Source organism: Vipera ursinii (genome assembly GCF_947247035.1).
Source record: "Vipera ursinii genome assembly, chromosome: 4".
Classification (NCBI taxonomy): domain Eukaryota; kingdom Metazoa; phylum Chordata; class Lepidosauria; order Squamata; family Viperidae; genus Vipera; species Vipera ursinii.
This window is the reverse complement of record NC_139514.1, coordinates 78356623-78628744: the sequence shown is the minus strand read 5'-3', so window position 1 is coordinate 78628744 and position 272122 is coordinate 78356623. Positions and strand designations below refer to the sequence as shown.

The 272122-nt window shown below is 43.4% G+C and overlaps 3 protein-coding genes across 8 annotated transcripts; 1 reads left to right on the top strand and 2 right to left on the bottom strand.

The window, feature by feature from the left end:
• Window positions 1–52006: 52006 nt before the first annotated feature.
• On the top strand, window positions 52007–106319 carry LOC310639686 (interleukin-5 receptor subunit alpha-like). 6 transcript variants are annotated; one of them, XR_014492370.1, is made up of 10 exons: window positions 52007–52150; window positions 53623–53715; window positions 73675–73816; window positions 73916–74088; window positions 74901–75025; window positions 87284–87310; window positions 99667–99796; window positions 104417–104510; window positions 105006–105490; window positions 106182–106253. XR_014492370.1 is itself a non-coding variant. In XM_083361526.1 (10 exons), the coding sequence occupies exons 2-10, from the start codon at window positions 53631–53633 to the stop codon at window positions 106260–106262; spliced, it is 933 nt and encodes a 310-aa protein (XP_083217652.1). In that variant the 5' UTR covers window positions 52007–52150; window positions 53623–53630; the 3' UTR covers window positions 106263–106319. The 6 variants fall into 6 exon arrangements, 4 of the variants coding, with proteins under 4 accessions (XP_083217652.1, XP_083217655.1, XP_083217653.1 ...); XR_014492371.1 differs by having other exon boundaries at window positions 106185–106250; XM_083361526.1 differs by having other exon boundaries at window positions 105415–105490; window positions 106182–106319.
• Window positions 106320–119419: 13100 nt separating this feature from the next.
• On the bottom strand, window positions 119420–127394 carry SLC25A6 (solute carrier family 25 member 6). The gene is made up of 4 exons (XM_083361569.1): window positions 124843–127394; window positions 122719–123205; window positions 120455–120595; window positions 119420–120035 (listed from the first exon to the last, which is right to left on the bottom strand). The coding sequence occupies exons 1-4, from the start codon at window positions 124951–124953 to the stop codon at window positions 119878–119880; spliced, it is 897 nt and encodes a 298-aa protein (XP_083217695.1). The 5' UTR covers window positions 124954–127394; the 3' UTR covers window positions 119420–119877.
• Window positions 127395–144893: 17499 nt separating this feature from the next.
• ASMTL (acetylserotonin O-methyltransferase like) lies at window positions 144894–207310 on the bottom strand. Its single transcript, XM_083361511.1, has 13 exons — window positions 207138–207310; window positions 179043–179174; window positions 164392–164439; window positions 155762–155826; window positions 154615–154676; window positions 152458–152566; window positions 151509–151917; window positions 151209–151371; window positions 150304–150488; window positions 147852–147984; window positions 147056–147199; window positions 146349–146471; window positions 144894–145516 (listed from the first exon to the last, which is right to left on the bottom strand). Exons 1-13 carry the CDS (start codon window positions 207228–207230, stop codon window positions 145302–145304), a joined length of 1881 nt encoding a protein of 626 aa, XP_083217637.1. The 5' UTR covers window positions 207231–207310; the 3' UTR covers window positions 144894–145301.
• Between the last annotated feature and the right edge of the window lie 64812 nt (window positions 207311–272122).

Sequence of the window (272122 nt, the reverse complement as noted above, 5' to 3'; positions counted from 1 at the left end):
TGGTGGGGTCCTGCTTGGGGATATTATAATCTACTGCTTTGCATGGGAAATCTCATATCCTGTCTATTATGCCTGCTATCACCTACTCTTAATAAAAGTTCCTGCTTGAAAGAAATTGTTTCCAAGACTTCTGCTTTCTTAAGATGTGGGCTTGAAGTGGGTCCTGACATTTGACAGGATCTGCAGTAATAGTCAACCTGGAAGGAAGACCCTTACCAAGGGACTTCACAAAAACTACAATGTCAGACACCGAGACAGGGAAAAAGGAACCCACCACAAAGGGGGAGCCCTCCCTCCAGCTGGCACCCTGTCAGCTGTCGAGATCTGAGACATCCTACTCCTCAGAAGAATAAGTGGGAGATACACGCAACCACAAACCTCAGTGGTCAACGGGTGTTGGGAAGAAAGATGAGTGGGAGAAGAGATCAAGGAAGGTGACCCTGAGACATGGCAGCCACCAACCCAAATGGAAGCAAGAAATGGAGAGATCTCTTCACCTTAGTGAAGAGGAAGGAGATCATGTGCAGCACTTGAATTGGAACCTAGAGAAAGCTATTGACTTGATGAGAAAAACCCTTGGCGTTCTTGAGGATCAGAAACCTGAACCCCACGGCCACCCCACTACCTTGGACCACAGACAGAGAGACACTAAGGGGGAATCAGAAGTTGAAGTCCTGGGGACATCCACTGAGGCAGCAGCCACTGCTTCGGCAGCCCCTACTCCCTGCTGACCCACAACTGCTGATCGGGATGGGAGACAACACCATTGGTGGTGGATGTACTGATCCATCCAAAGAGGAGCATGTCAACCTAATCAGAGCAGTTTAAAAAAAACTGCGAGCTGCCCACCTATATGCCAAATTATCAAAATGTGAATTCCACCAGGAAAGAATAGACTACCTGGGTTATCGCATATCCCCACAGGGCATCGAAATGGACCCAAAGAATGTCAGGGCAGTACTAGAATGGGCACCACCTCACATAAGGAAGCAATTACAAAGTTTCCTGGATTTTGCAAACTTCTACCACCAGTTTATCCCTTTTTTCGCCCAAATAGCCTTGCCCCTCACGAACTTGTTAAAAACGAAAGGGGGGCCCTCAGTGAAACCCAGCCAGCCCCTGAAATGGACAATGGAATGCCAAGTGACATTCAAGAGGTTAAAGAGACTTTTTTCTGCTGAACCCATACTGAGGCACCCGGACCCGGATAAACACTTCATTAATACAGGCAGACGCAAGCGATGTGTTAGTGGGGGCTGTATTATTACAAGAAAATGATGATGGGGCACTGCAACCATGTGCGTATACATTCAGGAAACTCACTGAGAAGGAACAATGCTGGGCTGTGTGGGAGAAGGAAGTGTATGCTGTGAGGTGGTTGTTACTTACGTGGTGCCATTTCCTTGAAGGGAATAAAATCCCCTTTCAGGTCTGGACTACAAAAACTTGGAAACACTAAAAACACCCAAAAAGCTCACACCTAAGCAAGCCCGTTGGTTCCAGCACTTTTACCAATTCCGTTTCATGCTCAAACACTTGCCAAGGGGGAAAAAACTTCCTGGCAGATGCATTGTCTTGCATGCCCCAATATAACAGGATGCAAGCCACCAATTCTAAACCACTCATTCCCCAACCACAACTGGCAGTGCCAGTAACCACCAGGGCCCAAGCCAAAATAAAGCCGCAGCTGAATAGCCAAACAGGAATTGAATTCCAGAAAACTTTAGAAACAGATGAATGGTTCCAGAAAAATATACACATGTGCACAATCAAGGACGGACTGCCATGGGTGGGGGAGAAGTTATATATACCAGCCACCCAGAGGGTCAATTTCATGCAGCTGTGCAATGATACAAAATCAGCAGGGCACTTTGGATTTGTAAAACTTTACATTTAATTAAAAGGCAATTTTGGTGGCCATCCACGAAAAAGTTCATAAAAACTTATGTGACCAGCTGCCCAATATGCACAGCTGCCAAGAGGTTGCAAGGGAAATCACCCGGACTGCTACAACCAGTGGTGAAAAGCTCAGCCCCATGGAAGGAAATATCCATGGATTTTATAGTGGAATTACCAGAAAGCAACGGAAACACTGTCATCTGGGTGGTTACAGACCTGTTCTCAAACCAAGTGAGAACCCAGATTGTTGGGGGCAATTAAGCTGACTTTGTAATAATGCCGCTTGGGGTGTGTGTGAAAGCCCTAATAAGCAGGCATATACATAGAATGAAGGCTATTGCTAAGCACATTGGTTTGTGTTTAAATTGTAAACCGCCCTGAGTCTTCGGAGAAGGGCGGGATATAAATGGGATTAAAATAAATAAATAAATAAATAAATAAATAAATAAATAAATAAATAAATAAATGCATTTTATCCCTTGCCAAAAGATCCCCACCACAAAAACCTTAGTGAAACTATTCATGCAGCACATCTACAGACTGCATGGGGCACCCCAATGCATCATATCAGATAGGAGAGTGCAACTTACATCAGAATTCTGGAAAGAATTTTTATCCCTCTTAGGGACCACTCAGGGACTGTCATCTAGTCATCATCCTCAGTGCAATGGACAGATGGAACATTCGAACTCAGTACTCGAGCAATACTTAAGATGCTTTGTTAATTTCCAGCAAATGAACTGGACAGACCTACTCCATTTTGCAGAAGTTGCTTACAATAATGCAGTCCACTCCAGCACAAGCTACACTCCTTTTCAATTAGCCACTGGTGAAAGTTTCAACCCTACGCCAGAACTATGCCCAAATGAACCGGCAATCCCATTGCTGAAAGAATGGATATCCCAATTACAAAACACCTGGCCAGTGATTAGGAAAGCCCTGGACGAAGCTAGACAAGCATACAAAGCACAAGCAGATAAAAAGAGTAGAGCCTAAACCATTTATTGTAGGAGAAATGGTATATTTGTCTACAAAATACCTAAAACCTCTACAGCCCTGTAAAAAATTTGGTCCAAAATACATAGGACCTTTTCCAATTAAAAAAATCATAAACCCAGTAACAGTAGAATTAGAACTACCCAAAAACCTCAGGCAAGTACACCCAATTTTTCACTGCAGCTTGCTGAAACAAGAACAACAGTCACCATTATGGCCAAAACTACCCCCTCCAACACCTCCAATCATGGTTGAAGGAGAACAACACTTTGAGATAAAAGAAATCTTAGATTCTAAAGAGTATTATGGGACAACTCTATCTAGTAGCCTGGAAACACCTTCCGTCCTCACAAAACGAGTGGGTCCTCAAACATCACATCAGAGCACCCAAACTGCTAAAGAGGTTTCATACAGAATATCCCAACAAACCAGACTATATACCTGTTTTGCTTTCTCTACAGGTGGATCTCTCCTATTTTTAAGGGGAACAGGATGTCAAAACCCATTCCTTTTTCATTACATTTCTACTTCATTCCACCTTTTCCTGGGTTTTGCCATACTTCCAAGGGGGAGGGGGGATGTCCCTGCAGGGCTATTACTTTCACTTCCTCTATTCGCTACAATGAAATCCTTTACTTTGTTTATTGGGTTTGCATCCTGTTTCCTGCGTTATCTCTCTCTCTGAACTCTATCTTTTAAACTGTCAGTTAAGAACAAAGGAGGAAATAAGGAATGTAACCTCAGTGCCTGGTTTATGTCTACGCTCTCAGAGAAAGGTGTGAAGAAGCTGCTGACCCTTGCTGCATGAGCTGCAGATGGGCCGATGTTATCTCCCTGGTTCCCACAACGGACTTAACATTTGGGGATTGGCTATCCCACATCAGGCAGTCAATCTATGGGGTGGGGTCCTGGTTGGGGATATTATAATCTACTACGTTGCATGGGAAATCTCGGATCCTGTCTATTATGCCTGCTATCACCTACTCTTAATAAAAGTTCCTGCTTGGAAGAAATTATTTCCAAGAGTTTTGCTTTCTTAAGATGTGGGCTTGAAGTGGGTCCTGACACATAGATTCTATTAGCCTCAATGGAATTTCTTAACAAGACCTAGAAGTTAGAAAAACTTTCCTGAGATAGTTCAGATTGATTAGCCTAATAGATACTATAGATTAATAATATATAATTAAACTATACTAAAACTAGTATAGTTTTCCTGTGCAGAATTAAGAGTTGGATGACTGAAAAGTGTACTTAGTAACAAATATATATGTGGTTTTTAGATAGTGAATTAATAAAGGAAGTCAACACCTTTTCTTACTTAGGAGTGTTTTATTCTAAGGCTGAGTCATGATTCTCTCATCACTATAGGAACGTATTGACAGCAGTGGCATATATATGAGTCCACTGTTAAAATTTAGTGAATCACTGCTATTGGGGTCTTTAGCTCCAATCATCGAAGTGTAAAGCTAAAGTTATACTTATGCTTCTATATGTATATGTGACTGAAATCTGAGATCTAGAGCATGCATTATTCTTAAAACACAATCATATCATCTGAGGAGTATATTGGGTGTGGATGAAATAAATCAGTGGCCAAAGTTTGAGATGCTTTTAGAATATAAACACTATGTATGCAGTCAGAGACTGCAGTATATAATTATTGGTAAGAGTTACTTGCATGGCAGTGATGATGTTACCTAGCTGGGTAATGATACGTTTGCAAGCAAATAACCAAGCTCAGAGAGTACCAAGGACTCCACAATTTAATCTTTAGCTATGTTGATTTTCTTCTATGAAAATTCCAAAAATTGTGTTTGATACAATAACCTAAGCTTCAGTTGACTTTTCCCAAATAATACCACATACATATTATATTAGGAGTTGTGAGCTTCCTTGTCTTGTTGAGCAGCACCTGAACAAGAAGTTAAGAAAATTATTGCACAAGGAATTCTTGAGATAGAAGCTCAAAAAGATACAGCTACTCTCAGTAAGGCTGGTATGCTGAAATGGATGAGTCTCTATAAATGTAGCTTTCCATATTCAAATTAAGGATTAGAATGGGCACAAACTCCAATAAATGATGATGATGGCAGACTCAGTTGGGCACTCTGACAGCCAGCTAATGTTGCTGGTCATGGTGTAAGTAAGAAGATTTTTAGCACCGTGTATGTAATGTATTGGCCTTATCTGTTTTAATTCACTTGCTTAATGTCTGACTGCTTACTTAATGTCTGACCTACTTTCTCTGTGTTATGTAACGGTTGCTGTTGCTGAGCTAGACTTGCTGTCTCCAGGCTGATAATTAGGTTTGGGGTGGGAAACTGCTACTTTAAACCTATTGGTTGCCACCTAGAGGCCAACCGTGTAAATAGCTGTGCAGCAGCTATTAGCTTGCTTCTGTTCTGTTCTGAGTTAGAATAAACTTGTTGCTGTTTCAACACTTTGTCTCACTTAATGGGTCAAGAACCGAATATTTAACAGTGTAAGTGTACCAAAGTGACAAGAAACAAAGGAGGAACAGCAGAAATGAAAATGAGGAAAAAAAAAGAAACAGGAGAAAGAGCTGAGGAGGAAACGGCCAAAGGTTACTTGGCAATTGTTTAAGAGAAAGAATATCACCCCTCAGGGACTTATAACTAGGCCACTATGAAAATGTGGATTGAATTCAAGATGACATATCTTAAACAATTGCCAAAATATAAGGGCGTGAAGGTCTCTCCCAGCTACTTTACATCATCTCTGAGGTGGTGGTGACATGTGTTAAGAAAAAGTTCTAAGAAAGAAACCCCCATGAGGAGTTATCAGAGAAAAATAAAAGAGTTTCCACTCACAATTCAATCCAAAGATTTATCAGTTGTGGTGACAATATCCAGCCCTTGGAGATTGAGGACCTGGATAAAATCTTTCACATTTGGAGTGGTTGAAGGTAAGGCAAGAAAGTGGTAATTCTGGAGAATAAATATTGTACTGCCAATTTAGCTCTTAGTAGTGGTCTGCTTGATAAAATTTATGTCAAAGTAACACCATGGAATCTAGCATTCTTTTTCCCCCTTTTTTAAAGCTTGTCTATAGAATTAAAGCTCTGAAAACTTTAATGGAATTACAATAAGGGAAGCAGATTTGTTATATTTTATAAACAAACACTAACTTTTTGTTACCAATCTCATGTTATTATTCTGTCTGGTTATTTTATAAAATAGAATATATTAGATGGAATATCCCTGGATCATAGCAATAATTTTGATAGGTATAAGGATTGGGGTTTGAGGTTGTATATATTTGTAGAAAAATTCCTAGGCAATTGCTATTGATAAATTTGAAACCATTGTCTGTATTTAATATAAATGAGAGGAGATCTAATCAGTCGGACCAAAATTGGATCAATGTGATGAAGATAAAATTAGCTCCAAGGCTGATTTATATTTTGAGAGTCCTTCCTGTGTTTACTACTTCACATTTTTTACGAATTTACAAGATATTGAAACATGCGAGACAGATAGAGATGTAAAAGGTTTGTATGGCCTCATCTAAAAGCACAACTCTGGATGACTTACAACAACAATAAAACCCAGAAATATAAAAATCATAAAACTTAAAACCATAAAATAAAATCTAGTGCCTCAATCTCCTTGGGATACCCCATGACCAACTCCAGACATCCTCATTCTATCCCAGCATCTAGGTAAAAAAAAAACCAGTCTTGATCGCCTTCCAAAAGGCTAAAAGGCTGGATCTTTTAGCCAAATCACTGGGAGAGGGTGTTCCATAAGGAATAGCATAGAAAAGCATGCTTCCATGTTTGTACTACTTGGCAAGATTTCAGGGAAGGGACCTAATGCAGCCTTACCCCATCTTATCTGGTAGAATGGGCAAATACTCTTGGAGAGAGGAGGTCCAACTAATGACCTGGTCCCATGCCAAGTAGGGTTTTAAAAGTAATAACAAACATCTTGAATTGCACTTGGAAGGAAACTGGTATGCAGTGCAGCTCACAAAACAAATGCATAACAGGAGCAAACCCAGAAACAACCAATGCTGTGCATGCCGCTATGTTCTAGATCAATTGTAGTTTTTGAATGATCTTCAAGAACAGCCCTCTGTAAAGTGTATTGCAATAATCCAAACATAAATTATTAATATATGCAAATCAGCTAACTATCAAAAAAGTACATTTAATTTTCTAGATTTTCATTGTGCAGTCATCCTAGTTCATCACTGTAGTAAAAGCTCAGTGGGTTTAGCTTTAGAGATATTATCTGATTTCATTTAAATCCTGGCAAGTAATGAAGACATTCATTGTACAGTTTCTTTTCAATGACTATACTATACTTTGCCATATAAATATATTCTATAAAATTTAAAAAGGAACTGCCTTGCCTCAGTTCTTTATCTCATAATGTTTATTTACTAAATCATTTGTTATTCAGTCTACTTGGTCCAGATGCTGCTTCTGAAGTTTAACAGTGGTCGGAGACAGGGAAAATTAACTGTTCTTTCAGTAATCCAGTGATCCTTTTTATAGGATATTGAAGGATGAATTTTATATTAATTATTTGCAAGGCTTCTGGAATAATGAGCTTTCATACCCTGTAGAAAGTTGCTTTAAATAGCATGAAATAATTTTCCTATGATCTTAAAACAGGTTAATATAACAAAAATGATTTGTGAATATTTATTCTCGGTAATCACAAAGACTTTTGGCTGTTTGTGGTACATTTACTGAACAATATAATAAAATGCTAATGGTACAATAAATAAAACAAAATGTAGGAAAGAAAATCTTAAATTGCCAGACAACAAATTAAATAAAGAAAGTCAGCAATCCACATATAAACAGCTGCAAAAACCAATAAAATTAGTGGTGATGCAGATCAAATTTCTGAGAATTTGATTCTAATTTTAGAATACAGATGTAGTAACAGAAAAATATTGCCTAAAATCCTTCTCTTTCTCATTTTGCTGGAGGCATATGAGTCAGACCAGAGCAAAATAGGTTAGAGAAGATGGTCATGTAAGACAGGGCTTTTCAACCAGTGGTACGTGTACCACCTGTGGTACATTGGCACCTGGCAGGTGGTATGTGACCATCCTAGAAAAGTGGTAGTGGGGGAGGGTAATGAGCTGAACTGGTGGCAGCACAGCATAAGCCTGAGCTAGAGATGGCTGGAGCTGCAGGGCTGTCAGGGCTCAGTGGAAGTGCCAGGATCAGTGCCAGGCTCCCGCTGGAGCTCGGCGCTGATTCTGGCACTTCTGCTGAGCCCAGAAAAAGCGCAGATCAACTGGAATGTTGCAGCATCTCCAGGGTCTTGTGATTTGCATTCAGATGCTTGGCAACTGATTCATATTTATGATGGTCACATTGACCCAGGGTCATGTGCAGTGACCAAAACCTGCTGCAACCACCCAACAGAGGGGGGGATAAAAACCAAACACCCCACCACCCCACCACCGCTGCCAATCCTCAACAGAAATGCTCACAACAATGAAAAACTCGGACAGGAGGAAGAGCACCGCTGGGCAAGCAAGCAGGTGTCTTGCTCGGCTGTGGCTGGGGGGGCACTTTTCAGTGCCATTATAACTTTGAACAGTCACTAAGCGAACTGTTGTAAGTCGTAAGACTGTTGCAAGACTACCTGTACTTCATCACTTTTTTCCTTTCTTTGGTCAAGTTTTTCACACCTTACTAGGCGACTGGTGGTACACGGATGTTGCCATATCCTAAAAGTGGTACAATGGCTGAAAAGGTTAAAAAGCCCTGATGTAAGATACTTCAAAGCATGAATAATAAGTTTTAATTCCAATCCTCTTTTATTGGACATACAGCTCAGGTGTTGGAATAACATAACTGCATGGACTTATTGCCTATATTTTGGACTGTATTCCAATATATGTATGTAGTTCTTTTCTGTATCTCTAGTATTTGAAAACTGTCAACCTCAATAATTATTGAGTAATGTTACATAGGAAATGGTTATAAAAATGTATATGGCATGAAAAAGTAAAATCTACCCCTGATTTGCAACAGTGGATTCTTGATATATGGTGGTTGTTAATCTCTGAATCGTTTAAAAAAAGGGAAAAAAGCAAATTTTTAACTAGTATTATCTTTTTCTGGATATAATAGAATTTTTTCAGATGGTTTTTCTCTTCCATTATCATAATCATTATTATCTTTATTACCATCATAATGAATAATGTTGAGAATACATGCTATTAACATTATTGAATGTGTGCTTGTTTTCTTCTGTTATATAATGCCTATTCACTTCTTATTTTTAAGCACTAAGACTCACCTGCTAAAGGACCTGAACACAACACCATTTGAAAAATTATGGATCTCTCATTTAATTTACATTCAGGGTTTACTTCTCACACTTCTCTTTTGCTATTATATAATCAATAAGCAGATTCATATGAAGTTATGTTTGTGGTGCCACCAATTGTGGAACTCTATTGAATAAAGGAATAAATTAAAATAGAAAGGATTTCAATATAGTCTACAAGTCTTTTAAATTGTTAAAAAATGCATTAATATATTGTATATATGGTTGCCTATAGTAAAAAAAAAAAAGGGACGCGGTGGCTCAGTGGGTTAGGACACTGAGCTTGTCGACCAGATGGTCGGCAGTTTGGTGGGTCGAATCCTGAGTGCCGCATAACAGAGTAAGCGCCTGTTACTCGTCCCAGCTTCTGCCAACCTAGCAGTTCGAAAGCACGTAAAAATGCAAGTAGAAAAATAGGGACCACTATGGTGGGAAGGTAACAGCGTTCCGTGCACCTTTGGTATCTAGTCATGCCGGCCACATGACCACGGAGACGTCCTCGGACAAGCGCTGGCTCTTCGGCTTTGAAACGGAGATGAGCACCGGCCCCTAGAGTCGGAAACGACTAGCACACATGTGCGGGGGAACCTTTACCTTTTATAGTAAAAAAAACCCTTAACACTGTAGTTTATCTGAAGGGTTTTTTTCAGAATCAATGGAAAATGCATTCCATATACTATTGATCTCAATAGTGGTCAGTCAGGAAGTTTCCTGGTGTGTGGATTTCAGTCCTCAATATTCTCCAGCCAGCATGCCCACTGTTGAAAATTATCAGAGCTGAAATCTATGCATATGTTTTTATAGATAAGTTTTATATAGCATGTTTAAATGTGTGTTATGTATGTGTACACTTTTGAGAGCGAGCAATTAAATTTCATTTTTAATGTGTGCCAATGTACCCACAGTAAAAAAAAATGACAAGAAAGGTTATCTATCTATACATTCCCAGATCAAGACAGCTCTCAACAATCTTACCAGAACAGTTCTCAAAATCAGTATTATTATAATTGCTTCTGATTAATTATCAATAAATTCTGGATTGTAATTAAACCATGATATTATCTTACATATTTTGGAGAGGAATTAAAATAATTCCATTCAGTTTTAATAGAAATAAATCTAAAGTAGAAGTAAAACCACTTCCATATTTTTTCTTCTAATAACTGGGAAATTTTGAAGCCAGTGACCACTATTGCAGATGTATATGCTGGAAGCCCAATTGAAATGAGTGATCAGTATGATTTAGATATATCTTAATAATACCACTTAACTTGTAAAATAACTGCATGTAGCTTTTTTGCTTTATTACTATTTTTATGTGCACAGGAAAAACATTTTCCTACTTCATATGGAACAACTTAAAAATATGAATGCTATTAAACTGCTTTTAGCAAACTGTCAAAAACAAATGAACAATTGTCACTAAACTCATACCCTTTCAAAAATACCTTATTCTCCATTTAGTTAAATTAATAGCAAAATAGAAAAAAGATACTGGGAAAAAAACTGAAAAATCTGTTTCCACTTCAAAAGAAAAATAAAATACCTAGCGGGATCTGTCTGTCTATCTGTCTTGGAAATGTTGATGGCTTTTTAAAGATGAAAAAAGGAAATCATCTAACTTATAATCAAATCAAAAGAGGAAAAGATTAATATAGCCCATAAAACCTCATCCATAATGCATATAATTAAATGTACTTTATTGACTGAGATAAACAACTGTGTTAATAAAAATAAATGAATCTGAAGACTCAAGAAGAAACATTGAAGAAACGTTGTGTTCTTTCTAATGTATTAAAATATTAAATATATAAAAAGGGAAATAATGGAGTAGGTTTCTAGATCATGATTAAGTATCTTAATTATTTTAGAGTATATTATTTATATACATTTTGAAAAGGCAGTTAATATTTTTAGAGTAACCTAGGTTATTTGTTATCAATTACCAAGTTTATTTTTTAATGATAGCATGTAAGATAACACATGAGGAAGTGATACATACTGTACTTTCCTGTTTTCAGATTGTTCTGATGATCAAGTACCTATCTCTGAGCTATGTATACATTAGGAGAAATACCCTGAAAATTGAACTAATACTTCACAATTCAGAAAATTTAAAGTGTGGGTAGCTAGTGAAGGGAGACAATTATTTTGTCTGAGTGCACTGAATTATTAATGGAATTAGAGATGGGAAATTCACATACTCTCATAACCAAAGTTCTAAAATGATATTTGAAAAATGGGGAGATCCAACTCAAGAGCACAGTTTACTTCTATGTAGCACCCATGTTTCATATTTACCAAGCATATGATTTGTGCTTCAAGTTTACTTGTTCAAAAGAGCAGATGGACACCTTTCCTCTGCCTGGTACTTTCCACTCAAAATTGCAGTCGAAGTACATTTGGGGATATTAAAATTCATGTTTCCACTGAAAAGAACAATTGGAACTGAGGAAAAGGCAGCAGGTGCTGGGAAGCTCTGCTAGGCAGTCACCAAGTAAAGAAGGGATCAGGTGCATTCTTCCCATTTCTTACTCTTATTTGCAAATCACATATCTCTGAGTTAAAGCAAGGATGGAGTTTAGATGGTAGGAAGTTGATGCCACTTCTGAGTAGATTATTAATAAAGAGAAAGTGGCTTTCAACACACACACACACACACACACACACACACACACACACACACACACACACACAAACCTTCCTGCCCAAACTATAGATTTGACCCAAATCGGCTATGAAGAGATCATACTTGACTTAGAATTCTCATCAACTGGACCCCTCTGTGCATTCATCTGTTCTCATAGGTTTGTTCCTAAGGGCAGCTGGCAACCAGGGAAGTCATCTGAATTTAATTACTAAAATGGTAATAAATATTGTACAATTCTATATAAAATATTCTGGATGGTCACCCACCAAAGATGATGCTATCCTATTTATGTTTCTTTTACGATTTCTTGTACATTTCCAAGGCTCTGTTATTTTTGTGTAATATTTGAATGTAATTTTGAATGGCGAGATTTTAGCCCTCCATTCTGAAACTTTCTGTTCTTAATGTATGTATTCATCTAAAGACTTTATTTTCATCCCTTCTCAGCTCTTGATTATTTCTGTTTCCTGATTCAGATTGCTTTGCAAATTTAACTTTTAGACTTTTATTACTCTCAACTCTCTCTGCTCCCTTTCCTCCCTCCCTCTTTTCCCAGAATCACTTATTCTTTTTCAGGTACTTTCTTCAAATATCTGGGCCTAGAGTAATGGTTCTCAAGAAACACAGCAGTTGCTTGTCGTGACCCTTTTCCTCCTTCACTACATCCCTGCTCCCAAACATTCTGTGGGAATTCCCTGAACAAATGCAGGAATCTCTCTTGCTGTCTCAACACAACTCTTTTGGGGGTTCCTCTTTTCCCTGGTCCCAGCAGTCATCCCAGCCCATGATGGAAACTTCTGTCAGCTTTTCAGCTTTTCTTCTCTTTTTCTGTATCCTTTTTCTTTCCAGCCATCTCCAAATATGTCATTGGAGCCTCACAAAAACAATGGCTCATTTATAACCAACAGCTCTCTTCCAGCTAGCTGTCTCCATTTAGCATTCTCCATTCTCAGCATCATCTTCCTGTTCCCCAAAAGATATCCATCTAGGGAAGTCAATCAATCAGAATAGAGCTGGAAGAGACCTTGGAGGTCTTCTAGTCCAGCCCCCTGCTCAAGCAGAAGACCTTATACCATTTCAGACAAGTGGCTGTCTAGTCTCTTCTTAAAAACTCCAGTGATGAAGCACCCACAATGTTTGAAGGCAAGCTGTTCCACTGGTTAATTGTCCTCACTGTTAGGAACTTTCTCCTTAATTCTAAGTTGCTTCTCTCTTTGGTCAGTTTCCAACCATTGTTTCTTGTCTTGCCTTCTCTCTCTGAGTTTGTTAAATCAGCTCTTTTAAAGTTTAGGACACTGGTTGGATTATATTCTATTGCTTGTATTGGCATTATATTGAATTCCAGTGTGACACAGTTATTCTCGCCCAAGGTTCCAGCAATTCCAACTCCCTCTACCACTTCTTCTCTATTAGTAAGAATTAGGTCTAGTATAACTTTTCCTCCAGTTCCCTTCTCTATCTTTTGGGTAACAAAGTTGTCAACTAAGTTGTTTAGGAATCTGTTTGATCTCCCACTTGCTGCAGAGTTTGTCTCCCAGTTGATATCAGAGTAGTTAAAGTTTCCCATTACTACTGTGGTATATTTCCTACATACATTTGTTAATTGATTAGCAAAGAGTTCATCTATTTTTTCTGATTGGTTGGGTGGCCTGTAGTATACTCCTATAGCAATGTCATTCTTTTTTCCTTTTATATGGACCCATATGGATTCTAGGAGGTTTTCATCCTTTGTTTTATTTCTATAGAAATGTAGTGATCTTTTATATATAATGCAACTCCACCTCCTCTTTTGCTGGTTTGTTTCTTTTGAACAGTTTATATCCTTTATTGGTCTTGAGTATGTTTCTTATATCTCCTAGTTTATAACTTGAATTTTCATCCTTTTCATCACTCTCTGTTTCATTGTTTTTCTTTTTTAATTTCCTTTTTCTGTTTACTCCCTTCTTCCTTATGTGATTGGTTTTCTAGTGGTTTTTGCTTGGAATTAGATTCTACAGGTTGTGAAGTTTGGTCTCCTCTCATTTTTAATTTTAAGTTTTTTGATAAGCCCTTTTGATAAGGTGAGTCAGTCGTTTTCTGAAAATATACTCTTTCCAGTTCTTGTGAGGTGTAGTCCATCCCTTGTCGGTAGCCTTTCATCTAGGTAATCCAGACCATGGTCTAGGAAGCCAAAGTTCTGTTGAGGACATAGGTTTTTAAACCAGTGGTTTGTTTCTAAAATCTTTTGCTCCCTCATTGGATGTTGGCTTTTTTTGAAAGTATAGATTAAAACACCACTTGTGCTCCTAATTCTATAATTTTCTTCCCTAGATGTTTGCAATCTCTTCTTATTGTTTTCAGATTCATTGTTGTGTCATTGGTCCCCACATGTAGGAGAAGAAAGGGGTAGTAATCCATGGGGTTATTTTGATAAGGTACTCAATTACACCTTAGATTTTTGCTGCAGGGAGACTATCTACCTCCCTAGATTGTCTGCCTGGTCTGCAGACTATAGTTTCTGATCCCCTAAGAATTGAATCTCCTATCACCAATATTCACCTTTTTTTCCTAGGGAAGTCTGGAACACTTTTCTTCCTGTCACAGGAATGCTGGGTTGTGCCTCTTCTTTAGAAACCATTGATGAATGCTCTTTTGTGAGTGTCTGTATATTTTCTTTGCTCTTGCTTTTTTCTTCTAAGAGTGACATGTTTCCATCACTCTTTAGGTACATATGTAGGCTCATTTTTTATGAAAGCTGTTTGTTCCCTATTTTGTCAATTTGAGTGTATCAGTTTTCTTCTTTATGGTCATATATGGGGTCATCATGTTTTTAGAAGCTGTTTGTTCTCTATTATGTTTTATTTTGGTGTAGCCTTGTTTAGGTTGGGATTTCTTGCTTTGCTCATTGAGTTTCAGAGGGGCTATAGTTGTCTCTAAACTAGGGGTCTTCAAACTTGGCCCTTTTATGACTTGTGGACTTCAACTCCCACAATTTCTCAGCCAGGCACAAAGGTCCTCCTTTCCTTTGTGGTCTTCGGTAAAGCTGCTATCTGCAGCAAGCCAAGTCCCTTCTTCCCATTCTTGGGTGGAGCTCTTATCCCACTGAGTCTTCACTTCCCATTTTTCAGGGAAGCCACCCCTGGTCCCTACTTCTTCTTCTCAAGCAGGAACCAGCTGCTGTGCACACTTATCTCTCCAACCTTTCACTCCAGCCACTGTGTTCATTCTGTGCAGACTTATCCCCTCTTCTTCTCTCTCCCCCAAATTTTTAGGTTAGACCAGGAGCATATCTCCCAGCAACTGATGCTGTTGAGATAATCAAATACATTCAACCATGTTTGTAATGTGACTTATAGTTACTAGTTTTTTTTTCCTCTGAAAAGCTCATCTTCCACAGCTGCATAGTAAATATGTAGTCCATGATTTCTCTTTGTTGAGAATAGGCAAAACTTTTAACTTTTGCTGGTGCTGATGTGCAAGAACTAGCTTACTGCTTCTGGTTCATAAATGGGGTTGATTTTTTAAAAAAGGAACCAAATGTAAGAGAAACCAAAATTGACACACTGTATGTCTCTACTAGATGCAAACAAGGAGATTACTCTGTTCATTGTTCTTGTTTTTCCTTTCATATCAAAAAAAATAGAGAGCTGCTATTGAATAAGGTGGAAGAAAAGGAAACAGAAAGCAGATATGTTTTCTCCAGCAGAAAGGAAGGCAAAAAGGAACCACAGACCACATTAAATTATTACGCAGTGGCACCTGTATATTAGTAACCAGTTCAATGCTTTCCTAAACTTAGTTCTGTAAACTATTAATGGTAACTGTTGTGATTCAGGGTCAGCCTGTGGGTTCGGCAGTTGGGTCGGACGACGACTCAGAGGAGGAGGGGGGTGTTGAAGATCTTGCTGATGATAGCCCTCAGGCAGGCCCCTCCCACTTGGTCACCATGGAGACCCAGCTGTGTGAGCCTGACAGTGTGGATGAAGATGACCCACAGCTGGCCCTGTTCAAGGAGGCCCGACGCAAGAGGCAGTCAAGTAGGAGCAAACAGAGGAAGGCTGTGGGGCTTCTCGGAAGGAGGCAAAGAGAGGCCATGCCCTGAACTCTTTATAAAGGGAATGTTTGGGGAGGGCTGGTTTGCTGAAAGCAACCGCTCAGATAGTGTTTCAAAGCTCCTGTATCTTGGTAGTGTCTTGTTTGTTTTTTGTAGTAATAAATTTGGCAGATGTCATTCCAGCCTCTTGCCATTTATAAAGGGGTTGCCTTTCTGCAGGGCCGGTAGCAGGCTGGTACAGAACAGTTTGCGTTCAGCCTCTCACCCCTTACTAATATTATGGAGCAGCTACGTGCTGAGAATGCCCAGCTCACCCAGCAACTCACTTTGCTGGCAGCTCAGGTGGCTCAACTGCAAGCTCAGTTTAATGCTGCACTCCCACCATCACCCCCACCCAGGAGAAAATGCCAAGTTGCAATGCCGGATAAATTTACAGGCACTCCAGAACTGTTTCCTGCTTTCCTGGGACAATGCCAGCTCTTTATCAGTGTGAGAGCAGCTGATTTCCCCACTGACCAGGATAAGGTGGGGTTTGTGTTAAGCCTTCTTTCGGGTGATGCAGCTCGTTGGGGCACGCCTCGGCTGGCTCAACCTAGCCCATTGTTGGACAACTTTGTGGGGTTTTGTGATCATATGCGTCTGATGTATGAGGACCCTATTAAGACGCAGACTGCTACTCGACGCTTGAAAGCTCTGAGGCAGGGTCAACGCCCCCTACAGGGCTATATCAGCGATTTTCGGCTGCTTAGCCAGGATTCCGCCTGGAATGAGGCTGCGCTTGTGGATGCCTTCCAGGATGGATTGTCGGAGGAGATGTTGGATGAGCTGGCCCGTGTGGATATTCCCTCAGAACTGAATGGGCTGATCCATCTCTGCCTGCGGATCGATGCTCGGTTGCAGCAGCGAAGAAGTCGCCGTGCCACCCCACAGACCCCTGCCACCCCTGTTGTGCGTGAGCCCCCAGTTCAAAGGGAGGAGCCAATGGAGCTGGGTGCCGCCAGGTCTCGTCTATTGGTGACTGAAAAGAACAGATGACGATCGGGGGGGTTGTGTTTTTACTGTGGTGACCCTGGGCATTTGGCTGTTTTTTGCCCAAGGAAGCGACAGCGGGCATCAGTAACCGAGCCTGCCCCAAGAAAGTCCCCTACATTTCTGTCGGAAAACGCCCCGAGCCCGATCTAGACGGTGTGATAGATCGGGCGTCCAACAACAACACTGAGCGATGTCTTTCCGATGCTGCCTGTGGACCTCCACGGAATTTGATTTTGGAGGCACGTCTGATCCTTCCTGGCAAGCCAGAGGGGATTCCAGTCCATGCCTTAATTGACTCTGGGGCCACCACAAATTTTATGGACTCAGCATTTGTGGCCAAATGGGCTGTTCCCCAGTGCCCGGTGGATCCGCCCATGTTAGTGGAGACTATCGATGGTCGAGTGCTCCTGTCTGGGCCTATTACGGCTGCCACGCAACCATTATGTATGGCCATCAGTTCCCATGTGGAGGCCATCCAGTTCTATATCACCTCAGATCTGCACTTCCCCGTGGTCTTGGGACTGGCGTGGCTCCGGGCGCATGACCCACAGATCTATTGGTCACAGAACTTGGTCACCTTCCCAAGCTTGCAGTGCGTGGACCACTCCCACCATATCTGTGCCGGCCAGGTGGAGGGCTTCCCAGGGGTTTCCTTGCCTCCCGAACTGTCCGACTTTGCTGATGTGTTCAGCGAGACAGAGGTGGATCAATTACACCCGCACAGGCCCTATGACTGCCCCATTGATTTAGTCCCTGATGCGCCTCTCCCAGTGGGGCGTTTGTACTCTATGTCGGACCCCGGGTTGGCTGCATTGCAGGACTTTCTGGAGAAGAATTTGGCTCGCGGTTTCATCCGGCCCTCGTCCTTGCCAGTGTCTGCACCCGTGCTCTTCGTCAAAAAGAAGTTGGGCGAAATACGGCTTTGCTGCGATTACAGGAAACTCAACGCCATCACGGTGTGCAACCGTTACCCGCTGCCCCTCATCCCCGAACTCTTGGACCGACTCCGGGAGGCTAAGATCTTCACGAAACTGGACCTGCGTGGAGCTTACAACCTCGTCAGGGTTCGGCCGGGTGTTGAGTGGAAGATGGCGTTTGGTACTCGCTATGGACATTTTGAGTACACGGTGATGCCGTTTGGCCTGACCAATGCCCCCGCCATGTTTCAGCATTTCATGAATGACATTTTCCGGGATTTGTTGGATCAGTTTGTCGTGATCTACTTGGATGACATCCTGATCTACTCCCCGTCGCGTGAGGTGCACCATCAGCATCTCCATCAGGTCCTGCAGCGACTCCGAGAATATCGGCTGTTTGCCAAGTTGGAGAAGTGCCACTTCTACCGGGTGACCATCGATTTCCTGGGTCACCGCATTTCTCCTGAGGGCATCGCCATGGAGCCGAGTAAGGTTGAGTCTTTGCAGAGTTGGCAACCTCCGCGTCGCGTGAAGGATGTTCAGCGACTTCTTGGGTTTGCCAACTATTACTGAACTTTCATCCCTGGGTTTGCTGCCTTGACAGCCCCCCTCACCCGGCTCCTGCAGAAGAAGACTCAGTTCCAGTGGAACGCTCCAGAACAACAGGCTTTCCAGATTTTGAAGGAAGCCTTCATGAAGGAGCCCATCTTGAAGCATCCTGACCCGCAACAGCCGTTTGTCGTGGAGGCGGATGCCTCCGACATTGCCATTGGGGCGGTGTTACTCCAGGCAATGATGCCCAGTGGTACCCTCTTCCCTTGCGCGTACCATTCACGAAAACTGAACCCTTCGGAGCGCAATTATACAATCTGGGAGAAGGAGCTGCTGGCCATCAAAGTGGCGTTCGAGGCCTGGAGGCATCATCTGGAGGGAGCGCGGCATCAAATCGAGGTCCGGACGGACCATAAGAATTTGGAAAGCCTGCAGATCGCTCAGAATTTGAACCAATGCCAGATCCGGTGGTCTCTTTTCTTTGCGAGGTTTGACTTCCAGGTTCAGTACATACCTAGCGGGCACAATCAAAGAGCGGATGTTCTGTCCAGGAAGCCCAAATATTCCCGAGTGGAAGACAAGCTTCTGCCCAGGACAGTGATCCCCGTTGAGTCTTTTGCTGTGGTGCGGGACCCGGTTGATATACGGGCTCGGATCCGGGAGGCACAGCAGCAGAAGATGTGGTTGACTCAGCGGAAGGAGGAGGTGGGGCCAGATTCTCCTTGGACGGTCACGGATGGACTCTTGTATTATCGTGACCAGCTCTACGTTCCAGGAGGGCCACTCAGGGGACTCATCCTCAGCCAGTGTCACGATAACCCAGCGGCGGGGCATTTTGGCCTGTTCAAGACCCTGAACCTGGTCTCCCGTACCTTCTGGTGGCCCCGAGTCCGACACGACGTCCAGTCCTATGTTACCTCCTGCATCCCATGCAGGCAGGCCAAGTCAGCGACAGGGGCCCCGCCTGGATTACTGCAGCTTTTGCCAACACCCAAAAGACCCTGGGGGGCTATGTCCATGGACTTTCTGATGGATTTACCCCATCCTCTGGTTTTACGACAGTGTATGTGGTGGTGGACATGCTGACCAAGATGGTGCACTTCATCCCCTGTCGCGGCTTACCGTCAGCCCGCGCCACTAGTCGTATGTTCATTCAGCAGGTGTTTCAGCTGCACGGCCTACCTGATAGAGTCGTCTCTGATAGGGGGGCCCAGTTTACAGCCCGCTTCTGGCAGGAGTTGATGCATGCGTTGGATATCAAGATTTGCCTCTCGTCCGCGCATCATCCTCAAACTGACGGGGGAACCGAGAAGGTCATCGGTATCCTGGAACAATATCTGCGCTGCTACATCAATCTGCAGCAAAACAATTGGGTGGACTATCTGGCCATAGCTGAGTTTGCATTTAACAAATCGCAGCACACCTCCACACAGATGACACCGTTCTTGGCCAATGTGGGTTATCACCCCGGTTTTTCCCCCTTTCTCCCGTGGACTCACCGGAGCCGGCAGCGAACGACTTCATGGCAGAGTTACAGGTGATCCATCTATTGGTGCAACGTCAGTTAGAGAAGGCCAAGGCCGATTACAAAAGGTTTGCTGATCGGTCAAGACGGGATACGCCTCCACTATCGGTGGAGGATCGGGTCTGGTTGTCCACCAGGGACCTACCGTCAACACGGCCGGTGAGAAAGTTAGATCACCGATATTTAGGACCGTTCCCAGTCGAGGCTGTCATCAATCCGGTCGCCTATCGCTTAACTCTGCCACGTTCCCTGCATGTGCACCCAGTCTTTCATCAGTCTCTGTTGGTCCCCGAGCAACCGGCTTGTCCACTCCGCTGAGTGGAACCTCCCCCATCAGGACCTCATGATGGAGGCAGCACCCCCATGTACGAGGTCGCCAGCATCAGGGATTCCCGTTGGCTGAAAGGTCGTTTCCAATACCTGATTGAATGGAAAGGTTACAGACCAGAGGACTTCACCTGGGAAGACGCGACCACTGTTCATGCCCCTGCGTTGGTGACTGCTTTTCATGAACAATTCCCATCCCGACCGCATCTGGATCGGCAGTCCCGGGGGAAGGGCCCTGCGGTGCGGGATAGTGTTGTGATTCAGGGTCAGCCTGTGGGTTTGGCAGTTGGGTCGGACGACGACTCAGAGGAGGAGAGGGGTGTTGAAGATCTTGCTGATGATAGCCCTCAGGCAGGCCCCTCCCACTTGGTCACCATGGAGACCCAGTTGTGTGAGCCCGACAGTGTGGATGAAGATGACCCACAGCTGGCCCTGTTCAAGGACGCCCGACGCAGGAGGCAGTCAAGTAGGAGCAAACAGAGGAAGGCTGTGGGGCTTCTCGGAAGGAGGCAAAGAGAGGCCACGCCCTGAACTCTTTATAAAGGGAATGTTTGGGGAGGGCTGGTTTGCTGAAAGCAACCGCTCAGATAGTGTTTCAAAGCTCCTGTATCTTGGTAGTGTCTTGTTTGTTTTTTGTAGTAATAAATTTGGCAGACATCATTCCAGCCTCTTGCCGTTTATAAAGGGGTTGCCTTTCTGCAGGGCCGGTAGCAGGCTGGTACAGAACAGTAACAACACAGTTCAACTTAAATAGCTATTCTCCCACTTTCTCCTTTTTAAGGTTTTTTTCTACTTCTGGGGTTTTCTATTAGCTAAGGAGTAATGTGTGGAGGAATTTGAAAGACTATTAGGCAAATCATTAGAACAGTTACTGTTCTGAGCCCAAGTTTCAATTCTATCCAGGAGATAGGGATGTCTTTGTAGAATGAACTTTATAATATAAATACTACCAGAATACTACCATCATAACTTTTGTAATCATTTTATAATTTGCTCTGCCCAATTTCATTGTTCTGAGATACAAAATAAAAAGCTCTTTTTTACAAAAAAAATAATTTTAGCAATTACCGTATATACTTGAGTATAAGCCGAATTTTTCAGCCCACTTTTTGGGCTGAAAATTTCCACTTCGGCTTATACTCCAGTCAACAAAAAAACTTACCGAGGACTTGTGCGCGGCCGAGGCTTTGGTGCTTCCGGGATCGCGCGCACCTCTCCCAAGCCACCGCCGTCCGAGACCTGCCGAAGTTTGGGGAGGTTTGGGGAGGTGCGCGCGCACCTCCCGAAACCTCCCCAAACGTCGGCAGGTCTCCGTTCCTCCGCGCCCTGCCTGCCTGCTTCTTTCCGCAGTGGAAAGAAGCAGGCAGGCAGGGCACGGAGGAACGGAGACCTGCCGACGTTTGGGGATGTTTGGGCGCCTCCCCAAACCTCCCCAAACGTCGGCAGGTCTCCGTTCCTCCTGCCGACGTTTGGGGAGGTTTGGGCGCCTCCCCAAACCTCCCCAGGTCTCCGTTCCTCCGCGCAGACCTGCCGACGTTTGGGGAGGTTTGGGCGCCTCCCCAAACCTCCCCAGGTCTCCGTTCCTCCGCACAGACCTGCCGACGTTTGGGGAGGTTTGGGCGCCTCCCCAAACCTCCCCAAACGTCGGCAGGTCTCCGTTCCTCCTGCCGACGTTTGGGGAGGTTTGGGCACCTCTCCAAACCTCGGCAGGTCTCCGTTCCTCCGCACAGACCTGCCGACGTTTGGGGAGGTTTGGGCGCCTCCCCAAACCTCCCCAGGTCTCCGTTCCTCCGCGCAGACCTGCCGACGTTTGGGGAGGTTTGGGCGCCTCCCCAAACCTCCCCAAACGTCGGCAGGTCTCCGTTCCTCCTGCCGACGTTTGGGGAGGTTTGGGCACCTCCCCAAACCTCCCCAGGTCTCCGTTCCTCCGCGCAGACCTGCCGACGTTTGGGGAGGTTTGGGCGCCTCCCCAAACCTCGGCAGGTCTCCGTTCCTCCGCGCAGACCTGCCGACGTTTGGGGAGGTTTGGGCGCCTCCCCAAACCTCCCCAAACGTCGTGCAGACCTGCCGACGTTAGGGGAGGCGCCCAAACCTCCCCAAACGTTGGCAGGTCTGCGCGGAGGAACGGAGACCTGGGGAGGTTTGGGGAGGCGCCCAAACCTCCCCAAACTTCGGCAGGAGGAACGGAGACCTGGGGAGGTTTGGGGAGGTTTGGGGAGGCGCCCAAACCTCCCCAAACGTCGGCAGGTCTGCGCGGAGGAACGGAGACCTGGGGAGGTTTGAGGAGGCGCCCAAACCTCCCCAAACTTCGGCAGGAGGAACGGAGACCTGCCGAGGTTTGGGGAGGCGCCCAAACCTCCCCAAACGTCGGCAGGTCTGCGCGGAGGAACGGAGACCTGGGGAGGTTTGGGGAGGCGCCCAAACCTCCCCAAACTTCGGCAGGAGGAACGGAGACCTGGGGAGGTTTGGGGAGGTGCCCAAACCTCCCCAAACGTCGGTAGGTCTGCGCGGAGGAACGGAGACCTGGGGAGGTTTGGGGAGGCGCCCAAACCTCCCCAAACGTCGGCAGGTCTGCGCGGAGGAACGGAGACCTGGGGAGGTTTGGGGAGGTGCCCAAACCTCCCCAAACTTCGGCAGGAGGAATGGAGACCTGGGGAGGTTTGGGGAGGCGCCCAAACCTCCCCAAACGTCGGCAGGTCTGCGCGGAGGAACGGAGACCTGGGGAGGTTTGGGGAGGCACCCAAACCTCCCCAAATGTCGGCAGGTCTGCGCGGAGGAACGGAGACCTGGGGAGGTTTGGGGAGGCGCCCAAACCTTCCCAAACGTCGGCAGGTCTGCGCGGAGGAACGGAGACCTGGGGAGGTTTGGGGAGGTGCCCAAACCTCCCCAAACTTCGGCAGGAGGAACGGAGACCTGGGGAGGTTTGGGGAGGCGCCCAAACCTCCCCAAACGTCGGCAGGTCTGTGCGGAGGAACGGAGACCTGGGGAGGTTTGGCGAGGCGCCCAAACCTCCCCAAACGTCGGCAGGAGGAACGGAGACCTGCCGACGTTTGGGGAGGTTTGGGGAGGTGCATGTGGACCTCCCCAAACCTCCCCAAACTTCGGCAGGTCTCCGGACGGCGGCGGCTTGGGAGAGGTGCGCGCGATCCTGGAAGCACCGAAGCCTCGGCTGCGCGCAAGTCCTCGGTAAGCTCCGGGCGGTCACTTGCTTCGCGTCTCCTGAGGGAAGGGGGGGCGACTGGAACGGGCGTGTTTCCTCGCCTGCTGGGCGCTGCGATTTGCCCAGGGAACGCACAGGCCCCGAATGGCAGCGTGGAGTGAGGAAGCGGACAGCCAGGGCTTCCCCGAGAGCCGCGGCCACACAGGGTATTCCTGTGTATTCAGGCTTGCAAAATGGCGGATCGAGCCTCTGCTGGCGGCAGAGGCTTGCAGAGCGCGGATCCAGCCTCCGAGGCTTGCAGAACGGCGGATCGGCTTATACTCGAGTCAACAACTTTTCCCAGGTTTTGGGGGTGAAATTGGGGGTCTCGGCTTATACTCGAGTCGGCTTATACTCAAGTATATACGGTATATTTTGAATATAAAATCAGTCTTAAAAAATCTGAAATATTGTCTCTTCATTGTTTCATACAATTTTAAGAGGTTGACTTCTGGACAAGCAAAAACTATAGGAAGTTATGCATGAAATGACAGAAACAATCACACCACAAAAACCTGATATTTAAAAACAAGTAGGAAAAAGACCTACACAACTGTTGAGTTCATGTCATAAATTTGTCTTTATTTATGCAGCCAATTCAACTGAGTATGTTATAGCCATCACATCATAAAAATCACTTCATAATAAAAATTTTCATAGTGTGCATTAGGGCTTACCTGAAACTTATTTCATCAGGTAAAGAACTGGTCCACAGTTTCACAGATGAGATATAACAAGGGTTAGGAGTGTGTTTAAGCTGGAATCAGAGGAAGCATTACCATCCTTCTATGGTGCTGGAACATTCTTGAAACATTTAGGTAGGTGCATAAATAAATACCCCTTCATGGATTACTGCCTTCTCATGGCAAAGGGGCTTGCATAATTCAATGAAGCTATGAGCTATGCCGTATAGGGCCACCCAAGATGGACAGGTCAAAGCAGAGAGTTCTGACAAAACGTGATCCACTGGAGAAGGAAATGGCAACCCACTCCAGTATCTTTGCCATGAACACCCCATGGACAGTACCAAAAGGAAAAAAAGATATGATGCTGGAAGATGAGCCCCTCAGGTCAGAAGGCATCCAATATGCTACTGGGGAAAAGCAAAGGGCTAGTACTAGTAGCGCCAGAAAGAATGAAGCAACTGGGCCAAAGCTGAAAGGATGCTCAGCTGTGGATATGTCTGGTGGTGAAAGGAAAGTCTGATGCTGTAAAGATTTTTTCTCCATAGGAACCTGGAATGTAAGATCCAGGAATCAAGGAAAGCTGGACGTGGTCAAACAAGAGATGACAAGACTAAACATCAACATTTTAGGTATCAGTGAACTAAAATGGACAGGAATGGGTGAATTTAATTCAGATGACCATCAGGTATACTACTGTGGGCAAGAATCCCTCAGAAGAAATGGAGTAGCCTTCATAGTCAATAAAAAAGTAGGAAAAGCAATACTAGGATACAATCCTCAAAATGACAGAATGATCTCAGTTCGAATCCAAGGCAAACCATTCAATATCAGAATAGTCCAAATCTACGCCCCAACCACTGGTGCTGAAGAGGATGAAATTGACCGGTTCTATGAAGTAACACCAAAAATGATGTCCTTATTATCATGGGGGATTGGAATGCTAAAGGAGGAAGCCAAAAGGTAACCGGAATAACAGGCATGTTTGGCCTTGGAGTACAAAATGAAGCAGGGCACAGGCTGATAGAATTTTGTCAAGAGAATACAATGGTCATAGCAAACACTCTTTTCCAACAACCCAAGAGACGGCTCTACACATGGACATCACCAGACGGGCAACACAGAAATCAGATTGACCATGTGCTCTGCAGCCAAAGATGGAGAAGCTCTATACAGTCAGTAAAAACAAGACCAGGAGCTGACTGTGGCTCAGACCATGAGCTTCTCGTTGCAAAATTTAGGCTTAAACTGAAGAAAGTAGGGAAAAGCACTAGGCTACTCAGGTATGAATTAAATCATATCCCTGACGAATATACAGTAGAGTTGACAAATAGATTTAAGGAATTAGATCTGATAGACAGAGTGCCTGAAGAACTATGAATGGAGGTTCGCAACATTGTACCAGAGGTAGCAACTAAAACCATTCCAAAGAAAAAGAAATGCAAGAAAGCAAAATGGCTGTCTGAGAAAACTTTGCAAATAGCTGAGGACAGGAAGGACACAAAAGGGAAGGGAGAAAAAGAAAGATACGCCCAATTGAATGCAGAATTCCAGAGAATAGCTGGAAGAGATAAGAATGCCTTCTTAAATGAATAGTGCAAAGAAATAGAAGAAATCAATAGAATAGGGAGGACTAGAGATCTCTTCAAGAAAATTGGAGAGATGAAGGGAATGTTTCATGCAAAAATGGGCATGATAAAGGACCAAAATGGCAGGGACCTAACAGAGGCAGAAGAGTGTAAGAAGAGGTGGCAAAATTACACAGAAGAATGAACTTAACATCCCTGATAACCACGATGAGGTGGTCACCGACATCAAGCCAGACATCCTAGAATGTGAAGTGAAATGGGCCTTAGGAAAGCTGAGCAACAACAAAGCTAGTGGAGGAGACAGTATTCCAGCTGAGCTATTCAAAATCTTAAAAGACGATGCAGTAAAAGTGCTACACTCAACTTGCCAGCAAATTTGGAAAACTCAACAGTGGCCACAGGATTGGAAAAGATCTGTTTACATTCCAATTCCAAAGAAAGGCAGTGCCAAAGAATGTTCAAACTATCGCACCATTGAACTCATTTCTCACGCTAGTAAAGTTATGCTTAAAATCCTACAAGCTAGACTCCAGCAGTATGTGGATCGAGAACTACCAGACGTACAGGCAGGATTTGAAAGAGGCAGAGGAACTAGAGATCAAATTGCCAACATATGCTGGATCATGGAGAAAGCTAGGGAGTTTTAGAAAAACATCTACTTCTGCTTCATTGACTATGCTAAAGCATTTGATTGTGTGGATCACAACAAACTGTGGCAAGTTCTTAAAGAGATGGGCATACCAGACCATCTTATTTGTCTCTTGAGAAACCTATATGCGGGCCAAGAACCAACAGTGAGAACTGGACCTTTGAACCACTGATTGGTTCAAAATTGGGAAAGGAGTCTGGCAACACTGTATACTGTCACCCTACCTGTTTAACCTATATGCAGAGCACATCATGAGAAAGGCAGGGCTAGATGAATCAAAAGTTGGAATTAAGATTGCCGGGAGAAATATCAACAACCTAAGATATGCAGATGATACCACTTTAATGGCAGAAAGTGAAGAGGAACTAAAGAGCCTCTTGTTGCGAGTGAAGAAGGAGAGTGCAAATGTTGGGTTAAAACTAAACATTAAGAAAACCAAGATCATGGCATCCAGCCCTCTCAATTCCTGGCAAATAGATGGGGAAGAAATGGAAGTCGTGATAGATTTTATTTTCCTGGACTCGAAGATCACTGCAGATGGGGATTGCAGCCAAGAAATTAAAAGATCCTTGCTCCTGGGGAGGAAAGCCATGGCAAATCTAGACAGCACACTAAAAAGCAGAGACATCACCCTGTCAACAAAAGTGCATATAGTCAAGGCTATGGTCTTCCCAGTTGCAATGTATGGCAGTGAAAGTTGGACCATAAAAAAGGCTGAGCGCCAAAGAATTGAAGCCTTTGAACTATGGTGCTGGAGAAGGCTCCTGCGAGTCCCTTGGACTGCAAGGCGATCAAACCAGTCAGTCCTAGAGGAGATCAACCCTGACTGCTCTTTAGAAGGCCAGATCCTGAAGCTAAAATTCAAATACTTTGGCCACCTAATGAGAAGGAAGGACTCACTGGAGAAGAGCCTAATGCTGGGAAAGGTTGAGGGCAAGAGAAGAAGGGGACGACAGAGAATGAAGTTGCTGGATGGAGTCACTGAAGCAGTAGGCCTGAGCCTAAATGGACTCCAGAAGATGGTAGAGGAGAGGAAGGCTTGGAGGAATGTTGTCTATGGGGTCGCAATGGGTCGGACATGACTTCGCAACTAACAACAATAACAACAACATAAGTAGTTTAATCTCATTCTCAAAACAAATAAATTGTGAGATGGTCTCACGAGGTCGATCAACCCTGACTGCTCTTTAGAAGGCCAGATCCTGAAGCTAAAACTCAAATACTTTGGCCACCTAATGAGAAGGAAGGACTCACTGGAGAAGAGCCTAATGCTGGGAAAGGTTGAGGGCAAGAGAAGAAGGGGACGACAGAAAATGAAGTTGCTGGATGGAGTCACTGAAGCAGTAGGCCTGAGCCTAAATGGACTCCAGAAGATGGTAGAGGAGAGGAAGGCCTGGAGGAATGTTGTCCATGGGGTCGCGATGGGACGGACATGACTTCGCAACTAACAACAATAACAACAACATAAATAGTTTAATCTCATTCTCAAAGCAAATAAATCTAGTTCCAGGTAGTGTTGCCTGTCCACTGTGTTCCCTGTGTTCCTTTACTCTGCGCCACTTTTGGAAGAGGGAAAAGATCTTACTTCCTCTATTTTAAGATCTTTGCCCCATGGTCATAATCACCACAGAATGCACTACAGTGCAGCACAGTACAACAATAACACAACTTTATTGAATTAAAGCTTGGATGTAATTGTCCCTTTAATACATTTCTCAGTTCCAATGCAACTAACTTAGCCATGAAAGCCAGTTGGGTGACTTTGGGCTAGTTACTCTCAATCCAACCCACCTGAAAGGGCTGTTGTTGTGGGAAAAATAGAAGGAGGAAAGAGCATTGGATATGCTCACCACCTTCAGTTATTTATAACAATAATAAAGCTGGCACAGCATCAACTCTGATCAGCAAGATTTTCCAATTGAAGTAGGAAGAGCAGTTATCCAAATAGTAATCAGATTGTTAAGAAAAGTTGTAGTTCCCTTACTCCAAAAAAAAGTTTCCCTATTTCGAAAAGGTAACAAGAGGAGCAGACAAAAAGCAACAAACAAAATAATAAATTTCACTGTGCATATTAAGTGTGCGCGCACACACATTACACAGCTCATACCAAACTCATATTTGCCTATTTTATAACATCTGTGTTGGATTTTGACCACCTAGTTTTCATGAAACTTATTATATTTTAAAAGATAGTTTGGGGAAGACCCTGGCTATTCCTGTTTTTGGAAGTTCATGTCTTAGTTTTTTATACTTAGATACATCAATCATATTTTGATCTTTTACTTAATTTTAGCCTACCCTAACTTACTATCACTATGCATTCAGATATGTCCTCCTTTAGGCTAAATACTTATCACATAGTTCAAGCTCATTATCCAACCTGATCATTAAAAGAGATAATTTGCTAGGCAAGCAAGCAAAGAAGTGTGAATCCAAGCCAAAACTCTACTTAAAACCATGTCTGTAGCAGTTTCTGCGGCCACATCCGCCGCATGGAGGGGAAATTCAGGCAAATCCTGAATTGACAAAATGCGAGGTGCTAGAGCCGGATCTGGCTCTACCTGTGGCAATGGCAACCTGCTAAGGCCATCTGCATGGCCCATGTCTTTTCCAGGTTTGTGAACCAGCCTGTAGCTGTAGGCTGACATGAAAATGGACCATCTTAACATCCTAGGGGACAGAATTTGAGGCATCTGCCTATCAGTAGTAAATAGCCCCAACAGTGGCATGTAGCCAGTGAAGACCTTGAATTCCCTGCCATACAAGTAATCATGAAATTTCTTCACCCCAGTCACAATGGCCAAGGCCTCTTTGTCAATCTGAGCATAGTTACGCTCAGCTGAGAGCAGTGTCCTTGAATAATAGGTGATGGGGACTTGAGTCCCATCACTTGACAAATGGCTTACAACAGCCCCCACCCCATAAGGGGATGCATCACATGCAATGCATACAGGCAATGATTCTTTAAAGTGGGTGAGCACTGAATTGGAGGACAGTACTGATTTTACTGCCTTAAAACTGTTTTCGTGAACCTTGGTCCACTTCCATGGGGTGTTTTTGTCTAAGAGCCGGTGTAAGGGCTGTGCCACTGCAGATGTTAGGAAGGAATGCATGATAAAAATTAAGAAGACCCAGGAATGCCTGAAGCTCCCCTTTGGACCTGGAGCTAGGCGCCAGCTGAATGGCCTTCAACTTGGAATCGAAAGGATGGATGCCTTCAGCATCAATATGGAATCCCAGGAACTCAGTAGAAGGAACCCCAATGTTACATTTATTTCTTTTTAGTTTAAGGCCTACTTTGTGGAACCGTTGAAGGACGGCTTTGAGCCTCCTTGCAAGCACCTCAGTGGACTCACCGGTGATGAGCACATCGTCAAAATAGGGGCAAACCCCTGGAATGTCCTTGAGCGTATGCTCCATAATTCCTTGAAAAATCCCACGGGCTATGCTAACCCCGAATTGGAGGCGTTTGACTTTAAAAGCCCCCTTGTGTGTTGCAATGGTTTGTGCAGACATTGTGGCGTTGTCCATAGGTAACTGCTGATAGGCCTGTGCCAAATCTAATTTAGCAAACACAGTCCCCCCTGGCAGCAATGCCAAAATATGGCTAATGACTGGCACTGGGTACGTGTGCTGCTTAAGTGCCCTATTTATGGTGCACTTGTAATCAGCTCAAATCCTGACCTCCCTGTTGGCCTTAAGTGGCATGACATTTGGGGTTTCCCATTCACCTACATCTATGGGCTGTAGTACCCCCTGACTCACTAACTTGTGTAGCTCTGCATCAATTCTATGTTTAAGTGCAAATGGCACTCTATAGGGTTTGATCCTAATAGGCATTACAGCAGGATCAAGTTTAAAGGTTATCGGAGGGCCCTTGAACTCTCCCAGGCTTTTATCAAAAACGTCCTTGAACTCCTTGCATACTGACACCAAGTTATCCACTTGTGTCCAGTGGATTCCGGTGACTTGGATGCCCAGAGCGTCAAACCAATCAAGCCCTATTAAGCTCGTTCTCTGGCTCTCCACCACAATCATATCCAGGCACCCCGAAAACCCCTTGAACTTGACGGCCAAGGTGGCCTCGCCTTTGACAGCAACTCGGGAGTTTTGGAAGTCAGTCAGGATGATGTTGGATGGCCTAAGCTTGGCCCACCTCTTGCTGCGGTTGCAGATGAAACAGAAGGACTCCAGGGAAATGATGTCCAGTTCCATCCTGGAAGGAACGCCTTGTAGCTCGACTTGAAGTTGCAGTTTGGGCTTAAGGGGACGGTGAGCTCCCATGCAGTAAACGCTCCAATGGCTGGAGCAAAACCCTACACTAAGCTGCTCCAGGGCCCCGGTACTGTTGTAATTCAGGGTCAGCCTGTGGGTTCAGCAGTTGGGTCAGATGATTCAGAGGAGGAGGAGGGGGGTGTTGGAGAGCTTGCTGATGAGAGCCCTCAGCCAGGCCCCTCCCACCTGGTTATGACACAGACCCAGCTGTGTGAGCCTGACAGCATGGATGAAGATGACCAATAGCTGGCCCAGTTCAAGGACGCCCGATGCAGGAGGCAGTCAATCAGGAGTAAACAGAGGAAGGCAATGGGGCACCTCGGAAGGAGGCAGAGAGAAGCCACGCCCTGAACTGTTTAAAAGGGGAATGCGTGGGAGGGCTGGTTTCCTGAAGGCAACCGTTTGAATAGCTCCAGTTTCATGGTTCGTGTTTCCTCTCTTTCCTCTCTTTGCTCTGTTTTATGTTAATAAATTTGGCAGGCTTAGTTCCAGCCTCTTGCCTTCTTGTAAAAGGGGTTGTCCCTGCCGTTTCTGCAGGGCCAGTAGTAGGCTGGTACAGAACAGTTTGCCTTCAGCCTCCCACCCCTTACTATTATTATGGAGCAGCTACATGCTGAGAATGCCCAGCTCGCCCAGCAACTCACTTTGTTGGCAGCTCAGGTGGCTCAGTTGCAAACTCAGGTCCATGTTGCACCCCCACCATCACCCCCACCCAGGAGAAAATGCCAAGTTGCGATGCCGCATAAATTTACTGGCAATCCAGAACTGTTTCCTGCTTTCCTGGGACAATGTCAGCTCTTTATCAGCGTGAGAGCAGCTGATTTCCCCACTGACCGGGATAAGGTGGGGTTTGTGTTAAGTCTTCTTTCGGGTGATGCAGCTCGTTGGGGCATGCCTCTTCTGGCTCAGCCTAGTCCATTGTTGGACAACTTTGTGGGGTTTTGTGATCATATGCGTCTGATGTATGCGGACCCTATAAAGACCCAGACTACTACTCGACGCCTGAAAGCTCTGAGGCAGGGTCAACAGGGCTATATCAGTGACTTTTGGCTTCTTAGCCAGGATTCCACCTGGAATGAGGCTGCGCTTGTGGATGCCTTCCAGGATGGATTGTCGGAGGAGATGTTGGATGAGCTGGCCCGTGTGGATATTCCCTCAGACCTGAATGGGCTGATCCATCTCTGCCTGCGGATCGATGCTCGGTTGCAGCAGCGAAGGAGTCGCCGTGCCACATCACAGACCCCTGCAGCCCCTGTTGTGCGTGAGACCCCAGTTCAAAGGGAGGAGCCAATGGAGCTGGGTGCCGCCAGGTCTCATCTATCGGTGACTGAAATGAACAGACGACAATCAGGGTTGTGTGTGTTTTTACTGTGGGGACCCTGGGCATTTGGCTGCTTTTTGCCCAAAGAAGAGACAGCGGGCATCAGTGACCGAGTCTGCCCCGAGAAAGTCCCCTACTTTTCTGTCGGAAAACGCCCCGAGCCCGATCTAGATGGTGTGATAGATGGGGTGTCCCACAACAACACTGAGAGACGTCTTTCCGATGCTGCCTGTGGACCTCCATGGCATCTGATGTTGGAGGCACGTCTGATCCTTCCTGGCAAGCCAGAGGGGATTCCAGTCCATGCCTTAATTGACTCTGGGGCCACCACAAATTTTATGGACTCAGCATTTGTGGCCAAATGGGCTGTTCCCCAGTGCCCGGTGGAACTGCCCATGTTAGTGGAGACTATTGATGGTCGAGTGCTCCTGTCTGGGCCAATTACGGCCGCCACGCAACCATTATGTATGGCCATCAGTTCCCATGTGGAGGCCATCCAGTTCTATATCACCTCAGAACTGCATTTCCCCGTGGTCTTGGGACTGGAGTGGCTCCGGGTGCATGACCCACAGATCTATTGGTCACAGAACTTGGTCACCTTCCCAAGCTTGCAGTGTATGGACCACTCCCACCATATCTGTGCCGGCCAGGTGGAGGGTTCCCCAGGGGTTTCCTTGCCTCCCGAACTGTCCAACTTTGCTGATGTGTTCAGCGAGACAGAGGCAGATCAATTACCCCCGCACAGGCCCTATGACTGCCCCATTGATTTAGTCCCTGATGCGCCTCTCCCAGTGGGGCGTTTGTACTCTATGTCAGACCCCGAGTTGGCTGCATTGCAGGACTTTCTGGAGAAGAATTTGGCTCGCGGTTTCATCCGGCCCTCGTCCTCGCCAGTGTCTGCACCCGTGCTCTTCGTCAAAAAGAAGTCGGGCAAATTGTGGCTTTGCTGCGATTATAGGAAACTCAATGCCATCACGGTGCGCAATCGTTACCCGCTGCCCCTCATCCCCGAACTCTTGGACCGACTCCAGGAGGCTAAGATCTTCACGAAACTGGACCTGTGTGGAGCTTACAACCTTGTCAGGGTTTGGCCGGGTGATGAGTGGAAGACGGCATTTGGTACTCGTTATGGACATTTTGAGTACACGGTGATGCCGTTTGGCCTGACCAACGCCCCCACTGTGTTTCAGCATTTCATGAACAACATTTTCCGGGATTTGTTGGATCAGTTTGTCGTGATCTACTTGGATGACATCCTGATCTACTCCCCATCACATGAGGTGCACCATCAGCATCTCCATCAGGTCCTGCTGCGACTCCGAGAACATCGGCTGTTTGCCAAATTGGAGAAGTGCCAGTTCTACCGGGTGACCATCGATTTCCTGGGTCACCGCATTTCTCCTGAGGGCATCGCCATGGAGCCGAGTAAGGTTGAGTCTTTGCAGAGTTGGCAACCCCCACGTCGTGTGAAGGATGTTCAGCGACTTCTTGGGTTCGCCAACTATTACCGAGCTTTCATCCCTGGGTTTGCTGCTTTGACAGCCCCCCTCACCCGTCTCCTGCAGAAGAAGACTCGGTTTCAGTGGAACACTCCAGAACAACGGGCTTTCCAGACTTTGAAGTAAGCCTTCATGAAGGAGCCCATCTTGAAGCATCCTGACCCGCAACAACTGTTTGTCATGGAGTCGGATGCCTCCGACATTGCCGTTGGGGCAGTGTTACTCCAGGCAACGATGCCCAGTGGTACCCTCTTCCCTTGCGCGTACCATTCACGAAAACTGAACCCTTCGGAGTGCAATTATACAAAAGGAGCTGCTGGCCATCAAAGTGGTGTTCGAGGCCTAGAGGCATCATCTGGAGGGAGCGCGGCATCAAATTGAGGTCCAGACGGACCATAAGAATTTGGAAAGCCTGCAGACCGCTCGGAATTTGAACCAACGCCAGATCCGTTGGTCTCTTTTCTTTGCGAGGTTCGACTTTCGAGTTCGGTACATACCTAGCGGCCACAATCAAAGAACAGATGCTCCAGGAAGCCCGAATATTCCCAAGTGGAAGACAAGCTTCTGCCCAGGACAGTGATCCCCGTCGAGACTTTTGCTGCGGTGCGGGAGCCGGTTGATATACGGGCTCGGATCCGGGAGGCACAGCAGCAGGAGGTGTGGGTGGCTCAGCAGAAGGAGGAGGTGGGGCCAGATTCTCCTTGGACAGTCACAGATGGACTCTTCTATTATCATGACCGGATCTACGTTCTGGGAGGGCCACTCAGGGGACTCATCCTCAGCCAGTGTCACAATAACCTGGCGGCGGGGCATTTTGGCCTGTTCAAGACCCTGAACCTGGTCTCCCGTACCTTCTGGTGGCCCCGAGTCCAACACGACGTCCAGTCCTATGTCACCTCCTGCATCCCAGGGGCCCTGTCTGGATTACTGCAGCACTTGCCGACACCCAAAAGACCCTGGGGGGCTGTGTCCATGGACTTCTTGATGGATTTACCCCCATCCTCTGGTTTTACGACAGTGTATGTGGTGGTGGACATGCTGACCAAGATGGTGCACTTCATCCCCTGTTGTGGCTTACGATCAGCCCGCGCCACTAGTCGTATGTTCATTCAGCAGGTGTTTCAGCTGCACGGCCTCCCTGATAGAGTCGTCTCTGATAGGGGGACCCAGTTTACAGCCCGCTTCTGGCAGGCGTTGATGCATGCGTTGGATATCAAGAGTTGCCTCTCGTCCGTGCGTCATCCTCAAACTGACGGGGGAACTGAGAAGGTCATCGGTATCCTGGAACAATATCTGTGCTGCTACGTCAATCTGCAGCAAAACAATTGGGTGGACTATCTGGCCATAGCTGAGTTTGCATTTAACAATTCTCAGCACACCTCCACACAGATGACACCATTTTTGGCTAATGTGGGATATCACTCCCGGTTTTTCCCCCTTTCTCCCGTGGACTCACTGGAGCCGGCAGTGAACGACTTCATGGCAGAGTTAGAGGAGATCCATCGATTGGTGCGACGTCAGTTAGAGATGGCCAAGGCCAATTACAAACGGTTTGCTGACCAGTCAAGGTGGGATACGCCTCCACTATCGGTGGGAGATCAGGTCTGGTTGTCCACCAGGAACCTACCGTCAACATGGCCGGTGAGAAAATTAGTTCACCGATATTTTGGACCGTTCCCAGTTGAAGCTGTCATCAATCCGGTTGTCTATCGCTTAACTCTGCCATGTTACCTGCGCGTGCACCCAGTTTTTCATCAGTCTCTGTTGGTCCCCGAGCAACCGGCCTGTCCACTCCGCCGAGCGGAACCTCCCCCATCAGGACCTCGTGATGGAGACAGCACCCCCGAGTACGAGGTCGCCAGCATCAGGGACTCCCGTTGGCTGAAAGGTCGTTTCCAGTACCTGATTGAATGGAAAGGCTACGGACCAGAGGAGTTCACCTGGGAAGACGTGACCGCTGTTCATGCCCCTGCTTTGGTGACCGCTTTTCATGAACAATTTCCATCTCGACCGCATCCGGATCGGCAGACCCGGGGGAAGGGCGCTGCGGTGCAGGATAGTGTTGTGATTCAGGGTCAGCTTGTGGGTTTGGCAGTTGGGTCGGACAATTCAGAGGAGGAGGAAAAGGAGGGGTGTTGGAGAGGTTGCTGAGGGTGTTGGAGAGCTTGCTGATGAGAGCCCTCAGCCAGGCCCTCCCACCTGGTTACGACGCAGACCGAGCTGTATGAGTGTGACAGCATGGATGAAGATGACCCACAGCTGGCCCTGTTCAAGGACGCCCGACGCAGGAGGCAGTCAATCAGGAGTAAACAGAGGAAGGCAATGGGGCACCTCGGAAGGAGGCAGAGAGAAGCCATGCCCTGAACTGTTTAAAAGTGGAATGCGTGGGAGGGCTGGTTTGCTGAAGGTAACCGTTTGAATAGCTCCTGTTTCATGGTTCGTGTTTGCTCTGTTTGTTCTGTTTTATCTTAATAAATTTGGCAGGCTTAGTTCCAGCCTCTTGCCTTCTTGTAAAAGGGGTTGTCCCTGCCTTTTCTGCAGGGCCGGTAGCAGGCTGGTACAGAACAGGTTATTGTGTAGTGGGTCCAACGCAAGAGAGACGCCAGCCGGTGTGTGAGTTCAGCTCTTTATTGGAAGGGGAAGTGAACTGGGGAATGAGGGCTACCTGGCCTCCTTATATACCTGGCCAGGTAAGCTAACAGCCAATGGGGTTGGCCCTAGGTTTCCCGCCGAAACTGTCCAGGCCAACGCCCCCTGATGGCTTTTGCTATGCAGATGCCTGCATACATAACACCCCTCCCCCCTTAGAGAAGACCCACATAACAACAACAACATGCAACTATAACTATGAGTATATAAAAAAAACAGTGGTGTCCTTGTGTGAGGGTCACTTGCACACATAGTCCGACAGGTAGGCTGGTGTCCTGTGTGGACGGGTGGATAGTCTGGGTGTGCTTGGCCCCTGGGCTTGGACCATGGGTTCCTGAGGCCTTTGTGCAGGGCTGCAAGGAGCCGGCATCAGGAAGTCCTCCTCCTCTGGTCTGTGCCCTGTGACGTCCTCAGGTGGGTTGACCCCTCCTGGAGTGTGGTCCTCCTGTTGATCGTGTGCGTTGAGTTCAGGGACGTGTGTGACGCGCTCAGGGGTGTGTGTGACGTGCTCAGGGACTCTTCCTCTGAGCTGATCGATGTGTCGCCTTATGCGTCTGTCCCCCTCCACCCCTACAATGTACGAAAGGGGTCCTGTTTTCCCGACCACTGTCCCCGGAACCCAAGGATGTCCAGCCCCATAGTTCCTTGCCCAGACCAGGTCCCCCAGGTTGAGGACCCTGTGTGTGGGTGATGATGGCAATGGTGATGGTAGTGATGCTGGTGGTGATGGTGATGATGGTGATGATGGTGATGTTGCCCTTCCGGTTTTGGCTGCTACCCGGTCTGGGTGTAGGCGGTCCAGCTTGGTGATGAGGCACCGTCCCCATCGCAGTTCTGCTGGGCTCTTGCCGGTAGCCACGCATGGTGTTGTGTGTTGGGCTAGTAAAAATTTGGCCAGTCTGTGGTGCCAGTCCCCGCTGATGATGCGCCGGAGTGCATCTTTGGTCGTCCTTACCATCCGTTCGGCCTGCCCGTTGGTAGATGGATGGAAAGGCACAGAGGTGGCGTGCCTAATCCAGTTCGCCTTCAAGAACGCCTGGAAATCAGCAGCAGTAAACTGAGGCCCATTATCAGACACAATTACGTCGGGGAGGCCGTGTGTGGCAAAGAGCGCTCTGAGCACCTGGATTGTCCTCCCCGAGGTCATGTTGGGGACAGGGACTACCTCTAACCACTTGGAGTGACTGTCCACCACTACTAAAAATAGTTGACCCTGGAATGGCCCCGCATAGTCAATGTGAATGCGGGACCATGGCGTGTGTGTGGCCTCCCACCGGTGTACTGGTGCATGTGGCACTTCTGGCCTGGATCTCTGGCATGTATAACAGGCCTTGACCCGATCCTCAACCTCCTTGTCCAACCCGGGCCACCAGAGGTAGCTCCTAGCCAGTGCCTTCATCCTGACCACCCCCGGGTGCCCTTCGTGTAAGGAGTCCAATACCCTGGCGCGTAGTGCGGGTGGAATGATGACCCTGCTACCCCAAAGGAGGCACCCCTTGCGTGTGGAGATTTCATCGCGTCTAATGAAATAGGCCTGAAACTCTGGTCCCGGGGATTTGTCCTGCCACCCTGTGCAAACCCATGAGTGCACCCTGCCCATGATGTTGTCTGTGGCTGTGTGGCTGGCAATGTCCTTGGCAAGAACTGGACACTCGGGTAGTTCCTGCAGGGCTAGGATCTGTGTGGCTGGTGCTGGGTCTGGGTCGTGTGTGTCTAAGGGGAGCCTACTTAGACCGTCTGCGTGGCCCAATTCCTTCCCTGGCTTGTGCACCAGCTTGCAATTGTATGCTGCAAGGAAGATGGACCACCGGAGCATCCTGGGGGACAGAATCTGGGGGGTTTGCCTGTCTGTGGTGAACAGGCCCAGGAGTGGTTTGTGGTCCGTGAAGACAGTGAACTCCCTGCCATATAAGTAATCGTGGAATTTCTTGATTCCTGCCACGATTGCCAGGGCTTCTTTGTCTATTTGGGCATAGTTTCTTTCTGCTCCAGACAGTGTCCTAGAATAGTATGCTATGGGGACTTGTGCCCCGTTGGGCTCAAGGTGGCTTAGGACAGCGCCCACACCATAAGGGAATGCATCGCAGGCGATACAAATGGGCTTGGACTCGATGAAATGGGTTACTGTGGACTTGTCCGACAGCAATGCCTTCAGGGCCTTGAAGCTCTGATCATGGGTGGCTGTCCAGGCCCATGTTGCCTGTTTGTCTAGCAGCCTGTGGAGTGGTTCAGCGATGGCTGCCTTGTGTGGGAGGAATGTATGGTAGAAATTCAGCAGACCCAGGAATGCCTGAAGCTCTGCTTTGTTCTTGGGTGTGGGTGCTAGTTTGATGGCCCTCACCTTGGATTCTGTGGGGTGGATTCCCCTGGCGTCTACTCTGAACCCCAAAAATTCTGTGGAAGGAACGCCTATGCTGCATTTTTCCTTTTTGAGTTTGAGGCCAGCTGTGCGCAGCCTTGCCAGCACTTCCCTAAGCCTCCCTGCCAGTTCCTCTGCTGACGCTCCTGCGATCAGGATGTCATCAAAATAGGGGCAGACTCCTGGAATGCCCTTGAGTGTCTTTTCCATAACCTCCTGGAAAATGCCGGGAGCAACGCTGACTCCAAACTGCAGCCTGTTCACCCGGAACACCACCCTATGGGTTACTATGGTTTGGATGTCAGCTGTTTCCCTAGTGACCGTGAGTTGCTGGTACGCCTGTGCAAGATTGAGCCTTGCAAAGATGGCGCCGCCTTGGAGGGAAGCGAGAACGTGACTGACCGCGGGAACCGGGTAAGCGTGCGGGTTTAGGGCGCGGTTCACCAAGCACTTATAGTTGGCGCAGATCCTTATTTCCCCATTGGATTTGAGGGGGGTCACGATGGGGGTTTCCCACTCCCCTCCATCTACGGGATCTAAGATTCCCTGGGCCACCCACTTGTCTAGTTCGCGCTCAATTTTGTGTTTGAGTGCAAACAGGACTCGCCGCAGCCGGACCCTAACGGGGGAGACGTTCGAGTTAAGCTTGAACGATATGGGGGCCCCGGTGTACTTGCCTAATGACCCGTCAAAGACGTCGGCGAACTCCCGGCAAACGGCCTCAACGGAGTCCCCCTGGATCCGATGGATCCTGGATACTGAGATTCCCAGGGCCTCAAACAAGTCCAGCCCGACCAGGCTGGCTCTGCGGCCCTCTACCACTACAGCCTCCAGGTGCCCTTCACGACCCTTAAACCCCACTGAAATGGTGGCCTCCCCCTTCACCTTGACCGGCGAATTCTGAAAATCGGTCAGGGTTAATTTAGTAGGCCGTAATTTAATCCGTTGCTTGCTCCGGCTAATTATGTGGTTAAAGGTGTCGTCCGAAATAATTGAGATCGCTGATCCAGAGTCAAGCTCCATGCTGCAAGGGACGCCTTGCAAACGGATTGCTAATCTAATTTTGGGTGTGAGCAGCTGGCGGCTACCTGTGTGGTTAATGGCCAGCCGGCTCTCGACATAGCCAATTTTTGTTTTGGTGGGGGCCCCAGTACCTACGAATGGCGGTTCCTCCGGCTGCAGCTCGTGGATCTCCTCCTGGGGGCGGCGGCTACGGCAGACGGCAGCTATGTGGCCTGTTTTCTTGCAGGCCCGGCACGTGGCGGACCGGAACTTGCAGAGGCTGCGCATGTGGTTCCCACCACACCCTGCGCACCTCTGGGGAACGGCGGTGTTGCTGGGAGGCCTGGGCCTGTCTGGGCGTCTGGCTCGCTGGTCGGGGGTCGACTTTCGCTGGAGGAGGTCGATGCTCAGGTCGTCCTCCTCTGTGGCCCCTTGCCGGTGGACGCTGGTTGCCTGGTTGCTGGGCCGGGTTCCCTGGCAGGCTTGGATGGCCCCGCAGGCCGCTTTGTGTGCTAGGATGGCGGCCTCGGCTTCCTGGAGAGAGACCTCCTCTCTTTCGAACAGGCGCTCCTGCAACCGCCTGTCGCGTAGGCCGCAAATGAGCCGGTCCCGTAGTCGTTCCTCCAAATTTGTGAACCTGCAAGCGACGGCAGCTTCCCGCAGGGCGGCGAGGAAGTCGGCGCCGGTCTCGTCGGGGCGCTGGTCCCTTTTCTCGAATTGTGACCGTGCGGCCACCTTGGAGCGCCGGGGCCTGAAATGTGCATTGAGCCTGGCCACGAGGTCTCGGTACGCGACAGTGTTGATGGCCTCCTGGGGGAACAGGTTCGCAGCGACTTCCAGCAGCACTGGTCCCCCTAGGCAGAGCAGGGCGGCCGCCTTTGCACCGTCCTCCGATATCTGATTGAACCGCATGTACTGTTCAACGTGAGCCAGGTAACAGGTCCAGGTTTCGGGGCGGCGGGTCTCGAATTCGCGGGGTTGTCCGGCTCTAGCCATGGCGGCAGTTGGTCGTGGATGTGGCGCTTGGCATTGCCGGTTTGGCTGGCGGTTGTGGGGGGAAGAAGGAAAAATGCCTTTCCCTTCAGCTCGCGGAGCGTTTCCCCAGTGACTTCAGCTCTTGGTCGGCAGCAATCCCACCTTCGTCGCCACTATTGTGTAGTTGGTCCGATGCAAGAGAGACGCTAGCCGGTGTGTGAGTTCAGCTCTTTATTGGAAGGGGAAGTGAACTGGGGAATGAGGGCTACCTGGCCTCCTTATATACCTGGCCAGGTAAGCTAACAGCCAATGGGGTTGGCCCTAGGTTTCCCACCGAAACTGTCCAGGCCAATGCCCCCTGATGGCTTTTGCTATGCAGATGCCTGCATACATAACACAGGTACCTCTCGTGATCGGAACGTCCAAATGGCGGTCCTTCTGGTGACCTCTGCAGACTGATGCAATGTGGCCAGTCTTCCCGCAGGCCCAACACGTGGCTTTCCCAATCCTGCAGTCTGCTCATTCGTGGCGGTCGCCACAGCCTGGACACCGAGGGAAAGGAACTGCCTTGTAAGGAGTCCTTGGTTCTTTGTCGTGGTGCCGTTGGATCTTGTCAACTTCATGGTCGAAGTCAACGTCTTCTGGAAGTTTGGCATCCTCGTGGTGGATGGCTTCCTTGTGCTGAGTGCTTTTGGTGGGCCACATGGCCTTCATGGCTCTGCCAGCGGCTTCGTCCGCCATGACTTCTTTTAAGGCTTCCTGGAGCGAGAGAGTCTCTTTTGCGAAAGGTTTCTGTTGTAGCTCTCTGCTCCGAAGTCCACAGATGGGTCGGTGTTGAAGCCTTTCTTCTAAGCTGAAAATTGGCACAGGTACAAAGCTTGTCTCAATGCCACAATGAATTCCATTGCCGTCTCTCTGGGTTGTTGAACTTGTTCTTCAAAGGCATGCCTCCATGCTATCACTGACAATTTGGGCTGGAAATGGTCGCTTAGCCATTTCTTCAGGTTCGCGTAAGTAACGAGTCCAGCTACACCAGTGCAACCAAGTTGTCTGCGATATCGAAGGTTGCAGGCCCACAGACACAGAGGAGTGTTGCAGCCTTCAGGCCATCTTTGATGACTTCGACCCTCGAGATGTAGGATTTATTATTTATTTATTTTTTAATTTAATTTCTATACCGCCCTTCTCCCGAAGGACTCAGGTCGGTGTACAGGGCAATAAAATACAATAAAAATACAATATACAAAAGTTAAGAATTAAATAAAAAAGCCCAATTGCAATAAAAGTTAATTAAAATTACAATTAAAATACCCCAAACCCATCAGACCAGGCCGGCTTGTTCAAATAGGTGAGTTTTCAGGTCACGGCGGAAGGAGCGAAGGTCAGGATGCCCATTTCTCTGGGTGAATAACATCAAACTCCTCAAGCTTTCCAACTTTCACCATCTTTGGAAAGTCTTCGCAGCTTGGGCCTCTCGTTGCCTCATCGTGCTTCTTCCATAGGCCCTGGGACTGGTCCACAGGGCGGGGTGGTCGCTAGCATGGCTTGCTAAGCCGACCGGGGGGTGGAACGCGTTCCCTGCCAGGCACTTTGCTGGCCTCACCCCCTAGTGACTTTCAGCTCTTCCGAAGAAGCAGGATCCCACCTTCGTCACCAGTGTTGTGTGGTGGGTTCTTTGGAAGCAGGAGGCGAGATGAGAGGGTTCAAATAGGAACATTGTTTTATTGAAGTAACAGGAACAGAACTGAATCAGAGGCTTCTGTGCAGCTACTTATATGGTTGGCCACTAGGAGGTGGCCAATAGGTTTAAAGAAACATATTCCCGCCCCAGAGCCAACCAATGATCATCCTGAAGACTGCATGTGTGGGCAGTCAGCGACCATTACACAGACACGCTAATTAAACAATCTTTTTTTTTAAATTGAAAAGTTTTACAGTACATTTTTGAATACAAAACCCCTCCCATCCCCCTCCCCTCACCCCAAACCTCCCCAACTCTCCCCTCCCCTCCCCCCCCTCCCCGACTTCCCAGAGCTAAATACAGGGTATAAAAATACAAACAAAAATAATCTAAAATATGCAAACAACAATAAAATATTAAATTCTATCGCACTTTAATTCTTAATAAAATAACTACAAGCTAGTTATACATCATATAAATCCACTACTTATTCAAATGCTAAGTGAAACTTTTTAGTCCCATATTTATTCTGGATATAATCAATCCATCTTCTCCACTCCACAATATATCTCTGTTGCGATTGGTCTTTCAAATACGCTGAAATCTTTGCCATTTCCACCAAATTGGAAACTTTTAAAGTCCATTCTTCTATAGTCGGCAGTTCTTCCTTCTTCCAATATAGCGCTACTAAAAGTCTCGCTGCCGTAATTAAATTCAACATCAACTTAGTGTCCACAACGGTAGTATCTGTGATAATACACAATAAAAACAGTTGCGGACAAAACTTTATCCTTTTCTTGAATATTTTTTGCATATTCCACCAAATTTTAATCCAAAAAGCTTTAACCCTTTTACAAGTCCACCATATATGAAAATACATTGCATCCTCACAACCACACATCCAACATTTGGGCTGGCAGTTCGGATACATACTTGCTAATTTTTTAGGATCTAAGTGCCACCTATAAAACATTTTATAAAAGTTCTCTCTTAAGTTTTGGGCCTGTGTAAATTTTTCATTTCTCACCCAGATCTTTTCCCAAGTATCCATTGTAATAACTTCTTGAAAATTCTGAGCCCACTTTATCATACAATCTTTAACTAGTTCCGTCTCTGAATCAATTTCTATCAATGCAAGATATATCCTTTTTATACGTGCTTGACCTTGATCTCTAATTTGCTTTACCAAATTTTCATCAATCATTGAAAAAACAGTTTTCTGGTCCTCTTTCCACCTAGCCTGTAATTGCCCATACTGAAACTAGGTTTGTACAATCTTTTCTTCTTTTAAAATATTATATGACTTTAATTGCCATACATTCCTCTCAAAACTTAAAATTTCCTTATATGTAGTCACATCATGTTTAAATCCAACATTTATATTTTCTATTGCATGTTTAGGTATTGCCCAAATAGGTATCTTATAATTTAACTTGTGTCTGTACTTTTTCCAAACTCGCAACAGAGCATACCTTAAAATATGTATCTTAAACACATTATCCACCTTCTTATCATACAATAAATATGCATGCCATCCAAATAACAAATCATGACCCTCAAGATTTAATAATCTTGCTTGTGCTAAATTAAACCAGTCACTTATCGCTGACAAAGCAGCAGCTTCATAATATAATTTGAAATTAGGCATTTTAAGACCACCTCTTTCATGCGTATCTTGCATTATCTTAAATTTAACTCGTGGCTTTTTCCCTGCCCAAACAATTTTATTAATTCCTTTTTGCCATTCCTCCAAATTTAAATCCTTTTTAAGTATAGGTATCATTTGAAATAAAAATAAAAAATTTGGCAAAACATTCATTTTCACTGCTGCAATTCTTCCCAATAAGGATAATTGTAATTTTTTCCAACTATCTAATTCTTTTTTTCCTCTCCCCATAACTTTTCATAATTATTTTTATATAACTTCACATTTGAGGGTGACAAATATATCCCCAAATATTTAACCCTTTTAACTATTTCAAATCCCGTTAGCTCTTCTAAAACAGCCTTTTGTGATACTGTCATGTTTTTAGACAACATTTTAGTTTTTTGTATGCTGACCTTAAATCCAGAAACTTTCCCATATTGCGTTATTATCTCCATCAATTCTACAACTGAATAATCAGGCTGAGTCACTGTAACAACCACATCATCTGCGAACACCCTCAATCTATAATCCTGGTCTCTAATTTGAATTCCCTTAATTTTATCCGAATCACGTATTTTAATCAGTAATATTTCCAATGTTAAAACAAATAATAGAGGTGACAACGGGCACCCCTGCCTTGTACCTTTTTCAATATTACATACTTCAGTCAGACTATTATTAAATATTATACGGGCTGTTTGCTTTTGGTATATTGCCCTGATTGGTTGTAAAAATTTATCCCCAAATTCCATTTTCTCTAATACTTTCATCAGAAATTGCCAATCCAATTGATCAAAGGCTTTTTCAGCATCCAAGAAGATCAATGCTGCAGGGATCTGATTGTTTCTTTCCAAAAATTCCAACAAATCTACTATATGTCTCACATTGTTCTTCATTTGTCTACCACTTATAAACCCAGTTTGATCACCATGAATTACTTGTTGTATTACCCTCATTAATCTGTTAGCTAAAACTTTGGCAAATATCTTGTAGTCCGTATTCAAAAGTGATATTGGCCTATAATTTTGTGCTTGGGTGACATCCTGATCTTCCTTCGGGATCAAGGAAATAAAAGCAGTCTTCCAAGATGGAGGTACCCCTCCTCTCATTTGAATTGTCTGGAACAATTCCCTTAAAGGCTTCACCATCTCTAACTGTAAATTTTTATAATACACAGCAGTCAATCCATCCGTACCCGGCACTTTGCCCACTTTCAGTTGTTTGATTGCTAAAAAAATTTCTTCATCAGTTATCAATTGTTTCATCCCTTCCTTTTGTTCTTGCATAACAACAGGAATATTAGCTCTTACCAAATAATTATCTATATCTGCATCTCTAATCTTATCTCTAGCATACAACTTAGAATAAAAATCAACAAAAGTCTTTTTGATAAGACTCTGCTGGTACACTACCTTACCCTTATGTTCTATTCTATCTATATTAGAAGCCCTTTGCTTCTTCCTTAACAAATAAGCTAACCATCTACCTGGTTTATTAGCATTACAAAAAATATTATGTCTAGCATACCGTAAATTAGTTGCCACTTGATCTGCCATTAACTTATCAAACTGACCCCTTAATAAAGTAATTACCTCTTTAATCTTCCCATCAGATGGATTCAAAATTAAAGCCTTTTCTTTTTCCTTAATTTCATCCTCTAATTCTTTCCTCCTAAATTCCAAGTTACGTCTATATTTATTGTTCAAATATATTAATACACCTCTCATATAAGCTTTACTAGCATCCCAAACCATCTCAATAGAAGTACCTTTATGCATATTAATTTTAAAAAATTCCTTCATCTGTTTTTTACACTCTTCCACATTTTCCTGATATCTAAACAAATTTTCATTTAAGTGCCAGGACCGTCTATCCCTATTATCTTTTTCTATCTCTAACCATACTGGACTATGATCAGACATAGTTCTTGGACAAATCTTGATCTTCTTAATCCTAGAGAAAAAATCATTAGTAATTAATACAAAGTCAATCCTGGAGAACGATTGATGCCTGTCGGAGGAAAAAGTATAGTCCTTTTCTTGCAAATTCCTTTCTCTCCAAATGTCTCGCAATTCCAAGTCATCCTTCATCTCAAAAAAAGATTTAGGCAGTTTAGCATGACTTGGGGTGCTTTAAAAAAAAAACCTTGTCCATTTGTACATCCAAAACACCGTTCCAGTCTCCCATCAAAATACAAGATTTATAATCCCACTGAATAATCTTGCTGTGTAATAAACTGTAGAAATCTCCTTGTTGTTGATTAGGAGCATATAGCCCAACCAAAAGCATTTTCTTGCCTTCTATTAACAGTTCAATTATAACGTATCTTCCTTGTTTATCTGCTTCAATTAAAGCCGCTGTCAAAGTATTCTTAACATAAATAACCACTCCATTTTTCTTATCAGTTGCAGAAGCAATAAACTGTGTGCCCAACCTTGAGTTTAACAAATACTTTTGATCCGTGGCTCTAATATGTGTTTCTTGTAGACAAATAACATCATTCTTAAATTGTTTTAAGTATTGAAATACTTTCTTTCTCTTCTGTGGTGAATTTAAACCATTAACATTCCAGGTTAGAAACTTTGTCACCATCTTTCGCGACTTGAAGCTTTTGGAGCGCTTCTTCCAAAATCACCTGCACACTCTTAGGTCGCGCTCCTCCCACTGCTTCACTGTAAGTAAGTTTTGGAGGTGCCATCATAACTCTCTGCTGTTCTTGTTCTTGCTCTTGTCTCATTCATCTAGCAGCAGCACGTGTCATTCTCTGGTCTCTAACCTCCTCCAATGATACTGAAATTTGATCCACTCCTGTAACTTTCTGGAATTCTCCATCTTTCATCTGCGTAGCTCCTTCAGCACCTTGTACATTCTCACTTTGTGATTGACACTCTCCCTCGCCATTCTTCTTTTTAGATTCCAAAAGTGGTATGGGGACTGCTTTTAAAACATTAGTATAAAAATCATGTGCCTGTAACACTGTAAGAAGACGATGTCTCGTGCCTGCATACATCACCACCATACCCACTGGTATCTCCCATCTGAACTGAATATCCCGTCTTCTTAATTCTTGTGCCAGAAAAGCAAATTCCTTCCATCTCCTTAAGTTTCTTGGAGGGATCTCTTTTAAAATTAAAATTTCTTGTTCAGCAATTGCAAATTTATTATTGTAAAAAGCTTGAATAACCTCATTTCTAATTGCTCTCTTTGTAAAGTAAACCACCTTTGTCTTGCAATCCACGAATTAACACGAAATATTTTGTCTATATCCTCCATAATTTCTTCTGCTGATCACTCCAAAACACCTTCCAAAGCCTCTGAAACTATTTTTTTCAAATTTTCCTTAGAATCCTCTTTTAAACCTCTAATTCTCACAGCGAACTCCATCTCCCTGTACTGTACCAAGGTCAAATCGTTGTCAATCTTATCCACCACATTTTCAGTCTCTGTCATTTTTGCATCTAATCTGATATTATTTTGGCTGAGATCTTCCACTCTCTCGTCCAGACCCTCTATACATACAGCCATGCCTTGAAATGCACGTAATAAGTCTGCCCTCATTTCTGTAAGCTTCTCCTCCATAAGTTCAGCTAATTGTTGAGATTGCTTTTTCAAAGCCTCTTGCAAAACATCCTGCAGATCTTTCACTGTAAAAGTTGGTACAGGTGCAGGTGCAGGTGCAGGGGGGGCATTAAAGCTTGTAGCGAATATTGCTGCACCGGAGAAGCCCCCACGCTTCTAGGAACTTTAGAAGATTTGGCAGCCATTTTCACCCACTATTGCCTGTTACGCACTTTCACTTTTATCAAACTCCACAAAGTCCACCGAGTTAAAGATCATAAACTTGCTTTCACCTGATTCTCCTGTACCGCTCTGCCTGCATCCAAGTTATCTGAAGTTCACTCTTGCTGGCAGGGATGGTTGCTACACCCTGCTCTGCTCCATAGCCCTGGAGCAGAGGCGTCCCGAGGTCCGGAGCAAACTCAGGCTTCAGGGGGGCTTGATCCTTCAGCCACCAGAGTTTCAACTCTGGTGGCCTGGGAGAGCTCTACCCCTGCCTGGGTGCTCACCCCCTCCTCTTCTCCCAAGGAGCGGGCTTCCGAGCCATCAAAACAGCTGATCGGCGCTGTTTTTGGTGGCTCCACAGAGACAACAGGGCTGACAGCCAGAATGGCTGCCGGCGGCAGAGCCTTGCCACCCGGAAGTCCCTAATTAAGCAATCTTAAGCAGCATTCAAAAGACATGTGAAAACAGTTCAAGTAAAAGGCCCAATACATTACAGTACTAGCATTCATAACTTTAGTTTCCTGGCCAGGATTACCTTGAAGGGCTGACATCAATCTTGCAAATCTGAATGTGCCTCACTGACTTTTCACAGGTAAAAGGACTAGGAAGCACAAGCCTGAGATATTTTTCAGATTGCATTACTGCTTTGGATTCAGATTTCTGTTATCTGATCATTATCTTGATTTCACCTCTTTCTGTTCAAGATTTTTTTATTTATAGAAAGATATTGAGAAATGACTCAGTATTAATTTACATGGCTGAGTTGGGAATAGTTCAATTATTAAGTCAAGTAGCTTGCATGAGTATAGAATTTGTTAGACAGTTAAGAGGACCAGTAGTCTTGCTAGTTCATCATGAGCATCACTCAAAAGTCATATTAATTACTGTTTTAACCCAATAAAAAAGGCTTTTTTTCCAAATAAGGAAGTGAATAGTTTGGGTGTATGTCTGGTGGGGGAGGGGTTGAAGTGTCAGTCTCATGTTTATGATAAGAATTGGATAAGAACTGTAGAAGAGATGAACAGCCCAATCAATAAATAAAATAAAGCTTTTGTTGAAAGAAAAGTCTTCAACAGGGTCCAGTCCAAGCTGGGAATAAACAAAATGGAGACTGCTTTAGAAAGAAGATTGTAGTTTATTGAAGAGCAAAGACAGACAGAAGCATGGCTCTGGGAAAGCTACCATGTTGCTGGGAGTGGTGGGTTTTTATACCTTCCTGGGCTTTTGTGTTTGGTGTTGTTTCAGTATGAGGCTTTGTATTTCCTGTGTCATGTACTTTAATCTGAGTCTGAGTGTGCCTTTCTGGTATTCTGATGGTGGTGAGTTAATCCTATTATGTCCTAAAGGTCATATCCTGCTTCCCTGGGGCTGTGGCTGATGGCTATGTCCTGTGTTGGATTTTTTGGGGTGAGGGGTTGTTGATTCTAGGGATCTTTGTCTTTTTAATCCCATCAGCTCCAGCTTCCTGACTCCAACCTTCCTGAATGGATTATGATATCTGCATTTCTACAGAGCTGGTTTCTGCTTGGGGGTGGGAGACTTGCAGCTATTAAGAAAAAGTGGGCATGCTTTTCTGCCTTTTTAAGATTCTTTGAGGAAATAATATTCTGCCTTTTTAAAATTTCCTTCTCTGGGGGGAGGGGTAACTTCCCACACTTTCAGACACAAAGGCCTGGGGGCAGGTTATGCCAATACTTGCTAGGATGTTAAAAAGCATTGATGATTTTAAGAACAGTGCAACTGTTAGAGATTGCTTACCTGGTGAATTTAACCCTATGTAATGTCTATACAGTGCTTCTTTTGTGATTTCAGAAAATTTCAGAGAATTCAGAGAATGCAATTTTACAGAATTGTAAATCAGCAAACAAAGGAGCATAAATGAATGTGTTGACTTCTTGTCACATACTTTCTCTGTAACTAGATTGTTTATCTGCTGGTTTCTCCCAGATACTGATAATAAATGGTTGTGACTTTAGGAGATGCTTCTTTTGTATTTTGAGCAAGTAGCGAATATTACAGCTTCTCTATTTCACCTTGCCTTTTCTTATTATCTTTTCTTCTCCTTTCTTTCCCTTCCTTTTCTTTCTCTCATCTCATCTCTATCCAGTTGTATCTTCTTCCTTTTCCATTTTTTACTTTTCTTCTCAGTGCAGCTACCTCTTGTCTTCACTCCAATTCCATTGTTATAATTGGTTGCTCAACCACTCAGATATTCAGACTGGATTTGGCATTTTTATTTTCTCACTGACTCAGAATGCGGAATGGCCTATTTGGATCCAGTTTCAGGCTGTATTTGGAAAGGGACATGAATAAACAGAAGTGTGTGCCAAGAAAAGTAATCAATTTTGAGCAGTATGGATGAAAAGCCCATGTGGAATGATTATAGGCATGGTATGCTTTACCTAGAGAAAATAGACTGTGGGGACACATGATCCCTTTCTTCAAGTATCTGCAGGATCTAGAGGCAGCATCTTTCAGAGTGCTTCCAGAAAGGACAAAAAAATAGGTTTAAACTACAAGAAAGTAGAGATCAACTGACATTAGGAAAAAATAAATGTCTAATGGTAAGAGGAACATATTATTGTGGAGTAGTAAAATCCTTTATTTATAACCACCATTGAAAAGATTGAAGCCTTTTCTTTTTCTATTTTTTTCTTATTCTGTATTCCTCCTTATTTTCCTTAGTTTTTTCTCTAATATTTGTATTGTTTTATTTAGTTAAAACTTCTTCAATAAAAATATATTTTAAAAAATAGATAGAGAGGCCACATGGGCCACATGATCTCCCTGAACCTTTCCATTTTATGATTTTATTAAATAGATGAGAAAAAATCTTGTTGGCTATTGGATTACTCTAATTCAATTCAGATAAAAGGCAGGTTTCACATATATCATATTGACCCACTCAAATTTCAAGAGTGGCCCTCCTTTCAAAACAGTGATGATTCCCTCGTGTTCTGCATTCTTCCCAACTGGGGACAATGTATTTGGATTTTCAAATTTAATTACTGCATTATTGTAATGCTTGAATCAATAAAGTCTTATCTCTTGTGCTAAGAGTCCGCAACTGTTGCAGATTAATTTGTGAATTTTAAAAATTATTCAAGCCTGACATAAGTTCTTTATAATAATTAGATAAATATGAATAGGTGTAACAATGATTACTTCCAAATAAGGATATGAAGTTTGCCGTTCTATTGAAGCCAAAATTAGTACTCACATAGACATGACTCAATAGGAAGTACTTATGCTGGATATCCATGGAACTATCTTGTTGAGTTATATAAATCTTTAATACTTTCATGTAGAAATGGAGATTCCAACTGTATGTTATACAGTAGTTATACAGTAGTTACTACACTTCTCCTTTTATTCTTTTTTTTCTTTTTAGGCTAAAAGAAAGTTAATTAATTTTCATTTCAAATTTTGATCATAATTGTATGTTAACAATAAGCCTTTGCAGACCAGAAGTTCTTTTTCTTTCTCAGCTGAAGGACTCTGAAAAGAGGAAATGTGTATTCTTGATGAAGCAATTATAGATATCACAATTTCCTGAAATGTTTTTCTCCTGTCATATTCTGAATTTTTTTTTCTTTTTGCACAGTGAGACCTTTCCTGATAAAGAATTTTGCCTGTGATTAATATTTATATATTATTTATATCTAAGGGTGTAGGTCTATACATATGTTGTATATAGTATGATTAAATGTGTGTTATGTATGTGTACACTTTGAGAGCAAGCAACTAAATTTCATTTTTAATGTGTACCATTGTGCCCACAGTAAAAAAATGACAATAAAAGTTCTCTCTCTCTCTCTCTCTCTCTCTCTCTCTCTCATGTTTTTAAAAAAGTAAATAATGTTGTAATGGTACGTTTGTTGATTTAATTGAATGGGTCACTAAAAACATTGAAACTTTTGTGATCTCTACATTTTGTCATTAGGAAGTTCTTCTCTTGCTTATGAACTAAATATCAGAGAATGATAACTTTATATCAGCTGTCCTCTTATTCCAGAAGGAGTGTGTTGCCATATTGCTAGTTAAGAAGCCCACTGTTCCAGTGCAGGCCTGAAGGACAGCAGTAAATTGCTGTTTGATGTACTATGAATAATTGCAATGGATTATGAAAGGCTACAGGCAATTTTTAGCCCATTGTCATGAATTTTTAATAGTTGTATGCATATATATATATGTGTGTGTGTGTGTATGTATGTATGTATCTAATATGCATATAACATACATATACACATACACATACACACATACACATACATATACACGTATACATATAGCATCCTATTGGTGGTATGTGTCTTCCTCAGTCTTGGGTCATGTACATAAATCTCCATATTCCACAAAAAAACAAACAAAAGAATTCAACCCTAACCTTAATCAACTTCCCTTTTTTCTAAACAGGAACTCACTGATGTCAGAGTGATTCTGAGAACAAAAATCTATATTCTCTACAACTGTATTTTTACGATTTCCCTCAAACAACGCTTTCCATGAGGCCCGATAAGATAATGAGGTAAGGAAAACTCTCCATCCAGAAGATAGATGACAACAGATAAGTAGATAATAGAGGTGAGTTTATATCAAACTATCATTTTGCTTAACTGTAAGCCTAATAGTTGGACTGTCTTCATGATCTAAAGCTTCACTACTACATTTTCTTGCCCTTCACTAGCATGGCAATGGACAGTTATTATACCTCAACCAATCCCAGTCTCTTATCATCTAAAATAATCTGGGATTTCTATAGTTCCCAAATTCCTCTCATTATAATATACACATACTTCTATCTTTTTGTCAGTCTAAATGGCCCTGACATTCTTTTCTCCATCAGTTGAAAAAATGTTCTCCCTTAAACAGACTCCCCTATCTTTCCTGCTGATTTCAAAGGCTATCATATTATAAATGTTACTCTCTGCATATTTTTATCTTTTTAATGTTTTATATATGCATGACATACCTATGTACAGTATGACTGCATGTAGTATTATTTAGTATATTTATATATACTTTATTCAAAAGAAACCATAACAGTAAGTTATGAGTATTGTTTGACTGTTGCGTTAGTATAATTATTTTCAAACAGTAGATGGTAACTAGAAAATCTTTCCATTTATTATTATACATATTATAATTATTATTTGCTAGATTAGTCAGAATTAAGGAATGGGGTGACACTTTTGAGCATGAATTTTCTGCAGAATATATTTATACTGCATATATGTTGCAAAATATGTTTGGTAATGCAAGGGGGTTTAAAGTATATATTCTATTAAGATATTCTTTGCTGTCACTGCTCACATAAAATCTCATGCATTTTTTCTCTGAAGTAAACTCTTTGAATGAACTATGGTTTAATTTACAATCCTATAGTCATATACTTGTGAATAGCCCTTATTGAATGTAGAGACTTATTTAACCCTTGAGACTTATTCAGATATGTACTGAATATTATTGTAGGACAGCCTGCCTGTTTGAAGGATTATGCAGCTAAGGATACCCTCTTTTTTCTTACGGAATTATGAGCAACATGCAATATTAAAAGTCCAGAAATCAAAAGTAGCATTTTTTCAAGTCAGCTATTATCAAAACATTTTTATGTTCTTTTTTGGGGGGAAAAATAAATTATAAATTGGTTTGGAGGTAGACATCACATTTTGTCACACTATAAAGTAGTGAGATCATAAATTTCTTTTAGCTGCTAGTATAATTAAAACTATGTTTCAATATCTAAAACCTTGAAAGCAGGGCTTTTTTTCTCATAGAATGCTCAGAACGGAGTTCCGGCACCTTTTTTGGATGGAACCTTGTAGGGTAGGCAAGGCAGGTTGTATGACATGTGTGAGTTCCGGCACCTTTTTCTTTTACAAAAAAAGAGCACTGCTTGAAAGTATTATCTGTTGTCCACCATAGAAATCTCCACTTGGACTGATTAAAAGATTACATGTTTTAGGCAATATTTAACAAGATAATTCAACAATGTATACTATTTACAAATAAGCAGCTAATTTCTTTCTTTCTATAATTCTTTCCTGTGTATACAGAAAATAAAATGGAAACCATTCTAGCATTTAGTCACATGAGCTGGCTCATTGTGTTATGCTCTACATTACATGTTGCTTTTCAAAAGGAGAAAGGTCAGTATGTTCTTTCAAGATGATTTTTAAGTTATTTTATGTTGCAACTTTATTCCAAAAAAGAGAGGGCAGGATTGCTAATCATTATTCTTTTTTAAAATATTACTTATTGTTTTATCATAAAAAATAAAACAGGAAACAGAAAAACAAACAAAACAAAAGCCTGCATTCAACACTAGAAACAATAAAAAACAATCATGTACAAAAAAGAGGAAAAATTAATCAAATAAATCAGTCAACAGGTTAAGCTAAACATTATACTAATCTTCAAATCCCTCTGTTAACCATCTGTTATTGTATTTAGCATCTAGAAAGTCCACAAATGGTTTTCTGTCTCTTATAAAGCTGTGTAGTCCATTATCACTAATCAAAGCAATTAATTTTGTCATCTCTTCTAATTCAGTCAATTTCAAAATACATTCTTCAACAGTCGCCATCCCTTTTTCTTTCCCATGTTTGGCAAGTATAATCATTACCATGTGAAGCAGGGGTCCTCAAACTATGGCCCATGGGCCACATGAGGCTTGCCGTTCTGGCCTGCCTCAACCTCTCAGGCAAGCCATCCAATCACAAGGAGAGGGTGGATGGATGGCGGCGAGAGCCCCAGCCAATGGCAGGATGGCGAGTTCGTGGGAGATGTTTTTTTCCCCAGTTTCTCCCTTGTGCACCAGAGCATGCGCTTCTGCTTCAGCCATGCCCCCTTCCTCTCCCCCTCTCGCCTCTTTGCGTTTTTACCTCAGGGCCGGGCTGAGGGATTTAGGGCAGTCAAACCGGGTAATGACAATGCCATTGCTGCTGCTTCTTTTGAGGTGAGTCCCTATGGAATGCGAGCCCCAGCCTCCACTGCTGTTGCTGCCACCACCATGCCAGCCAAGAGGAAACTGGTGCTACTGGCCCTCAACATCACCCCACCATTGCTGAGGGATCCAGCCCCACTGGCAGTGGTGAGGGTGATGGCTCTGAGTGAGTGGGCTTGACCCCGATGAGGGTCGGAGTGGGGCTTCTACAGTGGGGCACCAGTTATGGGTCTGAGGGGAGTAGCTGAAGGGCAAGATATTTGTGAGGGGTGACCAGGATAAGTGAGAAAAAGGAGGAGAATTTGCTTCTGGAAGGTTATTTCGAGGTTGCTAGGGGTTGTGTGGAGGCAATGAAAGGTTGGGGGAGCCCCTGGGAGGGAGGATGCGATCAGCCTTTGGAGGAGCATCCCAATCTATGAACGAGGGGTGCCGCGTCCAGGTAAAACCCTGAGAGGTAGGCAAAGCTGGAGGCGGTGGAGCAGCTCAGAGGAACCAGGGGTACCAGTGCTGTTGGTTGAGAGAAACTTCATTGGCCTTAAGGGTCCAGGAATAGATGGAGGAAGGATGGGGGCATTGGCATGCGCCCCATGGGAAAGAGGAATGAATTCCTTCCAGGCAAGTTGTTCTGCCTTGAGATGGTCTGGAATGCCAATCAAGGAGAATATTTCTGGCTCAGGGTTAAAATGAAGGGTCCTTGGGGGGGTGTCTCTGAGGATGGTGGTTTTCTTGCAGACCTTTCAGGACCCAAAGTGGGATAATAAGTGAACTGATGATGTCTCATGACCCCTAGTTTGGGTCATGAGACATCTACAAAAAAGCCACAAAGCTCAGAAAGGACCAAGGAACCCACAACCATCCTCCTTCTCTTCTTCTCCTCCACTCCACAAACCCCACTCTCTTCTGACACTGCTGATGTTACCTAGTTTGGGTCATGAGACGTCTGCAAGAAATGCTGAATGGAAATGGCACCTTCCCTTTCTGACAGATGTAACAGAGCTACTCAACACTTTCAATGTGCAACTTCAAGGAAAGGGGAAGCTCATCTGTGATATGCATTCATATGTGAAAGCATTTGAAGCAAAATTAGACATACTCATTAAACAAGTGAGGGAGGAAAACTTCTGCCATCTTCCCACAACTCAAAAACTATTTGCGTATGAAACCATCCTTTCAACTTGTGGCAAAATAAGATGTCAGCTTAGATATACAGACCCAAATTCCAACTACAACTAAAAAACTAACAACACAGAAGGTAACAGAAGAAGTGGAACAATCAAATACTAAGACAGAGGATTCAATTGACCAAAAAACACAGTCAATGGGATATCCAGAAAAGGGACTGACAACACTGAAAATGGAAAGTCTTTGTATATAAATCAGAAGAAATTTGAGGAGCAAGAAGAACAGACTGAATGGAAGTTTGAACTACGTGCGCTCCACAAGGCCTCTAAATGGGTCAATTTAGGGAGGCCCAGCCATGGCACAGTATCGTGGGGCGATTCCAGGGGGTGGGTGGATGCAGAGATGTCTGCTAGGTGCTGTTTTTGGCGGTGCTGAGCCCCCCCCTTCGGATAGCGGCACTTCGGATGGCGCTGACCTACCGGCCTGGAGAACAATGCTGTGCTGCTGCAGGCTTCCTTCCTTTGTTTTCTCACCGTGGATACCCTCCGCTTGTATGGAGGGGCGGCAGCGACAATTTCACTGGCTGGAAACTCGATCGGGAGCTTGGGACTGTTGTCAGCTGGCAGGCACCATTTTTAGTGGCGCGGAGCCCTCCCTCTCCTTCCAGATGGCGGTGGTGGCTGTTAGGCCCGGACATCGGCCTCAGTTTTTGCCCTGCTGCGGTGGACATGTTGGGGAATGCCTGGATTATTAAATTACTTCCGGGAATGCCTTTTGCTCGCCGCTGGAACATCGTCTGGACTAGCGGGCGGACCTTGTGAGAGAGGTTGTCTCTGCCCCCCCCTCCAGAATGGCAGCAGTGGCCGGCGGCCCGAAGATCAACCGTGGCCTGGCTTACTTCCTGTGCTGGCAAGCAGGTACTATGGCAATTTTAATGCCCAGCTGGAATCAAGACCTCCCCATTGACAGTCTGGTTTGGGCCTGGGATCTGACCGTGGTCGGAGGATGGTCTTGGATTGGTGTGAGAGACCAGTTGGGGTAGGCTTGGCCCGGGACTCTTTGCTCTCTCCACCCCAGGTTGGACTCCTCAGCTGGAGTGAGAGGACGGCTGGGGCTTCCTTTCTGATCGCCAACTCAGGTGAGAGCTGAGCTGGACTAGTGATTGAGAGACATACCTACCGGACTCAATATCATTCCATCTGAATATCATCATTACATCGAACTACCCATTGTAAATATTTGTAATATCTGCCCTAGGTGGACATTTTATTGTTGCATGGTTTGTTTCCGTTACTCTGGAGCTGATCTGTATGCCCTCGAGTTGAGACATGTTAAGAGGCTCCTGATACATTTTTAGCCGGTTATTTTAAAAGGTTAGGGAGGGGGAGGGATAGTAGGGTGGGGAGGGAATTATTAACTGGCACTCAGTCTGGGCCTGTTAGGGGTCCTGATGGGACGGGGTTGGGGGTGGAGGCTGCTGGTTCTGTGAATGTCGGGGTGGGGCTTCAAATCCCCACGATGATAGGAAATGGCAGCAGGTGGTTGCACAGAGGGCCACATCAACATCTGGGATCGCACCCCCGCTGTCTTCGAGCGGTGGCACACTCCGACCTTCGGGTTAGCACCCTTTTGCCCAGGGATGAGGGTGATCAGGCCCCTGAGCTTAGGCTGGTTTATTTTAACACCAAATCCGTCGTTAACAAGGCTCCCCTCATCCAGGACTTGATCGAGGAGGAATGTGCAGATCTGGCGTGCATCACGGAGACTTGGTTGGGCTCGGAGGGAGGGGTGCCTCTGACCGAGTTATGCCCTCCAGGTTTTCATGTGCTACACCAGCCACGGGCTCAGGGCAGGGGTGGTGGGGTGGCGGTGGTTATCCGGGAGACTTTATGCCCGCGGGAGACCACCATTGTCCAGATGGAGTGAGTCCCTCCTCCTGAGATGTGGCCCTCAGGCTCAGTTGGGCTTGTTGCTCACATACCTGGCACCCAGCTGTGTGGCCATAGCCCTGCCTGAGCTGCTTGACACCCTCTCAGTGTTGGCGGTGGAGTTTTCCAGGCTTATAGTTCTGGGTGACTTCAACCTGCCTTCACTGGGAGGGTCGTCTGAGTTAGCTCGGGAGTTCATGGCTTCCATGATGGCCATAGGCCTGACCCAAGTAATTCAGGGCCTGACTCATGTGAGGGGTCACACTCTCAACCTGGTGCTCCTGTCTGGACAGTGGTTGGATGATCTGGGAGGGGGTTCACCAACCATTGTTCCCCTGTCATGGTCAGATCATCATCTCCTGCAGCTGGTCTTCTGTTATGCCACCCCCCACTGCTGGGCTGTGGAACCGACCAGGTGGTTCCACCCCAGGTGCCTAATGGACCCGGAACGGTTCCAGATGGCGCTTGGTTCTATACCCATCGCCCTCACCCACAGCTCAGTCGATGCCTTGGTGGATGCCTGGGAAAGGGCGGCCGCCAGGGCACTTGACTGTTTGTACCCTTGCGACCTCTGACCCAGCGCAGAACCCGCTGGGCTCCATGGTTTTCTGCGGAGCTCCAGGAGATGAAGCGTCGGAGATGGGGTCTAGAGAGCGGTTGGAGGTCCAGCCGATCCGAATCTGACCGATTGCAGCTAAGAACCTTTATAAGGTCTTATCTTGCGGTGATGAGGATGGCGAAGTCTAATTACTTCGCTGCCCTCATCGCGTCCGCAGATAATCACCCGGCCACCCTGTTTAGGGTGACTCACTCCCTCCTTAACCAGGAGGTGAGGGAGGATCCCCTACAGGGATGGGCCGAGGAGTTTAGTCACCATCTGACAGACAAAATCGCTCAGATCCAGGCTGGTCTGGACTCTGACTGGGCGGAGTCTGACGTGGAGCAATCGGACTGTCTTGAGCATGTTATCTGGACTGAGTTCAATCCTGTTTCCCCTGATGATGTGGACAGGATCATGGGGAGGCTGAGCTCCACCAGCTGTTTGTTGGATCCGTGCCCCTCCTGGCTGGTTTATGCGGCCTGGGAGGAGACACGAGGCTGTTTCCAGGCAGTAATAACTGCTTCTTTGAAGGAGGGTGTCTTCCCCACCGCCTTGAAGGAGGCAGTGGTGAGACCACTCCTCAAAAAGCCTGTCCTGGACCCGGCTGTTTTAAATAATTATCGTCCAGTCTCCAACCTTCGCTTTTTGGCGAAGGTTGTTGAGAGTGTGGAGGCGCATCAGCTTCCTCTGTTCCTGGAGGAAACTGATTATCTGGACCCGTACCAATCGGGTTTCAGGCCTGGACACAGCACGCAGATGGCATTGGTCGCGCTGGTGAATGATCTCTGGTGGGCTCGGGACAGGGGTTGTTCCTCTGTCCTAGTCCTATTAGATCTCTCAGCGGCTTTTGATACCATAGACCATGGTATCCTACTGTGGCGTCTCAGGGGGTTGGGAGTGGGAGGCACTTTTTATGGTGGTTCTCCTCCTATCTCCTGGGCCGCTCGCAGTCGGTGTTGACAGGAGGGCAGAGGTCCACCCCGAGGCCTCTTGTTTGTGGAGTTCCTCAGGGGTCGGTTCTCTCGCCCCTCCTGTTCAACATCTACATGAATCCGCTGGGTGAGATCATTTGTGGTTTCGGAGTGGGGTATCATCAGTACACTGATGATACCCAACTTTTTCTTTCCACCCCAAACCAACCCAGCAATGCCCTCGCCGTGATGGCCTGGAGGCGGTCCAAGTCTGGATGGGGAGAAACAGGCTTCGTCTCAATCCTGCCAAGACTGAGTGGCTGTGCATATCGGCATCTCGGGTTAACCAGACCCTTCCACCTTTAACGATGGGGGGGTGAGGTGTTACCCCCCATTGATAGGGCTTGCAACTTGGGTGTCCTCCTTGACTCCCAGCTCAATTTTGAAGACCATATAGGAGCCGTGACCAGGGGGGCTTTTACCCAGGTTCACCTAGTGTGCCAGTTGCGACCCTACCTGGACCGAGATGCCCTACGCACAGTCACTCATGCACTCGTGACCTCCCGTTTAGACTACTGCAACGCTCTCTACATGGGGCTGCCCTTGAGGACCACTCGGAAACTTCAGCTGGTGTAGAATGCGGCCGCATGAGTTGTGATGGGGGTTTCCCGATACTCCCATGTAACACCTCTACTCCGCGAGCTGCATTGGCTCCCGGTTGCCCTCCGGATAAGATTCAAGGTGCTGGTGATGACCTATAAAGCCCTAAATGGCTTGGGTCCGGGATATCTGAGGGAACACCTGCTGCCACCATCAAGTTCCCTTCGTCCAGTGTGCTCCCACAGGGAGGGTCTTCTCAGGGTGCCGCCGGTAAAAGATTGCTGGTGGATAACACCCAGGGGGAGGGCCTTCTCAGTGGGTGCGCCTGCCCTCTGGAACCAGCTCCCCGTGGAGCTCAGGACTGCCCCCGACCTCTGTTCATTCCGCCAGTACCTGAAGGCCTGGCTCTTCGAGCTCTCTGGCCCAGGCTGAGAATTTTAATTTTAATTTAATTGGGGTTTTTACTTTTTTCAGGGATTGATGTAATTTTTTAATTGTTTTTAACTTTTGTATTTCTTGTTTTAAATACCCTGTAAAACGCCCTGAGTCCTTCAGGAAAGGGCAGTATATAAATCAAAATAAATAAATAAATAAATAAATAAAATAAATAAGATAAACATACTGGGACAATTATGGGGACTTGGAATTATAAGGATATGATTTAAGGAACAAAAATGGGCTAGCCCTTCCAAAAAAATGGCAACTAAATGGTCTCTCTTTTTCCAAACAATATATATAAGAATAGATGGAGATCTATTTGATGATTTAAAAGAGTTGACATGAAAGGCTAGTCGGCAAAGAAAGAAAGCCAGAATAAGGCTGAAGAAAATTTGGGTTTTGATTTATCAGAGGGGATTTTATATTACTAATTAGAGGGTCAAAGGGAGAAGTTGAGATAAGGGAAATTTTGGTCATTAAATTTAAAGCATTTGGAAATTAGTTGAAAATAAGGATGCTATTTGGGTAATACTTAAAAATTAGACCCAAGAGAAAAAAATATTATGAATATGTTTGATTTATTGATTAACTCAGACAATATATATAACGGGCTTTGATTTATTAAAGGGGATACTGTATTATTAACTAGATGATTTAAGATTGGGGGGAAATAGATAACTTTTAGGAAATAGAACAAGATTATACCCAAATAGATAAGATGTGATTTTGTTATGAATTGAGATAAAAGAAACTTTGGTTACCTAAAACCTGAAATTATAAATATCAAATGTTAAATCTGAATATTGATGGGAAACTAAAAATTGGGATAAACTAAAAACAGGACATTGATTGAATATAAAGATTGAATGTAAAAGTAATTTATATATGTGTTTGTGTGTGTGTGTGTGTGTGTGTGTGTGTGTGTGTGTGTGTGTAAATTACTAACAAAGAATTAAGGGAGACTGAAATGCATTTCTAACTTATTAGTTTTCATCAGTCAGCCATACCCTTCTGAGTTTCGAACCTGGGCTGATTGCACATTAGGCAGTTGTTTTTACCTCTTTAGCCACAGGATCTCTCTCGCTTTGTTAGCTTCTGCAAGGGGAGATATGTGTCAAATGTTAACTATTTAGATTACCTTGCTAGGCCCCAAACATGGGGCAAATCTTTATTTCCTGTTTTCAGCCTATCTTGAAGGCCATCGAACAGGCAGTAGTCACACCGGACAGCTCATATATTTGTGTAAATTATTTGCCCCATGTTTGGAACATGGAACAATTTGCTTCCTGTGTTATCTCTCTGTGTGAACTTTATCTCCTTAAACTGTCAGCTAGAACAAGGGAGGGAATAAGGAATGTATCCTCAGTGCCTGGTTTATAACTACGTGATCAGAAGAAGGTGTGAAGAGCTGCCAACCATTTCTGCATGAACTGGAGATGGGCCGATGTTATCTCCCTTTTTCCCACGATGGACCTAACACCTGGGGATCGGCTATCCCATGCCGGCCGGGTGCACTATGGGGTGGAGTCTTACTTGGGGATACCTTAACCTATTGTTCTGCATGGGAAATCTCAGATCCTGCCTATTATGCCTGCTATCAACTGCTCTTAATAAAAGTTCCTGTTGGAAGAAATTGTTTCCAAGAATTCTGCTTTCTTAAGATGTGGGATTGAAGTGGGTCCTGACATTAGATAGGATCTGCAGTAATAGTCAACCTGTCAGGAAGACCCTTACCAGGGGACTTTGCAAAAACTACAATGTCGGACAACGAGGCAGGGAAGGAAGATCCCACCATGAAGGGGGAGCCCTCCCTCCAGTCGGGACCCTACCAACTGTCAGGATCTGAGATGTCCTACTCTCTTCAGAAGAAGTGGTGAAAACGTGCAGCCACAAACCTTGGTGGTTGATGGGCATTGGAAAGAAAGAGGAGTGGTAAAAGAGATCAAAGAAGGTGACCCTGAGACGAGGCAGTCACCAACCCAGATGGAAGCAAGAAATGGAGAGATCCCTTCACCTTAGCGAAGAGGAAGGAGATCGCACACAGGACTCAAATTGGATCCTAGAGAAAGCTATTGACTTGGTGAAAATAACCCTCAGCTCTCTCAGGGATGAGAAAGCTGAACCCCGTGGCTGGACCACTACCTTGGACCGTGGCCAGAGAGACACTGAAGGGGAATTGAAAGCTGAAGTCCTGGGGACATCCACTGAAACTGCCGAGACAGCAGCCACCGCTTTGGTAGTCCCCACTCCCCGCCGATCCGCAATGGAAGATCAGGATGGGAGACATCCCTGTTGGCGATGAAGTTATCAATCCATCCAAAGATTCCCACTGCTGGACGCGAAATTCAGGGGGGAGTCTCAATGCTTGGGGTTTTTCTTAACCCAAGTCCTCAGCTACATGGAAGAATACAGATGAGACATCCCCAGCGACAAAGCCCATATCCGTATTGTGCAGTCCACTCTGCACGAGGCAGCCACAGACTGGATGGTGAACCTGCATCATTCCAATGCCCCAGAGCTCCACAACTTCAACCACTTAATGTCCTCTCTGAGAAGGTGATTGAAGGACCCCCTGGCTGACTGAAAAGCCTGCGAGAACATCAAAAGAGTGAGGCAAGGCAGATGCCTGGTAGCCAAATATACACAAGAATTCTGGACCATCGCCAACAAGCTGAACTGGCCAGAAGACATCCTTCTTAGCCACTTCAAAGATGGCCTAAACAACAACTTGTATGATGCTTAACTGCCTCAAGGGGACCCACGCCAACTAGACAAATGGCATGTCCTGGTGGAGAAAGCAGAGATCGACCTAATGAAGAGGCATTGCCAAGGAAACAGTGGGGCCACTCACCTCCTGAGCCATTGCGCAAACCAGCAAAACCACCAAGAAATCAACAGGCTGTTTCAAATGTGGAAGAGAAGGGCATCGTACCGTAGAGAGCTGCTCAAAAGTCCCTCAACGCAACCCATATCGATCACTGGCCAGAAAGTCAGGGAAGTCCCCAGCCAAGCCATGTGTTGTGATTCAGGGCCAGCCTGTGGGTCCAGCAGCCGGCTCGGATGTCTCGGATGACTCAGATGAGGGGGAGGAGGAGGGTGTTGAAGACGAGCTTGCTGATGATGGCTTGGAGGCTTCGCAGAGCCCCCAGCCAGGGCCCTCTTCTCAGCTGCGCGAGCCCGAGAGTGCGGATGATGATGACCCACAGCTGGCCCTGTTCAAGGACGCCCGACGCAGGAGGCAGTCAAGCAGGAACAAGCAGAGAAAGGCTGTGGGACTCCTCGGAAGGAGGCACAGGGAGGCCACGCCCTGAACTCTAAATAAAAGGAGTGTTTGGGGAAGGGCTGGTTGCTGAAAGCAACGGTTCCGTTTGAGGATTCAAGTTCCAGTGTTTTGTTTCTTGTTCTGTTGTTTGTGTAATAAATCTTGGCAGATGCTTTCCAGCCTCAGACGCTCTCCAGTCTCTACTGTTTATACAGGGGTTTGCCTTTCTGTAAGGCCGGTAGCAGGCTGGTTCAGAACAGTTTGCTTTCAGCCTCCCACCCCTTACTACTACGATGGAGCAGCTACGTGCCGAGAATGCTCAGCTCACTCAGCAACTCACTTTGCTGGCAGCTCAGGTGGCTCAACTGCAAGCTCAGGTACATGCTGCACCCCCACCCAGGAGGAAATGTCAGATAGCAATGCCGGATAAATTTGCTGGCAATCCAGAATTGTTTCCTGCCTTCCTGGGACAATGCCAGCTTTTTATCAGCGTGAGAGCAGCTGATTTCCCCACTGACCAGGATAAGGTGGGATTCGTGTTAAGCCTTCTTTCGGGGGATGCAGCTCGTTGGGGCACGCCTTTGCTGGCACAACCTAGCCCTTTGTTGGATAACTTTGTGGGGTTTTGTGACCATATGCGCCTAATGTACGAGGACCCAATTAAGATGCAGACTGCCACCCGACGCCTGAAAGCTCTGAGACAGGGTCAGCGCCCCCTACAGGCTTATATCAGCGATTTCCGGCTGCTTAGCCAGGATTCCGCCTGGAATGAGGCTGCGCTCGTGGATGCCTTCCAGGATGGATTGTCGGAGGAGATGTTGGATGAGCTGGCCCGCGTGGACATTCCCTCAGACCTGAATGGGCTGATCCATCTTTGCCTGCGGATCAATGCCCGGCTGCAGCAGCGAAAGAGTCGCCGTGCCAACCCACAGACCCCTGCCGCCCCTGTTGTGCGTGAGCCCCCAGTCCAAAGGGAGGAGCCAATGGAGCTGGGTGCCGCCAGGTCTCGTCTATCGGTGACGGAAATGGACAGACGACGATCGGGGGGGTTGTGTTTTTACTGTGGGGACCCTGGACATTTGGCTGCTTCTTGCCCAAAGAAGCGTCAGCGGGCATCAGTGACCAAGCCTGCCCCGAGAAAGTCCCCTACTTTGCTGTCGGGAAACGCCCCGAGCCCGATCTAGACGGTGTGATAGATCGGGCGACCCCCAACAACCACACCGAGCGACGCCGTTCCGATGGTGCCTGTGAACCTCCACGGCATTTGATTTTGGAGGCACGTCTGATCCTTCCTGGCAAGCCAGAGGGGATTCCAGTCCATGCCTTAATTGACTCTGGGGCTACCACAAACTTTATGGACTCGGCCTTTGTGCCCAAATGGGCTGTTCCCCAGTGTCCAGTGGATCCGCCCATGCTAGTGGAGACTATCGATGTTCAAGTGCTCCTGTCCGGGCCTATTACGGCCGCCACGCAACCAGTGTGTATGGCCATCAGTTCCCATGTGGAGGCCATCCAGTTCTACATCACTTCGGATCTGCACTTCCCCGTGGTCTTGGGACTGGCGTGGCTCCGGGCGCATGATCCACAGATCTATTGGTCTCAGAACTTGGTCACCTTCCCAAGCTTGCAGTGCGTGGACCACTCCCGCCATATCTGTGCCGGCCAGGTGGAGGGTTCCCCAGGGGTTTCCTTGCCTCCCGAACTGTCCGACTTTGCTGATGTGTTCAGCGAGTCAGAGGCGGATCAGTTACCCCCGCACAGGCCCTATGACTGCTCCATTGATTTAGTCCCTGATGCGCCTCTCCCAGTGGGGCGTTTGTACTCCATGTCGGAGCCCGAGTTGGCTGCATTGCGGGACTTCCTGGAAAAGAATTTGGCTCGCGGTTTCATCCGGCCCTCGTCCTCGCCAGTGTCTGCGCCCGTGCTCTTCGTCAAAAAGAAGTCGGGCGAGTTACGACTTTGCTGTGACTACCGGAAACTCAACGCCATCACGGTGCGCAACCGTTACCCGCTGCCCCTCATCCCCGAGCTCTTGGACCGACTCCGGGAGGCTAAGATCTTCACGAAACTGGACCTGCGTGGAGCTTACAACCTTGTCAGAGTTCGGCTGGGTGATGAGTGGAAGACGGCGTTTGGTACTCGCTATGGACATTTTGAGTACACGGTGATGCCGTTTGGCCTGACCAACGCCCCCGCTGTGTTTCAGCATTTTATGAACGACATCTTTTGGGATCTGTTGGACCAGTTTGTCGTGATCTACCTGGACGACATCCTGATTTACTCCCCGTCGCGTGAAGTGCATCATCAGCATCTCCGTCAGGTCCTGCAGCGCCTCCGGGAACATCGGCTGTTTGCCAAGTTAGAGAAGTGCCAGTTCTACCAGGTGACCATCGATTTCCTGGGTCACCGCATTTCTCCTGAGGGCATCGCCATGGAGCCGAGTAAAGTTGAGTCGTTGCAGAGTTGGCAACCCCCGCGTCGCGTGAAGGATGTTCAGCGACTTCTTGGATTTGCCAACTACTATAGAACATTCATCCCTGGCTTTGCCGCCTTGACAGCCCCCCTCACCCGGCTCCTGCAGAAGAAGACTCGGTTCCAGTGGAACGCACCAGAACAACAGGCGTTCCAGGCTTTGAAGGACGCCTTCATGAAGGAGCCCATCTTGAAGCATCCTGACCCGCAATGGCCGTTTGTCGTGGAGGCGGACGCCTCCGACATTGCCATTGGGGCCGTGTTACTCCAGGCAACGACGCCCAGCGGTACCCTTTTCCCTTGCGTGTATCACTCTCGGAAATTGAACCCCTCGGAGCGCAACTATACCATCTGGGAGAAGGAGCTGCTGGCCATCGAGGCGGCGTTCGAGGCTTGGAGACATCATCTGGAGGGGGCGCGGCATCAAATCGAGGTCCGGACGGACCACAAGAATCTGGAACGCCTGCAGACCGCTCGGAATTTGAACCAACGCCAGATCCGGTGGTCCCTTTTCTTTGCGAGGTTTGACTTCCGGGTTCGGTACATACCAAGCGGGCACAATCAGAGAGCGGATGCTCTGTCCAGGAAGCCCGAATATACCCGAGTGGAAGACAAGCTTCTGCCCAGGACAGTGATCCCCGTCGAGTCTTTTGCTGCGGTGCGGGAGCCGGTTGATATACGGGCTCGGATCCGGGAGGCGCAGCAGCAGGAGGCGTGGGTGGCTCAGCGGAAGGAGGAGGTGGGGCCGGACTCGCCTTGGATGGTCACGGATGGACTCTTGTATTATCGTGACCGGCTCTATGTTCTGGGAGGGCCACTCAGGGGACCCGTCCTCAGCCAGTGTCATGATAACCCGGCAGCGGGGCATTTTGGCCTGTTTAAGACTCTGAACCTGGTCTCCCGTACCTTCTGGTGGCCCCGAGTCCGACACGACGTCCAGTCTTATGTCACCTCCTGCATCCCATGCAGGCAGGCCAAGTCAGCGACAGGGGCCCCGCCTGGTTTACTGCAGCCTTTGCCAACACCCAAGAGACCCTGGGGGGCTGTGTCCATGGACTTCCTGACGGATTAACCCCCATCCTCCAGCTTCACAACAGTGTTTGTGGTGGTGGACATGCTGACCAAGATGGCGCACTTCATCCCCTGTCGCGGCTTACCGTCAGCTCGCGCCACTAGTCGCATGTTCATCCAACAGGTGTTTCGGCTGCACGGCCTCCCCGATAGAGTCGTCTCCGATAGGGGGGCCCAGTTTACAGCCCGCTTCTGGCAGGAGTTGATGCGTGCGTTGGACATTAAGGTTTGCCTCTCGTCCGCGCATGATCATCAAACTGACGGGGGTACCGAGAAGGTCATCGGTATCCTGGAGCTGTATCTGCGCTGCTACGTCAACCTGCAGCAGGACAATTGGGTGGACTATCTGGCCATAGCCGAGTTTGCTTTTAACAACTCGCAGCACACCTCCACGCAGATGACACCGTTCTTGGCCAATGTGGGTTATCACCCCCGGTTTTTTCCCCCTTTCTCCCGTGGACTCACCGGAGCCGGCAGCGAACGACTTCATGGCGGAGTTACAGGCGATCCATCGGTTGGTGCGACGGCAGCTGGAGAAAGCCAAGGCCGACTACAAGAGGTTTGCCGATCGGTCGAGACGGGATACGCCTCCACTATCGGTGGGGGATCGGGTCTGGCTGTCCACCAGGAACCTACCATCCACACGGCCGGCGAGGAAGCTGGACCACCGTTACCTTGGACCGTTCCCAGTCGAGGCTGTCATCAACCCGGTCGCCTATCGTTTAACTCTGCCACGTTCCCTGCACGTGCACCCAGTCTTCCATAGGTCCCTGTTGGTCCCCGAACAACCGGCTTGTCCACTCCGCCAAGCGGAACCTCCCCCATCAGGACCTCGTGATGGAGGCAGCACCCCTGAGTACGAGGTCGCCAGCATCAGGGATTCCCGTTGGTTGAAAGGTCGTTTCCAGTACCTGATCGAGTGGAAAGGGTACGGGCCAGAGGACTTCACATGGGAAGACGCGACCGCCGTTCATGCCCCTGCGTTGGTGACTGCTTTTCACGAACAATTCCCATCCCGACCGCATCCGGATCGGCAGCCCCGGGGGAAGGGCCCTGCGGTGCGGGATAGTGTTGTGATTTAGGGCCAGCCTGTGGGTCCGGCAGCCGGCTCGGATGTCTCGGATGACTCAGATGAGGGGGAGGAGGAGGGTGTTGAAGACGAGCTTGCTGATGATGGCTTGGAGGCTTCGCAGAGCCCCCAGCCAGGGCCCTCTTCTCAGCTGCGCGAGCCCGAGAGTGCGGATGATGATGACCCACAGCTGGCCCTGTTCAAGGACGCCTGACGCAGGAGGCAGTCAAGCAGGAACAAGCAGAGAAAGGCTGTGGGACTCCTCGGAAGGAGGCACAGGGAGGCCACGCCCTGAACTCTAAATAAAAGGAGTGTTTTGGGAAGGGCTGGTTGCTGAAAGCAACGGTTCCGTTTGAGGATTCAAGTTCCAGTGTTTTGTTTCTTGTTCTGTTGTTTGTGTAATAAATCTTGGCAGACGCTTTCCAGCCTCAGACGCTCTCCAGTCTCTACTGTTTATACAGGGGTTTGCCTTTCTGTAAGGCCGGTAGCAGGCTGGTTCAGAACACCATGAGAACCTGCTATGAGGGCAACAGAGGCTGTAGAGTCCCACCCTCTGCCAAACATGTGCAGGGAACTCCGGCCTACACCGCAGGCCGGAGTTCCGCAGATGGCAACTAGGAAGGTGAACCCCTGGTAAGTGGACCCATCATGCCCATCCTCAAGACAGTGAATATATTAGCCCCCTCCATGCCTGAAGCTGTCAAAGTGAAAGCCTTAATAGACTCTGGCTGCACCCGCTGCCTCATTAGCCCGATGCTAAATTGGAGGACAGCAGAACTCAATTTCCCAAAAAGGGATCATGCAAACCTAACACCCCAAGGAGCCCTACCAAGCCCAGGAGTGGAGAAAGCATCAGTGGAAAAGGGGTTACCCAAAATACCGGAAGAGTACTGAGACCTTGCTGAAGTTTTCAGTGAGGAGTGGGTGGATGAGCTTCCTCCTCACTAACCCATGGAATGTGCATAGAAATCAAACCCGGGGCAAAACTCCCAGATTGTACTCCATGAGCCTTAAAGAGAAGGAGGAGATGGAAAGATTCATAAATAAAAACCTAGAAAAGGAACTTATTGAACCTCCCAACCCAAAGTAGCTGCCCTGGTTCTCTTTAGAAAGAAGAAGGACGGCACTTTGCACTTGTGCATGGATTACAGCGTCCTGAATGCAATCAGTGAAAGTAACCTGTACCTGCTACACTTCATGAAGGACATGTTATCCCACCTATCGAAAGGAATATTTTTTACCAAACTAGACCTAAGGGAAGCGTATTACCGCATTAAGATTAAGGAAGGGGATGAATGGAAAACTGCATTTAATTGCCCAATGGGATGCTACCAATTCAAAGCTTTGCTGTTTGGACTATAAGGGCCCCTGCAGTATTTATGCAATTAATCCACAAGGTGCTAAGGAAGCACCTATTTAAAGGGGTCCTGGTTTATTTAGATGACATCCTTATCTTCACTGAGTCCAAAGAGGAGCATGTCAAACTAGTCAGAGCAGTTTTAAAGAAACTGCAAGCTGCCCACCTATATGCCAAACTATCAAAATGCGAATTCCACCAGGAAAAAATAGACTACCTGAGTTATTGCATATCCCCACAGGACATCAAAATGGACCCCAAGAAGGTCAGGGCACTGCTAGAATGGGCACAACCTTGCACACAGAAGCAATTTCAAAGTTGCTTCTTGGGAGGAAAGCCATGGCAAATCTAGACAGCAGACTAAAAGGCAGAGACATCACCCTGTCAACAAAAGTGCGTATAGTCAAGGCTATGGTCTTCCCAGTTGCAATGTATGGCAGTGAAAGTTGGACCATAAGAAAGGCTGAGCACCAAAGAATTGAAGCCTTTGAACTATGGTGCTGGAGAAGACTCCTGCGAGTCCCTTGGACTGCAAGGCGATCAAACCGGTCAGTCCTAGAGGAGATCAACCCTGACTACTCTTTAGAAGGCCAGATCCTGAAGCTAAAACTCAAATACTTTGGCCACCTAATGAGAAGGAAGGACTCACTGGAGAAGAGCCTAATGCTGGGAAAGATTGAGGGCAATAGAAGAAGGGGACGACAGAGAATGAGGTGGCTGGATGGAGTCACTGAAGCAGTAGGCGTGAGCTTAAATGGACTCCAGAAGATGGTAGAGGACAGGAAGGCCTGGAGGAACGTTGTCCATAGGGTCACAATGGGTCAGAAACGACTTCACAACTAACAACAACAACAGGTGTATCTCTCCTATTTTTAAGGGGGGCAGGATGTGAGAACCCATATCTATTTCAGTTCTATCAAATCAAATTTCATCTCTCCCTGGGTTCTTCCATACTCCCAAAGGGGAGGGGGGATGTACCTGCGAGTTTATTCCCTCTGCTTCCTCTATCCGCTACAATGTAGCCTCTTGCTTTTGTTTATTACCTCTATTTCCACTACTCACTACAATGTAACAATTTGCTTCCTGTGTTATCTCTCTCTGTGAACTTTATCTCCTTAAACTGTCAGCTAGAACAAGGGAGGGAATAAGGAATGTATCCTCAGTGCCTGGTTCATAACTACGTGATCAGAAGAAGGTGTGAACTGGAGATGGGCCGATGTTATCTCCCTTTTTCCCACGATGGACCTAACACCTGGGGATCGGCTATCCCATGCCGGCCGGGTGCACTATGGGGTGGAGTCTTACTTGGGGATACCTTAACCAATTGTTCTGCACGGGAAATCTCAGATCCTGCCTATTATGCCTGCTATCAACTGCTCTTAATAAAAGTTCCTGTTGGAAGAAATTGTTTCCAAGAATTCTCCTTTCTTAAGATTTGGGATTGAAGTGGGTCCTGACAACTGTATTAGCTTAAATATGAAATAGTAGATTTTAAGGGAAAAAGAGAGGAAATATTTGACATTGTAGTTTGAGATTTGTACTAAAGTTTTTTGCACATTACTGAACTATTGATAAACCCAGCCACCATGTTGCTTTTTAAATACCTAAATGTAAAATTAGAAAATTAATAAAAATATTATTAAAAAAACTATTTGCATGAAAACTAGTAGTTTCATTTCCCAACAAAACATGTGTGTATTCACTGGAAATATTGTATATTTTCTTCACTTAAAAACTCATTCAAATAATTAATCATTTCATTTTTCTTGTTTCATTTTTCATTTTATACTTGATTTTACATTGTTCTATAATCATTATTTTTTTCAAACTATAGTCTGCCCCCCCAACAGTCTGAGGGACAATGAACTGCCCCCCTGTTTTAAAAATTTGTGGATCCCTGATGTGAAGGAATAGCACCCAAATTGTTTTCAACTGGCTTCTCTATCTTATGTAAAAGATTGATCTTTAATATTTGTATCTTAAATATTTTCTTCATCGTCATTTTTATATTTATCCAGTATATTTTCACATATTTGCAAGACCACCATCTCTGATAAAATGAACCTGGATTTTGACTACATTTCTAGCACTTATCAAAACCCCTTTATACATTTTTGCTAGTCTATCTGGGGTCAAGTACCAACAATATATCGTTTTATAAAGGTTTTCTTTCAAGCTGTAATTAAATATCAATTTTAGTTCAATGGGCTAATCATTTTTATGAGCCAGTAATATCAGGAGCTATGGTGTTCTGATAACACAGTATTACTCCCTCTTTCTGCACAAGATCTGTACTGGATGGTATAAGGACTCCTGCCTTTATGATTCTGTGCTTTGGTTGCTCGGCCATTCCTCATGTATCTTTAATATTAATTGTGTTTGGAAATGGCTGACTCTTAGTGAATGTGGGAAGGAGTTTGTCATCATTCATACAAGATTAATACAATTAAATAGCAGATATGAACAGATTTATAGATGAAGAAAGTCCAAGTCCACTACATTTTCTGTGATGTATCTAAAACTCAAGTTGTTTTTAAAAGGCCCTGTAAGATTCTCACTATATTTCAATTTCTTCATGAACTTTCATTATTAAAAGCAATCCCATGAAATGGCATCCATCCTGAACTTTCAAGGTGGTTACTTGTTTAGATTTAGATTTTAGATAAAGAATCTAACACAGGAATCAAGTTTCAACTTTTTCCCCATGTTTTATTGCTCTTGGAACTGAGAGCCCACCATGTGCTACATTTGCAATGACAAAAATAAATTAATAAATGAATTTAATTAATTAATTAATTAATTAAAGGCAAATTTTAATTAGTAGAACAGACAGAAACCTTATTTTAGTCATTGACCAGTAAAAATAATTTCAATAAAACAAATAAAATAAAGTTAACCCCTAACATCAAAACTATTGGCAGCCATTTGTGAGCAAAGCTTACATGTAATGTAGCAAATTTTTGCTATTTTTAGAGGAATTAAGTTGTCCTGATTGCCTAACAAAAATGCATGTAAACATTACCAGAGTGCCATAGAAAGTTTAAAAATGGTAATTAACTAGTGGCAAACATCCTTGTAGAAATGACAATATAGAAAAACATGAGCTGTAGTTTCTATGGCATCCAATTCAGAGGGGTAGTATAATGTATTGGCCTTATATGTTAAATCACTTGCCTTGTGTTTAACTGCTGCTTAATGACTGATCTACTTTTGCATGCTTTGTAATGGTTGCTGGGCTGAGCTAGACTTTTCTCTCCAGCCAGTTAAGTAGGTTTTGGGTGGGAAACTGTTGCTTTAAATCTATTGGTCGCCGCCTAGAGGCCAACCATATAAATAGCTGTGCAGCAGCTATTAGCTTGCTTCTGTTATGTTCTGACTCTCAATAAACTTGTTACTGTTTGAATCCTTTGTCTCGCTCAATGCCTGCAAGAACCAGTAGGTAAAGATATTTATTCAGAGACTGGATTCAACTTTACCAATTCCTGCTTCCTGGGAAAGCACTGTGGTTTAAGATTCTTATAAATATTTGGTTTGAATTCTTTCTAAATTTATCATTCTGTTATATGATCCAAATTGGGCTCTGTATAACATTTGTGTTTGGGCTTTAACAGCAAACAATTGCAGATAGTGCTCCTCTAGAAAAAAAAAGTGTGAACAGTTGGTGCAGATCTCTGTGCATTGCAGGATACCTAATCCAGGAGAGCATTTCTACTTTCTGAAGCTTGAAAACTATACCTAGATATTTAAAGATCTTAACCTGCTCAAGGGAGTGCCCACTTAAATTGCATCCCCTCTTTTGGAATCTATCTTTGTATGCATTTGCTATTTCTTGCCATATCCTTAATTCCAAGATTTCTTCATATACACTATGTTCCATGCTTACTGTTGCTTACTGTTTAAATACAGTATGTATAAATCAATTGTTGGCTTATTGACATGGCATAATTTCTGCCATGACTTAAGTCACTGCACAGAAGACGAATAAAGTCTTGATAAAAGTTCCCTAGGAATAGAATGTGTTTGATATCCAACAACAGCCAGAAAATCAAGTTGATTCTTCAGTTCTAGTTATTGTCATTCTTTCTTAAAAATATTAATCATAATTCAGATATCCTATTATTCTGTCATATGATCAGAGCATAAAATACTAGTAAGAAATCATAATCTTGCAGTTTTGAAATTTCAGCTTCAATCAATCAAAAGGGACAAATAAAAAAAATGACAGATTTTTATGGAGTTGACTGAAAGGCTTAAAGCTTATATTGATCCTTATATAATAAGATAAAACATTATCTTGAATATTTAACTTCTCAATTTTTATCTATTTCTAGGTAAGAATGGAACATCTGTTGAAAACTTTTCCTGTATTGTTCGCTCATATACATTTAAGAATCCTACTATGAATTGTACTTGGAATGCTGGCAAAAATGCTCCTCCAGACACCCAATATTTTATGTACTTAGCTTACCACAAGTAATGAATTTTCATTTAATAAACTAAATGAAAGTTTTTTTTCTTGAAAGTATATTGTGTTTGATTGGTTTTTAAATAAAATTATTTTGGTATAAACAGGGCTACAGATAATGAGTGTCCACATTACATAAGTAACATGCTTGGAAGACACATTGGTTGCTACTTCCCTGATGTGATAGTAAATAAATATCGTGTGAATATTACAATTAATGGATCAAGCATAGAATCTCCAATTCAATCGTATGTTGATGATTTCCGACTTTATAAAAAAGGTGAGAAAAAAAGGGAAAATCTTTACAACTAATAATAACAGAAGCATTTTATTTATTTTTTATTTATTTATTTATTTTATTAACCGCCCTTCTCCCGTAGGACTCAGGGCGGTTCACAAGGTTTTTTAAAACAATGCAACAAGTTACAAAAATTTAAAACAATTAAAATAATTACACTAACCTTGAAATAAAAACCCAATTACAGTTAAAAATACAATTAAAACCCCAGTTAATACTCTCAGTCTAGGCCAGAGAGCTCGAAGAGCCAGGTTTTTTATACCAGATATATTGAAATTTGAAGATGGCCAGATATGATATGCCCAGAATTATTCATAGCTGGGTTATAAGGGACTTTACTTCTGTAAGGGTCCAACATTTCATTAAAAAAAATCGTCTTGCATCCTTTTATGAAAAAAACGTATGTGGTAATTCTTCTGACTTGCAATAAGTAAGAGGTAACAAGGCTTTAATTTTTAAATATTAATTTTCATTGATCTAGAGCAGACATGTCAAATTTGCAATGTCACATGATATCGCACAATGTATAGGGATGGTTTTGCCATTGCCGGCAATGGGGTGGGCGCGGCTTCTGCATGATGTGTCCAGCCCGTGGGCCGGCAGTTTGACACCCCTGATCTGAAAGAACTAAAAAAAGAAAACCAAATATACCTACCAAATTTGGGCTAAAGAGAGTGTGCTCATTTTGTTTTATCTCTTTTCTTCTTAAAGTATTTCGTTGCTTACATCTGTGCATATATACATGATTTCCTAGTCTTCAACTGTTACTTATAATGCTGGTTATTTCATTCCAGAACAGCTCCGACCTCCCCAAAATATTACTGTGGATTATAAATCACCATTATATTATAGAATCCAATGGGAACCTCCTCCAAGCTCTCGTAAAGTTGGAAGGGAATGCTTTGAGTTCCAAATAAAGGTAAGAGCCAACAAGTCAAAAATTCCCTTGCCACATTAATATCAATTTTGGGGGTAGAAAATGACATCTATTGGAAAACAAATATTTCAAATTTTGAAAAGATTGCCAGATTGTCATTATTTTTTTATTGAAAAGTTTTAAGATACATTTTTAAAAACATAAACTCCCCCCCTGCCCCTCCCCTCCCCCTTACCCTGAGCTGAATACAGGGTATAAACTTTACAAACTTAAGCTAAAATATGCTAACTAACTAAAAAAGACACATTAAATTCTATTGCACTTTAACTCCCCTTAAACATAACTAAATTACTAACAAATAATGAATAACTAATAATACATCATATAAAACTAATACTTATTCAAATGCTAAATGAAACTTTTTAGTCCCATATTTATTCTGAATATATTCGATCCATCTTCTCCATTCCACAATGTATCTCTGTTGCGATTGTTCTTTCAAATATGCTGAAATCTTTGCCATTTCCGCCAGGTTTGAAACTTTCAAAGTCCACTCTTCTATAGTAGGCAGTTTCTCCTTCTTCCACTATTGCGCTACTAAAAGTCTTGCTACCGTGATTAAATTCAACATCAATTTAGTATCTATGACAGTACAATCTGTAATGATACCCAACAGAAATGTGGAGAAAACCTTATCTTTTTCTTAAATATCTTCTGCATGTTCCACCAAATTTTAATCCAAAAAGCTTTGACTTTTTTACAAGTCCACCATATATGATAATACATTGCATCCTCACAACCACACCTCCAACATTTAGGCTGGCAGTTTGGATACATACTTGCTAATTTTTTAGGATCTAAATGCCATCTATAAAACATTTTATAAAAATTCTCTCTTAAATTTTGAGCCTGAGTAAATTTTACATTTCTGACACATATCTTTTCCCAAGTATCCATTGTAATAACCTCCTGAAAATTCTGGACCCACTTTATCATACAATCTTTAACCAGTTCCGTTTCTGAGTCTATTTCTATCAGTACATTATACATCCTTCTTATATGTGCTTGACCTTGATCTCTAATTTGTTTTACCAAATTTCTATCAGTTATTGAAATACCAACTTTCTGATCTTCTTTCCATCTAGCTTGTAACTGCCCATACTGGAACCAAGTTTGTACTATTTTCCTTTCTTTTAAAATATTATATGGCTTTAATTGCCATACATTCCTTTCCATCCTAAGAATTTCTTTATATGTAATCACATCATGTTTAAATCCCACGTTTATATTTTCTATTGCATGTTTAGGTATTGCCTAAATTGGTATTTTATAATTTAACTTGTGTCGATATTTTTTCCAAACTCGCAACAGAGCATACCTTAATATATGTATCTTAAAAACATTATCCACCTTCTTGTCATACAATAAATATGCATGCCAACCAAATAACAAATCATAACCCTCAAGATTCAATAATCTGCCTCGTGTTAAATTAAACCAATCACTAATTGATGATAAAGCAGCAGCCTCATAATATAATTTAAAATTGGGCATTTTAAGACCACCTCTTTCACGTACATCTTGCATTATCTTAAATTTAACTCTTGGTCTTTTCCCTGCCCAAACAAATTTATTAATACCTTTCTGCCATTCCTTCAAGTTTGAATCTTTTTTAAGTATAGGTATCATTTGAAACAAAAATAAAAATTTTGGCAAAACATTCATTTTTCCTGTGCAATTCTTCCCAATAAAGATAATTGTAATTTTTTCCAACTATCTAATTCTTTTTGTACTTTTGACCATAACAATTCATAATTATTTTTATATAATTTTGCATTTGAAGCTGAAAGATATACCCCCAAATATTTAATCTTTTTAACTATTTCAAATCCAGTTAGCTCTTCTAAAACAACCTTTTGTTCTGTAGTCATATTTTTAGACAGAATTTTAGTTTTTTGCGTATTTATCTTAAATCCAGAAACTTTTCCATATAACAATATTATCTCCATCAAATCTACAACTGAATAAGTCGGTTGACTTAATGTAATAACCAAGTCATCCACAAACGCTCTCAATCTATAATCTTGATCTCTTATTTTAATTCCCTTAATTTTATTTGAGTCTCATATCTTAATCAATAATATTTCCAATGTTAAAACAAACAACAAAGGTGATAACAGACACCCCTGTCTTGTACCCTTTTCAATATTACATGCTTCTGTCAAACTACCATTGATTATTATTTGAGCTGTTTGTTTCTGATATATTGCCCTAATAGATTGTAAAATATTATCCCCAAACTCCATTTTCTCCAGTACCTTAAATAAAAATTGCCAATCCAATTGATCAAAGGCTTTTTCAGCATCCAAAAAAATCAGTGCTGCAGAGACCTGGTTATTTCTTTCCAAAAATTCCAATAAATCTACAATATGTCTCACAGTATTCTTCATTTGTCTACCACTTATAAATCCTGTTTGATCACTATGAATCATTTGCTGCATTACCTTCATTAATCTATTTGCTAAAATTTTTGCAAATATCTTATAATCAGTATTTAAGAGCGATATTGGCCTATAATTTTTGGTTTGGGTAAGATCTTGATCTTCCTTCGGAATCAGCGATATGAAAACTGTTTTCCATGATGGAGGCACTTCTCCTCCGGATTGGATTGTTCTAAATAATTCTTTTAAAGTTTTCACCATTTCTAACTGTAAAACTTCATAGTAGACGGCAGTCAAGCCATCTGTTCCTGGTGCTTTCCCCACCTTTAATTGTTTAATTGCTAAAATAATTTCTTCAGCATTTATCAGTTGCTTCATTTCTTCCCTTTGCTCTTGTGTAAGAACAGGGATAGTCACTTCTTGTAAATATCTATCTATATCTACACCTTAAATCTTATCCCAAACATATAACTTAGAATAAAATTCAACAAAGGCCTTTTTAATAAGATTTTGCTGAAACACCTCTTTGCCCTTGTATTCTATTCTATCTATATTATGTGACTTTTGTTTCTTCCTTAACAAATAAGCTAACCACCTACCCGGCTTATTAGCATTACAAAAAGTATTATGTTTAACATACCGTAAATTGGTTGCCACTTGATCTGCCATCAACATATTAAACTGGCCTCTTAACAAAGTAATTGCCTCTTTAATCCTCTTGTCAGATGGATTCAAAATTAAAGCCTTCTCTTTCCTCTTAATTTCCTCCTCTAACTCTTTTCGCTTATATTCCAATTTATGCCTATGTTTATGATTCAAATATATTAGCACCCCTCTCATATAAGCTTTACTTGCATCCCAAACTATTTAGATAGAGGTACCCTTATGCATGTTTATATTAAAAAATTCTTTCATCTGTTTTTTACATTCATCCACATTTTCTTGATATCTAAACAAATTTTCATTCAGTCTCCAAGACTTCCTATCTCCACTCTCTTTTTCCAGTTCCAACCATACTGGACTATGATCTGATAGAGTTCTTGGACATATCTTAATCTTCTTAATCCTAGAAAAAAAATCATTAGTAGTTAATACAAAATCAATCCTGGAAAAGGATTGATGTCTATCGGAAAAAAGGTAAAATCTTTTTCTTCCAAATTTCTTTCTCTCCAAACATCTCTCAATTCCAAGTCATCTTTCATCTCAAAAAAGGATTTAGGCAATTTAGCATGATTTGGTATACTTTTGAAAAAACCTTTTTTGTCTTTCTGTGTGTCCAGGACACCATTCCAGTCTCCCATCAAAATACACGATTTATAATCCCATTGAATTATCTTACTATGTAAAAGTTTATAAAATTCTCCTTGCTGTTGATTAGGAGCATATAATCCAACCAAAAGTATTTTCTTGTCTTCTATTAACAGTTCAATTATAATATATCTTCCTTGTTTATCTGTTTCAATTAAATTAGCTGTTAAATTCTTCTTCACGTAAATGACTACTCCATTTTTCTTATCTGGAGCAGATGCACTAAACTGTGTACCCAATCTAGAATTTATCAGATATTTTTGATCAGCTGCACGAATGTGTGTTTCCTGTAAACAAATAACATCATTTTTAAATTGTTTCAAATACTGAAATACTTTCTTTCTCTTGTGCAGGGAATTTAAGCCATTAGCATTCCAGGTTAGAAACTTTGTCACCATCTTTTGCGACCTGAAGCTTTCGGAGTGCCTCTTGCAAAACCACCTGCACCTGCTTCTTTGGTTTCGCTCCTCCCACTGCTTCACTATAAGTAAGTTCTTGAGATATGATCGTAGCTTTCTGTTGTTCTTGTTCTTGCAGCCCGTGTCATCCTTTGTTCTTTAACCTCTTCTGATGATGTCTGGCACTGCACAGCTTCTGAAGTTTGCTGAGATTCTTTAACCTTCTGCAAAGTAACTCCTTCAGCTCCTTGTATACTCTCCACTTGAGTCTGGCACTCTCTTTCATCCTTCCTTCCTTTAAATTCTGGAGATGGTGAAGGACCTGCCTTCAATATGTTAGAATAAAAATCTTGTGCCTTCAACACTGTATTAAGACGATATCACGTGCCAGCATAATTCACCACCAAGCCTATTGGAATCTCCCATCTAAACTGAAGCTGCCGTTTCTTTAATTCATCTGCCAAAAAAGCAAATTCTTTTCTTCTCCTTAAAATTCTTGGAGGAATCTCTTTCAGAATTAATACTTCTTGGTCAGCAACTTTAAATCTATTGTAAAAGGCTTGGATAATCACATTTCTAATTGATCTCTTTGTAAAATAAACCACATCTCTAGATAATTTTCTTTGTCTGGCAATCCAAGAATTGACACGAAATATTTGTCTATATCCTCCATAATATCTTCTGCTTGACGCTCCAGAATCAGTTCAAGGGCTTGTGCCAATAACTCTTTCAAGTTTTTCTTTGGATCCTCTTTCAATCCTCTAATCCTCAAAGCAAACTCCATATCTCTATATTGTATCATAACTACATCATCATCAATCTTTTCCATCATGTTTTCAGCTTCCAACATTTTAGCATCCAATCTCAAATTATTTTGATTCAGCTGTTCCACACAATCATCCAGGCGCTCAATACAGACTGCAAGCCCTTGAAATGCAGCTAAAATGTCTGCTCTTATTTCAGTATTCTTCTCCTCAATAAGTTCAGCTATTTGCTGGGATTGTATTTTTAATGCATCTTGTAAGTCTTTTAATGTTAATTCGGATGCGAGTGCCACAGGAGGAGGCATCAAAGCCTGTAATGAAGAATGCTGAACTGGTGAAGCACCAGCACTTCTAGGAACAGAAGCTTTGGTTGATTTAGAAGCCATCTTAACACCCAGTTAATTTCCGTTGCACACTTTCACTTTCCACACCACTTGCAACTTTTTCTTTCAAAGTAAACCAGAGTTAAAGTTCAAATACTTGTTGTTTCAATATTCTCCTGCACAGCTCTGCCTGCATCCAAGTAATCCAAAGTTAATTGTTGATTGCAGGGATGGTTGCAGTGTCCTGCTCCGCTCCAAAGCCTTGGAGCAGAGGAGTCCCTGAGTCCGGAGCAAATTCAGGCTTCGGGGGAGCTCTCACCCTTCAACCCCCATTATTTAAACTATGGGGATCTAGGGGAGTTCTACCCCTACCTGAATGCTCACCCTCCCCTCTTCTCCCAAGGAGAGGGGTTTTTTTTGCCCAAGATGGCGGCGACCATGGGTGGCGGTTGTTGAGCTCCGCGGTGAGCCAATACAATGGGTGACCGGGGGTGCTCACTGGGACCCAGCCGAGGTGCATACTCAGAGGGGGAGTGCAAAAACAGCAGGCTAGCACCGTTTTGCGGTGTGGAGCCTTGCCTCCCCCCTCCGGAGCAGAGCAGCGGCGGTGGCAACGGCGGCTATGACTAAATGTCTTGTGGTTTGCCGCTGATCAGCTGGTGCCAGAATCAGCTGTTGGGCACCGTTACTAGCCTGAATTGATCCCCGCTGACTTACATATGGGACTGGAACAACTTCAGCAGCCTGAAGGAGCCTTGCCTCCCCCCTCCGGAGCAGAGCAGCGGCGGCAGCAACGGCAGCAATGTCTAAATGACTTGTGGTTTGCCGCTGATCAGCTGGCGTGGGAATCAGCTGTTGGGCCCCGTTACCAGCCTGAATTGATCCCCGCTGACTTAAATATGGGACTGGAACAGCTTCAGCAGCCTGAAATTAACTAAAGTTACCTATGGACCCTTAAATTTTACCATCTGGCCGGAGGACTTGTGGTCTTCCGCTGATCAGCAAGCGCCCGAAATCAGCTTTTGGGCGCTATTACCAGCCTGAATCAATCCCCGCTGACCTACGTATGAACTGGAACAGCTTTGTCAGCCCTGAAATCAGCTAAAAGTTACCTATGGACGCTTAGATTTACCATCTGGCCAGGTGTCTTATGATCTATCGCTGATCAACTGGCGCCCTGAATCAGCTGTTGGGCACCGTTACCGGCCTGAATCGATCCCCGCTGACTTGCTTATGAAACTGGAACAGCTTCAGCAGCCTTGAAATAAGTTAAAAGTTAGCTGGGGACCCTTAGATCTACTATATGAACACTTATCATCTATGATTGAGTCCCCGCTGCCCTAGAGATGGGTTTAACGTATATGAGTATGATTATCTCTGCTGCGTTACTGCCCAAGATGAGTTTACACGTGATGCTGGTTGATCCCGGTTAGAAACTAGAATAGGATTTGGGATATTTTGACTTTTTCCTATTCCTGTGACCCCCTGTAATATTCTGGAACATATGATATTCCGTAATGAGCCTAACTACTAACTGGCTACTAACCCTCTGCTGGTGTGAGAGACTAGCAGAGGAGATTTACCCAGCAATGCTGCCCTGATCCATCCTAGGCTGGATCTCATGACTAAGTGAGAGGACAGTCATTGACTCTTGTCTGGACCGGCTCAGGTGAGAGCTGAGCCGGATCGGCAGATTACTGGACGAAGACATGTTCCTAATCAAATATTTTACCATCTTAATTAACATCTTACTAACATCTATCCCCATTTGTAAATAACGGCTTACACGGACAGGATTATTGTTTAGCAAACAGGACACCTCCTGCGAACTTACTACTTTAATATCAATGACTCGTCTCAACTACTCCAGCACAGCCTTATTCGCCCTTAGGGGTACCCCCCCTTCCTGGTTGCAACCCGCCTCACTTTTCAGTCTGCCTCTTGATGAAGGGCCCAATTGTTGGGTCCCTGAGAGATGGCTGGGCAGGGATAAGGGCCTCAGTTACAAACCTAATAAGAGGCCCCTGGTTAATCTTTTAGCTAATTTTTTATAAGGTTAGGGAGGGGGGTGGGTTTTCATGATTGGAGGGAAACAAGGGAAATTCCACCAACTATTATTCAGACCAGATCTGTGATTGATCACACAGAGGGGGAGCTAAGGCTGGTTGCCTCCGGAGCTCCAGAACAGATCATAGTATTACCTATTCCTATGACGTTGGGGAATGGCAGCAGGTGTAAAGACAGAGGACCCTATCGACATCTGAGATTACGTCCCTGCTATCTACAAGCGGTGAGATGCTCCAACCCTCTGGTTTCTTCCCAAGGCTCCGGGAACAAAGATAAACAGCCACCTAAGCTCCGGTTGGTGTACTTGAATGCCAGGTCCATAATCAACAAGGCCCCTCTCATTCACGATCTAATTGAAAGTGAGCATACGGACCTGGCTTGCATTACGGAGACCTGGTTGGGCCCAGAGGGTGGCGTGCCTCTGGTTGATCTCTGCCCACCAGACTTCCGAGTGCTTCACCGACCTCGGGCTCAGGGTAGGGGCGGTGGAGTGGCAGTAGTTATAAGAAAGACTCTTTGTCCTCAGGAGGCCACCATCGTCCAAATAGCCGGATGTGAATCCCTCCTCCTAAGATGTGGCCCTAGGTCACAGCTAGGCTTACTGCTGATATACATTCCACCTAGTCGCACAGCAACGGCCCTGCCTGAGCTTCTTGATATCCTCTCGGGGCTGGTGGTTGAATTCCCCAAGTTTATAGTTTTGGGTGACTTCAACCTACCATCCCTAGGAGGATCATCTGAGTTAGCCCGAGAGTTCATGGCTTCCATGATGGCCATGGACCTGATACAAGTAATTCAGGGCCCGACTCATGTAGGAGGCTACACGCTTGATTTGGTTTTTCTATCTAGACGATGGTTAGATGATCTTGGTGGGGGTTCCCCAATTATTACACCCCTGTCATGGACCAATCATCATCTCCTGAGACTGGTCTTCTACTATGCCACCCCTCGTTGTGGAGTTGTGGAACCATCAAGATAGTTCCATCCCAGGCGCTTAATGAACCCTGAAAAGTTCCAGGCAGCACTGGGGTCTCCACCTGCCTCCTTTGCTCACAGCTCGGTTGATGCCTTAGTGGAAGCCTGGGAAAAGGCTGCCACGGATGCTCTTAACCTAGTTGTTCCCTTGCGGCCCCTGACCCGATGCAGATCCCAGTTCGCTCCATGGTTTTCCATGGAGCTCCGGGAGATGAAGACGGGGCCTAGAGAGCCGTTGGAGATCCACCCGATCTGAATCCGACCGATCATGACTAAGATCTTTTACTAGATCTTATCTCGCAGCAATGAGGATGGCGAGGTCCAATTACTTCGCTACACTCATTGCATCTGCAGATAATCGCCCGGCCACCTTGTTTAAGATAACTCGCTCCCTCCTTAATCAAGAGGTGAGGGAGGATCCCTTACAGAGTCGTGCCGAGGAGTTTTGCCAACATCTGTCGGACAAAATCACTCGGATTCGGACCGGCTTAGACTCCGACTGGGCAGAGTCTAACGATCAGAACATGGGTGATCTCATCGATGTTATATGGGACGAGTTCGATCCTGTGACCCCAAAGGAAGTGGACAGAATTATGAGGAAGCTGAGCTCCACCACTTGTTTATTAGATCCGTGCCCTTCTTGGCTGGTTTATTCTGCTCGAGAGGGAACATGAATATGGCTCCAGGCGGTGATATCCGCCTCCCTGAGTGAGGGTTGTTTCCCCTCCGTCTTGAAAGAAGTGATGGTGAGACCCCTCCTCAAGAAACCTACCTTGGACCCAACTATATTAAACAACTTTCATCCGGTCTCCAACCTTCGCTTTCTTGCTAAGGTTGTTGAGAGTGTGGTGGCACATCAGCTCCCTTCGGTTCTGGAGGAAACTGACTATCTGGACCCGTACCAATCGGGTTTCAGGCCCGGGCACAGCACGGAGACGGCATTGGTGGCCCTGGTGAATGATCTCTGGAGGGCTTGGGACAGGGGTTGTTCCTCTGTCCTAGTCCTATTAGACCTCTCAGCGGCTTTTGATACCATCGACCATGGTATCTTGCTGCAGCGTCTCAGGGGATTGGGAGTGAGGCACGGTTCTCCAGTGGTTCTCCTCCTATCTCATGGGATGCTCGCAGTCGGTATTAACAGGAGGGCAGAGATCGAGCTCGAGGCCTCTCACTTGTGGAGTCCCTCAAGGATTGGTCCTCTCGCCTCTCCTATTCAACATCTACATGAAACCGCTAGGTGAGATCATTCGTGGTTTTGGAGTCGGGTATCACCAGTACGCTGATGATACCCAGCTTTTTATTTTGACCCCAAACCACCTCAGTGATGCCCTTGATGTGATGTCCCGTTGCCTAGAAGCAGTTTGGGTCTGGATGGGGAAGAACAGGCTTCAACTCAACCCTGACAAGACTGAGTGGCTGTACGTACCGGCATCTCGGGATATTCAGAACATTCCATCTCTTTCTATAGGGGGTAAGTTATTACCCCCCACAGATAGGGCTCGCAACTTGGAAGTCCTCTTAGATTCACAGCTTTCCTTGTAAGACCACATAACAGCTGTGACTAGGGGAGCCTTTGCCCAGGTTCGCCTGGTTCGCCAATTACGGCCCTATCTAGACCGAGATGCCCTACGTACGGTCACTCATGCACTCGTGACCTCTCGTTTAGACTATTGCAATGCTCTTTACATGGGGCTGCCCTTGAGGACCACTCGGAGGCTCCAACTGGTACAGAATGCAGCCGCGAGTGTTGGGAGTCTCCCGATACTCCCATGTTACACCTCTACTCCGTGAGCTGCATTGGCTCCCAGTTGTCCTCCGGGTAAGATTCAAGGTGCTGGTAATGGTTTTCAAAGCCCTACATGGCATCGGTCCGGAGTACCTTAGGAATCACCTGCTGCCAGCGTCAACGTCCCTCCATCCAGTGCGCTCCCACAGAGAGGGCCTCCTAAGGGTTCCGCCGTTCAGAGAATGCCGTCTGGTGGCTCCCAGAGGGAGGGCGTTCTCTGTGAGCGCGCCTGACCTATGGAACCGTTTACCAGTTGAGCTCCGGATGGCTCCCGACCTTCGCTCCTTCCGACGCGACCTAAAAACATATCTGTTTGAGCAATCCGGTCTGGTCTGACGGGTTCTGTTTTAATTATTGTTTTAAGATAACTATCTTCTGCATTTGGGCAAAATTAGGGTTTAATTTGTTTTCAATATCTGTATTTGTGCATTCTGTTATTTATGTCACTGTTCACCGCCCTGAGTCCTTAGGGAGAAGGGCGGTATACAAATCAAATAAATAAATAAATAAAACAGCTGATCGGCGCTGTTTTAGCGGTTCCAACAGAAAACAACGGGGCTGATGGCCGGAACAGCTGCCATCAATGGAGCCTTGCCACCCGGAGGTCCCCCAGATTGTCATTGATTTAAAGAATATAGGAGTGCTATTTCATGGTTTTATATATACCTGTACAGACAGGGTAAAAACCCCAGAAATAATTGGATGAAGGGACTCAACCTTATGGTCCACAGATCCCTGGGCAGCTGCAATGTCATCAGAAGGGTTCTGTGAAGGCTTGAAGAAATATTATGATTTAAATCTTAAGTCTTGTGGGTCAGTGGCCATGGTTTGTGGCCACAAAAGATATTTAAAGGGGTCCATAGAGAAAAAAAGATTGAGAATCACTGCCCTAGACAGTAGATGGGGTTTTCGTCCCAACAGGCACTCTCAGGTATACAAAGATTAAATCTATTACCAAGGTGTGTTGGGAAGATTAATCACTGTTTTGTACTAAATCAGTACAAAAAGGCTTGTACTAAATCTGTAATAATTGCCGACTAGGCCATGCAAAGCAACTGGAAGCAATGCTTCACAACACTTTCCTAAGTTGTGTTTGTATGTGTACATCTGCAAACATAACAACTTTGCTTTGCTGGTGATTCTGACAGAAGTATTTTATGTGTTGAAGGGTTTCCTATGGATTTTATATTGTATTACCTTCTTTGAGTATTTGTAAAGGAGAAAGATGGGTCTATAAATCAAATATGGTTGCCTAAAATGTAGGCAAACTGGATGCAGGAGATGGTATACAAGAAGGCAAAAATGCTCATCAGAATAGGGTTATCACCAGGTAACAGGCTTGTTTCTATAATTTAGCAAGAGAAGTAATTAAAATAAAAGAGTAATATTTAGGGGGGGAAACATAGGTCTGCTCAAAAGATAAATGACCCGATAAAAAATAAGTGCTACTGGGCCTAGAACAAACGAAAGGGAGTAGATGAACAGAAACAACTTTTTTCTTTTCAGTTGTATAGTTAGCAAAGAATTAGAGGAGTGGCATGAAATCAATAGGGAAAATAGTATACAGGGACTGGCTAGTGCTTCTCTAGTACAGGTAGTCCTCGACTTATGACCACAATTGAGCTCACAATTTCTGTTGCTAGGTGAGACAGTTGTAAAGTGAATTTTGCCTCATTTTACAACCTTTCTGGCCACAGTTGTTAAGTGAATCACTGTAGTTGTTTAAATTAATAACACAATTGTTAAGTGAATCCGGCTTCCCCACTGACTTTGCTTGTCAGAAAGTCACAAAGGGTGATCACATGACCCTGGGACACTGTGACCATCATAAATATGAGTCGGTTGCCAAATGTTTGCATTTTGATCATGTGATCATGAGGATGCTGCAGTGGTCATAAGTGTTAAAAACAGTCATAAATCACTTTTTTCAGTTGTAAGTCAAAGATTACCTGTACAATATTTGTAAGAAATGGGGATAGAATTGAATGATAATTGGTTCAGAGATTCAATGTAGGAATGTCTCCAAAGAAATGTTTCCTATAATGTAACATAAATAATAGTGTTTAAAGGGAAAGTAAATAAATACTCATCCTTCCCAACACCTTCTTTTCACTAAAGACTATTTGACCATTATTATAATTATTATAAACAACTGACTGTGGGAAATGTATTCTAGTTTCGAAAAGGACAAAATTACCAATACTAGTAACTATTTTATTTTTCCCCTTTATTTTCCAGGATGAACACAGGAATACAATCATGAATGTAAGTGTTGTCATCTAATAAATTGCCATTTATTTCATCATCTCATTCTGTCTAGATTATTCAGATTGGATCCAAAATTGAAAATATTGTTGAAAATTTTCCAGGAGCTCTAAATATGAAGAGACACAGGAACAAAATTGATAGTTGGGCAGAATTTCATTTTTCATCAGAAATATTTTTATAAATAAAAGTAGACAGAATAATACTAGTATGAAAGATCACACAGCAAGAAATTTCATTGGAAACTGCTGCTAAGGAAGGGAGAAATGGACATATAGGTCTTAAAATTAGGTGGTCACAGTGATATATTTTTCAAGATCAGTTATTTGCTTCATACAGAAAAACAGATATTATGCTCTTCATACAAAAGGAATCATGTTTAATCCAAGAAAATCAGATAGAGCATAAAAAGCAACCATCAGGCCCCTTAGGTGCTGGACTTCTAAATTTTGTAAGTAATCCAGAATCTTCTACCCTCAGTTTTAAAAAAATGTTCTCCACAGCCACAGCAATGAAGTGTCCCTCCTTTTTCTATGGCATTTCTTGGAATATATGAATGTGCACTGTTAAATTAGGAAAGTTAATGTCGGAATCCACTTCAATCCACATCTTAAGAAAGAAAGGCTCTTGGAGACGAGGTTATCCAAGCAGGAACTTTTACTAAGACATAGATGATGGAGAGTATAATAGACAGGATCTGAGAAATCCCTTCACAGATCGATATTTTTAAATGTCCCCAAGCAAGCCCCACCCCAAGTTCATTCGGTAAGTTCTGGATCAGCTAAGTTCCACGTGGTAAGCCCCTCGTGGGAAAAGGAGAAACATTAGTCCATTTGTAGCAGAATCATTTCCTCCCCCTCACATTCCATCCGGAGAAAAAAACCAGATTCCGGAGGGATTTATTCCCCCCCTTTCTTAGTTGCCTATAAGATGAGAGGGAAAATACCTCTCATTGATCTTATTGTGATGGATTGCAGGCAGGTAGAATTAACAAAAAGTTACATCTAAGGAAAGGAAGTGAAAGCAATAAAAATCATGCTTGTTCCCTCCCCTCCTTGGGAATGGCAGAATCCAGGGGGGTGGGGTGAGATTTCGGTTTGCACAGAAAAGATAGTTAGAAATGAAATATAAATGGATTCTGACATCCTGCTCCCCTTAAAGATGGGAGAGATCCACCTGTAGATGAGACAAAATTATAAACTTTAGCCTGGCTTGTTGGGGTATTCTGTATGAAACTAGTTTTAGTGCTCTGATGTGGTGTTTATTGACCCACTCTTTTTCTGATTAGGGAAGGTGTTTCCAAGCTACCAAATATTGAATACTCACATGATACTTTCTAGAGTCTAGGATTTCTTTTACTTCGAAGTGTTGTTCTTCTTCAACCATGATTGAAGGTGGTGGTGGGGGTTTTGGCTGTAAAGGTGACTGTGTTTCCCTTTTTAGCAAACTGCAGTGAAAGATTGGATGTATTTGGCTAAGGTTATTGGGTAGTTCTAATTCTACTGTTACTGGATTTATGATTCTTTTAATTGGAAAAGATCCTATATATTTTGGTCCATGTTTTTTGCAGGGCTGTAGGGATTTTAGGTATTTTGTAGATAGATATACCATTTCTCCTACCCTGAATGGTGTGGGATCAACTCTCTTTTTGTCTGTGAATTGTCTTCACAAAGACGAGAGATAGACCATAGGCAAAGGTTCACAAGTTTATTCGGTTCAGCTCCGGGGCAGCTGACTGTCAACACAATCCCGGCTTTTATAGAGAACTGTCAAAACGTTACAACCAATTAGATAACAGAGTTTCTCCCGCCGCTCGGGCGGCGGCCAATCGGCATACGGCAATCTGACAGCTCGGCGGCTGTCAGGGAATTCCTCTCAGCTGAGCGTTTGGCTCGGTTTGGAGGACCTGATTGTGGACTGCCGATTTGACAGCTCCGGCAGCTGTCAAATCTGGCACGTGCGTGTTTGGTCCCGGCAGCCCGTCTGACAGCTGTCATTGAGAATGGCGGCCGGTAGGGTGGTGCGCATGCGCTGTTACTTTCGGCAGCCGTTTGACAGCTGTCAACTGTCAAAGTCTGCTGGGCCGGTGCTTCCCTTGCTGTTTGGAGGTTCCGGGGTTCTTGATATGAATCACCCCCTTTCCCCCCCCTGAAATGGGTATGTTATTTGTAACAACAGTTGAACTTTTAAAACAAACACTATTAACGGGGTTTTTGTCTGTCGGCGTGTTTCCCTCCCATTCAAAGTCCGCGAGGTATGCGGGGGGTCTTCTGACTTGGCTGGATCGGCGGAGGCAGGGGGTGATTTCTTCTGGTTGTGTTGCCGGTGGGTTTATTTCTGGAAGGATGTCGGCTGGTGGTTGTAGGTCCTGGGGGGGTGAAGGTTCGACGGGGTTGGGAGTGTTGGATGGCGCAGGCTCCTCCGGGGTCGGTTGCAAAGTGGGGTTGGGGGGTGACCTGGGTCGAAGCTGATCTGCGTGTCTGCGTTGTGCTAGCCCCATCCCTGTGTCCACCGTGTATGATAACGGCCCTGTTTGGTCCAGGATAACCCCCTGGACCCACTTATCCCTTCCCCCATAATCCCGAGACCAGACATTTTGTCCCCTGGAGAAGGTTTTTGGTTGGGCATTGGAGGCCATTTCGGCTACTGGTCTGTCTGGGTGGAGCCTGTCGAGCCTTGTCACCAGGCGGCGGCCCCATCGCAGTTCGGCAGGGCTTTTTCCGGTGGAGGAGCATGGCGTAGCGTGGTGGGCCAGGAGGAATTGTGCCAGGTGACGGTGCCAGTTCCCCGTGATGATTCTTTTGAGGGCGTCTTTGGTGGCCCTCACCATAACCTCCGCAAGGCCGTTGGACGATGGGTGGAAGGGAGCCAACGTCGAGTGCCTAATACAATTGCTCCTCGTGAAGATCTGAAAGTCATGAGAAGTAAATTGAGGGCCATTGTCTGATATTATAACGTCGGGGAGACCGTGAGTTGCGAAGATTCCCCTGAGGGCTTGGATGGTTGCGGCAGTTGTTGTGCTGTGAACCGGGAGAACCTCCAGCCACTTGGAATAACTGTCCACGACTATAAGGAAAACCTGCCCTTGGAAGGGTCCAGCAAAATCAATGTGGATGTGGGACCAGGGGTTTTTTGTGAGTTCCCATTTGTGTATTGGAGCACTGGGTTGGAGCGGGCGGGACTGCTGGCACAAATAGCAGTCAGCGATGTGTTTTTCTATGTCTTGGTCGATGCCCGGCCACCAAACGTAGCTGCGGGCCAAGGCTTTTGTTTTTACGATGCCAGGGTGGCCCTCATGCAACGTATGCAGGACCTTGGGTCTGTGCTTGCCTGGCACGATTACCCTGCACCCCCAGAGTATGCATCCCAGGTGAGAGGTTAATTCATTTTGCCTGGAGAAATATGGCTGGAATTCTGTGCCTGGACAGGATTGCCAACCAGTGTGTACCTATGCTAATACTCTGCTAAGTGTTTGGTCTTGAGATGTTGCAGCAGCGATATCGTTCACCGTCAGTGGGCATTCCAGGAGCTCCTGAATGGCCAAGATGTTGCTAGCCAGGGCTGGGTCTGGTTCTACGTGGGGTAAGGGAAGCCTGCTGAGGCCGTCAGCGTGACACATTTGGTGTCCCGGTTTGTATATTAGCTGATAGGAATATGCTGCGAGGAACGTTGTCCAGCGCAGCATCCTTGGGGACAAAATTTGGGGGGTTTGGCGGTCCCAGGTGAACAATCCTAACAGGGGCTTGTGGTCTGTGTAAATCACGAAGGGGCGGCCATAAAGGTAGTCATGAAATTTTTTTATTCCCGCCACTATTGCCAGGGCTTCCTTATCTATCTGGGCATAATTTCTTTCCGTTTTGGAAAGAGTCCTAGAATAATAGGCCACCGGGGCTTGAGTGCCGTCACTGTCTAAATGGCTCAAAACTGCTCCGATCCCGTATGGGGATGCGTCACAGGCTATGCAGAGAGGTTTGTCTTCTTGGTAGTGGGAAATGGTGGCATTGCTGGATAGCATTTGTTTGAGTGATTTGAAACTGTTGTCATGGGCTGTTGTCCACTGCCAGGCTGCCCCTTTATCGAGCAGCCTGTGGAGTGGCTCTGCGATAGTCGCCTTTCCAGGTAGGAAGGCGTGATAAAAATTCAAAAGCCCAAGGAAAGCCTGGAGCTCTGTTTTATTTTTGGGAGTAGGGGCGGCTTTGATAGCAAGGATTTTAGAGTTGGTGGGGTGGATTCCTTGCGAGTCAATTTTGTAGCCCAAAAAGTCTGCGGATGGGACGCCTATAGAACATTTTTCTCTTTTGAGTTTTAAACCCGCTTTCCGAAATCTGGAAAGTACCTCTTGCAGCCTGGCTGCCAAGTTGTTTTCGGATTCCCCTGCGATGAGCACGTCATCAAAATAGGGGCAGACCCCTGGGATTCCCTTTAAGGTTTTTTCCATGACTTCCTGGAATATACCAGGAGCCACTGAGATTCCAAATTGTAGTCGGTTTACTTTAAAGGCGCCAGGGTGTGTGACAATGGTTTGCGCCTCAGCTGTTTCTTGGGTGACAGGTAGCTGAAGGAAGGCATGCGCTCGGTTGATTTTGGCGAATATTGAGCCAGAACCTATTTCTGAGAGCACGTCCCTAACTGCAGGGACCGGGTATGCATGGGGGTTTAATGCGCGGTTTAGGGTCGTTTTATAATCTGCGCATATTCTCACGTCCCCATTTGGCTTGACTGGTGTCACGATGGGTGTTTCCCAGGTTCCCCCATCTGTTGGTTCTAGAACCCCGAGGGCGACTAAACGATCTAGTTCTGCCTCAATTTTTTGTTTCAGTGCGAAGGGGACCCTTCTTGCCTTTATGCGGATGGGACCCACCTCTGGTTTAAGTTTGGGGTCGATAGGGGTGCCCGTGTATTTGCCAAGCGTCCCGTCGAAGACATCAGCGAACGCTTGGCAAACATTTTCCAGAGTTTGGGATTGTATGCGGTTGGTACCCTCCAGTCGGATGCCCAGAGCCTCGAACCAGTCTAACCCGATGAGGCTGGTTCTGGGTGCCTCTGTGATTTGGACTGTTAAGTGCCCTAGGAATTTTTTGAATTCCACTCTCAGTTGTGCTTGTCCCTTTAATTGGATAGCGTCCCCCTGGAAATCTGCGAGGAGTATTTTGGAGGGCTGAAGGGAAATACGGCATCTGCTTTTAAAGCTGATTTTTTTGAGAGTGTCCCAGGACATTATTGAGACGGAGGACCCGGAGTCGACCTCCATCTCGCATGGCACCCCTTGAATCTTAACCCAGATCTTGATTTTGAGTTGTAAATGGTGGATGGTTGAGATTTTTTGTTTGGCCAGAATGGAAAACACTGAGGGCTGGGAGGTTTCCTTGGCAGGGAAGGGGATTTTGGTCCTACCTGCCGGAATTTCCTCAAGCTCGTGGAGGGTTTCCCGGTTCAGGCTGCGGCACGCGGAGCGAATGTGCCCGGTCTTCCCGCATCCGTGGCATTTTGCATTTCTAAAACAGCATGAGGCTCTGGCGTGAGCCCCGCTGCAGCTGGCACATTTCGGTTTGGGGCCGGTGGAGATGGGTCTTTGGCCTGGACCAGCTGGTTTGGATGGCCTGCGGGTTCTTCCATGGTCGGCGCTTTTTGTTGAAGCGAGACATGATGTCATCGATGCCAGTGCAGGCCTCCGGGTGCTCATTGTCCGGCTCCCAGGCATGGTGGACTGACCCGGCCGGGCTGCCTCTGAACACAGGGGAGCCCTCGCGGTGGCTGTCTTCGTAGGCCATGATCTCTAATGTAAGTTCAGCGAGGTCCATCGTGGGCTTGGCTACCAATTTCCGCTGGAGCCGTTCGTTAGAGAGACCGGCGATAACCTGGTCTCTGATGCAGTCTTCCAGGTCGGGAAATTGGCATCTGCGGGCTGCGTGACGTACCCCTGCGATGAAAGCTGTGGATGCTTCGCCCGGTTGCTGGCGGCGGCGGGCGAAGTGGAGGCGCCAATACAGCTCGGACCGTTGGGGCATGAAGTGCTTGCTGAGGCGATCGGTCAGCTCAGCGTATGGAATGGTCGCGACGGGGTCTGGGCTGCAGAGCCCTACAAGCGATGTCGTAGACGGCGGGCCCACTGAGGCACAGAAGGGCTGCAGCTTTGTGGCGGTCCTCCGTTATTTTGTTGATGACGAGGTAGCCCTCGACTTGCCCCCAATGCGACTCCCATCCCTCGGGATGGCGGACGTCGAATTCTCTGATGTGACCTAAATTTGCCATGGTCTGGGTCCACAGTACTGTTCAAGCTTCAGAAGGGTTCCTTTGCCCTCAAAAAGCGGCTTCAGCAGTGACTTATCAGTGAGAGGGATCGGAACTCCTTCGCGGTGTGACTTAGCTCAGTAGGCAGCTCTGTAGTACCGGGATCCCATCCTCGTCGCCAGGTGAATTGTCTTCACAAAGACGAGAGATAGCCCATAGGCAAAGGTTCACAAGTTTATTCGGTTCAGCTCCGGGGCAGCTGACTGTCAACACAATCCCAGCTTTTATAGAGAACTGTCAAAACGTTACAACCAATTAGATAACAGAGTTTCTCCCGCCGCTCAGGCGGCAGCCAATCGGCATACGGCAATCTGACAGCTCGGCGGCTGTCAGGGAATTCCTCTCAGCTGAGCGTTCGGCTCGGTTTGGAGGACCTGATTGTGGACTGCCGATTTGACAGCTCCGGCAGCTGTCAAATCTGGCACGTGCGTGTTTGGTCCCGGCAGCCCGTCTGACAGCTGTCATTGAGAATGGCGGCCGGCGGGGTGGTGCGCATACGCTGTTACTTTCGGCAGCCGTTTGACAGCTGTCAACTGTCAAAGTCTGCCGGGCCGGTGCTTCCCTTGCTGTTTGGAGGTTCCGGGGTTCTTGATATGAATCACCCTGCCTGTGCTTTGTATGCCTGCATAGCTTTGTCTAAAGCTTTCCTAAAGATTGGCCAGGTTTTTTGCAATAGTGCAATCCATTCTTTCAGCGATAAGATTTCTGGTTCATTTGGGATTAGTTCTGGCATAGGGTTGAAACTTTGACCGGTGGCTATTTGAAAAGGAGTGTAGCCTGTGCTGGAGTGGACTGCGTTATTGTAAGCAATTTCTGCAAAAGGGAATAGGTCCGTCTAATTAGATTGTTGGAAATTAATAAAGCATCTTAAGTATTGCTCAAGTACAGAGTTCCCACGTTCCGATTGACCATTCCCCTGAGGATGACGACTAGAAGTTAGTCCCTGAGTAGTTCCAAAGAGGGATAAAAATTCCTTCCAAATCTTTGACATAAATTGTACCCCCCTATCAGATATGATGCATAGAGGTGCTCCATGCAGTCTGTAAATGTGCTGCACAAATAGTTTTGCTAAGGTTTTTGCAGGGGGAATCTTTTGGCAAGGGATAAAGTGCACCTGTTTAGAAAACAGATCCATAACCCCCCAGATGACAGTGTTCCCATTGCTTTCTGGTAATTCCACTATAAAGTCCATGGCTATTTCTTTCCAGAGGGCTGGGGGGTTTGCCACTGGTTGTAACAGTCCGGGTGACTTTCCTTGCAGCCTCTTAGCCGTTGCGCACATTTGGCAGCTGGCCACGTAGCTTTCTATGTCCTTTTTCATGGATGGCCACCAAAATTCCCTTTAAGTTAAGTGTAAGGTTTTTACAAATCCAAAATGTCCTGCTGATTTTGTATCATGGCACAACTGCATGAAATTGATCCTCTGGGTGGCCAGTATGTATAACTTCCCCCCACCCAGGGTAATCCATCTTTGATTGTGCACACATGTCTATTTTTCTGGAACCATTTATCTGTTTCCAAGGACTTTCCAGAATTCAATCCCAGTTTAGCTATCCAGCTGCGGCTTCATAGGCCCCTGGTGGTTACTGCTGCTGCCAGTTGTTGTCCGGGCACAAGTGTTTTAGAATCAGTGACCCATGTGATGGGAGACAGTGCATCTGCCAGGAAATTCTTTCCCCCCGGTATGTGTTTAAGTGTGAAACGGAATCGGTGAAAATGCTGAGACCAGCAGGAGTCAGTTTCATGGGTGTTTTTAGTGCTTCCAAATTTTTGTGGTCTGTCCAAACCTGGAAGGGGATTTTATTTCCTTCAAGGAAATGACACCATGTAAGTAACGACCATCTCACAGCATACACCTCCTTCTCCCAGATGAGCCAATGTTGTTCTGTCTCTGTGTTTCCTGGAAGTATACGCACACAGTTGCAGTACCCCTCGTCATTTTCCTGTAATAAAACAGCTCCCACCACCACATTGCTTGCAGCTGCCTGTATTACGAAAGGTTTATCAAGATCTGGGTGTCTCAGTATGGGCTCGGCAGAGAAAAGCCTCTTAAGCCTCTTAAATGCTGCTTGACATTCCATTGTCCATTTCAGGGGCTGGCTGGGTTTCACTGCCCCCCTCTCATTTTCAACGTTTTATTTTATTTATTTATTTATTATTTTAATCCCATTTATATCCCGCCCTTCTCCGAAGACTCAGGGCGGCTTACACTCTAAGCACAAATCAATGTGCTTAGCAATAGCTAAGTTAGTGAGAGGCAGGGCTATTTGGGCAAATGAAGGGATGAATTGGCAGTAGAAATTTGCAAAACCCAGGAAACTTTGTAATTGCTTCTGTGTACAGGGGTTGCCAATTCTAATACTGCCCTGATCTTATTGGGGTCCATTTCAATGCCCTGCAGGGATATGCAATACCCCAGGTAGTCTATTCTTTCCTGGTGGAATTCACATTTCAATAATTTTGCATATAGGTGGGCAACCCGCAACTTTTTTAGAACTGCTCTGACTAGTTTAATGTGCTCCTCCTTGGTCTCAGTGAAGATAGGGATGTCATCTAAGTAAACCAGGACCCCCTTAAATAGGTGCTGTCTTAGCACTTCATTGATTAATTGCATAAAAACTGCGGGGGGCCCTTGCAGTCCAAACGGCAGAACTTTGAACTGGTAGCAACCCATTGGACAATTAAATGCAGTCTTCCATTCATCCCCTTCCTTGATCCTAATGCGGTAGTATGCTTCTTTTAGGTCTAGTTTGGTAAAAAATTTTCCTTTAGATAGGTGGGATAGCATATCTTTCATGGGGGTTAAGGGATACAGATTATTTTCACTTAATTGCATTTAGGGAGTGGTAATCCATGCACAAGCATGAAGTGCTGTCCTTCTCTCTAAATAGCACCAGAGTGGCCACTTTGGGTTTGGCAGGTTCAATAAATCCCCTTTCTAAATTTTTATTTATGAATCTTTCCATCTCCTCCATCTCTTTAGGGCTTATGGAATACAGCCTGGGCTTCAGGGGTTTTGCCCTGGGTTTGATTTCTATAGCACAGTCTATGGGTCAGTGAGGAGGGAGCTCATCCAAAAGTTCCTCACTGAAAACTTCAGCAAGGTCCCGGTATTCTTCCGGTATTTCTGGTAACCCCTTCTCTTCCCCCACTGATGCTATCTCTGCTCCTTGGGTTTGGGGGGCTTTTGGTTTTCTGAGTTCACACGCTTCCCCTCTGGGAAGTTGAGTTCTGCTGTCCTACAATTTACCCAGGGGTTCTATTTCTTTAACCATTCCAGCCCTAAAATCATTGGGCATTCCATTCCTGGGGTAACTACAAACGTTATATCTTCCTCATAGGTCCCCAGGGACAGGTGAACTAGTAAGGTGGCTAGGGTAGATGGGACCCCCCCTTCTATGAACCCATCTAGCTGGCCAAAGGAAATAGGTTGCTTTAGTCACCTCACTGAAATGCCCAAGTTCCCCACTAGCGTCGGGCTAATGAGGCAGCAGGTGCAACCAGAGTCTATTAAGACTTTCACTTTGACAGCTTTGGGCATGGAGGGAGCTAATATAGTCACTGACTTGAGGATGCGTGGAATGGATCCACTTACCAGGGTTTCGCCTTCTGAGCTGTCCTCCGAGGTGCCCACAGCCCCTGCGGTGTAGGCTGGAGTTCTTTCGCATTCCTTTGCAGGGGTTTGGGATTCTGTAGCCTCTATCCCCCTCATGGTGGGTTCTTTTGGTTTGGCTGGGGACTTTCCTAATCTCCTGGCTGGTGATGGGTCTGATTTCTGCTGAGGGGCTTTTGAGCAGCATTCTGTGGCGTGGTGGCCCTCTCTCCCACATTTGAAACAGCCCGTTGATCTCTTAGCCATAGCCGGTGGTTTTGCTGGCTCGTATTTGCTCGGGAGGCAGGCGGGCCCATGGTTTCCCTCAGCAGTGCCTCTTCAGTAGGTCTATCTCCACCTCCTCTGCCAGGACGTACCAGTCATCGAGGTGGTGTGGGTCTCCTTGAGGCAGGCAAGCATCACACAGATTGCAGTTTAGTTCGTCTTTGAAATGGCTAAGGAGGATGTCTTCTGGCCAGTTGAGCTTGTTGGCAATCGCCCGGAATTCTTGTGTGTATTCAGCCACCGGCCGTCTGCCCTGCCTCACTGTTTTGATTCTCTCCCGGGCCTTACGATCAGCCAAAATGTTCTCAAATCACGTCCTCAAGGATGACATGAACCGGTTGAAGTTATTGAGTTCTGGGGCATTGGAGTCATGCAGGTTCACCACCCAGTCTGCAGCCAGTCTGTCCAGGGCGGATTGCACAATGCAGATGCGGGCTTTGTCACTGGGGATGTCCTATCCATATTCTTCCATATAACTGAGGGCTTGAGTTAGGAAAAAGCCCAAACATGGCGGCTCCCCCTTGAATTTTGCTTCCAGAGGTGGGAGTCTTTGAATGGATCGGTGTCTACGCCACTGGCGGTATTGCCCCCCATCCTGCTCCCTGTCTGCAGGTCGGCGCAGGGCTGAGTGCTGCTGAGGTGGTAGCTCCAGGTTCAGCGGACGTCCCCAGTGCTACAGGTTCCAGATCCCCCCCACTGTCTCCCCAGCTGTAGCTCTAGGAGCTGGTGTGTCTGTGGGACTCAAGTTTCTCTTCCCTTATTGACCCAAGGGTTTTTTCATCAGGTCAATAGCTTTCTCTAGGATCCAGTCTGCACGTGGTGCATCCTCTTCACTGACATGCAGGGAGCTCTCCATCTCTTGCTTCCATTTGGGTTGGTAGCTGCCCCATCTTGGTCGGGGGGAAAGTTCCCTTTCCATGGGGCTTCCCTCTTTCCCTGCCTTGTTGTTAGACATTGTATTTTTTGAAAAGTCCCCCAGTAAGGTTCTTCCTTCCAGGTTGATTCTTAATGCAGATCCTATCTAATATGAGAACCCACTTCAATCCACATCTTAAGAAAGAAAAACTCTTGGAGATGAGGTTATCCAAGCAGGAAGTTTTACTAAGACATAGATGATAGAGGGTATAATAGACAGGATCTGAGAAATCCCTTCACAGATCAATATTTTTAAATGTCCCCAAGCAAGCCCCATCCCAAGTTCATTCGGTCAGTTCCGGATCAGCCAAGTTCCATGTGGTAAGCCCCTCATGGGAAAAGGAGAAACATTAGTCTATTCGTAGCAGAATTATTCCCCCCCCCATTCCATCCAGAGAAACAAACCAGATTCTGGAGGGATTTATTCCCCTCCCCCTTTCTTAGTTGCCTGTAAGATGAGAGGGAAAATGCCTCTCATTTATCTTATTGTGATGGATTGCAGGAAGGCGGAATAAACAAAAAGTTACATCTAAGGAAAGGAAGTGAAAGCAATAAAAACCCATGCTTGTTCCCTCTTCTCCTTGGGAATGGCAGAATCCAGGGGGGTGGGGTGAGATTTCGGTTTGCACAGAAAAGATAGTTAGAAATGAAATATAAATGGATTCTGACAGTTTGTAGCTTAAACCTGGAAGATTGAAGATATTTAGACACATTCTAAATCTACACCTTAACTGTTAGTTTATTGATTGTTTTTGGAGATGAATACTGAGTTTACTTTTTGTCCAATCAGTTGGGAGCAAAACAGAAAATCCTTGCATTTGGCCCAAGTGGAACTGTGGTAATTTTTAACAAATTCTCCAGAATGCACTAATCTTAGACCACAGGACTTATCAGAGTACAAAACTGACTCTGATAAGTCAAAGCAATATGCTATTCTCTCATCTTTTCTTGCATAAGGGGCACAAACAGGGCAGTTGTTATTTTTTTTGTGATATCAAGAATCTACAGAGATGAATGTTTTTAACCTCATATTCTAAAAATTATAGCAGAAGTAAAGAACAGTTTGGTTTCTTTGCATAATTCAATTTTAAAAAAATTGCAGTCACAAGGAAATGGAAGCAAGGTTTGAAATTAAACAATTAGTTTTTGCAATATTTCTTTTCATTAATAAGCAAAACAATAACTATGTGATTGATTCAAGATAAAGTATATTTTTATATTGAACATTATTTCATCAAGCAAAAATTTAAGTAGATAAATATTTTGTTTTTAGGTAACAGGAAAAACATACTTCAATTTTGCAAAGCCTGCAAAATATATCTTGAGAATTCGCACAATTGGACACACTGTGTGTACAATTTCAAAAGAAATGAATGGAGAATGGAGTGAACCTATTGAGTTTGGTAATTTATTTTTCCCTTAATTATTTCTCCTGCTTGATGCTAACATTCCTCTTAATAGTCAGCTGGTGGTTAAGAGCTTCCTACTATCGAAATGATCATTGAAAAATAAGATAATATTAATATATTTAGGTAATTCCCCAATATACTTTGGTAACAAGGTTTTAAAAAATTCTCAGACTATGAATTCTACTTTTAATTCAAGCAATCTTAGAGTAGATATAATAAATTTAAATTCTCCAAACATAAAAAATCCTATTTCTGCTACTATATTGAAGAATTGTAATAAATAAGTTATTACAGTTTAAATATGTTTATGTGAATAAAATTCCAATTTAAAGTAAAAAAAAATATAAAACATGATAACAACCTATTCCACTACCATGGGTCATTTGGCAACAATTATTATTGTGTTTCACTAAGACGCTAAAATACATAAGATATTAATGGAATGTGAAAATTAATACTTGATTTGGGAGACTCAAAAAACTATATAACTAAAATGTATAATAGGTTATTAAATTTAGATTTAGATTACAGAATGTAATTCTGGGTTACAGAATGTGATTGTAGGAGAAAAGAAGGCACAGCTGGAAGGCAGAGTAAACACATCATCAGTTTGTAGTTTTTGTGTTGCCACAAAAGATCCAAGTCCAGTCCCCCTTGAATTCCATTGACCCTTATTTAGTGCCAAATTAACACTGAACGTTAGTTGACAAAGACTAGTGCTGTGAACTTAACAAACACTCCTGGTTATTTGCTCCTGACACTGATATTTGAATAGAATTGGCAACAAATAAATCCATACTGGCATAAACAATTGGAACTAATTTGAAATTAATTCATCACAGATACTTCATAGATGCTCATTCACGTAAAACTGGCACATCTGACAAATAATTTTCACCAAAATGTTGGAGTAAGAATAGGTGAATAGTACCTATAGAATCTGTGGTGGCAAGATAATTGTAAAGCAATATATTTGTAAGAACCAGTCCTATCACAAAACCAAAGATTGTCATAAATGCATAATTAGCATGGTTAAATCTATTTCTTGAATATAACACTGAAACACATTGGAACTATGATTACACTCTTATTATCAGCATGTATAGAGACCCAGTGTGGTACACTGGTTAAGGCACCAGGCTAGAAACCAAGAGATTGTAAATTTTTTCTCACTTTAGTCAGAAAGCCAGCAAGGCAACAGCAAATCACTTCCAAAATCTTGTCAAGAAAACTGCAGGGACATGTTCAGGCAGTTGCCTAGAGTTGAGATTGACTCAAAGGCATCAAATATATAGAGATACAGTATATAGTTAAAATAGTGATTGGTAAATTCTGGAAAAGATTAGTAGTGTTATCATTTGAAATATGGTATTGTAGCAAGGCTGGCTGAAAGGCTTTCCAGGAGCCTGCCCGGGGAGAGGGAAGCTTGGACACCTGCTGCCAGTTTTGGGCACGGCAGGCGTGGATTGGGCGGAAGGAAACAAAAAGGAGGAAAGGGGGTGGGGGTGACTGCTGTTGTTGGAGAGAGACCAGGTGAAGTCAAAGAGGGATTTGAGGTTTTAGCTGATCCCTTTCTGTGAAGGAGAGGGAAGGAGAGAGTAAGAGAGAGTGAGAAGGTGGAATTTTACTGCTTTCTTTTGCAGGGGGGATATCCCGAGCGGAGGCAAGAGAGAGAGTGAGGAGAGAGAAAGTTACTGGGGTTGCTAAATTTAGATTTTAACAATAAAGGAAAGTGGGGTGGGGTTTTGACACCAACAAGAACTGAGACTGCGAGCAATGACAGAAGAGAAGGAGAGGCAGGTCGTTACTGCTTTGGAGACTAGCGGCCATCCAAACTTTGATTATTGTTACTTGTGCAAGTTATAGACATTATGGGGAGTTGCCCTTGTGGAGCGAGCTGTTACTGCAGAATGCTGACTACCTTCGTTCATGTTCCTATTGCTGCCTGGAGCTGTGGTTTCCCGACCCCACTTGTTTCCAAACAGTCGCTGTGAAATCATTGACTATTGCTGCTATGACTGCCTGGGGCTGTTAAATACTGTCATGCATTGACTATTGGGGCTAGGAGCTGGTCATCTTTGTTCCTGAAAGCCCCCCCCCTTTGACGACGAGAGTCTGCCACCTCACTTCGCGTGAGCTTCTGCTACAAAAGACACATTACTAAGGCCTTGAGAAGACAGCTGCAGAGTGCGACAGAGGGGAGCGGGGCTGGGAGGGCCTGGGCTTTGGCGGCCTCTGAGGGGGTAACCCTAAAGTATAGTAAAATCTGGATCCATAATTCCTTTTGAAAAAATTAAAATTAACTTTAAAAATAAAAAAAGATCTAATGACCAGTGTAATATGGGCTTGGAGTGTGCACACAGACACACACAAAACAACAGAAAAATATGAAAACCATGACATTCCATTTGTTTCTGGCATCTTTAGTTTGTGATGTAATATTCTTTTCTTCATTGATATGATAATTACTTCTAATGCCAAGGAGATATTTGTTGTATCCCATCATAATAAACAATAATAAACATAATTTTATTTTTAAATACTATTTATTTATTTATTTATTTATTTATTTTATTGGATTTGTATACTGCCCTATTCCCGTAGGACTCAGGGCGGTTTACAGGGCAGTTGAAACCATGAATACTAAAAATTAAAAACAATTAAAACAATTAAATTAAATTTAAGCCCCAAGAGTAAATCTAAAACCCAGTTAAATTAACAACCCCACAGTCTGGACCAAACAGATCGAAGAGCCAAGTTTTCAGGTCCTGGCGAAATGAACGAAGGCCGGGGGCTGTCCTAGGTTCCGTGGGTAGTTGGTCGCATAGGGCAGGCGCACCCACAGAGAACGCCCTTCCCCTGGGAATAACCCGCCGGCATTCATTAACCGGCAGTACCCTGAGAAGGCCCTCCCTGTGGGGGCGCACAGGACGATGGGAAGATGATGCCGGCAGCAGGTGTTCCCTTAGATAGTCCGGACCAAAAGCCATTTAGGGCTTTATAGGTCATTACCAGCACCTTGAATCTCACCCGAAGGGCAACCAGAAGCCAATGTAGCTCACAGAGAAGAGGTGTTACACGGGAGTATTGGGAAGCTCCCATCAAAACTCATGCGGCTGAATTCTGCACCAGTTGAAGCCTTCGGGTGGTCCTCAAGGGCAGCCCCATGTAGAGGGTATTGCAGTAGTCTAACCGGGAGGTCACGAGCGCATGAGTGACTGTACGTAGAGCATCTTGGTCCAGATAGGGACGCAACTGGTGCACCAAGCGAATCTGGGCAAAAGCCCCCCTGGTCACGTCTCCTATATGATCTTCCAAACTGAGCCGTGAATCCAGGACGCCCAAGTTGCGAGCCCTATCAATGGGTGGTAATACCTCATCCCCTATTGTTAATGATGGAGAAGGCTGGTCAGCCCGAGATGCCGGTATGAACAGCCACTCAGTCTTGTTAGGATTGAGACGAAGCCTGTTTCTCCCCATCCAAACCCGGACTGCCTCCAGGCAACGGGACATCACGGTGAGGGCATCACTGGGTTGGGTCGGGGTGGAAAGAAAAAGTTGGGTATCATCAGTGTACTGGTGATACCCCACCCCAAAACCACGAATGAGCTCACCCAGCGGCTTCATGTAGATGTTGAACAGGAGGGGAGAGAGGACCGACCCCTGAGGGAATCCACAAACGAGAGATCTCGGGGTGGAGATTTTATTATCCCAATAAAATCAAATTACTCTTCCTCCCTTCATAAATATTCCCAATTCCTTATCAACTTTATTCTGAAGGTAATGGATTTATTTTTAAAAATACTTTTTACATTCTTTGATGGTAGCAGAAAAACAACAAGATTGGTTTTGCCATTTTCTTAGATCCAAAATGACATCCACACTGAAACTCACCATCTAGCCAGAGATGGGGAACTATGGCCCTTTTATGACTTGTGGACTTTAACTCCCAGAATGATTAATGATAAGGAAGCTCTAAATTCAAAATTCTCCTTTTGGATTATTTGTTTTTCTCTCAAGTTTTAATGATGCTTTGAATTTGAGACAAGATGATTGGATTGCTAAAAATGGAGGGACACCAATCTAGATTATATTACTGCTAAAGCCAGTTTCAAAACAAAGTTTAAACATTTCCTTCTCCAAAATCTGCTGCCACCCCCCACCCCTCAAACTCGCAGCAGATTTGAAGAGCTAAAATTATTTTCTCCACTGAAGGATCATTTTAATGAGAAATTTCCTATAAAATACCTGATACAGGTTGGCTGAAAACATGAAAATGAATACATTTGTAATTCTGTTTAGTGTTCACTTGCCTAATTTTGCTCTCCTAAAAAAAGTAGCGGTACATGATTTCCTAAATAGAAATGTACAAATCCGTATTTGTTCCAATTTGTTTTATTTTCCTGCTAATACTATATTTATATATAGCTATATTAAAAATTATTTCATTAACTATCCATATTAAAATAATGGTACATTTAGGGTCAAAGGTATCTGTTGGCTTTTTTTCCCCACCAAAAGAAAGGGCTGCTTCTTCATTGCTCTGTAATCATGTGTGTCTGAATATCTTTAAATAAATCAGTATATGAATACTAAGCCTTGCTATTGTTTCAGGTACTGATCCTGATACATTCCCTACACTGCCTTTAGTCTTTGCTGCACTTGGAACCATGCTAATAATTGTGCTCTTGACTTTGATTTGTAAAAGGTAAAATTTTATTATTTTTCATTGTTATGAAGACACAGAAAACAGCTTTCACTTTAGCATCTTTTTGTCCTAGCAGTTGATAAAACTAGCCCTTTAAAAATTCAAGTGCAAATCAGCACTTCTTCAGCATAACGGTCAACTAGACAAGATGCAGTTATTGAGAAAGATGTAAAGAATAGATGTTTTTACCTACGCAAACTTTACTAAGTTTGTATCTTTCCTTAATAAATAAAATTGTTTATGTGACATAACAATAAACATAGATTGAATACAACCATTGTTACACAATAATTAGGTTAAATTTACTTCATAAGAAGAGCAGAACAAAAGAATCTAAAGAAATGGCAAGATACATTTTGCTGATTACTATGGATATAGCTCTAACAAAAACCTATCTTCTGCATTAGATCTGTTTTTGTAACAGATACTGTTCTTTTTATTTTTATTTCAGTGATTTCTCACTACTTTTTCTTATCTTGTTCCTTTTTTTCTCAGAATGATTTTGTCCTCCAGTTGCCTGCTGTAGGAATTCCTCTTGGCTGTTGTCCTCAGATACCTTTTTAAAATATACTGCCTGTTTATTCTTTTCCTTTGGTGCAATTGGTTTGGGTTAATAAAGGTTCAGAAGAAAGCCTTTTCTATTTTAATGGGACAGAATCTATCTGAACCCTATGCTTATTTTTGCATCTAGTTTTCTAAAAGATGGCTCAATGCACTTATTGGTTTTTCTAGTGTTTTTTGTTCTGCTCAGACCCTGTAGGATTGATACAATTAAATACACAGAATTACTAGTCTATATTTTAAAAGTATGTTGTGTCAATGCTGCTGCACATTTTCAGGCACATATAGCAAGTTATTTCAAGAGAAGAATCTGGGATAATGCTCCAAATCTTTCTTTGTACAGGCACCACATATGGAAAAAACTTACTGATCCAGTCCCCCAACCAAAAGATATGTGGCAACATGAAAAGAATGTGGAGGTGGGTTCGAAATATGCTAAATAAAATGATCTGTAAAGTATTTTATGTGTACATGAATAACTCTTTCATACCTACTTTATAATTTTAATGCTAAGTTAATAATTGGTTCTTTTTTATTTGTGTCAGTATAAATTAAGAACAGAAATGTACTTCTAGCTATGAACTTTTAGCATCCTAAATGATTCAGGACCAGATCTAAGGACCAAAATCTATGAAGAATGTTTTTCCATTATGAATCTAGCTTAACAGAAAAGTTATTCTGAAGATATATTAGCTCCACAAACTCAGTTATCTAGTACACAGGAGTTTTCCTGCATAGCCCAAGGGCATAGAATTGCTCTCCCTAAGAGTGTCTTGTCCTCAATCTGAGTTTTGGCAAATGGCAAAAATTCAAGGGGCACACATCCTGTTCTCTCTTCCTACTGGTATTTCCCCCGCACAACATTTGTCCTATAAGTTGTGCTAGCAGCGACTAGCCCAACTTATCCAGTGTTTTCATGGCAGATGGTGACTGGAAACTGGCTTCCACTGTGCCAGTCCAAAGCTTCACCACTTCATCATCCTTGGAAGACTACTTTATATGCAATAAAAGATAAGGGTTTTGATATGTGTATTTGCAATAAGCTGTGATGTAGAAATGAGAACAATCATGACATTTAGGAATTAATGTAAGAATATTTTCTTTTCTTAGAAGTGGGTGACCCCAGTACCAATAGGAAGTGAATCAATAACAGTGGTTGAAGAAATGACTGCCATGTCCCCCAAAGTATGAGGCATTGTCCACTACAAAAAACCCTACCCTAATAAAATAGCAAAAGAAAACCTGTGTATATGTGTATGGTTTATCTGTTTCTTTCAAAATATGAATGCATTTGTATAAATTCAGACAGTGGGATTCAAGATAATGATCTGTTACTAGAGGTTGTCAAGCAAGAGCTAGAGCAATTATTTTCCCAAGGTGTCACATGAGAAACTGGGACTGGGTGGAACTAATAGGAATGTGAAGGTGTGTAGGCATGCACACACATACATAAATTGAATTTAAAATGCTGCCTTCAAAATAAAAGCTATCCATGTTGTCCAGACAAGGGCAGCCAAAGGGCTGGATGTACCCCAGGAGCCATCAAATGCCCAGGTGTGGCTAGATTTATCTGTGCACATACAAAGGGCAGAGTTTACATTCACCAACTTGCTTTGTTTTTTTTTAAACTTTTTTCCCTGTGGATGCCTAGATTTCTTATATGTGTAAAAACAGGGATAAATCTGTTATTCATTCCTGTCATATGGATCAGGGTATATAGTCAACACTTAATATATTGAATGGATTTCTACCATTCTTTGAGTCACAGAGGGTTTCTCCCTCGTTATTGTTAGACACTTTCAGACATCTGATTAAAATGAAAAACACTGAATAATTATTCCCCACTTTTGGAATACTGGGAAGATGAAATGCCTCTTAACAAAAGAAATAAGCTTTTCCTCTACTCTCTAAAAGCTTTGAATTCCAATTTCCAAAAAAACTGTTGTACAAAAAATAAAAGTTGAATGTAGGAGAATTTGCACAAGCAAATTCTGATAGTACTTTGGACCAAACAATCATTAAGGGAAGGTACAATATATACTCATAGATAAGTCCATTCATGGATAAACTATCTTTTTTTTAGATGTTTCTGTTTTCATATTTTCAATAACATTTATTTTTTACTTGGCTTATCCAAGGGTGGCACATTTTTCATGGTATTTTGGTTCAGTTGATCTCTCTCTGTGTGTATATATAGCAATAACATCAGTACTAAAATACATATTGTTAGCAAAGTGTTAGGCATATGGTGTTAGCCTACAATGTTGGGTTGAAAATATATTAACCATAATGTTATGTCTTTAAGAAGTTAATTGGCCAATGGGTGTGTAAGTGTTCTCATGGCCATAAGAGGAAGCTAGGAAGTAGCTTCTCTCTCTCTCTGAATTCACTGATCTCTACTATTACTGTTTTTGCTCTGCTGTTGGTTTACTACTGTTGTAAACCTGAACTGTGTATTGACCTCTGGACCGGTAAGAAGACTTTGTAGTTTGGATTACTCCTTGGACTGTTGCTATTGTTTATGACCTGGACTGTTTATTTTTTGACTGTGCATTTTTGTTCTTACACCACCTCAAAAGTAAACTACTTTTTGTTTTTATAACTCAGTGTATTCTTGTGTGACTTTTACTGCTCTCAGTGCCCTTCCTTGTCTGTGCAACTCTTTGGTAGCACAAGGAGACCTCTGCACAGCAAATTCCTTAACACTGGTTATGGGCCCAGGCCTGTACTGAGAGTTAGTTCACACAGTTTTCCTAGCTGAGTTTGTGTAGGCTATTTTGGTGTAAAATGGCACAAGAACTGTTGTCAGGCATCTCCTGGATAACCCGGTTGGATGGGACAAACTATGTTTCCTGGTCCACGAAATGCTGCTTGCTTTTGTGCAAGGAAGGACTATGGACTGTTGTAAATAACCCACCTGATACTACTGCTTGGGATCCAGATAACGAAGAGGATGCAAAGAAGTTAGATGACTTTAAAAGAAGCAACGAGAAAACTCTTTGCATTATTGGACTAACACTCAATGACCAGCAGCTTGTCCATATTTGTGGTGAGGAGTCTGCTGCTAGGTGTTGGGGCATTTTGCGAAGGCTTTATGTTCGAGACAGTGTGGGTGCACATTTACACCTTACACGTAAGCTGTTTAGGGCTCGTTTGCAGAAGAATGGAGATATGCTGACCCATTTAAATTACATGAAGGCAACTTTTCAAGAGCTTCATGAAAAGGAGCTGATTTTTTCAGAGTTGCATCAGGTCTACATTATTCTGTCATCTTTGGATGAGAGTTATGATGGGTATGTTTCTTCTTTGGAAGTCCTGACCAGAGAGGAACTGACTTTGACTAACATTACTGGGAGACTGCTGGAAGAGTCCAGAAGGAGGCATGACAGAGACCAGCTGAGAGAGACACAACCACAAGAGGAGCAGCCATTCACCACTGCTTACAACGTCAAGAAATGTTATTCTTGTGGGGCTAGAGGGCATATAGCCAAATCCTGTAGAAAGGGTAGAAAACAGAATGTGAATAGCAGTGGGAAGGCTAAGAAGGGCATTGGTTTGGCTATTTCTGGTAAATCAACATCCAGAAATAATGAATTGTGGGTTGTTGATAGTGGGGCTTCACAATGCATTACTAAAGTGAAAAAGAGGTTTATTAATATAAAAAACAGCACCCAATATGTTTCACTGGCAAACGGTTGGAGGATGAAGGCCTCTGGTGAAGGTAATTCATATTGTCCATGCATTGATGAACAGTTACCTATGTTATATATACCTAAACTAAGATTCAACCTGTTATCTGTAAGGGAATTGGTTAAGGTTGGGTTTGTGGTAACATTCAGAGGGGAGCAATGCACTATTGAGAGGAATGGAACCTGTGTAACTGCTAATTTGAAAAATGGTTTATTCATTCTCAAAAGTAACCAGGTTAGTACAGTTAAAGCTAACTCAATATGTGAGAACAAGAAGCCACATGATGAGTGTATACATTTATTGCATAGGCGGTTAGGGCATGTAAACTTTAAATCACTACGTAAACAGTTGAGTTAGTAGAAGGAATTAAACTGAAGCCATGTAGTAAGTATTTGAATTGAAATGCCTGTAATCAGGAAAAGAGTAAGGCAACTCCTGCAAATAGGTTTAACGGCTTCAAAACAACTGTACCTTTGGAAGTTGTGTTTGCTGAGTTAATTGGACCCATGAAACCAAGTTTAGGAGGGTCATGTTATATTTTAAGTATATTGGACCACTACTCTCGTTATGGATTTTGTTATCTGCTTAAGTCAAAGGCAGATACTTTCCAACAATTTGCAAACTGGCTGAAGTTCGTCGAGAGAAAAACAAAGAGAAAGGTTCAGTGCATAATTACTGATAATGGTACTGAATTTACAAATAAGCGCTTTGTTGATATGCTACAATCAGCTGGCATTGAGCATAAACGTTCAGCCCCTTATAGGCCTCAACATAATGCATTTGTTGAGAGACGTGGGCAAACGTTACAAGCCATGATGAGAACCATGTTAAGATTCTGGCTTAACAGATAGACTGTGGGGGGAGGCAGCAAAATGTGCAAACCATGTTCTGAATATAGTTGTTAATACTTCTACTGGTAAAATACCATATACAATATGGCATGGTAGAAGACCAAACCTTGATTACCTGCACACGTTTGGCACCCCAGCTTGGGTCCACATTCCTGCACAACTCAGGAGTAAAGGCCAACATAGGGCTAGGCAATTATACTTCGTAGGTTACGAAGCTAACCACAGATCATATCGTTTCTGGGAACGAGGCACAACTAATGTATATAATAGTTCTAGTGCAAAATTCCTTGAGCACGTTGGTTGGGATAGGTTAGAGCAAGAAACTGTTAATACTGATCCTCTAGTGTTTGAGGACTCCTCTGATAATGTAACTAGTAATGATAATACTTCTCCTGTAAATATAAAAGATGAAGAGGAGATAGGGGAGATAATAGATGAAACAGAGGAAGGAAAGGAGTCAGAAACTCAAAGCTCTGTAATTTCTTGGCGTTCAACGTGCATCAGACGTCCACCTGATCGCTATTAAGCAAGTGTAATATGTCAAGTTAGTGTAGAGCCATCTAGCTATGATGAGATCAGGATATATCCTGAAAAGGAACAGGCATCATGGAAAGCTGCAATGAACAGGGAGTTGAAGTTTTTGCAGGATCTTAAGGTCTATGAGGAAGCAAAACTGCCACCTGGTGAGCAAGCTATAGGTTGTAAATGGATATATAAAATAAAGGAGTAGATGGAACTATAACCCATAAGGCACGTTTGGTTGCACAAGGTTTTGCCCAAACTACTGAAGATTATGACGAGGTGTTTGCACCCAGTCTGAGGGCAACTACTTTAAGAGCAGCTTTAGTATGGGCGGCTAAAAACCAATATATGGTTAACCATGTAGATGTTGAAACTGCATATCTACATGCTCCATTGCAACATACTATTTATTTAAGAATACCACCAGGATTGACCAGTGATAGAAACCATGATTGTTGGGAATTAAAGAAAAGCCTCTATGGATTGAAACAATCAGGTTATGAGTGGAATAACTGTATAGTTAATGAGTTGAGTGCAATAGGTTTTGTAGCCAGTAATGCTGATCCTTGTTTGTTTAGAAGAGAACACAATGGAGCATTATCTTTTCTTTTATTATTCACAGATGATATTGCAATAATAACAAAAACTGAGTTAGAAGCACAAACCATCATTTCAAGATTGCAAAATAAATTCACAATTAGAAATCTTGGAGAAATTAGCCACTATTTAGGGTTAGATATTATGAAAACGAATAGGGGTTTTAAGGTGTCGCAAGCCAGTAAAATATCTCAGTATTAAAGAGATACAATATGGAAATGTGTAAACCAATTGGCTAGGTACAACAATTATTGTTGGATATGGGTTTAAATGTAAATGATCCATTCATTGTATATGAGGACAATCAGGCTGCAATAAAGATGGCTAATAATGCTGCAGTAAGAACAAGATCTAAATATACTGATCTTCGTTATTTAAATGTCAGACAATGTGTCAAAGATAAATTAATACAGCTAGAGTATTGTTCATCTGATGTAAATATTGCAGATCATTTTATGAAGGTACAAAGTGCTGTGAAACACAATGCTAATTGTGAAAGAATGTGCATAAGATTGTAAGAGTTATATATTATTCCACCCAAAGGGGAGAATGTTAGGCATATGGTGTTAGCCTACAATGTTGGGTTGAAAATATATTAACCATAATGCTATGTCTTTAAGAAGTTAATTGGCCAATGGGTGTGTAAGTGTTCTCATGGCCATAAGAGGAAGCTAGGAAGTAGCTTCTCTCTCTCTCTGAATTCACTGATCTCTACTATTACTGTTTTTGCTCTGCTGTTGGTTTACTACTGTTGTAAACCTGAACTGTGTATTGACCTCTGGACCGGTAAGAAGACTTTGTAGTTTGGATTACTCCTTGGACTGTTGCTATTGTTTATGACCTGGACTGTTTATTTTTTGACTGTGCATTTTTGTTCTTACACCACCTCAAAAGTAAACTACTTTTTATTTTTATAACTCAGTGTATTCTTGTGTGACTTTTACTGCTCTCAGTGCCCTTCCTTGTCTGTGCAACTCTTTGGTAGCACAAGGAGACCTCTGCACAGCAAATTCCTTAACACTTCTTGAGTTATCAGGAACCTACACAGGCAAAAGCGTACTGAGAATAGTAAGAGTCACACAGTAACCACACAGATACACTGAGTTGTGATAAACAGAAAAATACTTTACTATTAGGTGTAAAAACAAAAACACAATCCGAATAAACAGTCCAGGTCATACACGAATAACAACAGATAAGCAACAGCAACAGTTCAGGGAGTATCCAAAATACAATGTCTTCTTACTGGTCTGAAGGTCAAGTACACAGTTCCTAAGGTTTAACACAGTAGTAAGCCAAAAAGCAAAAACAATGAGAGCAAAGAGAGAGAAGCCACGTTCCTAGCTCCCTCTTATGGCCGTTGGAAAAACTTACACACCCATTGGCCAATTAGCACCTTAAGGTTATAACATCATGGTTTATATATTTCCAACCCAACCAGATAGGCTATAACCATATGCCTAACATTCTCCCCTTTGGGTAGGATAATATATAACTTCTTATAATCTTAGGCCAATCTTTTCACAACTAGCCTTGTGTTTAACACCACTTTGCACCTTAATGAAATGGTCTGCGAAATTCATCAGTTGAACAATATTCTAGTTGTATTAGTTTGTCCTTGACACATTGTCTGACATTTAAGTAACGAAGATCTGTATGTTTGGATCTTGTTCTGACGGCAGCGTTAATTGCCATCTTTATCGCAGCTTGGTTGTCCTCATATACAACAAATGGATCCTTTACAGTTAAGCCCATGTCCAGCAATAACTGTTTGTACACCAGCAATTCTGTACATAAAACCGATAAACATGAAAATTTGGCTTCCATCGTAGACAGGCTTATGTGCTTTTGTCTGATGGATTTCCATGCAATTATAGAATCACCCAACATTATAGCCAACTCAGAAGTTGATTTACGAGTGCTTGTATCAGAGGCAAAACTTGCGTCTGCATAGGCTGTGAGAATTAACTCACGATTTGGCTCTAAATATAACGAGTAGTGAATATTTATTTATTTATTTTATTTTATTAAATTTATATACCGCCCTTCTCCCGAAGGACTCAGGGCGGTGAACAGGGCATATATAAATAGAAAATACAAAAATTAAAAGAGAATTAAACAATTGCCCAGATAAAAACAGTAACAGTTTAAAAACCCATTAAAAACCCTAACGTCCCCCATCAGGCCAGGCCAGCTTGTTCAAATAAATGGGTCTTCAGATCGCGCCGGAAGGAGCGAAGGTCTGGTGCCGTCCGGAGCTCAACCGGCAGTTGGTTCCATAAAGCCGGAGCGCCCACAGAGAAGGCCCTCCCCCTGGGGGCCACCAGCCGACATTCTCTGACCGGAGGCACCCTGAGGAGGCCCTCTCTGTGGGAACGCACAGGGCGGAGGGAAGTTGACGCCGGCATAGACTGCTTCAAATATCTCAATTCCCGTTTAGCCACTTGCCAGTGTCTGACAGTCGGTTCACTATTGTATCTTGCTAATTGGTTGACACTGTAAGAAATGTCTGGTCTTGTCCAATTACTCAGATACATAAGACTACCTATTAAGGATTGGTATATAGTTTTATCAAAAACAGGACTTTCAATATTAGTGTCCTTAAAATCCAGAGCCATCGGAGTCTTTGTTGGTTTACAAAGCTCCATGTTATATCTTTTTAACAACCGAGTTATTTTACTGGCTTGTGAAACCTTGAAACCTCTATTTGTCTTTACAATATCTAGCCCCAAATAGTGGCTTATTTCCCCTAGGTTTCTAATTGTAAATTTCTTTTGCAAACTTGAAATCATGTTTTGTGCTTCTTGCTCAGTTTTTGTTATTATTGCAATATCATCAGTAAACAGCAGAAGACAATACTCCGTTATATTTTCTCCTAAACAAACATGGATCAGCATTACTGGCTACGAAACCTATCGCATCCAACTCATTGACTATACACTTATTCCACTCAAAACCCGATTGTTTTAAGCCATAGAGGCTTTTCTTTAACTTCCAACAATCATTTTCTATATCCTTGGTCACTCCTGGTGGTGTTCTTAAATAAATGGTGTGTTGTAATGGAGCATGTAGGTATGCAGTTTCTACGTCTACATGATTTACTGTATATTGGTTTTTTAGCCGCCCACACTAAAGCTGCTCTTAAAGTAATTGCCCTCAGACTAGGTGTAAACACCTCATCATAGTCCTCGGTGGTTTGAGCAAAACCTTGTGCTACTAATTGTGCCTTATGTGTAACAGTCCCATCTACACCCTTCTTTACTTTGTATATCCATTTGCAACCTATTGCATGCTCACCAGGTGGCAGTTTTGCTTTTCCGTAGACCTTTAGATACTGCAGACTTTAACTCCCTATCCATTGCAGCCTTCCATGCTTTCTGTTCCTTTTCAGGATACATCCTAATTTCATCATAATTAGAAGGCTCTAAGTCAATTTGGCATGTCACACTGGCCTCATAGCGATCAGTGGACGTCTGTTGCGCGTTGAATGCCTAAGTTGTACGGGCTTTGTATTGATGTCTCCTCTTCTTCCTCCTTTATCTCCCCTATCGAATCTTCATCTTTTACAGGTACAGATGTATTATCATTTCTAGTTATGTTATCAGGGGAGTTTTTAAATACAAGAGGATCAGTATTAACATTTTCTTGCTCTGGCCTATCCCAACCAACGTGCTCAAGGAATTTGGCACTTGCATTACAATATATATTAGTGGTGCCTTGTTCCCAAAAACGATAAGATTTATGGTTGGATTCATATCCCACAAAAAACAATTGCCTTGCCCTATGCTGGCCTTTACTCCTGAGTTGTGCAGGAATGTGAACCCATGCTGGGGTGCCAAACGTGTGCTGGTAACCCATGTCTGGTTTTCTGCCATGCCATAACATGTATGGTATTTCACCGGTAGAAGAGTTCACCACGACATTTAGGACATGGTTGTTCTGTACCAGCCTGCTACCGGCCCTGCAGAAAAGGCAGGGACAACCCCTTTTTCAAGAAGGGAAGAGACTGGAATTACGCCTGCCAAATTTATTGCAACAAAAACAAACGGAACAAGACAAACCAAGAAACAGGAGCTTTAAGAAACATGAACTATCCGAGCGGTTGCCTTCAGCAAAGCAGCCCTCCCCACACATTCCCCTTATATAGAGTTCAGGGCGTGGCTTCTCTCTGCCTCCTTCCGAGAAGCCCCATTGCCTTCCTCTGTTTACTCCTAATTGACTGCCTCCTGCGTCGGGCGTCCTTGAACAGGGCCAGCTGTGGGTCATCTTCATCCACGCTGTCAGGCTCACACAGCTGGGTCTCCGTGGTGACCAAGTGGGAGGGGCCTGACTGAGGGCTCTCATCAGCAAGATCTTCAACCCCCTCAGCAAGGTCTTCAACACCCCCCTCCTCCTCCTCTGAGTCGTCCGACCCAACTGCCGAACCGACAGGCTGACCCTGAATCACAACAATGGTTTGCACATTTTGCCGCCTCCCCCTATAGTCTATCTGTTAAGCCAGAATCTGTTAACATAGTTCTTATCATAGCTTGTAACGTTTGCCCATGTCTCTCAACAAATGCATTGTGTTGAGGCCTGTAAGGGACTGAATGCTTGTGCTCAATGCCGGCTGATTGTAGCATATCTACAAAACGCCTGTTAGTGAATTCCGTGCCGTTATCAGTTATTATACACTGAACTTTTCGCTGTTTTTCTCTCTACAAACTTAAGCCAGTTTGAAAAATGTTGGAACGTGTCTGCCTTTAAGTAGATAACAAAACCCATAACGAGAGTAATGATCCATGATGCTCAGGACAAAATATGATCCCACTAAACTAGGCTTCATGGGGCCGATAAGATCTGCAAATACAACTTCCAAAGGGACAGTGGTCTTGAAACCGTTTAACCTGTTTGCAGGAGTTGCCTTGCTCTTTTCCTGATTACATGCATTGCAATTCAGGTATCTCTTACACGGCTTCAGTCTTATTCCTTTCACTAATTCGATAGTCCTACGTAGTGTGGTAAAGTTCACATGCCCTGTCGATGAAGCAAATGTATGCACTCATCATGGGGCTTCTTGTTCTCACATATAGTTAGCATTAGTCGTATTAACCGGGTTGCCAGTTAGAACAAACAAACCATTTTTTAGGTTGGCAGTAACACAGGTTCCATTCCTCTCCATAATACATTTCTCCCCCTTGAATGTCACCACAAACCCAGCCTTAACCAATACCTTTACAGATAAAAGGTTAAATTGTAGTTTCGGCACATACAGCATTGGTAAACGTTCGTCAATATATGGACAGTATGCATTACCTTCACCAGAGGCCTTCATCCTCCAACCATTGGCCAGTGAAACATGTTGACTGCTGCGTTTCATATGGACAAAACCCTCTTTGACTTTGGTGATACATTGAGAAGCCCCACTATCAACCACCCTCAGATCGTTGTATATGGTTGTTGGTTCACCAGAAACAGCCAAACCAATGTCCTTCTTTGTCTTCCTACTGCTATCCACATTCTGTTTTCTACCCTTCCTACAGAACCTAGCTATATGCCCTTTAGCCCCACAAGAATAGCATTTCTTAACAGTATAAGCAGTAGTATACTGATGTTCCTCTTGTGGAGATGGCTCTCTCTGCTGGTCTCTGTCTTGCCTCCTTCTGGACTCCTCCAGCAATCTTCCGGTTATCCCTGGCAGTGTTATCTCATCTTTGGACAGGACTTCCAAAGAAGATATGTATGCATCATAACTGTCGTCTAAAGAGGACAGGATAATATAAACCTGATGCAGCTCTGAAAAAATCAGTTCTTTCTCGTGTAGCTCTTGCAGAGTTGTCTTCATGAAGTTCAAATGGGCTAACATATCCCCATTCTTTTGAAGACGAGCCCTAAACAGTTTACATGTGAGGTGTATGTGTGCACCCACACTATCACGAATGTAGATATGTTGCAAAGGTGTAGCAGACACCTCACCATGAATATGGACAAGCTGCTGGCCATTCAGTGTTAGTCCAATTATGCATAGAGCCTTTTCATTGTCACGGTTAAACTTGGCTATCTTCTGTGCATCATCCTCATCTTCTGGATCCCAAGCAGTCACATCTGGAGGGTCATCAACTACAGCCCATAGTCCTTCCTTGCGCAGCAGCAAGCAACACTTTGTCGACCGTGTAACATAGTTGGTCCCATCCAACCGGGTTATCCAGGAGATGCCTGACAACTGTTCTTGTGCCATTTTTACACCGGATAGCTAACACAAACTCAGCTATGATACTGTGTGTACTAACTCTCAGTACATATCTGGGCCCATAACCAATGTTAGCAAAGTGCTTCTTGAGTTATCAGGAACCTACACAGGCAAAAGCATATTGAGGGTAAGAGTCACACGGTAACCACACAGATACAGAGTTGTGATAAACAGAAAAATACTTTACTATTAGGGATAAAAACAAAAACACAATCCGAATAAACAGTCCAGGTCATACACGAATAACAACAGATAAGCAACAGCAACAGTTCAGGGAGTATCCAAAATACAATGTCTTCTTACTGGTCTGAAGGTCAAGTACACAGTTCCTAAGGTTTAACACAGTAGTAAGCCAAAAAGCAAAAACAATGAGAGCAAAGAGAGAGAGAAGCCACGTTCCTAGCTCCCTCTTATGGCCGTTGGAAAAACTTACACACCCATTGGCCAATTAGCACCTTAAGGTTATAACATCATGGTTTATATATTTCCAACCCAACCAGGTAGGCTATAACCATATGCCTAACACATATTTTTAAATAAATTGCCAACAGTCTAGGGCAGGGATGTCATATGACGCAACGTATTGAGATTTTCCCCTTGCTGGAGCTGGGTTGGGTGCAGCTTCTGCATGACACATCAGTACTAAATAACGCATCAGTACTAAATAAAACACACTTTTTCCAATTGGGAATATCACTACAGTTCTGAGTGGGTTCAAACCTATTGAATTTATTTTACACCCTAGACCAGGAGTGTCAAACTGCCGGCTCACGGGCCAGATGCATCACACGAAAGCTGAACCCACCCCAGCTCCGGCAAGCGAAAAGAAGTTGTGATACATCGTGACACATCACATGACATGGTAAGTTTGACACCCCTGCCCTAGAATATTATTGGCAATTTATTTAAAAATGTTATTTAGTACTGATGCTATAGCAGCTTTCAAGAGCCACGTTAAATATTTGAAAGATCAATCGAGACTGCAAAACCCACGACTATCAGAACTTCCTGCTACAATAGCTATCAAACTTTCCCAGCTTCACATTACCAAGCAAACACATGATTAGGTAAATAATTTTATTGCAAAAAAATTAGTAAGATACAACCCAGGTCTGTGTGAAACACTACACAATAATTCTGCTATATGCATGTGTGATTGGCTGAGTCTTGAAGTTGTCCTGGGATTCCTTCTACACCCTTTTCAGTTAACACATTTTTGGCTGCTTTTTTCTTGGTTTTACTGAACTTTTCAGAGCCCCTTGACTACACTTTAGTAAAAATCAGCTGCCAATTGCCTTGTTAATGGAGATACATTTCATGATATTGCCCAAGAAAGTCTACTATCACATTTTTCACTGAAACTCAAAACTGTTCATGACTTCACTTACCAATTGGACACAAAGGATACATTATGACGGCATGGCGAGACATCATTACTTTAGTTGAAACAACAGGTTGTCAATGTGTTTATCTGTCAATCTGAAGAGAACTTCTTAGCAATTTGGTCAGTTTTTAACACAATTTTCCAGGCCCATTTTCACTTTTAATTTTATATCACAGTTTAGTGGCTGTATAATTTTTCCTGTTAATTACCAAATACTGTATGCAGTAAATATTTGGGTCCCAAAATTGGGTTTGACTTATCCGTAGATGGGCTTATCCACAAGTATATAGGCAAATTACAATAAACTAAAAAAAAGAACATCTGGCCTTCATTCAAAATAATACTAGAGCTAGAAAGTCAAATTCTCTCATTGTACCATCTACCTTTAAACCTACTAATCTAAATTAGTAGAAAATTCTACCAATTTTCCCTGATGTCATACTTAATTCAATACTCTAAACATCAATACAAATACAAATACTCTTAATAGCTATTTGTTTTTCAATATGACAATGTAAAAGCATACAAATGAGAATCTTGCCATGTGAGAACATAAGATAACTTTCTTCAAATAATTAAAAACTCATATAGCTGTTTCATCTAATGTCACATACATGTGCTACTTTACAAAGCATGTACATTATATTTTTCCCATAGCCCTACTTCCTACTTATTCTTAGGTGAACTATAATTATTAGCATCCCTATATGCACACTGCTTAACCATTGCATTACTAATTTCAAGCTATTTTCTCCGTATTCAGAATGGGTTCCTATTTCAAACTATTTTACCATTTTCATAAAAGCATGATGAAAACTTCTGAAGGCCTATATAAGCATATCTTATTTAAAGAGCCTTTAAATCCAGTCTAAGAATCCAACTATAGTATTCTGCCCCAACACACATCATGGGACAGCATTTTAAAATGACTCATCATACTAGTTCTTTCCTAACTTTGTTCTACCCCCCTTTTTGTGCAGGTGGATATGCACATACATAAATGCTGCCTGAGGTCAATAAACCACATCTTATTGCATGGTGAGGCTGGCCCTAAAACTCAATATGTAGTCATAAATTCAACACATAGTTAATTATGTTTATTGTTCACAAAATGCCCCAAATTGGAGAACACAAATGCTAGATGTTCAGCTGTGCAAAAACAGTACATAGTGCTTAAGTACAATTGGAAAAACAAGATTGGCTAAATGAATATTTTTCAAAACATGATTTTTATGGTCCTTTTAAGGCAGGACTTGAAACTTATAGCTGATCTTCAGACAAAAGCAGATCAGCTTCCTTGGACCCTGAACTGTACCTACTATAACCAACACCAAAGACAGACGATTCTGGACTGTCTGTTCTGATGCCTATATAATGTACATCAGTTCACAGAAGGCAGTTTCTAGTCCTACTTAAACATAATCTGGCCCCGATAATAAGACTGAGTAGGAATTTTTTTAAGTCACTGGTCCATAATGGCAAGTTATTCTACATGATCTATCAATTTAACTTACATTTCTAATAATTTTTTGTTTAAATGACTTTCTTGAACTCATCATACAACACAAGCACAAAAGCACCACCCATGCCTCGAAGAACATTAGACCATGCGCCTTTGAAGAAAGCCTTTCCACCTTCATCTCTTGCAATCTTCTTCCAACAGTCAATTGTTCCAGAGTACATAATGTCAGCTGTGGAGAAAATAAATTGATTCTTTTGAATTACTTAGGTACAAACATAGCAAGAAAATCAGAAGAAATAAGGAAGTTACCCAGAATTCATAGTTTTAATAACATAACCACCAAATAGTTCTGTTACATTTAATTTTTATAGGAAGTTGTGGGGGAGAAATAGGCAATATTTAAGGAATACAAACAATGGACCAGAAGTACAATTCCATTTCTAGAATAGAGCACATCTGTAGTGTGATACAACTCAAGACCTGATTCTATCAAGCTGCTAGCACTGACTTATTCAGATAAATACTTAAGTCTTAACCAATAACACCAACTGTGAATGAAGTTGCAAGGTTTTATATTTACAGAGCACACAATACATCAATGGAAAAAACCCCATCCTGCTTCAAAGTTTATAAACAAGTTCTATTTACCTGCTTTACGACCAGACTGCATCATCATTCGACGTCGCACTGTGTCAAAGGGATAGGAGACCACACCAGCTACTGAAGTCACTGTTTGTGCAATCATCCAGCTTATCACAATATGAGTGTTCCTAGGATCTGGCAACATACCTGTAATATAACAAAACTCTCATAAAAATATAGACTGCTTTCCATTAAGACAGGGTTGTCAAACTCAATTTCATTGAGGGCCGCATCAGCATTGCGGTTGCCCTCAGGGGGCCAGGTGGGTGTGGCCTGGGTGGGCGTGGCTAGAGTGCGTATGGCCTGCTGGGTGGGTGTGGCCAGCTCTACATCGTTCGCCTCAAGGGTGCCTATGGGGGCCTGGGCAGGAGTGGGACAGATCTGAAGGTTTCTGGCAGAAGGAGGGTCTCTGGGCCAGGGCCAAGGCAGTGAGGGCCATTCCCTCACTGTTTCCAGGATGGCTTCGCGGGCCACATGAAACCACTTCGTGGGCCTGATCTGGCCCCCGGGCCTTGTGTTTGACATGTCTGCATTAAGATTTAGAAGCATCATTTAAGAGTATCCAAAGGCATGTAAAATAAGATCAATTATTTTATTTGTAGCAGGACGGGCATTTAATAAGCAGGTGTGCATCCCACATCAATGACAGCTAGTGGTAAAACCATGTTTAGCCTTATTCTTTCCATGTTCAGGAAAATTAACAAGACCTCCTTTAGCCAGGCATTTTTTAGCCTTAACAAAATATAAAAGAAAATAAGGTTGAGCTGTGGAGTCCTTGGTGCCCCCTAAACTGGTATTCTTGAAGATGTTTCATTACCTAACTAGGTAACATTGTCAATAATACCATCAATAAAAACTGGTGTTACCTAGTCCAGAGCTTTTCAACCAGTGGTACGGGTACCACCTGTGGTACATTGGCACCTGGCAGGTGGTACGCAACCATCCTAGAAAAGTGGTAGTGGGGGAGGGGAATGAACTGAATCGTTGGCAGCACCGCACAAGCCTGAGCGAGAGACTGCTGGAGCTGCAGGGTTGTCAGGGCTCAGCGGAAGCGCCAGGATCAGCGCCAGGCTCCAGCTGGAGCTGGGCACTGATCCTGGTGCTTCTGAGCCCTGAAGAAAGCACCAATCAGCTGGAATGTTGCAGCATCTCCAGGGTCTTGTGATTTACATTCAGACGCTTGGCAACTGATTAATGTTTATGATGGTCACAGTGTCCCAGAGTCATGTGAAGTGACCAAAACTTGCTGTAACCACCCAGCAGATGGGGGGGGGGTAAAAACCAAACACACCCCCACCCCACCCCTGCTGCCAATCTTCAACAGAAATGCTCACAATGAAAACCTCGGACAGGAGGAAGAGCGCTGCCGGGCAGGCAGGCAGGTGTGTTGCTCAGCTGTGGCTTGAGGGGCACTTTTTTCAGTGCCATTGTAACTTTGAACAGTCACTAAGCGAACTGTTGTAAGTTGAGGACTACCTGTACTTCATCACTTTTTTCCTTTTTGGGGGGAGGTGTCATCAAGTTTTTGACACCTTGCTAGGCAACTGGTGGTGCTCGGATGTTGCCATATCCTAAAAGTGGTACAATGGGTGAAAAGGTTGAAAAGCCCTGACCTAGTCGAGTAATGAAATGTCTGCAGACAACCAAATTCAGAGAATCCCAAGGTCTTTACAATTTAACAGAATATTTTAAATATTTTTATTTATCTTATCTCTGAATTTTAGGTCTTGTGGGGAAAAAAATCACAGAATCAGTACTAAAATAATAAACTATTTTGAGTGAATGGCATCCTCAAAATTGATTTTGAAAACTGTTTATGAGAGATATCAATGTACTGCTTAATATGATAGTTCACAACTTGATAGTAAAGCATTGAATCTTAGAACCTTACACATCAATAAAATGAACGTCTCAAATAAAATAGCTATGAAAATGTTAACTTTAAGGATTTGTGAATACATGTTATAAACAGATATTAAATATTGCCCAAAGTAGTTGTACTTTTCTAAATGCAAGCATTCAAGTAATGTACTGTTACCATTCTACTTTTTTCTTTGAATACAAATCCCTTTTTTTTCTTTTCAGTCTTGGTCTTCTTTCCCCCCCTCTCATTTCCTATACCTTAGCCCAGTGAAATTTAAAAGGTCTTTCCAAACACCATACCACAGAATCGATCATATTTTAGCAATTGAGTCCAGCGACTATAACTTCCACATGTCAAAAGGGTATGCTAGATTATTTGCCAAGATCAGCCTGAGTATTTTATTTACCTTTTGCTGTATCATAGATTCCAAAATAAGCTGCTCTATAGATGATTATGCCCTGGACAGAAACATTGAAGCCTTGATATAAGCCACGCAGGCCATCAGACTTGAAGATTTTGACGAGGCAATCTCCCAGACCAGTGAACTCTCTGTCAGCACCAGCTTTTCCAACATCAGCTGCCAGGCGGGTTCTCGCAAAATCCAAAGGATAGACAAAGCAGAGGGAGGTAGCTCCAGCTGCACCACCTGAGGCCAGGTTACCAGCAAAATATCTCCAGAACTGTGTGTGTTTGTCTACTCCTCCTAAAAACACTTGCTTATACTTATCCTTGAACGCAAAGTTAAGTGCCTGAGTTGGGAAGTATCTAATAACATTGGCTAAATTTCCACGCCAGAAGGATAATATTCCTTGCTCTTTGGGAATGCGGACTACACAATCAATGATTCCTTTGTACTGTTTATCAGCAGCAATCTGCTTACTTGCATGCTGTACCTGTAAGAAGTTTTATAATTCTGAATTAGATGTAGTTTCCTTTCTGAAGCATCATTTTAATAACATGAAATTATATTTATGAGTGTGTTCTGTATACACATAAATATTAAAAGGATATACAACCTCAAATGAAGATCTATTGTTTTCACAATACAAAAATGCAGAATTTGAACTTTACATCAAAAGTAAGATTTTTAAAGACACTCCTTTAGAAAATAATGGCAACAGGCAAGCTTGCCTCAAATCTATAACACTCAAATAAGTTATTCCCACCTAAAAGTTAATCAAATCAAACTATCACAATCATAGACAATAAGGGTGGATTACAGTCAACTAAAAAGCTTTATGTGTGGGTATGTATGAGTATATATGAGAAAAGACAGACAATATTCAAGACAGAAAGTGTACATAAAACAAGAATCTAAAAGGTCAGGGTATTTATTATATGAGAGTAGGGAAGTATTGCTGCTTGGGAAAATTATCATTACATTTTAATGTGTTTGTAGTAACCATAAACCTTGTAACTGTAACTCTGTAGTAACACATAGGAAACTGCCTTACAGTAAATGAAAACAATTGTTATTGATACTGTCAGTGTTTTCCAAGATTTCAGGACAAACTTTTTCCAAACTCCTTAGAAATGGTAAAAACACATCTGGACAGTTTTTGTATATAAAAATTCAACAACCTTAAAACTTCTCCCTTATGAGTCTAAATAAATTTAACTGATTTCAAAACCTATCTCATACCTTTCTAAAGTCTAGGAAATTATGATTCTCCTGTTAATGCAAATTGTAGAAATACTAAGAACATATTATTATGTTATATTATTTTCATCTTTTCATTCCTATTTGACGTTTTTATCCCTTGGAAGCAGTTCACATTCCCCTGTTGAGCATGCAGCCATATAAACTGAATCATACACAAAATAAGTGACAAGCTGAATGGAACAATGTGTAGACTTGATAAACTAGGAAAAAAACGGTCTGCAAAAGATAGTAGTAGCTTAGTCTCTATGGCTCAGATACATCCTCTACTCTCCTTACTGGGAAGTAACGGCATTTAAAAATATAAAGCGGAGGCAAGCGGACAACGAAATCAACGTCTAGGTAGCGAAGGGGCAGGGCTAATCCAACCGCCGCATTCGAAACGTCACTCCTCTCGCCTACTCCGCAGAGGTTTGTGCCTCTGCCAAGTCACGCGAGATATAAGCGGGAAGAGGCGAAAGGACCACCGCATCCTCTCCGTGTCTACTAGGGACCTGTAGGTCTGCCGCCCTGTCAATCAAAGACACGACGCCAGAAGAAAAATGGCGCCCGGCTCCCACTTTCCTTCGTTCGACCTCTCGTTCCCGCCCTTTCTTCCGACTCAAAGGAGACCCAGCAGGAAACAGAACAGGGGAGGGATCGAATGCGAGTGGATCCCGCTATCCAAACGTCCCAGCTACCTACTCCGGTCGCGCGATTCAAAGCCTCCAGGAAGGGAGCCGGTTTGACAGCGCCCTCGAGCGCCCGCTACGCGGAGCGAGCGGTGCCTCAATAGCACAGCCGCTGCGAGACCGCTGAGCCCAGGTTCCCCTCCCGGACCCACCTGCCTAGTGTTCTTTTTCCCCCTGCCACGCGCTTAGCGGGCCTGACCTGAAGCAGGAGCTTAACCCGCTCGATGGGAGCCACCGCCGTTTTGCTGATGGCCGCCGCGATGCCGCCGGCGAGGAAGTCCTTGGCGAAGGAGATAGCCTGCTCTGCCATGCTCTGCAGTAGATCGGAGCCTCCGGGTTGTACCAAAGGGAGGGGCTGGGGAACGGGGCGCTCTATCGTTGCCGCCGCAGCGCAAGACACCGAAAAGGACTGCTTCTGCTCGGGAGCTAAATGCCTGGGTCGGGAAGCTCCGCCCGCTGGGCGCCATTGGCGGGCCCAACAAGGAGGGGCGGTCTGTGCCAAACGGCTGCGTTTCCCTTTGGTCTCTTGCTCCCCCCGCGCTCTTCCTCGCGCTTTCCACTAAGGTTCCTTTGAATGGAAGGAAGTTGAGGATTTAGAGCCACGTGGAGGGCAAGTCAAGCAGCCTTTCCCCCAACTAAGAGTGCGGCCGTGCGACGAAGGCACTCCTGCAAAGCGTAGTCTTCTGCGACATTTCGGGGGGCGGCTAACATTTATTTTTAAAGGTATATTGGATGCTTTCGGGTTTGCTTCCAGGTCAATCTTTGATATCCCGTGACTACAATCGAAATAAATTCGAAAAGTCGCGGAGTTAACTATTTCATTATGATCTGTTCGATGGGAGTCAATTAACTGAGTTGATCTTTGGGTTGCTGTTATTACTGCCCTTCAAACTTTAAAATAATAAGGTTGATAATAGCAGGAAGAATGAATTATTACAATTCTACAGTACTGTTTGTGAGCCATTGCAGTCCATTATCAACTTTGCAAATATTGGATATTTTCACCTTGTAGCTATTAGTTGCTACATAAATATATTTCCACTGACTGCTACTGAATTTGTTTTCTCAATCAACTGGGAGAGTTAAATTCAGTAATATTTAGAGAAATCATATTTCCTATTTTTCTTTCTCATGTGCTATCTTATTAATACAGAGTTCAGAACCATAGGTTGTTTTAATATTACATCTCCAGTCCAAGATGCAACCTTTGGTGAATAAAATTAATCCATAATTTCTTCTAAAAGAACTTTGGAGCCGGAGGCGCCCCAAGGTTTTGTTAAAACATTAGAAGGGAATCCCAGTCCCAATGTTCAATTAAAGTCTTAAATTTATTGAGACCATGTCAGTGTTCCATCTTTCACTCTTTATCTTGAGAGAGGCATATTATACCCTGAATTGGAGAATTGGATTACATCCTGTAATACTGAAAATATTGGAACAAGGGAAGAATTCTTGAAGATTGGGAACACTGCTGTCTCTTTCAAGGCAGATGGAATTATTTTCAGATAATTTCAAAAATTTCTGAGATCCCACTGCTCACACCCTGTCTAACTATACTGAATGATCAAGAAAAGGCACCATTGCAGTTCATAAGCTAAGAATTCTATTCTACTGTCTCAGGCACTATAACTAAAAAGAAAACCCTGAGGCTTCTGGTTTTGCACAGTAGTGCAAGTAGCTGAGAGATCACAGGCCGATTTCTTTGAGGACCCTAAATGGGCCTAAAGTTGCCCTGGAGAAGCAACAAAGAAGGAAGGAAGCCCTGCTGACCGTGGAGAGATGGCGGTCAATCCGGTCATTTGGGGAAAGCCCTCCAGAAACCAGCAGGAGAAAGGCTAGCTTAACTTCAGAGTCTAGCACTAGCTACAAGCAGCCAAAGCACTTTTTTAAGCTGACTGTAAACAACGTGATTGGAACTGGGTAAGAACATTGATTTTCTCTTCTACTTGATAATTGGTTTCCTGGGGGGGACCCAAGAAGCAAAAAGCCTTCAAAAATGAGGGGCATTTTTGCCCCATCTTTCTACAGATGGAAGTAGTGAATTAAACTTTTTATAGGAGACAGAAATATATTGAAATAAAATGAATATAAGATCTAAATCTGGACAAGTTTCAAATTGGTGTAATTTGTTAAGATTTTCTAAATCATGAAAACAGAAGAAAGCAATTGTTTATTTTGAAAACTGAAAAACAATCTGATGCTGACATCTAGTGGTGGATGAAAATATACAATAGTAGTTGCTCCAATATAGGATTTGGCAAAGCCCAGGAAAAGATAACTTGGTTTGGTGACCTTCAATGTCTTAATAACAGAGAATAGCTGTGACAAAAAAGAAAACATTTTGGGCTATCTACAATCCAAGAATTATAAACTAGGGGAAAAAATTACCTTTCTGGATTATAAATACCTACTCAATTGTGACTCTAAAGCTGTTTGCAGAGAAAGAAAAACCCTGATTTTTGGCTATCTTGGAAAATCAGAGATCTACAGAAAAATTATACCAAGAAAAAACAAACATTGTCCAGGAGGAGATGTATGCTATGTTGCAACTAATTCAAACAACATTGATGTCAAACCACGAGGAAATTAAAAATAACTGAAAATATAAATGAATACATCTCCAATTTAATTTTACAACAAAAAAACTCAAAAAATAAAAATAGCGTGCAGATAAAACAGACAACTGAATATAAACCAGAGGAAAGAGATTTAAAGATGAAACCTAGCAATAGAAGGAAGTATGACGTAACCCAGGTGGAAAAAAAACTGACCAAGGGCAGGAGAGAGCCAGCCCAATAAGAATGTCTGCAGTGTGTCAGCTTGTCGGAGAACTGTGAGGCCGGCTGGCCAGGTGAGAAGATCGGAGAGAGAGAAAAGCACAAGTGCCTCTCTCACACACAAACACACTGAGTGGGTGAAGAGGACTGGCAGACCAAGGGCAGAAGGGAGCCAGCCCAATAAGAATGTCTGCAGTGTGACTTCCGGTGGCTGCGCGGCGCCGGAGACAGCCTTCCCGGGCTGCCCGCGGCTCAGCTGAGTTATTTTCGCCCGAAACAGCGCCGATCAGCTGTTCGGGCGAATTTGAAGCCCCCTCCTCGGGAGAAGAGGAGGGGGTGAGGCCCCAGGTAGGGGTCGAGTTCTCCGGGGCCGCCTGAGCTTGTAGCTTGGGCGGCTGAAGGATCGAACTCCCCCGTAGCCTGGGTCGCTCCCAGCTGGCCAGCGCCTCTGCTCCTGATTTCTTGGAGCAGAGCCAGGCGTCTGCGACCACCCCTGCCTGAAGGAAGGACTATGGAATAAAAAGAGCAGGCAGAGCGGTACAAGAGGAAAAGGTGAAGAGGATTATTTTATTTTACTCTCGAGCTTGATGGACTTTTTAAACTTAAAGTGAAAGTGCGTCACAATTGAAAGTAAAAGATGGCGGCTAAACCTCCCCCTAAAACTCTTCGGAGTGCTGGAACTTCTCCGGTGCAACAATCATCATTGCAGGCATTGCATCCTCCTGATGTATTGACATCGAAGGATTTACAAGATGCTCTTGAAAAACATACCCAGGTAATTTTGGAATCAATGGGTGATAAATTTGCACAGATGGAGGAGAAATTGGAGAAGTTGGAGGAGAGAATGGAGGAGAGGATGGAACAGAAGTTCAGTGTGATGAAGGTAGACATTTTGTCTTCAGTGTATAAAGTGGCTGAATGTGTGGAAGATTTGGAGGAAAAAGTGGAAGATTTGACTCAAAAGAATGCCATATTAGAAGCAAAAGTATTGGAGAATGAAGATTTAAGAGACAAAATGGATAGAGAATTGAGTCTTGCTCAATATTTCCAGATGCAGTTTGCCATTAGAATCAGAGGTTTAAAGGAGAATATTAAGGAAGATCTAAAGCAGCTGGTTTCTGAGGCTCTCGAAGTGGTATTGAATCAGCCAGCATCTGAAATAAAAGGAGGCATGGATAAAGTGTTTCGTGTGAACTCATGGATTGCTAGACAGAGAAAGTTGCCTAGAGATGTGGTGGTTTATTTTGCAAAAAGGGAAATTAGAGATGAAGTTATACAAGCTGCCTATGATACTAAAGTTGTGATTGCTGATCAAGAAGTTCTGGTTCTAAAAGAAATTCCTCCAAAGATTTTAAGGAGAAGGAAGGATTTTACATTTCTTGTGCAAGAGCTCAAGCAACGAGATATAAGGTTCAGATGGGAGATCCCAGCTGGGTTGATGGTGATGCATGAAGGTAAAAGGTACCGTCTGGTTACTGTGATGCAAGCGCGTGATTTTTATAATAATGTTTTAAAAGCAACCCCATTAACACTTCTGGAAGCTGCAAAGGGATCTGGAGAAGGAGAACATCAAGAGGCTGAAGATGGACAGACAAAGGAGAATGGTGCTGGAGGAGATCAAGTTACAACTTCTTTGGATGATCCCAGAGAACAGAGGGTGACGCGTGCTGCTTTAAAACGATTAAAAAAGATAAAAGAACAAGATCAGCAGAAGTCTATGGAACTTTCACAACGTACTTACAGCCAAGCAGTGGGAGGTGGGAAAAGATTTGGGTGAGGAATGTAAAATTTACACAAGCTTGAAATCTAAGAGAATTTTTACAAAATGTTTTATAGATGGCATTTAGATCTTAAAAAGCTAAGTATGTATCTGAATTATTAGCCTAAATGTTGGAGGTGCGGTGATGAAGACGCAATATATTTTCATATATGGTGGACTTGTAAAAAGCTTAAGGCTTTTTGGATAAAAGTCTGGTGGAACGTACAGAAGATTTTTAAACGGAGGTTAAAGTTTTGTCCACAACTTTTTTTTTTGTTGGGAATAATTACAGATGCTATAGTTGTGGACATTAAGTTGATGTTGAATTTAATTACGGCAGCAAGACTTTTGATAGGTCAGTACTGGAAGAAAGAGGAACCACAGAAGAGTGGACTTTAGAGGTTTCTGACCCGGTTGAAATGGCGAAGATTTCGGCCTATTTGAAAGATTACTTGCAAGAACGTTATATTATGGAAGGGAGAAAATGGATTGAGTTTATCCAGAATAAGTATAGGGTTAAGAAGTTTCATGTAGTATTTGAATAAGTCTTCTTTCTTTTTTTCTTTTTCTATCTTAGTTTTTTTTATATATATTTAATATTACTAAGGTTTGTTTTATCCTATATAAGCTAGAGAGTGATAGATTTTAGAGTTTATGGTTCTTAGTATATGGTTGTTTATGATTGTTTTTTTTTATATATACCTTGTACTTAGCTCTGGGAAGTCGGGGGGGAGGGGGGGAAGGGGGGGGGAGGGAGAAGGGAGGGGGAGGGGGGATTTTTAAGGGAAAAATTGTATGTTAAAACTTTTCAATAAAAAAAAAGAATGTCTGCAGTGTGTCAGCTTGTCGGAGAACAGTGTGAGGCTGGCTGGCCAGGTGAGAAGATCGGAGAGAGAGAGAAGCACAAGTGCCTCTCTCACACACAAACACACTGAGTGGGTGAAGAGGACTGGCAGACCAAGGGCAGGAGAGAGCCAGCCCAATAAAAATGTCCATGGTGTGTCAGCCGTGGTAGGGTGCCTGAGATGCAGCGGGCGTCTTAAGGCAGGGCTTTTCAACCTTTTCACCCATTGTACCACTTTTAGGATATGGCAACATCTGAGTACCACCAGTCGCCCAGCAGGGTGTCAAAAAATGAAAAAAAATGATAAAGTACAGGTAGTCCTCAACTTACAACAATTCGCTTAGTGACTGTTCGAAGTTACGATGGCACTGAAAAAAGTGACTTATGACCATTTTTCACATTTATGACAGTTGCAGCATCCCCAGGGTCGTGTGATTTACATTTGGATGCTTGGCAACTGATTCATAATTATGACGGTCACAGTGTCCCAGGGTCATGTGATCACTTTTTGCAACTTTTTGACAAGAGAAGTCAGTGGCTGGGGGGGCAGGGAAGCTCATCACTCAGGTTGCAGGGTGCCTGTGAGGGAGGAATCCATGGGTCTCTGGTGGAGGTGGGTGGGACTGGGGTGGGTAGGACGGGTGGGTGCCCTCCCTCTCTCCCATTGTCCCTTCTTTCCTTACTTTCTTCCCTCCTTTGTCCCTTCCTCCTTCCCTCCCTCCCTTCCATTGTCCCTCCCTCCCTCAGGTTGCAGGGGTCTCTGGTGAAGGGGTGGGTGGGACTGGGATGGGTGTACTCCTTCCCTCCCTCTCTCCCATTGTCCCTTCCTTTTGCAAGCAGGAAATCTTGCACAGAAATTGCAGCTGGGGATCACTCTCTCTCTCTCTCTCTCTCTCTCTCTCACACACACACACACACACAGAGTTCTCACTTTCCCCTTTGCAAAACTGGCTTCAATTGAGCTGCACTCTGACTTTGGGCGCCTTCCTTGGGAATCCTCTCTCCCCAGCCCAAAAAGCAGGGCTTTTACTTGCTTTTCGTGCTGCACGACTCACCCCCTCAAGGGGGATTCCAGGTCTCGCTTTTCCCCTTTGCAAAACGGGCTTTAATTGAGCTCTGCTTTGGGTGCCGTTTCTTGGGAATCCTCTCTCCTCACCCCAAAAAGCACAGGAATTGCGGCCGGGCATCTCTCTCTCTCTCTCACACACACACACACACACACAGAGTTCTCACTTTCCCCTTTGCAAAATGGGCTTCAATTGAGCTGCGCTCTGACTTCGGGCACTGTTCCTTTGGAATCCTCTCCTCCCAGCCCAAAAAGCAGGGCTTTTACTTGCTTTTCGTGCTGCACGACTCACCCCCTCAAGGGGGATTCCAGTTCTTGCTTTCTCTCTCTCTCTCTCTCTCTCTCTCTCTCTCTCACACACACACACACTTTCCCTGGCTTGCTCCGCATCTGGGATTTCCTCATTTCTTCCTTCCTTTCCTTCTTTCCTTCCCTCTTTGTCCCTTCTTTTCTCCCGCTGGGAGCTCTCTGTGGACTGGAGCCTGTCGGCGGAGGTCGGGACCGACTGTACCGAGTATCCAGCTGATCAGCTGCCCTGGATGCAGCCTCCCGGGCGCACAGCATCGCAGAGAGCTCCTGGTGGGTCGGCGCAACGCTGTGCGCCAAGGAGGCAGCATCCAGGGCAGCCGATCAGCTGGAGACTTGGTACGGCCGGCCCCGACCTCTGCCAACGGGCTCCAGTGTTTTGAAAACACTGCATTTTTAGATTTTTTTTTATTTCTAGGTGCTTGTTGGTTACTTCAGTGGCCAAAAATAATTTGACCAATTTTGCAGACAATACCATCCCGACTGGAAGGAAGTCCCGAAGCAGCCCAACCACTCCACCCCACGGAAACAGCAAGGGGGCGTCACTGCTCCCTCCCCTCCCCTGCAGATGCAGGTTCATCTGTTGCGCTTTTGGCATTGACTGCTACAGATTTCAAGCAAACTTTCCCAGCCCCGCATGGAAAGAGCGAGACCCAACAGGAAATTCTGAAGGCAAAGCGGGCGCTCGCTCCCCACCCCACCCCTCCTCTTCCCTCGTATTTATTTCAGGAAATTAAGCTGCATCCCGGGGGAAGAAAGGCATTGACGGCAGCCACAGGGTGTTCGGCGGGTGCCGAAGCCAAACTGGGAACAGTTCTCCTTCTTGTCTTTCCTCTCCCATTAGTTCTCCCCACCCCAGCTACTTACGATCAGCAACAGGGAGCAGGTGGTGAAAAGGGCGGTCCTGAGTGCCAGCAGGACCAACTGGCCCAGCTCCCTGTGGGTCAATCAGGTGGGTCCTGCGCGGGGGCTGCTCGTGCACCATCCGATGCCTGGACAGTACTGCACATTGCTGCCGAAGCCCAGGAACGGCAGGGGACAGAAGAGTGCGCAGAGGATGGCCGCTGTGCCGGTGAGCAGCATGGGGATTTCTTCCCCCCCACCACTCTCCCTGGCTTGCCCTGCATCCCCAAAATTGGTCAAATTATTTTTGGCCACTGAAGGCAGAGTAACCAACAAGCACCTAGAAATAAACAAATGCTTCACTCGTAGTAAAAATGTGTTTTCACCAAAACACTGGAGCCCGTCGGCGGAGGTTGGGGCTGGCCGTATGGGGCCGTGAAGGGTATCGCAAGCTCGCGGGGGGGGGGAGGAAAAAAAGATAGAAGCGGCCGCAACAGAGAGAGAGAAGGGGGGAAAGGAGGGGGTCTACCTGCCGAGGGAGTGGATGGCTCTGTCCCCTTGCTTCTGAAGTAAGAAGAGGAGGGGAAGGATGACATGGATCCCGCGGAAGAAGAGTTCAATCCAGTTGCTGCACAATGAGTCCCTGGGGAGGGTGGGGCCTCACTTCGCACGCCCTCAGTAGGGTTCCTGTAGGTCAGGCTGCTGCCAAGCAGCTTGTTTTCCAGCAGCAAGTGCTGGGAAGGAGCGGAGGGGGGGAGGCAAGGGGGAGGAAGGCGATGCCACATACTACCAGCCGTGTTCGTTTGTCCCATTCCGTTCGGACTGGTTCCTCTTCCTCTTGATCCTCGCTAGAGCAAGATAGAAAAACGCGTGTGTGGGCACTCTTGACAATGAATGGGCAGAAAGATAGGGAGGGGAGAGAGAGGGAGGGACAGAGAGAACAAGAATATGAATATATGTGTCCTTATTGGACTTTTAGTAAAGAATGTTTAATGAAATATTTTGATTTTTTTTAATTAAGAGATGAGGTATGGGGATAATTATGCTCAGTGGGTTAGGACGCTGAGCTTGTCGATTCGAAGGTCCGCAGTTTGGCAGGTCAAATCCCGAGCGCCGTGTAACAGAGTGAGTGCCTGTTACTCATCCCAGCTTCTGCCAACCTAGCAGTTCGAAAGAACGTAAAAATGCAAGTAGAAAAATAGGGACCACTACGGTGGGAAGGTTAGTGTTCCATGCGCCTTTGGCGTCTAGTCATGCCAGCCACATGACCACAGACACGTCCTCAGACAAGCGCTGGCTCTTCGGCTCTGAAACAGAGATGAGCACCAGCCCCTAGAGTCAGAAACGACTAGCACGCATGTGCAGGAGGACCTTTACCTTTACTTTACCTTTATTTAAAGATAGTAGATAAGCTACTAAAATTGTTTTTACCTGTTGGGATGAAGAAGAGAGGTTCTTTTCCCCTCTTTCTCCTGTCCTTGTTTTTTCCCCTCGGCAATTTTTTTCTAGTTTTTATAGCTTGCACGGGCTTTTTATTTCATAAATATGAGGACGACTCAAATAGACATTGAATATTTTATCTGAAAGTAACCTTTGACCCAGCAAATACCATTTTGGAGTTCAAAATGTTTTTGTTGCATGCAGAAATAAAAAAATGTTTTCTTTGTAGCAGTTCATTGATTTCATAAATGCAACACTCTCTCTCTCTCTCTCTCTCTCTCTATATATATATATATATATATATATATATATATATATATATATATATATATATATATATATATACGCACACACACACATATGTTAAGTATTTGTCAAGTCTTTTTTTTTTTACTGAAAAGTTTTAAAATACATTTTATCTTTAACAATCCCCCCTCCCCCTACCTATCCCTCCCTTCCCCTCCCCCCTTTCCCCCCCTCTCCCCCCCCCCCCCGACTTCCCAGAGCTAAGTACAGGGTATAAAAACAAAGAACAATCATAAACATCCATATGCTACCATCAATAAATTCTTAAATCTATCACTCTCTAGCTCATATAAGATAACTACAAACAATACTAATATTACATATAAAGAAAAAAAAGAAATAGAAAGGAAGACTTATTCAAATGCTAAATGAAACTTTTTAGTCCCATATTTGTTCTGGATATATTCAATCCATTTTCTCCACTCCATAATATAACGTTCTTGCGAATGATCTTTCAAATAAGCCGAAATCTTTGCCATCTCTGCCAGGTCAGAAACCTTTAAAGTCCATTCTTCTATAGTCGGCAATTCCTCCTTCTTCCAATATTGACCTATTAAAAGTCTTGCTGCTGTAATTAAATTCAACATCAACTTAATGTCCACAACAGTAGCATCTGTAATTATACCCAACAAAAAGAGTTGCGGACAAAACTTTATCCTTTGCTTGAAAATCTTCTGCATATTCCACCAAATTTTTATCCAAAAAGCCTTGACCTTTTTACAAGTCCACCATATGTGAAAAAATGTTGCATCTTCGCCACCACACCTCCAGCATTTTGGCTGATAATTCGGATACATACTTGCAAGCTTTTTAGGATCTAAATGCCATCTATAAAACATTTTATAAAAGTTCTCTCTTAAATTTTGAGCTTGTGTAAATTTTATGTTCCTCACCCAGATATTTTCCCACGTGTCCATTGTAATAACTTCTTGGATGTTCTGGGCCCATTTTATCATACAATCTTTAACAAGTTCTGTTTCTGAGTCAATTTCTATCAATGCAAGATATATCCGTTTGATATGTGCTGGACCCTGATTTCTAATTTGCTTTATCAAATTTTCATCAGTCATTGCAAAACCAGTTTTCTGATCTTCTTTCCACCTGGCCCGTAACTGAGTATATTGAAACCAAGTTTGAACAATCTTCTCATCTCGCAAGAAGTTATACGGTTTCAAACACCAGACATTTCTTTCCAAACTTAAAATCTCCTTATACGTAGTCATATCATGTTTGAAACCAACATTGATGTTTTCTATTGCGTGTTTTGGAATTGCCCACAATGGCATCTTACAGTCTAACTTATGTCTATACTTCTTCCAAACTCTCAACAATGCCTGTCTTAAAATATGCACTTTAAACACATTATCTACCTTCTTATCATACAACAAATATGCATGCCAGCCAAATAACAAGTTGTGGCCCTCAAGATTTAATAATCTCTCTTGTGTCAAATTAATCCAATCACTTATTCCTGCTAACGCAGCAGCTTCATAATATAATTTAAGATTGGGCATTTTGAGACCACCTCTTTCACGAGTATCCTGCATAATCTTAAGTTTAACTCGTGGCCTTTTCTCTGCCCAAACAAATTTATTGATACCCCGTTGCCATTCTTCCAAATTAGAATCTTTCTTAAGAACCGGTATCATTTGAAATAAGAATAAAAATTTAGGCAGGACATTCATTTTCACTGCTGCGATTCTTCCCAACAAAGACAATTGCAATTTTTCCCAACTCTCCATTTCTTTTTGAATTTTTCCCCATAATTTTTCATAGTTATTTTTATATAACTTTGTATTAGAGGGTGACAAAAACACCCCCAAATATTTGACCCTTTTAGCAATCTCAAATCCAGTTAATCCTTCTAAAAGAGCCTTTTGCGATACTGTCATATTTTTGGCCAGAATTTTAGTTTTTTGTGCATTAACTTTAAATCCAGAAACCTTCCCATATTGCATTATTATCTCCATCAGGTCCACAACAGAGTTCTCCGGCTGGGTCACCGTAACAACCAGATCATCTGCGAACGCTCTCAATCTATAATCCTGATCTCTAATTTGTATACCCTTAATTCTTTCTGAATTCCGTATTTTTACCAGTAATATCTCCAATGTTAACACAAATAACAAAGGCGATAACAGACACCCTTGCCTTGTGCCCTTCTCAATATTACATGCTTCAGTCAAACTATTGTTAACTATTATTCGGGCAGTTTGTTTTTGATATAATGCCCTAATTGGTTGCAAAAATTTATCCCCAAAATTCATTTTGTCTAAAACTTTCATCAAAAATTGCCAGTTCAATTGATCAAAGGCTTTTTCAGCATCTAAAAAAATTAGCGCCGCAGGGATCTGGTTGTTCCTTTCCAAAAACTCTAACACATCAACTATATGCCTCACATTATTTTTCATTTGCCTACCACTAATAAACCCAGTTTGATCCCCATGAATCACCTGTTGCAGAACCCTCATCAATCTATTAGCCAACACCTTAGCAAATATCTTGTAATCTGTATTTAAAAGCGATATCGGTCTATAGTTTTTTACTTGAGTAGCATCTTGATCTTCCTTCGGAATCAAAGAGATAAAAGCAGTTCTCCAAGACGGAGGCACCTTTCCCCGTCTCTGAATTGTCTGGAACAGTTCCTTTAACGGTTTTATCAACTCTAATTGTAAATTTTTGTAGTAAGCCGCAGTCAAACCATCCGTTCCTGGCGCTTTATCCACCTTCAATTCCTTAATTGCTATAAGAATTTCTTCTTCTGTTATCAATTGATTAATCTCCTCTTTTTGTGCTTGCGTAAGAACCGGGATGCTAGCGTTCTCCAAATATACATCAATGTCTTTTTCATTAATCTTCTCCTTAACATATAATTTAGAATAAAAATCCACAAAGGCTTCCTTAATAAGATCCTGTTGAAACACAACCTTTCCCTTATGTTCAATTTTATCTATATTAGAAGCCCTTTGCTTTTTCCTTAGTCTGTAAGCTAGCCATATACCTGGCTTATTAGCATTGCAAAAAGTATTATGCCTGGCAAACCGCAAATTGGTTGCCACTTGGTCAGCCATCAATTTATCAAATTGTCCTCTTAATAGCTTAATAACCTCCTTAGTCTTCACATCCAATGGATTCAAAATTAAGGCCTTTTCTTTTTCCCTAATTTCATTCTCCAATTCTTTCCTTCTGGCTTCCAAAGTACGTCTGCATTTATTATTTGTATATATCAACACTCCTCTCATGTAGGCCTTGCTAGCATCCCAAACCATATCCATAGAGGTATCCTTGTTCATATTAATTTGAAAAAAATCCTTCATCTGCTGTTTACATTCTTCCACATTTCTCTGATTTCTAAACAAATTCTTATTTACACGCCACGAGCGCCTATCCCTATTGTCCTTATTGATCTCTAACCAAACTGGACTATGATCAGAAATAGTTCTTGCACAGATCTTTACCTTCTTAATCCTAGGAAAAAAATCATTAGTCAACAAAATAAAATCAATCCTGGAAAAAGTTTGATGTCTATCAGAAAAAAAAGTATAATCCTTTTCATGTAGGTGTGTGTCACGCCAGATATCTCGCAGTTCCAAATCGTCCTTCATTTCAAAAAAAGATTTAGGCAATCTGGCATGACTCGGAACACGCTTAAAAGAACCAGCCTTATCCATCTGTACATCCAAAACACCATTCCAGTCCCCCATAAAAATAAATGATTTGTAATCCAATTGAGTAAGCTTTGTATGAAGTAAACTAAAAAAATCAGCTTGTTGTTGATTAGGAGCATACAGTCCAACTAGAAGCATTTTTTTACCTTCTAACAGCAAATCTATCATAACATATCTTCCTTGCTTATCTGCTTCAATTAATTCCACTGTTAGAGTACTTTTAATGTAGACAACCACTCCATTTTTCTTATTCATCGCAGGGGCAACAAATTGTGTGCCCAACCTTGAGTTCGATAAATACTTTTGGTCCATAAGCCTAATATGCGTTTCTTGCAAGCATATAACATCAATCTTAAATTGTTTTAAATATTGAAAAACTTTCTTTCTCTTCTGTGGTGAATTTAATCCATTAACATTCCAAGTTAGAAATTTAGTCGCCATGCTTGGCGCCCCGAAGCTTTTGGAGCACATCCTCAATAGCCCCTGTATCTTCTTTGGGCCGCGCTCCTCCCACAGCTTCACTGTAAGTACGCTTTGAGAGTTCCATAAACTTCTGCTGGTCTTGCTCTTGTACTTGTCTTGCTCGTCTTAAAGCGGCACGCGTCAACCTCTGCTCTCCAGCAGCAGCCGATGAAGCTATAATTTGATCCCCTCCAGCACCATTCTCCTCTGTCTGTCCATCTTCAGCCTCTTGAGGTTTTCCCTCTCCAGATCCCTTTGCAGCTTCCAGGAGTGATAGAGGGGTTGCTTTTAAAACATTGCTATAGAAATCACGCGCCTGAGTCACAGTAACCAGACAATATCTTTTACCTTCGTGCATCACCACCAATCCGACTGGAATCTCCCATCTGAACTTAATATCACGTTGCTTAAGTTCCTGTACAAGAAATGCAAAATCTTTCCTTCTCCTTAAAATCTTTGGAGGAATCTCTTTTAGAACCAGGACTTCTTGCTCAGCAACCACAACTTTAGTATCATAAGCAGCTTGAATAACTTCATCTCTAGTTGCTCTCTTTGTAAAATAGACCACCACATCTCTAGGTAGCTTCCTCTGCCTTGCAATCCATGAATTTACACGAAAAATTTTATCCATACATCCCTCTATTTCAGATGCTGGCTGGCCCAATACTGCTTCCAAAGCCTCAGAAATCAGCTGCTTTAAGTCTTCTTTAGGATTCTCTTTTAAGCCCCTGATTCTAATAGCATACTGCATCTGATGGTACTGGACAAGGCTCAATTCTCCGTCCATTTTATCCCTTAAATTTTCATTCTCCAGTACCTTTATTTCTAGTATAGAGTTCTTTTGACTAAGATCCTCCACTTTTTCGTCCAAACGTTGCACACATTCAGCCACGCTTTCAACTGTAGACAAAATGTCTACCCTCATTGCACTAAACTTCTCTTCCATCCTCTCCTCCATTACATTAAACTTCTCTTTCATCCTCTCCTCCAGTTTCTCCAGTTTCTCCTCCAGCTTTGCCATCTTATCATCCATCATTTCTGACATTACCTGGGATTGCTTTGCAAAGGCATCTTGTAAGTCCTTAAGCGTCAATGCCACGGGAGGTGCAGGAGGAAGCAAAGCTTGCAACGATGTCTGTTGCACCGGGGAATTTCCCGCACTCCGAAGAACTTTAGAGGAAGATTTAGCCGCCATCTTTCCCCACTTTCACTTGTTGCATACTTTCACTTTAAAGCTATAAAGTCCATTGAGCCAGGGAGTTAAAAATAAAAATCCACTCCACCTTGATCTCCTGTACCGCTCTGCCTGCTCCTTATTACTCCAAAGTCTTTCCTTCTGGCAGGGGTGGTCGCTAACGCCTGGCTCTGCTCCAAAAATCCCGGAGCAGAGACGCTGAGCAGCTCGGAGCAACCCAGGCTTCGGGGGGGCTCAATCCTTCAGCCGCCCAAGCTTTCAGCTCAGGCGGCCCCGGAGAACTCAACACCTACCTGGGGCCTCACCCCTCCTCTTCTCCCGAGGATGGGGCTTCAAATCCACCTAAACAGCTGATCGGCGCTGTTTTCGGTGGAAAAACACAGCTGCAAAGCGGACAGCCCGAAACGGCTGTCTTCGGCGCCGCGCCGCCACCGGAAGTCCTCAGTATTTGTCAAGTCTTTTGAATACCTTGCTAGTTAAATCTGACTGACTGATAAGAACAAATTAAGTTTGAAATGGCCATATCAGCCTCCCTAATTCTTTATTAGCAATCTGAATAATTTACATACATATATATAGAGCATAAAAGTAAAAAATGATATATGCAGTGTTATCTTCATTTTAGATGTCAAAAGGATTTTGTGGCTCCCAGTACTTTCTTTTCTGTGGGAAACGGATCGAAATGGCTCTTTAAGTGTTTAAGGTTGCCGACCCCTGCCCTAAGATCACAAAATAAGTGAGGACAAGAAAAAAGATTCGACAAAATGGATTACAAAGCTGTCAGAACTACAAGGACTTGACAGAAAAAATGTTAAGCGAATTTGAGAGAAAGGGAAAGATTTTCAATGAATATGAAGGGGCAAAACCTTCCCATAAAAACATCTTACTTGATTTGCCTTTTGTACCTACAACAACATCTACAAGACTGGGAAGATTGATTCAGCGGAGCATATTGATCAAGAAAGATGTTTGGGGGAAAAAGGGCTAAAGTTAGATTTAAGAAATTAGATGATGGGACTTATCAGAGGGAATATTTAAAAATTAAACATCTGTTTCAATATGGTTAAAGAAATAGAAAGATTTTGGATATAAATGAATTTTAGTTTAAGAGGTATGAGCCCCTCAAGCAACATAGTATTTTTTCTTTCTTTTTTGACATGAGAAATATAAAGATGGAATGGTTTATATAAAGGAAATGTTTTAGATACTTAAGTGTAATTGATCTTGAGAAAATTTCAATGGATAAAAATGTTTTGAATAATCTAAAAGATTAGATAATTGGATTTATTAAATGGAACATTTAAAGATTAATATGCTTGAATATGGTTAAAAAGAAGAGATAAATTCTGGATATAAATGTACATTAGCCTAAGAGGGATATGTATTTTAAGTAGTATACTATCTTATTTCTTATTCTTTTTTAAGACATGAGAAATGTAAAAGTGTTAGGATGGCCTGTATGAGGAAAAAGACTTAAATACTTAAGTGTAATTAATTTTGAGAAAATCTCAACCAGTAAGAATGTTTTGAACATTGTGGGGAAAACAAATTTAAATAAGAATTTTGTAAACTGGATCTATGATGTGGGATAATCAGTTAGAAAAGCTTTATGTTGATGTGGTTATTATTTGCAGAAATATTGGAAAAATCTCTATATTTAATTGTTATCTATCAAAATAATAATAGTATTAATTCAAGGTTGGCAAAAGAGAATATTATTGGAAGGGAAATCAAGCAAAGCTACTATGTGGACTATAGAATTATAGAAACATTGTTATTGTTTTTTAAATATAAACCCAGACAACATGCAGTTTACCAAATATTAAGGTGATGTTAAAAAATCAATAAAATATATTAAAAAAATAAAAGAAAAAGAAAACCCTGACCAACCAGATAACCTCTCCAGTTCACAGATCACAGCAAACTCTAATTGGCATAAATCCAGTGTAAATATGAGTTATCTGTTAATAAATTCACCAAATCGTCCAAAAACCTACTGTTTTGTTCTACCCAGAATAATTCTGAAGAGATTTGCCAGATGAGAATCTGGACACACCAAGTGAAGAGAGGTGTAGACTTGAACAGGAGCTCTATTGGGTGTCATCTACTTCTGCTTTTTGGGTGGCATTCTCTTCATACTTTTCAATCATTTTATTTCCCTCAATTCCTCAGTAAACTGAGGAACTGTTTCAGGTCAATGATTTGGCAGAAACTTTGCGGGAGCTATTTCATTTATTTTGATTTTCTCCATATTCCACAAATTGACTATTTGACACTATAGTCCACGCTAAAATGGTGGGGAAACAAGCATTTTCAAATTTCCCTTTGGAAATCCTCAGATCCATAAACCACCTGAAACAGAACAGTCCAAAGGGAATTCTGTTGATGCAGAAAGGAGAGGGCAGCCATGTTCCATGGTTTGACAAGGAAATAATTTGACCTTGACAAAGGATGGGTATCAGTGTTTTTTATTGGCTGAAGTGATGGTTTCTTGCTTTATCAGCCACAAATTTATGTTATCCCAAATTGGAGTGAAAGGATGCCAATTTAGAGCTAAACCAATCTGCCTGGAACCCATCTTCAAAATTATTGCAATATTATGGTCTCCATCCCTGGCAAAACTTACAAGATTGCATTTGTGGCAAGGCTAAAACTTTCATTCCAGCTATCTAATATCTTGTGCTTATTCACTGAAAAGTCATTTTTCTAGGAAGGCTCAAAACCTTTGCTCGAATGTTATTGGAAGATATAATAGCATCCTAGTTCATAACCAAATATTTTCCTCTTAATTGGGTAATATTGGCAGTCATACTCACCATACTACCTGTTCAGAACTAGTAGTCCCCTTCCTTGTAAATTGTTCTGTTCTGTTGTGTCATATGGGAAAAGGCTGCTAACTTTTTTACCAGTAAGAATGCGGAAACATCCAGAAAATTATAGTCCTTACAGCCTGCCACTCACACAGCCCAGTTCCTCTGCCCCCCCACCCCCACCCCCCCAAGCCACAAAGGTTGGGGACCGTTGACTTAGACACTTTGTTTAACAATGATTTGGAATTACAATAGCCTCCGAAAGAATGGTTTCTGGCTGTCACAAAGTGTTGCACCAACAACCCTGCAAGTCATTTGATCACAATATAGGTGCATGGCAACTTGTTTACTTATGACTGATTGCCATGCACCCCATGTTCATGTTATTGATACTTGCAATCTCTGCTGCCTTCCCCCAAAAGTCAGTGGGGAAACAAGCAGGGAAAGTCACAAGCTGCCACTGGTCTTCCAAGAAGACTCCCTGTTATCTTTGGAGACATCCTAGTTCATAACCAGATATGATTCTCTCAACTGGGTAATATTGACACAGTCATAATCATGTTATTCCATCTCTGGAGGCTGGCTGAAAGAGCTGCCTGCCAAGGAGAGCTGAACTCACGAGGATTTCAGCTATATTCCTGCACCCTGCCATAGTTACCTTTCATGCATGGAGGAGAACAGAACTTCTTTGGTGGGGTACAGAAATGGTTTAGTTCCTGCATTCCACTGAAGGAGTTCCTTTCTGTACATGGACAGGAGGTAAAATACTTTGAAACAAAGCTCTTTCAGCCAGTCCCCAAGAGAGGGAGCCAAAATCAAAGCAGAGTAGAAGGATAGCTTAGTAAGAAGTAAGGAGCATGTAATGTCCCAGGCAGGTGGGTAGGTCTTGTGAGGCCTGGCACATACCAAACGTGCCTCTTCAGTTTAGCTGAACTTACTGTTTGAAGTTTGGCAGGGAGGATTTTCAGGTTCTGCATGGAGAATCTTGGGGTCTCCCCTAGTCCTGAGGCACCCTGTGCTCTACTTGAGACTCCATCTACTTAGTAACTCACAAGATCACTCAACAACCATACACAGGAGTGCTGGGATTGCAGTTGTGAACAATCATGTGGGCATTTCACTTAATGACTGCTGTACCCAATGACGACAATTCTGGTCTCAATTGTAGTTACAAGTAGAGAGCTACCTATACCCAAGTTCTGTGCTATTGTCACTTCTTTGGAGAGCCTTAAGTTTCCTAACCTCTAAATGCACATGCTGTACAGCAGGGCTTTTCAACCATTTCACCCATTGTACCACTTTTAGGATATGGCAACATCCGAGCACCACCAGTTGCCTAGCAAGGTGTCAAAAACTTGATGACACCCCCCCAAAAAAGGAAAAAAGTGATGAAGTACAGGTAGTCCTCAACTTACAACAGTTCGCTTAGTGACTATTCGAAGTTACAATGGCACTGAAAAAGTGCCCCTCAAGCCACAGCTGAGCAACACACCTGCCTGCCCGCCCGGTGGCGCTCTTCCTCCTGTCCAAGGTTTTCATTGTTGTGAGCATTTCTGTTGAAGATTGGCAGCAGGGGTGGGGTGGGGGTGTGTTTGGTTTTTATCCCCCCCCCCCATCTGCTGGGTGGTTGCAGCAAGTTTTGGTCACTTCACATGACTCTGGGACACTGTGACCATCATAAACATTAATCAGTTGCCAAGCGTCTGAATGTAAATCACAAGACCCTGGAGATGCTGCAACATTCCAGCTGATTGGTGCTTTCTTCAGGGCTCAGAAGCACCAGTATCAGTGCCCAGCTCCAGCTGGAGCCTGGCGCTGATCCTGGCGCTTCCGCTGAACCCTGACAACCCTGCAGCTCCAGCAGTCTCTCGCTCAGGCTTGTGCGGTGCTGCCATCGATTCAGTTCATTCCCCTCCCCCACTACTTTCCTAGGATGATTGCGTACCACCTGCCAGGTGCCAATGTACCACAGGTGGTACCCGTACCACTGGTTGAAAAGCTCTGCTGTATAGAAGTAATGGCCAGACTCTTCCCCGGTTTCTCTTTTATTTGGCCAGAGGAGAAGAGAACCCTCAACAACACTCCTTAGCAATCAGACTCCAGAGATCATCTCCACCACAATCATTCCCAGTTAAAAGTGGCACTGCTTGCAAACTTCTTCCATCCTTCTCTGGCAGTTCTTGCTGCTGTAGCCAAAAATGCAGCTCCTTTCCAACCACTTCAGCTGCAGTTTCCTTCACAGTTGTGTTCAGGGGGATGTAGATTAAGTTGATATTGGAATTAGACAGGTTAGATTAACACAGCATACAATAATTATGTCACAATTGTCTGCATTGCATGTTTCTGCCTGTTGAATTTTTTACAAATAGACAAGAATTTGTTCACAAATATGACTTCAAAATAGAGCCCTATTGTGCATAAGGGGAGTGAATGTGCTGGCATTGCAAGGTATTAAATTTTGTAGCCTCTGAATTAGGTGTTTTCTGAAAAGACAACTGGTAATATAGACTGAGAATGTGAATGTTTGGTAGCCTCATAGAATATCTCATTTGAAAATATGTTCAGAAGGTATGTTTACGCAAGCTTGGAATCAATCATTTGTTTCTGGAGTTGCACACAACTGTATTTAATTCCGAAGTCACTATGGATAACTAACCATAATAAGCACTATTAGTCATAGTGTTCCTAAACTGTAAATAGAAATAACATCTTTCCAGAGGGCTGAGCCATAACATGTATCAGGCACAAACCCAGAGATAACAAGATCCAGTCAATTTCAATCCTTTATTTGCTTACAAATCCTGAGAAATTCTAGGATGTGGCTATCCTGATTTTACCCTTCCCTCCACTAGCTCATGTCTGCAGTGTCTTGATCCAGGCCTCTTTCCAGGAAAGCTGTGTTGCCAAAATTCTCCCCAAATGCTTCTTTATGTACATATTCCACCATGTATGGTTTGGCATGTGGCTTATTTATTAAACCTCATCACATTGAATAAGCCCTGTAACTGTTACCAAACCTGTATGTGTGTGTGTGTGTGGGGGGGAAATGGAGAGAAAGAGAAAAAAAAGAGAAAGAGAAAGATTTTAAGATTTTACTTTACTTGAAGGATTGACAGGCATTCTAGATAGTAATGGCAAACCCCTGGAAAACTGAAATAACAAATTCTGTATTATTTAGTATACTAGGAAGATAGTTTCTTAGAGCACAAAATTACATCTAGCAGATTTCCTGTTATTTTAATCTGCACATTACTGAATCCGTGTTCTTCCAATAACTGTTTGTATTCCAAGGTACTCCTTTCCTTGCCTTCGGTCATACTTAGAGACTGGAAAACAGCTCTAGCAGGGTTTATTCGCTTTTCATCAAGCATTATCTCTGCTATTAGCAATGCAACTCCTATATTAAAAACAAAAATAAAAAATAGTAACATGTCTAGTCTTTTATGTTTTTCCTCCTACAGGAAGCTTTTCCTGTTAAAAGGAAAACAGGATTATATTTTTTAAAGAACCATTGATATTTTAAAACAAGTACAGACAACATGCAGTCCAGTTCTCGCCATTTTGTGGCCTCCCACAGCATCCGCAAATTGTACCATAGAATTCTTCAACAAAGCATTGAAAGTAAGCACTTCTAAACAGTCCCAGAGATTAAATTAGCCCTTGCAACATAACTGCAATCTGGAAATGTGGACAGTAATATTCTCTTTTAAATATAAACAATTCAGAATACAAACATCTGAAAAAGAAGAGTTTGCCTCTTCATGGCTGTTTTGATTCTGACCTCTTTTCTTATTGAGACCAAGATGCCAAGAAGGAATTTAAAGCTCTTTTCTTGCAGGACTAATGAAGAGGTTTTTTTAAAAAAAAATCTGAAATAGTTTTCACAATCTTTTTCCTTCTAGATATCTTGAAATTTCAACATTTTTCAGTTTCAGGCAAGAATAATAATTTCAGCAAGAATTGCAATGTTCTTACCATTTTTTTTTAATGTTAAAGCCTTTATCTGCTAAATTATGGGTTTTAGTCAAATAGTAATTAGTTGTGCCCTGGAGAAAAAAGTTTGTGAAGTGTTTTAAGTAAAATACTTTGAAGTTAGGATTAGCTATGATTCAGTTTAACATCATTAACTTTCAAATCTGGTTTAATTGAATGAAAACATCATTCATACAGTTAAGTAAATGTAAATCAATAAATCAATTAATATCGGGGAGGGGGATTTAAACTCTTACCTTGCTTTGAAACAGCAGAGAGTTTGTTTAATAGTAGAGAAATCTTTTCCTCAGAACAATGGTGTAAAACCCTTGAAAGAATATAAAGGTCTGCTTCTGGAAGATTATCTTTGAAAATATCACCTATTGGAAAATATATTTTCATTAGTTCATCAAAAAGTGACTACATCTCCAGTTGAACAGCTTCATAAACTGAAACATGAGATATAAATAAACTAAAATAAATAAGCAAGCTTCAAATGTGTGCAGAGCATTTATTGGAGAGAAGAATGAAAAAGGTTCACTCTTATAATATTCTAAAAATGCTCAGGCCTACATTTAACATAATGTGCATAGATTCAAAATAAAGTGGTCAGATTGTATCAATTTTACTCAATTTAGCATTTCAAATTTTAAAATTTCCCCATGAATTTCTGGATGCAAAAAACCATGCTAGCAATCCATTAAAATAAAAAATAGAAAGCACATTTGTCAATATTTTCATTAGAGACGTTAGAATTCAGTTAGCTTCATTTGCAATCACATACATCAATATTTTACTGCAGAGATAATTGGAATTTTATTAAGATCTTATTTATGCATTATTACTGAGCCAAGTCTGTCAAAGGTTTGCAGAACAGGTTACTAATCCACATAAAATTACCTCATATAGGTTTTGGATTGCAAGTGCCCTTAGTTTGGTCTACAATTGGCAGAAACACCTTTACCTGATACAAAGAATATTTCACAAGCATTTTGTCTTGAAAGTTGACAGCTGGTGACATCTGTAATAACTTCAGGAAGATCAAGGACAATGACTTGCATTTCTGGGTAGATCTGGACTAGATCATCACCTAGAGCTCCAGTGCAACCTGCAGAGAGAATACAGAAATTTATTTTAGTGCTCTATGTTATTGTGTTATGTACAAAATATGGGAAAGCAGAAGTTTATAAGGTCTCCCATAGAATTTATACACCACCCCATTTTTACTGGTTGGATGGAAGGATAATGTATTGTTAAGCTTTTCAGGAACTATTCAAATTCTCCAGATGGCATAAAATTATGCTAGTGTTATATCTGTTGTCCTTATACTGATCCTAATCCATCTGTTTCTATCCCCAATTGCTTGATTTCACTCCTAGTTAAAAGTGACAAACAGATTTTATATACCTTGAAAGGACACTTTTAATACTAGTATAGTTAAGGATAACTTAAACTTTTCTCCCTGGGGACTAAGTGAAGTTAATATTATGGGAACATGATTGAAAAAATCTTGCCAGGGCATGATGTACCATGCTAGATACAATAGCATTTGCTGAACAAAAAGTTATCTCTTATGTAATTTTGAACATTTAAGTTAAAGGAGGCAAAGACACAAAGACATTAACCTAAAACAGTGTTTTCACTGAACATTATTTCTGAGTAAAAAAATCTTGTATTTAACAAAGCTATCCATCAAATCACAACTGTACATTAGAACATTTTCTGGCAATATTTAGGGGTAGTATTGTTATAACATATACCTCCCAAATCACATACAACTTTGAATTGTGAAAGATCAAAAGCTGTGCTTATGTCTCTTGCTGTCACTTTAGAACTGCTATGCATGGCTCTCACAAAACATTGCTTCATCTCTGTAGATTGACAGTGGAAATCCTTAAAAAAGAAAGTGAGATCACAAAACAAGTAGATAAACAAATGCTAAAAAACAGATCTTGAAAAAAGACCTAAAACAGTTTGGTTTCTCTTCCCTGCTTAATTTGTAAAGGAATGACAGAATTATACAACCCAAATAAATTACATTGCTTAAAATTACAGAACATTTAATTAAAGCATTTTAGAATATCCTACATACAAAAAAAATCTGTTCTCCAAATCTCGATAGGAAAAGTTAGTGAATTTGGCATGAAAAATATCAAATAAATAAAATAAGAGATACAATACACCATTTTATGACATATAGAAAATTAATGACTGGAAGCAGATGCATAATAACTATTTTAAGATCTTATCTTACACCAAAATATGTATTTTAAGATCTTATCTTGTGATCAACATTCAGCCAATCAGAGACGAATTAGGCAGATGTACATATTTTCCAGCAGGATTATCATAATTGTGCAATGTGCTTGAGGAGGTAATCTTGTAGACCAACCCCATAGAACCACTAAGCAGAAGACGGGACATTGTCCACTTGTACACCTGCCAAATGCTACTCATAAGGAAACCACAAGACAGGGGTATCCTGAAAATTTCAATGCCAATAGATGAAGAGAACCATTATGCTCCCAACTGTGATAGAGTCTTTTAAGGACACTGAATTTGCTCACTCACTTTCAAATTCACTTTTGGAAATAACCTATTCAAAGTCTACCTTAAGAATATTAGAAATCTTCAAAATGACAAGTTTGAAAAGCCACTTGGTTTACTTTTCTTTAAAAAACTGACTATAAGCTTAAGAACAAAGAATTAGAAATAAACAGCAAAGAGCTAATATGTGATTTAAGAAAGTTATAAAAGAATTAAGGGCTCAGACAAACTTGAAATAATGGAGTATTACAACTTTTGTTATAAGTTTGGAAATAATTGTATAGAAGAACAACACATTCATGGGAACCAATCTGTTTAGTCTACCTTAAGTGAAATTAGCAACTTGAGACTTTCAGAAACTGAACACTAGAGGGGAATATAGGTTCCTTTCAGAAAGAGAAAAGGAATAAAAAGTGAAAAACTATTTTTAGTCAGCACTGAAACTTGCAAAATGACAGAAAATGCTTTACATTTGACACATTTCAAAAGATTTTTTAAAAATGAGTCAAAATAGCTTCATGTCAGTAATGATGCGTGCTTCTACAAATAAATTATGTCTAAAGATATTAAAGAAGAAAATACTGTTACAAAAGAATATTTTGGAAGACTGATAAGATAAAAGATGAAACAAATTTTGTTTGATGCAGAAATATCAGGATATAAAGAATTTGCAAGTACTGGAAAATAAAGTTAGGAGTATAAAAAGAAAAAGGGACGCGGTGGCTCAGTGGGTTAGGACACTGAGCTTGTCGATCGGAAGGTCGGCAGTTTGGCGGGTCGAATCCCGAGTGCCACGTAACAGAGTGAGCGCCTGTTACTCGTCCCAGCTTCTGCCAACCTAGCAGTTCGAAAGCACGTAAAAATGCAAGTAGAAAAATAGGGACCACTCCGGTGGGAAGGTAACAGCGTTCCGTGCGCCTTTGGCATCTAGTCATGCTGGCCACATGACCACGGAGACGTCCTCGGACAAGCGCTGGCTCTTCGGCTTTGAAACGGAGATGAGCACCGGCCCCTAGAGTCGGAAACGACTAGCACGCATGTGCGAGGGAACCTTTACCTTTACCTTTATAAAAAGAAAAAAACAAGTAAAGTAGAAATTTAAAAAAGTTAAGAAATTGAGCTCAATAAGAACTTTTTACTGAACTTACAAAAGATTTGGTTAAAGTTTTGGAAGAAATTTTTAGGTAGAAAAGTGGAAGAGAGATCAAATGCTACAACTTCTGAGCGAACTAAAGATTAAGGCTGTTAAAATCAGAAGAAAAGAGTACAAAGCTGGTTGGTTTGATCAAGTTTAATGTAAGACATGTTTGTATAAATCTGGGATCCCTTTTTGCTGACCCTAGGACTAAAATGATGATTTAGATTTATTTATGGGTAAAGAATAGGTTATGGGAAAAAGATATTTGCATGTAATGTTATAGAGAGTGATGAATTATTCAGTTTGTTTGTACTTGTGATTTAAGACTGAAAACTATTTTTTTCTTTTTTCTGTATGTTTTATTCTCTTTTAATTTTTATTTTATTTTACTACTGCTATTAAAAAAAGAAAGTGAAAGAAAAATAAAAATATAGTAAAATATGCTTAGTAAGCGTTATTTTTATTTTTAAGTTCTTTTTTTAAAAAAGTGTTCACCTTCATTAAAAAGTAACTAGATTCTTCCCTACCTGAAACAAATCATTCACTTTCTTCCCAAATGTACGGTGGATCTGTGAAGTTCCTTCTTTAACTGCTAGCTCCAAATGTGTAAACAAAGGCCACAGGTGGTCATTACAATGAAGAATGTAGTCATGAAGTGAATATTCACTATTGGATACCAGGCATAGATTTGTCAGTTCTGCATTACTGTAACCTTTAAAGACATTTTTTAAAAATTACAAATTACAAACACATATTTTAAAAAAATAAAATTTCAGCACCAAAATCCAGAAGTTTATCATTGTTCTTTCAGATTAAGTACTATGACTGCATGTAATTAAACAATTATCTTTGCTTATTAAATTTTGCACATCTCCTTGCCATAAAAACACTAAATAAAATTTTAAAAAAATCTAAAATGTATGGTTCTTTATGTATGGAGGGATCATAAACAGTTTGGGTACAGTAGACTGCAGATACCAACAAAAAAATATTCAGGAAGTGGCAATGATTTTCCCCCAAAAGACAGAGCTAGTTTTCCTACTGCACAATCCTAAAAAGCTAAGCATCCCTTATAAATTTGCTAATACCCTAAAAATGGGTAATTTAAAATTTGAAGACAAGTAACATTTGAGAAAAAGCATTTTAAAACAGAAAACTCTTTTCATCCCTCAAAATGAAGGCTGCCTCCCTCCTAGCATTTTAAGGGGAGATAGAAACCAGGCAATTAATTCAACATCACAACTGGTTATGTGCTAGGGTGAGCTTCTTCTAAGGCCATTCCGAGTTCATTTTTCTCCAGATGCACTTTTTTTTCTAAATTATGTATAGATTTACTCTTATTATTCTAATTATATTTCAATGACATTAGGATGTCATGTACTCAACTTATTGTATACTTTACTTCCAGAGTAATTTTAGAATAAAATATGACCTTGATTATTCTTTTCCAACAGACCAAGAGATGCACAGGCATCAAATAATCTTTCTGTTCCACGCAGGGAAGTATTAAGTTGATTTGCCGCATCTTCTGTGGTCAGAATCCCCCTATCTTTAAGAAGATCAAATACTTTCAGCTTACATGCCACAAACAAAACCTGAAGATATAAGATAAATATTTTAAATTTGGAATTCCACAGCTAAAATGATTTATGGATGACAAATCAAAGAAATGTTACAGTCCATTGTGCATAATAAAAATTAAATCCATATGGTCAAATAACAAATGTATCACCTTTGAGGCTTTAAAACCATCCAGAAGATGTGTAAGTTTTGAGAGGCACTGTGTTACATTTCTTGGTACTCTATTTTGAATTTCCATAGGTATCTTATAACTGCAATTGCTCTCTTTGCATTTTCCCAATTCCACAAGTCCACTGTTTGTTAGCCTTTTGGCATCTTCCATTTTTGTATTATCTGAAGGATCACAGTCTCCGTCACTTAGAATCTCAAAAGTCTCCACCAAAGGAATAGAGTCATATTTTATATGATGGATGGTGTGCTTTGGGGGTGGATAATACAGTTCAGCTAACTGTTTGCAAAAGTGATTTAAAGGAAACCCGACCACATTCAAGAAATCTCCATGAACGTATTCCACCAACATTCCCCCGAGTGCTTGGATCCCATATCCACCAGCTTTGTCCCTGAAGAAAAAATGCATGTACACGAACACACACAAACATACAAGCATGAATTTAAAATATTAGTATTTAACTTTAAAAAAAATCCATAAAAACTCCTACTAGTTAATAAATTAATAAAATGTATATCAAAAACAAAATAGCCAGGATGTTAAAGCTTAAGAAACTCAGTTAAGGACCACTTTAGCCTCTTTTTAAAGACATAACACCATACTTCAAAACATTTCCCCCCCCTCGGAACAGAAAATGTGATTTAAATTGGTAATACTGTTATAGCAATTTTGAAACATAAGAAATAATCAAATGAACACGCTCACTTTTTTCCATTCACAGCTGGTTTATAAACTTCAGTATGTATATTAGTTAATACAGTTTCCTAAAATGGTACCACTGATAATCTCAGAGATAAAATGAAAATTTTATTATGCTGTTTATATAACATTTCATATACTTGTGCCATTGATATTTATTTACATTATGAAGTTGAATTTCCTAATGTTATAAGTTTCTAGACTAATGCAGTGAAGCTTATATTGCACTTACATTGGCTCACCGCTGTGGATATACTCCCACAGAAGTTCCTCAGAGAGTTCAGCAAATTTGACTTTTGTTTCTTCAAAGAACTCAGTGACTTCAGTGTCTAGATAATCATCTAAAAATGCAGAAGTATGGATAAAACCAATATATTGGATAATAACATCAAGATGAGTTACTTTCTGAAGACTTACTCCTGGTCTTCAAACCTGTAGTCCATAAAGCAAGTTGCTGTGAGCCTTTTGAAAAAGCTTTCAAGAAGCTTGAAGCAGTATATCTGCACTGAAATGGACATTTCATCAAATTTCACATTTAAAATGTTTTAAAACATACTGTTCCATCAACCTAATTTGTTGGAAATAGTTTCATAATTTCTCTGGCTTTTCCAGTCAATGATGTCTTATCATTATCAACAGCACAGAACTATTATAATTTGGAAGACAGCAGCAAAGCATAATAAACCAAATTGCTATAATACAGAAATATGTTCCAGCAAAAAAAAAAATATCTTTAGTGAGGTAATAGTCTCATTTAATGGGTAACCAGTATTCATCTCCAAAACAGCATGCATAATTTTGAATAAAAAATGCAAATTAAGTTTTCCAAAGGCACTTGTAAATTTAAATCAACAAAGACATGTATCTTGGGTTAAATGATATTTAAGTGTGCTGTAAACACAAATTTTGAGATTTAGAGCTTATCCCCATAATTTAGAAAATATTCAAGCTATGTTTCTACACACATTTGCCTAGATATCTCACTGCATTCGATAAAATGTACTTTTAAATAATTTGTGTAAGATTGTGTTATAAGAATTTGTTATTCACATTAATGCCACACATTATCCAATAATATCAAGATTTGTTTTATTGCCTACTGAGTCACTTGCTTAACAAGCATTCCAAGTTTTTGTGTCCATCTTTCCCAAATACCTATAATTATCTGAAAATCTAACCATACAGTAACTAGAAATGTTCTGAATGCTGAAACTTGCAAGTGGAATCAGTACATAAAAATTATCAGGTTAAGCCAAAATCAGTAGGTTTAAAGCCTTACTTGGCATAAAGGATCTGGAAAGTATGTGACACCCACTTCTCTTAGAACAGTTTCTAGACACCAGTCTAAAATACTTTTCAAGTTGAGTCAAGTATACAATCTTAAGTCAAAAATTCCTGAAAATTTAAAATATTACATATTCTGACTACAAGAAATTCAGCATAATAAATCATGAAAGAATCTATCAAAGGTAAAATATAGTTCACCTTAAGTATAAAGAGCTGTGGTGGCATAGTGGTGAGAATGCAGCATAATTGCAGGCTAATTCTGCTGACTGCAAGCAGTTTGATTCTCACTGGCTCAAGGTTGATTCATCTTTCCAGCCTTCCAAGGTTGATAAAATGAGGAGCCAGATTGTTGGGGGCAATATGCGGACTCTGTAAACCGCTTAGAAACGGTTATAAAGCACTGTGAAGTGGTATATACTGTAAGTCTAAATGCTTTTGCTAAAGTGGGGTACAAGATCTAACTTCACTCACACAGAGAGAGAGAGTGGATATCTCATTATGTATTCATTGATTTACTTGTACACAGTCTTTAGACACTAGTTGTAAAAAAGATTCCTTGCTAGAAATTATTAGAAAAGGTACTGGAAATAAAACTGTCAGCACTGCAATATTTTTAAAACAACCCATGAGATGTCTGGAATACATGTGCATAGTTCTGGTTACTTGGGGCTTTTTAGCTATGAACAAAGATGACTAGGGAATGTATCTTCCTAACAAAGGAGTATCAAATGATGAATGGCATGTAGAACATGGATATGTTTTATATCTCAGTCAAAATATTAGGACAGCTGGCCTTTCCTCTTGGGTTTTACAGAGAATGTCAAATGATCCTTATAATGCCATTGAGAAAAGGTCATGCATCTACAGTATTGTTTTGAATGCTTACAATATATCATTTTTAAAAATGGGAATTAAAGCTGCTCTAAGCCACCTTGAACTCCTGGAAGGAAGGTAGAATATATGTCCAACAACCAAGGATTAAAGTTTCAGAACTTCAACTGAATAGAGATAAGCTTAATTCCTGAAATTTCCAGAGTAATACTAAAGAGTGGGCAACTGTACAAATAATGAAAATTGATCTCACACAGATATCATATATTACCTTTACTACTGCAGTGAACAATTGCAACACCTGTGACAACACTATGCTCTTTGCCACTTAACCTATTAAAAAGAATAGAAAATTAGTATACCGTCATTTTGAAATAAAGATTAATTTCCTTTAAAGTAACAACTCCGTGTGATGAAGAGATGCTCTATCATTTATGAATAATATAGCATAGCCTTATCCACCACATACAGTATAAGAATTTGGTAATGCATTCTCACATATTATGATAAGGCTTCTCTTTCTCTGTACATACATATACATGTATATGTATATATGTATAAGTGACATTGTGCAGAACAACATGGCACAAAACAGTATTTGCAGTATAGGCCTAAAGATATTTACTCATGTAGTAGGGCTATATTGCTATTATCCTTCTCATCTTTCTCATCTTCTCATCTTTCTTACTACCTTTTCCTATTGCTATATTATGATTTATCACTTGTTGTTTGTATTTTATGATTAATGATTGTAGCTATGATTTACGATCTATGACCTATCACTTTTAGTTTGTATGTACACTGAGAGTTTATACACCGGAGACAAATTCCTTGTGTGTCCAATCACACTTGGCCAATAAAGTATTCTATCATCCATCCATCATCTAGACTGATAAAATATGGTCTAAATCAGTGTTTTCAATCTTGCAACTTAAAATGTGTGGACTTCAACTCCCCAGCATGCCAGCTGGGGAATTCTAGGACTTGAGTTCCACACATTAATATTGATGAAATTGAGAAATGCTGATCTAAGTAATGCAATATTTTCAGATTAATGAACAGTTACAACAAAAAAAGGATTCAACTCTTAGAAGTGATGTAGCACATTGGTATAATAGCATAAAGTCTTTGAAATCCAATACAATTCTGTAAATAATACATTGAATATCTAAAATGAAAATTAAAAAATATTAAATAGAAATACATTACTAAAAATATGCCACATAAGACATTAGAAACCAAACCTTAGTGTACTATCCTTCAATTTAGATTCCTCTCATAGTAATAATATTTTAACAAAAAAATTGGGGTTTTTTGTATCGTATCTATAAAAGTCTGGTGTATAAATAATACACTGCAAATGTCCAGGCCTAGATAAAAGCATTATTTGCATTAAAGTTTAATTTTAAAGCATATACCTGGAAAGCATCTTATATGCATCCTGCTTGTCCACTGGTTTTTCCAAAATTTGTTCTTCTATAGTCTGAAATGGAAAAGTACATATATTACTACATATATCTTATTAGGCTAAAAATATTATGAAAATATCCAGGAATAAGTTTCAAAATTTGCACAGCCATTAGATTATAAATAAAATTTGGAATAGTTTCCCTATATTTTTTATGTTGAAATAAATTATGTATCCAGTACTTGTGTATTTTGAGTAGTTAATTGTAAGGAGGGCTTTTTTTTATCATAGAACGCTCAGAATGGCGTTCTGGCACTTTTTGAAAAAAAAAAAGCTTTTGCACATGCTGTGCTGCTATTGGCTTAAGCATATTGCAGGCTTTGCTCTTTTATGACTCATGGACTTCAAATGCCAGAATTCCTGAGTCAGCTATGTTATTGGCTTTTTGAAGCCAATAGGAATTGCTGCTGAGCTTGCCAAAAGACCCAGGAGGCAAATGTTGCACAGGAAAGTTGCAGCGAAGGCTCCCCAACTCCTCCCTGCTCCCCAACTACACCATCTCAACTAGGTAAGTAAGATATTATTTGCAAATAGGATATCCAAGTATGACAAAAGGAAATTTTCCCTGCATGGAGGGAGTAGTGGTTTGTTTCACTTTGTTTTACTTTTCAAATTGCTCTAGGGAAGAAATGATGATTAGGAAAAGGCAGGAAGTTATTTTTATTAGGAAGAATTCATTTATCCCATGCTAGATCTTTGGGAGCTTAGTACCACCAGCACAGAACATTTGCTTTTCTGAAACTTCATTCAAATTCAATTCCTGATTGGGGCATTTGAAAAAAAAAAGTTATTTATTAAATTTATATGCTGACTATCTCACCAGGATGACTCTGAAGTCAAGAAAAGGGCTTGCAACTTCTGTTTGTAGTTATCCACGTTTCTGCACACTGAGATAATCGGCCATTGTACAAATACAGAGCCTATCATGCTTTTATATTTATATGGAACAGATACATTACCTGAAATTTTTGGAATGTGTAAAAAATTTGAACCAGCCCAGAAACTCATTTCCCATTGTTTGTGTATATAGAAAGTAAACCCTGAAATAGATTTGGAAAGAGCAAGGACTTTGATTAAATGGAAATGTTGCTAAGCATAGAACTGTTGAGTTAATTTGCAGCTGTTTCTGCTGTTTTCTTTTTATGTGCTTGTGATTTTACATCACATTTTAAAATCAGCCAAATTGAATAGGAATAAGATTGTGACTGAAAGAATACTAATTCTGAGATATAGTAAATATCTTTAAGAAATAACATTAAATTTAGCTTTAGTGTAATTTGCTTGTTTACTGTAGCTAAAACTGGAAATTATATTTCTAAAGCATTAGTTTGGATCATTGGAAAGAAAAAAGATTTAATATTTATGATTCAAAAACATAAATATGTGAGAAACATGTTTTTAAAGACCTTTGCAGCTTGTTCTCATATATACCCTGCCACAAAGGAATAACTAAAATTATGAAATTTAGAATCTACCAAGCTTCCCTCCCATGGACAGAAGACAATCCATGGGAAATGTGAATCCGTAATCCATAGCTTTAGCAGCAATAATAAATCTAATTATGCTATGCATATTTAAGTTAGCCAAACCGTGGAGCAGTGGTAGCAATCTTCTATCACAATGGCAAGCCCTTTAAGATTATATACTGTTAATCATATAAGTGAAGAAATGAGGAAAACTGTGGTTAAAGAAATTGTTTGATCCAATAATAAAATTTCATTGATAATTGATGAATCAACCACAATAAGCAAAAAAACCCTACCCTCATAGTATTTGTTCGATACTGTATCGAAGGTATGCGAATGAATTCACCAGTAAATTTGTTTTTGGACTTGGTAGAACTTAAAAAAGTAACAGCAGAAGGAATATTTGATTCCTTACTCCAATGTCTTTACTGTTATGGGATGACAGAAGATTATCTGAAAATATATTTGGTTTCTCTGGCATGAGATGGTGCCGCTGTGTTGATAGGATGTAAAAGTGGAGTGAAAAAATTGCTGTCAGAACGTTTTCCTTCTATTATAGTTTGGCATTGTGCTAATCACAGACTAGAATTATCAGTAGGTGATGCTGCCAAGGAAACTTCAGGAGTAGATAGATTCCAATCATTTATTGATAAACTGTATGTCATATACCATGCTTCATCAAAGAATAGCATAGAGTTGCATTCATGTGCAGAATTACTGGGGACTGAGCTGCTGAAAATTGGAAGAATTTTAAGTACCCGATGGGTGTCATCTAGTTTGCATACAGTTTTGGCTGTATGGAATAATTTTGAATCCCTTGTGTATTATTTTGAACAAGCAATGCATGATCCTACAAGAGGTAAAAATGATAAATGCACTTATGATGGCTCGAAAAGAAAAATAACATCTACAGAATTTTTATTGGACCTAGGATTGATGTGTGATGCTCTCCAAGAATTGTCAGATTTAAGTTTGGATCTACAGGACCGCAACATCGACTTGTATAAGGCAAATAAGAAAATAAAAATACTGGTACATGTTTTTGAAGAAAGAAGACAGAACTTTGGGCCCTATTATAAATGTGCTGTTGCTGCTGTAAGTGATCTTCACTTTTGTGGAGTTTTACTTCACAAAAGAGATTCGAAAAAGGATCCTCCCATTGACCCAAGTATATTTTATACAAAATTGAAAGAGTCAATTGAAAAAAGATTACTTGATAGCTAAGACGATGAGTTGGCGTATTGGTCTCGCGTACTTGATCAAAAACATTGGCCTGAAGATGTTAATACTCAACTGACATTTGGAGAAGTGGAAATTAGAAACTTATCAATTAGACTGCAACTAAATGAAAGAGAAATGATTCGTGGATTCCGTGAATATATTCTCGAAAAGACATATCCAGAAAAACTGTTGCATTTGATACGGACTCTGAATACCATTCCTATTTCTTCAAGTGAATGTGAATGTGGGTTTTCACAGATGAATCTAATTGCCACCCCAACAAGAGCTTTGTTAAAGACTAAGACAATTTCAGCACTTTTGTTCATCAAACTTGTCGGGCCACCTCTGAGACTTTTCGATCCTTCAAAGTACGTTGATCTGTGGTTACTCAGAGGATGACATTCGGCCATAGATACTAAGAGAAAGGAAAGGAGTCAAGAAGATTTGCCAGACGAGAATTGGACAAAACTTTGGAATTTTCTATGAACATTTGCCTTAAATACAATAAATTAAATGTATGTTAAGAATTGAATATATAATTTTTTAATTATATAAATAAATATATAAATAAAATTATATAAATAAAAGATTAACAAGATGAGAGTTCCGGCACCTTTTTTTTAGAAAAAAAGCCCTGATTGTAAGTATCTCTTAAAATATATCAAAATAATTTCCTTTGTAGCCAAAGCTCAAATAATACATAATTTATATATTAAAACATTTTTCCTTTAGTTTTATGATATCCCTAACATATATACTCCCCTTCATGGATTACTGCCTTGTCGTGGCGAAGGGGCTTGCGTAATTCAATGAAGCTATCAGCTATGCCGTGCAGGGCCACCCAAGACAGAAAGGTCATAGCAGAGAGTTCTGACAAAGCGTGATCCACTGGAGAAGGAAATGGCAAACCACTCCAGTATCTTTGCCATGAAAACCCTATGGACAGTACCAAAAGGCAAAACGATATGACGCTGGAAGATGAGCCCCTCAGGTCAGAAGGCGTCCAATATGCTACTGGGGAAGAGCAGAGGGCTAGTACTAGTAGCACCAGAAAGAATGAAGCGACTGGGCCAAAGCCGAAAGGACGCTCAGCTGTGGATATGTCTGGTGGTGAAAGGAAAGTCCGATGCTGTAAAGATTCTTTCTCCATAGGAACCTGGAATGTAAGATCCAGGAATCAAGGAAAGCTGGACGTGGTCAAACAAGAGATGACAAGACTAAACATCGACATCTTAGGTATCAGCGAACTAAAATGGACAGGAATGGGTGAATTTAATTCAGATGACCATCAGGTATACTACTGCGGGCAAGAATCCCTCAGAAGAAATGGAGTAGCCTTCATAGTCAATAAAAGAGTAGGAAAAGCAATACTGGGATACAATCCTCAAAATAATAGAATGATCTCAGTTCGAATCCAAGGCAAACCATTCAATATCACAGTAGTCCAAGTCTATGCCCCAACCACCAGTGCTGAAGAGGATGAAATTGACCAGTTCTATGAAGCCCTACAGCACCTTATAGAACTAACACCCAAAAATGATGTCATCATCATGGGAGATTGGAATGCTAAAGTAGGAAGCCAAAAGATAACTGGAATAACAGGCAAGATTGGCCTTGGAGTACAAAATGAAGCAGGACACAGGCTGATAGAATTTTGTCAAGAGAATACGATGGTCATAGCAAACACTCTTTTCCAACAACCCAAGAGATGGCTTTACACATGGACATCACCAGACGGTCAACACAGAAATCAGATTGACTATATGCTCTGCAGCCAAAGATGGAGAAGCTCTATACAGTCAGTAAAAACAAGACCAGGAGCTGACTGTGGCTCAGACCATGAGCTTCTTGTTGCAAAGTTTAGGCTTAAATTAAAGAAAGTAGGGAAAAGTGCTAGGCCAGTCAGGTATGAATTAAATCATATCCCTGTTCAATATACAGTAGAGGTGACAAATAGATTTAAGGAATTAGATCTGATAGACAGAGTGCCTGAAGAACTATGGAAAGAGGTTCGCAACATTGTACAACAGGTAGCAACCAAAACCATCCCAAAGAAAAAGAAATGCAAGAAAGCAAAATGGCTATCTGAGGAAGCTTTGCAAATAGCTGAGGAAAGGAGGGAAGCGAAAGGCAAGGGAGAAAAAGAAAGATATGCCCAATTAAATGCAGAATTCCAAAGAATAGCTAGAAGAGATAAGAATGCCTTCTTAAATGAACAATGCAAAGAAATAGAAGAAAACAATAGAATAGGGAGGACCACAGATCTTTTCAAGAAAATTGGACAGATGAAGGGAACGTTTCATGCAAAAATGGGCATGATAAAGGACCAAAATGGCAGGGACCTAACAGAGGCAGAAGAGATTAAGAAGAGGTGGCAAAATTACACAGAAGAACTATACAAGAATGAGCTTAACGTCCCAGATAATCACAATGAGGTGGTCACTGACCTCGAGCCAGACATCCTAGAATGTGAGGTGAAGTGGGCCTTAGAAAAGCTGAGCAACAACAAAGCTAGTGGAGGTGACAGTATTCCAGCTGAGCTATTCAAAATCTTAAAAGACAGTGTAGTAAAAGTGCTACACTCAATTTGCCAGCAAATTTGGAAAACTCAGCAGTGGCCACAGGATTGGAAAAGATCAGTTTACATTCCAATTCCAAAGAAAGGCAGTGCCAAAGAATGTTCAAACTATCGCACCATTGCACTCATTTCTCATGCTAGTAAAGTTATGCTTAAAATTCTACAAGCTAGACTCCAGCAGTATGTGGATCGAGAACTACCAGAAGTACAGGCAGGATTTCGAAGAGGCAGAGGAACTAGAGATCAAATTGCTAACATATGCTGGATCATGGAGAAAGCTAGAGTTCCAGAAAAACATCTACTTCTGCTTCATTGACTATGCTAAAGCCTTTGATTGTGTGGTTTCATCTATATGAAACCGCTGGGTGAGATCATTCATGGTTTTGGAGTTGGGTATCATCAGTATGCTGATGATACCCAGCTTTTCATTTCGACCCCAAACCACCCCAGTGATGCCCTTGACGTGATGTCCCACTGCCTGGAGGCGGTTCGGGTCTGGATGGGGAGGAACAGGCTTCGACTCAACCCTGACAAGACCGAGTGACTGTGCGTACCGGCATCTCGGGATATTCAGGATATCCCATCTCTTTCCATGGGGGGTGAGTTATTACCCCCCGTAGATAGGGCTCGCAACTTGGGAGTCCTCCTAGATTCACAGCTTTCTCTAGAAGACCATATAGTAGCTGTGACTAGGGGGGCCTTTGCCCAGGTTCGCCTGGTGCGCCACTTGCAGCCCTATCTAGACCGGGATGCCTTACGTACGGTCACTCACGCCCTTGTGACCTCTAGTCTGGACTACTGCAACGCTCTCTACATGGGGCTACCCTTGAAGACCACTCGGAGGCTCCAACTGGTACAGAATGCAGCCGCGAGAGTTGTGTTGGGAGTTTCCCGACACTCCCATGTTACACCTCTGCTCCGCAAGCTGCATTGGCTTCCAGTTGTCTTCCGGGTGAAATTCAAGGTGTTGGTAATGACCTACAAAGCCCTACATGGCATGGGTCCAGAATACCTTGGGGAGCACCTGCAGCCGGCGTCAACTTCCCTCCGCCCAGTACGCTCCCACAGAGAGGGCCTCCTCAGGGTGCCACTGGTCAAAGAATGTCGACTGGTGGCCCCCGGGGGGAGGGCGTTCTCTGTTGTTTTTTAATATGTATTGCCCTGTTCACCGCCCTGAGTCCTTCGGGAGAAGGGCGGTATACAAATAAAATTAATAAATAATAAATAAATAAATAACAAACTGTGGCAAGTCCTTAAAGTGATGGGCATACCAGACCATCTTATTTGTCTCTTGAGAAACCTATATGCAGGCCAAGAAGCAACAGTGAGAACTGGACACGGAACCACTGATTGGTTCAAAATTGGGAAAGGAGTCCGGCAAGGCTGTATACTGTCGCCTTGCCTATTTAACTTATATGCAGAGCACATCATGAGAAAGGCAGGGCTAGATGAATCAAAAGTTGGAATTAAGATTGCCGGAAGAAACATCAACAACCTAAGATATGCAGATGATACCACTCTAATGGCAGAAAGTGAAGAGGAACTAAAGAGCCTCTTGTTGCGAGTGAAGAAGGAGAGTGCAAAACTTGGGTTGAAACTAAACATTAAGAAAACCAAGATCATGGCATCTGGCCCTCTCAATTCCTGGCAAATAGATGGGGAAGAAATGGAGGTAGTGACGGATTTTATTTTCCTGGGCTCCAAGATCACTGCAGATGGGGACTGTAGCCAAGAAATTAAAAGACGCTTGCTCCTGGGGAGGAAAGCCGTGGCAAATCTAGACAGCACACTAAAAAGCAGAGACATCACCCTGTCAACAAAAGTGCGTATAGTCAAGGCTATGGTCTTCCCAGTTGCAATGTATGGCAGTGAAAGCTGGACCATAAGAAAGGCTGAGCGCCAAAGAATTGAAGCCTTTGAACTCTGGTGCTGGAGAAGACTCCTGTGAGTCCCTTGGACTGCAAGGCGATCAAACCGGTCAGTCCTAGAGGAGATCAACCCTGACTACTCTTTAGAAGGCCAGATCCTGAAGCTAAAACTCAAATACTTTGGCCACCTAATGAGAAGGAAGGACTCACTGGAGAAGAGCCTAATGCTGGGAAAGATTGAGGGCAATAGAAGAAGGGGACGACAGAGAATGAGGTGGCTGGATGGAGTCACTGAAGCAGTAGGCGTGAGCTTAAATGGACTCCAGAAGATGGTAGAGGACAGGAAGGCCTGGAGGAACATTGTCCATAGGGTCGCGATGGGTCGGATATGACTTCGCAACTAACAACAACAACATATATACTGATTTTACAGTTCTTCATACAATTTTATCTATAAAACTGAATAATGCTTTAGCTCATACTTGACAGAAACTATTAATTAAAAATCCACTTTCTGGATGTGTTTTGCAAGCAGAACAAATGCTCAGAGATATTTGCCTTTCTACAAAGATATAAACATTAAAAGTAAAATATAACCAAAATACTAAAAAAGCATTTAAAAGTGAATAAAATGAAGCATGTTAAGAAAAGCCATAGAAACACTATTAAGGATATAGGAATTAACCTGACACCAAGTTGAACTATTGGTCCTGACATTCCTTAGCAACAGCAAAAAAGGGGTTTTACCCCATTCTGACATGGCCTTTTGCAAATATAAATGTGTTTTTTCTTTTAGATAAAGTGTAGGAAAACCTTTTAAAAAAGCTTTGTGATGGAATTTTCTGAATGAAAACATTATGAAGAAATCAAAGGACACACTGATTTCATCACATTTTTGATAGCTATCATAATATCTCTGCTAGTGTATATTGCATATATGCCTCTTATTCTCAACAGTGGTACATTTCAGTGCAAATGAATGACATAAAACATAAGAGAAGTGTAAACATTTTTTTTAGAGAAAAGTCTGCTAGTATAAAAACTATCTGTTTCCAAGGAAAGTGAGAAACCACACAGGAAAAAGACTGCCAAGTTTAACTGTTCACAAAACATTTTACAAAACATGAAACTGCACTGTTTGATCTTTCTTCCATTTTGCTCATGCCTTTTTCATTCAGGACCCACTGAGAAGCGTTCTTTCCACATTTGTCTAAACTGGCCTTCAAAATTATTTCAGTTGCCTTACCAGTTCCTTTCACCCTCAGATTGTGTTTATGTAAAATGGTTACCCATTTCCCATGCTAGAATAAAGCTGTTATAATTGAATTTTAAAAAAACTCCAAAATTGGATTGAACTGACATTTTGAATTTCTATTATGTGTGCTGATCAAGGAATACTACAGACCTACAGAACTATTACTAAATAGTTGTCAGCATATATACTCACCACTATAGTGTCTGCTCCGATAACAATATCTGGGGTTTGAAGATGTTTCTGAAAGAAAAAAGAAAGAAACATAAACGGACTGTGTATTTTATTCAGTTTTCTCCATGACAGCATATAAATGCTCCTAGAAACCTGAATGCTATCAGATAACAAATTAAACAGAAAAAGCAACCTTAATACAATAAAAGCAATCTTGAGTTCATTCAAGTGCAGACATTAATAGAAGATCAAATGTAAAAGGGTGGAATATTTGTAAGATGGTCGGGTATTTGGTCTTAGGTGGAGGGTGGGAAACAGGAGAACTAGCATATTTCCTGTAATTTTCTAAGTGCGGGTGGCAGATATTGTCTTCTGAAATCTTCTCAAAAAAAATGTGGACATACAGAACTTTGTCTCACACTATTACTATTCAAGGTCATCCACTTAAGCACTACATGGGGAAATTCATATAGTGAATAGGGAGGACATCTATGCACAGCACATAATTATGCAATTTTCTGCCATCTGGTGACTACTATTTGGATATTTTAAAAGGGTATTCATTAATCCATGGACAATTGGTCAAAGACTAAACATTAATCCCAGAAACAAAGATAGTCTTAATCATTAAAAAGATCCAATGGAAAAGGGCTATCATCCTCTGGTCATGCTTATGATATGTGGGAAGAATCCAGAGAAAGAAATATTCTGGGAAACATTAAAAACCCAGCATTCCCTGCTCCATGTGGTCAGCTTTCCCAGAGCCACGCTTCTGTCTGGTTCTGCTCTTCAATAAACTCCAACCTTCTTTCTAAAGCAGTCTCCATTTTGTTTATTCCCAGCTTGGACTAGACCCTGATGAAGATTTTTCTTCGTACAATTTGGTACCCAGGATGGGACTCCAAGCTAACCTGACCAATGGACTGAGACTAGTAAGTCCCATCTTTCCAGCAGCAGACCACTTGTGTCTGTGGATGAGTTTCCCAGGCCCTGCCCATGTGGAGCGAGGGAGTTTGAGCTCAAGGGCTGCTTTGGAAAGAAGGTGAAAGTGAGTACCTCTAAAGTCCAGGGGAGTGAGAGAAATGTGTCTATGTTTCTGTGTGTGTGAGTGAGAAGACCCTTTTGCCAATCACAGTTGGATTTTGCTCACTCTGGCCTTTTCTAGCCGCAGAAAGGATCTGTTCAAGTGGCAGATGCTGGAAAGCATGGGGGTTTGGCCAGAGCGCGGGACCTTTTGTTAGGGAAAAGGGAGAGGCTGTATGAAAATGGAATGGAATGAGTGAATGAGAGAATTGGATTTGGTATCTCTAAATTTTAATTTTAAAGCCCAGGGGAGTGTACGTCTCTGTGTGTGAGTGAGTGAGAAGACCCTTTTCCCAATCACAGTTGGATTTTGCTCCCTCTGGCCTTTTCTAACTGCAGAAAGGATCTGTTCAACCAACAGACCCTAGAAAGCATGGGGGTTTGGCCAGAGCGCAGTACCTTTTGTTAGGGAAAAGGGAGAGGCTGTGTGAAAATGGAATGGAAAAGTGAATGAGAGAATCAGAATCAGCTGGTAAGGCCCTGTAAGCAAAGCCTGGGTCTGGGAAGGAGGTACTCATGTTTGCTGCTTGGAAAAAGCAGTCAGGTCCTTCCAGACTCCTCTGAGTGCAAAACAGTAACAGTAAAAGTGTAATCAGCAAACGTGTAAACAGGAAAAGATGTTCAGGAAAAGTTGTGAAGAAAAGTGTACTTGTGAGTAGTTGTGAAAAGCCGGTGGAAAGAGGTACCTGCTGGTTAGGGACAGCAGTTCCTCTCAGATCCTTTTTTGGTCTGCAAACTGAAAAACGGTGTTCCCATTAAAGGAGGGGTCCTTACTCTGCGTTGGGAACCAGAGTCCTCACAGACATCTTTTTTTTTTGTCCAAAAACTGATATGCAGTGTGGTAGGGATTTTGCCACGAGAGAGAGCTGGCTGGAGCCCACTGAACCCACATCTGAAGGGGAATATGGGAAGCTGTAGCTCAAGGGTTGTGCCGATCCCCTTTAAGTGATTTGTTGATGATGTGGGACGAGAGGCGAGTGCCTGTCCTTGCCGGTATGAAGAAAAAATGATAAAGGGAAATTTGTGAAGAATGGGCTTTGCTCATGGCTTTGCTGGGAAACCAATTTGGCTAAATAAAGGTACTTAAAAAGAAAAGGTAAATAAAATATAGGAATAGTGATTTCTCTCTCTCTCTCTCTCTCCTAAATATATTTTATTGATTTTATAATATAGTCACCTTAATATTTGGTAAACAGAGCGTTGTCTGGTTTTACATTTAAAAAAACATACACTAACAGTTGGTTTCTATAATCTATAATCCACATAATAGCTTTACTTGATTTCCTCTTTTTCCCATAATGTTCTCTTTTGCCAACCTTAAGTTAATACAATTCTTGTTGTTTTGGTAGATAACAATTGAGTATAAAATTTTTTCTAATATTTCTACAGATAATAATGACATCAATATATTTCTTTTCTATATAGTCATTCTGGTTGCCTCATCAAAGATCTTGTTTACAGTTCTTGTTTACATTTGTTTTTCCCACAACGTACAACACATTCTTACTGGTTAAGATTTTTTCAAAGTTAATTACATTTAAGTATTTAAATCTATTTTTTCTCATGTAAGCCATCCCAGTACTTTTACTTTTCTTAAGAAATAAATAAGACTAAAAAATGAAACAAGAATAAGAGTAAAGAAAAATAAAAGGATAATACGCTACTTAAAATCCATGTTTCCTATAAGCTAATAAGTATTTCCAAAAATTTTGGTTTTTTTACCATTAGATATATTTAATCTTTAAATCTTTCATTTAATAAATCTAGTCATCTAGTCTTTTAACTTATTCAAAACATTTTTAAATCCATTGTAATTTTCTTAAAGTCAATCACATTTAAATATCTTTTCTTTATATAAGCCATTCCAACTTTTATATTACTCATATCAAGAAATAAAATAAGAAAAAAGAAAAAGACAGTACTATGTTACTCTTCTCTCTTAAAATAAAATTCATATCCAAAATCTTTCTATTTCTTTAACCATATTCAAACAGGTGTTTCTTTTTTAAATATTCTCTGATAGAACCCATTGTCTATTTTCTTAATTTTCACTTTAGCCTGTTTCTTTTGCCCAGTATCTTTCTTAATCAATATGTTCTGCTGAATCAAAGAATATTTCCATATTCTTGTGTTACTGTAGATATAAAAGGTAAGTCAAGTACAATATCTTTGTAAAAGGCATTTGCCCATTCCTGTTTATTGAAAATCTTTTTCTTTCTTTTTCTGTTTCTCTTATCAGTTTTTGTCTCTTCAGTTCTAGTAGTTTTCCTGACATCTCTGCAGTCCATTTTGTCCAATCTTTTTTCTTATCCTCAAATTTGTTTTGTGGTGTTAAAGTATAGGTTGCCTTTTCCAAATCCAGTATTTCTTGTAATTTTTTTCCACTTGGGTTAAATCAGACATGTCAAACACAAGGCCCGGGGGCCAGATCCGGCCCGCGAAGTGGTTTCATGTGGTCTGCAAAGCCATCCTGGAAACAGTGAGGAAACGGCCCCCACTGCCTTGGCCCTGGCCCAGAGACCCTCCTTCTGCCAGGGACCCCCAGATCTGTCCCACTCCTGCCCAGGCCCCCATAGGCACCCTTGATGCGAACGATGTAGAGCTGGCCACGCCCACCCAGTAGGCCATACGCACTCTAGCCACGCCCACCCAGTAGGCCACACCCACCCTGGCCATACCCACCCGGCCCCCTGAGGGCAACCGCAATGCTGATACGGCCCTCAATGAAATTGAGTTTGACACCCCTGGGTTAAATCATACTTCTTTGTTTTGTTAGGTTCCATCTTTAAGTCTCTATCCTCGAATTTGTATTCAGTTATCTGTTTTATCTGTTCCTCCTCTACTGTGGCTTTCTGGGATTTTTTTGTTGTAAAGTTAAATTGGAGATCAATTGGTTTATATTTTCAAAGTTATTTTGGATTTATTTGTGGTTTGAAATCATTGTTGTTTGAATTAGTTGCAGCATATCATATGTCTCCCCTTGAAAGGTATTTATTTTTTCTTGATAAGTTCTTTCTATAAGTCTGTGATTTTCCATGATGGCCAAGAATCCAAGTTTTCTTTTTTCTGCAAATAGCTTTGGAGTCACAGTTAAGTAGTAATTTTTTTTGTTCCCTAAAGTTTATAAGTTTCTCTTTGTCTGCAGCCCAGATTGTTTTCTTCTTTGTCACAGCTGTTGTTAGAGCTTTGAAGATCACAAGCACAGATTAGTTTTTCCAGATATTGCCAAGTCCTGTATGAAAGCCATAGCTGTCATTCTCTTCATCCACCACTAGATATCAGCACTAGTTTATTTTTCAAATTTTCAAAATAAACAATTGCCTTTAAAATGAGAATCTTAACCATTCAGCAATTTCAAACTTATCCAAATTTAGGTTTTATAGTCACTTCATTTCATTTCAACGTGTTTTGGTCCTCCATAAAAGGTTTAATTTGCCGCTTCCTTAGTAAAAGGGTGGGGAAAAGATCCCCCTCCTTCATTTTTGGAGGGTTTTTTGCTTCTTGGGATTTTTTTTTCCTTCAGGAAAGTTGGTAAGTAGGATAGAGAAAATCGATGTTCTTACTCAGATTCAAACGTGCTGTTTACAATCAGCTTAAAGTAGTACTTTTGACTTCGGTTGCTTGTAGCTTGGGCTAGACTCTAAAAGTTAGGCTAGTCTTTCTCCTGTTGGTTTCTGGAAGGCTTCTCCTGGACTGATCGGATCAACTGTCGTCTCTCTGTGGTCCCCGGGACTTCCTTCCTTCTTTGACGCCTCTTCGGGGCAACTTCTGGCCCATTTAGGGTCCCCTAACAGGAAGAAAATCAACCAAAGGGCACGGAGCCCCGAAACCCTCAACTGCTGTGCTACTGCGCCTCTCCCTCTCTTTTTAAGCAAACACGTGATATGTTTAAGATTTGTGCCTTCCTAATTTGAGTTAACTGAGATTTATAGTGGGAATGACCAAGGATGTGTAAAACTAAGACTTCTGTTTCTTTTTCTGTTCTCTTTTCCTTGTCTTTGTGTGTGTATATATGTCAAAGTCTTTGTGTGTGAAGTAAATGTAACTGTTGGATTACTCTAATCCAAAGAGAAAAGAATTTTAAAATTCTGCTAGAAATTCTGCTTAAAATAAACCACCAAAAGAAAATACTTTCACCTTGTTTGTTTGGCCAGCAAACAGGGTGAAGAGAAATGTGTTCTTTTTTTCTTTCTCTATCCGTACTTTTAAGAACAGCCCAAAGTTATCAGGAGGAAATGTTTTAAGTTCATCTGCTGGAAGTTTCACTCTTGCATTTACTGTATGTGTTTAAGTGGGTTTTATCTATTTAACCTCTGCAATGTTAACCTTAATGCCTTTTCAAACTCTGCCTGCAAGCTATCCACCCCCTCATATTGCTTCTCCATTTCTTATCCTCTGTTCCCCATGCCTTTGTCTCCCTCTCCTGGGGGAGCCCACCCGGAAAGGGGGTAGGGGACCTTGTTCTCATGTCTTTCAGCCCTGCACAGATGACGCACACCATCTTTGGAAGCAGAGCACTGACCCAGATGCTGCCTCCATCCATTTGAGCCAGAGAATGGGATTTGAATCCAGCCATCTACTAGAAAGCCACCATGCAACCAGAATGGAACAGATCTTCCCAAGTCCTACCATCCCCCCAGATGCCAGTGAAAGCTGCAGAGGAAGGAAGGACTCCTAAAGCCATTGACCCCCACGTAAAGCCCCAGAAAACAACTGGGAGACTATGGGGGGAGGGCAGAAACTCACTGTAAGGTTTTCTTTCTTTACCCATTTATGTTGTAATTAAGCAGTTGAATGAATTTATGGAGAGATGGCATTTGGGAATGGTTGGCACAAATACTAAACACCTTGAACTTCTGTCTGGTGGGAAGGAAAATTTGTCCACGATGCTTATATTGCCTGTTTTGTATGAGTAGCTGCATGCACACATGTGCACACACACACACACACACACACACACACACACCACTCAAAATCACACTGAGTCTATCCCCTTCACCTATCTTCAGTAAAGCTTCTTAGGCTAGTTCTTGCTCTGTGGCACTAAAGCTTTGCATCCACAACTTGCTGCAAATTCCAAGGGGGAGGAAACAGGCCTCCGCAGGCGATTTGCCATTCATATGCTCTAATTGAGGATGTAGCAGGAAAGAGATCTCCAAACCCAAGCCCTGAATATGTTGCACTGGTGAACTCAGAGAGGGAGTCCTAGGACTCACTGTGTGCAATTTAAGAAAAATTAATAAATTGCTTTGCACACTGGCTAACCTCAACTGGATACATTGAACTAAGAGCTAAGGCAGGAAACAACCCTTGAAAATGGGCAGCCAGTGGTTATGTACTGAGGAAAACATGGCTGTGAAGAATTTTGGGAGGAACGTGCAGACAGGACTGGAAGCTCAAAGTGACATCCAACATCTGAAAAGAATTGGCACAGAATATTGGACACTATAAATTTCTTTTCCACCTAACAGAACTTTTGCCCTTTTAGAACTTTATGGGTTGGAAGCCACTGCAGGGATCTTTTTCTGCTGCCTCTATTAGCATCTCCCCCCCTTTTTTCTTTTTTTGCATTAACAGTTTAAAAACTTGTTTACCAAGTCTCCCTGACCAGATAAATTTTAATCTTGTGCCAGTAAAAGTGTGTCATCCATATTTTTATGGCACAAAGGGGAGATTGTGGGAAGAATCCAGAGAAAGAAATATTTTGGGAAACATTAAAAAGGTAGAATATATTTATCCAAAGGAATAATGGAGAAGTTCTTAAAGGCAGAATAGCAAGCCCAGTTTTCTTAATAGCCCCAAGCAGAAACTAGGCAGAGGTCAGCTTTTACAAATGCAAATTTAGTAATCCATTCAGGAAGGTTGGGGCCATGAAGCTAGAAGCTGAGATTAGGAATACAAAGACCTCTAGAATCTACATACCCCACCCAAACTCTAAAAGATATGACCTTGGGGACATACAGTCATGGCCGAAATTGTTGGCACCCCAGAAATTTTTCCAGAAAATCAAGTATTTCTCACAGAAAAGTATTGCAGGAACACATGTTTTGCTATACACAGATTTATTCCCTTTGTATGTATTGGAACACAACAAAAAAGGGAGGGGGAAAAAAGCAAATTGTACATAATGTCAAACAAAACTCCAAAAATTGGCTGGACAAAATTATTGGCACCCTTTCAAAATTGTGGATAAACAAGATTGTTTCAAGCATGTGATGCTCCTTTAAACTCACCTGGGGCAAGTAACAGGTGTGGGCAATATAAAAATCACACCTGAAAGCAGATAAAAAGGAGAGAAGTTCACTTAGTCTTTGCATTGTGTGTCTGTGTGTGCCACACTAAGCATGGACAACAGAAAGAGGAGAAGAGAACTGTCTGAGGACTTGGGAACCAAAATTGTGGACAAATATCAACAATCTCAAGGTTACAAGTCCATCTCCAGAGATCTAGATTTGCCTTTGTCCACAGTGCGCAACATTATCAAGAAGTTTGCAACCCATGGCACTGTAGCTAATCTCCCTGGTCGTGGACGGAAGAGAAAAATTGATGAAACGTTGCAACGCAGGATAGTCCGGATGGTGGATAAGCAGCCCCAAACAAGTTCCAAAGGAATGCAAGCTGTCCTCCAGGCTCAGGGAGCATCAGTGTCAGCGTGAACTATCCGTCAACATTTAAATGAAATGAAACGCTATGGCAGGAGACCCAGGAGGACCCCACTGCTGACACAGAGACATAAAAAAGCAAGATTACAGTTTGCCAAAATGTACTTGAGTAAGCCAAAATCCTTCTGGGAAAACGTCTTGTGGACAGATGAGACCAAGATAGAGCTTTTTGGTAAAGCACATCATTCTACTGTTTACCGAAAACGAAATGAGGCCTACAAAGAAAAGAACACAGTACCTACAGTGAAATATGGTGAAGGTTCAATTATGTTTTGGGGTTGTTTTGCTGCCTCTGGCACTGGGTGCCTTGAATGTGTGCAAGGCATCATGAAATCTGAGGATTACCAAAGGATTTTGGGTCGCACTGTAGAGCCCAGTGTAAGAAAGCTGGGTTTGCGTCCGAGATCTTGGGTCTTCCAGCAAGACAATGACCCCAAACATACGTGAAAAAGCACCCAGAAATGGATGGCAAGAAAGCGCTGGAGAGTTCTGAAGTGGCCAGCAATGAGTCCAGATCTGAATCCCATTGAACACCTGTGGAGAGATCTTAAAATTGCTGTTGGGAAAAGGCGCCCTTCTAATAAGAGAGACCTGGAGCAGTTTGCAAAGGAAGAGTGGTCCAAAATTCCGGGTGAGAGGTGTAAGAAGCTTATTGATGGTTATAGGAAGCGACTGATTTCAGTTATTTTTTCCAAAGGGTGTGCAACCAAATATTAAGTTAAGGGTGCCAATAATTTTGTCCAGCCCATTTTTGGAGTTTTGTTTGACATTATGTCCAATTTGCTTTTTTTCCTCCCTTTTTTTGTTGTGTTCCAATACACACAAAGAGAATAAACCTGTGTATAGCAAAACATGTGTTCCTGCAATACTTTTCTGTGAGAAATAAATGGGATTAAATAAATAAATAAATACTTGATTTTCTGGAAAAATTTCCAGGGTGCCAACAATTTTGGCCATGACTGTAATAGGATTAACCCACCAATACCAAAAGGACACACACAGACTCAGGTCAAAGTACATAACACAGGAAATACAAAGCCTCAAACAGGATCAAGAAATAACCTCAAGAGTCCAAGAAGGTATACAAACCCACCACTCACTGCTACATGTGGTCAGTTTTCCCCAGAGCCATCTTTCTGACTGGCTCTGCTCTTCAATAAACTCCAACCTTCTTTCTAAAGTAGTCTCTATTTTGTTTATTCCCAGCTTGGAATGGACCCTGATGAAGATTTTTCTTTCTACAGATATTTCTCAATTAATTTGTTGAGCCACTACGTGACAATGAACATTGAGCATTTAATGGTGGTTTGGCCTCATCCTGGATCAATATCTTAAACTCTTACATGTATTTGACTTCAATTTCTTTCTATAGTAAGTCAAATGATTCATCCATTGGTTCTGTATTCTATGTTTAACAGGCTACCAAATATACATTTTGGACAAATAATAATAGTGATGGTGAACAATATTCTCTTTGGCTATAAACATTCAATTTTCATATGGACAAAATCAAGGATATTGTCAGAATCCATTTATATTTCATTTCAAACTATCTCCTCTGTGCAAAAACCAAATCCCATCTTCCCCTGGATTCTGCCATTACCAAAGAGAGGGAACAACCATGGGGCTTTATTGCTTTCACTTCCTTCATTAAATGTAATCTTTTGTTTATTCCTTCTGTCTGCTATCCATTACAATGTAACCAATTGCTTTTTTACTTTGAACTTACTGGGCAACTAGAAAAGAGGTGGGGGGAAAGAATTACGACCCTCCGGGATATGGTTTGTTTCTCTGAAGGAAGTGTGAGGAGCTGTGGAAATGATCGTGCTGCAAACAGATTGTTATCTTTCTTTTCCCACGATGGACTTACCATCTGGACATTGGCTAATCTGGAACTGACCAAATGAACTGTGGGGGGAGTTTGCTTGGCGGCACTTTAAAATTATTGAGATGTAAGGGAATGCCACAGATCCTGTCTATTATGCCTGCTATGTCCTATTTCTCAGTAAAAGATCCTGCTTGGAAAACCCTGTCTCCAAGAGTGCTGCTTTCTTAACAGGTTGGTTGAGGTGGATGCTGACATTAGACAGGATCTGCATTAATAGTCAACCTGGAAGAACCTTACGGGGGATTTTGCAAAAAATACAATGTCAAACGACGAGGTAGGGAAGGGCGGAAGCCCTATGGAAAGGCAACCTTCCCCCCAACCGAAATCCCACCGGCTATCAGGATCTGAAGCATCATATTCCTCCAGAGAAGAGGTAGTATAGACGCACGACTACAAACCACAGTGGTCGATGGGCGTTGGAAGGAAAAGCGAGTGGGAAAAGGTATTGAGAAAAGTGACCCTGAGACGGGGCAGCCACCAACCCGAATGGAAGCAAGAGATGGAGAAATCCCTGCACATTAGCGAAGAGGACAGGGGTTATGCACCACACTCAGACTGGATCCTAGAGAAAGCTATTGACCTGATGGAAAAAACCCTGGCTCTCTAAGGGAGGAGAAACCTGAGTCCTGCAGCCGTACCAGTGCCTGGAGCTGCCCCTAGAGAGATAGTGGGAAGGATCCAGAACATGAAGCATCGGGGATGCTCACTGAACCCATAGCTACCACCTAAGCAGCCCCCACCCCCTGCTGACCCCCAGATACGGATCAGGATAGGAGGCAATACCGCCAGCGGCAAAGGCACCGATCCATTCAAAGACTCCCGTCGCTGGAAGTGAAATTCAGGGGAAGCCACCACGCTTGGGTTTTTTCCTAACTCAAGGCCTCAGTTACATGGAAGAATACAGACAGGACATCCCCAGCGACAAAGCCCGCATCCATATCATGCAATCTGCCCTGGACGGACCGGCCGCAGATTGGGTGGTGAACTTGCATGACTCCAATGCCCCAGAGCTCACCAACTTCAACCGTTTCATGTCCTCTTTAAGAAGGCGATTCGACGAACCCCCTGGCTGATCGCAAGGCCCGTGACAGAATCAAAACAGTGAGGCAGGGCAGAAGCCCGGTGGCTGAATATACACAAGAATTCCGGGCCATTGCCAACAAGCTGAACTGGCCCAAAGACATCCTCCTTAGCCATTTCAAAGACGGGCTAAATTACGACATGTATGTTGCTTGCCTGCCTCGAGGGGACCCACACCACCTTGATGACTGGTATGTCCTGGCAGAAGAGGCAGAGATAGACCTACTGAAGAGGCACTGCCGAGGAAAACCATGGGACCGCCCGCCTCCTGAGCAGACGCGCGAGCCAGCGAAACCACCGACTATAGCTAAGAAGTCAACGGGCTGTTTCAAATGTGGGAGAGAGGGCCACTGCCCCATAGAATGTTGCTCAAAAGCCCCTCAATGCAAATCAGACATATCACCAGCTAGGAAATCAGGGAAGTCCCCAGCCAAACCAAAATACACTGCCATGAGGGGGATAGAGGCTGTAGAGTCCCCAACCCCTGCCAAGGAATGGGAGGCAACTCTGGCCTACACCACAGGAGCGGTGGACACCTTGGAGGGCAGCTCGGAGGGTGAAACCCTGGTAACTGGATCCATTCCACCCATCCTCAAGACAGTGACTATACTATCTCCCTCCATGCCCAAAGCTGTCAAAGTGAAAACCTTAATAGACTGTGGCTGTACCCGCTGTTTCATTAGCCTGACGCTACTGTTGAACTTGGACATTCCGGTAAGGAGACTAAAGCAACCAATCTCATTTGGTCAGTTAGATGGCTCCATAACAGGGTGTGTGTGTTACCAGCTACCCTAGCCACCTTATCAGTTCACCTGTCCCTGGGGACCCATGAGGAAGATATAATGTTTGTAGTGACCCCAGGCATGGAATGCCCAATGATTTTAGGGCTGGAATGGATAAAGAAATGGAAGCCCTCAGTAAATTGGAGAACAGCAGAACTCAGCTTCCCAGAGGGGATTCCTGTGAACTTAAAACCCCAAAGGCCCCCACCAACCCTAGGAGTGGAGAAAGCATCAGTGGGAGAAGAGAAGGGGTTACAAAAAATACCGGAAGAATAGCGGGACCTTGCTGAAGTTTTCAGTGAAGAACAGGTAGATGAGCTGCCTCATCACCAATCCACAGACTGTGCTATAGAAATCAAACCCGGGGCAAAACTCCCGAAGCTCAGGCGGTACTCCATGAGCCCCAAGGAGATGGAGGAGATGGAAAGATTCACAAATCAAAACTTAGAAAGGGGATTTGTTAAACCTGCCAAACCCAAAGTGGCCGTCCCGGTCCTATTTAGTGAGAAGGATGGCACTTTGCGTTTGTGCGTGGATTACTGCACCCTGAATGCAATTAGTGAAAGTAATCTGTAACCCCTACCACTCATGAAGGACATGTTATCCCACCTATCAAAAGGAAGGATTTTTACCAAACTAGACCTAAGAGAGGCATACTACCGTGTTAGGTCAAGGAAGGGGACAAATGGAAGACCACATTTAATTGTCCAATGGGATGCAACCAATTCAAAGTTTTGCCATTTGGACTGTAAGGGCCCCCAGGTTTTATGGAATTAATCAATTAAGTGCTAAGACAGCACCTATTTAAGGGGGTCCTGGTTTACTTAGATGACATTGTTATCTTTACCAAGATCAAAGAGGAGCATATTAACCTAGTCAGAGTAGTTTTTTAAAAAACTGCGGGCTGCCCACCTATATGCCAAATTATCAAAATGCGAATTCCACCAGGAAAGAATAGACTACCTGGGGTATTGCATATCCCCGCAGGGCATCGAAATGGACCCCGAGAAAATCAGGGCAGTATTAGAATTGGCAACCCCTGTACACAGAAGCAATTACAAAGTTTCCTGGGTTTTGCAAATTTCTACTGCCAATTCATCCCTTTGTTCGCCCAGCCAGCCCCTGAAGTGGACAATGGAATGTCAAGCAGCATTCGAGAGGTTAAAGAGACTTTTTTCTGCCGAACCCATACTGAGGCACCCAGACCCGGATAGAACTTTCGTAATACAGGCAGACATAAGTGATGTGGTGGTGGGAGCTCTATTATTACAGGAAAATGACAAGGGGCACTGCAACCATGTGCATATACGTCCAGGAAACTCACTGAGACAGAACAACGTTGGGCTGGGAAAAGGAGGCATATTCTGTGCGGTGGTTATTACTTACATGGCGCCAGTTCCTTGAATGAAATAAAATCCCCTTCCAGGTCTGGACAGACCACAAAAATTTGGAAGCGCTAAAAACACCCAGAAAATTCACTCCTAAGCAAGCCCGCTGTTCTCAGCACTTTCACCGATTACGTTTCACACTTAAAACGCTTGCCATGGAAAAAGTATTTCCTGGCAGATGCACTGTCTCGCATGTCCCACTATAACAGCACATGAGCCACTGACTCTAAACCACTTATGCCCAACAACAACTGGCAACGTCAGTAACCACCAGGGCCCAAGCTAAAATAAAGCTGCAGCTGGGTAGCCAAACTGGAATTGAATTGCGAAAGTCTTTGGAAACAGATGAACAGTTCCAGAAAAATAGACATGTGTGCACAATCAAAGACGGACTACCCTGGGTGGGGGAGAAGTTATATATACCAGCCACCCAAAGGATCAATTTCATGTAGTTGTGCCATGATACACCTGGCCAATTGTTAGGAAAGATTTAGATGAAGCTAGCAAGCATACAAAAAGAGAGTTGAACCCACACCATTCAGTGTAGGAGAAATGGTATATTTATCTACAAAATACTTAAAATCCCTACAGCCCTGTAAAAACCTTGGACCAAAATATATAGGACCTTTTCCAATTAAAAGAATCATAAACCCAGTAACAGTAGAATTAGAACTACCCAAAAAGCTTAGGCAAATACATCCAATTTTTCACTGCAGCTTGTTGAAAAGGGAACAACAGTCAACCTTACGGCCAAAACCCCACCTCCACCACCTCCAATCATGGTTGAAGGAGAACAACACTTCGAGGTAAAAGAAAACCTAGATTCTAGAAAGTATCACGGAGCAATTCAGTACCTAGTAGCTTGGAAACACCTTCCCTCCTCAGAAAATGAGTGGGTCCATAAACGTCACATCAGAGCACCGAAGCTGCTAAAGAAGTTTCATACAGAATATCCCAACAAACCAGGCTAACATATATATTTTTGTTTCCTCTACAGGTGGATCTCCCCTATTTTTAAGGGGGGCAGGATGTCAGAATCCATTTATATTTTATTTCTAACTATCTGTGCAAAAACCAAATCTCATCTTCCCCTGGATTCTGCCATTCCCAAGAAGGAGAGGGAACAAGCATGGGGTTTTATTGCTTTCACTTCCTTCATTAAATGTAACCTTTTATTTATTCCGCCTGTCTGCTATCCATTACAATGTAACCAATTGCTTTCTTACTAGGCATTCTCTTTGAACTTACAGGGCAACCATAAGAGGGGGTGAGGGGAAGAATTACGACCCTCCAGGATCTGGTTTGTTTCTCCGAAGGAAGTGTGAGGAGCTATGGAAATGATCATGCTGCAAACAGATTATCTTTCTTTTCCCACGATCGACTTACCACCTGGAGATTGGCTGATCTGGAACTGACCAAATGAACTGTGGGGAGAGTTTGCTTGGGGGCACTTTAAAATTATCGAGATGTAAGGGAATGCCTCAGATCCTGTCTATTATGCCTATCTCCTATTTCTTAGTAAAGGATCCTTCTTGGAAAACCCTGTCTCCAAGAGTGCTGCTTTCTTAAGAAGTGGGAAGAGGTGGGTTCTGACAGACATGTTAAGTTGATGATAGACCCATTATTTCACCCACTGACTTTCTACTAAAGGGGGTAGTAATTTGCCTGTTATTTGATGCCAAAAGAAAGATATAAGAAAAAACCATGTTAATAAATCAATGCAAGCAACAAACCAGACCCATCAATAAAATAAAATAAAATAATAACCTTAATTTGGAATTAGGCTCACCATATGCATTCTATTTGCCACTTCAAGTGCCTTCTGTTTTGCAGTTTCTACAGCATATTGATATGGGGCTGAAAAAGTTGACTTCTCAAGTGTTTCTTTGAACCATGACGGAACAACTTCAAACCGGAGACCCTGTTAAACAGAAGAATACATAAAACAAGGGGGGAAATCATGCAAGGTTTATATTTTATAGGCTGCAACTTTAATCAACCTTGTTCTGAAGTGGATGGTATTAAGTAGTCTTTAATCAACTGTTGATTAAAGACTACTTAATACCATCCTCTTCAGAGCTGCAGACTGCAGTCTGGAATATCTAGCATCACAGATGCAACAAGGAAATATAGTACACTAGCTTTTCCCATTTCACCTTTCTACTATACTAGTAGAACTTAACTATTATCTCTCAGAAAGTAAGGGCTGCCTGAACTGACTGAGTGAAGTACAACAGTAACAAAATGTTCTTTATATTATGATAAAGCCTTCTTCTTGCTACACTTGAATGATAGCTTAATCATGCTTAAAGACATTATTAATAAAGTAAAAGTTTAAGGTCTTAGGAGCAAACTGTTTCACTAATTCTCACAAATTTCATATAGAAGATATTGGAGGAATAAACAACTGGCTAGCTAGAATCCTAAACTATGTAGGTTGCTTGTCTCCTTTGAATTTAGCTGCCCTTCAATTACAAACAGAAAAATTCTTATGCACCTTATGAATTCACAGATTTCTTAACCACTTAGTGAACTCAGCATCCTAAGTGTAATATAAGCAGCAAAGGAAAATTTTAAGGAAAAATTAGAATATATAACGCTAATATGATTATTAGGTTACAATTCATTAGTAAGATAACTATAAAGCAGAGAGTGGGACGAAAAGATGGACCGCTTCTACACCATATAATCATAAATTCATCTTATAAAGATGGACCATATCTAAACCATGTAATCTTTATAAATCCATCTTATAACTTATCTTATATAAAGGAGAGCTGTTAACTTACAGTGGCAAAAAACTGAGGAGTCTGATAGCACATTCATCTAACAAATTGTATTACAATATATAAGCTATGGCTCACAAAAGCTTATGCATTTTAATAAATTTGTTAATCAGAATAAGTGTTACTACTAGACTTCTTAAAATGGAATCGAACAGTACATCACCAGCTTTCACATTAAGTTTCATTATTTGCTGAGATTACTTCAGTTTGGACCTAGGCTTCTCCTGAAAGCTATGGAAATAACCCCACAATATTTCATCCTCAGTTTTTAAAAATATAAACCTTTTTTTAATAAACAGCAAAAGGGTGATTAAAACATTGATTTTGGACAGTTACAAATGGACTAAAGGTTCAGGTAGATTTGAAGTAAGATTTTGAAATTAATTATAAGAAACCTTCCAGTGGGAAAATAGACATTTTTAATTCTATAAAAAAAGATAATAGGATGGGACTTTGAAGGCTGGTTGCTAGAAGGAATTGGGAAATTCAAGATTATAATTAAAGGAGAAGAATACTTAAATTTGACTTATTAATATAGAATGGATCAAAATACTATAATAGCAGAGGTTTGGAAGGGTATTTGTAAGCAATGGACATGGGATATTCAAAAAACAAACCAAAAGAGCAATCTGGATAACTTTTCTATATTGGATTTACAAAATCCTCCTAAACATTTGGAGGATTTGTAAAAAGAGACAAAGAAAAAAAATGAAATCAAGTTCTAAGACAGTACTGAAGGGATTAAAGATCAAGTAAAAACAAGGAATATGATTTTGCTTATTTGACTAAGGTTAAAATGTAGTTAACTCTGGTAAATCTTAATGAACTTTTTTGGTACTGTTTCACTTATTTTTTAAGCACGTGATGTATTTTTTATAATGTACATATTTTTGAATGTTGTTCCTTTTGTTGTTTGCTTTTTTCTATTACTACTTTAAAAGCAAAAAAAATATATAAAAAAATTGGGATATGGGAGATAATTTGTTGTATTTTAAGAGAAGTAGTAAGTTACTAAAATTGTTTATACTTATGAAATTCATTTATTTATATACTTTTATTTTTATCTACTATATTCTTATTTTTTCTTTCTTTTCTGTCATTTTTCTGCAATTTCTGAATATTTTTCTTTTACCTTAATTTGTATTTATTCTTACTGCTTATTAAAAATCTTTAATGCAACTATTACAAAAGAGTATAACCCTAAGACTTTGAATACATATATAAGTCTGAACAATGTTCTTCCAGTCCATCTTAATAAGTTTAAGAAACTGCTGACTCGAATTTCACATGTCAGATTGAATTTCATATAACAGCCATGCTTCTGTCCTGTTCAATCTATGTTTAAATTTATTTAAATGGATATATTTACATTATCTTTTAACTCTTTTATTTGTAAACCATCAAGAGTCATCTGGACAGTGAGAGAGTGGTACTTAAATACAATAAATATTCAAAAGCCCATTTGTTGTCATTTTTAGTCTTTATGTTACAGTAATAGCAGTTATTTCTAATCATTCCATTTGTTTGTGCTTTTTTATGCTTAAGCAATGGCTGTGGTACATAAGGATTTTATGTTATCCATAACAATTAATTATTGTGATGGTTTATGTCCAGTATTATTAAACAGTTTAGGGCAGAATATAGCTACTCAGTCTGACCCTAAATTTGCCATACATGATTAATTTGGTACTGAACTTTATCATTGATTAGCCAGTATGCCATATTAGAATACAGAATACAAAACACAGAATGCATGACTAGTTTCAGAATCTGTTTCATCATGTGTAACAGTAGCAGTGCAGATGCCATCTAGACCCGTACTAATCGGGTTTCAGGCCCAGGTACAGCAAGGAGACGGCATTGGTCACTCTGGTGAATGATCTCTGGAGGGCTCGGGACAGGGGATATTCCTCTGTCCTAGTCCTATTAGACCTCTCAGCGGCTTTCGATACCATCGACCATGGTATCCTGCTGCGGCATCTCAGGGGATTGGGAGTGGGAGGCACGGTTCTTCAGTGGTTCTCCTATCTCCTGGGACGTTCGCAGTCGGTGTTGGCAGGGGGGCAGAGGTCGACCTCGAGGCCTCTCGTTTGTGGAGTTCCTCAGGGGTCAGTCCTCTCGCCTCTCCTGTTCAACATCTACATGAAACCGCTGGGTGAGATCATTCGTGGTTTTGGAGTTGGGTATCATCAGCTTTTTATTTCGACCCCAAACCACCCCAGTGATGCCCTCGACATGATGTCCCGTTGCCTGGAGGCGGTTCGGGTCTGGATGGGGAGGAACAGGCTTTGACTCAACCCTGACAAGACTGAGTGGCTGTGCGTACCGGCATCTCGGGATATTGAGAATATTCCATCTCTTTCCATGGGGGGTGAGTTATTACCCCACGTAGATAGGGCTCGCAACTTGGGAGTCCTCCTAGATTCACAGCTTTCTTTAGATCATATAGTAACTGTGACTAGGGGGGCCTTTGCCCAGGTTCGCCTGGTGCGCCAGTTGCGGCCCTATCTAGACCGGGATGCCTTGCCTATGGTCACTCATGCGCTCGTGACCTCTCGCTTAGACTACTGCAACGCTCTCTACATGGGGCTGCCCTTGAAGACCATTAGGAGGCTCCAACTGGTGCAGAATGCAGCCGCGAGAGTTGTGTTGGGAGTCTCCCAATACTCCCATGTTACACCTTTGCTCCGTGAGCTGCATTGGCTTCCAGTTGTATTCCGGGTGAGATTCAAGGTGCTGGTAATGACCTTTATAGCCCTACATGGCATGGGTCCGGAGTACCTTAGGGAGCACCTGCTGCCGGCATCAACTTCCCTCCGCCCAGTGCGCTCCCACAGAGAGGGCCTCCTCAGGGTGCCACCGGTCAGAGAATGTCGTGTGGTGGCCCCCAGGGGGAGGTCCTTCTCTGTGGGTGTGCCGGATTTGTGGAATCGTTTACCGGTTGAGCTCCGGATGGCGCCCGACCTTCGCTCCTTCCGACGGGATCTAAAGACCTACTTGTTTGAACAAGCCGGCCTGGCCTGATGAGTTTGGGTTTTATTATTGTTTTAACGTATCTTAACTTATTGGGCACGTTGTTTAATCTTTTCTTAATTTTTGTATCTTTGTATTTTAGTATTTATTGCCCTGTTCACCGCCCTGAGTCCTTCGGGAGAAGGGCAGTATACAAATAAAATTATTATCATTATTATTATTATTATTATTATTATTATTATTATTATTATTATTATTATTATTATTATTATTATTATTACATTTCTTTTTTCTTGAATCACTCTTAAATATGATAAATAAGCTGATTTGATGGGGTATATTCCTTTATACATGTCACAAAGGTACAGGTAGTCCTCAATTTACAACAGTTTATTTAGTGACTGTTCAAAGCTACAATAGCATTGAAAAAAGTGACATAACTATTTTTCACACTTATGACCATTGCAGTATCCCCATGGTCACATGATCAAAAGTCAGCACTTGGCAACTGATTCATATTTATGATGGTTGCAATGTCCCTGCGTCACATGATCACCTTTCCAACCTTCTGACAAGCAAACTCAATGGGAAAAGCAGATTCACTTAACAACCATGTTACCAATTTAACAACCATAATGATTCACTTAACAAGTGTGGCAAGAAAGGTCAATATTGGGCAAAATTTACTTAAGAAATGACTCACTTAGCAACAGAAATTAGTTATGGTCATTAGTCGAGGACTACCTGTATTGTAAATCATGCTAAAGGAAAATAAATAAAGGTTATTCTTTTATAAATGTTACCAAATGACACCAAATGTAACACCAAATGTAACACCAATGAATTGTATCAAAGGTAACACTAAGATGTTGGGGCCATCTATTTCCTGCTTAGACAGAGAATTCACACATGGTAATCAACAAAGCTCTTTTGAAATGTTAAAAAGGATACTCACCTCAAGAAGGTGAGTAAAACAAGATAGTGTAGTGATGGATGTAAGGAAGTTGTTACAATAAGTCTTTTGGAAGTAAAGGTTCAAAGAAGATCTTTTTGACTTCAAAGACTGACTTAAGTTTCTTAAGGGGGGGCATGTATCAAGAAAAGAAAGTATAAATGCTTGCTTTGAAACTTGCTCAGTGTGCTCTTTGAACCCAATCCAACTTGGGAAGGGTCTAAGAGGCCGTGTTTGCAAACGCTTTCTTTCTTTATTGTTTTCTTTATTATTTTCAATTTCTTTTCAATAAATCTTTGTTTTTGTTAACCAGACTTGTCTTTGAGTTGTGAGTATCAAATTTTGGGTTTTTAAATCTCACAATCTTGGCGCCCAACGTGGGGCTTGAAAGAGCTTCTTGGGGCGAGCTGTTCTCAGTAAAGTCCAGGGGCGCGCCTGTTGATTTCAACTGCCTGGAGTTGTCTGAGATCTAGCTTCCCATTGCAGGCTCCGAGCCAAACTAAATTAACAATTCTGGTCTACCAAATCAAAGAATAGGAAAAAGGAAGAGAGTCAACAACTGAGGCCCAGGACCATGTAACCCAGTGCACTGGCCCAGGTAAGAAACTTTTGCCCCGAAGGAAGGAAACACGCAATTGTACCTGGGTGGTCAGGAGAGCGATTGTGGGAGGTTTCTGCGATAATGGCTGTGTGAGTGTGATGGGCTGTGTTCCGGGAACACTGGTAAGTTCAAAGCGAGTGTGGACCTGAAAGGTTGCATTTCCTTAACCCGCGAGGGGAAAGGACAGCCTGAAGGGAAGCGAAGTGGTGTTGAAAATTTTGAGTGGCAATAAAATCGAGAACCTCAGGGAACCATAATCAGGGAAACTCTCAAAGAAGATGGGCAATTGTTGTAGTTGTTGTTGCAAACCTGAAGAAAAGAAAAAAACTATAAAATTATTTATTTATTTATTTATTTAATTTATATACCGCCCTTCTCCCGGAGGACTCAGGGCGGTGAACAGGGCAATACATAAAAACTAGATACAAAAATTAAAAATTATTAAAACGTGATTAAACAATGCCCATAATAAATTAATACAGATTAAAAATTGAAGTTCATTTATAAAAATCCCCCCCCGTCCCATCAGGCCAGGCCAGCTTGTTTAAAGAGATGGGTTTTAAGATCGCGCCGGAAGGAGCGGAGATTGGGCGCCATCCGGAGCTCGACCGGAAGATGGTTCCATAAATCCGGTGCACCCACAGAGAACGCCCTCCCCCTGGGGGCCACCAGTCAGCATTCTTTGACCAGTGGCACCCTGAGGAGGCCCTCTCTGTGGGAGCGTACTGGGCGGAGGGAAGTTGATGCCGGCTGCAGGTGCTCCCCAAGGTATTCCGGACCCATGCCATGAAGGGCTTTGTAGGTCATTACTAACACCTTGAACCTCACCCGGAAGACAACTGGAAGCCAATGCAGCTCGCGGAGCAAAGGTGTGACATGGGAGTATCGGGAAACTCCCAATACAATTCTCGCGGCTGCATTCTGTACCAGTTGGAGCCTCCGAGTGGTCTTCAAGGGTAGCCCCATGTAGAGAGCGTTGCAGTAATCAAGACAAGAGGTCACGAGCGCATGAGTCACGAGGCATCCCGGTCTAGATAGGGCCACAACTGGCGCACCAGGCGAACCTGGGCGAAGGCCCCCCTAGTCACAGCTACTATATGGTCTTCTAGGGAGAGCTGTGAATCTAGGAGGACTCCCAAGTTGCGAGCCCTATCTACAGGAGGTAATAACTCACCCCCCATAGTGAGGGGTGGGATATCCTGAATATCCCGAGATGCCGGTACGCACAGCCACTCAGTCTTGTCAGGGTTGAGTCAAAGCCTGTTCCTCCCCATCCAGACCCGGACCGCCTCCAGGCACCGGGACATCACGTCGAGGGTATCACTGGGGTGGTTTGGGGTCGAAATGAAAAGTTGGGTATCATCAGCATACTGATGATACCCAACTCCAAAACCACAAATGATCTCACCCAGCGGTTTCATGTAGATGTTGAACAGGAGAGGCGAGAGGACCGACCCCTGAGGGACTCCACAAACGAGAGGCCTCGCGGTCGACCTCTCGCGGTCGAGATATAGAAATTCCTTCTGATAGTCCATTAGGACAATTACTAAGTCAGTGGGATGATGAAAATTTGGAAGCATGGACTTGTAAGATAACAAAGAGCAGAATGATAACTTTGTGTTTAAAGAAATGGCCTCATTATGTAATTAGTGCACCTGATTATCATTGGGACCGGTTTTGAGAGCCAAATAAATATTGGATAGGAAAGTTAGAGCAATATATTCTTAAAAGACCTACCCTAAGCAGTGAAATACCATACGTAAAGCCATGGTATTTTGTGAATTGGGAAGGACCAGTACCACCAGAGGAAGATAAGATTTTTAAATTGAAGGAGGAAAGACCGGGATGGGATCCTTTAGAAAACCTCCCTTTCTCACCTCCTCCTCTTGCTCCCCCTCCACAAGTAATACCAAATGCTCCAGCCTTAGAGGATGATCAAGGAGCAGTAGGGGGAGTTGAAGAACAACCTATAGCCGAAAGAACACGAAAAAGAGAGAGAGAGAGAGAGAGAAAAAATGAAAAAGAAGAAAAATTATATCCTTTGCGGCAAGTCCCTCAGGGCATAAATGCACAGGGACAGCCAGTGATGGGTTATGTAGCAGTAAATATCACAGCTACTGAATTAAGGGAATTTAAGCAAAGAATAAAGAAGGTTCAAGAGGAACCCCAAACAGTAGCTGAAGAGTTCTCTGCCTTTTTAGGTCCCAATACATACACGTGGGATTAACTCCAGTATTCTCTGGGTTTTCTATTTACTCTGGAAGAGAGGGATCTAATCCGAAATGCTGCTATGGCATATTGGAAAGACCATCATTCAGGGGCAAATGATCCAACTCCTGAGGAAAAGTTTCCATTACAAAGACCAGATTGGGATAATAACAATCCCGCCCATAGGCAGCAAATGGATGATTTAAAACAAATAATTATAGAGGGCATTCGGAACTGTGTGCCCCAAAGCAAAAATATCAGTAAAGCTTTTAATGTAAAACAGAAGAAGGAAGAGTCACCAGGGGAATACTTAGAGAGACTTAGAGACCAGATGAGAAAATATGGAGGAATGAGAGAAGAAAGTGAAGGTTTTAGACAATTATTAAAGAGTCAGTTTGTGATTGGAGCATATGGAGATATACAAAGAAAAATACAGAAGATGGAAGGATGGGGAGAAGAGTATAATGGATTTGTTAGCAGAGGCTCAGAAAGTATTTGTGAATCGTGATATACAAGAGCGAAGAGAAGAGAAGAAAGTGTTATTGTCAGCAGTAGGACAAATGATGGATAAGAAGTTAGGAGATCAGAGGGGACAAAGAAGAGAATTTGGGAATCAAGAGAGAGGAAGAGGAAGAGGGAGAGGCAGGAAAACTATGGGATTGGGTAGCAAGAACCAGTGTTTCAGTTGTGGAAAGGAAGGGCATTTCGCAAGAAATTGCCCACAGCAAATGAGAGAAAGGGAAAGAGAGCAGCAAGTATATAGGCTAATGGATGAAGATGAAGAATAGGGAGGTCAGGGGCCTTTGATATTAAGGTTCCACCAAGAGCCCTTGATAAACATACAAGTGGGACCCAAAAAACAGGAATTAGTGTTCCTAATAGATACCAGGGCTTCTAGGACATCTCTGACAAATATACCCCAAGGCTGCCATTTAATTAATAGTACAATAAGAATTTCGGGGGTAGCCGGACGATCTTTTGAAGTCCCTCAAATAGAAGAAATAACTCTTAAATGGAAAAACTATGAAACCAAGATTCAACCATTATATGTCCCAGTGGCTGGAGTAAATTTGTTAGGAAGAGACGTACTCAAATGTTGGGAGTGGGGAATACAAATACTTAGGGAACAGATGTTAATATTGACTGAACAAAATGAGGAAGAAATAACTCCAATAGTTTGGGCCACAAAGGGAAACCGGGGAGGATTGCAAATAACTCCTATAAAGATTACTCTTAAAAACACAGAGCCCATAAGGCAGAAGCAATATGAGATTAGTTTGGAAGGAAGAAGAGGGTTAAAACCAGTAATAGAAGAATTAATACAAGACGGATTGTTGGAACCAGCCATGTCTCCATATAATTCTCCTATCTTAGCAGTTCAAAAACCTGATGGAAATTTCCGCTTGGTGGTAGACTTGAGAAAAATCAATAAGATAATTGTATCTCGACACCCTGTAGTTGCTAATCCCTACACATTATTGAGTAGAATCCCTCCAGAGCATCAATTGTTTAGTGTAATTGATTTAAAGGATGCTTTTTGGGCTTGTCCACTTGATCCTGAATCTCGGGTTGTGTTTGCATTTGAGTGGGAAGATCCAGATACAGGAAGAAAAAGCCAACTCAGATGGACAGTGTTGCCCCAAGGGTATACTGAAAGCCCTAACTTATTCGGCCAAATCCTAGAACAGGGGTGTCAAACTCAATTTCATTGAGGGCCACATCAGCATTGCAGTTGCCCTCAGGGGGATGGGTGGGCGTGGCCTACTGGGTGGGTGTGGCTAGAGTGCATATGGCCTACTGGGTGGGCATGGCCAGCTCTACATAGTTCGCATCAAGGGTGCCTATGGGGGCCTGGGCAGGAGTGGGACAGATCTGAGGGTCTGTGGCAAAAGGAGGGTCTCTGGGCCAGGGCCAAGGCAGTGGGGGCCATTCCTTTACTGTTTCCAGGATGGCTTTGCGGGCCACATGAAACCACTTCGCGGGCCGGATCTGGGCCCCGGGCCTTGTGTTTGACATGTCTGTCCTAGAACAAATTCTGGAAAAATTTGAAAAAGATCTAAAATTATCTTTGATATAATATGTGGATGACTTGTTGCTCTCTGGGGAAAAGAAACAGGATGTAGAGAAAGGAACTAACGACTTGCTAAATTATTTAGCATCTCAAGGGTTGAGAGTATCTAAAAACAAACTCCAGTATGTAGAAAGGGAAGTGAAATATTTAGGGCACTTGATAAGTAAAGGCAGCAGAAAAATTACTCCCTCTAGAATAGAAGGAATAATAACACAACCACTGCCAAAGGATAAAAAAGCCCTTAGGAAATTTTTGGGATTAGTAGGGTATTGTAGACAATGGATTGTAAATTATGCAGAAACAACTAAACCATTGTACTCAAAACAGATAGATTCCGAACCATGGGAAATCCAATGGTCGGAGGAAGAGAAAGGGAAATTTCAGGAACTAAAGGAGAAATTAGAAAAGGCACCTGTCTTATCGTTACCAGACTTAGAAAAAACATTTCATCTTTTTGTCGCTGTAGAGAATGGAGTAGCCAAAGGGGTTCTAGCCCAGAAATGGGGAGGACTGAAGAAACCTGTGGCATTTTTATCAAAACTGATGGATCCAGTAATAAAAGGGTGGCCGGTCTGTGTACAAGCAATCGCAGCTACTGCCTTGCTAGTTCAAGAAAGCAGGAAGATAGGTTTTGGAGGGGCAATTGTGGTGAGTAGTCCACACCAAGTAAGGAATATTTTGAATCAGCAAGCTCAAAAGTGGATGACAAATTCTAGGTTAATGAAATATGAAAGCATTTTATTAGAAGATCCAAGCTTAGTGATCGTGACTGAAGCTAATGTAAACCCAGCTCAGTTTCTAAGTGGAGAGAGAGATTCACAAGAAATAGAACATGATTGCCTTCCGGTGGCTGCGCGGCGCCGGAGACAGCCTTCCCGGGCTGCCCGCGGCTCAGCTGAGTTATTTTCGCCCGAAACAGCGCCGATCAGCTGTTCGGGCGAATTTGAAGCCCCCTCCTCGGGAGAAGAGGAGGGGGTGAGCCCCCAGGTAGGGGTCGAGTTCTCCGGGGCCGCCTGAGCTTATGGCTTGGGCGGCTGAAGGATCGAACTCCCCCGTAGCCTGGGTTGCTCCCAGCTGGCCAGCGCCTCTGCTCCTGATTTCTTGGAGCAGAGCCAGGCGTCTGCGACCACCCCTGCTTGAAGGAATGACTATGGATTAAAGGAGCAGGCAGAGTGGTACAAGAGGAAAAGGTGAAGAGGATTATTATATTTTACTCTCGAGCTTGATGGACTTTTTTAAACTTGAAGTGAAAGTGCGTCACAATTGAAAGTAAAAGATGGCGGCTAAACCTCCCCCTAAAACTCTTCGGAGTGCTGGAACTTCTCCAGTGCAACAATCATTATTGCAGGCGTTGCATCCTCCTGATGTATTGACATCGAAGGACTTACAAGATGCTCTTGAAAAACATACCCAGGTAATTTTGAAATTAATTAATGATAGATTTGCACAGATGGAGGAGAAATTGGAGAAACTGGAGGAGAGAATGGAGGAGAGGATGGAACAGAAGTTCAGAGTGATCAAGGCAGACATCTTGTCTTCAGTGTATAAAGTGGCTGAATGTGTGGAAGATTTGGAGGAAAAAGTGGAAGACTTGACTCAAAAGAATGCTATATTAGAAGCAAAAGTATTGGAGAATGAAAATTTAAGAGACAAAATGGATAAAGAACTGAGTCTTGCTCAATATTACCAGATGCAGTTTGCCATTAGAATTAGAGGCTTAAAGGAGAATATTAAGGAAGATCTAAAGCAGCTGGTTTCTGAGGCTCTCGAAGTAGTATTGAATCAGCCAGCATCTGAAATAAAAGGAGGCATGGATAAAGTGTTTCGTGTGAATTCATGGATTGCTAGACAGAGAAAGTTGCCTAGAGATGTGGTGGTTTATTTTGCAAAAAGGGAAATCAGAGATGAAGTTATACGAGCTGCTTATGATACTAAAGTTGTGATTGCTGATCAAGAAGTTTTGGTTCTAAAAGAAATTCCTCCAAAGATTTTAAGGAGAAGGAAGGATTTTACATTTCTTGTGCAAGAGCTCAAGCAACGAGATATAAGGTTCAGATGGGAGATCCCAGCTGGGTTGATGGTGATGCATGAAGGTAAAAGGTACCGTTTGGTTACTGTGATGCTAGCGCGTGATTTTTACAATAATGTTTTAAAAGCAACTCCATTAACACTTCTGGAAGCTGCAAAGGGATCTGGAGAAGGAGAACATCAAGAGGCTGAAGATGGACAGACAGAGGAGAACGGTGTTGGAGGAGATCAAGTTACAACTTCGTTGGATGATCCTATAGAACAGAGGGTGACGCGTGCTGCTTTAAAACGATCAAAAAAGAGAAAAGAATGAGATTAGCAGAAGTCTATGGAACTTTTACAACGTACTTATAGCCAAGTAGTGGGAGGTGGGAAAAGATTTGGGTGAGGAATGCAAAATTTTATACAAGTTTAAAATCTAAGAGAGAACTTTTACAAAATGTTTTATAGATGGTTTTTAGATCCTAAAAAGTTAAGTATGTATCTGAATTATTAGCCTAAATGTTGGAGGTGTGGTGATGAAGACGCAATATATTTTCATATATGGTGGACTTGTAAAAAGGTTGAGGCTTTTTGGATAAAAGTTTGGTGGAACATACAGAAGATTTTTAAATGGAGGTTAAAGTTTTGTTCGCAACCTTTTTTGTTTGGAATAATTACAGATGTTACAGTTGTGGACATTAAGTTGATGTTGAATTTAATTACGGCAGCAAGACTTTTGATAGCTTAGTACTGAAAGAGGAACTGCCGACTACAGAAGAGTGGACTTTAAAGTTTTCCGACCTGGCTGAGGTGGCGAAGATTTTGGTCAATTTGAAAGATTATTTGTAAGAATGTTATATTATGGAATGGAGAAAATGGATTGAGTTTATCTAGAACAAGTATAGGGTTAAGAAGTATTATGTAGTATTTGAATAACTCTTTTTTCTTTTCTTCTCTTTGTATCTTGGGTTTTTTTTTGTTTTTTTATATATATTTAATATTATTAAGGATTGTTTTATCCTATATAAGCTAGAGAGTGATAGATTTCAGAGTTTATGGTTGTTAGCATATGGTTGTTTATGTTTGCTTTTTTTATATATATACCTTGTATTTAGCTCTGGGAAGTGGGGGGGGAAGGGGGGGAGGGGGGAGAGGAAGGGGGGGAGGGAGAAGGGAGGGGGAGGGGGATTTGTAAGGGGGAAAAATTGTATGTTAAAACTTTTTAATAAAAAAAAAAAGAAATAGAACATGATTGTCTAGAAGCAATTGATTATCAGACCAAAGTGAGGGATGATCTAAAAGAAAGTCGAATAGGAGGATTAAGGACTTTGTTTATAGATGGAAGCTCCAGGGTAATAGAGGGGGAGTGAAGAAGTGCCTATGCCATATTTGAAGGGGAAACATGGAAAACTGTGCTAGCTGAGAGATTACCAAGTCAGTGGTCTACTCAGACTTGTGAATTATATGCGTTAAAAATGGCTCTGAAGGAACTGGGAAAGGAAGGTGGTAACATATACACAGATTCTATGTATACTTTTGGAATAGCGCACACTTTTGGAAAAATATGGAAAGAAAGGGGGTTGGTGAATAGTAAGGGGAAGAGATTAGCAAAGGAAGAGTTAGTCATTGACATTTTAAATTTAATAACTATACCTCAGGCATTAGCCATAATACATGTAGAAGCACACCAAAAGGGAGAGAGATTTGAAGTCTATGGCAACAATTTAGCAGATGAAAGAGCCAAAGAAGCAGGACTCATGGAAAAGGAAAAAGTTTTTATAATGGTACCTGAAATAGAAGAACAAAGGGTACCAAAGTTTTCCAAGGAAGAGGAGGAAGAAATGGGGAAAGAGGGGATAGTTCAAAATGCAGATGGGGAGTGGATATTGCCAGATGGGAGAAAGATGTTAAACAAACCTATCATGAGAAATCTGATTGAGAGGTTACATGAAGGGACACACTGGGGGGCACAGGCTTTAATAGATTTGATACACAGAAAATATGTATGTAAAGGAATATATAGCCTGGCCTTACAAATGGTTAGAAAATGTATGGTCTGTCTAAAAACAAATAAAGCGGCGCTAAGAAAACAACCAATGGAGGGAAGGGAGTTGGCAATACGACCTTTTCAGAGAATTCAAATTGACTATACTGAATTACCAAAAGCAGGAAAAATAAGGTTTTTGCTTGTCATAGTGGATCATTTAACTTGATGGGTAGAAGCTTTTCCATGTGTGAATGCAAATGCTAGCACCACGGGTAGAATATTGTTAGAAAACATACCCAGGTATGGTCTTCCTGAAGTAATAGACAGTGACCAGGGGACGCATTTTATGGCAAGGGTAGTAAAATTATTTATTTATTTATTTTATTTTATTTTATTACATTTATATACCGCCCTTTCCCGGAGGACTCAGGGCGGTTTACAGGGAATTAAAAACCAAAAATACAAAAGTTAAAACCAGTTTAAAAAAGATTAAATTTAACCCTGTGCAACTAAAACCCCAATTAAAATAAATTAATCCTCAGCCTGGGCCAGACAGCTCGAAGAGCCAGGTCTTCAGGCCCTGGCGGAATGAACGGAGGTCGGGGGCAGTCCTCAGCTCCACTGGCAGCTGGTTCCAGAGGGCAGGCGCCCCCACTGAGAAGGCCCTATCCCTGGGCGTTACCCGCCGGCAATCTCTTACCGGTGGGACCCTGAGCAGACCCTCCCTGTGGGAGCACACTGGACGAAGGGCACTTGATGCTGGCAGCAGGTGTTCCCTCAAGTACCCCGGACCCAAGCCATGTAGGGCTTTATAGGTAATGACCAGCACCTTGAATTTCACCCGGAGGGCAACCGGAAGCCAATGCAGCTCGCGGAGTAGAGGTGTTACATGGGAGTATCGGGAGACCCCCATTACAACTCGCGCGGCCGCATTCTGCACCAGTTGAAGCCTCCGAGTGGTCCTCAAGAGCAGCCCCATGTAGAGAGCGTTGCAGTAGTCCAAACGGGAGGTCACGAGCGCATGAGTAACTGTGCGTAGGGCATCTCGGTCCAGATAGGGACGCAACTGGTGCACCAGGCGAACCTGGGCAAAAGCCCCCCTGGTCACGGCTCCTATGTGGTCTTCAAAATTGAGTCGTGAATCCAGGAGGACGCCCAAGTTGCGAGCCCTATCAACGGGGGGTAACACCTCACCCCCATCGTTAGAGATGGAATAATCTGGTTGACCCGAGATGCCGATATGCACAGCCACTCAGTCTTGGTGGGATTGAGATGAAGCCTGTTTCTCCCCATCCAGACCTGGACCGCCTCCAGGCACCGGGACATCACGGCAAGGGCATCACTGGGTTGGTTCGGGGTGGAAAGAAAAAGTTGGGTATCATCAGCGTACTGATGATACCCCACCCCGAAACCACAAATGATCTCGCCCAGCGGCTTCATATAGATGTTGAACAGGAGGGGCGAGAGAACCGACCCCTGAGGAACTCCACAAATGAGAGGCCTCGGGGCGGATCTCTGCCCTCCCGTCAACACCGACTGCGAGCGGCCCAGGAGATAGGAGAACCACCGTAACACGGTGCCTCCCACTCCCAACCCCCTGAGACGCCGCAGCAGGATACCATGGTCGATGGTATCAAAAGCCGCTGAGAGATCTAATAGGACCAGGACAGAGGAGCAACCCCTGTCCCTAGCCCTCCAGAGATCATTCACCAGCACGACCAATGCCGTCTCCGTGCTGTGTCCGGGTCTGAAACCCGATTGGTACGGGTCCAGATAATCAGTTTCCTCCAGGAACAGAGGAAGCTGATGCGCCACCACACTCTCAACAACCTTCGCCAAAAAGCAAAGGTTGGAGACTGGACGATAGTTATTTAAAACAACCGGGTCCAAAGCAGGCTTCTTGAGGAGGGGTCTCACCACCGCCTCCTTCAAGGCAGCAGGGAAGACACCCTCCTTCAAAGAAGCAGTTATTACTGCATGGAACCAGCCTCGTGTCCCCTCCCGGGCCGCATAAGCTAGCCAGGAGGGGCACGGATCCAACAAACAGGTGGTGGTGCTCAGTCTCCCCATGATCCTGTCCACATCATCAGGGGAAACAGGGTCGAACTCAGTCCAGATAACATGCTCAAGACCGCCCGATTCCTCCACGTCAGACTCTGCCCAGTCAGAGTCCAGACCGGTCCGGATCTGAGCGATTTTGTCCGCCAGATGACTAAACTCCTCGGCTTGTCCCCGCAAGGGATCCTCCCTCACCTCCTGGTTAAGGAGGGAGTGAGTTACCCTAAACAGGGCGGCCGGGCGATTATCTGCAGACGCGATAAGGGCAGCAAAGTAGTTAGACTTCGCCATCCTTATTGCCGCAAGATAAGACCTTATAAAGGTTCTTAACTGCAATCGGTCAGATTCGGATCGGCTGGACCTCTAACCGCTCTCTAGACCTCGTCTCCGACGCTTCATCTCCCGGAGCTCCACAGAGAACCATGGGGCCCAACGGGATCTGCGCCGGGTCAGAGGTCGCAAGGGTACAACGCAGTCAAGTGCCCCGGCGACCGCCATTTCCCAGGCATCCACCAGAGCATCGACTGGGCTGTGGGTAAGGGTGATGGGTATAGGCCCAAGCGCCCTCTGGAACCGTTCCGGGTCCATTAGGCGCCTGGGGCGGAACCACCTGGTCGGTTCCTCTGCCCAGCGGCGGGGGGTGGCATAACGGAAAACCAGCCGCAGGAGGTAATGATCTGACCATGACAGGGGGGTGATGGTTGGTGAACCCCCTCCCAGATCATCCAACCACTGTCCAGATAGGAACACCAGGTCGAGAGTATGATCCCCCACATGAGTCGGGCCCTCAATAACTTGGGTCAGGCCCATGGCCGTCATGGAGGCCATGAACTCCCGAGCTAACTCAGACGACCCTCCCAGTGACGGCAGGTTGAAGTCACCCAGGACTATAAGCCTGGGGAACTCCACCGCCAGCCCTGAGAGAGTGTCGAGCAGCTCGGGCAGGGCTGTTGCCACACAGCCGGGCACCAGGTATGTGAGCAACAAGCCCAACTGAGCCCGAGGACCACATCTCAAGAGGAGGGATTCACTCCCGGCCATCTGGACAATGGTGGCCTCCCACGGACACAGAGTTTCCCGAATAACCCCTGCCACCCCACCACCCCTGCCCTGAGCCCGTGGCTGGTGTAGCACCCGGAAACCTGGAGGGCATAACTCAGTCAGAGGCACCCCTCCCTCCGAACCCAACCAAGTTTCCGTAATGCACACTAGATCCGCACATTCCTCCTCGATCAGATCATGAATGAGGGGAGCTTTGTTAACGACGGATCTAGCGTTAAAATAAACCAGCCTGAGCTCAGGGACCTGATCACCCTCATCCCCGGGTAAGAAGGTGATAACCGGAGGGTCGGAGCGTGCCACCGCTCGGAGATAGCAGGGTGTTGATATGGCCCTCCGTGCAAGCACCTGCTGCCATTCCCTATCGTCGTGGGGATTTGAAGCTCCACCCCCACATTCCCAGAACCAGCAGCCACCTCCCTCGACCCCGTCCCGTCAGGACCCCTAACAGGCCCAGACTGAGTGCCGGTTAAAGATTCCCTCCCCACCCTCCTACCCCTCCCCCTCCCTAACCTTTTAAAATAACCGGCTAAAAATTTTATCAGGGGCCTCTTAGCACGTCTCAACTCGAGGCCCCTATCTAAGCCCAGCCACCTCTCTGAGTCCCAACACTTGGGATCGTCATTAAGGGGAGTGTGGAAACAGGCGGTAGGTCGCGCCCAGGAGGGAGAAACCCCCCTGAGGGCATACAGATCAGCTTCGGAGTAACGGAAGCAAACCATGCAGCGCTAAAATAATCACATAGGGCAGGTGTTACAGATATGTCCAAAGGGTAGTTCGATGATATTATTATAGATGAGAAAAGAAGTCCAGTAGGCATGTCTCTCAAATTAATTAATGAGGCCGTAGGAATTAAATGGGATTATCACACAGCTTGGCACCCCAGTAGTTCTGGGATTTCTGAACGTGCTAATCAAAAATTAAAACAAACTTTGATTAAATTAATGGAGGAAACAAATTTACCCTGGAATAAATGCCTCCCCTTGGCCTTATTAAGGATACGAACACAACCACGTAAAGATATTGGATCGTCATTATTTGAACTCATGTTTGGAGTACCTTATATGGGGAAGGAGGGATTGCCACGAGTTGAACTGAAAGATAAAATAATAAGAGAATATGTACTTGAGCTGTCCAGAAGTTTTTCTCTCTTGCGACAGAAAGGCATTCTTGCTCAAACTCCACCCTTGGACTTTGCAGTACACCAATACAAAGCAGGGCAGTGGGTGTTGATAAAAGCCTGGAAAGATGAAAAACTAACTCCAACTTGGGAGGGACCTTACATCGTCTTGTTAACTACTGAAACAGCCATCCGGACAGCTGAAAGAGGTTGGACTCATTACTCCCGAGTGAAAGGGCCCGTGCCAGCCCCAGAGAGGTGGAAGGTAGAATCTCACCAAGGAGATCCACTGAAGTTAAAGCTTCGAAGGACCTAATGGACTCTTGACAGAAGGAGGGGTAAAGAGACATAAGGACTAAACATTGCATTTTTTTATGCTTCCACTCCCAGAGAAAAGCCAAGATTGAGAAAAATCCAATATCTCCAGGAGGTGCTGGTTTTATAAGTGCCTTTGTGGATGTTGTTGTTGCTCCCATTATATTGATTGCATTTTATGTACGGGGTGTAAGATAGAGTGTGATATTAAGAGCATAGAGGATGTATTGGAACGTTACTGGGTGGTACTTGGGAGTTCTTCTTATTATACTCTTAAAACCTGTCCAACCACTAGAACCATGTACGCAATGTGTAAAAATGACAAAAAGGGAAGTGAAAATTGAGAAAACAATGATATACCATACTATGATTCCTGAATGTTTACAAACTAACTTAACAGACTGCATTCAAAATGACACACAATATAAGCGTTGTCACACCAACATAGGGGTAGAATGTTATGACCCAAAAGCAATAGGACCAGTAACTGCAAAAATGTGGATGTATGCTTATAAGGGAGGGGTAGGTGCAATTCAGATGTTCTCATTAAGTCAAATCAGACGAGGTTACATAGCCCATAATGAAACCAGGGGCGGAACTAGTGTGGGGGTGTGCTTTGATGCTTGCCAAGCTATTAATAATGGACAAGGATCTGATAACTCGTTTGGGGTGAGATGTGAAAACTTAGAGTGGGAAAGAAATTATATAAAAGAAAGGAAGTATTTATTTCAGAAAGTGCATATATTAAGTGCAGTACCTGTTGCCTTTGCTCCAAGCTATGATTATTGGTACACTACTACGGTCCCAAATGAGAGAAGTATAGGTCCAAAGGAAGTGAATATTAGTATCGGAAGTACCAGGACTGATTGCACTCAAGGAAAATGTAACCCAATGTGTATACATATAAATCAGTCATTAGAAAAAGGAATTCAATATAAGGACTTTGGAATAGGAATTGATGGAACTGGAAAAGACCCGTGGAGGTGGCTAGTATTAAAAATAGAAACAACTAAAATAAAACCAATATGCAAGAGTATCTTTTGGTCATATTATCAGGAATTCGAAAAATTAGAATTACCTGAATTTCCTAAGAAAACAGTAAATATGTTTGTACAATTGGCTGAAGAAATTGCTAAAACTCTAACAGTAAGAAATTGTTTTGTTTGTGGAGGAACAAATATGGGAGAACAATGGCCATGGGAGGCTCAAGAATTAAAACATGACATTGTGGTGGAAATGTGGAAAAATAAAACTCTCAAGTTCACAAAAGGAAAAGAGGGAACATGGGCATTAACCACAAATTTAGTAGGGAAAGTATGTTATGAAAGACAAAGAAAGAATAGGACAGTAGCAGTAGGAGACATGATTTGCTTGGCTGTATGGAACAATGACAGTTGGTGGGGAGAAAGTGGAATATCAAAGAAAGAGACATTAAGTGAAATAACTGAGATGGCTTATTTAAAAGATCCTGAAAACGACACCCTGGACTGGGTAGCCCCGGAAGGTATGTATTGGATATGTGGAAAATATGCCTATGGGTATCTACCCAAGGGGTGGTATGGATCTTGTATCTTAGGAATAATAAAGCCAAGTTTTTTCCTTCTCCCCATCGAACAAAAACAATTGCTGGGACTAACTGTATATGATGATTTATCAGATAAAGTCCGAAAGAAAAGAGCCATACAACCAAGCAATATGAAAATTGGAATCTGGAAAGATGATGATTGGACTCCAGAGAAGATCATCAACTATTATGGACCAGCTACATGGGCGGAAGATGGCACTTTAGGTGCCAGAGAGCCCATCTATATTCTAAATAGGGTAATTAGGCTACAAGCAGTGCTTGAAGTAATTACAAATGACACTGTAAGTACTCTAACGCATTTAGCTAAGGAAAGTGTAAAGTCTCGAACTTACATTATGCAGAATCGGTTAGCCTTAGACTACTTATTAGCTCAAGAAGGAGGTGTGTGTGGAAAATTTAATCTGAGCAATTGCTGCATTGAAGTAGATGAGAGTGGTATGGTAGTAAAGGAAATTACAGACAAAATGATAAAATTAGCTCATGTCCCAGTCCAAACCTGGAAGGGGTTGACCTTAGATGGGGTGAATAATTGGTTTGGAGGGTGGTTTGCAAATTGGAAAGAACTAGCAAAATTTGCAATACTAGGATTCTTGGCTATTATGTTTTTACCATGTTTGATTCCTCTCATACAAATACTAATAAGACGAACAATGAAAAGTATGACTTTAGGGCGGAGCCAGCTGTCAGAGCGGGCGGCTGTGTGAATGGAGTTCTCTTCACACACAACCTCTCACCCAGTGTTCGCGGGGGCTTTTCGGAGCTTCAGGAGGTCCTGTAGGGACATCCGAAGTTACAGGCAGCCCGGAGAACCTTCATGAGCGGCGGTTTGTGTTGGAGATCCGGAGAAAGTCTGATGCGAGCGAACCGGGGAGAAGGAGGCCAGTAATGGCCGACATGAAGATCTGACAGAGGGACGGAGCTAGCACGAACTCAGCGGGACAACGGTAGAGCGGAGCTGACGGAAGTATATCCGAATATTTACTTTTGGAAATAATAGGAAGCGCTTGAGAAAGAGGTACTGGTTCGAAGTGGGTGCCTCACGGAGAGGGTACAAGCGGCGATAGAAGCGCTGATGGAGGCGTTAGGCGAGAACGGCAAGAAGAGGAAACCGGAAAACCATATGACTGCATTCTAGCTGGGGATAAAATACAACAGGTCAAAGTCTGATCTTGGAGCCTTGGAGACTGAACTCTTGAATATCGGGCGTGGAAAGTGACTAGCCTGGTTTATCCTGGTAAATTTTGAATTTTGAAACTTTACCCTACTTGTTGCGGGCGGCCATTTGACATAACAATTTAGTAATTGAGGTCTGTATAGTGGGACACCTACTGGTCTTTGACAGTAGAGGAAGACAAAAAAGGTGTTAATCTCTGCTCTGGAAACGGAAAAAAAAAGAACGTGACTTTGAATATATTTAGACATATATATTACAGAATTCTACTATATAATTTGCTTAGTTGGTAATAAGTATCTGGTTGTAACTGTTATACATACTTTTTGTCATAGAGCTAAAAGGTTCATATAAGATTAAGGGTATTACATATTGAAAAAACGTGTTTTACAACCGGGAAAAACATGACAAGTATTTCGGGAGTAACTAAGTCTAGCGCTGGCAAAAAGGCGGCAACACAGGGACAAGGGATGTCCTCAAGTCCCTCCAATCAGAAATCTATAGAGGATATGTTGCAAAGGGAAAGATCTAACTCAAATTCTTTTAAAGACCTACATGCCCTTTTGCAAAACTTACACGAGGCAATGGCCAAAAATCACGAGGAGATGAAGAGAGAAATAGGCCAAATAAGAAACGATACTGGTGAACTTAAGGGGAAAATTCAAGCGATAGATGATAAATTTGAAGGGATTCAACAACAATTAGTTAAAAATGAACAAAGACTTCAAGATATGGAAGCTAGAATGGAAAAAGAGGAGAAGAGAGTAGATGATTTAAATGAAACACTTCTTCAGGCTAATAAGGAGTTAGAGACAACAGTCATTTTTCTGGAAGCAGAAAAGGCTGCTCATTATCTACGCTTCCAAAATGTTCAAGAAAAAAGGGGGGAAGATTTGTTGGTTATGATGGCAGAACTAATGGCAAAGGCACTCGGTGTAGGGAAGGAGGAAATGTTGGCGGAAATTGATGAAACATACAGGGTCCAAACTAATTATGCGAGGAGGCACAACCTCCCAAAAGAAGTACATGTAAGACTAGTTAAAAAAATCAATTCGGGATGAGCTTTTGCATAGATCTAGAGAGGAACCATTAGAATTTCGGGGTCAACCAATTACTATCCTTAAACAGATACCTAAAAGGATGAGGGATCTGAGACGTGGCTATCAATTTTTAACATCTAAATTAATTAGGGAAAATGTAAACTTTAGATGGCTAACTCCAGAGGGTATTCTAGTCACATGGCAGGATAGAAGGCATAGACTGGACACGATAGAGAAGGCAGAAGATTTTTACAAACTCCACTTTCATAGCCAAGAGGAAGCAGAATCAGAAGATCAAGATGGAAGGGAGGTAAGAGAAAGAGATACAATACGAGTAGCAATGGATGGGAAGGTCTTAGCAATAGAGGATAGAAGGAATAAATCTGGAGAGTTAACAGAGAAACATGGAGCCAGAGACAAGGAAGAGAGAGAGCCCCGAATCACGAGATCTACAAAAACCAGAAATAAGTAAGATGAAGGAAGATGAGTGTAGTGTTATGTCTGTAAATATTAATGGACTGAACTCACCAGTGAAAAGGCAGAAATTTTTTAATAGGCTTATTCATCAACAATTGGATATCGTTGCAATACAAGAAGTCCACATAAAGGAACAACAAAAATACTTGTTAGTACAACCAAAAATAGGGAATCTATTCGTTTCCTTAGACCGACACAAGAAAAAGAGAGGAGTGGCATTATATGTAAACCCAAAATTGATAGCAAAACAAATCTATAACGATAAAGAGGGTAGAATACTGATAGTTGAGGTTGCAATAAATCATAGGAAGGTCATGATGGTAGAGATATATGCTCCAAATCATAACCAAGAACAGTTTTTCAAAACACTCCACAATAAGATATGTAGCATTGATTATGAGGAGATCTGCTTAATAGGAGATTTTAATGCTATCCTAGATACAAATTTGGATTATATGGGTAAGACGATTAGGAAAAAGAAAAGAAGAACCCTACCGAGATCTTTTCTTAACTTGGCTAATGACCTAAATATTCAAGATGTCTGGAGGGAGAGAAATCTTAAGGCAAGACAATATACATACTACTCCAATCGACACAACTCATGGTCTAGAATAGACATGGTATGGATGACAAAAGAAATTAGTTCTGAAATAGACAAGGTGCATATTGTGACAGGTACTTGGGCAGACCACAATCCTATTAAATTTAGCTGGAAAGGCTCCAAAAAAATATCCAGATGGACGTTACAAAGAGCAATCTTAAAAGATGAGTTTAAATCTAAGATGGAGAGAGAACTAAGCCTCTTCTTTAAGGAAAATAAAGCTATAGACACCTCAGTACAAAATAATTGGGACACAGCCAAGGCAATAATGAGAGGGGTAGCAAGGGCATATATGATAAATAAGAACAAGGGGAAAAGACAACAACGGGAAAGATTAGAAGGGGAATATAAAAGTTTAGAAGTTATACTCCAACAAGACCCACAAAAAGAGAATATTAAACAATCTATGGACTTGATTAAACATAAGCTTAATATCTTAGACAAAGAGAAATTAGCACAACAATTGAGAAGCACGAAACAAAACTTTTTTGAAAATGCAAACAAACCGAGTCGTTGGCTCGCATATAAATTGGAAAAAAAAAAGGAAAAAAACTGGATTCGCGAATTACGAGATGAGGAAGGGAGAATATTCCACCAGGAAGAGGAGAAAAAAACTATAGCCCAGGAATTTTATGAGCGTTTATACAAAGAAGATAGTCAGGCAATTGTGGAGAAAATGGAGGAATGTTTTCAAAAAGCCAAACAGAAGATACCAGAAATGTTAAAAAGGATACTCACCTCAAGAAGGTGAGTAAAACAAGATAGTGTAGTGATGGATGTAAGGAAGTTATTACAATAAGTCTTTTGGAAATAAAGGTTCAAAGAAGATCTTTTTGACTTCAAAGACTGACTTAAGTTTCTTAAGGGGGGGCATGTATCAAGAAAAGAAAGTATAAATGCTTGCTTTGAAACTTGCTCAGTGTGCTCTTTGAACCCAATCCAACTTGGGAAGGGTCTAAGAGGCCGTGTTTGCAAACACTTTCTTTCTTTATTATTTTCTTTATTTTCAATTTCTTTTCAATAAATCTTTGTTTTTGTTAACCAGACTTGTCTTTGAGTTGTGAGTATCAAATTTTGGGTTTTTAAATCTCACAATGCATTAAGGCATTATTACAACATGCACATTCTCAAAATCAGATCAAAAGTTAAATCTATTACAATATCCTGTTTCCAAATCTTTTTGGGAAACCTACAAGCTGGAGATAAATTTAATACAGTACACTTCTGATTACTGTATGCCAAAGGAGGATCCCCCTTCATGGATTACTGCCTTGTCGTGGCGAAGGGGCTTGCGTAATTCAATGAAGCTATCAGCTATGCCGTGCAGGGCCACCCAAGACGGACAGGTCATAGCTGAGAGTTCTGACAAAACGTGATCCACTGGAGAAGGAAATGGCAACCCACTCCAGTATCTTTGCCATGAAAACCCTATGGACAGTACCAAAAGGCAAAACGATATGACGCTGGAAGATGAGCCCCTCAGGTCGGAAGGCGTCCAATATGCTACTGGGGAAGAGCAGAGGGCTAGTACTAGTAGCACCAGAAAGAATGAAGCAACTGGGCCAAAGCCGAAAGGACGCTCAGCTGTGGATATGTCTGGTGGTGAAAGGAAAGTCCGATGCTGTAAAGATTTTTTCTCCATAGGAACCTGGAATGTAAGATCCATGAATCAAGGAAAGCTGGATGTGGTCAAACAAGAGATGACAAGACTGAACATCGACATCTTAGGTATCAGTGAACTAAAATGGACAGGAATGGGTGAATTTAATTCAGATGACCATCAGGTATACTACTGCAGGCAAGAATCCCTCAGAAGAAATGGAGTAGCCTTCATAGTCAATAAAAGAGTAGGAAAAGCAATACTGGGATACAATCCTCAAAATGACAGAATGATCTCAGTTCGAATCCAAGGCAAACCATTCAATATCACAGTAGTCCAAGTCTATGCCCCAACCACCAGTGCTGAAGAGGATGAAATTGACCGGTTCTATGAAGCCCTACAGCACCTTATAGAACTAACACCAAAAAATGATGTCCTTATCATCATGGGGGATTGGAATGCTAAAGTAGGAAGCCAAAAGATAACTGGAATAACAGGCAAGTTTGGCCTTGGAGTACAAAATGAAGCAGGGCACAGGCTGATAGAATTTTGTCAAGAGAATACGATGGTCATAGCAAACACTCTTTTCCAACAACCCAAGAGACGGCTCTACACATGGACATCACCAGACGGTCAACACAGAAATCAGATTGACTATATGCTCTGCAGCCAAAGATGGAGAAGCTCTAAACAGTCGGTAAAAACAAGACCAGGAGCTGACTGTGGCTCAGACCATGAGCTTCTTGTTGCAAAGTTTAGGCTTAAATTAAAGAAAGTAGGGAAAAGTGCTAGGCCACTCAGGTATGAATTAAATCATATCCCTGTTGAATATACAGTAGAGGTGACAAATAGATTTAAGGAATTAGATCTGATAGACAGAGTGCCTGAAGAACTATGGACAGAGGTCCGTGACATTGTACAACAGGTAGCAACCAAAACCATCCCAAAGAAAAAGAAATGCAAGAAAGCAAAATGGCTGTCTGAGGAAGCTTTGCAAATAGCTGAGGAAAGGAGGGAAGCGAAAGGCAAGGGAGAAAAACATAGATATGCCCAATTGAATGCAGAATTCCAAAGAATAGCTAGAAGAGATAAGAATGCCTTCTTAAATGAACAGTGCAAAGAAATAGAAGAAAACAATAGAATAGGGAGGACCAGAGATCTTTTCAAGAAAATTGGACAGATGAAGGGAAAGTTTCATGCAAAAATGGGCATGATAAAGGACCAAAATGGCAGGGACCTAACAGAGGCAGAAGAGATTAAGAAGAGGTGGCAAAATTACACAGAAGAACTATACAAGAATGAGCTTAACGTCCCAGATAATCACAATGAGGTGGTCACTGACCTCGAGCCAGACATCCTAGAATGTGAGGTGAAGTGGGCCTTAGAAAAGCTGAGCAACAACAAAGCTAGTGGAGGTGACAGTATTCCAGCTGAGCTATTCAAAATCTTAAAAGACAGTGTAGTAAAAGTGCTACACTCAATTTGCCAGCAAATTTGGAAAACTCAACAGTGGCCACAGGATTGGAAAAGATCAGTTTACATTCCAATTCCAAAGAAAGGCAATGCCAAAGAATGTTCAAACTATCGCACCATTGCACTCATTTCTCATGCTAGTAAAGTCATGCTTAAAATCCTACAAGCTAGACTTCAGCAGTATGTGGATCGAGAACTACCAGAAGTACAGGGAGGATTTCGAAGAGGCAGAGGAACTAGAGATCAAATTGCCAACATACGCTGGATCATGGAGAAAGCTAGGGAGTTCCAGAAAAACATCTACTTCTGCTTCATTGACTATGCCAAAGCCTATGATTGTGTGGATCATAACAAACTGTGGCTAGTTCTTAAAGAGATGGGCGTACCAGACCATCTTATTTGTCTCTTGAGAAACCTATATGTGGGCCAAGAAGCAACAGTGAGAACTGGACACGGAACCACTGATTGGTTCAAAATTGGGAAAGGAGTCCGGCAAGGCTGTATACTGTCGCCCTGCCTATTTAACTTATATGCAGAGCACATCATGAGAAAGGCAGGGCTAGATGAATCAAAAGTTGGAATTAAGATTGCCGGAAGAAATATCAACAACCTAAGATACGCAGATGATACCACTCTAATGGCAGAAAGTGAAGAGGAACTAAAGAGCCTCTTGTTGCGGGTGAAGAAGGAGAGTGCAAAACTTGGGTTGAAACTTAACATTAAGAAAACCAAGATCATGGCATCTGGACCTCTCAATTCCTGGCAAATAGATGGGGAAGAAATGGAGGTAGTGACAGATTTTGTTTTCCTGGGCTCCAAGATCACTGCAGATGGGGACTGTAGCCAAGAAATTAAAAGACGCTTGCTCCTAGGGAGGAAAGCCATGGCAAATCTAGACAGCACACTAAAAAGCAGAGACATCACCCTGTCAACAAAACTGCGTATAGTCAAGGCTATGGTCTTCCCAGTTGCAATGTATGGCAGTGAAAGTTGGACCATAAGAGAGGCTGAGCGCCAAAGAATTGAGGCCTTTGAACTATGGTGCTGGAGAAGACTCCTGCGAGTCCCTTGGACTGCAAGGCGATCAAACCGGTCAGTCCTAGAGGAGATCAATCCTGACTGCTCTTTAGAAGGCCAGATCCTGAAGCTAAAACTCAAATACTTTGGCCACCTAATGAGAAGGAAGGACTCACTGGAGAAGAGCCTAATGCTGGGAAAGATCGAGGGCAATAGAAGAAGGGGACGACAGAGAATGAGGTGGCTGGATGGAGTCACTGAAGCAGTAGGCGTGAGCTTAGATGGACTCCAGAAGATGGTAGAGGACAGGAAGGCCTGGAGGAATGTTGTCCATAGGGTCGCGATGGGTCGGACACGACTTCGCTGCTAACAACAACAAAAGGAGGATCCCTCAGATCTCAGAGGTGCCCCATATTTATGGGAACAGCAGGTGGGAGCATTATCCTCCATTGATTTTTTTACATCCTATTATATTGATGTCTACAGCTTCATCTGATGAATTCCATACGAAGCAATCATGTCTACGGTATGTGTATGCTCTTCCTTTCACAGATGTGCTGTCTATGGATACAATTACTTAGAATAAGGTGTTCCTTACTCTGATCTTCCATGTGATAAGCTTTCTCAACTTTTTAACGGTGTACTACTCCTGTAGTTGTTAAAAATCTAACAGCTCTGCCTAGATCTGGTTTGGTTTTTTTTTTATTTTTGGAAATGCAAGGAATTCTTCGAAGCCCACGAACCCAGCACAGGGCCGTTTAAACTAGTCAGTGCACTCACCGCGTTAGTTAAGATCTCCTGCCTGCGCGGAGAGCCGCTTGCCAGAACTACTCTTTTGTCGACCAGTTTTTTAATGACCGGGTTGAGCACCATGCCTGCAGCCGTCGTGAAAGCGACTTCGCAAAAAGCCGAAGAACTAGAGCCACCCAACAAAGCCAGACCGCCAACGGACAACCGACCAGATCCGCGGAGGGGCGGAGTCCAAAGAAGACGTTGCTCCTTCCTCTCGCCCTCTGCGCTCTGATTCGCCAATGTGAGCAGCTCCTATAGCTGGGGTGAGGATCTCTGGCCCCTTTATGACTGGTGGATTTCAACTCCCAGAATTCTGGTTGTTAAGTCTCCAAGTCACGAAGTGGTCAGAGTTCCCCAATTTCTGTGCTGGGAAGGATGGTGAAAGGGCTTTTCTCTTTCTCGGCTCCGGTCTTTTTTCATCCCGAGGAAGAAGAATATTAGTTGAGAATTGCTGAGGAAAATGCTCTTGAAATCCTTGCCCAAGCAAACTTACGCGCCTATTCAGATCCCTCCTCAAAAAAAATCAAAGATTGCATCACATGTGTCCTTAGTTGAAAGGACACTTGACAGTTTTGTAGAACTGAACTACATTATATTCTGCCGCTGTTGATATAGTGGGCTAAAGTATGGGATGCAGCTTACAAACCTGCAATTGCAAAACTAAATCTCTTAGCTCTCTTAGAAGGTTCAAGTTACTATTTAACCTAGCTTCAAAATCCTAATGTTCTCTTTATCATCTCTAACTGGGGAATGGGCATCTGGATTTTTGCAGTAGGGATCTGAAGCCTCACAATTGACATGCTCTGGGTTGTGCAAAACCTTGAACTATAAACTATCCAGATGGGTACAATTTATATAGCTAAGCTAAAAAAAATAACAATTGTTCTTTAATTAAGTTCAGCACTTTGCAAAGCTTGTAACCAGCCTGGCTAGATATGTTGTTTAGACATACTATTATATCTTGACCTCTTGAGCCATATTTGCTTATTTTGGCATGAATGAACATGGCATTTTGGAGGTTTAACCATAGTTCATGGTGTAGAACAGGTCCCCAACCCCCGATCCATGGACTGGCACTGGGCTGCAGCATGCCAGAAACTGATCAGCGCAAACAAGCAAAGCCCCATCCATGAGATGCAGGTAGCACACAAAACCACTCACCCCCTGGTCCATGGAAAAACCTCTCTCCACAGAACCAGTCCCTGGTGCCCAAAAGGTTGGAGACAGCCATATTTAAAGAAAACAAAGTCTCAAATTGATGGGAATTTGTAATTGTGGTATAAAATGGCTGTTTTGCAGTACAATGCTCTAAAACAGACATGTCAAACACAAGGCCTGCAGGCCACAAACGGCCCGCCACATGATTGAATCCAGCCCGCACAACTCTCCTAGAAATTACAAAGGTCCGGCTCCCACTACCTTGGCGCCGGCCCGGCTGAGCACTTGCTCAGTAGGAGGCAAGTGCACTGGGCTGGTGGAACCCAGCACTATTTGCATCTTATTAGTCTCCTGCAGCTCTAAAAAAAAAGTGGAGGAGGAGGAGGTAGGAGGGAGTGAGGTGGGACGCCCGGGGGGGGGGGGAGGACGAGCAACACCCAGCCGGTGAGGGGGAGAGATGCCCAGGCCAGCCCCAACCTCTGCAAGTGAAAGCAAGGGAGATTGCAATTGGCTCCTGCAATCTCCCTGCGGCCCGGCTTTCTCTTGCAGAAGGCAGGCTGAAACGGAGCAAGGAATGCGAATCGGCTGATCTCTCGCTCCTAGGATCTCCTTCGCTCAGTTTCAGCTTCTCTTGCTACAAGAGAAAGCAGGCTGAAACAAAGCTCGTTTCAGCCTGCTTTCTCTTGTAGCAAGAGAAACTGAAACCGAGCGGAGGAGAATGCAGGAGCGCGAGATCAGCGGATTCGCATTCCTTGCTCCGTTTCAGCCTGCCTTCTGCAAGAGAAAGCCGGGCCGCAGGGCTGCCTCCTTAGGTACTGCTCTAACGCGGAGAGGGAAGGACAAAGAGGGAGGGAAGGAAGAAAGAAGGAAGGAAGGAAAGAAGGAAGGAAGGGACAATGGGAGAGGGAGGGAGAGAGAGAGAGAGAGGGAGAAAGAGAAAAATAGAGAGAGAGAAAGAGGGAGAGAGAGAGAAGGAGAAAGAAAGAGGGAGGGAAACAGAGGAAGAGAGAAATAGAGGGAAAGAGAAAAATAGGGAGAGAAAGAGGGAGAGAGAGAAGCAGAAAGAAAGGGAGGGAAATAGAGGGAGAGAGAGAAAGAGGGAGAGGGAAAGAGGGAGAGAAAGAAAGGGAGAGAGAGAAGGAGAAAGAAAGAGGGAGGGAAACAGAGGAAGAGGGAGAAAAAGAGGGAAAGAGAAAAATAGAGAGGGAGAGAAAGAGGGAGAGAGAGAAGCAGAAAGAAAGGGAGGGAAATAGAGGGAGAGAGAGAAAGAGGGAGAGGGAAAGAGGGAGAGAAAGAAAGGGAGAGAGAGAAGGAGAAAGAAAGAGGGAGGGAAAGAGGAAGAGGGAGAAATAGAGGGAAAGAGAAAAATAGAGAGGAAGAGAAAGAGGGAGAGAGAGAAGCAGAAAGAAAGGGAGGGAAATAGAGGGAGAGAGAGAAAGAGGGAGAGAAAGAAAGGGAGAGAGAGACAAGGAGAAAGAAAGAGGGAGGGAAATAGAGGAAGAGGGAGAAATAGAGGGAAAGAGAAAAATAGAGAGGGAGAGAAAGAGGGAGAGAGAGAAGCAGAAAGAAAGGGAGGGAAATAGAGGGAGAGAGAGAAAGAGGGAGAGAAAGAAAGGGAGAGAGAGACAAGGAGAAAGAAAGAGGGAGGGAAATAGAGGAAGAGGGAGAAATAGAGGGAAAGAGAAAAATAGAGAGGGAGAGAAAGAGGGAGAGAGAGAAGCAGAAAGAAAGGGAGGGAAATAGAGGGAGAGAGAGAAAGAGGGAGAGGGAAAGAGGGAGAGAAAGAAAGGGAGAGAGAGAAGGAGAAAGAAAGAGGGAGGGAAATAGAGGAAGAGGGAGAAATAGAGGGAAAGAGAAAAATAGGGAGAGAAAGAGGGAGAGAGAGAAGCAGAAAGAAAGGGAGGGAAATAGAGGGAGAGAGAGAAAGAGGGAGAGAAAGAAAGGGAGAGAGAGACAAGGAGAAAGAAAGAGGGAGGGAAATAGAGGAAGAGGGAGAAATAGAGGGAAAGAGAAAAATAGAGAGGGAGAAGGAGAAAAAGGGAGGGAAACGGAGAGAGAAAGAGGGAGAAATAGAGGGAAAGAGAAAAATAGGGAAAGAAGGAAAGGGAGAGAGAGAAAGAAGGAGAGGAGAAAGAAAGAGGGAGGGGGAGAGAGGGAGAGAAAGAGAAGGAGAGAGAGAAATTAGTAACATGATTGTTAGGTGAATCTGCTTTCCCCACTAACTTTGCTTCTCAGAAGGTTGCAAAAGGCGATCACATGACCCTGGAACAATGTGACCATCATAAATATGAATCGATTGCCAAGCATCCGAATGTAAATCACATGACCCTGGGGATGCTGCAACGGTCATAAGTGTGAAAAATGGTCATAAGTCACTTTTTCAGTGTCGTAACTTTGAACGGTCACTAAGTGAATCATTGTAAGTCGAGGACTACCTGTACTTTATCATTTTTTCCTTTTTTTGAGGGGGGGTCAAGTTTTTGACACGTTGCTGGGTGACATTGCCTTGTCCTAAAAGTGGTACAATGGATGAAAAGGTTGAAAAGCCCTGTTTTAGTATACTGGTACTATTTGGTTCAGAATATTTTTTTTCTTGTTTTCCTGCTCTAAAAACTGGGTGCGTCTTATGGTCAGGTGCGTCTTATGGTCCGAAAAATACGGTAGCTCACATGCAAAACAAGCATGGCAGAGGAGCCCTTGTGTGAAAGAAGCCTGGCAGAGGAGCCGGAGCGGCTCCACTGCTGGGGGCGCGTCTTGGCTGGGGCCTTCCAGGATCCGAGCCGGACGCCTCTGCTCGCCACTCCGGCTCCTCTGCTGGGCTTGTTTCGCATGCGAGCTACTTTGCCGGGCGCTGCTGAGGGTGAGCAGAGGCGCCTGGCCCAGATCCTGCAAGGCCCGGCCGAGATGCGCCCCCAGCAGTGGAGCCGCTCCAGCTCCTCTGCCGGGTTTCTTTCACGCATGGGCTCCTGTGCCGGTTGCTTGAAGTGCAAGGATCACATCCAGGCAAGAATGTTCAGCTCACAGAAAATGAGATTCTGGGCATATGCCTGAAGTCATGAGAGATCTTCCTGAGCCAGCCCATTTTGTTGGAACTAGAAGCCCCACTCAAGATTTGTGGTAAACAGTGGTATAACATAAAATTATGGAAGACCTTCTGTTGTGTCTGTAAATAGTTGCAAACATGTAAAATAACAGGTTGCAAAAGTAGGTCTTTGAAGCGGGAGATTCTGGTGCAACCATTGGTTAAAGAAGCAAGAAGCGGGAAAATAGTGATTGATGATTGGTTACAGTTTAAACAGTTCTACTATAAAAGCTTGAAACATTTGACAGTTGACAGTTGACTTATGTGTATTGAATAAACTCTTTCATTGTGAACCACTCTGAGTCATTGTCTACCTGAACCAAACAACTGGCGACGAAGGTGGGATAGACGGCAGACCAGAGAAGGTTCGACGGAACAGCTGCGCAAAGGCGGCAAAAATTTGAAAAGAATCACAGTCAACCGCTAGCGGCCGCGGCGGAATTCAACGATCCTCCGAATGGCGCAAATCGGGTCCTTAAAAGAATTCGACCCAAGCTTCCCAGAGGACTGGGAAGAATATGTAGGACAGGTCGAAGGATTCCTGCTTGTCAACGGGATAACTGACGACCGGAAAAAGGCGGCAGCGTTGCTGACAATTTGCGGCACACCAGTATATCGGATCGCTGTAGGACTTTGTCAACCACAGCCGGTCTCAAGTGTCCCGTATGCCGATTTGTTAGCTAAACTTAAAGTACACTTCACGCCAAGGAGATCCGAACTCTTTTGGTGTCGTATTTTCGAAAAAAGAAACCAGAGGCCGGGCGAATCAATTCAAAAATTCGTCGCGGCAGTCAGAGAAGCCGCAGTACGTTGCAAGTATGACAACTTGGAAATCAGAATTCGGGACCGAGTAGTACTGGGCTTACGAGACGAGCATCTACAAAATAGAATAATCGCCAAGCCCACCGGCGATTTGCAAGAAGTTCTGGACGAACTATTAACGTACGAATCCACCGGGTATCGCGACCCCCCCCCGCAGTAGCATGGCTGCGTCGGCCGAAATCAATCAAGAAGGCCTTGTGGACTGCGGGGAGGTGGACCAGCAATGGGAAGATGACATCGCCGAGGTCACCAGACGATTTGGGAAAATGGCGCCAAAACCATCCCGAAGTGACGGGCCTGAATCGAACCGCCGATTACAACCCGCAACACCGCAACGACAAGTGACAACGTCCCAACGACAATGGAGAGACACCGCAACGAGACCACGCGACAATGACAACCGGTGCGGCAGCTGCGGGGGCAACCATCCCCGCGCAAGATGCAGATTTCGTACCGCCAAATGTAGAGCGTGTGGGAAGACCGGCCACATCCAAGCCATCTGCAGGGGTCGTGCACGCAACAATCGCCTACATGAAGTCGACGTTTGGCCCGAAGGTAAGGTAACCCCTTACTATAGTGGCAAAGAGACCCCTAGACCGTGGGCTAAATTTGGAAACCGCGGGGTGGTGGCGCGAATCAATTATAGTAGGAAGGGAAAAATTAATAATTTTCCGGAAGGAAAATTAAAAATCATAGTCCATTTGCAAGGGGTCCCTTGCAAAATGGAAATAGATTCTGGGGCCTCCGTGTCCATAATTTCCAGTGAAACCCTGAAAATGATTGAACAAATAAGTGGCAGAAAAATTCCACTTAGTTCAACCAAAATCCATTTGACCGACTTTCAAAAATCCCCGATAAAAATAAAAGGGAAAATTACCCTTAGTGTTAAATTTAAGGGGTTCCAGGGAGCTTTAGATTTAATTGTTACTGAGGGCCAGAGGACTAGTCTAGTTGGCCTTAATTGGTTTCCTGCCCTGGGCATCTGGATTGGGGGAATTAACACAGTTATTAAAAATAAGACCCTTGAATCAGTCTGCAATAAATTCGCAGACGTATTCGATGGGTCTTTAGGTAAATACAAAGGGCCCCCAATTAAATTTAATCTAGACCCGTCGGTTAAACCCATCAGGCTTAAGGCCCGAAGGGTGCCTTTCGCCCTGAAGCAAAAAATCGAGGCCGAGCTCGATAAGCTTGTAGGCCAAGGCGTCTTAGAACCAGTCGAGGGTGGCCTGTGGGAAACGCCGATCGTCACACCCCTTAAACCTAACGGGGATGTGAGGATCTGCGCTGACTACAAAGCCACCCTGAACCTGGGAATGAAAAAACATGCTTACCCGGTCCCGACGGTGAAGCAGGTCCTCGCCACGATACAGGATGGCGCCATATTTGCCAAGTTAGACTTGGCGCAGGCGTACTTGCAATTAACTGTTTCTGAAGAGGCTGCTGAAGCTCAGACGATAGTTACCCACAAGGGGGCGTTCCGAGTCCACAGACTGCAATTTGGTATTGCAGCAGCTCCAGGCATCTTTCAAGAAGTGATGGAGAGGACCTTAAAGGGCATACCAGGTGTATGCCCTTATTTTGATGATGTCCTGATAGCTGGAAGAAATGAAGAAATATTAGCAGAGCGTCTGGAACAGGTATTGGAAAGATTTAGGAGGGCTGGACTGAAATTAAAAAAGGAAAAATGTTGCATTGGGGTTAAGTCCACTGAATTTCTAGGATTTAGGATTGACAAGAATGGAATTCATCCTACCCCTGAGAAAATCAAGGCAATCAAATTAGCACCAGAGCCTAAAAACAAGGCTGAATTACAAGCCTTCCTTGTCTTAGTTAATTTTTACCACACATTTGTGCCACACAAAGCTGCCATAGCAGAACCTCTTCATAGACTTTTGGATAAAAAGACCCCGTGGCAGTGGCTTAACAAACATAAAGTTAGTTTCCAAACATTAAAAGACATCCTTTCTAGCCAATCAACAGTAACCCATTTTATTGAAAATAAACCAATTTATTTAGCTTGCGATGCTTCACCTTACGGTGTGGGGGCTGTTATCAGCCACTTGGACAGTCATGGTGTTCAAAAGCCAATCGCATATTATTCCAGGACGCTTACTAAAGCAGAGCGGAATTATGCACAGATTGATAGGGAAGCATTAGCAATTGTGGCAGGAGTAAAAAAGTTCCATGATTACCTTTATGGTAGGAACTTTACTATACTCACTGACCATAAACCATTATTGGGACTGTTTACCACGGATAAACAGACACCCCAAATAATGTCACCCAGAATGCTGAGGTGGTCAATTTTCCTCTCAGCATATTCATTCTCCCTTCAACACAGACCGGGCAAGGAAATGGGACATGCAGACGCCCTTAGCAGACTGCCATTAAATATAACTGAGGAAGACCCTGCCCCTGTGGGACAAATAATGTCTATACAAGACATTCCTGAGTGGCCCTTAACTGCTAAAGATATAGCTGTGGCAACAAACAATGACCATATCTTAAAAAGAATTATGGCCTGGGTCCTTAGTGGGTGGCCAAGTACCAACCCGGATGCCAAGTACATTCCTTATTTTAGAAGAAAGGATGAACTGTCATCCCATTTGGGATGTGTTCTGTGGGGAAACCGTGTTGTCATTCCCGAAATCCACAAACCTACAATTTTATCAGAACTACACGAGGGGCACCCTGGAATAGTACGTATGAAGGCATTGGCTAGGAGTCATTTATGGTGGCCAGGACTTGACAAGGACATTGAAGAATGTGTTTCTAATTGCTATTTGTGTCAACGTTCTAGACCGGAGCTACAACACACACGTACTCATAAGTGGGAATTAGCCAGGAATCCTTGGTCCAGGATTCATATTGATTTTGCTGGACCTTTCCAAGGGTTAACCTTTCTAGTAGTAGTGGACAGTTTCTCTAGATGGCTAGAGGTGGTACCCATCAGTTCAATGACTTCTGGTAAAACAATACAAGTTTTAAGGGGCCTCTTTGCCACTCATGGGTTACCTGATGTAATTGTGTCAGACAATGGGCCACAATTCACCTCTGTTGAATTCCAGGATTTCCTCAGGGCCAACTTGATTAAACACACGACATCAGCACCCTTCCACCCATCCACCAACGGCTTGGCTGAACGAAATGTGAGGACCACTAAAGATGCATTAAAGAGAATAATCCGTGGCGATTGGCACCAAAGACTGGCAGAATTCTTGCTGACCCAACATACGACCCCGTGCACAGCTACCGGAAAAAGCCCAGCAGAAATGAGGTGGGGAAAAAGATTAACCACCAAACTGGACAGGCTACATCCGGACAGACTACCACCAAGTGCGGAACCGGACATTCCAAACAGATTATTCAAACTTGGGGACCTAGTCTGGGCCAGGAATTACGCACAAGGGGACAAATGGATCCCTGGGGTGGTCACTGAGATATTGGGACCCGTGTCTTACACTATTGAGGGGGAAGGGAACTGGGTTAGCAAAAGACATATAGATCAGCTAAGAAAGAGAACTATTGGATGTATGCCAGTTGAGGGGGATCATAGTATACACCGGGGGAACATTGCATCAGGGCTTATTAATAACAACCTGCCAGTAAGTGGCGAAGCAGAAATGCAAACTAGCCCGTCCACAGCTAACCATCAACATCACAGTCAATTTGACTGGGAGCTGCCCCCTTTGAGCAGGCCGGCAATAGCTGAACATATAACACAACAACAACCACAACTTGTTAGCAGAGAAGCATCTGAGTCAAGTAGCCAAGAGTCCAGGTCCACCAGAGTAAGCCAGCCAAGCAGACAATCTGATAGAAATGACTTAGGTATCCAAAGCAATAGATACCCTTCTAGAGTCCATAGGCCACCCAAATATTTAAAAGACTATGGCAATAAATAACAACAACTGGGGGGTAAGGGGTGTTGTGTCTGTAAATAGTTGCAAACATGTAAAATAACAGGTTGCAAAAGTAGGTCTTTGAAGCGGGAGATTCTGGTGCAACCATTGGTTAAAGAAGCAAGAAGCGGGAAAATAGTGATTGATGATTGGTTACAGTTTAAACAGTTCTACTATAAAAGCTTGAAACATTTGACAGTTGACAGTTGACTTATGTGTATTGAATAAACTCTTTCATTGTGAACCACTCTGAGTCATTGTCTACCTGAACCAAACACCTTCACTGATTGCTTCAACTGCCTACCTATCACTACCGAGGGCAGAATCCTTTAATTCCAGGCTGTGTTATGGGTAATTTTGCAGCTGCTGGGTTTCTGCTGCACAGGGTAAAGCTGTAAAATGGAAACTGAAGTGGGATCCCCTGCTGCCGGTGTGGTTTTGAAAAGCTGGCATGGGTACAGAAGTGTGATTATGTGTTGAATTGCTGTTCAAGTGTGTGTACTTCAGGGGCACTCCTACCCTGGGGAAAGTAAGTCTCTGGTCCTTTTTTAGGAAGGTTTCCTGAATTTGAAGCCCTCTACCACACCAAAAAGGACATAGAAATACAGGTAGTTCTCATTTACCGACCAAAATTGGGACCAGCCACTTGGTTGTTAAGCAATGCAGTCACTCAGTGAAACTGCAACTGACTTAGGTTCTTACTTCAGCTGCCATTTGCCACACAAACCTGAAAAAGTTCTAAATGCAAGGATTGGCTGCAAAGTTACTTTGTCACCACTGTTGTAACTGTACTGTTGCTAAACGAGGACTACCTATCTTACGGCTATGCAATGCTCATCGGGGTGCCTGCAAATGAGCCAATATCCGGCCCCACCCCACTAGGCTTTTTCAGGGGCCTCGAGGCCGAAGGGGGAAGTTGGCCCTCTGGGAACCAGGTTGAGTGGCACCCTGCCTGCCCCTCAGGGGCACTGCTGCCAACTTTCTTTCATTTTGAGTAAGCTGCGCTGAGTGAGCAGCATTGAGCTGGCCACGCCCACTTGGTCACGCCCACCTGGCCACGCCCACCCGGCCCCCCGAGGGCAACCGTAATGCTGATGTGGCCCTCAATGAAATTGAGTTTGACACCCCTGCTCTAAAAGGTAACAGAATGACCAGTGATATCAGGAAATTCTGATTTAAAGTTACCTTCCTTTGCAAGTGGCATGAAACAGGAAATTATCTTGCAACTTTAAATATTGTAAGATTCCTGGAGTCACCTACATGTGAGTTGAGTGGCTATATACATTTGTTCAATAAATAGTTTAATAAATTAATACTTCCCTGTCAGATCTAAACTGCAGATCAAAGCTGTGAAGTCCTAAGAGTGACTGATGTTCAATAAAATTGGGGAAAGGTCTGACTATAACAGCATGAGTTTTCTAAATTAAAATGTACTTTGTTAGATATTGGAAAAGTTTGAAAGGAAAGAACACATTATTCAAATTCATCATGAAAGGAATAAAATATTCAGAATTTTTTTTCTGCTTAGAATTCTGGTTTGAGGAAGGTTGGGTAGATGTAAAATTTAAACCTACTTAATGGAAATTTTCTCATGCTAGTAAAGTTATGCTTAAAATCCTACAAGCTAGACTCCAGCAGTATGTGGATCAAGAACTACCAGAAGTACAGGCAGGATTTCAAAGAGGCAGAGGAACTAGAGATCAAATTGCCAACATATGCTGGATCATGGAGAAAGCTAGAGAGTTCCAGAAAAACATCTACTTCTGCTTCATTGACTATGCCAAAGCCTATGATTGTGTGGATCATAACAAACTGTGGCTAGTTCTTAAAGAGATGGGCGTACCAGACCATCTTATTTGTCTCTTGAGAAACCTATATGTGGGCCAAGAAGCAACAGTGAGAACTGGACACGGAACCACTGACTGGTTCAAAATTGGGAAAGGAGTGTGGCAACATTGTATACTGTCGCCCTGCCTATTTAACTTATATGCAGAGCACATCATGAGAAAGGCAGGGCTAGATGAATCAAAAGTTGGAATTAAGATTGCCAGAAGAAATATCAACAACCTAAGATATGCAGATGATACCACTCTAATGGCAAAAAGTGAAGAAGAACTAAAGAGCCTCGTGTTACGGGTGAAGAAGGAGAGTGCAAAACCTGGGTTGAAACTTAACATTAAGAAAACCAAGTTCATGGCATCCGGCCCTCTCAATTCCTGGTAAATAGATGGGGAAGAAATGGAGGTAGTGACAGATTTTATTTTCCTGGGCTCCAAAATCACTGTAGATGGGGACTGTAGCCAAGAAATTAAAAGACGCTTGCTCCTGGGGAGGAAAGCCATGGCAAATCTAGACAGCACACTAAAAAGCAGAGACATCACCCTGTCAACAAAAGTGCGTATAGTCAAGGCTATGGTCTTCCCAGTTGCAATGTATGGCAGTGAAAGTTGGACCATAAAAAAGGCTGAGCGCCAAAGAATTGAGGCCTTTGAACTATGGTGCTGGAGAAGACTCCTGCGAGTCCCTTGGACTGCAAGGCGATCAAACCGGTCAGTCCTAGAGGAGATCAACCCTGACTGCTCTTTAGAAGGCCAGATCCTGAAGCTAAAACTCAAATACTTTGGCCACCTAATGAGAAGGAAGGACTCACTGGAGAAGAGCCTAATGCTGGGAAAGGTTGAGGGCAAGAGAAGAAGGGGACGACAGAGAATGAAGTTGCTGGATGGAGTCACTGAAGCAGTAGGCCTGAGCCTAAATGGACTCCAGAAGATGGTAGAGGAGAGGAAGGCCTGGAGGAATGTTGTCCATGGGGTCGCAATGGGTCGGACATGACTTCGCAACTAACAACAATAACAACAACATAAATAGTTTAATCTCATTCTCAAAACAAATAAATTGTGAGATGGTCTCATGAGGTCGATGGATCGTTAAGGTGCTTCCAAGTGAAAAGCAGAACGCAGAGATGCAATCATATGATCTTTATTCAACGATAGATTAGAGAGAAAGAATTACTTGGCATGGAGGCATCCATGCCTGCATGTGAGAGAGAACAAAAGAACAGAACTAGACTAGAGGAGAGCAGAGCAAAGAGCAGCCCCTTGAGCAGAGGTATTTATGGGGGGTCTCAGCCCCTCCCTAACCATAAAACTCTCGCCAATGGGGCTGCAGGGGCCGGGGACCCCTGACTCATCAGTGGAAGCAAAGAAGCCTCTTTGCTCCCATTTGATGACCTTTTTGGGGAACTGCCATGGCTGGCACAAAAACATCTAACATAAATCTAGTTCCAGGCAATGTTGCCTGTCCACTGTGTTCTCTGCTGGTGACTTCCTTCACTCTGCGCCACTTTTGGAAGAGGGAAAAATCTTACTTCCTCTATTTTAAGATCTTTGCCCCATGTTCATAATCACCACAGAAGGCACTACAGTGCAGCACAGTACAACAATAACACAACTTTATTGAATTAAAGCTTGGATGTAATTATCCCTTTAATACATTTCTCAGTTCCAATACAACTAACTTAGCCATGAAAGCCAGTTGGGTGACTTTGGGCCAGTTACTCTCTCAATCCAACCCACCTGAAAGGGCTGCTGTTGTGGGAAAAATAGAAGGAGGAAAGAGCATTGGATATGCTCACCACCTTCAGTTATTTATAACAATAATAAAGCTGGCACAGCATCAACTCTGATCAGCAAGATTTCCCAATTGAAGTAGGAAGAGCATTTATCCAAATAGTAATCAGATTGTTAAGAAAAGTTGTAGTTCCCTTACTCCAAAAAAAAGTTTCCTTATTTGGAAAAGGTAACAAGAGGAGCAGACAAAAAGCAACAAACAAAATAGTAAATTTCACTGTGCATATTAAGTGCGTGCGCACACACATTACACAGCTCATACCAAACTCATATTTGCCTATTTTATAACATCTGTGTTGGATTTTGACCACCTACTGGTAGTTTTCATGAAACTTATTATATTTTAAAAGATAGTTTGGGGAAGACCCTGGCTATTCCTGTTTTTGGAAGTTCATGTCTTAGTTTTTTATACTTAGATACATCAATCATATTTTGATGTAGGCAACAACAACAATGGAAATTTGTTTCCATCTGAATGGAATCTGATTAAATTGGAATTTGATTAAATTTATGTTAAGAGCAAAGAGTTGATACTAGAGTTTGATACAAAACTATTTCAGTAACACACAATATCTTATTAAGCTTGTTTATTTATTTATTTTTGTAGAGTTGCTTTTTGTTGTTGTTTTTATTTTTATGTTTTTATGTTGTGTACAGGACACTCTGATAGAAAATAATACCTAAGAGAATTGAAGGAATTGTAATTCGACCCTTGTTTAAAACAAAGGAGTTGAGAAAAGTTTTGGGATTATATACTGTATGAGCTATGTTGTTTTGAGTAAAGATTTTTGTGCAAACAAACTCAAGCAGAGTTTGATGAGCGCTCCTATGTTGGCTCTTTACTAAGCAATTTGTTTGTAAATACGGACAAAGGAATGGCTAGGGGAAAGGGGTTTTTTACCCAGAAGTGGAGGAAAAGAGGCAGCCAGTGGCATTTTTGTCTAAAATTGACATTTGGGGAAGTCTTGGTGGTTAGCATTTCTTATCAAGTGTGGGTAAACACTTGTTCATAGCAAAGTAGTTGGGGGAATAAAGCAATAACTCGGACACAGAAGCAGCCACTGAAAGGAGGGATGGTTGATACTTTTCTATGGTTAATATATGGTTGGTTATATGATAAGTATGATATGTAAACAAATGCATAAAATGCTCTATAATATCTAGTGGTGAGGCTAATTCAATACAGTCTAATTGATTTTAAATTTCCTCAAGTTGGAAATTCCACAATATGAAACTAATGACAGGTTTATAAAGAATTAGATACTGGGGCTGTTTTCTGCTTTGTCTTTTCTCAGCAAGCAAGGATTGCTAGCCCAGACACCTCCACTGGAGTTTGCTGTCCACAAGTTTCAGCTTGGTGATTGGGTCCTGATAAAAAGCTGGTGTGAAGAAAAACTTACTTCAGCCTGGGATGGTCCCTACCAAGTCTTCCTAACAACTGAAACAGCAGTTCGAAAGAAAAGAAAGGGTGGAGCCAAAAGAGTGGAAAATAATTCCTGGAGAAGACCCGCTCTGAATAAAAATTACCAAAAACTGATGTCATTGTGGGGTGAAGAAATAATAGTCTGGGTTTGTTTGTGATTTTTCTCATTGCAGGAGTAGCAGCTTTCTGGCTTTTTCAATCTGAGTGGTGGCCTATGTTATTCTATCCAAGGATTCCAGAAGAAGCTGTGGACCTCCACATTCTACAAACTTCTACATAATGTGTTGGTTCTGTGATTGCAGTTGTGTCACAGAATGTTGTTGTTCTTATCACTGTTGTGATTATGAACCAGTCTGTCCCTGTGAAGAACCTTGTGACATAGTAATAGTGGAGGATTGGTTAAAAATATGTTAAGGTCTGACATCAACAGACTCTTTAGCCCACATACCCAGTTATAGGAGAAATTGAAATTAGGCAGCAGAAACACAACCTGACTTAAATTCAATTATATTGAGAGATATTTAAATTCCACGGGATATAGAATGGATAGATTTAAGGTGTATACAGGCTAATCAAACATAAGAGGACTGGTACAGAGATTAATAGAAAATAACATTACTAAAAGAATGCCTTTAGGAGAACCCCCACCATATAAAAATGAGGAAATGATGTGTCTGAGGGATAACGAGGAGGAAGAACAACAAGAAAGTGAGATACTGGAAAATCCCAGAGAGATAGAACAAGAACTATCAGAATGGATGTGAACCCCTTTATAACTGGGATCATTATAGCTTAGGCTTTCTTGCCAACATATAAGTATAAACTTATATGCAAAGTGTATTTTTTTGTTTGTCTATAAATTTCCTGAAAGGATAAAAGAAAAGAAAGGGTGGATTGAAAGGAATAAAATATTATTCAGAAATTTCTAATGAGTCTAAAGGACATTAGAAGAAGCCACCTGAAAATCCTAAGTAATAATGGTTGTCTCTCTATCTCATCTAAAAGTTGACAAGTACAAATGTGATAAGCTGAAAACGCTAGCTAACTGAAACCGCAAGTAGTGGAAAAATAACACCTGTAAATTTAGAGATCAATACATAACCGCAGACAGATACAAAACAAGCTTGGTTCATAGAATAGCAGATGGTGATAGATAGGATGTGTACAAAGGGGCTTCCTGGAACATGGGAGGGACAGTGGTTTTAGGTGGTCCGGATAGTTTATCGGATGATTAGGGAAGGGACATTGAGTGCGATAGGGGAGGGGGGAATCTGCATTGGGAGCAGGATATAAAAATGTGTCAAACAGCTCTTAGAGGTGTGACTGAACTCCTGTGTGTGTTTCAGCTCACCAAGCCTTTGCAAACGCTTCTTTTTAAATAAAAACTTTGTTACTGGAATTCCAAGTGAGTTTGTTTGTTTTGGGATATTGAGCCACGTTCCAAACAATCAGAATGATGTATATTATCTGCCTTCCCTTGAGCCCTCACAGCAGAGAATTATAGATGTGTCATTATGTCATGCTGCCATGTATGTGATTTTACATTACCATATACAGTACATCTCTTCCTGAAACTTTTGAAAGTCGGTATTTGGATAATTGTACACGTGTAGCAGCCCCTGCATATAGGTTTAGGCCTTGCACTGTTGAACCTGGCTTGAGGTGAAGACTGTATGATGGGGAAATGGCTTTTCAGCAAGAATTTCTGTGGTCAAGCCATGGGCAGCTTCACTACCATTGGAGAAGCAGCAGTTGAGCTGATTGTCCTTCCCCTCAATAAGAGCTGCTTCTTCCCAAATAGGGGCACCTGCACAAGAAGCAAGGGGAGAGAGAGACTTGATGGAAAACATCAAATGGAGGAATAGAAGTTATGGAAATAACTCTTCAGCCAACACCGCAATGGAAGGAGAGTGAAACGTATTTCCTCTAATTATATCTATTTTCTGCTGTACTTTACCCTCCCCTCATGGCAAGAGAATGTGACTGTAAGTAATTCTTTCATTTATCAACTGTTCAAAGTCCCAGAGGCACTGACTTCAACTGATCCTCCCACTTAAAACTGTCACAGCATTCACACGCTTGGCAAGTGGCATGCATTTATAATGTTTGCAACATCCCAGGGTCATTTATTCATCATTTATGGCCTTCCCAGCCAGTTTCTAACGAGCAAGTCAATGGGGGAAGCCAGATTCACTTAACAACCACATGATCTACTTAACTATTGCAGTGATTTTCTTAACAACTGTGGCAAAAAAGGTGATAAAATTGGACATGACTCACTTAACAACCACCTTGATTGCAATGGAAATTCTGGTTCCATTTGTAATTGTAACTCAAGAACTATCAGTTATGGCACTTTTCTATCCCTTCCCCCACTTCTGTGGCAGGAAAAGCAGAAGAAGAGAGTATTGGGGAGAAGGAATGTGAGTGAACAGTTTCCAATTTTCCAATTTAATATGAGGATCTTATTGAAAGAAAAATATTCATCTGGGTCCAGTCCAAGTCGGGAATAAACAAAATGGAGGCTGATTTAGAAAGAAGGTTCTAGTTTACTGAGTTGCAGAACCAGACAGAAATATAACTCTGGGGCAGCTGACCACATGGAGCTGGGAGTGATGGGATTTTATTTCTTCTTGGGCTTTTGTGTTCCTGTTCCTATGGCATAAACCTTGACCTGAGCTTTTGAGTGTGTCCTTTTGGTATTCTGACGGTAGTGGGTTAATCTTATTATGTCCTAAAGGTCATGTCCTGCTTCCCTGTGGCTGTGGCTGATGGCTATGTCCTGTGTTGGATTTTTGGTTGAGGGGTTGCTGGTTCTAGGGGTCTTTGTCTTTCTAATCGCATCAGCTCCAAGTTTCCTGGCTCCAGTCTTTCTGAAAGAATTATCATATCTGCATTTCTACAGAACCGGTTTCTGCTTGGGGCAGAGAGACTTGGGGGTGGTGGTTTCTGCCAAAGATTTTCTTCATTATTCCTTCAGGTAAATATAATCTGCCTTTTTTAATATCCCCCAAAATATTTCTTTCTTTGAGGGGGGTGCTGTCTTCCTACAATCTGATATGGTAATATGGTACCAAAGGACCAGAGGTGTTTCCCACTTTGTCTCTCTCATCTTTGCAGATCAAAACCCTACTTTCCAAGGCCCAAGGCAAAGTAAGAGTTTAAAACCATTTATTAGTATTAGATTTTTCCTTATTAAGGTTATCAGTAGAAAAGTTCAAGTTTAGCCTGTGGGAACAGGATAAATTATACCAAATATGTAGAGAAACCTTCTAATATTTAATAAGTATTCATTATAACTCAGTAATAAATTTTGAGAAATTAAAAGAATAAAGTTTCAATTCTTTTACTCCCTTGATGATACTGTATACTTTTATTTGTTCTCTAATCCATGTATAAGTCTTTCTATCTTGTCTTTTAATGCTGAACATGTATCTTTCTATGGCTCTTTGTGCCACTCGTAGCTTTTGTATCAATTGTAAGGTTAGTGTCCATGTTTCACCAGCATATGTTAGAGCAAATAGCACACACTGATGGAAAAAATTTTTGTTCAGGAATAGGGGGAGGTTGTTATTGAAAATTATGCTTAGCTTGCCTAATGCCTGCCGACCATATTTAACATGCTGTTCAATTTCCTTTAATGTATCAACTTCCATTGAGATCCGTTGGCCAAGGTATATGTAGTGGTCTATTATATCTAGTGTCAAGGTCCCGACTGGTGAATCCAACAAAGTAAACACAACTGAGATGATCAAATCTCTAATGCAAAACTTTATCGAGTACATCAAAACGAAAACCAGCTCTAAGGTTTTCGTGCCTAATTTGCTATATTAAAAGAATAGAAACCTCCCTCCCCTCTTCATGCAGGTCACGTTGCCCAGTTACAAGTTAGGCAGTTGTTATGAGAGAATCCACAATCTTCAATAAACATATCTCTGTGTGTCTGTTGTGACTCAGGGCCAGCCTGTGGGTCCGACAGCCGGCTCCGATGTATCGGATGACTCAGATGAGGGGGAGGAGGAGGGTGTGGAAGACGAACCGGCTGATGATGGCTTGGAGGCTTTGCAGAGCCCTCAGCCGGGGACCTCTTCTCAGCTGCGTGAGCCCGATAGTGCGGAGGATGATGACCCACAGCTGGCCCTGTTCAAGGACGCCCGACGCAGGAGGCAGTCGAGCAGGAACAAACAAAGAAAGGCTGTGGGACTCCTCGGGAGGAGGCACAGGGAGACCACGCCCTGAACTCTAAATAAAAGGAGTGTTTGGGGAGGGGCTGGTTGCTGAAAGCAACCCTTCCGCTTGAGGATTCAAGTTCCTGTGTTTTTGTTTCTTGTTCTGTTAATTGACTAATAAATCTTGGCAGACGCTTTTCAGCCTTGGACGCTCTCCAGTCTCTTCTGTTAGAATAGGGGTTTGCCTTACTACAAGGCCGGAAGAGGGCTGGTTCAGAACAGTTTGCTTTCAGCCTCCCACCCCTTATTACTACGATGGAGCAGCTTCGTGCCGAGAATGCTCAGCTCACCCAGCAACTCACTTTGCTGGCAGCTCAGGTGGCTCAACTGCAAGCTCAGGTACATGCTGCACCCCCACCCAGGAGGAAATGTCAGATAGCTATGCCGGATAAATTTGCTGGCAATCCAGAACTGTTTCCTGCCTTCCTGGGACAATGCCAGCTTTTTATCAGCGTGAGAGCAGCTGATTTCCCCACTGACCGGGATAAGGTGGGGTTCGTGTTGAGTCTTCTGTCGGGGGATGCAGCTCGTTGGGGCACGCCTTTGCTGGCACAGCCTAGCCCTTTGTTGGATAACTTTGGGGGGTTTTGTGACCATATGCGCCTCATGTACGAGGACCCAATTAAGGCGCAGACCGCCACCCGACGCCTGAAAGCTTTGAGGCAGGGTCAGCGCCCCCTACAGGCCTATATCAGTGATTTCCGGCTGCTTAGCCAGGATTCCGCCTGGAATGAGGCTGCGCTCGTGGATGCCTTCCAGGATGGATTGTCGGAGGAGGTGTTGGATGAGCTGGCCCGCGTGGACATTCCCTCAGACCTGAATGGGCTGATCCATCTTTGCCTGCGGATCGATGCCCGGCTGCAGCAGCGAAAGAGTCGCCGTGCCACCCCACAGACCCCTGCCGCTCCTGTTGTGCGTGAGCCCCCAGTCCAGAGGGAGGAGCCAATGGAGCTGGGTGCCGCCAGGTCCCGTCTCTCGGTGACGGAAATGGACAGACGATGATCGGGGGGGTTGTGTTTTTACTGTGGGGACCCTGGACATTTGGCTGCTTCTTGCCCGAAGAAGCGTCAGCGGGCATCAGTGACCAAGCCTGCCCCGAGAAAGTCTTCTACTTTGCTGTCGGGAAACGGCCCGAGCCCGATCTAGACGGTGTGATAGATCGGGCGACCCACAACGACCACGCCGAGCGACGCCGTTCTGACGGTGCCTGTGAACCTCCACGGCATTTGATTTTGGTGGCACGTCTGATCCTTCCTGGCAAGCCAGAGGGGATTCCGGTCCATGCCTTAATTGACTCTGGGGCTACCACTAACTTTATGGACTCGGCCTTCGTGGCCAAATGGGCTGTTCCCCAGTGTCCGGTGGATCCGCCCATGCTTGTGGAGACCATCGATGGTCGAGTGCTCCTGTCCGGGCCTATTACGGCCGCCACGCAACCCGTGTGTATGGCCATCAGTTCTCATGTGGAGGCCATCCAGTTCTACATCACTTCGGATCTGCACTTCCCCATGGTCTTGGGTCTGGCGTGGCTCCGGGCGCATGATCCACAGATCTATTGGTCTCAAAACTTGGTCACCTTCCCAAGTTTGCAGTGCGTGGACCACACCCGCCATATCTGTGCCGGCCAGGTGGAGGGTTCCCCAGGGGTTTCCTTGCCTCCCGAACTGTCCGACTTTGCTGACGTGTTCAGCGAGTCAGAGGCGGACCAATTACCCCCGCACAGGCCCTACGACTGCTCCATTGATCTAGTCCCTGATGCGCCTCTCCCAGTGGGGCGTTTGTACTCCATGTCGGAGCCCGAGTTGGCTGCATTGCGGGACTTCCTGACAAAGAATTTGGCTCGTGGTTTCATCCGGCCCTCGTCCTCGCCAGTGTCTGCGCCCGTGCTCTTCGTCAAAAAGAAGTCGGGCGAGTTACGGCTTTGCTGTGACTACCGGAAACTCAACGCCATCACGGTGCGTAACCGCTACCCGCTGCACCTCATCCCCGAGCTCTTGGACCGACTCCGGGAGGCTAAGATTTTCACGAAACTGGACCTGCGTGGAGCTTACAACCTCGTCAGGGTTCGGCCGGGTGATGAGTGGAAGACGGCGTTTGGTACTCGCTATGGACATTTCGAGTACACGGTGATGCCGTTTGGCCTGACCAACGCCCCCGCTGTGTTTCAGCATTTTATGAACGACATCTTTCGAGATCTGTTGGACCAGTTTGTCGTGATTTACCTGGACGACATCCTGATTTACTCCCCGTCGCGTGAAGTGCATCATCAGCATCTCCGTCAGGTCCTGCAGCGCCTCCGGAAACATCGGCTGTTTGCCAAGTTGGAGAAGTGCCAGTTCTACCAGGTGACCATCGATTTCTTGGGTCACCACATTTCTCCTGAGGGCATCGCCATGGAACCGAGTAAAGTTGAGTCGTTGCAGAGTTGGCAACCCCCGCGTCGCGTGAAGGATGTTCAGCGACTTCTTGGATTCGCCAACTACTATCGAACATTCATCCCTGGCTTTGCTGCCTTGACAGCCCCCCTCACCCGGCTCCTGCAGAAGAAGACTCGGTTCCAGTGGAACGCCCCCGAACAACAGGCGTTCCAGGCTTTGAAGGACGCCTTCATGAAGGAGCCCATCTTGAAGCATCCTGACCCGCAACGGCCGTTTGTCGTGGAGGCGGACGCCTCCGACATTGCCATTGGGGCCGTGTTACTCCAGGCAACGACGCCCAGCGGTACCCTTTTCCCTTGCGCGTATCACTCCCGGAAATTGAATCCCTCGGAGCGCAACTATACCATCTGGGAGAAGGAGCTGCTGGCCATCAAGGCGGCGTTCGAGGCTTGGAGGCATCATCTGGAGGGGGCGCGGCATCAAATCGAGGTCCGGACGGACCACAAGAATCTGGAAAGCCTGCAGACCGCTCGGAATTTGAACCAACGCCAGATCCGGTGGTCCCTCTTCTTTGCGAGGTTTGACTTCCGGGTGCGGTACATACCAAGCGGGCACAACCAGAGAGCGGATGCTCTGTCCAGGAAGCCCGAGTACACCCGAGCGGAAGACAAGCTTCCGCCCAGGACAGTGATCCCCATCGAGTCTTTTGCTGCGGTGCGGGAGCCGGTGGATATACGGGCTCGGATCCGGGAGGCGCAGCAGCAGGAGGCGTGGGTGGCTCAGCGAAAGGAAGAGGTGGGGCCAGATTCGCCTTGGTCGGTCACGGATGGACTCCTGTATTATCGTGACCGGCTCTATGTTCCGGGAGGGCCACTCAGGGGACTCGTCCTCAGCCAGTGTCATGATAACCCGGCTGCGGGGCATTTTGGCCTGTTCAAGACTCTGAACCTGGTCTCCCGTACCTTCTGGTGGCCCCGAGTCCGACACGACGTCCAGTCTTATGTCACCTCCTGCATCCCATGCAGGCAGGCCAAGTCAGCGACAGGGGCCCCGCCTGGTTTACTGCAGCCTTTGCCAACACCCAAGAGACCCTGGGGGGCTGTGTCCATGGACTGTTTGACAGATCTACCCCCATCCTCCGGCTTCACGACAGTGTTTGTGGTGGTGGACATGTTGACCAAGATGGCGCACTTCATCCCCTGTCGTGGCTTACCATCAGCTCGCGCCACTAGTCGCATGTTCATCCAACAGGTGTTCCGGCTGCACGGCCTTCCAGATAGAGTCGTCTCCGATAGGGGGGCCCAATTTACAGCCCGCTTTTGGCAGGAGTTGATGCGGGCGTTGGACATCAAGGTTTGCCTCTCGTCCGCACATCATCCTCAGACCGACGGGGGTACCGAGAAGGTCATCGGCATCTTAGAGCAGTATCTGCGCTGCTACGTTAACCTGCAGCAGGACAATTGGGTGGACTATCTGGCCATAGCCGAGTTTGCCTTTAACAACTCGCAGCACACCTCCACGCAGATGACACCGTTCTTGGCCAACGTGGGTTATCACCCCCGGTTTTTCCCCCTTTCTCCCGTGGACTCACCGGAGCCGGCAGCGAACGAATTCATGGCGGAGCTACAGGCGATCCATCGGTTGGTGCGACGGCAGCTGGAGAAGGCCAAGGCCGACTACAAGAGGTTCGCCGATCGGTCGAGAAGGGATACGCCTCCACTATCGGTGGGGGATCGGGTCTGGCTGTCCACCCGGAACCTACCATCCACTCGGCCGGCGAGAAAGCTGGACCACCGTTACCTTGGACCGTTCCCAGTCGAGGCCATCATCAACCCGGTCGCCTATCATTTAACTCTGCCACATTCCCTGCGCGTGCACCCCGTCTTCCATCGGTCCTTGTTGGTCCCCGAACAACCGGCTTGTCCACTTCGCCAAGCGGAACCTCCCCCATCAGGACCTCGTGATGGTGGCAGCACCCCCGAGTACGAGGTCGCCAGCATCCGGGATTCCCGCTGGCTGAAAGGTCGCTTCCAGTACCTAATCGAGTGGAAAGGGTACGGGCCGGAGGACTTCACATGGGAAGATGCGACTGCCGTTCATGCCCCTGCGTTGGTGACTGCTTTTCACGAGCAATTCCCATCCCGACCGCATCCGGATCGGCAGCCCCGGGGGAAGGGCCCTGCGGTGCGGGATAGTGTTGTGACTCAGGGCCAGCCTGTGGGTCTGACAGCCGGCTCCGATGTATCGGATGACTCAGATGAGGGGGAGGAGGAGGGTGTGGAAGACGAACCGGCTGATGATGGCTTGGAGGCTTTGCAGAGCCCTCAGCCGGGGACCTCTTCTCAGCTGCGTGAGCCCGATAGTGCGGAGGATGATGACCCACAGCTGGCCCTGTTCAAGGACGCCCAACGCAGGAGGCAGTCGAGCAGGAACAAACAAAGAAAGGCTGTGGGACTCCTCGGGAGGAGGCACAGGGAGACCACGCCCTGAACTCTAAATAAAAGGAGTGTTTGGGGAGGGGCTGGTTGCTGAAAGCAACCCTTCCGCTTGAGGATTCAAGTTCCTGTGTTTTTGTTTCTTGTTCTGTTAATTGACTAATAAATCTTGGCAGACGCTTTTCAGCCTTGGACGCTCTCCAGTCTCTTCTGTTAGAATAGGGGTTTGCCTTACTACAAGGCCGGAAGAGGGCTGGTTCAGAACAGTGTCCTTGCTTCTCACAAAGTAGCCAGCAGGTGCGAACGACTCAGTACGCTGATGATACCCAACTTTTTCTTTCCACCCCGAACCAACCCAGCAATGCCCTCGCCGTGATGTCCCGGTGCCTGGAGGCGGTCCAGGTCTGGATGGGGAGAAACAGGCTTCGTCTCAATCCCGCCAAGACTGAGTGGCTGTGCATATCGGCATCTCGGGTCAACCAGATTATTCCATCTCTAACGATGGGGGTGAGGTGTTACCCCCCGTTGATAGGGCTCACAACTTGGGTGTCCTCCTGGATTCACGACTCAATTTTGAAGACCACATAGGAGCCGTGACCAGGGGGGCTTTTGCCCAGGTTCGCCTGGTGCGCCAGTTGCATCCCTATCTGGACCGAGATGCCCTACGCACAGTTACTCATGCGCTCGTGACCTCCCGTTTGGACTACTGCAACGCTCTCTACATGGGGCTGCCCTTGAGGACCACTCAGAGGCTTCAACTGGTGCAGAATGCGGCCGTGCGGGTTGTGATGGGGGTCTCCCAATACTCCCATGTAACACCTCTACTCTGCGAGCTGCATTGGCTTCCGGTTGCCCTCCGGGTGAAATTCAAGGTGCTGGTGATGACCTATAAAGCCCTACATGGCTTGGGTCTGGGATATCTGAGGGAACACCTGCTGCCGGCATCAAACGCCCTTCGCCCAGTGCGCTCCCACAGGGAGGGTCTTCTCAGGGTGCCACCGGTAAGAGATTGCCGGCGGGTAACGCCCAGGGATAGGGCCTTCTCAGTGGGGGCGCCTGCCCTTTGGAACCAGCTGCCAGTGGAGCTGAGGACTGCCCCCGACCTCCGTTCATTCCGCCGGGGCCTGAAGACCTGGCTCTTCGAGCTCTCTGGCCCAGGCTGAGGATTAATTTATTTTAATTGGGGTTTTATTTATACAGGGATAAATTTAATCTTTTTTAAACTTGGTTTTTAACTTTTGTATTTTTGGTTTTTAATTCCCTGTAAACCGCCCTGAGTCCTCCGGGAAAGGGCGGTATATAAATGTAATAAAATAAATAAATAAATAAATATTAATCTCCCCGCTCCTTTCAAGCTGTTGGCAAGTCACGAAGCAATTATGTCTGGACCAGCCTGGTCATTCTGCTAGGCTTGACATCTAGTTCTTCTCCAGATATATATTTTTTATTTCTTTGATGCATTTATTAAACATAACATAAAAATAATCATGAAAGAATTGAAATGGAAATGGGCTGGTCACATAGCAAGGAGAACTGAGGCAGGTGGACCAAGACAGTCATAGAATGGATCCCACATGATAAAAAGTGTCCACAAAAGACCTAAAATAAGATGGATCGATATCAAGTATTGCAGGCTCAGTTGGCAAAAGAAAACTCAGGACCATATTGGCTGAAAATATGCAGAAGAGGTCTTCATTCTGTAGTGGATAGACAATGGCTAAAATGATGAGGATGAGGATGATAATAAAGTAAATTAAGATGGAGAACAATTGCACCAGATGATATCAGGAAAATCTCTGCTTACTGAGGAAATAAAGGTTAAAGATCACTATGTTCAGAGTTCAGTTATTGATTTTTACAACTGTACTCTGTACTTTTTTTACATTATAGATTAGAAGGGAAAATACGCAAATTGTATTATTTTATGAAAAAGACTTAAAATTAACTCTGGCACAATTAGACAGCAAATTAAACTGACAAATCTTCAACTACAAGCACTATGTATTTTTTTTCAAGTTTATGAAATCTTGTAACCCATTGTATTATAGTCATGTATCAAACAGGTGAAGTTTATACATTTCTAATACAATAAGGATGAAGCTCAAAAATGTGATTATTTAATTTAATTTAATTTAATTTATTAATATTTCTATACCGCCCTTCTCCCGAAGGACTCAGGGCGGTGTACAGGGCAAGAATAAAATACAAAATTACAAAAGTTAAAAGAAATTAAATACATGCCCGTTAAAAGAACAATTAATACATAATAAATAACCCCAATAAAATAATAATAAACCCCCCCAATCCCCCCTCAGGCCAGGCCGGCTTGTTCGAACAAGTATGTTTTTAGGTCGCGGCGGAAGGAGCGGAGATCGGGCGCCGTCCGGAGCTCAACTGGTAGCTGGTTCCATAATTCTGGGGTGCCCACAGAGAAAGATCTCCCCCTGGGGGCCACCAATCTACATTCTCTGACCGGTGGCACCCTGAGGAGGCCCTCTCTGTGGGAACGCACAGGGCGGAGGGAAGTTGATGCCGGCAGCAGGTGTTCCCTAAGGTACTCCGGACCCCTGCCATGTAGGGCTTTAAACACCATTACTAGTACCTTGAATCTCACCCGGAAGACAACTGGCAACCAATGCAGCTCACGGAGCAGAGGTGTAATGTGGGAGTATCGGGAGACTCCCAACACAACTCTCGCGGCTGCATTCTGTACCAGTTGGAGCCTCCGGGTGGTCCTCAAGGGAAGCCCCATGTAGAGAACGTTGCAGTAGTCCAGACGAGAGGTCACGAGCGCATGAGTGACCGTGCATAAATCATCCCGGCTTAGATAGGGCCGCAACTGGCGCACCAGGCGAACCTGGGCGAAAGCCCCCCTAGTCACAGCCACTATGTGATCTTCCAAGGTGAGTCGTGAATCTAGGAGGACTCCCAAGTTGCGAGCCCTATCTACGGGGGGTAATAATTCACCCCCCATAGAAAGAGATGGAATATCCGAATAGACCCGAGATGAAGGTATGCAAAGCCACTCGGTCTTGTCGGGGTTGAGTTGAAGTCTGTTCCTCCCCATCCAGACCCGAACCGCCTCCAGGCAATGGGACATCACATTGAGGGCATCACTGGGGTGGTTTGGGGTCGAAAGAAAAAGCTGGGTATCATCAGCATACTGATAATACCCAACTCCAAAGCCACGAATGATCTCACCCAGCGGTTTCATGTAGATGTTGAACAGGAGAGGCGAGAGGACCGACCCCTGAGGAACTCCACAAACAAGAGACCTCGCGGTTGACCTCTGCCCTCCTGTCAACACTGACTGCGAGCGTCCCTGGAGATAGGAGGAGAACCACTGTAAGACCGTGCCTCCCACTCCCAATCCCCTGAGACGCCGCAGCAGGATACCATGGTCGATGGTATCGAAAGCCGCCAAGAGGTCTAATAGGACTAGAACAGAGGAATGACCCCTGTCCCGAGCCCTCCAGAGATCATTCACCAGCGCGACCAATGCCGTCTCCGTGCTTTGCCCGGGCCTGAAACCCGATTGGTACGGGTCTAGATAATCCGCTTCATCCAGGACCAAAGGGAGCTGATGCGCCACCACACTCTCAACAACCTTCGCAAGAAAGCGAAGGTTGAAGACCGGACGAAAGTTGTTCAATACAAGGCAGGCTTCTTGAGGAGAGGCCTCACCACCGCCTCTTTCAAGACGGCAGGGAAGCTACCCTCACTCAAAGAAGCTGATATAACTGCTTGGAACCAGCTGCGTGTCCTCTCCCGGGCTGCATAAACCAGCCAGGAAGGGCACGGGTCCAATAAACATGTGGTGGAGCTCAGTCTCCCCATAATCCTGTCCACTTCCTCCGGAGTCACAGAATCAAACTCCTCCCAGGTGTTATCGACAAGACCGCCCGTGTCCTGATCGCCAGACTCTGCCCAGTCAGAGTCCAGACCGGTCCGAATCCGAGCGATTTTGTCCGACAGATAATTGTTAAACTCCTCGGCACGACCCTGCAAGGGTTCCTCCCTCACCTCCTGATTAAGGAGGGAGCGAGTCACCCTAAACAGAGCGGCCGGGCGATTATCTGCGGACGCGATAAGGGTAGCGAAGTGATTAGACCTCGCCACCCTTATCGCAGCGAGATAAGACCTAATGTAGGTTCTTAGTCGCAATCAGTCGGATTCGGATCAGCTGGACCTCCAACCGCTCTCTAGGCCCCGTCTCCGACGCTTCATCTCCCGGAGCTCCGCGGAGAACAATGGAGCTCGACGGGATCTGCATCGGGTCAGGAGCCGCAAGGGTACAACTCGGTCAAGAGCCTCAGTGGCCGCCCTTTCCCAGGCTTCCACTAAGGCATCTGCCGAGCTGTGAGTGGGGGAGGCAGGTGGGAACCCCAGCGCTGCCTGGAACCTCTCGGGATCCATTAAGCGTCTGGGGCGGTACCATCTAACTGGTTCCACACACCCACGGCGGGGGGTAGCAAAACGGAAGACCAGCCGCAGGAGATGATGATCGGTCCATGACAGGGGCATAATAATTGGGGAGCCCCCACCAAGATCATCTAACCACCGTCCAGATAAGAAAACTAGGTCAAGGGTGTGGCCTCCCTCATGAGTCGGTCCTGAAATTACTTGCGTCAGGTCCATGGCCGTCATGGAAGCCATGAACTCCCGAGCCAACTCAGATGATCCTCCTAGAGATGGTAGATTGAAGTCCCCCAAAACTATAAGTTTCGGGAACTCAATCACCAACCCAGAGAGGACATCGAGAAGCTCGGGCAGGGCTGCTGCTGCGTGACTAGGCGAAAGGTACACCAGCAGCAAGCCCAACTGCGCACCAGGGCCGCATCTCAAAAAGAGAGATTCACACCCGACTATCTGAGGAACGGTGGCCTCCCGCGGGCACAAGGTCTCCCTCATAACAACAGCCACTCCCCCACCCCTACCCTGAGCCCGAGGCCGGTGTAGCACCCGGAAACCTGGTGGGCAAAGATCAACCAGAGGAATACCGCCCTCTGGGCCCAACCAAGTCTCCGTGATGCAAGCCAGGTCCGCCTGCTCACACTCGACCAAATCACGGACGAGAGGAGCTTTGTTAGCGACAGACCTGGCATTCAGATACACCAGCCGGAGCTCAGGAGGCTGCACATCCTCACTCCCGGGACCTCGGGGCGGAACAAGAGGGTCGGAGTGCCTCACCACTTGCAAGCAGCGGAGAGGCCTTCCCTGAGATTGATACGGCCCTCTGTTCCTACATCTGCTGCCATTCCCTAACGTCGTGGGAATAGGTAATCCCACGACTTGCCTTGGAGCCCCGGGGGCAACCGACCCCCGCTCCTCCCCCCCGCGATCAATCCCGGACCTGGCCAGAACAACGGTTGTTGGACTACCCTCCCATATCCGAACAACCAAAAGAAGCTCCCACCCCCCTCCCTAACCTCCTAAAAAATTTAGCCAAAAAATTAACCAGGGGCCTCTTAGTTGATTTATATCGGAGGCCCCTACCCATGCCCAGCTATCTCTCAGGGTCCCAACAATCGGGCCCTTCATCAAGAGGAGGTGTAAAGAGTAAGGCGGGTCGCTCCCAGGACGGGGGGGCCCCCCTGAGGGCGAGCAAAACTGTGCTAGGATAAGTCAGATGCATGATGATTATTAAACAAGTCCGACAAAAAAGGCAGCAAGGCAGACCAGATCGATATGGGAGGATCTCAACATAAGTCGAACGCAAGTGACCAGAGTGCCAGCCCAGCTCCACTGCCACTAGAGCTGGGAAACCCCGAACAGATCGAATCCCGCCCTCTCACAGCGGTCGGGGCCGGGGAGCAGCCTGGTACATACAACCGGGGGGAAGCAATACCACCCAGAGCTCTCACCTCTGGGGGCAACAGATGTAAGATCTCAACCACTCTCCCACAGTGGTTGTAACCCGGACCTTCGAAAATTATAAGGGGAGGAGAGAGGAGGGAATTAGAGCAAAAAAGTCAGCGAAATACATCAGGGCTGATAAGCCTGTAGAGACATAGAATGGTGGGAGAGCTCCGGTTACACAGTTCAATTTCATATTGTAGGAAGACCAGATGATAGTCAGCCAGGAAGGGAAACCGAGACCATGGTAGTTCAACAGAACCACAAAACATGGTCTAGTCAGTTCTGGCGGCGCAGAGGTCAAATTGCGTCTCATTAACGTCCGAGGCATCAGCGTCCACATTCCCCCACCAGGCCAGGTCGCCATACCAGAAAGGCCGCGGTAATCCACTCTCTCCGTCGCCAGCCACCCCAGCCACCAACCAGGCAACATCTCGACCACCTCAACACTTCCACGCCAACGCTGCTCCAAGCCGCGATTCATATGCACATTCCTGTGATAATAGATGTCATACAAATATTATGCTGCCTTTCCCCAGCCTGGTAATCTCCAATATGTTGAAACTACAACTCTGAATTCTTAGCCAGCATGATACTTCAGTTATTTCTAGGCAGTTTCAAGTTTTCCAGCATTATTTAAGTTAGTTTCTACAAAAATATGTAAAATGACAATTACCAACATTAACACTATACTTCTAGGGAAAGGTTTTTGAAACTTGTCAACTTTAAGGAGCATAGATTTCCACTCCCAGAATTCCACAGTCAGCATTCAATGGGAAACTTAGGATGCCTTGTGTTCATTAAAGTAACTTTCAGAAGATAAATCCTATGGCCAAATCACAGTTCTTGGAATAAGGAAGAGGCAGATTTCCAATAAAATCTTGATTCCTTTAAATCAGAACTTTTGGCTATAAAGCAGAAGAAAGTTGTCCGTTTTTTTAGAAATTGCATTTGGGCTAAAGATTCAAGGAACTCGGGGGAAGAGAGATATGAAAAAGTTGTGTCACATGCCCAGACAATAACAGAACTTTCTATCATTTGGGCCTAGAGTGATTGATGTCTTTGGTTGCTTTTTCATAAACAGCACCTCAGTGCAAACAAGTAAGTGGAACTTGATTTTCCATCTTAATATAGCAGTATTCACATGGAGCACAACACACCCAGGATCCACCTAATTTAGTGTTTATTTCCAATAGTGGTCAGTGAGAAGCTTTGGGGAAGTACGTGGGTTACATCATGCCATTTGCTCTGCATTAATTATTAGAGGAAAGCTCCTATTGACCCTCTTAGTTTTCTATTAATCATCATAATAATTAGAATGTGTCTGCAGACTGTGGGAAGAATCCAGAGAAAGAAATATTTTGGGAAATATTAAAAAGGAAGAATATATTTCCCCAAAGGAATAATGGAGAAGATCTTTTAAAAAAGCAGGAACTCCCCCCCCCCCGAGCCAGACAACCCAGTAGAATCCAGCTTTTAGAAATCCAAATGTAATAATCTTTTCAGAAAGGTTGGAACCTTCCAGCTAGAAACTGAAGAAATTAGGAAGACAAAGAACCTTAAAATCTACATACCACACCCAAACTCTAAAAGACATGACCTTGGGGACATAATAGGATTAACCCACCAATACCAAAAGGGCACACTTAGACTCAGGTCAAAGTACATGACACAAGAAATACAAAGTCTCAAACAGGAACCGGAAACCACCTCAAGAGCCCCAGAAGATATAAAAGTGCACAACTCTGCTCCATGTGGTCACTTTTTTTCCAGAGCCATCTTTCTGTCTGGATCTCTTCTTCAATAAACTACAACCTTGTTTCTAAAGCAGTCTCCATTTTGTTTATTCCCAGCTTGGAATGGACCCTGATGAAGATTTTTCTTTCAACAATTTGGCACTCAGGATGGGGCTCCAAGCTAACTGCTCCAGTGGACTGAGACTAGTAAGCTCCATCTTGCCAGCAACAGATCCCTTATGTCTGTGGATGGGTTTCCCAGGCCCTGCCCATATGGAGTGAGGATAATAAAAGGAGTTTTGAGTTTGAGCTCAAGGGCTGCTTTGGAAAGAAGGTGAATACCTCTAAATTTTAACTTTAAAGCCCAGGGGAGTGAGAGAAATGTGTGTATGTCTGTGTATGAGAAGACCCTTTTTCCAATCACAGTTGGATCTTGTTTCCTCTGGTCTTTCCTAACCGCCAAAAGATCTGTTCAAGTAACAGACTCTGGAAAGCGTGGGGGTTTGGCTAGAGCACAGGACATTTTGTTAGGGGAAAAGGGAAAGGCTGTGTGAAAATGGAATGGAACAGTGAGTGAGAGAATTGAATTTGGGCAATCAGCTGGTAAGGCCCTGTAAGCAAAGCCCTGCAAAAAGGAGGGGTCTGTAATTCTGGGAAGCAAGTGGAGGTCCTCCCAGACTCTAGTGAGTCTGAAAACTGAGGCAGGAGAAGGAAAATGCCAGGGAAAGAGGTGACCATACCCACTGCGGGGAGCAGTTGGAGTCCTCTTGGACCCCTTTGGGGCCAAAAACTGATGGCAGAGTTCCCTTGGAGGAGGGGTCCGTACTGTGTAAAGAGAAGCAGACCCTTTTTGGTCTAAAAACTGAGATGGGGTGAGGGCTTCACTAGGAAGCCCAAATTTTCCTGGCAGAGCCAAATTGAACCCCACATTGGAAGGGAACATGGGGTGCTCTAGCCTGAGGGTCTGGGTAGGCTCCCTATTGAAAGACTGGCTTGATGCCTGGAACAGGAGGCAGTTGCTCATCCAGGCAGGTATGAAAAATGATAAAGGGAAATTTGTGTCAAATGGGCTTTGCTCAGGGCTTTGCTGGGAAACCAATTTGGCTAAATAAAGATACTTAAAAGAAAAAGGAAAATAAAATGTAGGAATAGTGATATTGTTGTATAGGTAGATTAGCAGGGGAGTGGTTTCCCACCGGCGAGAAATCCACGAGCCTGGGTTGGGTGTTGTTTCCTGTGGTGGGAGATTCCCGGCCGGGGGTTGGCTAGCGTCCAGCGGCTGCCGGACTTATATTGTGTGTGTGTCGTCGATCCGAACACAACAGTGGCAACGAAGGTGGGATCGCTCGGCACAACAGCGAAGGAAGAGGCGGAAGCCAGCAACGCGCGAAGCAGGAATTTCAAACCGCCATCAACCAAAAGCAGCCGATCGCCGTGAGCAGAAAGCGGGATGGCACAAGTTGGATCTCTGAAGGAATTCGACCCGAACTACCCCGAAGACTGGGAGGAGTACGTTGGTCAGGTCGAGGGATTCCTGCTCGTAAACGGCATAATGGACGACCGGAAAAAAGCGGCGGCACTCCTCACCATCAGCGGCACACTGGTTTACCAGGTCGCCGTAGGACTGTGCCAACCGTTGCTGGTGGCAAGCGTTTCGTACGCAGATTTACTGACCAAGCTAAGGGTTCACTTCACCCCCAAGAGATCAGAACTATACTGGAGGCGAATCTTTGAAAAAAGAAACCAGAAGCCAGGAGAGTCGATAACGCAGTTCATGGCCGCCGTGAGGGAAGCGGCCCTGCGTTGAAAGTACGATAATTTAGAAATCGGGATCTGCGACAGGGTGGTTCTGGGCTTGCGAGATGAACAACTTCAGAATAGGATAATCGCAAAGCACACCGGAGATTTACAGGAGGTGTTGGACGAACTCCTCACCTACAAATCAACAGGGAGATGCGACCCCCCCCACAACAGCAATGGCGCCGCTGTGGAAATCAATCTAGAGAGCCATGTGGACGGTGGGGAGGTGGACTACACATGGGAAGCCGAAATCGATGAGGTCGCCCGAAGGTTCGGGAAGATGCCAGCAAGGACCAACCGCCCAGATGGCACAGACCGAGCGAGAAGACAACAACAACAACAACAACAACTACCACAACAAAGATTCCAGAGGGAGAACTCAACCCGACCGCAAGACCCCGATGCCAGGTGCGACAGCTGCGGCGGCAGCCACCCCCGATCTACCTGCAGGTTCCGAAACGCCAAATGCAGGAACTGCAGAAAAACGGGACACATTCAAGCAATCTGCCAAGGGAGACCGCGCGACAACCAACTGCACGATATCGACACGTGGGCCTTAGGTAAGGTAACCCCCCGACAGAGTGGCAGAGAGGACCCCAGGCCTAAGGCGTGATCCTCCAACTGCGGGAAGGGGGTGGGGGTAAACCACATCGGGAACCCTAGGGTCAACCACATACTGAGCCCCAAACTAAAAATTGAGGTCAGGTTGCAGGGTATTCCTTGCAAGATGGAAGTGGACTCAGGGGCCTCAGTATCAATTATTTCTAGTAATACCCTGGCACATATCGAAGCGAAGAGTGGGCAGAAAACCCCCCTTAAACAAACTAGAATCCAACTAGCGGACTTCCAAAGATCGCCCATAAACATTAAGGGAAAGGTCACCATACCCGTCAGCTACAAGGGATTTAAGGGCCCCTGAGATCTTCTGGTCACCGAAGGCCAAAGAACCAGCCTAGTGGGCCTCAATTGGTTCAAGGCCCTGGGCATTTGGGTGGGGGGAATAAACACAGTCCACCGCCGGAACCTCAAAGCCGTCTGCAACAATTTCGCAGACGTATTTGATGGTTCCTTAGGGAAATACAAAGGCCCCCCCATTAATTTCAATCTGGATCCAGCAGTTAAACCCATCAGGCTTAAGGCCCGGAGGGTACCCTTTGCCCTGAAACAAAAAATCGAGGCCGAGTTAGAAAGGTTAGTAGGCCAGGGCGTGCTGGAACCAGTAGAAGGAGGGCCCTGGGAGACACCAATTGTCACTCCCCTTAAACCTAACGGGGACGTGAGGATTTGTGCCAACTACAAAGCCACCCTTAACCTAGCCATGAAAAAACATGCTTACCCGGTCCCAACGGTGAAGCAGGTCCTCACAACGATCCAGGACGGTGCCATCTTTGCCAAGCTCGACTTGGCGCAGGCGTATTTACAACTCACTGTGTCTAAGGAAGCCGCCGAGGCTCAAACGATAGTTACCCACAAGGGGGTGTTTCGAGTCCACAGACTGCAGTTTGGAATTGCTGCAGCTCCAGGCATCTTCCAAGAAGTGATGGAGAGGACCTTAAAGGGCATACCTGGAGTATGCCCTTACTTCGATGATGTCTTGGTGGCTGGAAAAACTGAGGAAATCCTGGCTGACAGGTTGGAAAAGGTACTGGAAAAATTCAGGGAGGCAGGACTTAAGTTAAAAAGGGAAAAATGTTGCATTGGAGTTAAATCCACAGAATTTTTAGGATACAGGATAGATGCTCAGGGCATACATCCCACGGAAGGAAAAATAAAGGCAATTAAATTAGCACCTGAACCTAAAAATAAGGCAGAACTCCAAGCATTCCTAGGCCTTATAAATTTTTATCACTCATTCTTGCCACATAAAGCTGCCATAGCCGAGCCCTTGCATAGACTGTTGGATAAAAAGACCCCGTGGCAGTGGCAGGAAAAACATAAACAAAGTTTCCAAACATTGAAGGACATATTGTCCAGCAGATCCACTGTCACACATTTTATAGAGGGCAAACCAATCTACCTTGCCTGTGATGCATCACCTTATGGGGTGGGCGCAGTGATTAGCCACATGGATGACCAGGGGGTTCAGAGGCCAATCGCATATTATTCCAGAACGCTAACCAAAGCAGATAGGGATTATGCACAAATAGACAGGGAAGCACTAGCCATTGTGGCTGGTGTTAAAAAGTTTCACGACTATCTGTATGGTAGGAACTTCACAATATTTACAGACCATAAACCCCTTTTAGGCCTATTCACCACAGACAGACAGACAGACACCCCAGATCATGTCTCCTAGAATGCTCAGATGGTCTATTTTCCTAGCAGCATATACTTTCACCATTAAGCACAGACCGGGAAAGGAGATGGGCCATGCAGATGCTCTTAGCAGACTGCCCCTACTAGATACAGGGCCAGACCCAGCTCCAGCAGGTCTAATCTTATCACTGCAAGAACTACCAGAATGCCCATCGACAGCTAGGGACATTGCCAAAGCCACAAGCAAGGACCTTATACTCAGCAGGATAGCAGCATGGGTCCAAGGGGGGGTGGCCTATGGAGAACCCTGACTCCAAATTCACACCATACTACAGGAGGAAGGATGAAATGTCGTCACATCAGGGGTGCCTACTGTGGGGAAACAGGGTAGTCATACCAGAGGTACAAAGGAACACAGTCATAACGGAACTGCATGAGGGACACCCAGGGGTGGTGCGCATGAAGGCATTAGCCAGAAGTCATCTGTGGTGGCCGGGATTGGACAAGGCAATTGAGGACAGAGTAGCTGGGTGTTACCAGTGCCAGAACTCTAGGCCAGAACTGACACATAATCCAGTACACAGGTGGGAGGTGGCTTGCAACCCGTGGTCACGCATACACATAGATTTCGCGGGGCCATTCCAGGGACAGACATTCTTGGTGGTAGTGGACAGTTACTCCCGGTGGTTGGAGGTCGTGCCTGTAAAGACCATGACATCCGCCAAAACAATACAGGTCTTGCGGGGACTCTTTGCCACCCATGGGTTACCCGACGTACTAGTCTCTGACAATGGGCCGCAATTCACATCTGCGGAATTTCAGGATTTCCTCAAGGCCAACTGGATTAGGCACGCGACGTCGGCCCCCTTCCACCCCTCCTCCAACGGATTGGCCGAGAGGAACGTCAGGACTACCAAGGAAGCATTGAAAAGGATCATCCAAGGTGACTGGCACCAGAGACTGGCCCAGTTCTTGTTGGCCCAACACACAATACTGTGCACTGCAACGGGGAAAAGCCCAGCGGAAATGAGGTGGGGCAGAAGACTGACAACCAAACTAGACAGGCTCCACCCAGACCGGCTGCCCATTGAAGCAGAACAGGACAGTGCAACCAGGTCCTTGAACATTGGGGATTTAGTGTGGGCCAGGAACTATGGACCGGGGGAAAAGTGGACACAAGGGGTAGTCATAGACAAAACGGGGCCACTATCATATATCATAGAGGGGGAAGGGGAACGGCAGATCAGGAGGCACATTGATCAGCTGAGGAAAAGGTCTCCGGAGTTCACTCAAGGGGTGCCTGGGGGGACCCCATAACACAAGACAACAACAATAGTCTTGACTGGCGGGGAGTTACACCATCGGGCAGGGGAACTGAAACACACCCTAGGCGTGGGGAACCACCACCTCAGGGGAACAGGGCTGCACAGCCAGCAACCCTCTTAATAACACAACAACCCGTAGACCCGACACCTGCTGCGACACCCCAACAGGCAGCAAGGCCCAACGGGGAAACCAACAACAGTGCTGACACTCCAGCGGGGAGATATCCTGTTAGGGCTCACAAGCCACCCACGTACTTAAAAGGTTACATTAGATAATATAACTCCATCTGGGGGGGAAGGGGTGTTGTATAGGTAGATTAGCAGGGGAGTGGTTTCCCACCAGCGGGAAATCCACGAGCCTGGGTTGGGTGTTGTTTCCTGTGGCGGGAGATTCCCGGCCGGGGGTTGGCTAGCGTCCAGCGGCTGCCGGACTTATATTGAACCACCTGGACGGGGATCCCCAGTTGACTCCACGTGTATCAATAAACAATTGCTGCAATACCACGCTGTGTGTGTGTCGTCGATCCGAACACAACAGATATTCTCTCTGTCTCTGTCTGTCTGTCTGTCTGTCTGTCTCTCTCTCTCTCTCTCTTTCTCTGTGCAACCACGTGATATGTTTAAGAGTTGTGCCTTCCCTAATTTGAACTAACTGAGATTTATAGTGGGAATGACCAGGATGTGTAAAACTAAAAATTCTGTTTCCCTTTTCTGTTCTCTTTTCCTTGTCTTTGAATGTTTATGTGTGTCAAAGTCTTTGTGTGTGTGGCAAATGTGACTGTTAATTGTCTCTAATCCAAAGAGAAAAGAATTTTAAAATTCTGCTAGAACTTCTGCTTAAAAATAAGCCACCAAAAGGAAAATACCTTCACTCTTATTTTGTCTGGCCAACAAAATAGAGTGAAGTGAAGAGAATTGAGTTCCCTTTTGCCTTCCCTTGTCAAGAGGGAATGTTTTAAGCTTATTTAGAGAAAAAAGTTTTATTTGTGCATTTTCTGTATGTGTTGTAAATGGGTTTTATCTATTTATCCTTTTCCTGAAACATGAGATGTGTCTAGCTACAAGAGCCTCATGAGCTCAAGTTTGCTTGTGTAGGGAAATAACTTTCTTCTTCTTAACTTACTTTTCTTATTCTATCACTAATCAGTGAAACTACTATGAAACTAATCCTGGAACATATAACCATTTTTTTAATCTCTAAAATAATGTGGTCTATTTTAGAATAAATGTTAAAGGTAGAGTCTCCTGCCCCTGGCAAATTGCACACCTTAAAATATTAGGCTTTTAAAATTATTTGGAGCTTTCAGCATTCTCAAGCTGCCTGGCATTTTCAAGTTGCAAGTCCTTAAGTCCTCTCTAACACGTTGCAAATGTTCAATTTCAGCAGTGAGACCTTTCATTTTTTGTTCTCTTACCAGAATCCAGCCTCTCTTTTGTCCTCATCTGTAGTGTCCCCATTTTGTCTGCTTATCTGTTTCTTTGACAACTGCAGTAATGTCTTTTCAAACTGCCTGCAAGCTACCAGGTGACAAAATTAGTGGATCAGTAAGACATTTGATAAAGTAGACCACAACCTACTACTTGATAAGATAGAAAAATGTGGGTTAGACAGCATCCCACATGCTGAGTATGGCCGGTAGCTGGCTGACCAGCCATACTCAGCATGTGATCATCAATGGAACTGCATCTACATGGAGGGAAGTGTGTAGTGTGGTGCCCTAGGGCTCTGTTCTGGGCCCAGTGCTCTTCAACATCTTCAATGATTTGGACGAGGGGATAGAGGGAGAAGATGGTAAGGCCACACTTGGAATACTGCATCCAGTTTTGGTCACCACGATGTAAAAAAGATGTTGAGACTCTAGAAAGAGAACAGAGAAGAGCAACAAAGATGATCAGGGGACTGGAGGCTAAAACATATAAGGAATGGTTGCTGGAATTGGGAATGTCTAGTCTAATGAAGAGAAGGATGAGGGGTGACATGATAGCAGTGTTTCAATATCTCAGGGGCTGCCACAAAGAAGAGGGAGTCAAGCTATTCTCCAAAGCACCTGAAGGCAGGACAAGAAGCAATGGGTGGAAACTAACCAAAGAGAGGAGTAACCTAGAACTAAGGAGAAATTTCCTGACAGTTAGAACAATTAATCAGTGGAACATCCTGCCTCCAGAAGCTGTGAATGCTCCAATACTAGAAGTTTTTAAGAAGAGACTGGACAGTCATTTGTCTGAAATGGTATAGGATTTCCTGCCTGAGCAGGGGGGTTGGACTAGATGACCTCCAAGGTTCCTTCCAACTACTACTACTACTACTACTACTACTACTACTACTACTACTACTACTACTATTATTATTATTATTATTATTATTATTATTATTATTATTATTATTATTATTATTATTATTATTATTTCCAGATGTTCAGACTGGATTTGGCATTTTTGTCTACCTATCGAGCCTTTACCAAGGACTTGGGATAGGCAGATGTGGATGTTTGATGGTATTATACATATCGTTGCAGGATGGAAGTAGTTCCTAGTAAGGCTGCCTTTTGCAATTGACTAATGGTGAATTTTTCAATGACAATGGTGTTCAAGTGGTGTTCCAGTTGTTTTGGGATTGCACCCAAGGCACCTATTACTATTGGTACTACCCTTGCTTGCCTTTGTCACAGTATTTCTATTTCTATTTGTAGGTCTTTGTATTTTGTTATCTTTTCCAGTTCGTTCTCGTCTATTCTGCTGTCTCCAGGCACTGCCACATCCACTATCCAGACTTTTTGGCTTTTTTATCGACAATTATTAAGTCTGGGGTGTTATATAGCAGGTGCTTGTCTTGTTTGAATTCTGAAGCCCCAGAAGAGTTTAATTTTATCATTTTCTATGACTTTCTCTGTTTTATGATCCCACCAGTTCTTGCTTACAGGAAAATGATATTTCTTGCAGATCTTCCAATGCACCATTGTTGCTACTTTGTCATGCCACTGCTAGTAGTTAGTCTGTGCAATCTTCTTGCAGCAGCTTACCAGGTGGTCCACTGTTTCTTCAGCTTCTTTGCATAGGCGGCACTTAATGTCTGTTGCTGTCTTCTCATTTTTGACTTTGTATGCATTTGTCCTTAAGGCTTGGTCTTATGCAGCCAGAATTAGTCCCTCGGTCTCTTTCTTTAATTTTCCTACTGTTAGCCATTGCCAGGTCTTGTTATTATCTGCTTTCCCAGCTATTTTTTAATGTACTGGCCATGTAGTAATTTGCCTCTATTCTGTTCTTCATTTGGTCTTTCTTGTAGGCCAGTCTGGTCTCTCCAGTAGTCAGTAAGCCTTCCTGATATGCTAATTTCAGTGCATCTTCATTGTAGTGTATGCTGCTAAGCATACACAGGAAATACCAGCACAGCAGGGGGCTGGACAGCTCCAGGCTATAACTGCTTAGGCAGGAAAGCCTGAATAGAGTGAGTCATTGACAGCCCAGGCATGGTCAGCTCTGGCGGGAAGCCAGGGTTTAAACCTATTGGCCACCTGCACTGGCGGGAAGTCCAGGTTCAAATCTATTGGTCACCATTCACCTGGGCAGGTATAAGAAACGCCAGGGAAACCCCTTTGTCCCCAGCTTCATCCCTGATCCAAATAAAGAAGTACTACCCAGCTCAAGTGTCCGTCTCTCTGTGCGACCACGCGACATTGCACTGGCGACGAAGGTGGGATCCTGCACCGGACAACGCTAGCCGTGGACGGAATCCAATCGGCAGCCCCAGATCCAGACGCAGGACGACCGAGACGGTGGAATGACACAACTGGGTCAGTATCCCCTTTTCAATAGCGGCCACCCCGAGGAGTGGGAAGCGTTCGTGGGGCAGCTCGAATGCTACCTACGAGCGAACAGGGTGAAGGAAGACCGGCAGAGAGCGGCGGTGCTACTCTGCAGCTGCGGCATGGAAACGTACCAGCTGGCAGTCAGTCTCTGCGCTCCCGATGACATCCACTCTGTTGGGTACAACGAGTTGCTGGTGAAGCTGACCGAACATTTCAAGCCCGAGATGTCTAAGATCGCCTGGTGGTATCGGTTCGAGAAGCGGGACCAGCGGCCAGGTGAGTCTGCCAAACAATACATGGCAGCCCTGAGGCAGGCAGCTCGCCTCTGCAACTTTGAAAACTTAGAAATCCGACTGCGGGATCGGATTGTCTGTGGGTTGAGGGACAGGAAGCTTCGCCAGAAAATTTTTGCCAAGCAGAAACTGACCCTGAGGGATGTCCAAGAAGAATTCCTAGCCTGGGATGCAGCTGAGGAGTCCAATGCGAGGGAAGGCGGATCCATCCACCAGCTGAGAGGGTATAGCGACGCAGACAAGGCAGAGCTGGAAGTGGACGCCATCAACCGGCCACAGCGACCCTTCAACCCCAACCGAGACAACATGAGGGAACCGAGACCAGCCACAGTGGACGAGAGAGCCCAGGAGTAGAGATGCGGAGCGAACGGCCCCCGGTCTACCCAGCTCCACGGCTACAGCGCGAATCGCCCCCGGTCTACCCAGCATTGCAGTTGCGGGCCCCGGTCTACCCAGAACAGCGGCTGTGGACAACCACGGTCTACCCAGTGCTCCGGCTGCGGCATGAACAGCTCCCGGTCTACCCGTTTCGTGAGCTGCGGAGGACAGGATCCCCGGTTTACCTGCTGCTTCAAGTCAGCGAAGTGTCGGTCATGCAGAAAAACAGGGCACATCGCGGAGGTCTGCAGGAGCAAGCAGCGGGACAGCCTGCACGAGGTGGAAGCCGAGTTCCAGTACACTACAGGTACCGGGAAGCGGTCGCCGGGACTGACTGTGAGCCACACAGCGGGACGGCCGGGCGTTTTTCTAACAGGAGCTCCTGCGGTGTTAACCCCAAAAATAAAACTGAGGGTGAGGCTGCAAGGGGTCTCCTGCATGATGGAGTTGGACTCAGGGTCAGCCGTGTCCATCATCTCTGCCAGAACGTTTAAGGAAATTTGCAAGCGGAGCAGCCAGCGGGTTCCCTTGAGGCCATCCAGACTGACCCTCTCCGATTTCCAAAATTCACCGATTAAAGTCCGGGGGGAGGCGTCGGTGAGGGTTCAGTACAAGGGCTTCGAGGGCAAATTAAGTGTGCTGGTCATCGAGGGCCAGCGGACTAGCCTTGTGGGGTTAGGGTGGTTCAACGCGCTGGGCATCGGAATCACAGGGATTCACCAGACGCAGAGCCGTTTTTCCCTCGAAGCTGTCTGCAAGGAATTTGCGGACGTGTTCGATGGGCAGTTGGGAAGGTACACGGGTCCCCCAATCTCATTTAGGCTAGACCCCCAGGTGCAATCCATAAGGATGAAGGCGAGGCGAGTTCCGTTCACACAAAAGCAGAAGATAGAGTGGGAATTGGATAAGCTGGTAGACCAGGAGTTGTTAACACCAGTCGATGGAGCAGAATGGGAAACTCCCATCGTAACGCCACTCAAAGCAAATGGGGAAATTCGGATTTGCGCTGATTATAAAGGGACCATTAACCGACCTTTAAGTGCGCACTCCTCTCCAGTCCCTGCGGTCAGCAGTATCCTAGCGTCCCTACAAGGTGGGTCGGTGTTTGCTAAATTGGACCTCGCTCAAGCTTATCAGCAACTGCTGGTAGACCCAGGGGCTGCTAGAGCGCAAACGATCATCACTCACAAGGGAGCTTTCCGGGTAGACCGGCTGCAGTTCGGGGTTAGCGTAGCGCCTGGAATTTTTCAGGAGGTGATGGAAAAGACTCTCAAGGGAATACCAGGGGTTTGTCCCTATTTTGACGACGTCCTGATCGCAGCTAGCTCCACGGACGTACTAGCAGCCCGTTTGAAGGCAGTCCTTGAGAGGTTCAGGGGGGCAGGGTTGAAGCTCAAAAGGGAGAAATGCAAGATTGGGGTAACTGAGACAGAATTCCTGGGGTTCAGAATAGATGCTCAAGGCATCCACCCATCTGCATCAAAGGTTATGGCAATCAAAGAAGCCCCTGCTCCCAAAAACAAGCCTGAACTGCAGGCATTCTTGGGGCTCCTCAATTTCTACCACGCATTCCTGCCACACAAAGCCACAATTGCAGAACCCCTACACAGGCTGCTTGACAAACAAGCACCCTGGAACTGGACTGACAAACATGCCAAAGCATTTCAAACACTAAAGAACATGTTAGCAAGCAATGCCACAGTCACCCATTTCAGGGAGGACCAGCCAATCTGTCTTTCGTGCAATGCATCCCCTTATGGGATTGGAGCAGTGCTCAGCCATCTAAGGGAAGATGGAACACAGGCTCCCATCGCCTATTATTCCAGGACCCTGTCAGCTGCAGAGCGGAATTATGCCCAGATAGACAAAGAGGCACTGGCAGTGGTTGCTGGAGTAAAGAAATTTCATGATTACCTTTATGGTAGGGAATTCTTAATCTTTACAGACCATAAACCACTATTAGGATTATTCACAACAGAGAAGCAAACTCCACAGATTTTGTCACCTAGAATGTTAAGGTGATCAATATTTCTCTCTGCATATTCTTGCAAACTGATACACAGGCCAGGAAAGGAGATGGGGCACGCTGATGGCCTCAGCAGACTTCCCCTGATGGACAGTGAGCCGGATCCAGCACCGGCTGCTCAAATACTGGCAATTCAGGAACTGCCAGAATGCCCCCTCAACGCAAGGGACATAGCCACAGAGACCCCAAAGGACAAGGTTCTGAGCAGGGTACAATCGTGGGTGAGCAAGTGGGTGGCAAGACAAATCGCCAGGGCAAGAGTTCACTGCTTACTTTTCCAGAAGGCATGAATTGTCCACACACAAAGGATGCCTCTTTTGGGGAAATAGAGTCATAATTCCCACAAGGCTCAGGGAAAAAGTTCTCCAATCATCACACGAAGGACATCCAGGGATAGTAAGAATGAAGGCCCTGGCAAGGAGCTACCTGTGGTGGCCAGGGTTGGACAAGGAGATAGAAGCACGGGTAGCGGGGTGTTACACATGCCAGAGGACACGGCCAGAACAACCACATGCACCAGTCCACAAGTGGGAGGAAACATGCTCTCCCTGGTCCAGGGTGCATATAGACTATGCTGGCCCCTTCCAAGGTCACACATTTCTGGTAGCTGTAGACAGTCATTCCAAATGGCTAGAGGTGGTGCCTGTAAGCAATATGACCTCAGCAGGAACCATTCAAGCATTGAGGGGGATGTTTGCCACACATGGGTTGCCTGATGTAATCGTGTCAGATAATGGAACACAATTTACTTCCTCGGATTTCCAGGTGTTCCTGAGGACCTTGGGGATTAAACATGCCACCTCGGCTCCCTTCCACCCTGCCAGTAACGGATTGGCAGAACGATTCGTGAGGACAACAAAAGATACTCTCAAGCGCATAGTGCAGGGAAATTGGAAGCAAAGACTAGCCACATTCCTCCTTCACCAACATGCAACACCTTGCACTGCCACAGGCAAAAGTCCAGTGGAACTCAGATGGGGGAGACGCCTCATAACAACATTAGACAGGCTCCACCCAGACAGGGTAGCCGCAGACCCCAACATCAAAACACGTTTCAACTCAGGAGACCTCATCTGGGCTAGGAACTACAGCACGGGTCATCCATGGGTGCCAGGGGAAATATTAGAACAAACAGGACCCCTGTCCTACAGAGTAAGGGTGGAGGGGGGACTCCTTTGGAAGAGGCACCTGGACCAGCTGAGGAAAAGGGCTCCTGAAAGGGTGGTAGAGGACACACTGGGGGCTGAGGAGGAAGAGCCAACACAAGAGTCAACACAAACACATTCACCTAGGAGGGTGGCTGGAGAGGCCCAGTGGCAACCTCTGCCCAGGCAGGAGACTGACAGAGAAACCAGGCAGTCACCAGAACTCAGCAAATAACACACACAGACACACAACAACCTTCCACAACAGGAGCAACGAGAAGGAGAACATAGTCATATCACCACACCACCTGGAGAACTAGTACCAAGAAGGTCAAGCAGGCCACACAAGGCGCCAAGCTACCTCGCAGATTATGTGCGTTCGTAGGGGGGTGGCAGAACAATTAAGTTGTATCAGTTGTAACCATGTGTATGTAAATATGTACAGTGTAAATAAGTGTATATAGTATGGAGATGGTTTGACAGAGGAAAGTCCTCACTATGGGGGAAGGGGTGTAGTGTATGCTGCTAAGCATACAAAGGAAATACCAGCACAGCAGGGGGCTGGACAGCTCCAGGCTATAACTGCTTAGGTGGGAAAGCCTGAATAGAGTGAGTCATTGACAGCCCAGGCATGGTCAGCTCTGGCGGGAAGCCAGTGTTTAAACCTATTGGTCACCTGCACTGGCGGGAAGCCCAGGTTCAAATCTATTGGTCACCATTCACCTGGGCAGGTATAAGAAATGCCAGGTAAACCCCTTTGTCCACAGCTTCATCCCTGATCCAAATAAAGAAGTACTACCCAGCTCAAGTGTCCGTCTCTCTGTGCGACCACACGACATTGCATTCATCATTGTCCTTCAGATATTCTTCCAAAGCCATTTTTTCTTCTTCAACCATCTGATGTATTTGCAGCACTCCACGTCCACCTATTTGCCTTGGTAGATAGAATCTGTCAATGTCACTGCGTGGATGAAGGGCATGATTCATTGTCATTATTTTTCTGGTCTTCCTATCCATTGCTTTTAGTTCTGTTTGAGTCCAGTCCACTATTCCAACTGGGTATCTAATGACTGGAATTGGCCAGGTGTTGATTGCCTTCATGGTATTTTCCTCCATTGAGTTTGGACTTTAAGATATTCTTCACTCTCTTGATATATTCACATCTAATATTTTTCTTGACTTCAGTGTGCTTGATGTTGTCAGCTTGAAGGATACCCAAGTATTTGTAGTAATCTTCCTCAGCCAGACTCTTAATGTTATTTTTGTGGGGCATCTTTATTCCTTCAGTTTTCACTATTTTTCCTTGTTTGAGAGTAAGTGTGGCACATTTGTCCAAGCCAAACTCCATTGCAATATCTTGGCTATATATACGGACAGTGTTCAACAGTGTTTCTATTTCAGATGATGTTTTTCCATACAGCTTCAGATCATCCATGTAAAAGAGGTGGGATAGTCTGGCAGATGTTTTTGATGTTTGATAGCCATGTCCTGAGTTATTCATTATTGTTGACAGAGGAAACAGTGCAATGACAAACAGTAGTGGTGATAATGAATCTCTTGAAATATTCCTCTCTTGATATTAACCTCTCCCAGTCTCTCACCATTGATCTGCAACTGTGATTTCCATTGTGCCATCGATCTTCACACAAATTTTCTGATGTTTCTACTGACTCCTGTTATTTCTAGGCACTTGATTAGCCAGTCATGTGGCAGAGTCAAATGCCTTTTTGTAGTCAATCCATGCCAATTCAGGTTGGTCTTCCTTTTCTTGCAGTTTTCCAAGATCATTTTGTCTATTAGGAGTTGATCTTTTGTTCCTCTTCTATTGGGGCAGTTTCCTTTCTGCTCTGGTGGAAAGAGATTGTTGTTGTGATTCAGGGTCAGCCTGTGGGTTCGGCAGTTGGGTCGGACGACTCAGAGTAGGAGGAGGGGGGTGTTGAAGAGCTTGCTGAGGGGATTGGACAGCTTGATGAGAGCCCCCAGCCAGGCCCCTCTCATCTGGTCACGACGCAGACCCAGCTGTGTGAGCCTGACAGCGTGGATGAAGATGACCCACAGCTGGCCCTGTTCAAGGACGCCCGATGCAGGAGGCAGTCAATCAGGAGTAAACAGAGGAAGGCGATGGGGCACCTCAGAAGGAGGCAGAGAGAGGCCACGCCCTGAACTGTATTTAAGGGGAATGCGTGGGAGGGCTGGTTTGCTGAAGGCAACCGCTTGGATAGTTCCTGTTTCTTAGCTCCTGGTTCATGGTTGGTGTCTTGTCTTGCTCTGTTTTATGTGAATAAATTTGGCAGGCTTTATTCCAGCCTCTTGCCGTTTGTAAAGGGGTTGTCCCTGCTTTTGCTGCAGGGCCGGTAGCAGGCTGGTACAGAACAATTGTTTTCAACTGTTGTACTCCTTCAGCTACCACACCAGTTAGCAATTTGAAAGTTGTTGGTAAGCAGGTAATTGGCCTGTAGTTGCCTGGTGTTGCCCCTTTTGCTGGATTTTTCATTATTAGGTAGGTTTTCCCAGTTGTTAGCCACTTTTCAATTTCTCTTCCTTGTAGTACGTATATTGTTGAATTTCTTGGCAATGAGTGGGTATATAACAGATGTTTCAACCAAAACCCATGCAGTTCATCTTCACCTGGTGCTGATCAATTTTTGATCTTCCTTGCTCTTTTACTCTTTTTTCTACCATTTTTGTTGATATTACTAGTTCTTTCAGTTTTATTTGCATGCACCTCTTTTAAACAAGCCGCATCCTTGTTATGTTTCTTTGGGTTATCCCATATCTGCTTCCAGAACTGCACTGTTTCTTCCTTTTCAGGTACTGGCTGATTCATTGCAGTCTCTCCATTGATGGATTGTGTAGTGTATGCAACTAAAAGCATACACAGGATGTCAGCACAGCAGGGGGCTGGACAGCTCCAGGCTATAACCGCTTTTGGCAGGAAAGCCTGTTTGCGAACAAAGCCTGACAGCCTGAGGCATGATCAGCTCTGGCGGGAAGCCAGGGTTTAAATCTATTGGTCACCTGCACTGGCGGGAAGCCTAGGTTTGAATCCATTGGATGGTATTCACCTGGGCAGGTATAAAGATACGCCAGGTAACCCCTTTTCCCCAGCCTTGTTCCTGACCCCAATAAAGAAGTTACTATCCAGGTGAGTGTCCGTCTCTGTGTGCGACCCCGTGACTTTAGACTGGCAACGAAGGTGGGGTCTGAATGGCAAAGTTGGTTCAGTATCCCCTTTTTAAGAGTAACTGTCCCGAAGAGTGGGAAGCCTTCGTGGGACAGCTCGAGTGCTACCTAAGGGCGAACAGGGTTAAGGATGACCGGCAGAGAGCGGCGACGCTGCTCTGCAGCTGCGGGATGGAAACATACCAGCTGGTGGTCGAACTCTGCTCACTCGACGACGTCAATGCCGTCAGGTACAATGAACTGCTGGCAAAGCTGACCGAACACTTCAGACCAGAAACATCTGAGATCGCGTGGAGGTATCGTTTTGAAAAACGGGACCAATGACCGGGTGAGTCCGCTAAACAATACATGGCCGCCCTAAGGCAGGTAGCCCATCTCTGCAATTTTGAGAACCTAGAAATCAGGCTACGGGATCATATCATCTGTGGGTTGCGCCATTCACTTGAATCTGTCTGCAAAGATTTTGCAGATGTGTTTGATGAGCAGTTAGGAAAGTACACAGGCCCCCCCAATTTCATTTAAATTAAACCCCCAGGTCCAGCCCATCAGAATGAAGGCTAGAAGAGTTCCGTTTGCTTTAAAGCACAAAATAGAGCGGGAACTGGACAAGCTGGTAGACCAGGGGGTGTTAACTCCGGTCGATGGCGTGGAATGGGAGACCCCCATCGTGAAGCCTCTCAAGGCAAATGGTGAGGTCCGTATTTGCGCCGACTATAAAGGGACAATCAACTGAGCTCTGAGCGCACATTCCTACCTGGTCCCCGCCGTTAGAAGCATTCTCGCGTCCCTGCAAGGCGGGTTGGTGTTTGCCAAGCTGGATCTTGCCCAAGCTTATCAGCAGCTACCGGTCGACCTGGAGGCTGCTAAAGCGCAAACGATAGTCACACACAAGGGGGCATTCCGGGTAGACCGGCTGCAGTTCGGGGTAAGCATGGCTCCTGGGATTTTTCAAGAGGTAATGGAGAAGACAATCAAGGGGATACCTGGGGTTTGCCCATACTTCGATGATGTCCTAATTGCAGGTAGCTCCGAGGACGTTTTGGCAGACCGTCTGAAAGCTGTGTTAGAAACGTTTAGGGCTGACCTTTGATGCTGATGGGTGGATGCCTTGAGCATCAATCCTGAACCCTAGGAACTCTGTTTCAGTCACCACAATCTTGCACTTGTCCCTCTTGCAGCCCTATCGTTTGCGCTTTAGCTGCAGAGAGGAATTACGCACAGATTGATAAGGAGGCACTGGCAGTGGTCGCAGGAGTAAAGAAGTTCCATGATTACCTGTTAGGATTGTTCACAACTGAAAAACAGACACCACAAATTCTGTCACCCAGGATGTTACGTTGGTCCATATTTCTGTCAGCATATGCATGCAAGTTGGTACACAGGCCAGGCAAAGAGATGGGGCATGCAGATGGCCTCAGCAGACTGCCCCTAAGGGACACTGAGCCAGGCCCCGTGCCTGCTGCCCAAATACTGGCAATACAGGAGCTGCCTGAATGCCCTCTCAACACTAAGGACGTGGCCGCAGAGACCCCCAAGGACAAAATCCTGAGCAGGGTGCAACCGTGGGTAAGCAGTGGGTGCCAGGACAAATCACCAGGGCAAGAGTTCATTGCATACTTTTCCAGAAGGCATGAACTATCAACACACAAGGGGTGTCTGTTGTGGGGAAGCAGAGTCATTATTCCCAAAGGGCTAAGAGAAAGAGTCCTTCAGTCACTGCACGAGGGGCACCCAGGGCTGGTAAGGATGAAGGCTCTGGCAAGGAGCTACCTATGGTGGCCGGGGTTAGACAAGGAAATAGAAGGGTTAGTAGCAGGGTGCTACATGTGCCAGAGGTCACGGCCCGAACAACCACATGCACCAGTACACAAGTGGGAGGAAACACACACCCCATGATAAGGGTGCACATAGACTATGCAAGGCCCTTCCAGGGACACACATTCCTAGTAGTGGTAGATAGCCATTCTAGATGGCTGGAGGTGGTGCCCATAGGCAATATGACCTCAGCAGGAACCATTCAGGCATTAAGGGGGCTATTTGCAACCCATGGTCTTCCAGATGTAATTGTGTCAGATAACGGAACGCAATTTACTTCATCAGATTTTCAGGTGTTCCTGAGGACCTTGGGGATTAGTCATGCCACCTCAGCCCCCTTCCATCCAGCCAGTAATGGGTTGGTGGAAAGATTTGTGCGCACAACCAAGGATGCCCTCAAGCGCATTGTTCAGGGGGAATGGAAGCAACGGCTGGCCACCTTCCTTCTTCACCAACACTCAACACCCTGCTCCGCAACTGGGAAAAGCCCAGCTGAACTCAGATGGGGCAGACGTCTGATAACAACACTGGACAGGCTCCACCCCGACAGAGTAGCAGCAGACGTCAGACCCCCAAACATCAGGAAAGTTTTTAACACAGGGGATTCCATCTGGGTGAGAAACTATAGCTCAGGTCACCCATGGGTGCCAGGGGAAATACTAGCCCAAACAGGGCCCCTGTCCAACAAGGTAAGGGGGGAGGGAGGACTCCTGTGGAAAAGGCACCTAGACCAGCTAAGGAAAAGGGCTCCTGAAAGGGTTTTTGAGGACACACTGGGATCCGATGAGGAGGAGGAAGCATCAACACAAGCACCCACCAGGGCTACCAGAGGGTCACAAGGGCAACCCTACGCCAGGCAGGAAACCAGCAGTAGAAACAAGGAAACTCCAAACCCCAATGAAGGAAGGGCTCAACAATACTATCAAAGCGGCCAACTAAACCCCAGCATGACACAAGCCCCTGGAACAACACACACACACACACACACACACACACACACACACACACAAAACAATCCACCACCTCCACAGCAACCAGGGGGACCAGGAGACAGCACATCACCACCGGTTGAAACAGTCCTAAGATGGTCAAGCAGGGCCCACAAGGCTCCAAGCTATCTCTCTGACTATGTGCGTTCCTAAGGGGGGAGGAAGTGGAAATGTCAAAGAAATTAATTGAAAGTAACAAATTGTATATAGTTAATAAGTTGTATATAGTTGGAGAGAGGGGATAAACCCTCACTATGGGGGAAGGGGTGTAGTGTATGTGACTAAAAGCATACACAGGATGTCAGCACAGCAGGGGGCTGGACAGCTCCAGGCTATAACCGCTTTTGGCAGGAAAGCCTGTTTGCGAACAAAGCCTGACAGCCTGAGGCATGATCAGCTCTGGCGGGAAGCCAGGGTTTAAATCTATTGGTCACCTGCACTGGTGGGAAGCCCAGGTTTGAATCCATTGGATGGTATTCACCTGGGCAGGTATAAAGATACGCCAGGTAACCCCTTTTCCCCAGCCTTTTTCCTGACCCCAATAAAGAAGTTAATACCCAGCTGAGTGTCCGTCTCTGTGTGCGACCACGCGACTTTACAGATTGGTAGAAACATTTCTGATTGGATTGAAATTGGAGGTTCTGCCTATAATTTGCAATTCGAGCTTAGAATCTACTGATTTTCCTGGTTATAGCTGTTATTTGCTGCTTTATTATTTCCAGTGCTTCCTTTATCTTCCTTGTTTCTAAGTGGTATTTCTTGATTAGGTATTCTTTGGTCTTCTTCTTCTTCAGCTTCTTTTCTTTCATCTGTTCTAGCTTGCTTGCATGTGATCTTAACTTGCTGATCTTATTTTCTAGTCTAACCTTCCATTTTTGTGGTGCACTGTTTGTTTGTTTTTCTTCTTTGTTGATTTTGCATCCCAGGTATTCAATTATGACTGCAGCTGTGCTGTAGATTAGTTGGTTTATTTTTTGCAGTGAATTGGTGCTTATACTTAATATTGCAGTATTTCCATCTTTTAATGCTTGTGCTAGCTGTTTCTTTGGAACAAGCTTCAATGCAGGCAGCCTTATTCTGTTGTATTTGTGCTGTTCTAGAGGCTCAGTTATTCTTTGTTTCAATTCTTTTATTTCTTTAGTTAGAGGGCTTTGTTTTTCCTGAGGAAGAGGTGCCTGGTTTCCAAATGAGAACAGTTGTATATCTCTGCTGGATTCCTTCACTGCCAACCCCCCCTGATTTGCCTCTACATTCTGAATTACTTCTGGCAAGGTGTCAGAATCCATTTATATCTCATTTCTAACTCCCTCTCTGTGCAAACCCAAATCTCACCCCCCCCTTTCCAGATTCTGCCATTCCCAAGGAGGAAAGAGAATAGACAGGGGAGTTTATTGCCCTCATCTCTTTCCTTTAGATGTGGTTTTTTGTTTATTCAGCTTGCCTATTGGCCATTGCAAAAAGACTGATGAAAGGAACCCTCTCCCTTTGATCTACGAGCAACTAAGAAAGGGGGTGGGGGATTCTGGCTGTTGCCAATGAAAGGAATCCTCTCCATCTCTGATCTACAAGCAAACAAGAAAGGGGGTGGGGGGGAATTCTGGCTTGTATCTCCGGATGGAATGTGAAGGGGAGGAAGTAATTGTGTTGTGAATGGACTGATGGTTCTCCCTTTCCCACGAGGGGTTTGACACCTGAGACTTGACTGATCTGGGTCTGACCAAATGGACTGAGGGGTGGGGTTATGCTCGGGGACACTTTAAAAATATTGATCTGTGAGACAGTTTTCAGGTCCTGTCTATTATATCCTCTGTCAGCTATGTCTTAGTAAAAGTTCCTGCTTGGACAATCTTGTCTCCAAGAGTTTTTCTTTACTAAGATGTGGATTGGAGTGGGTTCTGGCACAAGGCTTTGATTTCTTTGCCCTGGGTAAATCTTTGCAGTTCATCCAATTCTGTTTCTGTGAATACTTTATTTCGTATTATAAATCAGGGTTGATTTGCTAGTCTCTGTTCTGTTATTTCTGATTCTGGATGTTGTTCTTTCCAGAACTGGTGCATTCATTTTAGATATCCTCTTCTTGTCGGACTTGATCTGTAATAACAGATCATTATTTCTTTGTTTTCAGTCACTGTGTATTTGTGACGGGTAAACACTTTTTCTTCCAGTAGTTCTGCAGCTGCTGGCCCTGGTTGCTCAGCCAACAGTCCTGAGTCCCTTAACCCATTTTTCACCAGATATCCAGGTACTCCAACATCTAGCACGGACCTTGTTAACCCAGGCGACATCCGAGCCAATATGGCTTTCTGAAATTTACGTCTCACCATAATTTTTATGGGAGAGACACTCTTTGTCTGACTCCTCTGATGAGACCTGTCCAGTATGGTTGAACCTCTGGCATAGTTCTCATCTTCCTCAGAGTACACAAACCCCACAACCACGTCAAGATAGTGCCTCACTGGGGAACTATTATTACTACTATTATTATTACTGTATTATTACTGTATTATTATTATTATTATTATTATTATTATTATTATTATTATTATTATTATTATTATTATTATTATTATTATTATTATAATGGAGGTAGCAGGAAAGAGCTCTCTGAAACCCAAGTCTTGAATATGTTGCACTGGTGGACTCAGAGTGAGAGTCCTAGGGCTCACTGTGTGCAATTTAATAGCCTGGCTTGCACACTAGCTAACCTCAATTAGACATTACAAACCTGGATTCACTAAACTAAGGAGCTATGGCAGACTCAGAAAGCAACCCTTGAAAATGGGCAGTCAGTGGTTATATACTGAGGAAAACATGGCTGTGAAGAATTTTGGGAGGCATATGCAGACTGACTGGAAGCTCAAAGTGACATCCACACTCTGAAAAGAATTCGCACAGAATGTTGTTTATTCCCAGATTGGATTGGACCCTGATGAAGGTTTTTCTTTCAACAAGACCTTCTACAGTGTCAATAATGTTCAAGAACTGGCTGTATTTGTTTTAACTGCATTGTAATGTGTTTGAAATTGCAGTGAAGCTAGTATTTTCTTTGGCAATACTTTTAAACATAAGCTCAGAATTCCCCTCCCCCCGGTATGAATTCTTGGCTTACTCTTTTATTAACTCCTGAATAAAAAAATAACTATTAATCTTATATCCACTCCAAAGCTACAGTTTAAAATATATCTCTGAAGAAGTTGTATTTCAAAAGGGGTCATTTGACAAAAAAAAAATCTCTGGGCAGCTGCTTGGTGTTTGTAATAGGCTTTTCAATCAGCTACTCCTGATAGCTTTTTCTGGGTTATTGTGACCCAGGAGGAGTTGCAACAGAGGCATCAGAAAATATGTGTTCTTTCATTACAAAGCTACCAGCAGTCCTTGCAAACTTCAGTATCCATGTTATGTATACAGAAGGGGAGGAATTTATATCACAAACACACATTCCTCCATGAATGCCCATAAATTGCAAGAATCTACAAGCAACCAAAACAGTCCAGAACAATTTTGTCTATATTTTACACACAACAGCAACAAACACTTAGAACTATTGTAAAAGGCATGTGATTGCAAAAATGTGACATGCAAGCCTCTTGTAGACTAGGTGGGCTTTTAAACAGAGAGAACGGTGCCTTTGTACTGTAGTTGAGTATGTTCATAGTGTGACAATTGTTCAAACATAGCTGACAAGTACAAGTCAATTGTGCGAATGATATGAAATACAGGTAGTCCTAAACTCATAACAATTTGTTATGCAACTGTTCAAAGTTATAATGGCACTGAAAAAAATGACTTACAACCAGCACTCATAGCTTACAACTGTTGTAGCATCCCCAAGGTCACATAATCAAAATTAAGACAATTGGCAACCAACAAATATTTATGACCATTATCCAGAGTCATCTGATCAGCATTTGTGATCTTCCCAACCAACTTCCAACAAGCAAAGTTAATGGGGGAAGCTGGATTTGAGTAAAGACTGTGTGATTCACTTAACAACTGCAGTGATTCATTTAACAATCTTAGCAAAAAAAGCTTGTAAAATTGGATGTGACTCATTTAATTGTCACCTTGCTTAGCAGTGGAAATTCTGGTCCCAACTGTGGTTGTAAGTAAGAGACTGCTTGTGTGCAATTTTGTAACCTTATGATGTGTAGGAAGACCCACTCCCCACACTAAAATATTCTTTATTCTTAATATTAAAAGGAGGCAGAATATTATATTTCCCCAAAGGAGAAATAGAGAAAAAAATTCTTAACAAAGCCAGAAAGCAGCCCCAGTTTTTCTTAATATCCTCAAGCAAAAGCCTCAAGTCTTTAGAAATGGATATTTTGTACCTATTAAGAAAGACTAGGCCAATCTATTCATAAACAAAACAACTTCAGCCCCCACAGCTGATGGGATTAAGAATTTACATTCCCCCATCCAAAGTCTAAGGACAGGACATGACCTTTAGGACATAATAGGATTAACCTATTAACCAGCTCACTACATTGTACAACCACCTGGAGTATCTCAATCAGAACTTTATAAAGATCTGTCCACTCACTCAGCCATTTTATCAGCTATCCCAGGACCTGCTGGTTTTGCTCATCAATAAACAGAAACCTTCTTTTCTAAGCAGCCTCCATTTTATTTCCAGTGTCTTACTTCCAGCTTGGAACAGAACCTCAGTTTTCTTCCTACATATATGTAATTTCATTGGCTTCCTATGTGGTTCCCCTGCAGATTCCTGTGCATTTCCCCCCCCCCCCCAAATTGACAGAAAATATAGAAGGACAGAACACTGGATGGAGATTGTTTCTAGCAATTTATTTTCATTCTCTTATGCTTTAACTGCAGATCAGGAGAATTTTAATACATCATGAGTAGCAGCAGCCCAGTGAGTGGACATTGATTGTGTGATATTTTACATTTTTCTATTGGTCCACTAGAGGGAGCAATGACCACCTTGTGGTGTTCTGTTTCTGTTGGAATAAAGATGATTGTAGCTTCAAATTGCTCTAATTTGAGAAAAAGTAGTATTGGAGAAATGTCTCCACTTTCCCTTATTTTTATAACAAATTCTATACAATGAAGAAATATTTTTAGTTTGTACTAAATTTATTGTAAGTCAATTTCACCAATTAGGGTATTTTTCAGTCATATCATCTGACTGATTTTATTGTCCCTTATAGTTGTCCATTGCCCTTTTCTGGTCATTTCCATTCTGTAGTAATCTTTTTGAGAATTATAGATTCCCAATGTCATTACAGAATAAATGTCAACCTCCAGCTCGAATATCCAAATAAAGTCCAGGATTATTAAACACATGGCTTGATATAGGCAAAGGAAAACTCTAAAATTCCAAGGCATCTAACCATAGCATATAACAATGACATTCTCAGCCTAACCTCCCAGATGTCCACGTAGTTCATGTGAACAATTTCTCTTTGTTATAGAAATCAATTGTTAGTGATTGTTTTACAAATGTAAATCCAGACAACACACTGGTGTAATTGGTGACAATTATTAAGTGATCTATGTTTAAAAAAAATCAATAAAATATTTATTATTTATTTATTTATTTATTTAGATTTATATACCGCCCTTTCCCGAAGGACTCAGGGCGGTTTACAGGGCATTTAAAAGAGAGTCAATACAAACGTTAAAACAAATTAAAAAAGATTAAATAAAACCCTGAGAACAGTAAAAAACCCAATTAAAATTAAAATTAAAAAATTCTCAGCCTGGGCCAGAGAGCTCGAAGAGCCAGGTCTTCAGGTCCCGGCGGAATGAACGGAGGTTGGGGGCAGTCCTAAGCTCCGCAGGCAGCTGGTTCCACAGGGCAGGCGCACCCACTGAGAAGGCCCTACCCCTGGGTGTTACCCGCCGGCAATCTTGCAATATATTGCAAAATAATAATAATAAAGTAATAGACATCGGAATATCTTGAGGGATCTCAGTCATAGCTACATGTTCAATCCCAGAAGTTACTTTAAAAGGTGAAAAACCAGTACTACTGTGTACTGCACTATTGTATGCCACTTCAACAAATGGCAATAAGTCTGTCCAATCGTTCTGGTGATTATTTACCATTAGGTCTTTTAGCTGCACCATTGGTACTTGGATGAAAACCAGAACTGAGTCCTTGTAACAATCCTATTGATCTAATGAACTCTGTCCAAAATCTTGCAGTGAATTGTACCCCTCAGTCTGATATAATTTGGTTAGATTCTCCATGCAGCCTATAAATATAAATATCTTGGCTAACTTCCTAGCTGAGGGAAGCTTTGGACAAGCTACAAAGTGTGCTTGTTTTGAAAATAAATCAATGTTTGTCCTTAGAACAGTATTTCCACCACTCTCCAGTAATTCCACTATGAAATCCATTGTTATTTCTTCCCAGGGTCTTGTAGGGTTGGCCACTGGTTGTAATAAACCTGGGGTTTTCCCAGGCAACTGTTTCATGGAGGCACAACCCATCCAAATAGCCACATAGTCTTGAATATCCTTTTTAATCTTTGGCCAAAGATGACCAGCTGATTTCACATCATGGGCTCACCTTAACACAAATTCCTTTGACCATCGGTAACATAGACTTTGGATCCTTTCCATGCCAGACATTTTTTTTTATCAAAAAATCACTTTTATGGTTTTGAAACCAACTATCTCGTTTCATAGCCTCCTTAAATTTCTGCCTCAGTGTATCCAAGGTTAACTGGGGTGGTTTTCCTGTGTTGAACCCCTCACACTGGTGCAGCAAGCTGGGATTATAGAATTTATCATTTCCTCTGTGGTACTTTTATATTGAGGCATTCATGAAAGGGCATCAGCTAAAAAGCTTTTTTCTCCGGGTATATAACAAACTAAAATTAAACTGGTTACAATATTGAGCCCATCTGCTGGCACCTCCTGTGGATTTGGTTGATTGACTGCTCTGTTCCTTAACTGCCACTTGTTGCTATTCCAAATTTATAAGGGGATTCCTTTTCTTTATCCAGGCTAACTCTAAAACCATGTTTTCAGTGATTCCAGGGGCTACAATAAAATGAATGATTTCAGTATGCTTGCCCAACTTTATAGTCACTGGCTTAGTGAGATAATTCGCAGTTTCTCCTCCTGTGAAAGACCCATCTAACTGCTTGAACCCCATGAAATGCCTCAATTTCTCCTCCTGTGAAATACCCATCTAACTGCTTGAACCCCATGAAATGCCTCAATTTTCTAAGCCGCAGTCCAATTTTTTTCTTTTACTGTGGGCAAGCTGATCACACACCTAGTGCAACCTGAGTCCAATAGGGAGGTAAGGGTCTCCTTTACTCCTGAAGAAGAAAACAATTTTACTTTGGTAGTCATGGGAGAAATAGGACCACTTACCATAAGGTCATCCTCCCCTTAACTATCACTCTCATAGAAAACCAGTTCAGGTTTCTCAGAGATTGGAGTTCTTTCCTCTTCACGAGAAGGTGGAGAGACCTTGATGACCTGTTGAGCCACTTTGGTTCTTTCCTTGGCTTTTGGTTCTGGCTTCTTTGGCTTCAGCTTACTTGAAGGGCAAGGGGCTGCCTTTCGATTGGGGCAAGGCAATCTGCAGCTCAGTGTTCCTCCTTACCACATCATAAACACACTCCTATCCCCTGAATGGGTCTCTCTCTCCAGTTCCTGGCAATATTACTTTTGCTTCCTTGGCCAGATGTCCATCTCTCCCCTGCAGGCCAACGGCGAAAATCTTGATAAGTATGCTATATGGATTCAAAGTGTAATCCACTTATGTACTGTTTGCCATGTCAATAAGACATCTTACAGTAATGAATAAGCATAACCATATTACAGGTTATCCATGTATACATAATTTTACTAATGGAGTCAGCCTTCCCATACCCATTTCTAATAATAAGCATACTATATTCCTTTTGTTCAAGTTTATATAAAAATACAGGTAGTCCTTGACTTACAACAGTTCATTTAGTTCAAAGTTACAGTGGCAATGAAAAAAGTGACTTATGGCCATTTTTCACACTTATGACCATTGAGGTATCCCATAGTCACATGATCAAAATTCGGATACTTGTCAACTGATTCATATTTATGACGGTTGCAGTGTGGTCATGTGGTCACCTTTGATGACCTTCTTACAAGCAAAGTCAATGAGAAAGCCAGATTTACTTAACAAACATGTTTCCAACTAAACAACATTGATTCACATTGATTCACATATGACAAAAAAGGTCATAAAAATGGGGTAAAATTCATTTAACAAATGTCTCACTAATCAGCAGAAATTTGGGGTTCAATTGTGGTCGTAGGTCAAGGACTACCTGTATTTCTACCAAAATGTAATGATTTGTCACTATGTTTGATATATAAAACACAGAAATTTTTATTTTAAATCTCAGATAAAATGTGTGCCATATGAAGTTCCACTGAATCCATTGGGAATTTCTACTAAGTAAATTTTGATGAGATTGAGATGCACATCTGCCTATCCTGAGTACTTCCCAGGTTCACACTGAACCAAATGCAATATTAAAACAGCCTGAGAGAAACATAGAGTTCAAATGATCTGTCTCAAACTGACCACAGAGGTGTTCAGTGGCAAGTTATTTCATATCTCAGATCTAAAATTGTTCGGTGCTTCTTGTTTTAAAATATCAAATTTTGAAGTTCCGACTGAAGTGCCCACAAGAGGTCAATCTAATTAGGGGGATTCAATATAATTCTTTTTCTACACTGTTCACGTAGTATTGTGATGTAGGCATCCACCCTTTTGATTTGATTAACATTTTCTAAATAAATATTGGTTACTCAAGGAAAATTTCTATTCTACCTTTCAAATGGATCTAAGTCAGAAACTCCCTCTTTAAAGCTGGCCTTCAGATATTTTAGGACTTTTTAAAATTTATGTTCTTTGTTTCAAAACATCAGTTTTCATAGAAGAGGAAACTTCAGCTCAAACAGTTAAAAGCAACAATTTATAATCGTCTACTTGAATTGTATGATTTAATGATAAAGCACTTAGTCACTAAAATGCATAGAAACACATTTTTCTTTGTGCAGAAGTTTGCAATATTTTCTGGTTCCAGATACCATTGCACAATTTAGTGCAGTACGCTGAACACTTTCAGTCAGATTGCTCAAATTTTCTCAAGTTTGTCAGATTATGCAAGATTTCAGTAATTTTGCCAGGAAACTTTAGATCTTACATAGAAATATCTCTGCCTAGTGAGATCTGAGTATATTTGTATGCAATTTTAATTTTATTGTATAATATTTCTATTATTACCATGTTAGATTTTGATGTTCTTGCAAAACCAGAAGACTTATAAGACCTTGTGCCTGATTAGACAATCTTAAGAGATTTTAGTGATTGACAAACAGTTGCACATTTTAGAGTGATAAAAACTGTCAATTTTCTCTTGTTTGACTCTATAATATCATATCAGAGCAAATGTCAAGAATAATATCTCATGCCACACTTTTAGTCTGAGGTATTTTGTGTCAAGTGCCTTGATGCTAACTTAAAGTTAGTTTTAACATTTTCTTTCTTTTTTTATTAAAGAGTTTTACAAAATTTTACAATATATCCCCAAATCCCTCCCACCCCAACCCCCCACTTCCCCCCCCTTCCCAGAGCTAAATACAGGACTATAGTTAAAACAATCATATTCTAAATAAAAATTTACACAATATACAATCAACCAAATTCGTACTGCGCTTTAACTCTCTCTTAACATAACTACAAACAATAACAATATCCCACTAAATTCTACTCATAAGCTAAATGGAACTTTTTGGTCCCATATTTGTTTTCAATATAATTTATCCATCTCCTCCAAACTGAAATATATCTCTCCTGTGAGTGATCCTTTAAATAAGCAGAAATCTTGGACATTTCTGCAAGATTAGAAACTTTAAACACCCATTCTTCTACCGTGGGCAGATTGTCCTTCTTCCAATATTGTCCCACCAGTAACCGTGCTGCCGTTATCATATTCAACATCAGATTAGTCTCTTTGACATCACAATTTACAACAATACCCAGTAAGAACAATTGCGGGGAAAACTTTATCTTCCTCTAAAAAATCTTTTGAATGTTCCACCAAATTTTAATCCAGAAGGCTTTTATGTTTCTACAAGTCCACCACATGTGGAAATAGGTAGCTTCTAAGCTACCACACCTCCAACACCTAGACTGCAGATTAGGATACATGTTGGACAACTTCTTGGGATCCAGATGCCATCTATAAAACATTTTATAAAAATTTTCTCTTAAATTTTGAGCCTGGGTAAATTTAACATTTCTAACCCAAATTATCTCCCAGGTGTCCAACGATATTGGTTCCTGAATATTTTGTGCCCACTTTATCATGCAATCTTTAACCAATTCCGTTTCCGAATCCAATTCAATTAAAGCATTATATATCCTCTTTATATGTTCACAATTTGAATCTCTAATTTGCTTTACTAAATTTTGATCTGTAATTGTGATACCAACCTTTTGATCTGACTTCCACCTAGCTTTCATTTGGGTATATTGAAACCAAGAGTAATTTATGTTTTCTTGTCTTAACTCCTCTGCTGATTTAAGTTGCCAATCATTCCCTTGCAATTTGAGTAGTTCCTTATAAGAAACCATATCCATACTCACTCCCATAGATACACCCTCTATCGCATGTCCAGGAATTCCCCAAATCGGTATTTTATAATTTAACTTATTATAGTACTTTTTCCAGACACGCAGTAAAGCACTTCTAAGAATATGGGATTTAAAAGCCCTGTCTACCTTCTTATCATAAAGCAAGTATGCATGCCATCCATATACCAAATCCCATCCCTCAAAATGAAGTATTCTCTTGTTAGTTAAATTAAGCCAATCACTAACCCAGGTCAAAGCAGCCGCATCATAGTACAATTTCAAATTCGGCGCCTTGAGTCCCCCTCTTTCCCTGGCATCCTGTAAAATCTTGAATTTAACTCTTGGTTTTTTCCCCGCCCAGATAAATTTGTTAATACTCTTCTGCCATTGATCAAGGTTGGCATCCTTTTTCAATATAGGTATCATCTGAAACAGAAAGAGGAACTTTGGTAGAACATTCATTTTAACAACTGCAATTCTTCCCAGTAGTGATAATTGTAATTTTTTCCAATTATTTAAGTCCCTTTGTACCTTCAACCATAGTGTTTCATAATTATTCTTATACAATTTTACATTTGAGGCTGCAATATGCACTCCTAGATATTTAACCTTCTTCACTATTTCAAAACCTGTTAAGTTAGATAACATATCCCTTTCACTCGTAGATAAATTCTTGGATAATATCTTAGTTTTATTACTGTTCACCTTAAACCCAGAAACCTTACCATACTGAGTTATAATTTCCATCAAGTCTACAACCGACTGTAGCGGTTGGGATACTGTCACAACCAAGTCATCAGCAAAAGCTCTCAGTCTATAATCATTCTGTTTTATTTTAATTCCCTTTATCAAAGAGGACTCTCGAATTTTAATTAGTAAAATCTCTAATGTTAAAACAAACAATAATGGTGATAGGGGGCAGCCCTGCCTTGTACCTTTTTCAATTCTAAAAGTCTCTGTTAATCCCCCATTAACTATAATTTGTGCAGTTTGTTGTTGATATATAGCTTTAATAGCATGTAGAAAACCTTCTCCAAAATTCATCTCCTCAACAACTTAATAAAAACTGCCAATTCAATTGGTCAAAGGCTTTCTCTGCATCCAAAAATATCAGTGCTGCGGAGACTTGGTTGTTCTTATCCAAATATTCAAGCAAGTTAACAATTTGTCTTACATTATTTTTCATATACCTCCCAGATATAAATCCCGATTGGTCACTATGAATCATTTGTTTCAAAACTTGCATTAATCTATTAGCCAATACTTTAGCAAAGATCTTATAATCTGTGTTTAAGAGCGATATAGGTCTATAATTTTTAGGTTGGGTAAGATCTTGATCCTCCTTTGGGATCAACGATACAAAAGCTGTCCTCCATGATGGAGGAACTGCGCCTCCAGTCTGAATTTCATTAAACAAAATCTTTAAGGGTTCAATCATTTCAGGCAGCAACTTTTTATAATAAATTGCTGTTAATCCATCTGTTCCTGGAGCTTTGCCCAATTTCAACTGTTTAATAGCTAAAGAAATTTCTTCTGGTGTAATTGGGCAATTCATCTCAAGTTGTTTTTCTTGTGAAAGTCTTGGAAAATGAGCTCCCTGTATACTTATCTATATCTAGAGCTTGTATATTCTCTTTAGAATATAATTTCGAGTAAAAATCTAGGAAACTCCTCTTAATCAAATTTTGTTGGTAGACTTCTTTTCCTTTATATTCTATTTTGTCTACAGTACGTAATTTCTGTTTCTTCCTTAATTGATAAGCCAACCATCTACCAGGCTTGTTAGCATTACAGAAAGTATTGTGTTTGGCATAACGCAAATTAGTTGCTACTTGATCAGCCAATAGCATATTAAATTGTTCTTTCAATAAATGTATTGAGATCTTTAAATTATTATCCAATGGATTCAAAATAAACTTTTTCTCTTTAGTTTTAATCTCTTCCTCGATATCTAAACGTTTTTGCACTTGCTTACGCCTATAAGCATTATTCATATAAATCAAAACCCCTCTCATATAGGCATTACTAGCATCCCAAACCATTTCCATCGAAGTACTTTTATGCATCTTCGTGACAAAAAATTCTTTCATATGTTCTCTACATTTCTGCAAGAACAAGTCATTTGTAAATAAGTTCTCATTCAGCCTCCAGGATCTCCTACTAGTGTCTTCAGTAAAGAGCTCCAGCCAAACAGGACTATGGTCAGACATTGTCCTAGGGAAAATCTTAAGTTCTTAACTGAGGAGGAAAGGTCAGTAGTAATCAAAATGAAGTCAATCCTGGAAAAAGATTTGTGTCTATTCGAAAAAAAGTAAAATCCCTGTCTCTCATATTCCTTTCCCGCCATACATCTCTTAATTCCAGATCTTCCTTCAAATCAAAAAAGGCTTTAGGCAATTTTGAGTTACAAAAGGTTTTAGAAGACCCCTTCTTGTCTTCAGATGGCACCAAAACCCCATTCCAATCCCCCATCATAATAACAGATTTGTAATCCAATTCAATTAGCCTTTGATGTAAGAATTTGAAAATTTTTTGCTGTTGTTGATTTGGAGCATATAATCCAATAAGAAGAACTTTCTTTCCTTGTAATGTTAATTCAATACTAACATATCTCCCTTGCTTATCTGATTCAATCAATCTTGCCGAAAAGTCTTTTATTAAGTAAATAACCACTCCAGCCTTCTTGTCCGGAGCAGAAGATGCAAAATATGTTCCCAATCGGGAATTAGTCAAATATTTTTGATCTCTTAATGCAATATGTGTCTCTTGTAAACAAACAATGTCATTTTTATGTTGTTTCAGATAAAAAATTCTTTCTTTTCTGTGGTGAATTTAGCCCGTTAACATTCCATGTCAGGAACTTCACCATCTCTGGTGACCATGAGCCTTTGGAACATGGCCTGAAGATCAGCTGTTGCTCTCTTAGGATGTGCTCCTCCAATGGGCTCTAAAGCAGTCGCATCTTGCGTAGCTGAACCAGTTGCAGACTTCTGTTTTTGTTCCTTTTCCATACGCTTATGTGCAGCTCTTGTCATCCTCTGTTTTTTTGGATCTTCCTTTAATGTCAAATTCTGTTCCATGGCCTCCGGTTTCTGGATCTCCTCAGGGGGCAGTAACATTGCCCCTTCACTCAATTGTTTATCATCTTGTCTAGCTTCTGTTCTCTTAATTCGGGGAGATGGTGGTAAACCTGCTTTCAGGACCTTAGTGTAGAAATCCTTTGCTTTTGAGATTGTATCTAATCTGTATCTGGTCCCTGCATAATTTACCACAATTCCAATAGGAATTTCCCATCTGAACTGGACTTGTCGCTTCTTAAGCTCATCAGACAAAAAGGCAAAGTCTTTCCTCTTTCCAAGAATTTTTGAAGGTATCTCCTTTAAGATCATAATATCTTGGCCTGCGATCTGGAATTTTTCCCGATAAAAGGCCTGGATAATAGAATTTCTAGTTGATCTCCTGGAAAAATAGATCACTACATCTCTAGGTAGACTTTTTTGCCTAGCAATCCAGGAGTTAACTCTAAATATCTTATCCATTTCCTTAAGTAATTCTTCAGGTTCCCATTTCAAAACAGGTGCCACTGCTTGTGCTATTTCCCATTCCAGATTTTCTTTAGGATTCTCTTTGAGGCCTCTAATACGCAAAGCAAACTCCATGCTCTTATACTCTAATATAGCGACCTCATCCCCTGTTCTGTCAATCTTGGCCTCTGCTCTATCAACCTTCTGCTCAGCATCAGTAATTTTATTTTCCAGGTTCTCCACATACTCCATAACTGAATCCACATGAGCATCCAGGCGTTCTATATGTGCAGCTAAGCCCTGGAGTGCAAGCACTATATCTTCCCTCATCTGGTTGTTTTGATTCTTTATTTCTTGTTGCAGAACTTGCGTTGACTGCATCACAACTTGCTGGATGTCCATCAGTGTAAATGCAGGAGGTGGGGGAGAGGGTGGTTGTACTGTAGGTTTCATCGAAGTCTGCCCTGCAGTTTGTGGCATAGGTGAGGAGATAGCGTTCTTAGAAAGCGGGGGCCCTCCCCCACGTTTCACAGCCATCTCTTAAGTTTCAATTTCCTCTGTCACCCAGCAGAATCAAAGTTCAAGAAGAAAAGGAAAAAAACAAAAAACAAAAAGTAACAATTCTCCCAGAGTTCTTAACTTTCAATAAGAAGAATAGGGAACAGGCTTTCAAATACACAAAATCCAATACTGAATAGAGTCAATTGCGAATTGTATCTCTTGCTTTGTAGCAAAATATAACACTTTTCAAACACAGTCACTTCACACAGGAGAGAAACACTCCAGCGCCATTTTCACTCCATTTCACACTTGAAGCTTGAAGAAGATAATGAAACTGAGTTAAAGTTGAGATCCAATTTAAAAATCCAGATCTTCCTGCTTTGCTCTGCCTGCTTTTCAAAATACTCACAGTCCCCTCTAAGTAGCAGGTGCAGTTGTCGCGTCTTGTTCCGCTCCTTTTGGAGCAAAGACATCCTGGGAGTGGAGAAAGCCTGGGCTCCGAGGGAGCTCACCCTTTTATCCCCCAAACTACTTGGGAGGATCGTAGGGGGGCTCTACCTCTATCCAGGCAGGCTCACCTCTCCCTCTTCTTCCGAAGAAAAAGCTCCAGTGCCGCGGAACAGCTGGTTTTGCTGCCTCCGGGCGTTTTGATGCTTCCCAGAATCGG

Coding starts and splice junctions, on each gene's coding strand:
- ASMTL (XM_083361511.1), bottom strand. CDS start 207,230: ATGGTGCTCAACCCGGTCATTAAAAAACTGGTCGACAAAAGAGTAGTT. Junction 154,677..155,761: donor GCATATAAGATGCTTTCCAG/GTATATGCTTTA, acceptor TCTTTTTAATAG/GTTAAGTGGCAAAGAGCATA. Junction 151,372..151,508: donor ATGGTTTTAAAGCCTCAAAG/GTGATACATTTG, acceptor TTATATCTTCAG/GTTTTGTTTGTGGCATGTAA.
- LOC310639686 (XM_083361526.1), top strand. CDS start 53,631: ATGGAAACCATTCTAGCATTTAGTCACATGAGCTGGCTCATTGTGTTA. Junction 53,716..73,674: donor TGCTTTTCAAAAGGAGAAAG/GTCAGTATGTTC, acceptor ATCTATTTCTAG/GTAAGAATGGAACATCTGTT. Junction 105,491..106,181: donor AACATGAAAAGAATGTGGAG/GTGGGTTCGAAA, acceptor TTCTTTTCTTAG/AAGTGGGTGACCCCAGTACC.
- SLC25A6 (XM_083361569.1), bottom strand. CDS start 124,953: ATGGCAGAGCAGGCTATCTCCTTCGCCAAGGACTTCCTCGCCGGCGGC. Junction 120,596..122,718: donor AATCTATGATACAGCAAAAG/GTAAATAAAATA, acceptor GTTATATTACAG/GTATGTTGCCAGATCCTAGG. Junction 120,036..120,454: donor GCAGTCTGGTCGTAAAGCAG/GTAAATAGAACT, acceptor TTTTCTCCACAG/CTGACATTATGTACTCTGGA.